The sequence below is a fragment of the Pelecanus crispus genome, chromosome 6, assembly GCF_030463565.1.
Source record: "Pelecanus crispus isolate bPelCri1 chromosome 6, bPelCri1.pri, whole genome shotgun sequence".
NCBI lineage: Eukaryota > Metazoa > Chordata > Aves > Pelecaniformes > Pelecanidae > Pelecanus > Pelecanus crispus.
Genome location: NC_134648.1, coordinates 20,612,133 through 20,841,544, shown reverse-complemented (window position 1 = coordinate 20,841,544; position 229,412 = coordinate 20,612,133). Strand labels below are relative to the sequence as shown.

Sequence of the window (229,412 nt, the reverse complement as noted above, 5' to 3'; positions counted from 1 at the left end):
CAATGCAGTGAAAACTCTGGTTGAGTACTTCTCTGAAATGGGCTCTCCGTGACCTGATTCTCAAAAGTGCTGAGCACTCGGATCCCTGTGAGGTCAGTGAATGCTGCTGGGCCTTCATTGCTTTGGAAATGGAGCTGAAATACGGTTATATGAACTTTGCTTCATGCTCATATGCTTGCAAAACCCTAGCCCTGTTTTTAAGGATGCAAGACAAGAAGAGAATCCATTTTGAATCTTCAAGGAAAAAATCTATGAAGATATTAAAAGGCAGACACTAGTTAGGGAACATTAATGAATCTTTGAATTTTTGTAAGTCATTGTTTTGTTTTGTTTGCTTCTGCTTTAAAATATCTGCTTTCACAAACCATCAGAACTGTGTAGTTTAAAGATTTTCATGTCTGATTGATTGCTTTATACTTGACAGAAAGATCCTGAGTACCGCGTGTGTGTTTGAAGTGGTAGTTCTTTGAATGTCAGCTGATCTCTCAGGTTAGAGGAAGTAACCTGATTTTGAGAAAACTAGCACATAAATTGCATTTGTGCTCCTAAGACCTGCTGACACAGCAAAGATAGGTCTTGACAAAGATTTTCTTTGGGCCACAAGTCATCTTGTATGGGGTGTCAGATGGATTCTTTATTTCTGTTCTTTCGTTCTTTATTACTGAGGGCATTGGCAGAAGAACAGGGCTTCTGCTTTTCCAGGAGTTCAGTGACTGGCACTGCTTGTCTTTCATCTGCAGCAATAATCCTCTCTGTCCAGGGCTTAAATATGCAGAATTTTCTGGGGAAACAGGGAATCTCCTTACTTAAATTTTTTATTATTGGACAAAAGAAATCATTAGCAAAGAATAGGATTACAAAAGCCCAGAAAGCACAAATGGCTTTCACACACAAGGGAGTTCTGTGGTGCACAGGGTTTTGGGGCCCCATCCCAAGTAATTTTTTAAAGAGATTTTTTTTTGTTTAGTCTGACTTGGCACTAGCTGTTCTGCACGCATGTATGCTCTCACCACTGTTTGAACATGTAAATGCTGAAATATGGGTGAAGGGAATGCCTTCAGTGTGAGTAGTGTACATACCAATACCAGTGTGTCTGAATGCACAGGCAGAGGTGATGAAAACCGTTATGCAGATGAGAGCACGTAAAAAGCAGTGAGGTTTCTGCAAAAGTAACTTATGCACAGGCTTAAATAAAGAGCATTGCAAATCATACCGAAAATATTTTCTCTGTGTCTATGATTATGTTATTTCCATAGCAACTAATTATGCCATAAACCACAGATCATGACTTCAGGTGGCATGCGAGCAGAAGGAGATGAGCTATTAAGTATTGAAGATCCTTTTTTTTTTCCATGCAAATTTCCTTGTTTATAAAGGAAAAAAAAGAAAGAAAATGAAAAAAAAAAAAAAAGCCAACCCTGAAGTCTGCTATATAAGTGAAATTGCTTCTGACTGGAATATTTTTTCAAAGTTTTGTTGGAGGCATCAGTAAATCTTCAAAAGAGTTGCAGGTACAACTGTGAATATCAAAAGATATTTGTATTAGCTGAGGAAGTCTCTAGAACATCTGACTTTATCCTCCTGCCCATGCAATCCAGGGCTCAACCACTTTCCAGCAAATATAGCCTTTTACAGATAGTGAAATTGCTAATGGACAAGCAAGGACTCTGGAAATAAAAAGGAAGGTGTGGGATCTTCTTATGTATGCGATAAGTTTGAGGTTCCAGTGAAAAATGCTCTCTTCTGCTTGACTTGTTAAAAAATACTCATATTTCTTTCTACAATAAAAGGTTCTTGAGAGATCCTCAGCTTACAGCCCTATGGTAATACTCCTTGAGCTGGAGGACCTGCTGCCAAGAGTAGGACTGATGGTCGTTTGATTTACCTGTTTCTTAGGGGGCTGCTTAGACATGTCTGGCTTTTGGTTCAGGAACTGGCTTTATGGCTCCAAGTCTGACCCACTCATGCCTCTCTTAAAGCCTTTGGCAACATGTGGCAGCACAGGCTTTTTGTACCACGTGAATTTTTAGGAGAGCGCAGGATTTAGGGAGGAAACCCTTTGGTTGCTGCTTCTTTACTCTCTCTGGGCTGTCAGAAAGGGGGTTGACATGCAGGGACACTGTCACCAGATTTCTCCATTGCTTAGCCTGCGGATGGAGATGCAGAGAGGCATAGCTGTACGATTGTACAACGCTGGCTCAACACCTAGGTCCCCCAGTCATATTCATAGAATCATAGAATGGTTTGGGTTGGAAGGGATCTTTAAGGGTCATCTAGTCCAAGCCCCTGCAATGAGCAGGGACACCTTCAGCTAGATCAGGTTGCTCAGAGCCCTGTCCAACCTGACCTTGAATGTTTCCAGGGATGGGGCATCTACAACCTCTCTGGGCAACCTCTTCCAGTGTTTCACCACCCTCATTGTAAAATATTTCTTCTTTGTATCTAGGCTGAATCTACCCTCTTTTAATTTAAAACCCTTACCCCTTGTCCTATCGCTACAGGCCCTACCAAAAAGTCTATCCCCATCTTTCTTACAAGCCACCTCCAAGTATTGAAAGGCTGCAATAAGGTCTCCCTGGAGCCTTTTCCAGGCTAAACAATGCCAACTCTTTCAGCCTGTCCTCATAGGAGAGGCATTCTATCCCTCTGATAATCCTTGTGGCCCTCCTCTGGACCTGCTCCAACAGGTCCATGTCTTTCCTGTACTGAGGGCTCCAGAGCTGGATGCAGTACTCCAGGTGGGGTCTCACCAGCACAAAGTAGAGGGGCAGAATCACCTCCCTCGACCTGCTGGCCACACTTCTTTTGATGCAGCCCAGGATACGGTTGGCTTTCTGGGCTGTGAGTGCGCATTACTGGCTCGTGTCCAGTTTTTCATCCACCAGTACCCTCAAGTCCTTCTCCGCAGGGCTTATCTTGATCCCTTTATCCCCCAGCCTGTATTGATATCGGGGGTTGCCCTGACCCAGGTGCAGCACCTTGTACTTGGCCTTGTGGAACCTCATGAGGTTCACATGGGCCCACTTCTTGAGCTTGTCCAGGTCCCTCTGAATGGCATCCCATTCGTCAGACATGTCAGCCGCACCACTCAGCTTGGTGTCATCTGCAAATTTGCTGAGGGTGCACTCAATCCCACTGTCCATGTCATTGATGAAGATATTAAACAGAACGGGCCAGGGCTGAGCAGAGACTGCAGACCTATGGCAGCACGAGGCTGTCAGGTTAAAAATCATATTCTCGCTCCCTTTTGCCTTGTGCTTTTAATAATTGATATTCATGGAAAATGAATATACAAAAGCAAACAAATCAAAGACTCCATCACAAGGGGTTTTTTTTCCTCTTAGCTGAAACAGCCAGCCTGGCCCTGAACTTCTGAGTCCAATCAGAAGAGGTCATGTTTCTCTTACTCTTTGGAAGAGGTACATTTTTTACAAAGCCTGCATCGCTGAATCAAACGTAACCAAACAGTAGCTGCAAATTGTGCACTGGTGGGGAGAGAAGGGATTGCTCACTCGGCGTATTGCTGAAGAAGGGGACAGGCAGTGCCGAACAGTTTTGATTAATGCTTTTATGTGGTGAACTCTGTAGGTACATGAAATTAAAATGTTAACCATTTGGAGAATATTTATCAATTGATCACCCTTAGCTGATTATAATGCTGTGGTGTGGAGCAAAGTTAATAACCCACAAAAAGCTCCCACTCTTGTAGTAATATTTGATCTTAAACATTTTGTTTGCTGAAACTACTGGGAGAGACTGTCACCTCTTGTGTGCATGCCTTTGCACACGCCTTTGCACACTCCCCTGTTGCAGAACAGGAGCAGTTGTCACATACATACCCTGTATGTATAGAGTATATTTCAGTAACAGCTTCTAGCAGGATTTTTAAAATCTATTTTATTTTGTGGATCGCTTCTTAACAGTTTTCATGAGATGCTCACAAACAGGTTACTGAAGTTAATGCAAAGTGGGTTATTTCATTAGGAGGATGGAGCAGGTATGCAGAGTTTTGAAGACAGTGATAAGAGGCATTAGTAGAGGGAAAGCCAGTGCAACCATTAAAGGACGAATAAGACTAAAGTAACGAGGAGGTAAGTTAGTGACTGCATTTTGTGTGACCTGAAGGGGCTGGTGTTTTGTGATGATTAGAGTTAAATCATGGAGAAAGCAGCATTCAAAATGGTTAAAAGGAAGGCCTGATCCAAAGTGGTATTGAAATGCCCCTTGTTTTCAGTTGATGGTTCCTTTGCGTCCAGACTCGTCACACACAGCAAGGCATGACAAGGGGAAGTCCTGGACGGGGAACAGGGAAAGAAGCAGCTGGGTCTGGAAAAACAAGGCACACTGAAAGAGGAGCCAAAGGCGAGCAGGGTGCCAAAGAGTCCCGGAAAGCAGCTCTCACCTAGATTATGGGGACAGGCAGGTTCTTTAGGGATCCTCGGTAGAACGTTTTGGCACATTAACCATCACTTGAGCTCAGAGTACACACACAAACCTCGCTCAGGCCTCGGCAACAAGGATGGTGTCCCTGCCCCGGGGATCAGGGCCCAGCAGCACCACCCAGCCTCAGCCCCCCGGGACTCGCTGCTGCACGTGCTGCCGGGCGCCCGCCATCATGGTCATGGGTTTAAGGGAGGCATGGGGCCGTGACCAGCCTGCCCTGCCAGGCTGCCACAGGTAATGGCGGGGGCTGGGAGCGGGAGCACCGGTCACAGCAACAAGAACAAACAGGGGAACTGGCAGCAGGTCTGGCTACAGGAGCGTGGCGTGGGGCCTGTGGTGACTGGAAGCGCAGGGTGAGGTGGCAGGTGGGAAGTGTGAACAAGCAGGTGTGTGTCTCATCTGAAGCCTTGGATGAGGCTGTTCTGAGAAAGGGTGTGAGGGATAACGCAGTTAACAGATCTACCACTGATGCCCAAACCTTTTACAGTTTCTACCTATTGCCTGGAGCTCATCTGACATCGTTGGAGTGCTGCCTCTCCTCTTTCAGGGCCAGGGTTTTGGCTGGAGATGTTGAAGGGTTACCAGCCCTCCACTCAAAGCGGCAGGGACAGAGTTGTTACAACATAAATGGTAGCATGCCACCAGAATCAATATAAATTGAACCCCTGCTGGCAACACTGCACAGTGCTTGCTTTCTTGTGTAGAGGAATCAATATGAATCCCATCCCACAGGATGGAAATATACAGATGCAGTTGCGGAGAGAAAAAGTAGATGGAAAGCTGAGGTGAACAGAGGTCACTAGGTCCAGGCTGTGATTTTAGGCTCAGTCATTAACAATAAGTTTTGTGAAACCTATAACTCACTTGCCCTGTGAGTCACCCTTGTGGACATAATGGCCCAGTGATGAAATGCTTCCGAGGTTTATTCTTCTTGGTTCTTCATGTAAGTATTACTTTACTGTAACAGCTTAAATGTTGATATGGGTCCCAACACGTCCCTGCCCCTTTCATCCACTTTCCAGCAGGGATGGGCAAAAGTAGAGTATATTGGCCTTTCTCTTTTTATTGCTTTTCCCCAGTTCCCATGCAAGGTCTTGCTCCTTCATATAAGCATGTCATCCAAGCCGTGGTTAGCCTGCTGGTGCAATGTTACTATCTCCAGGATTTCCCATTTAGGCTAGCAAACTCCAACTGGGTTTCCTAGCGTGGAAGATTTAATAAAATTTGGAGTTTTATAATGTCTGTATCCCAGCTGACTCTGTTTCTAATTAGCTGTTGATATTGGTGTGAGAAGGAACAGCGATGACTTGAGCACTAAATTTTACACTAAAGTGCCTTTGAAAAGTTGTCATTTCAATGAGGTGTGCTAAGGGATGGTGGTGAAAGAAGGCTGGGGTAAAAGTACCCTTTATTGTAAGGGTCATGTGGGACCTCCACCTTCCTCGTGTTTTTTTACATCTGTCTGAAATATACCCACTGTCTGTTGATGTTAATTATTTTTTATTTAAAAGCACCATTTAGAAACTCTCCCTTCTACCTCAGATCTTGGCTTTATAAATTATTCCACCCATATTAAGGACTGAATTCTCTGGGGAATTGATCATTTTTTGTCTTAAGGAAAGGTGAAATCAAGTGATTTCTACCCCTTTTCTTACCCAGATAGCAGTAAGTGGTTTTGAGCCTTCAGATGTCTAGTTTACAGTAAATATGCCAAATTGGCCTCTCTTATGTGCTTGCAATGCCGTGGGCACCCTTGTTAAATAACGATTATCTGACTTGACACTGTTTCAACATAACCTGTGTAGAGAGCTGTACCCAGTTTTTCTTTTTACCATTTAATATGGAGCTTTGTGCAGAGGCATTTCTGTATACTGACAGGGGACATAAAAAATATTTGCATCCCCTTTGGGTTTCCATTGCCAAACTGTTCTAGTTGCCATACAGACAAGGAGGAAGACTGGAGGCAGAACTGTTTAGTGCCATAGGCAAAATAAATGGTGTATTGGAAACTCAGACCGAGAACAGATCTGCTTTCATGGGACCATCTTTATGTCCTAGGAAAGGAGGACTCCTTTCTGGGGACAGAGTTTATATCATGCAGGAAATTGAGGGAGGAAGAGTAGAAGAGCAAGCTCCATCGTGGCTATGAAGTATCTCTGTTCTTAGAGGTAGGGAAATTAAAAAGTGGGAAAGCTGTAAGTCATCCAAAGTTGTTGAAACAGATGGCGCACGAGTTATTACCCTTGTGTTTTGTGCTCAAGTTCATTCTCTCTAAAGCTTGCACCAGGTATGCCCAGTGTATTTATAGTTTGCGGAGGAAATGAAGGGAAATAATTAGACTGTAGCTTTGCAGTTTGTAAATTAACAGAATTAGAGGGTGGTTTGCAAGGTTGAACTGCTCAGGCTATGTGCAAAACCAGCTCATTTTACTTTTACTAATTTGTTCTTTAATTAATTGGTGCCTATGTCTCTTGATTTGTGCTGAGACTGGCAAGATGCTTCATGCAAGAAACCTCTTTTCATCTTGATTAATTCTCTGCTGGGGCAAGCCCTTTAAAAAATATTAGCCAGCCATCTTCCCATTTAGCTCCAGGAGCTTACAGTCAAAATCCTAAGGCAAACAGAGGATTGAGAGAAGGAAGGCAGAGACAGGCTGTCCCATTTTACAGGTAAGGAGGTGGCACATACGGAGACAAGGGAGTTACTTGCACAGGGAATTTAGGGCAAAGATGGCAAATGAGTCTTGCTTTCCTGAGCGTTAACACTGTAATTACCGCAGGTTCAGTCAGATTTTTCCTTTCTGAAAAAGTTGTGTGTGGCAGATTTTCAACTCTTTACTGCTGGTGGGAGTAGCTAGATTTTAGGGAAGTGCTCCCCAACATACGGAGTATGGTGCCAATCAGTGAGTTACCTGACGGGGGGAAGATACGCCGCTAGAGAAGCGAATGAGCTGGGCATACATTTGGCTGAGTGACGATTCCGTGGGACTGAGTGAATTAGGGAAAACCCGAATGGATTAGGAGAACCGTCCTAATGGTGATGGATCAGCAGTGGAACAAACAAGCCTTCCGGCAAGGGAAGCACGGCCTGCTCTGACCCCGCTCCCCCCAAAGCATCCCGAACGCTTATGCGGAAGAAATTCTGACAGCGGTTACTTACTCCCCTTTCTTTCGGCAGCACTGCCTGTGTATCCGGGCAGCCCTTTTAAAGCCAGCTGCACGTCAGGCTCGATCTGCGTGCGAACAGTTTGGGAGCGGGAGCGGGAGCGGGAGCGGACGGGCGGGCAGAGCCGGGCGGCCCCGAGTCCTGCCCCAGGCGGGGGCTCCCGCCGGACGGAAGCAGCGCCCGCCGCGCCCCGAAACCGAGGGGAGGCTTCTCTTTTGCAAAGTGGTGGTGGTGGGGGGGGGTGCCGGAGGGGCCGCGACAGGCGGGGGAGGGCAGGGGCAGGGCGGGGTGCGCAGGGCGAGGCGGCCGCTTGTGCCGGGCGGGAGGCGCGGGGCCGGGCCGGGGCGCGGCCGTGCGGGCGGGCGGGGAGCGCCATTGGCGCGGAGCCGGGGAGGAGTGGCGGCCGCGCTCGGCATGGGCGCCGCGGCTGGCTCGCCGCAGGCTGCCTCCGCCTGAAGGGGATACGGCATCCTTAAAGTGAGCCGAGCGTCTCGGGGCAGAGCGATGTGGCGAAGGGGAAGGGGCCACGGGAGCTGCTTGCCTTTCGGATAATTCCTGCCCTTGCCCACGAGTCTTGTGCAGCGTCTCTCTCTTGTCTGCGTGTGGCATGTGGAGCTGGGGTTTTATATGGCATTTGCGATCCAAGCGAGGTCACACTTCCTTTTTTTAAAATTCATTGCTTTGGGTACAGTATATCTCTCTCTCTTTTTTTCTTCTCTGGTAGTGGGGTGGGCCGGGAGGGACGATTGTGACACCGGAGGGCATGTTTACTTGTGCAGAAGTCTTTCTCATGTGGAGGCACGCTGCTCCCTAACTCCTGGCTAAGCAGACTTCAGTTCACCAACTTTGCTGCCGTACAGCGCATGTAACTCCTTGACAGGATGGCAGACAAAAGAACAGCTGGTGCAAAGCAATAGGGGATCATAGCAAGGAAGAGGAAGGAAAATCGCAAACCTTTCACCCACACCATTGACATCCGACGATTGTCAGAGCAGCAGTTGCAACGGGACAAGCTGAAGCCACCATGCGCAGGTCTAGCACCGATGAGTCGACCTATCACAGGAGCCCTTCCCTGGACAGCAAGGATTACAGTTTCCCAAATGGCGCCTTTCGTCGCTACAGCAGCATGTATGGTGGCCAGTTTGGGGCTGCCAGCAACTCTTTTTTTGGATTCCACACCAACCCAGGCCCTAAGGCCACCAAGGCTAAGTACACATCCCCCAAGGGAAACAAGTACGTTGTCTTTTACCTGGATCTCTCGTTTATTTTTCTCCTAGAACTGAAGAGGTGCAGCATGGCTCACAACTGCCTGCAGTGTATCAAGTACCTAATGTTTGTCTTCAACCTTCTCTTCTGGGTGAGTACGTGTTTGAAACTGCAAGACGGTTGCATTTGTGTCTTCTCACTAAGATGGACGGGGAACTTGTTGCTGCGTTTAAACTTAGAAGTTTAAAGTTGGAAGTTGAACAAAGTGGTGCCTAGGCTGCCCTTACTGTGGCTTAATTTGTGTGGACAACCTACTGCGGGTTTCCTTCACCCTCTCACTTCTTGCCTTCAGCTTGTGATACAAGGCTTAAGAGTGTGTTTATAGAGGCCAGTTGCATGAATGACTTCATCACTTTGTTCCAGTGAGAGCCATACACTCCTTTTGTTGCCCTGATCTTTCATTCTCAAGTGTGCTTGCTTCAGAAGTTACGCATAGTCTTAGAGAAATCACTGAGGCCATTCATGATTTTAAGGTTGAGCACGTGCTTGCATCCATTGCTGTATCACGGATAGCACATTTGGTACGTCACAACACTAAAGCCTGTATCAGGAATCTCCAGCTGATCATTCTCTGTCCCAGTCAGTGATGGGTCCTAGCATTGCCATTCCTTCCTGAAGACATGGCTCTGAAGGGTGGAGGGAGACCAGAGCCCTCCTCACTTCTTCTGGGGCTGCTACTCTGTGGCAAGAGCTTATCAAATCACTACGAGGCATGTGTGTGCCAGCAGGACACCGTGATGGGACATAGGGGTGTGCATCTCCACATCATCTTTTTAATAAATGAGGTGGCTGTCAACAGCAGGGTGGTTGGGCATTTCACTGCCATGAAATGGAGCATAGGCTGTAGATGGAGACTAAAGAAGCTCAGTGGGGGGTTCAGGTTACAAATGCTGTTTGCCTGTAAAAAAGGGAGTAGCATGATTGCTAGGGGAGGGGAGGAGGTGATTTCTAGTTGAAAGTCGCCCGTCCGGATTCGTATGTGGGAGGGTCTGTTGTGAGGTCCTCAGGAGGTGCCTTTAAATGCCTCATTCTTCGGGAGTGGTTTATTAACATGCTGCAGGAAATAAAGGGTATTGTGAAGTGACACCACTTCTGTCCTGGCACTTAAGGAGGGGTGTGTGTGTTTGCAGTTGGATGTTACCGTGTCTGTATTACTGATTGTCTGTGCTCTTATGAATTGTCAGAGGTACACAGAGGGCTGTGAGTGAGATGGAAAGAGCTGTTCTCTAGTGTGCGCTGCTGTACAGCTGTTTAAAACCAGGCACGCTGCAGTGCTGGTGCATCAGAAAACATGAAGTGCAGGCAACTTCTGCTGACCTGAGTCATACCAAAGAGTCAGGATGTGACAAACTAGTGCAAGTCCACTGAATTGGCATGGTACTAACCAGAGCTATGAAACACAAGGAGGGTGCTCTCTTATCTAGGGTATAAACCCTAGATAAGCTGGTAGAAAGAGTATTGGTAAGACTGCAGTCTGTCTTTCAACTCTGACTCTGGTTGCTTCTGCATTCCTAAATGTTGTCTAATATTTATTGCAGCTTACTCCAGACCTTTCTGAAAAAGACAGACACTATCTTTCTTGCTCTTTTAAGCCTTGTGTCTCTACTGACTGTCCCTGGTTGAGATTATAGCACTGACAGCTAGTTGAAGTGTGTGCTAGAGAAATGCAATGGCATGCTGGCATTAATAGCTCTTTTCAGGACTATGCATGGCACTGCCACAAAGGATACTCACTGCATTCTGATTTCTTTTACAATATTTGTCTTCCACTGAAGCATATGCATATGATAAGAAGAGGTACCGTTGCAAGGAATGTGTGTGCATTTAGAAAGGCAAGATGGCACATAATAATATATCTTTGCCATGCTTTTCAGCAGGAAAGCTTTAATCCTTTGAGAGAGAAGGAAAGATTTTTGTCTTTCCCCTGAAACTATCAAAGCTATTCCCAAATGCTTGGAGGGAGAGAAAAGACAGGGGTCCCAAAAAGAGAGAATAACCATATGCCAGTTGGGTTCTTTGTGAACTAAAGTATATGAGCAGCCAAGTGGGTAGTGTCAAATACTGCAGCATGATTTCTGTTGTGTTTCCCTTTCACATGCTACCTGCACAGCAGGAGTGATTGATGATGATCATGTCCAAATGAGGTTTGCACAGCATGTAGTTATAATAGATGTAGCTCTTCACCTTCTCACAGTGGAGAAAGTAACTAAAAAGAGATTATTTTAAAAAGTACTGGCTTAAGATGACCTATCTTTAGTGAAAGCAGAAAAAAATTTCCATTTCTAGTGATCAAAAATCTTGGAATGATTACAGGTTGATGATGCTGCTGTTTTGTTTTTCAAGTTGTTGTCAGTTACCTGTCATGTTTTACTTTGTGAAATTAAAGGAGAGGCATCTCTGCAAGAAGACAGGATTTCTCTTTGCATACATGCTCATGGAAGTTGTGCTGTCTCCACCTTTCCCCTGCACCCTTCTCTAGGTAGTTGGTTAGTGATAGACAATAGTAAGTAGGAAGAGGAATTGTTTTTTTTTCATGCTTTGACCTCCAAATAAAAACTGCAGTTATTTCCATGTATAGAGAGCAGTCATTGCATTAAATGAATTAAATGCCTATTATAGGTTGTTCCTGCTTTTTATTCTGTTTTGAGCAAATGCTGTGATTTCCTTCAGAAATCATATTTTCTTCTTTCTGTTCCTATTCATTAAATCCAGTCCATTTTGTGCATCCCTACAGCCTGTTTCCCAGTACTCTCACCTGTCTTTCCCACAGTGTGGCAGAAAAATAGTCCTCAGCCCTGTGCAGCTCTGGTGGGATTGGTACTGCACTTCTGAGGCAAAGATCCTTTTCTTGTATGTCTGGTGAATATATAGGAAACAAAATCTCAGAGACCTTGATTTTAAATGTTCCTGGCAAGTTTTATTGGATTAGGTGCTGTGCTCGTGCTGTAAAAATTTTTAATAGCTGTCATATAGCTGTGAAAACAGAGCAAATTTCTCCTCCCCTTTCTGACGGTTGAAGGGAACACAAAGCTCCTTCACAAGTGTCAGAGGCTGAGGTGCCTTGTCAGTGTTGGTGCTGAATCAGTCCATTGGTACAGCACACCAGCAGCTATTAATATAGAGAAAAAGTCTGATAGTCCTAGAGTAGCTCTTTTCTCCATGAAGAGTCCTGCACAAATTGCTCTTGGTGCATTTGCAACTACTCTGGGGTATTAAGGTACTGAAACATGGACAAAACATTATTAGACAGCAGCGCTGCTGCTCTAATGGGAATTGCCACTGACAGGCCATTTCTTGGAATATTGCCAGATGCAAAGGAGCCATCATTGTATCACTGCACTGGTTTGTAAGCTCCCGAAATAACTTTTGTCACCTGATACATAATACTTGCCTGACTTCATTCATTTTTATGGACTTCGTTTTTCTTCTGTTGAATTGCTGAATCCTCGAGACTAAAGATCACCTCAGATGATTGCAAAGCAGAATAGTTTTATTTCATAATGAAATATTTGTATTTCACTGTGAAATATCCAGGGAAGAATATTTGTTTCCCACATTCTGTCCTCCAAACATGCAGAGTTTCTTTATGACAGTCAGTAAAATTTTCTTTCTGTGCTTGTAATCCAAGGCTCTGCTTGCCGCCTTTTTTTTTTTTTTTTTAAATTAAAAAAAGGTAGGATATATCCTAAGGGGTGAGAGAGTGCTATAGGAAGAAAAATGTCATCTCCTTAATCCCCCTTGGCTTATGCCAGCATTCCCACTTTCTTTGACTTCTAACTCCCAAACCTCCAAGACTCAACAAAGGAAATGCACAGAACTGTACTTGCGTTTCCAGTGGCTCTTGCTTCCCTTAAGAGATCCTGTGCTAGAGAAAACTAGCTAGATTGGTAGCGATTTGCCCATCAGAGAACTGAATACCTATATCTGACTCTTCAGGTAATGTTTTAACCAATAGAGAAATTCAGTAAAGCAGAGAATTTGCAAAATGCTGTTGTTAGAAGACTAGTTATAGAGAGGAGACAGCAACAAAAAGAAAGGAGACAAAGAAGTTTGTTTATCAAACTTACCATTAATCATTTCTATGCATGTGTCTCCTTTCCATTGTTAAAACATACTGAAGTTGTATGCACTATAAAGAAGTCAAAGTCTTCAAAATGGTGTGTGACAACTAATTCCAGCAGGTAGGCTCCCAAAGACCCTGGGGAATATTCTCTTCTAGCTTGAAAACTACAAAATCTGCTGGACACACTATGGCTGGGACGAGCAGCTGGAGCTCTGCTTTCTACCTTCCTGCCTAAAGAGATGAGGCAAGGCACTTTGCTTTGTTTTGCTATTTGGTCCGTATAAAATTCCCAACTACATACAGTCCTGAGAATGACGTATCTTGGCTTCTGAGACACAAAGTGCGAATCTGAAATGTATGGGAGCACAGAACCAAGAAGTGGCAGGTAGCACTAGTGAATACACTAGGATCTGTGTAGAAGAAACCAAGAACCTATTTAATCTGATTCCAGGGACCAGCTTTGGGTCTCTTGCTTTGGCTTCACTGCTGTTGATGGTTCATGGACCACAGTTTGGGAAGCTCTGCAGTAATGAATACTGCTGGCCTGGTGCACTAGTGATACTGCCAGCAGTTAATCTTTATTACTTGGATGTAAATGGAAGGAGGGGAAGTAATGAAAATCAGAAGTCCCTCATTACTGGCATAATTTTCCTTCCTTGCACTTCAACTTCAGTGGCACAGGTATGTCTTGTCTTGTAAGAACTATGCAAATGTTTATAATATCTGGAAGACTGAGTGTGCAGGGCAGCTGGAAAAAGGAACTGCTTGATCTGAAAATACACCATGGGGCATTGGATGAATTTTGGGTAGTCCTGGCCAAATTTGGCCAGAGGGTGGAGGCAGAGGGGTGTCTCTTCATTTCTTTGTACCTCGTTGGGAAACCATCTGACATGAATTAGCTTGAGAGGAGAGCTGTTAGCTGAGCTTATTCCCAAAGCTGGGGAATTTTGTGAGAGAAGCAGCTGATTTTGTTGAATTGGATTCCTTGTCCTTCATCTGCATCCTCCGTCAGTCACTTGAATGAGATCGATGGCTAAACCAGCCAGGAACTCTACAGATTGTTAGTGGCTGAGGACAGCAATCATTTTGTAGTTATACTTGGCTGCAGTCTTAAGTTGGTGGAAAAAATGCTACCAATAGAGTGGAAAGCCATTTTAAAAGCAGGCCCACCATCTAATAATCATTATTTGTGCATGTTCTCCTCTGATGGGCAAGGGCTGCCATTCATCCCATAGAGCTGAGCTTATCAGTTGGAGCTGCTGCATGCTGTTCTGCAGGGAAGACAGTCACATGTCTACCAGTTGGGTGGTGCTCTGAGAAGACAGTTTGATCAGAAATAAGACGGGGTGTGTATTTTCATACGTATAACAGGTGGATAATCTATGACAAACAAAAATTTGGTTAAACAGCAATGCAGACTTCACTTACGTGTAATTAAAACATGGGAAGTTTACCCCAGAATGTCATTTTCTCTAACTGCCTCCGAGTCTCTGATTCTCCTTTGTTACTTAGCTCTTCCAGAAACTGCTCAGTCTGATTGACATCTCTGCCTCTGACTTTGTGAGGGCTCTCTGAGGATGTATTTTTAAGGAGCACTGCTTTTAAAGGAGAGTCATGGGAATTACAGACTTCAAAAAATGGCATTTCCGTGAGAAGCAGAACTACTGAGGGCTGATATCAAATGTGAGAGAGAGATGATTGTATTACCTGATGTCTGATTTATATGGGCACCAATTAAAGCTTTTCCCATAGCGGTGCCATTCATAGTCTCTTCCCTGTGTGGATTCTGATGTCTAATAGGGGTTGGGGATCATGCTGGAGTCTTATCTCCCAGTGAAGGTATTGCTAAGGGCTACATTTGCTACCTAAATACGTACCTTCTGAAAACCTTTAGGAAGTTAATGACTTTGAAAGGGTGCATATCTGTCAAATCAGGCTAACAGTGACAAATGGACTCATGAGTTATTTGTGGGATACTCAGCCAACACAGTTCAATTTCATAATCTTCTTTTCCTTAGGAAACCAGGCTCAGAAGGCTCTTAGTAGAGGAGAAAAAAATTGCCTTAAAGTTGACTATATAATAGATACCATCTTCAAATTGCTCGCTGTGGGCCAGTTTCTGCTTCTGTTACTCATGACAAAGAGTAGCTTCATTGCTTTAGGTGGGTTTGCTAACATATTGGTATGCTTTTTGGCCATGAGTATTGGCAAGGACTAAGCACCTTGCCTTATAAGTTTTGCTGGCAAGTATATCCACTGTACCTAATTCAGACTCACTGGTAGTACAAAAAACTGAGGAAACCCATCAGTGAATAAACCCACAGGATATGGCATGTTGCAGTTGTGGATAAACTGGCCTTTTTAAAGCAATGAGTGAAACGGCTGCAAACATTATTCCCTCTTCTGGGTAATGATAGATACTAAATCTATTGCAGCCAATACTTCGAACTGTACACAGGAAGACAAAAGGCAGGTGAGATAATTTTCATCATTATTCCTCCTCCTCCATATCTTGGCTTGAAGATTTTTGAAGTCTAGCCAGTGCTTCTTTCTTACACATCATTTCTCATCGTGGGGGCTATGATCAAAGTCAGAATAACTACCACAACATACGTTGTCACCTCACAGTTCATTCTGCCCGTGTGTTAGATCCTTTTCACCCCCTTTGGGCCTTTATTTTAGAATATGAACCTTTTGGCCAGGGGATTGTTTGCAATTCTGTACCCACAGAGTATCTAGAAGAATAAAATCCTGAACAATCTCAGTTTGTCTCCAGATGCTACTGTTTCAAATGTGATAACTGTTAATACTGCTATGTGATTTATTTTTTTAGAACGTAACTTTTGGCTAAGGTAGCAAATCTGTACAAGTTACTATATGAATAATATATAGTATCTATATAAAATATACAAAGACACTTCTCTCTGGTATTTATAGTGTAAAGTGAGCACTGCTAGGCCAAAAATGAAATGTGGAGTTGGATGGAGTGACTTCTGCATACTCATGCAGATGGGAGACAGTAAATTGTATTTCTTAGTACTGTCCTGTAATTGTTTCTCCAGGAAACGTTAAACCATCACAAGATGCAACAGAAGTAAATGAAATTGAAATTGCAGTCTGTAATTAGACTGTCATACTGTAACGCATCTTAAATCTGTCTTCAACAGAAAAACTAACACCCTCCAAAAAACCCTCCCAGCCTGCTTCAAGTGTGAATGCATGCAGAGCCTTATAATTTAATATGATTCAACTGAGGCTTGTTCTAAAGATGCCATACATTTGAAATAGTAGTTTGGATGAGACAGAAGGTTGATGTACAAGGACAAAGGACCACAATGACTTGGTCTTTTAAGTTTTTATACACAGACTTTCAAGACATTTGGGTGTTTGTTTTGTTGAGGTTTCTTGTTTGTTTTTTTTTCTGCTTGCTTTTCCAGATTGCTCATGTAGGGCTTTGTATTCTTTCCTTGGCCATGATACCTTTGTTTGTTCTCAGGTACTTTCAGAATAGTGCAGCAGCAGCTATTGCTCTATGTCATTTTTTTCTTGGAGTCCCTCTGAGCTGTACGCTTTAAGGGTGGCTCTAAATCCAGATCAGCTTGATCCGTACTGGTTTATTATATTATTACTTTATCTACTCTTGTTTCTGCTCTGCACATTATGCCATACTTGATGATCTGCTCTTGCCTTCTGCTTGTAGACATTAGTAGATACTTTGTTGATAAAACTACCAGGTGTCTGCTCCCACTCTATTAAAATAGACAACCGTGTTACCCCTGCGCCTAACAGGATTTAGTTTGAGACTTGGAGAACAAGGAAAACTGTGCTGTGAGGGAGGGAAACCCCAACAACCACCTGCCCTTTATGCAGATGTCAGTTTGCACTTTAGTTTTCCATGTGAAGTTCACTTTCTTTTTCCCTACGTGGCTCTTCTTTGTCACAGTGACCAACTTTGATGATCAAACAGCCAGCACGGGGTGCAATACTTGGAATTAAACAACTTAAGTCTCTTATTTAAAACAGACTTAGCACTCAGGAGCTAAAATCTCATTGACTTAACAAATGACTATGTGGCAGGCCTACGGTGGAATTACAAAGCCTTCGTGTAAGCTGCAGTTACACCAGCAAGATTGTGCTCATGCCAAGAAAGCTTGTTTTGTTCAGAGGACTGGTGTAAGCTGTAATGGCAGAAAGTGCTTTTGCTAGTATTAGTTGTTCCCCCAGTAGGGGCTTCGGTGGTATAACATGCTGTCAATTTTTTTTTAGCCCACAAGGCTTAAGAGCAGTGATGCTCTCTCTCTGTGCTGCTGTCTGGACAGCACTGGACCCACAGAGGCAGAATGGAGCCGGGTAAAGGGAAGGCGAATGTTGGCTGTAGGAAATGAGATTTTGTTGTTGCTCAGTGGCTGTAGGCTTAAACTATGCAACAGCACGAGGAGGTACTACGATCTGAGCTGTAAGCAAGGTGCTTCCCCTAGGAACAGAAAGGAGGAGTGAGAGCTTAATCTCTAAGGAGAGATAGCAGCCAGCAGCTGCTGTGGCAAAATTAGATAGTGGCTCCAGCTTGTTTTAAACTGTCTCCTTCTTTAATTGCCAGTTGTTTTGTCCTTGCTGTCTACACAGCATTTAGAAGGGAGAGCATAGAGAAGGAGCTAGATTCTCAGTGTGTTCATTCACTTCTCGACGAGCACTGAGACCAGGTACCTCTTTGTGCTGCTATGCTTGGAAAGGCTCATCTGATGGCTTCCTCCACAGGAGACAATCTGCTGGGCTTCAAACCTTCTGAGGAGTTTTTCCCCTCCCTTGTTGTGGTCTCCCAGTACTGGTACCTGCAATTTCTGATCTTGTCGCAATTCCTGTGACAACCTGGGAGTCACCTGTAGTAGCAGCAGGGGTACAAGTCTCCTTGGGAAACACCATACATGAGCGCATTTGGTTCTGTTGAGCATCTGGATTTTTCCTCTAGGTCATCATTTCTGTGACATTGCTGATGTTCTTTATTCCCTCCGTATTCACCGCTGGCTATTACGAAGGTATATACTGGGTGAGACAGACTTATGGCCTTTTTATAAAACATAAAACAGAGCTCCAGTTTGTCCTGAACTGCTTAAACATTAAAAAAAAAAAAATTTGGTTGTCTTTCAATAACAATTTTTTAACAACCCCACCCAGTGGAAACGATGCTTTTGGATGTAGTTATTCATGGCCATTTTATTACTTTTTTCTGAAGTCCCTCTACAAATTGACCCTAAGTTATATCCTATCTACCACACTGCTCCTGTCAAATTTGTAAATGTTTGTAAACAGACTGCCTTCATATCGGCCAACTGAAAATTTGTACTCTTGTTTTGTAAGTGACATTTATCCAGAGTTGTAGCACAAATTGTTTACTTATGTCTGAATAAATCTTTTCACTAATCCATTTCTGGCAGCATGGGAAGGAGCTGAGGTGACATGTTTCATACCATTTTCTTCAACAAAACAACTGGTACTCTGGATGTGAATTGAGTTCCACTGCCATTTGCAATTTGTTGCAAGCTCCCATCCTTGAAGGCCAGAGTTTTTAACGGATCCACCATCTGCTTTGTGCTTGTTACATCCATGCAGAATACTTGGTTGTTTTAGAATAACTTTTCAAACTAAAATAAAGAACCCAGAAATGGTCTAGTGCACCCTATACACACATGATGCCACTACCAAAGGATACATCAAAGCATCTTTGGGCATAAAAAAGCAGACATTGTTTTGTTGTTTATTCATGTCGCTCCATGACCTCCAACCATGAGACTTTTTCACTTTTGTAGTGTACTAGTACTTTTCTGGTGTTTGTGAGCCCCAAACTGTGTAGCAATAACAGTCTGGTGCAAAAAAGGAGGCAACCTTGAGAGCCTTTTGGCTTGTCTTTCAGTGCAAAGAAAACCAGGAACAATTTCAATGTGCATGAGTCCATTCATTGTAGCCATGTGTATTATAACCAGTAAGAGCTCATTTTCAGATTTGTGTTTTTCCATGTCTTTTGTAAGTGGTGGGATTCAGTTTGTACCATGGAGAACATGCTCATTGTATCTTGCGCTGCTTTGGTGCCCTTGCTCTCCTCTCTCAGTGGCAGATGTGATAAGGGATCTCTATTTGCATCTTGGTTGGTGCGTTAGAACTTGGTGTCACAGCATGGAGCACTTGGGCATACTACTCCTCTTTGCAGTCAAGCTGTTGCCTTCCTGGTGCTCCTTACTACAGAAAGCTGAAATTAGAGGTATATACGATCACAGTGTTTCTGGTAGCCAAATTGGGAAGTGTCTTTAACACTCCAGGCTAAACTCTTGCGTCCCTTTTCTATGTCAGCATTGCTGTGTTCTGCAAAGGCATGATAATGTGGCAGCAAAACAACAGGCCTTTCAGGGGGATCATATGGCGGGTAAAATTACTGCTCCAGTGCCACAGGGAGGTCTCAGGTTCAAGTCAGAGGCAAAGAAACAGCATAACAAGTTAGGATCTATTTATTTGAAATAAGCATCATTGAAATCCTTCGTGTAATTTATGACAACTTCCATTTGTATTCCTTGAGTAAATTCACTCAGGACCTGAAACATTTTTACCATACTCTTCTCAGTCTGTCTTCTTGAATATGCTGTTGTGTGTTAGTTACAACATGTATCCTTTCTCGCTCTGCAATTTCCATTTGTAAATAGGTTTTAGGTAGATAATTCTTGGAGAAAAATTGACTAACAATCACTGAGAAAAATGTCCTGTTCCTAAGGAGAGCGTATGTCTCCACTTATGGTACTGGTTAAATTGTAATCCTGAAAAAACACAGACTGGGCAGTCCCATTTTTTTTCCACTGCTGACACTAAAGGGATGTTTCATTATCCTAGTAAAACCTTAGGTGAAATTCTGGCATTTTCTAAGTACTGAATTTCTTTCTGCCTTCATTTCTCAGCAAATACTCCATAGGCTTTTCAACATTAAGGAATTGGTCCTCCTTCAAGCACAGGTTTTGTTTTCCTTTGCTTTCTTAGCTGCTGGTACCTTCCTCTAAGACTCTACTTACTCTATCCAAAAGTTGCAGTGAGTTATTTTGAGGCTGGAGCTTGGAAATACTTCATGCTTTGTCACTGCAGTTGAAATTTCTCTCCCCAAAATAATATCCAACCCATTCAATTCCCAGCTTAGTATTTTTAGCACAAGCTGCTTACAGTTACATGTCACCTTCTCTGTAATAGCAGTGTAGATTTCCCTGTGCATGTGTTAGGAGTGCTCCCTTTTGCAACCTAATCCATTTTAGTAACTTGATAATTCTGATGTGAAATTATGAAAACAGCAGAAGGCCCTTCATTTTAAATCTTACCCCTACTAGCTGGAGGATTATATCTATTTATCTATATATAGTACTTTGTCCCCTGTGCTGGGTGATTGTACCCTGTTTTCCATGGACTCCAAACAGAACTGGCCAGCTAAGAAATCTGAAATTATCTGGCACGTTCTTTTTCAAACTGGTTGTACTTTTTTCATGTCAGTCTGTCTCTTTCTGAAAGATCATGGTTTTTCTTTTTGTTTCAAGAGGTTTTTACAGCTTCTGTAAACATTGCCATTTTTCACAGTCCTTACAGGATTTGCCTTTGGCTTTGGATTATGAAATTGTTTGTGACACCAAGAGCACACCCTGGCATTGTTTTCTCCCTGGCGTGCTTTTGTTCAGGAAACATGCATGTGAGGGTGGGTATATTTCAGTGATGATATTACAAATCCCTGGCATATATGTAGAATGAAAAGTTACTAAGGAAAAGAAAGTTGAAAGCAATAAGGGGTGTTGTACTGTGTACCGTTCAGTGCAGCATATACACTCGCCCTCCATCACGTGGCGGAACAGCTGCACAAATGCTCCATCCTGCTGGTGAGATCTGTGCCAGACCTTGATGCTTTAGAGTCACGTTTGAGCCCATCAATACCTGGTTTTGGATTGCTTTCTGTTGCTTACTGCTTTTTGTGCATCATCTTGTTTTGTCCTAACTGGCAATGCTATGTTAATTTTTTTTTTATTCCAGCCACATGTGGAGGTTTGGAGTTTTTTCCCCTTCTCTTATCATGTCTGTAAAAGTGAAAATGCTCTGTGGCCACATGGTGGCTGTGGGCTGGGGACTCTATAGGATTCACACAGTCTTGGCACATGCTTTGCTGTCTGCTGGTATAATAGGAGCTGTTAGGTTGCACAGCAAGTTATAGGCTTCAGTCCCCATTATGCTCAGTAGAACAGCCATCTTTTTCTCATCACAGATATCGTTAGCTATTATGTACTGTTTCAGTCGCTCAACAGAAGTGTGAAATCTTCCACTGAATTACAGAAGAGGTCCATTTTCCCCAAACACCAGTCCAATTTAACCCTTTTTCTGGCTACATGGCAGGTTGCTTACAGGTCCAGTGCTGCGCACAGTAGTTTTGGTTTGATTTTGGTTTTCTCTCTGCAGTTACACCCTGCTTTGTTCTGTTCCCAAATTAGGCATTTGCCCCTGTTGCCAAATCCTTTGTCCTTCTTTCTAAACAATCCTTGTAAAGTAGGCAAGCTGCAGGGGCACAGTGGGTTTCCCAATAGCTGTGGCATGTTAATTAGATGCAATGGCGTGTTAATTAGATGCAAACCTTTAACCCTCAGATACCCATGGACTCTGCTGCAAAATTTATGTGGCTTCTGCTGCAGAAGACAGGGTAGACAGTGCCAGAGGGCTCAGATGGTGCTTAAAAGCCTGTCACTGTGCTGCACTGGGTTGTCCAGCCTGTAACTTCTGAGCCGCAGGTGCATTATAGTTTCTACTGCAGGGATTGTCATGGAGCAGCAGGGATGCCATTGCTAAAGTGGCCCTGGGACCCCTATATACCCTTAGCTTAGCCCCAGCCTCCAAGGAAGCAGTGGGACCAGGTGGAAAACCATGCCATTGCTGTGGAAGGTAGTATATGTGTTGTGCCTTTCAGGCTGGTGACACATCCTTGTGCTAGTCGATACTGGTACATCCACACAGGTGATGGCAAGAAGGAAAGGGAACGCAGCCTCCCTGCAGTGTTGGAAGTACAGGACCAAGTACAACCTCACTCATCTTGGCGCTAAAGTTACCATTGGCGTTTGCACTGAGAAGTTTTAGTGGGAATGTAGTGGTGTGTACTGGTATATCATGTAATGAGGCTATTTTCCAGTATACAAGGAAGTAGGATTCATAAGGTGAAGCTGGGCTTTATAAAAGGCACAGTAAGAAGCTTTTGCAAGGTTATCAAAATCTTAGATGGATGTTCTGAGATCTCCAGAGCCTTCCAAAAGGTTTACAAAAACTTTGTTGTGACCATTCAGTGCTGCTGACAACTTTGTCCTGAGGTGGAAAACCAGATGCTTAAAAAAAATGAAGAGCTATAGAAAACAATAGCTGGATGTTCACCCCAGACATACTCTTGTTTTGTGCAGAATGTAGAATCGTTTGTTTTATCTGAATTGTTTCATTGCTGCATGTGTGTGTGCATGTGTATGAGAGAGTAAGATAACTGAGTTTTTGTGAGTGGGTGTTCAGTTTTGGCTAACAAGATCCTCTTTCACTTAGAATTTGAAATAACAAGTGACAGCTGTGGGACTTAAAGATCTATCAGGTTTGGAAGTTACAATGATTACACCAGAACAGTAACTGTACATATTGGACAAGTGTATTTTGTTCTAGGGGGAAAAATACACATCAAGTTATATGAATATTTAGGGATATTAAGAGAAAATCGTATTAATTTCCTGGAAATAAATAGTACACAATAAGAGATGGGAGTTGCAAGAGATACTGTGTATATAAGAGGAATACAATACAAAATAATTACTTTACCAAGATCCCTATATCATGGAATAGAAGTCTCAGAAGACTCCTTTTGGCAGGTTACCTGTTAGGGAAGGAATTCACAAACCAGGCTATTTACTTACTGTGGAACCGTATTTGAAACTCTTTCTGATAAAATAGAAGATTATGTCTAACATTACTGGGGAAGTCTCAAAAGATTTGAAATAAACAATTTCCCTCTACTATCCAATTAAAAACAATACCCGAGACATGGAAAGAAATACTTTCATTCTCAGAAAACCATTTGAGCAATATCATCAAAGAAAATCCTTGTTTCTGTATAGTTGCTTTAAAATCAATACAGTGAGCTCAGTCTAGGCCTCTGCACAGCCAACATCACTGCATTTGCTTGTGCTGCAGGACCTGATGCTCAACTCTCTCACTGGAGAGGCATTTAGCTTGTGTCAGATAGCTTAACTGCATGTCATTAGGTGTGAAACTATAAAATTGTGTTGTCTAATACAGGCCTTGCTTTTAAAAAAGTTGAAATATAGTAATATTTTAGACTGGCTATACTTGTAGGATTTTCTTAATTTACTTTCCTACTTAAAATTGAAGACATGATTTTTAAAAATTTCTTATATATGAAATGTGAAAATATTCAGCAGAGCAGAAGTTTCAGTCTTTTGGAAAACAACATCTCCTTACAAACTCAATTATCTAATAGCAGCCATTCCAGGCTATTAGGTGGTTAATAGGTGTGCCAGAAGAGAAAAAAACATTGTGAAATGTTATAGCTGGAAGTGAAGGGATTCCAAAAGAGTTGTGTTTTGGGTCTATGACATTGTCCTGGTTTCAGCTGGGATAGAATTAATTTTCTTCCTAGTAGCAGGCATAGTGCTGTGTTTTGGATTTAGTAGGAGAAGAATGCTGATAACACACTGATGTTTTAGTTGTTGCTAAGTACTGCTTATGCTAATCAAGGACTTTTCAGCTTCCCATGCTCTGCCAGGCGCACAAGAAACTGGGAGGGGGCACAGCCAGAAGAGTTGATCCAAACTGCCCAAAGGGCTATTCCATACCATATGACATCATGCTCAGTATATAAACTGGGGGGGGTTGGCCGGGGAGCAGTGATCGCTGCTCAGGAACTGTCTGGGTATCGGTCAGCGGCTGGTGAGCAATTGCATTGTGCATCACTTGCTTTGTATATCATTATTATTATTATCATTATTATATTGTTACTATTAGCATTACTATTTTACTTTATTTCAATTATTAAACTGTTCTTATCTCAACCCAGGAGTGTTTCTCACTCTTATTCCTCCGATTCTCTCCCCCATCCCATCGGGGTATGGGGAGTGAGTGAGCGGCTGCGTGGTGCTTAGTTGCTGGCTGGGGCTAAACCACGACAGACTTTAGAGTGTATAGTTATGTACATATTATAGGAGGAAGGAAAAAAGAGGATGTTTGAAAAGCCTGCGTTTTCTTAACTTCTTGAAGAAGTTTCCACCACTTGGCCATTAATTACTATATAATTGGTCTGACTGGGAATGACTCAGTCATCTGTACTGGGGAGATTTTATGATAGTGAGAGTTTTGAGCCTGGTGTGTTCAAAAGGACTAATATAACTTAAATATCTATGTCCTGTTGAATCTGCATTACAGCTGAACATCTTTTAGGTCCTTTGAAGTTTTATTCCAAGTCTCTCTCTTCAGACTCTTCAGTCAGTCACAATTTCTTCCAGTCTATGCCCCCTACTTCTGCCTGCAGAAATTGGGAGGAGCTTTGCCCTTGAACAAGGTATCTGTGACATGGATCCGAGAAAGCAGATCCTCACCTCTCACACTCCAGACTATTTTGATTCTCTTAGTGCATGTCAAGACTGAGCAGAAGCATTAACCGTGTCATGTGTAGTGTCATGTAGTCCAGGATTTATGTGAAAGGCAGAAGGCTGAAGTAATTTCAGTAGTCTTAGATGCTCTGCTTCTAGTTGTCTGATCAAGTCTGTTTTTCGAAGTGAGCAAAGCCCTGAGAATGGCAAAGCAAGAATGAATTTTCTTGTAACTCTGTGATAACCTTTTAGCAGATTGCATTTAGTTTTCAGCTCCTACCTGTGTGCCTACTGCTGCACCTCATATGGGGATTGTTTTTTGGAAAACTAGAAAATAGGCTCTGCTTACAAGACAGCTGCAGAGGGTTTGGGCTTCTTGTCTTGAATAATCTGAGTAACTTTTATAATCTGAGAATAGATCTCCAGTTTTACAAAATGACCGACAACGGAGAAATACCACTTTTGCACTGCTGCTGTGGGTGTTGCTGGGCTGGCAGGCATCCATATACCTCTCCACAAGTCTCTGCTTTGGGTCTTTCCCTTTCTAGCCTCAGTTTTTGCTCTTCTGCCTCTGTTGGCAATTTACTCCGTCTCTGAAGTTATCCATGCAGGTACACACTGGTGGGTTTGTTCTTTAGATGAATGTTGCAATTGTGTAGGTAGTGGTGACAGGGATTTTCTGGTTTTCTTTTTTCTCGCTTCATTTGTATAGACTGTACTTTCCTGAGTCTTCAGAAGAATCACCTGGGGCCCTTGAACCAGAGGACCTGTGTATCCCCAAGAGGATTTTATCACCAAGGAAATGTTATTAATGAGCTGTCTCTTAAGTCTTCCCCTCTGCCCTGGTTGTTTGTCTGGTGCACTCTTCTAGGAAGCCCTAAAATTGCTGTCTGCTTCGTTTGAAAATGCTATTAATTAAGCAGGAAGTTGTATTATTTGCTTGCACTTTATAGCTGCCCCTGACACTCCAGAGAGTTTGTGCAGTGATCTAGATATTGTTTATACATAGCAGTCTTTTTTAATTATCTTTGATCCTAAGTTTTTAACAGTTCCTTCTAATCTGCTACCTGTAAGCCTGACAGAAGGATCATACAACTGGGAGAGTTTAATTCTGGTATCAGGCAGAGCTGAATAAGCTATTAAAAATGTTTACTCATGAGTTATTTGACCAAATTCATAAAATGTGAAAGCAGCTTTACAGAAACAATATAAAAATGTAGCATAAATTTGGAAGCCTCTGCCCTTGCTGCCCTTACTTCAAATTGAGTGTTTCAGAGGAGCGCATGCCTGTTAAATAGCATACCAGAGGCAGAGGGACAGAGGCAGCAGAACTGTCAGATTTGGTGCGAGCATCTCTAACAGATGCTTGATTTTGATCTTCTGGCAGCATTTGATGTTAATAGACTGCAAGGTGCTTTTTTTTTTTTTTTTTCCTGCAAGTCAAAGTGGTTGGTGATGTGCGCAGTGCTGCTCCCATCCCCCCTCCTATGTGATCTGTATAATTTTTAGAAGCTATAGATCACTCGGTTGTGAAAGTCATCTGTCTTGTCTTCAGAGGGTTAAACATGCCAGTTCCTGTGGAGCATTCTTCCTGCTTCTTTTATCAATGTCATGTCTGGGTGAAAGTGCCATGGAGAGGACTGTGATACCAAACCATGCTCTTTTAGTTGCACATATTATACAACTGTTGATTACCGAGAAATCATATCGCTAGCTAGCGCTGTTGGAGACAGACCCTTTTGCCATCACTCATTGCCCGAAGAAATTGTGGGTAGCAGGAAGTTCTCATGCATGTACAGACATATGTGTTGAGGCGGTGAGGGAGGACAAGAGCACTGAGGACCTGTGTGGGAATTTGCATGTATCATTCACAACTGGAAAGTGTAACTTTCATTTCTGTGTTTTACAAAGCACCATTCTTATTTATCATTTCCAAACCTTTTGCCAACAGTACTTATCACAGCTCTTGCCTGCACAGTGATTTCCTCTTAGCAAATCTCTGAGCAGAACAAGTGCTGCTGCTGCAGTCTGCTCGGATGCCTGCTCACTGCTCTGAATTGCCTTGATTTTGTGTCTTTTACCCAGCATTTCCCCTATTGACTTCAGCTTCTCCTTATCTTCTTTAGGGAAAAGATCTTAAGGAAGGTTTGCTACTAACTCTGCCTTTGCAGAAGTGGTCACCCATCTGAATATCTACCTTCTCTTTGTCTTCAGGAGTCCATTTAAATATTTCCTTTGGATGGTTTTATTGCAACTGATTTTTATTATTGTTATTATGATTGTTTTGAATCCACCTTAGCTATATCCTCAGCCTTTTTCCTTTTACTTATTTGGCATTCATGTTTCATCACCCAAGCATTACTGCACTTGATCAGACAAGCATTGCCTAATCCGAAGCCCATGCCAGACACCTCAGGAGAAGGTGCCGAAAAACTAAAATGGGCAAATATTCCAGATCATTTATGGTTGTCTTATCTGGGGATGTTAAGACCATGTATATAAAGCCTAGAATGGTGTTTCAGTTCTGTTGAAACCAGAATGAGAAGCTCCACAGACCGGTAAAATCAGGACTTCGTTGGCAATTTGTGCCAGCTCTGGAGGTTAAGATAGTAATTTTTCTAGAAGGCACGTACTGTTATAGCTTGGAGACCTTGTAGGTCTATAGTCTTGAAGATACAGTTCCCTCTGTTCAGTCAGTAATATTATCTTGGTAGGTTACGGGTATCTTTCAGTAGAGTAACCTTTCCAGTGGTTATGACCTAATCTGTCCTCCCTGAATGGCATCCCATTGATTTTTGTCACTGTCATGCTCAGGAAGTGCTTCATTTGTCAAAGACCTCTTTTACTGGCAGGTATTCTGACTCATCTGTTTTAGCACTTGAGCTACTCGTATTGGTATACAGGCCCTTACTGCTTCTGTTTCTGGCTTGTACCTTTTTTTTTTTTTTTAAATTCAAGACTCCTAATACCATGAAAGTATCCAAAATGTACCTCTTCCATTTTGGTCTGCTTTTCCTGTAGTTTGCTCATGGGTATTCTGTCCTTGCCTTCAGTTATCTCTTGATTATTGGCTCAGAATTTAAAAATTGTCTTTTCTTTAACGTTGCGCAGTAGGGAGTGTTTTGGCAAACAGAATGCTCTACCCATAAACCTGTTCAAATATCTTACCAACTTGGCCCTTAAAAGTGAGCACTCGCCTGTGCTAGGAGGAGTTTTAACAACCCCTTAATGAACACCTGTTTTGCTGGTATGCATAGGAACTAGTGACTGAATTATGTGGCAGAAGCATCCTTCAGTTGGTATCATCAATTGCTACATTTGTCACCTTCAAACTAATCAGACCTGATTTGACATAAATCCCATGTGTCTGGAGTCTAAATCCAGGATGCACGTGAGAATCAGGTTAGGGAAGATTGTCCACAGTGGGTCTGATTAGCACATGCTTTTTAGGTTGGTCAGCGCTGCTGGTTTTGTAATGTAATATTGTAGTTCCTTACATGTAAGAGAGCTCATCCATGCAGGCATTTCTCTATGCAGGCTTTTATTGTCAGACTTTCCCTGCTATCATCAGATATGGTTTCACTGAATGTGCTCAGTTATAGTGAAAGATGCTGGGTATTAAAATGCATTTAAGCAATGGTTATGTTTGACTCTGCAAAATCCAAAGACAGTTCCTTACATTTGCCTCCTCCTTTCCCACATCTCCACCTTCATTAAATATCACTGATCCGCGTCTATTCAGGAAATAGCAATTAGGCACATTCATCTGGTAAGGCAACGAGCTCCTGATCAAGCAAAATGCTGCACGTCCGTGAAATTCCAGGTCATGCAAGGACTGCTAGTCCCACGGAGGCAGCCTGTGTTGTCATGATGCTCCCCTGGTGCTGTTTGCTGCCTGGTTGCATGGGGGGGGTGCAAGGGCCACTTTCCTATGGCAGCTGCCAGTCCTCATCCCATCCAGTCTGTAATGAAACTGTGTGTGAGAGTGCACAGGAGTGCTGCAAAGGGTCTCCAAAATTTTGTACAGACAACACCAGGTGGCAGAGCTGCCTGGAGCTGCAACAGGCTGAATAAAAGGGAAGCCCCAGACTCCTTCTTTCTTGCTGCTCTTCCACAAAAGTGATTCCAGCTTCTAAGAAACCCTGGTGTTGTCTTCAGCTGTTCCTTATATCTGTGTTGCAATTGCAGTGTGTGTCACTCAACAAACTGAAATACTGTAGTATTATAATCGAGTACAGTTGGAGAAAAAATGAACAAGCCTCTTTTTCATGTAAGTCCCTAATGAAGAAATTGCATAGCCAAAAACTAATCTGTGGGGTTTTTTTGATATTTATTTTCCCCCTTGGCTGACTTTACCAATCACTCTAATAAAAGCTGATATTTTTTCTTACATTCTTGCCCCAGTTATGTCCTTAGCCATCATATGATGGCTGTGTTACCCATTTTATTATAGTAATACCTCTACTTCTGCATAGATATAAATTGGTGCAGAAGTTTCCCTGCAACATATTTTTCCTAAACTGAAGCCCCCTCCCCACCCAGCATCTCATCCAGGTTTGCCAGAAACATGTTTGGCACCGTCCTGGAGAAGGACTCTACTTTCATTTTCCCTAGATTACTGCCTGAAAGATGATGTAAGAAAAACCTTGCAGATGCTTTCTGCATTAAATAAAGAGCTTTCCCCATTAATTTAAATCTCCTGTAGCTTACTTTTTATGGTTCAGTAGTGAGTTATATTTGGTTTATGTTTTGTAATTAGAGGGCGGAACAGATGGCAAACCCTCTGTTTAAAGTGAAGTGTACTGAGTAATCCACAATGCCTGGTGCTTTGTATCTTGCTAACCGGAATTTGGAGAACAGTTGCGCTCACTTTTCTCAACCTTGCTCCCAGAGCTTTACGTGGAAACAGTGTTAGCAGAAACGTTCACCAAATCTCACCTAATAGCAGCACCATTTCTGCTGCTACTCAGGTCAGTGAACTAAATCTAGTTTAGAGTAGCTGGGGAGGACATCAGGAAACATCAAATATCATGAGCAGAGGCATCCTTATGAGACAGACACTATAAAGTGTCCAGTTTGGCAGCTGGGGGGCACATATTTCATTAGAAGTGAAGGCTTTGGCCAAATTATAAGACCAGTTTAGAACATTTCAAAGATTCTTAAGTGACAGTCTTTTACTAAAAGAATGATCTTGATCCTGGATGAATTCCACTATGCGATACAGCTTGACCACTTCAGTATCCTTGTATCTTTCAGTAACATACAGAGTTTTTCATTCCTTTTGTGTTGCTGTGTTGGTTTGTTGCACCTATGGAATAGGTGCAGGCAGGACTCCATTTCAGCTGTAGGTAAGGTTACACTTTTCCCTGCTTCAGTAAATTGTTAGGAAGCTTCTATTAATGAAATATTTGTTTTTACTATAATATTTGCTTTTACTGCCCCTACAGCAAAAGTGTAACAGAGCTGGTAGGGTATCAGACACTGCAATACCTTGCCTTTCCTTTTTGGAAGAGGTGCCAGCTGGACACTCATTCCAGACATGTAGGCACATTCCCTTTCAGAGTAAGCAGGAGCAAAGAAGTAGAAGACAGTGGAAAACGTGTGATGTAGAGTTCCTTGGTGTTGACTTTCTGAGATTCCTTTCCTTTATCACCCATTTAGAAGGGACTTTATCTGATGTCGCCTGTAGGTCTAGACAGGTGTAGGCACTAGCTGGCAGGTAGGAATTATTACTAGAGATGCTCCTGCATTCAGAGTTTATCTATGGGATAAAATAAAGACCAGTTCAAAGCTCTCCTTTCTCTGCCTCTTTGAAGTCCTCCCCCCCCCCCCCAACATTAATCTGGCTGTTTAACCATCATCCATCTATTCCCCTGCCTATGCTCTGTATCTTTTTAGCAGAAGTTGTGGTCTGTGAAGTCTATATAGTATCATGATGAGAATTCAGAATGACCCAGTGCTATTCTGTACTCTTCCCCACCCCCCGCCTCCATCCTGCTGCTTCTCCTTCATTAATTTCTCATTCCTTTTCTTCTTTACTTCTGCCAGTCTTTCTTTTGCATCCAATTTTCCATTTTGCATCTAAGTCCTGCTTTGAGCAGGGAGTTGTACATGGTGACAATCTGTATCATTCTGTTCAATGAAAAGCGTCCTTTAAATTGCAGAGTCCACCACCAGCATTGCTAATTCTTTTATGTGGAAATACCCACATTTTCATGTCACTGTATGATGGTCCTATTAAAAGACAAAACCCCCCAAACCTGGAATTTGTCTTGTACCTAGGTGGCATCTTGGAGTAACAACAATAATGTTAGTTGGAAGCTATGCATCAGCCTTTGTATCATAGCATTTTTTGTATGTCTCTGGTTAAAATTTAGGCCTTTGATGCATGATCAAATTATCATGTTAGCTGAGTGCTGATGATAGTCTACATATGCATTTGTAATCCAGGATATGTTTGAGATAACTCTGCTTAGCTTCACTCATAATGAAAAATTCATATTTCTTGAAGTTACTGTTGCTGAAAGCACAAAGGCAGTGTCACAGCAGATGAACTGACAGGTAGTAACCATCTAAACCAAGGTAATTTTATTGTGGATTGAGACTTTAGTTCAAAGGTACTGGGTAATGTATTCTGAATTGAGCAGGGTCCGGCTTTCAGTGACCAAATTTCTGTGGATAGATATTAATTTTCATATTTGCATTGAATACTGCTATGTTCAGTTGCTGGCCCTATTGATTTTTGTGATTTTGTTTCTAGTGTGATTTACTAATCTATGTGAAAAGGCATCAGAATCTGCTCTGCCAAACAGAAGACAGCAGCAGAGGCTTCCCTTCTCTGCCACCCCCCCACCCCCCCGCCCTTGAGTTCAAGACTGATGGCACTTTCCTCTGAAAGTAAAGTATTTGCTGTGTTTAAGATTGCAGTACTTCCAGAGACTCCTCACTCAAACTGCTTGGTCTTGTTACCTTAAAACCCTAAGCCTAACTTAATATGCATTCTTAGTGAAAATTCTGCCTCTGAACACACTTAGCCTTGGACAGAAAGCTTCAAGAAACTCCTAATGGTAAGTAGACATGGCTTGGAAACTAAGTGACAAAGTCCACAATCCCATCCCTTACAGAGCTTCAGTAAAAATGTCCCAGTTGTATAACTGTGTTCACAAATTGCACTGCTACTGCCAGGCAAATATACTTTTCCCCAGCAGCCTTGTGCCTATTATCCTCTTTTTTTTCTTTTTTTTTCTTTTTTTTCCTTTTTGGGGGTGGGGAGGAAGCAAGGGGAAAAGGTTGTAGCAGCATTTCAGTCTGACATTCATGCAGCTATAAGAACTGTGTTTTGTCAACTGCTCTCTGAGCTCCACTCTTTTTACATAACAGATTCTGAGGTTGAGAGGAGCTGGGGGAACAGAAGAGTGTTTCAATGATTAATATCAGTGCTGGGCACCAGGATGTCAGATTGCTGCTGCAAAAGAGATTTAAAAAAAAAAAAAAGAAAAAAATATCGAGGCTAGTTTTCTGCTGGCTCCCCAAAGGAGAGAAAGCCAGGTTTTTAAAGGTGTTGAGGAATGAACATATAAAGCAGGTATCATCATGTCTGTGTGTATCTTTAGGTGCATAATTGTTTTCAGATAAGTGACCCATTTTTACTCTTGAAAGATGCATATAATCCTATAGTGGTTACAGAGTTAAGTAATACTTTTGACTTCAAAGAAATCTGTTCCTTTTTATGGTGAGGAATCAGCAAGAGAAACATCCCTGATATTGTAGAAGTAGGCAAAAAATCCTCAGATCTGGACAAAGAGTGTGAGGAGCCAAATCCCTAGCAATATGCACAGCTGTAGTGGTCTTGAAAGCAGCGATGCTCTGCTCTGAATTAGTTGTCAAGGCGCTTGTGCACAATGCAAGGGAAATGATGAGGCCCATTTAAAATGGTATCTTGCAGGAGTACACCACCTGTGTTTTCAGTGTTTATCTGTGAGAGTGCAGATGACCAAGAGATGGAAAAGGACCGGCATGCTCAAACCTTCTTCCTATAACAGCACATTTTCTGCAGTATGAAGTAGTTAAAGAAGTTGGAAGTGACTTTTATTGATGTCTTCTATTTTTAGGAAGTAATCAGAACCACTTTATTCTCCTTGATACGGTAGTATATAAGAAGGCAGAGGAGAGGCAGCCTAGGGGGTTGTGAAGCATCTTACTAAGGATGTTTCCCCTGATATCCTAGACATAATTTATTTAACTGTTTGTGGTGGTGTTTCTATTTCCCTTCCTTCACTTCATTTTGTTAAAGCCATGCTATGAAATACTGCTACTGATCTGGATGCTGTTAGGATCAAAAGTATTGTAGGCTACAAGAATGTGATTTTGACTGTAGCCCATAAAAGTCTTCTGTGACACCATTCTCTGCATACTGCTGTTCCTGGGAAGTTGATCTAACTTCCAGGACAGGAAATCTTCTATAAAGGTGACAAACTCTCAAGTGACTCTTCAAGGTGTTTATGTAGGAGTATGATGCCTTCCAATTACTTAATTAACCAGTGAACACCTGTAGACAGCCTGGTGTTTTCTGCCAGTTGGAAACTAGTCATGGATGGGAGAAAGAAAACTGCTTGTACTGCAGTTTTGCATGGACCTGGAAGGTGTGGAGCTGCTCAGCTCTCTAGAGGAAAGGCACTGTTCTCTGCTTCGTTACATTCATTAAGCATCATTACAGACCTTAAGTGTCTGCAGCAGTGCTAGGGAATCAACACTGCTCTGCGTTTCCTCTGCAAGAGTCATTTTCTGAGCACTAGTGCACTCTATGGTACCACTGACCTAATCCAAAAAGGGTAAGAGATACTTAATCCAACAGCTTCTTTGTCTTTGTTACTCCCCACTAATCATGAAGGCCAAGTTCACTCTCAGGTTAAAGATCAAGCTTAAAGACGATTTCTCTGGGAATCCAGCCATTGCAAAGAATTGATTTCTCCTGCCCTTCCAGAACCCTGGGCTTTGCCTGTGTGCCAGCATTCTTCAAGCCTGGCAGAATTCCTCCTCCTCCTCCTCCTCTCCAGCCTCACCTCTCATTGTGAAGTTCTTCATTTTGATGATACATAACGCTGCCCACATGCTCAAGTTTTCCCTGTCCGTCTATTAAGCAATCACTTAGTGCTGATGACAGCAAACTGCCTACAGAAATCGACAGCTGACGTGTGGCATCCCTCTTCAGGTGAAGGCAGCAGTGAATACAGATGAGGAGAACAAGTCTGTTGATATGAAGAGGATTTACAGTCTATATTCATGTGGCTAGAAAAGAAAGGGCTTAGGAAAGGTTGCTATTTGGGGTGAAAAGATGGGTTTGTGGATTTCAGTGTCAGTAGGTGTAAGGGCTAAACAAATAAGGAGGTGTAGATTTGAATATGTAACCACCTAGCATGTGAGACTCAATGTTTTATTTAAGAAATTGTTACAGAGGAGTTGATGTCAGTCTTCTGCGGTATGAGCGTGTGTGAGAGTATGGGTTTGGGTAAGGATTCTGGGGCAAGCGCTGGAATGAATTCAAGAGGCACTTTATTTCTCAGCACAGCTGCCATGGTGTCTGTGGATGTGAACCTTGGAGAGTACAACACTACTTGTTCCTAGGTGGTTGTAATGATCCATTCTGACCTTTAAAAATAAATCTCTGCACGCTCACTGAAATAACTGTTTAAGATACTGGTGTTGCGTGAAGAGAGGCTTTGGAAGGTACCCAATTTATCGTTATAAGTCCAGTCGCGTTCAGTACACTGAACTATCACGATTACAGATTCACAAATAACGTAGGCACCTTTCGGCTTGGAAGGTACCCAATTTATCGTTATAAGTCCGGTCGCATTCAGTGCACTGAACTATCACGATTACGGATTCACAAATAACGTAGGCACCTTTCGTCTAGTCGTGCTGCATGAACTATCACGGCCACACTTAAAGTGTCTGGTTGCGTTCAATGACCACTATCACGCTAGACCAATAAATCAAAGCAATTTATTAAAGCAACAGACACACAGGTTCTTTGGATTACCAGTGATAAATTCACTGACTGCAAGGCACCTACGAGTACCAAAGTTTAGAATAACATAGATGCATCAAAAGACATAAAAGCGACTCTATAGAGGTTTCTAAGTTTCCCGGGGAGGCACTTGGTATAACCAAGTGTTCGATTCTTACCCAAAGGCGTCCCGATGGGGGGGAAGAGAGGCTCAGCCCGTCGACTGATCCCAGAGGTCAGAATAGTACACGGTGATGTCTTCCCTAACATCCCCTCTCCCTTAGGCCAATTTTATAGTATTTTACACATTAGGTGGAGCTTGAGGGACTCTAGTCATACATACTTTTGTTACGATTGGTGTAAAACTTTCTCGCTTCGTTTTAAAGGTACAGGCTCAGAAAAATTCAGAGCGCAGGCTCAGTGAGGGGGGGTCTTACCTTGGAGGCGGGTGGGTTTTGAGATGGGAGTGTGTTCTAGTATTATAATGATATTATAATGAGTAAAGTTTACTAAAGGACAGCATTTTCGTCAACATCATGATAGTTTGCTGACTCAGGGTATCACTTATGCAGCTTATCAGGACCATGGTGCCCCTCCGAGTTCCCTTATCACAGGGCTTGGCCGTGATGTCTCCACACCACTCCACCCCCTGGGCAGCTCCTCTCAGAATCAGCACACCAGGCTCCCCTGGGTTGTGACATCCAAGGTTACAGGCTTAGGAACTTCTGTGGGATAGATTCCCTGCATCCAGCTGCATTCCATCCAGAAAGCTTCTTCAATGCTGTACCTTTCTTGTAATCGTAAATCTACGTCTGGTGTCTAAGTCACCTCCAGCAATCACTCCACAACTGGTCAGCTAGTGTAGAAGGGGAGGGGAGCTAGAAAGCAGTGTTCCCCCCTAGTAGAATTCTTTCTATTGATACTTTGATGCCATCAGATTATTTCCATCTGGTTGAATGCTTGTTATTGTTGTAGAGGAAAAAAAACCTTTAAGTCTCCACACAAAGATGCATTCAAGCCTGCTATGTTTTTTAGCTCACAAACTAATTCCCTTACTCCTCCAAACTGACCCTATCATGTTTGACATTGTTGCATTTTCTTTTCCCAATACTTTTTCTCTCCCTTCCTCTCCAAGTCATTTCCTCTCTATTTTTCCAGCTTTAAAATTTTATTGTTCCCTTAGGTTGTCATTGACTCTCTTGCAGCAAGGTGATTTACAACACTTTGCAATGAGCATGTTATATAAAAACTAATTGTATTCTGTTCTACAGTCTGGGTTGGGTGGGGCTTTTTTGTTTACTTCCAACTTTCCATTCATCCCTCACCTTTTAACCTATACTATTGTACAAAAATAAATACTAGCATGGGTGCGTATTATCCACTTCATCTAAGATCTTGTGGACTATCTTGTGGACTCTAGCAAACTATTTTTTTTTGTTCTGTGCAGTGCGGATTGATTTTGTTCTTGTCTCCTAGATTTTTTTCTTGACTTAGGGATTGATCTAATCTTCTCTAACTTTTCTGGTACTCTGTTCAGTTTTTTTCCAGTTCTCTGATTAGATCTGACTGGGTCATTGTTCTACAGTGACAAACTGTAATTTCATACTTCCCCCCCCCGCCCCAAGATACAGCGTAATTTCCTGTGCAGTCTTCACAAGTGGTTGCCGTGCTGTGAACCAATAATTCAGTTGGAAAAAAGAATGCCCTGGGGCTTCTTTAATGCATATTAATGCATATTCTAACCAACACAAGGTCTCATGACATATCAAGAATTTCACTAAAATGTCACCAGCTCTATCTTGGATTTGGATTTGTTCTTGTTGGTGTCCTGGTTTCGGCTGGGATAGAGTTAATTTTCTTCCTAGCAGCAGGCATAGTGCTGTGTTTTGGATTTAGTAGGAGAAGAATGTTGATAACACACTGATGTTTTTAGTTGTTGCTGAGTACTGCTTATGCTAGTCAAGGACTTTTTCAGCTTCCCATGCTCTGCCAGGCGCACAAGAAAGTGGGAGGGGGCACAGCCAGAATAGTTGATCCAAACTGCCCAAAGGGCTATTCCATACCATATGACGTCATGCTCAGTATATAAACTGGGGGGGGTGGCCAGGGAGCAGCGATCGCTGCTCGGGAACTGTCTGGGTATCGGTCGGCGGGTGGTGAGCAATTGCATTGTGCATCACTTGCTTCGTGTATCATTATTATTATTATCATTATTATACTGTTACTATTATCATTACTATTTTACTTTATTTCAATTATTAAACTGTTCTTATCTCAACCCAGGAGTGTTTCTCACTCTTACTCCTCCGATTCTCTCCCCCATCCCATCGGGGTAGGGGGAGTGAGCAAGCGGCTGCGTGGTGCTTAGTTGCTGGCTGGGGCTAAACCACGACAGTTGGTTAGAGAGATTGGTATGTAAATATTTTCAAATCCCTTGAAAGCACTTTTCCTCTGTGATATTACCAAATAATGTACTTTGCATTACCTTGCAGTAACTAGAAGCAGTTGGGACTGCTCTGTCAGATTACCCAGGCTCTTTAAAGTCTGTACTGCATAGTTTAAATGCACGTCTTATCCTTTACCTGGCTGTGCAGTTTCAGGGGATAGGGAAGATCACAATTACTGTATTTTACGTTATGCCCCGTGCTTTTCATTGCAGACCTTCTCTGAGCAGCTCTTTGGTAGTATAAGGCAGCTAGAGCAGAATATGTTTCCTCTTTCTTTGGCCATGCCTGACTTTCAGGTGGCAAAACAGCAGATAAGGTACAGATCATTGTGAATGATCCTCCTATCTTTTTCCTTTTTTAATTATATACAAAGCTTTGTCAAGAATGGTTTTGGTTTTGTTTGCATTGCGCTTAAAGCAGTGGAGTTTCATTCTTGGTTGGTCCTCAAGCACTACTGTAATGATCCTGATTATTAGGAATAGTAAGATCTAAATGCTAAGCCTCATCAAAAAGCCAGTTAAAGCAATTGGAAAGAAGCTGACTTACTTAGCTTTATAGCAGGCCCTTCTCCAAGTCTGCCCATCTACTAAATAAGGAGTGGTAGGGAAAAAGCACCTACAGATAATTTTGTTCTTTTCTCTCTTCTTTTTTGTTTTGGCCACCATTTGCAAGTGTCTACCTGTCCCAGCTGTTTTCTCATTGCCACCTCCTTTCAGTAGTATTTACAAACCACACAAAAACTTGCAGGAGGTGTTTTGCTTTGCTTTTCCCCTCTGCTGAAACCCTGCAAGTAAAGGCAATGTAAACCACTATATTCTCCTTCCTTTACATGGCCCTTCCCAAGTGCACAGTGAATACTTCTTTAATTGATTGTTCATATATTCTAGAACTGCTGGAACAATTAAGGTTTTGATCCTGCAAATCAGGAAAACAAGTGGTGTGCTTGCATCCTTCCATAGAACCCAGAACTGTCAGGGCTGGTGAGAGAGCATCTTCTCTGCCAGCGGGAGGGAAGGATTCTGTTTCTTGCACTGAAGTCTCAAGGAAGTTATTTTGGGACCTAGTGATTTCAAGGATCTTTTTTGAATTGCTTCAGTGGATGCACAATTACACATAGTCTTAAGATTCTGTTTTCCTGCACTTTGGAAATCACTTCAGTGCCTCCCATTATGACAGTACAGTTCTCCTAAATAGTCAAAAAGGGCATGAGTGGGCATTTGGGGATCTTTACCAACTCTTGACGACCTTATGATATCATTTTAAACGAGGTAGATTATATTTTAATACTAGGCATTTTTTTGAGTAGCATTATTACAGGAGTAGGCTCCTTTGGTGGAGGTTTACATTTTGCTGATTCCAGTGGGATGACATTTTTGTCTGCTGTGACAATTTTGCTTACAAAGTTGTATTCCTAATGTCTTTGTCATCAGAATTCAGCTAAGGAGTTGTCAGAAATTTGTAAGGTAGAAAGAAGATCCAGTTGCTCTGAGTGTGCTGTATTTAGCTCTGCATTAATGCATGTAATGAATGAGAATTGTTTGCATCCGTGAAGTAAGCAGAGATGCTTCGAAGATGTGCATGGAGCAAGCATATGGAGTTGCTTGTCAACTCAGAGTTAAGTCATGAGGCTCATGCAATAAACTACCTGTCAGTGTAAAGCAGGTTTTTTGATGCATGCTATGTGTCTTTCTAGATGTGAGAGTGGAAAAACAGAGCTCCAGGTGAATATCCTCCATGCAAAACCAGAGACTGGCAAGTTTCTATTGTTCATAGCAAATTGACTATTCTCATCAATATTTTGCCTTTATCAGAGGAGAAACGTGTTTCCAATATTTCATGTGCTGACCTCGTAGTGGATGTATATGCAATCTCTTTGTGTTGTTTGAATTGTCATCACTGACTGGATCCTTAGAAAAAAGGATTTGAGGAAGAGTATTTGGTTGACATCAATAAGAGGGAGTAGACTTTACAGTCCTACAGTGCTGCCTCTTGCAGTGTCTTTGGCTGCATGAAGTAGCCATCATGCTATAATATCATGTAAGAAGAGTTTTCTACTTGCAGCTTTCACGATTTCCAACACTCAAAATTAATCAGGCTGGGTAAAACACTGTTGTAGATGATTTGGGAAACAACGGAATGAAACCAGAACTCTCTAGAAATGCATTGATTAGGTCACTCAAGATCTGCCTCACCTTAGTGACTGCAGAGAGAGCAGCCTTAACAGAAATAGGAAAAAAAGCCTTTTAAGTTTTTGGAATAGCAGGTTCAAAAGCATTGACTTTTAGGAGGTGATGGTGATATGCAACCCTAGAAGGCACTGAGCAAGAAGAAGGTTGTGCCAGAGCAGTGTCGACCACTGTCTAGTACTTCAGCAGAAAGAGGTAGGATGGCAAAGACCGTTTTCACATGAAGGGAGCAAGCCTCATCTAACTGCTTTGAGACAAGAAATTATGTTGCTTTCAGAGACTTATTGGTGGAATCTAATTAAACTACAGCAGAAAAGGAACTAAAAAATTCCCCTTAAGTGGATTTGTTTGCTGGCAATTTGATATGAAATCAGGGGACTAGGAACAGATAATTAGCGCTTTTTTTTGTTTTTTGTTTAGTTTTAAGAGATTAGGAACTACAAAATGCATAATACAGACTTCTGGCATCATTAGCAATTCCTCCAGCTTTATTTTCCCTGTCACTCTGTAATGAGTAATGAACTAAGCTGGTATTAAAGCAAGCTTAACAAGCTATTGCTTTTTAAATTGGAAGTCTCCCAATATGTCCCTCTACTTATTATTAATTTTAAATAACTCTCATTTTTGTTGCTGCCTTTCTGTTCCTTGTGAATTTTGCATAACATTTGTATTTACATACCTTCAGTCCTCCCAGCAAAAATGCAGTGATTAGGCTCTCTCTGTTACCAGCTTCCAGGACATAAGAACAAAGGACATTCCTAGGCAATGAAAGGTCAGAAAAAATGTGATCAAAGTCAGGAATCTACTTTAGAGGCAAGATAGTCTGTGAAATTCACTACTGCATTGACATTATGGAAATTCCTGGAAGGTGCTCAAAATTTCATGTCTATTACCAGCTCAGTTACAAATGCTGTTGAAAATAGTGGAGAGAGTAAGCCTGAAGTTTATCTTCCTTGAAAGCTGTCTCTGGGCACTTGGCTGTAAGGTGGCTGGGGTTGAATCACTGGTCCTGTTCAACTGGTATTTCCATCCAGCTCAAAAAGGGTTTCATTGATGAATAGTGCAGATTATTGAGGTCAAAAAACATTTGGGTGTGCAAAGAACTTAACACAGTTTGATCAAAGAAGGTATGGTAAGTGTAGGACAGAACAATGAATGCAATCTCATGTGCTCCTATTTTCCATTTCCCATAAAATAAGAACAGATGATGTCCAGCAAAGGTGGAAGATCAGTTTTTCAATGATAAAGGAAAATACCTGGAAATTAACCTACCTGCACTTGTTGTCTTAATGAAGATAGAAAAAACATTTCTAAATGTGAAATTTGGGATCTTACATTCCTCTTCTTTTTCCAAAGATTTTGGCACTGACGATACTTAGGTTTCCTGAGTCTCTTCAATTCCTGAGTTTTCTGCACATAATAAAAATTTAAATCTTACTGTGTTAAGATTAAAAACACTTACAGGGTTTGGAAGATGGTTTCTGTGTGGAATATATTATTTCACTGTGCGCTCAGAATTTGCTTTGCCTTCTCAGAAGCATTTGCCCCTATTGGAGATAAGTTATAAGAATAGGTGAATTCCTGGCCTAATTTGAAATTTCCCTATCTAAAAGATAGTAAAGCTAGCAGTGTGGAAAAAAGTGTCTTTCATAGAATCATAGAATCGTTTAGGTTGGAAAAGACCTTTAAGATCATCCAGTCCAACCATTAACCTACACTACCAAGTCCACACTAAACCAGTCAAGGGTAGACTAGACTAAACCATGTCCCAGAGTGCCAGGTCTACCCATTTTTTGAACGCTTTCTATAAATACAAATGAATTCAAGGCCAAGACTTTTAAAAACACAAGTGATTTTTGGATGTTTGTTTTGTTGTGCATAACCTGTGAGCCTCCTTTGAAGGGCATTGATGTCTCAAAGATAAGACACTTGTATCTTGAATGTTGTGTAAATTTCTGGTGCCTCTCATCTCAAAAAGCCTAGAACAACTCTCAAACATGCAGAGAAGGGAGATGGGAGGATCAGAGATAAGGAATGCCTTCTAGATGAGGGGTACTTAAATGCAGTAGATCCCTTCAGTCTAGGAAACAGGTGGCTGAGGATGGACTTAACAGATTTTGTAAGCATAAAATTAGGGGTTGCATGGAAAAGTGTGAATAAGGAACAGTTTCTTGAAGAATATGTGGCTAAGCCTGTGGATGTTGTTGCCACAGGACATACTGTGGGCAGCATGAGTTTAAAAAATGAGAAAATCGGGAATAAAACCTATTAAAGGCTATGAAATATGAAGACATTTCAGACTCAGGAAGTGCCCAAGAGCTGAAGCCTGAGGCAGGGCTCTGGGGAAGTGTTCCTGTATGCTGCCTCTGTCCTTGCACTTTTTCTTTCCTCTGGTGTAGGGTATGGTTCCAGATTCACCAGTGTTCTGGATGGAAGCTTATTCTGACTTGATGCAACCATTTCTGAGTAAAATATTGGGCTCTCACCTCCTGAGAAAGAGGCTGTGTAAAAACATCTCCGTTTAGGCACAAAAAAATAGATGGTTTCAAATCCCTCTTTGCACTTCAGGCCATAAAATGCCAGATTTCAGAGCATTAACTGTAAAGAATATCACCTTGCTCTGTGCCTGACCCCAGGAATATGGGATAGCTTGTAGATTAAGGTATTATTTGCTGCAGGCACGAGGATTGGAATTTAGCCATTATTTGAGCAAAAGAGAATACTTTATGCCAAGTGACAGCACTAGGTGAGTGATGCCATCTTATTTCTTCATATGAGTGTAAGTGTAAATCCATCTAAATATGGTTCTACATGATAGAGCTTAACAATTTCAGAGAGGAGTCATTACAGATGATCAAGTAAATAGAATGTATTTGGAAAGAAAAAAGCCCACAAGCTTGAATAGTTATTTACCTGATGGCTTAGTGCATGTAGGCGGAGGAGTGGTTATCCTGTCAGGCTTCCTATGTACCTGTCAGAGTGTTTTCTGTTCCACAGTATACATATTTATACAATCAGATTGAAGACTTAAATGCGAAGGAGCTATTGCCGGCTGAGAGATGTATGTGCTCTCTGATGATAGGAATATATTTTGAAATAGAAAGCAATTCCTTTAAAATATGCAAGGCACCAACTTGTTTTGTCTTCACACCTTTAGGCAAACACGAAAAAGGAGGGGTGAGGAGAGGAGAGGGAGGGTTACTCTGGTTCTTCTTGGGAGAGTTCCCAGCTCTGTTCAGCCTGGTTTGCCCTTGGGCTAATGGAGCTTTCCCTGCATAGCACCCAGTAGCCAAAATGCTTAGGAGAGTCAGTCTGCCAGCGGCACCTGCGCAGGAGATGGACCCTTGGACTGACGTCTTGCTCAAGGTCTCTGGTTCTTTCAAATTTCACTTTTCAAGAAGGGCAGAGTAGCAGAAAGCGTTTCACATGTTCCTGGACATTTTGTCTTGGGGTTCAGTTGTTGGCCTTTCACTCCACAGGTGGGTTATGCCCATGCAGTACAGAACCTGCTTGTGTTAGAAGCAGATTCCACGTGTGGAGCAGATTAGTTTAGAGTTGGTTTTTTTGTGCATTGCAGCATGACTGAGGCGTCTCAGCTGAAATGGGGCACTGTCATGAAAAGCACAGGACAAACATTTAGGAAGAGAATTTCTGCCCAGAAAAATGTAAAAAGGCAAGGAAAAATTAGAAAGGGCATTTCCCTTGCAGGGAACTGAGTCCTGTGAGGTTAAATAACTTGCCTAAGTATCAAGCAGGGAGCATGTTCCAAAGGCAGCTCTAACACAAGATTTGAGTGCGATGAAAAGGGAGGTGCTTTTTTCATGTTTGCTGTTGGGTGTAGGCAAAGTAACCTTCCTACAGATGAACCGCTTACACTAGAGATCTAAGCACCAGCATTGATTCCAAAGGCACTAAGGAGTGCTTGGCCTGGCACCTCTCCTTGCATCATTTTTCTGCACTTTCCTTAGGTCATTTGACAGGTTGTTATGACTCTCAGTCTCTGCTCAGAAGAACCTGAAGCAGTAGGAAGAGTTGTGAATCTGCACTGAGGGTTGTCAGCGGGGTTGTATTTACAGCCCTGCACAAACACTTCTCCATGTTCTGTCTGGGCACAGCCACTCTGATTGGCATCAAACTTTGCAGAGCACTTAAATTCATTCCCATAGACAAAAACATGCAAAGGAGAAAAAAGAAAAAGTATCTACTTATCCATAAATAAAGACAATGAGGATCATTAGTAATGACAGTTCAGCTTTGAAGTTGCTGTGATGCTGGCAGAGGCAACCTTTTAGTCTCCAACCTGGATGAGAGTGGATTCGAAGGCATGGGGCTGCACTTTGGGGTAGCAGTGACAGCAATCTGTTGTGTTGCTGCCTGGACAGTGTGGCTGAAAAAGCAGCCTTAGAGGCACACACACTGAGTCCAAATTGGCTTCTGCCAGTTTTCCCACCTGCCACTGTTTCCTGTTATTGCAGGGTTGTGTTGATATTTGTGTTTATCGACTTTCTGTCCAGATATTTAGATAATGATACAGTCTCCCTTCAGTGCTGCCATCTCTGATGAGTTACATGCTGTATTTCAAAGATTTTTAAAGCCAGAGAATATACATTTTAAAGTGTGGTTTTGATCAGGGAAGCAACTAAGTAAAAATAACTCCATCCTTATTCCCTAGTGTATTTTCAAGATATGATTATTTTGACAAATACAAGTCTTTGCTTCTTCCTTCACATGTTATCTCCTTGCTCCTGTCACAGAGGCTGCACCTTAAGAAGTCTTGTGCTTGTGGAGAATGAGCATCCGTGTCCAGTGGTTATCCTGACTCTTTTTTATTATCCTGAGCTCTTTTTTTCACTGCTACCACATACTGCTCAGGCACGCTGAGGCTTAGCTGCTGCATTGCTGATTTGAGATGGAGCTGAAATGTAAAATCTCAATTTCAGCCTGGATTTCAAGCCCCAGGAATTTGAGACTCCCTTGATGAAGGGTTTTGTTTCAGATCCCTGCGCAGATGTGATACAGCTGTATGTCCAAATGGCTTCTGGGCCTGAGTCTTGGCGTAACCCTTCTGCCTGTCTGGGAGCAGGGAGGCAGTTGTCTCCTGTTGGCAGCAAGCTTGGATCCAAAACTTCCTGAGACTAATAACAAGCACTCGTTTAATGCGTCTCTGGTAACAGAAGTTTTGTTCTGTTTTTTTTTTCCTGCTGATTTAGCAAGCTGCTTCTCAAAATTTTGCAGGGGCTGGGGGAAAGGCAGGGCTCTGAATCGTAGCGTGGATTGAGCCACCTCAACACTGTAACTGAAACTAGGGCAAACTAGGCAAAATGGTGTGAAGTGGATATGGAGAGGAGCTGTTTGTTGTAATTTTACCTACCATGTTACCCCTAGACTCTGAACTCTGAAACTAGTTGGCAGCTTGTTCACCAGCATCTGGAGATAATACGGAGAGGATCCATGCCTCTTGAACCATCTGAACTCCCTCTTACGAAGCGTTTGCTAGAGCTGGTCAGGAATGGGGTTTTGTTCTCATGAACAGTCTCAATATAGATCAAACGGGTTTTCATTTACATTTTCTTTCCTATGGCTTTCTGTTGGAAAAGGTGTGGGGAAAGGGTTTGTTGTTAAAAAAGGAAGCTTTTAGGTTTTGCTTAGACTGTGATGTGACTTAGTGCTTTGCTGTATTAAGATACAAACTAGTAATGAAATCTTCTATACAATTTTGCTACCTTCCTCATATAGATGGACACTGCTGTCCTGATACACTTGCATCTATATGGTTGTGAACATAAATCCACTTCAGACAATTACAGAAACAGAAGTTCCATCAAGCTGAGATGCATGCTCATTATTTAACAGATAGTCCTTTAGGGACTCTTGACTGCGTCCTGATGTAGGGATTTGGAAGTCTTTTTCTGGGAGGAGGTTTCCAGGTCTTGGCATTCGGATGACACTTAGTCCTCTGTAGTTTAGTGCTACCTCAGGGAAATGACCTTACTGATTTTCAGCTGTATTCAGGGAACAAACTTGCGAAAGGCGAGAGACCAGCAGAGAAGCCAGTGTTTTCTAAAGAAGCCTCTGATTTGGGGTGTTTATTTTGCCATGATCATTAACAGCCTATATATCTGTGTCTCACAGGTTCTGTGTTTGTTAGGAATTGTTGGATCTTTGGAGAAATCAAACAGAAGACAGAGTTTCACTCATATCACTCACTTTTAAACATTTACAAGTAAGGGGGGAGAAAGAGTTAAAGGAAAGGGAAATGATGTTACAGATTTGATTCCATCACTGCTATTAGCTGGTGTATTTTTACTTGTAGTTACAGAGAGTCCTTTTCCATTTAGTACCATTTGTTTTAAGGTGAAAGTTAATTTAAAAGCAAAACAAAAATAACCTGAGATATGTTTAATGCCAACTAATTTGTGAGTGTTTTGACAGTTTCTGAAAACCCCAGGCAGAGACCAAGACCTCCTCAGACCAGGCTTTCTACACCTTTAACAGAAAATCAGTCCTTAACTCAAAAGAGTTTGCAGTCAAAGTGTCAGAGGAGAGGCAACCGACAGAAATGACAAACAGATGGGAGGGTGTGCAAAGAAACAGCAAGCCAATTAAGATTAGCATAATAAGCAACGCAATGAGGTTATTGTAATGCTCAGTAATTACACCCAAGTAAGAAACTGATGGGTGATGAATTTCTTATTTTCTGCTTGAAAGTGATTGTTTCCTGCTGTTCTCTGCTGTCTGTGTGCAGGAGTTTGTGTATTTTCAAAGCCCCTTCCTACTTTTTGGGTGTGGGAACTTCAATGCTTGGGCATGTTTCCTTGGGTTGCCAGATGCCCAGTTTGATGGAAGCTGTACCCAGAACTGTCAGTGCTCTCATCCTGTGAAAAGCAGTTCCCAGGATGATTTCAGACATTCTTTTGAAGGCTTATGTTTCAATCTCTGCATATTTTGCCTACTTACAAGTCAGTGTTTAGTGAACATATGAAGAGTCTGTTATCATTGGGAGAGGAGTGAAATACCTAGAGTGATCCAGAGATAAATGCTACCTACTCTGAATGCAGCCCTCCTTTTGTGGTCACATTTGGTGGTGTGATCTGCCAGGAGTGATGTTCTGCTCAGAAGGCAGCAGGTCCAAGAAGGGAAGTCTGTCCAGTAAATGAGGCCAGGCATGTGAGCGACTGCAATCAAAATGCGCTCTTTACTCTACAGACAGCAGGGCAGATGGCATTGAAGTTTATGAAATCAGGTAATAGGCTCTGGTGGAGAGAAGCATGTTAACATGTCAATCAACCACAACTTGGAAAAGGCCCCATTTAACTACTTGAATAATCAAAGCAGGTTCTCCCAGTGCTGACAAGTTGAAGGTTTGTCATCATTTCCTCCAGGGAGTATAAAATACATAGTAGTAACAAACTAAGAGGGCATGTTTTTAGGGAGAAAGTGAAAGTATGTTAATAATCCCTTTGATATTTATGGCTGTGGGATGAGTTCCCTTATGTCTATCCACTCTGCTGCGGACCCAGCAAAGCCTGACCCTAGAAATCCCAAGTTCCTGTATTCATGTTGTAAGTTGACCTTAGTTCCTTGGAGGTAAGGTTGACCTGCATTGGGTTAGAGTCTCTGAAGATGTGCTCCCCAGTTTCCTTGGCTATGCAAAATGTGCAGCTTATAGCTGTATGCTGGAAGAGCACTTTTTGAATGAGGAAAGGCTGTTATCCTCTCTATTTTTGGTTGTATTTTTGTACAGCTGGCTAATGAGTCCCAGCTCGTGCAGTTATTATAACAGAGACCTGCACAGCTGAAACCTCTGTCAGCTGCTAAGCTACTGCCTTTCACAGAAAGGAACGTTTTTGAAAGTTCAGCAAAGTCTTAGAGATAACAGGGGTTCTTTAAGGAAGCTCCATTATCTCCAAGGCATGAGTAGTTTTCTGTTCTCTGGCAGTAGACTCTGTCTTGGCTTCAGGTAGCTGACTGTCTCCCTACCAACTCCCTGCAAGCCAGAGTGGAGAGAGTGTTACAGGAGAGATGCAGCACGGAAACTTCATAGGACAGAGTAATTTGAGAATTTCCTTCTGGTGCAAAAATCACATCTGAAGCATACTAGAGGTTTTCTTTCTCACCTTGTGAATGTCTGTTTTATCCAGTTCTTTTTTAGCACATGGCTTGGGCTTGGTTTGTTCATATAATAGATGAATTCAGGATATGTCACCTCTCACATGAATGTTGCGGTGCAGTGAAAGCCAGCTGTATTCCTTAAAGAGATGAGGCACCTGAGTACAATAACATGGTGGGCAGGGCAGGGGTCTGGCTGGCCAGGGTGCATCTCCACTTCACCCCAGCAAGGCAAGCAGGGCCAGGCTGGGGATGGCAGTCAGGGTCAGCTGAGAGTCCAGATCATTAGACACGTCCATGGTAATGAGGCTGGTCTCGAGTCAAGCTGAGAACACAAGTCAGGGCCAGGACCACATCCAGTGACACCGGGCAGGTCTGCAGTGGTGAGTGAGGCAGGTCTGAGCTCAGTCTGGGAAGTCAGTATGCAGAGCAGGGTCCAGAGCAACAAGGTGCATTGCAAGGCACAGGCAGGGCTGGAGCTGGAGACAGGCACATCTCTACAACAGCTGAGGCAGGGACTGAAGGCTCAAGGCTGAGCTTAGAGTGAGCCCCCTGTGCAGAGCGGGTGGGGAGAGTCCCTAGGGGAGTCAAGGTGACTCAGACCTTGGCCTTGGACTTGCATTGCAGCATTTTGTGTTAGAAAAGCTGAGTTTCACACTCTCTTTGCATCACTGTCGGGGAAGAGGAAAGGTTCAAAGCAAATTGTGTGGCCTTTGCAGTTGGTGCAAACTCCACAGTGGTGTAGATGAGAGGCAAATGCTACTTTCAGGTTGGGGAGGGGATCATTCCCCCACATAGCCTATGAGCTGGCCACATCAGGGAGCTGGAGGAGCTGTTCTGGCTGAGATGGACCTCGTATTGTCAACTGGAAATTAACATAAGCAAGCTGCTGCTTCTTTCATAGGAAAAAAACACAAGAACAAACGACCTTCCAATTTCTTCTCTTGCAATAGCTGGGATAGTGGGACTGAGAGAGCTCTTGTCCAGACAGCTGGGGTTTGAGCCTAGCTTTGGAGTGCCTTCACATGCTGCTGCGGCAGGAGTTTAAGTTGTTCCTCCATTTCCATTCATCCTTCCCTCAAATGCAGGAGCCTGAACTATCAGGCTCCATGCTAGCAGCTGAAGCAGCATTTCTGTGGTACACTCCAGGGGAAGCTGGTAGGCTGAATGGGAGCATGTGTGTGTGCTGCCTGGTTGGGGATCTCCAGTAGTTTAGTGCTGCTTTAAATGCTGATGACTGTTTTGGCTGGCTCTGAAAGGTGACGGCTTTAGCTTGAATTTTTTTTAGAGCCATTCAATATCCTCATCCTGTTCAACCTCTAAGAAGGGGAAAACATGCACTCCAGATAAGTGGTGTGTGGCAGAGATAAATCAGCTATAAATTGGTTGATTCCCTTTCAGAGAGTATCTGCTTTTTCATACTTTTTTCAAAGAATCTTGGAGGAGCATGAGGAAGCAGGGACTATACCACACTGTTTCTGTAGCACAGAGACACATTGCCCTTTTTCAGGACTGAAATGATGACTTGCATTTTGTTGTGCATTGCTCAGGAGCTGTCTGCACAGGTTTTACAAGCCTCAGATGGGGGAAAGCAAACTACAGTCAGATGGATGACCTTGAAAGAGGTCAGCAGCAACTTCCTTTGTCCGTGCTACCTAGAAGCCCTGGCTGGACTACATTCACTACTCTTCATTCTTAAAAAAGTTACGCTTTCAGGGGTCCCCAACAAATCTCATTTGCCTTCAGTGGTTGTTTTTTTGATGTGATTCAAGGGGCAAATAGAGGAGCTTAGGGAAAAGTGGTAGCCCGTTGTCTCTGAGCCTCTGGTCTTCAGTGCCTTTGCTGAATCTGTCCTCAGGGTTACCAATGCAAATAACTCTTTTTTTTTTTTTTTTTTTTTTTTTTTTTTTTTTTTGGTGTAGAGACTTGCCAGCTAGAAATGTGACCTGAACCAATAGTTCATTTCACACAGTAGGTACTGCACTGCAGTTGGTATGCTAACTATCTGAGCCTGGTGGTGGAAGCCGAAAACGGAGAGTAACCCTCCATCTGCCAAGAATTCAAGAAGGCAGGAGGGAACTCAAAGACAAGCATCTGCTGACATCTAATGCAGGGATGGAGAAGAATGAAACTGGGTGAGACCCATAGGTGGATCTGAAAGATGTTTTCTTGTGTTTTACAGGTGTTTTTTGTTAAAAAAGTAAGTGTGCAATGAAGTCTACATTGTGTTAGCTCTAACCTGACAGTGAATAATGTTTGGCAGTGCAGTCATGTTACAGGTACAGTCACAGGTCAGGTTGCATTAGCCATAAGAATCTCTATTCCAAGTCTAATTTAGCTCTTCATTGGGAATAAAGCTAAAACGCCTTCCCTTTCTATGGATTTAAAGTAAAATGCCTATTAAAGAGGGATGATCTTGAATAAGAACTGCACTTGCACCATCCCTATTCCTTCAGGGCCTTGAGGTCATTCTGGTTTAACTGAATAATTCTGCTGCGGTCCACTGCTTTTATCATTGGTTAGTGCTTTTAAATGGTTAACCACTGCATGCCTGTTGGGCTTAAATTGCCCGATTCAGAGCGGCAGGCAAGCTCTGCATCTTTGCAGATCATCACGGAAAAAGTACGTCTTTGTGAACCAAAGTGGAATCAGCACTTTTTTGTTTTGTTGATTACCTCAGGAGAAAGTCCCAGTCAGTAAGTTCTTGGGATATGACTGGGTATCCTAAAATGCAAAGGTTTAGACAGTAATGTTCTTTCAGTTTCTAAAACATAAATGAGGTTATGTTAAAATTATTTGCACAGAACATGGTTTGAGTAGTTTCAGAAGGAGGGGCTACTCGGTTTTGCAGAGTCCAAGATACCCTGTACCTGTGGAAGGCTACAGTGATACAGAATCTAACAGGCAGGTCTCTGCTTTTCTTGAATGGAAAGCTAGAGTTTATCAGCAGAAATACAGTATCTTTTGGGAGAAGTTCTTTAATACTTCAGTGGCATCCCAAACCACATTTTAGATACCAGCTGCTGTGTGTGGCTTTTCCTGCTTTATAGCATGTGCCATTTGAATTGGATGCTGAATCTTTGGCTAGATATATGGGAATGTTTTTCTGCACACAGCAGCAATATGGCTATCCCTTGGGAAAATAACTTTCCCTTCAAACATTTGCTCCTGAAAAGGATGCGTGAGGTAATTAACACCTCATATTTGGGAATGGCAATTATACTGCTGGAGCTCTGTTATTTTCTTTGGAGTGTGGCACCATTTTTTAAAAGGAAAAGAAAAAGGAAAAGCTGTATCTGTGATCAACTCTGCCGCCAAAGTCTGAGATGAAAACGATGTGCTTCTGTAGAAGGTACGTGTCGTGGTTTAGCCCCAGCCAGCAACTAAGCACCACGCAGCCGCTCACTCACTCCCCCTACCCTGGTAGGATGGGGGAGAAAATTGGAGGAGTAAGAGTGAGAAACACTCCTGCGTTGAGATAAGAACAGTTTAATAATTGAAATAAAGTAAAATAGTAATGATAATAGTAACAATATAATAATGATGATATACAAAGCAAGTGATGCACAATGCAATTGCTCACCACCCGCTGACTGATACCCAGACAGTTCCCGAGCAGCGATTGCTGCTCTCCGGCCAACCCCCCCAGTTTATATACTGAGCATGACGTCACATGGTATGGATTAGCGCTTTGGTCAGTTTGGATCAACTCTTCTGGCTGTGCCCCCTCCCAGTTTCTTGTGCACCTGGCAGAGCCTGGGAAGCTGCAAAGTCCTTGACTAGCATAAGCAGTACGTAGCAACAGTGTGTTACCAACATTCTTCTCCTACTAAATCCAAAACACAGCACTATGCCTGCTACTAGGAAGAAAATTAACTCTATCCCAGCTGAAACCAGGACAGTACGCCAGGGGGAAGAGTTTCAGCCCAGAGGCATCTTGAGAAGCCTGAAGGTGGTCCAACAGAGACTGCTTAACAAGAACTGCAAAATTCTGCTCTTGCAGCAGAGTTACCCTGTGTATCTGTACAGGCTGGGAACCAAGTAGCTGAGTAGCAGTCCTGCTGTGAGGGCCTTGCAGGTTATGAGGGATGTCAAGCTGAATGTTGACCAACAGCGCACTCTATATATGAATAAGGTGAACTACATGCTGGACTACATAGGCAGAACTGTGGCTAGCAGATTGAAATTATTATCCCTCTCTATTTGAGACTTGCAAGGCTTTGCCTGGTATGCTGGGTCTAGTTTTGGGTCTTCCACTTCATGAAGGATGTCAAGAAACTGAAGCAGGTCCCGCAAAGACCTGCGGGGGATGGTTAGGTGCTGAGAACACATGAATTATGGGCAGAGTTTGAGAGAAATGGGTTTGTGTACTCCATTGAGGGGAAGCAAAGGGGCCATCTAATAACAACCTACCTGAAGGGAATAACATAAATGACAGAGCCAAACTCTTCCCAGTAATTGCTAGTGGTATGTCAAGGGTGCTGTGGCCAGAGGTTGCAGCTTGGATGCTTCAAACTACTTAGGAAGAGCTTTTTCATTTGTTTGGTACTGTAGCTCTGTAATAAGGTATGTGGAGATGATGTGTCTCCATCCTTGGACATTTTCAAGACTAAGATAGACCAAACCATGGCTGAGCTGATCTAGTGCTCGCAGTAGTCCTTCTTGGAGAATGACATTGGTCTAGAGACCTGCAGATTGCCCACCAACACTTCTGCAGGTCTGTATAAACCTGGACTGCTGGCCAGCCCCCTAATCTAGAGAACTATGGTGAAATGGGGAACAGCATCACTGGAGTGATGCTCGACTTGGTCTTGGAGCACTGACCTCTTCAAGGTGGGTCATTGACTCAGTTGGTAACAGGGTGAGGATGTGTGTTTTTCTTTTGGCATTTCCCCCCAGTTTATTTGACACTCTTGTTGCTGCCTCTGGATGAGAGATTATTAAAAACCAATCAGCTAAAAATAGACTGTAGTGAACCAGACTCCCTTGGTTCATCTGACAGTGTGCCCTGCTTCCACCTCTTGCTGTCTGCTGTCTTTTTTAATTAAGTCTGGTTTTTGATCTTTTTAAAATTCTGCTTCCCCCTGCCCCACCCTGGATTTAATTTCTGTACCACAGGGCTGAGTTTCTTCTGGGCTTTTAAAAGTACAGAGTTATTAGCGGATACATAGCAATTTCCACTGGCCATGGTAAACTGTGGTTTCTGTGATTCCAGTACTTTTGAAACTTCGAAGATATGTATGGTTCAAGGATAGAGTTAACAGAATGCCTTGCCTTGCTTTAGTATGGTCATGCTCAAGTATTTAATGGTGCTTGTGACCAGCAATTTCAGCTGAAGCAAAATATGTAGTTGTCAGTTGGTTAGACTACTAATGTACTGTAGGAAAAAGTGTATCTTTAACAAAAATAAATAGGACCATATTCTCAGCTTGGTTAAACTGCCATAGTTTGGTTGAATTCACTGAGGTCATGATGGTAAAAATTGTATCTTCCTTTTAGGTCTTTTTAACTCTGTATTGCATGTTGGATGGCATTGGGGGGAAAAAACCCAAATAAATGTATCTGTATTATAGTGGAACAGTTGGTAGAGTACTTCAGATGAGACACCTTGCTATATTATTATCAGTTTGATTAAAAATTATTGAGAGAAGTGTAGGTCAGTGCTAATAAGCAGAAGCTTGGTACAACTTCTGTTGTCTTCCATGAAGTTTTCCTATTTTCTTAATAAATAGTTTGTGTTATTTAATATCTGGAAGAATATTATTTGGAAGTTCCATTAACTATCTCGAAGAAGTGGTAGGGAAGAGAGAAGTTGTGAGGTCCCCTGAATAGTAAGAAAGATAAAGAAATGTTTCAAAGACACTTGGAAAGCTGAATATGGGAAGGAATGAGAATGAAATTCATCATGGTAGAAGTCAAGCGAGTAAGTCTGATAAAATAATTTGCACTGATGTTTGAAGCAAACAAGTAATTTCAGAAGTGGTAAACAGGATATATCAGACTGTACATGTCTACAGCATGGTATGGCAATAGAAAGCACATGCAGGGGTGCAGGCTTGTTTTCTTGAATAAATTGCATCCCATAACAAAGAGGTGACAACTTCTCCTTTACCTGCCTTCCAAATAAGACCTATCACATCTGGTTCTGCATCCTCTGATACCATTGGGGGTTTAGATAGTGTATGTAAAATTATGGGAGAGGAGTGAGAGGGTAAAAAAAAAGCATGGTGGTAATTGTGAGCAGCATGGTTTAAGAATCTGGCAGAATATAGTGGAGAAAAACAAGTGTGATAACATGGAGGGTAAAATGAGAGAAGGAGGAAAGGAATTCTTTAACAGTAAATTAATGAGTTTTAGAAAGGACAAGTTAGTGGGGGAAAAAAAAATCATCTTTTTATCTGTGGAAGGTGCCACCATGCTAACTGGAGCTGGATGACTAGGAGGTCAAGTGTAATTAACAATTCTGCAGTGGCTGAGAAGTCACTTAGGGTGAATTAAATAGCTTGCGCAAAGTGAGTTCAACAGTAAAGTTCAAAATGAAAGCAGTAGTCAAGTCTCAGAGAAGAATAAACAAATCCACGATGTGTACCTTGCTAACTACATAGAAGAGTTAGTTCTGAATTGAGTCTTTGTTTCTGAGTTTGACTTGAGGGCACTGGGTCTTGCCTTTCCATGAAGAGGCAAAGATTAACTGCAGATCATTTTCCTCTCTGGAACACTGTGACCTACCTTCTACAGAGCTGGTAACTTAAAATAACTCCCAGCTCATTACATGCATTTTAGTGCTGTCCCAGTCTGAGAAAACTTCTCGGTCTCCACAAACTCCAAAGAGGTACTTGCTCCTACGTTAAAAACATCACATTATCACTTGCATTTATCCGGAGTTCTGGTGAATTTTCATGCACTGAAAAATGTCTAGGAGGTGTATAAATACTTTTTAAGAAAACCAGAAGATGTGTTACAGCTTTGCTTCAGATAAACTCTTCCTCCACATTCTTTACTTAGTGTTATTCAGAACAGCTAAGAGAAATTTATCACCTATTCTTTATGGTTTCTGCTTTCACATTTTCAGTTTATAATATTCAGCATAAGTTTTTTGCACTCATAGAAAGTTCAGAATCCTACATTTTTTGCTTTGTCAGACAAAAAGTATACGTAAGAAGTTTGAAATTTAGAGTCGTAATTCAGGCACTATATATATAAATTCTTTCATTTCACATGCTGGGCTTCGTTCTGTCTTATGTGTATCAGATCTTCAGATTTTTGTATTATTATTTTTGAAAAAGGATTTGTTATGTTCAGTACCAGCAGATTTTGTAGTCTTTCCTATTCAGGGATCCAGATCTGGGTCCAGCTGAATTCTATGTGAGGCATTGAATGACTCCAGTAGAATCCAACTTAAAGAATGGAGGCAACCTCAGGGCCTCCATCGACAGAAATAACAGCTGCATTCCCCTGCTGAAGTAGTTGCATTGCCACTCTGAAGCTGACTGCTTGAGAAAGAAGTGCTCTCAGCTGCCTTGGACTGTAGAAGAGCAATATAAGATAATCAGTTGCAGAATCAGAATAATTTGGGTTCAGAAGGATCTCTGGTGATTATATAGGCCAGCTGAAAGCAGGTCTCACTAGATCAGGTTGTTCATATGCTTGTCCAGTTGAGTTTTGAGTATCTTCAAGGATGGAGACTCCTCACTCTCTGTGGACTTCTTCCAGTGGTTGACCACTTTCAAACACATTCATTTCTGTTTCTATTCAGTAAATACATGACTACAAAAAGTGATGCAACAGAAAAGCTCGGTCTGAGACATCTGAAAATCTAATGAGAACAGAATGACTTTTCTTTCTCTCATCATTCCCTGTAATAAACAAGTAGTAACAAGCTGGCTACAAGGCAGTGGGAAATGTCACAATATTCACAATATCTTCACTAATTCATTGCTGCAAAATGGTCTTTTTTCTTCCATCACCATTTAATTGGATGGAAGAGTCGAGAAAAGGGCTTTGATTTTTACAGTCAATATATTATTTTCCCATCAATTCTACAGAATCACATATGTGGTTAAAAGAGGGGGAGAAAGCTCTTGCAGCTTATACCAATGAGACAGAATCAGCAGAAGCAGAATATTCTCTTCTTCACACTACAAGAATCTTCCCCATGATTACGGGCAAATCACTTAACTTTTTATGTCTTAGCTTTTTCATGGATGTCACGTTGCTTGGAGTTCCTTTGAAGTAATTGTTGATGGCTTCATATCTACCAAAGTAAAAAATGAACAGTGCATCATATAATCTGATCTCCTGTATATCCTACCTTGAAGAATTTCACCAAGGTAGTCTGGCTTTGAGCTTGTGTTTCTGTAAATTAGCTATGAAGTGCCTTAGGCAACATGGTGGGAGGCCTTCTAGGATTCTTGCATTTTCAGTTCCTCAGTGGCCCACAGGATCTGGGGATGCCTGATCTAATGTTCGCAGTCACTCTTTTCTTTAATTGTTCCCGTTTAGCCATTTCAACAACCGTTTTCCCCTTCCTTTGGAGAATGTTGAGGAAATCCTGAAGTCTCTGGCTTTCCCTTACATCTCCACTTTAGGTAAACCAACCTTTCTTTTCACACAACTTAAAATAGATCTGCTTGCAAACCTGTTTAATTATATTACCTGTTAAGCCTGATTAACTATACCTTTAGCTTGCGGAATTATCTTTTTTTTGGTCTCATGTAGAGCAACTTTATTAGCATGCAACTTTTTGTATGAACTGACAGTAAGCCTCTGTTGTTATGGAGAAGGATCCAGTGTGGATTTTATGTGTGGTCCTATGCAGCATAGTCATTGTTCCCAGTAAGATGGAGACTAGAAACCCTCAACCAGAACTGAGAGATGGAAAAACTGATGATGAACCTTATCGATACTGAAAAATAAACTTTAGGGGCCAGGTTTCTTGCTGGCTGAGGGGAGGGGGAAAATGAACCATCTGAACAGAAAAAATGAAGAATCTTTAATTAAAACCAATAACAAAAACAAACAAGCAAAAATCCTTGAGCTATTATCTCTGATTTCTATATATGCTTTCTCATATGCTTTCTCTTTATTTTGTTTCTAGGATTTCCCTACTGCCCTTACCCTTCTGCAAGATGTTTTTCTTCTGAGATTTGCATTTAGAATTAAATTTTGCTTACTTCTCCCATGTGCATGCAGGAAAGAAAACATTTTTATTGCTATAGCTGCTGATATCTGCTCATCAGTAGGATGTGAAAGGCCCTGCATATTTGGTTTGCTGTTTTTGTTTCCCCTGGTGCCTTTTCTCTGCGAATGTCAGACTTGCAGATGCAGAGCAGGCTGGTGGAAGACAGGCTGCTTGAGGGAGTTGTGACGTGGAGTAGGATTGAATTCTGCATTCTAAAAACTGACTGTTCTGCAACCCTGTGAACTGAAACCCCAGGTGATTTCCAGTTCAGGAGTCCCTTCCCTTCTCTACTGCCAAGGGTAGCGCTGGAGGAGATGGCACAGCTGATAAAACCAAATGTGTTCTCCAACTCATACAGGGTTTTGACATTGTATTTGTGTTCTGCAAAAATAGCTGTGTAAAAGGTGCGCGGCTGTACTTTTTGGACTGTACTGCTTGTGGCATCAGAATTTGAGGTGCTGAATACAAAGAGACATTCTTTTCTTTTTACCCTTGTTATTCTTACAAGACCAATGTAGTAAAATGACAGCGTTGTCCTCATGGAATTTTCTTGTGGTACTTAACAATATTTGCTATTTTTCCTAAAATCATAGCTTTTATATTCATGTTAATACTTCAGAATACTACTTTTAATTTTTCTGTGAGCACATTTGTAACTTCATTTTTCCAGAGAAAAAGGTGTCACTCAAATGTCACACTTACCAGAGTCACTCAAATGTTCTGGAAGATTTGACTCCATACATTTAATAAAATAAATGCATCCTGCATTTTAATCCAGCTTCACAGTTTTAGGAGTTTGATTCCTGATTTCTGTATGCATAAGATTAGAAGTAGTAAACTGAGCTGGATTTTATTCCTTTGTATCTACAACACACTGTTTTAAGAAATACAGTGAGCTGACTCAACCTCAGTCAATTGAAATCTTCAAATCAGAAGAAACCATGGGAGGTAGTGGGGTTGCCCAAAGATCATTTTGGGTATAATGGGAAGTTGTCAGGGCTCTGTTGTTATTACTTTGTGTCAGCTGCATGACTGATAACGTGAAGCATGACTGGAAGGTGCTATTTCTTCTTAAACCTTTGAGGACAAAGGCTAACAAATCCCCATAGCCAGAGTTTGGTGATCAGTTCCTTCTTCAGCTATAATCTTTCTCAGACATGGTGGTGATTGGAGTCAGGAGATAATAAATTCAAGGAAGCCCTTACTTGACGTTGAACTTAAGCATACATAAGTGTTTTAAGTAGAGTACTGCATTGCACCTGGGTCTGAAGTCAAGTGATCAGGTGCTTTGCTTGGTGTGTACTTTACACCTGGTTTTATCTTTCCCTGGCCACCTCAGATAAAACAATATAATAATTCTTGGCCTGCTTCTTTTCTTACATCATGTGATCCCTAGCTTAGGCTAAACTGTTGCAGAAATGTGTTTGATCTCCACTACAGTGGTTAGGATCCCTGAAAGTCATTATGACAAATTAATCTCCTGGATTACCCACATGCCTTGTTGCTTTTGTCCTGCCTTGACTAACAAGTTTTGACAAGTAAATTATCAGGTCAATAGCCCTTGTCAGATGAGGCTGATTGAGAAAATGGGAAGCAGCTTCAAAGCACAAACGGTTTATTGTCACAAGAAACATAGAGATCTTCAGGGATGTTGAACGCAATTATCCATATCCTCCTTGGATAATGCCAAGCTGTTTCAAGCTAATTACCCAGAGTTTAGACCAGTGTGGATATGAATTTCATCTAGTTCTAATGAACTTTTATTCTTTGGCTTTGCTCATCTCAACTGCAGTGAATTTCACTTTTGAGTTAATGTTGTTTTTGTTTTAATTACATTGCAGCAGACTAATTGGATGGCTCGGGACTGGATGCTTAATAACTTGATATTGCATATTATTAGTGCTGTCATTTAATATTAGAGGATGAAAGAGAGTTATTACTAAGTACAGAGGTTTTGGAGCTTTTTCTTCCAGGAGAAGCAGCTTGGATTTTTCCACTTCTTGGTTCAGTCTCCTTTGACTTAGTGACTGATAGAGCTCTTAGTAAGGTCTACAAAAAGATTCCCATTGATTTGAACAAAGCTTTTATAGATGCTGATTTAGGTCTCAATTTAGAAAAGTACTTTAGCAGGTGATTAAGTAAGTTTCCCTATCAACAGAACTTAAGCACATGTTCAAAAAAAAGTACTGAAGCATGAGTCAAGACTTAAAAAGGGTAATTTATTCAGAAATGCTTACCTTCCAACTCACCAGAAGAAGAAAATACTAAATCATTTTAAGGGAGGGCTAACCTTCTAGCATTCACCTTTCTCTTTTAATTTTGACCTTATAGTTACGACTGATTCATCTTTCCCATTTTTGCTTTGGCTAATTAGGGAGAAATCTCAAAAGCTCTTTCCACTTTAGGTGGAAATTCTATGGTTTAAGTGGAAGTTCTTATATTAAAACCTATTTATTATAGTTATTATATTAAAACTTACTGAGGTTTTAGAATGACTGTCTGCATTACTAGCAGTCATTAAGATATTGTTGGAAAAAACAATTTTTAAAAAAATGCTCTGCTGCTTATTTTCTGCACTTTTCTTAGTCTAAGATAATAAAATCTAGCAGGTCAGTTACGATTTTTGTGTTTCATTAGATCGTCGTAGCACAATTTATCTGTAGTTCTGGAAATAGAAAGACTATGTATTTTGAAAAAACTCTAGTCTCGTCTGCAGGAAAAAATGTTAATCTTTCTAGTTGTATGGACTTTAATAGCATTTCTCTTACATTCCAGTCTGCAGCTTAAAACTTACAATGCGTGTTGAGACCCGAAGATACAGCAAGTGGAACTTTAGGTCCTTTTATACTTTTCTGCTTGATGAAATGTACATTTTGACAAGGCTGGTCAAAAGCTTACTTTGCAGTTTCTTTAACTTATGCTGATGAGCAAAGACTCAACTTGTTTGTGGTGTCAAACATTCTAGTCTCTACCTAGAAGATTATGAGGTTTTAAACAGAGGTCTGAATGCTTTTGTTCCCATCTTATTCTATTAAGTCTTAAAAGCCTTGTATTTTCTAGTTATTCTTTGAAACCATGACCACAAGTAATTTTTGTTGTTAGCTGAGACTCTGCTGTTATTGAGGATTCCAGGAGCTAGAAAACACTAACCAGATCGCAGGTATTAATAATGCCGATAAGCTGCAAGTACTTGTTTTATAAGTTATTAGAAACAGGGAGAATTTGTATTTTTACACAGATAGTGCTATGCCAGCCCTATATTGTCTGTGGATCCCTTTATATTGGAGTGACTTTATTATAACTGACTCTGTTGCTGTTACAGTTTTCTGCTAGCAATGTCATCTGTACCTAAGAGGGAATCTGAATCTGTATTTCTAGACCTAACTGAAATTATTCTTGTTTGGATGTAGTAACATAATCAGGAATGTTAAGACATCCATTCAGACCCCTGCCTTTCCATGTTCAGGTGCTGTTAGAACAAGAAAGATTTGCATGTGGTGCTCCAGAACTTTGACTGAATAGTAGAGATGGCTGTTTAACTGTCCTCTTAAAAACAAAATTAAAAACATCTCACAGGCATAAGCAAACTACTGTAAATGAGATAAAATGCTGCACTGCAGAGTTATTTCAAATAGGAGGAAATACGAAAAACTGAAATGTAATAATACATCAACAGAATGTTCTCTCAGAGATTCTTGGCAGGTAATGCACTGAATAGAGTGCAAATAAATCTGTTTTAAAGAGTAATTAATAGATTATTATGTTGGTGTAGAACAAATTTGCTATTTGGATCACACATGGTGATTCTGCACTATGTACCCATTACTCTTTAGAAAACCTTCTGCAAATGCCTACTTCAGTGGGAAACCACAAGAGGTCTGCATGCAAATGCATATTGCAGTCACACCCAACATACAGCTAGACATACACACATTTTCTAAACAATGTTTTTTATCGGTGTCTCCTCAACTGTAGCTAATGTTGGAAAATCCTTGCTTTTTGAAATTATCCTTATAAATTAAAATTTATCTCAACCCCTTTATGAAATCAGCATTGAAGATATGATTTCAAAGGGCTTAAGAGCTGTGAAGTGCTGTAGAAACACTCTTGTGCCAAACAGGTTGCCAGGCAGTAGCTGTGTACCATATAGGTTTTCAGGAAGGCGGGGAGGCCGTGCCCATGCTGTTTGACCCAAGTGAGCCAGCACCTTGAACATGCAGTTGGCAGAAACACAAAATTTTGATTTTGTAGGTGAGGTCTTCTGTGAAGGTGGGGAGAGAGTGTAATCCAAGAGATAGTTTTGTTAGCATTCATATATATAAGCTATAAGGCAGCTCAGTAAGGATGAAGGAGGAATTAGGTAGAAGATAACTAATTAGAGTGATGGATGAAATTCTATATCCAACAAAGCACAGGAAATCCATAGCAGTCAAATATTGAGCCCTAGTTTTAATTTTCTGAATCCCCAGGCCAATTCTCTAACCACAAAATATTGTTAATGTCACCACAGCTAGTTTCATACCAGATAGACAATATTAGAAATTATTCTTGTGCAACACGTTATAGCATGAGTAAGAGTGAAGCCTCTAAGACTTTTTTTAATATGCCTTTCAAAGCATAATGGGAGCAAGAATAATTTTCCTAGCAAGTGTAAATTCACTGCTGTTACTTTCCATTTCTTTCAACTCTTACTACTACTGAATTAGAGGGGAGAAGTCAAACCTCTTCTCTACTTCTTTTCTTTTTACAGTACAAAGCAGCAGTAGCTGTAAAATATGTGCACTAGTATGAAAAAACACCCCAATGTTTTAAACAGCCAGCAAGGAATCATAAACTGGACTGGAAGTTTTGTATTTCTGAGAAAGCAGTTATTGTAAATTAAGTCAGGTTTATTTATGAGACTTACTAATGTGAAATATAGAATCAGCATTCTATGGTTTTCACAGACGGCTACTCTCTTAAAAGACAGAGTAATTATGGTCATAAATATTGTGTGTAATCCTGATGGGTAGAAGGAGGGGAGGAAAGGGCTGTGAATGGATTTTGAGGGGGCATGCTGTTGCTAGCAGGGGTTGACAGTCTGGCTGGAAACCTGATTGGAAGTATGAATGCAAAAAAAATCTGCTGGCAATTGATTATTACAGATTTCTTCTTACTATTCTTACTTATTTGGGGGAGAAAAAGATGTTTGGTATGGGTCTGCTTCAGATGAAGGCAAGGTAAAAATTACGATGTTCTTCACAAGTAAGCGCCCTTGGCAAGCCTAATGCCCAGTGAAGGCTTGCAGAGCCCCTCTTGGGGATTGCCTGGCTGGAGGCTGAGGAACAGTGTGGGTTCCTTGCAGGGTGGCACAGCAAGTGGTGGCCAAGGCCTGGTGCCCTGCAAATGTACTACAATTTTCAGAAAAGCAGGCAAGTTTGTTCTGACGTGACTGAAGGCAATAAGGAGAATTACTGAGCCACTAATCCAATAACTTCAATTCTGGTCCCGCTGCTGCACTTTTTGCCTGGTTTAAACAGAAAGCTCAAAATCATAACACCACCTTTCAGTGTGAGTGCAAAACATGGAGGGAAGCATTTAAAATAACTTCCTGTCACATGCTGTGTATACATTTTGAGACCAAAGCTGCTCCAGTGCTCTGCTACACCTGTGCACAAGGCATTTGGGTGGGCGCAGAGGGCACCAGGAGGCCCTGCTGGCCCTGCCCAGCCACCCGGCCCCATTTTGGCTGGGGTCGCCCCACAGGGAGGCCAGTGTCCAGCCCAGGACCCAGCTGACAGACTGTTTTCATATCTGGAAACTGGTTTTCCTGTATGAGCGCTGTTAGCAGCAGTCCCCCAGTCCTGGCTTCAGCATAGCCCGATGGGGTGCCCTGTCTTCAGCCTACCTCCTGCAGTTCCTGACTGGACTTCTTGAGCTTACCCCAAGCTTCTCTCATCACCTCACATCATTGGGGATGGCCGGCTGGTGTCCCCAGCCCACTTTGCCCACCCTGCTGGGATGCGGTGGGATGGTGCTGAGGGCAGTGTCTGGCTCTGGTCAGGTTGCCCCAGTCTCCCGGCCAGCGTCAGCTCGTGTTGCGCAGCACCCTGCTGCAGTGGGCGCACTGCAGACCCCCTTTGTTGTGCTCAGTGAATGCCATACTTGAGAAACAGGTGAGAATAAAGTTTGGCAGGGGTTCCTGTCCATGGGTGCATATCTATATTTGTACCACCGAGGCTCTGACCTTTCAATGATCTTCAAATAGGGGAGATAGCTGTTGTGTTCAGGTGTTGCCTCAGGCGCCTGTCAGTAATTAGCACCGCTGTTAGAGCCTCAAAAATGCTTATCGCTGAAAGCCTCCCTTTGTGGCTGTCGTGTTGTTTAACTGTACTTCCTGCTATGCAATAGAGGCATGGTTGTTTTCAGGAGATGCATTTTTCCACCCATTTGCCAGAAAAGTACGATGACCGTGTATTGGGGGGAGCGGGGCTACAAATACATCAGAGTAAAGTTATACAGGAAAAAGGGTGTTGTAAAATAGAAGTATTTCTGTGAGAAAGTAGCCAAACAGGAGCTGCTCTAAGTCAGACTTGTAAAAAGAAAAAAACAAAATTTTTAGAAGCCCTTAAAGGTAATGCCGCCTCCTTCAGAAGGAGGTTGGTTTTTCCCGTGTTCTGCTGGTGAGATAGCTTTGGTATAGCTGGACCACGATGGTGTGATGGTCCCATGGGCTTTATCCTTGCATTAGTGATGCTTTTGGATGGGCATTTAGTTGGCAGTAAATAAATGCTCCATACAGACTTATTTCTAGCAAGTTTCTTATAAACTGCCACATAACCTTCAGGGTATAACAGAGACTTTCTGCTGCTTTATACTCGGGATTCAGTTTGAACTGGTAACCTGAAGGTGAGTAGCTCCTGTTTTTATCAGCCTGATTCATGCCTTTCCCCCAGGCTTTTCAAAAAGGTAGGGAAAGAGTTAGAGACACTGTTGGCTCTTGCTAGTTGACTGCCCCAATTTCAGTTTTTGCTTCTCCAGCCCTCTCATGGCTCATGTGATACCATTGTGTGTTGGATGTTTCTTTGCAAAAGGTAAATGTTGTCAGTGCAGCACACCTCGGTTATAATATATGAGTAAATGGAGATAGGGGGGCAATACTCTTTCTTGTGGTGCTTTCTGAGCAGCACCTGTCAGCAGAAATGTACAATGAGGAACCTGCCACACAGCCATTAAAATCCCAAAAGGGAAACTTCCTTCAGCCAGAAGAAGAATCTTCCCTAAGCTGCTCTGTGTGTGACAGGCTATTAATGGCACTGTCCCCCGACGATGCACACCTCTTTAGAAGTGCAAACCTTAGCACAATAAATACTTCAGGACATAATTTGATTAACAGCTAGGATCAAGCTGAACTTTCCCACACAGATTAGTATTACACAGGACTGTTTGACATAAGGTAGTGGAATAGTGGCTGACTCAGCATGCTGACACTAGTGTGGGCAGGGATCAGGATGCAGCAATAAGGATGACTGGAGCTTGTACACCTAATAGATGGAGGAAGAAAGCTGGGTTGGTGGTTATAGTGATGATGACAGGGTGATCTTGTCGGCTTTTTGCTCTGGCAGTTATTATAGATGTTTAGCAAGGGAATTCTTTGGAAAGAGAGGATGGGTAACAGATGCAAGGCCTGTTTCGTTAGCATGATCTTGCCTTGTATTCTGCCAAATACACAAAACAATGGCAAATCCTGTTCAACTTGCCAGATTTACCTATACATTATATAGGTAGCGTAACCATGCAGAACTGAATGGGCCTAGAGTGCCCCTGTGATGGTATTTGTGCAATGGGCTATGATGCCAACAGTTATCTTTCATCCTTTTCATATCCCTTTTCTGTACCTACCGGGGGGGTTAAAATGCCACATCATCTCCAAAGCCACCCTGGGTAGCAATTTCAAGTAAGCCACGACTTTCTGAGGATAGAAAGCTTTATAGAACTTGGGTCTAAACACTGCACAACTGAAAGTTTTAGAGTTTTTCTCTGTGATATGAAAATTACAACTTTGTGTTTTAGTCAATATGGCATCAAGCTTATTACCTTTAAACACTTGTGAGAACTAACAGGGGTCAATTAAGAGGGTTTAATGTAACGTTTAGGAGCATCGTCATGAAAGAGACTAGCAGAAACTCTCTGGTCTCTACATGTAAGAGTAATCATAGGCTGCCTCTGGGCATGGTAGAGTCTGATTAGCTCTTAGGAACTTCTATTTAATGCTGAAAGGTCTTGTGCTGTTAGCAGTGTGGGAAGTGGAAAAGATGTGTTGCTGGCTTGGGGAGCTGGCATCTCTCTCTGCTTGCTCATGAGAAATATGTGGTGTTATTTTCCTCCCTGAAATCAGCACTTGAATGTTTCATTAGGAACACCCCTGCTTGTCACACATGCGGTAGCTGCCTACAGCTGCTGCTGGCTCCCTAGCTGCATGAACTTGACTGCATATCACTGTTGCACATTTGTACATACCAAGTCATTTGGTACCTGAGAGAAATTCATGTACATGCATGGGACAAGAAGGGAAGGATCTACCTAATGCACACAGAAAAACATATCTCGATGAGTGGTGGTGCATGAACAGTTCAGAAGAGGAGGATTTGAGTGTCCAATTTCACTGAGATTTGTCTTCTGCAGTCCAGGGGAATTAGCTGATCATAATTTTTCCATGTAAGTGTTAGTATTTGTTTACATGCATCAATGTTGATATGACTCATTAATGTGGCTTGATATTCTATAGATGACCTGCTGACTTCTGTCTGAGCTCTGTGCCTTGATGTGTCCGTATACATTTGATTAGTATCTAAATAGCAGCTCTCCAAACTTCACTGGAGTCATTCACATTTCAGAAAATTGAGGCTTCTTTTAAAGGAAAAAAACCCACAGGAAAAGGGCAAATTACTCTCCTTACACATGACTTCAGGATTGCCTTTGAAATTAAAGAAGGGAATTAACTGTGATTAGAGCTGTGCAAAATTTAAGTTTCCATCACAGTGGGAATGTCTGCATTTGAATATCTGGGTTTGTTCCAGGTTGGTACTAAGATGTGAAATAGGACATTTTAACATAGTGGGAATTCTGATCCACGCCATTTCACTTTTCTTTAATTGAAATGAAATATTTTAACACTTTTCAGGTTGAAAATGCTTTATTTCTGTTATTAATTGGCTCTGCAGTATTTCATTTTGAGCCTGTTTAGTATTTAAGCTACATACAAGATGGGGATTGCAGTTAAGACGCATGATGTGTTTTCCATTCTCTCTTTTGGGTTGGCCTGCTTTTCTGGACTACATCTCCAGAGATTATTCAGAATTATGCAGTTTCTATAATATATCATACAGATCCCTCAGAGGAAGATCTGCATTGCATTGTAGGAAATGTAATCTTCTGGGCCATTCAGTTTGTGTTAGAAAATGTGGGCCCATACTTCAATTTACATAAATCAACATGCTGTTAGGGAAATGTAGTTTAGTAATTTCTTAATCCAAGTTTAAGGAAACATTTTGGATTAGCTTACGCTAAAAAAAGCCTACAAACATCTTTGGAGCAAGGAACTCTGTAATAAGATATTTCAGCTAAATTTTTCTTAGATGGTGATAGTAATAGTGTTTAGTATTTTTCAGCAAAGCAGTTTTCCAGGGGAAAATACTGTTTTGTGAAGTTGCGTATTTGGTTAGCAAGCTCTAGTATTCATGAAATTTGTATTTCTACAAGTTTTATTCAGTGACTGAGGCCTTCCCTTTGCTGATGGCTGTATAATATACCAGTCAGACCCTAAGAAATTTTGCTATAGAGCTTCTGTAAGTGCTATCCTGTTTCCCATTGCCTTAGAATCGTAGAATCATAGAATCGTGTAGGTTGGAAAAGACCTTTAAGATCATCCAGTCCAACCATTAACCTACACTACCAAGTCCACACTAAACCAATCAAGGGTAGACTAGACTAAACCATGTCCCAAAGTGCCACGTCTACCCGTTTTTTGAACGCTTCCAGGGATGGTGACTCCACCACCTCTCTGGGCAGCCTGTTCCAATGCTCGACTACCCTTTCCATGACGAAATTTTTCCTAATATCCAATCTAAACCTCCCCTGGCGCAGCTTGAGGCCATTTCCTCTTGTCCTATCGCTAACTACTTGGGAGAAGAGACCAACACCCACCTCACTACAACCTCCTTTCAGGTAGTTGTAGAGATCAATAAGGTCAGCCCTCAGGCTCCTCTTCTCCAGACTAAACACTCCCACTTCCCTCAGCCACTCCTCATAAGGCCTGTGCTCAAACCCTTCACCAGCTTCGTTGCCCTTCTCTGATCATGCTCCAGCAACTCAATGTCTTTCTTGTATTGAGGGGCCCAAAACTGGACACAGTATTCCAGGTGCAGCCTCACCAGTGCCGAGTACAGGGAGACAATCACCTCCCTGCTCCTGCTGGCCACGCTATTCCTGATACTTGTATCAGGAACAGGATGCTGTTGGCCTTCTTGGCCACCTGGGCACATTGCTGGCTCATGTTCAGCTGGCTGTCTACCAACACCCCCAGGTCCTTTTCCGCCAGGCAGCTTTCCAGCCACTCTTCCCCAAGTCTGTAGCGTTGCATGGGGTTGTTGTGACCCAAGTGCAGGACCCAGCACTTGGCCTTGTTAAACCTCATACAGTTGGCCTCGGCCCATCGGTCCAGCCTGTCCAGGTCCCTCTGCAGGGCCATCCTACCCTCGAGCAGATCGACACTCCCACCCAGTTCGGTGTTATCTGCAAACTTACTGAGAGTGCACTCAATCCTCTCATCCAGATCATTGATAAAGATATTAAACAAAGCTGGACCCAGTACTGAGCCCTGGGGAACACCGCTTGTGACCGGCTGCCAACTGGACTTAACTCCATTTACCACTACTCTCTCAGCTCGGCCACCCAACCAGTTTTTTACCCAACGAAGACTACGCCCGTCCAAGCCATGAGCTGCCAGCTTCCCAAGGAGAATGTTATGGGAGACTGTGTCAAAGGCTTTGCTGAAGTCCACGTAAATGACGTCCACAGCCTTTCCTTCATCCACCAGGCGGGTCACCAAGTCATAGAAGGAGATCAGGTTGGTCAAGCAGGACCTGCCTTTCATGAACCCATGCTGGCTGGGCCTGATCCCCTGGTTGATCTGCACTTGCGTGTTGAGTTCACTCAATATGAACTGCTCCATAATCTTCCCTGGCACCGAGGTCAGGCTGACAGGCCTGTAGTTCCCCGGGTCCTCCTTCCGGCCCTTCTTACAGATGGGTGTCACATTGGCAAGCCTCCAGTCATCAGGGACCTCCCCTGTTAACCAGGACTGCTGATAGATGATGGAGAGTGCCTTGGCAAGCTCCTCTGCCAGCTCCCTCAGTACTCTCAGGTGGATCCCATCCAGCCCCATAGACTTGTGAGCGTCCAGTTGGCGTAGCAGGTCATTAACTGCTTCCTCCTGGACTATGATGGCTCCATTCTGTTCCCCATCCCTGTCTTGCAGCTCAGGGGGCTGAATACCCTGGGGATGACTGGTCTGGCTATTAAAGACAGAGGCAAAGAAGGCATTAAGTACCTCAGTCTTTTCCTCATCCTTGGTGGCAATGTTCCGCCCCACATCCAGCAAAGGATGGAGATTCTCCTTGGCTCTCCTTTTATTGTTGATGTACTTACAAAAACATTTTTTATTATCTTTTACAACAGTGGCCAGATTGAGTTCTTGCTGGGCTTTTGCTTTTCTAATTTCCTCCCTGCATGACCTAACAAGATCCCTGTACTCTTTCTGAGTTGCCTGCCCCTTCTTCCAAAGGTGGTAGACTCTCCTTTTTTCCCTGATTCCCAGCAAAAGCTCCCTATTCAGCCAGGCCAGTCGTCTTCCCTGCCGGTTGGTCTTATGGCACACGGGGACAGCCCGCTCCTGCGCCCTTAAGACTTCCTTCTTGAAGAAGGCCCAGCCTTCCTGGACTCCTTTGCCTTTCAGGGCTGCCTCCCAAGGGACTTTCCCAACCAACGTCCTGAACAGGCCAAAGCCTGCCCTCCAGAAGGCCATGGTAACAGTTTTGCTGCCCGCCCTCTTTACATTGCCCAGAATGGAGAACTCTTATCATATCATGTTCGCTAAGCCTTCAGAGATTTACAGGTCATTAAGATTCAATGACGGTTTGTTTTACAATTGTCAAATCAAGAAAGAAGAAATCTAAAAATACCTGCTGAATGGGGTGCTAGGATAGTGAGGGTGGTCCTAACCCTCCATCCCTGCACTGGACAGGATTTTCAAGTAGTACGTGCCCAGAGTCAGACTGGCTAAGGGAAAAGACTGGTGAAAACAACTACCCCATATCTGGTATTATCTGGTTCATGTTAGCCTTGTTAAGCAGCTTAGCTTAAGTATTAGTGTAGTCAATCCTATGAATGTATCATGGCAAGTATTTGGGGATTTCTTTAAAATTTTTGTACTTCTTTTGTAGATGCTGCTTTTGAGTTCTCTCTTTAAACAAGGCACTGGCCAACACACATGCAGGGGATGGTGGATAAAAGAATCCTAACAGCTTTTCAGAGTGCCATAAGTAATTGGGATGAGATTCCCTTAACTAGCTGCAGTATTTTCTGTTTAAAGTTGTCTTTGAGTGTTGTGCTGACACTGGTTTTCAGATGAGATTAAAAGAGGGCTTTAATTTGAAATGAAATGTGGTTGTCACTGCCTGTGTTGGCAGAGGATTTCCTTCTTGTTCAGTTTCTTCTGTCTTCTGAAAGCATGTCTGAGGAATTTCTTTCCATCACCATTATGTCACAGGTATGCTTGGAATTGTACGTAGTTATTTTTTCTGAAGGTTGTCCAAGGTCGCTACTCTCACAAAGCAAACAAAAACTTACTGTTTCTCTCTCCATGTTTTGGGAAGGATGAGGGATGCTTTGCAAGCTTCCTTATGTTAGGAACATAACAGGAAACAACACTTTGTCAATGCAGACTTTGCCATATTGAATTAGCTCATTACCTCCTGTGGCATATCAGCACACTGCCTGTAACAGTGATGGAGCCCGTATCAAGGTGACCCACAGCTCCTTTCAGTAATTTATCTAATCAGCTGTGCAGTAATTTACTTAAGGTTGAAAAGGCAGAGGAGTTACTTCATGACCTTTGTATCTGTCAGTTCATACTCCAAAGTGTGATTTTTTTTTTACTACCCATTTTATGTGAGGCTGCATAATAACAACACTGGGTCCTTCTTAAAATTCATTACCTGCACCTGTCTTTAATGAATTCTAGCAATTATGTATTCCATGAACTCCCTCTCTGTTGCCTTAAGAAGTCTGCCTTTGTATTGATTTTTAATTCACTGCCCTTTAGCTTTATTGATGAACCTAAATATTTCAAAATATAGAAATGCAGATTGTACCATCCAAGCATACATAAACCTTTATGGCAGTGCCTGAGTGTGCTCTTGTGTCAAATTTATTCAGACACAATAAACAAGTGTAACTCTCAGTGACTACAAAGGCTGGGCCTGACAATTGCATTAAAGTCATCTTAATGCATGGAAATGCATAGTCCCGAAAAAAAGATGTGTTTAACTACTTCTTCACCTTAGAATTAGCAAAATAAACATTAACTTCATTTAGATTCCACATGCCACCAGTTGTACAAGTGTCATCAATCAGTAAGTTAGTGTATCTACCTGGATAAATTTTTGAGGCTCAGTTTATTAAATTAAGGGCAGTTCATGAAGGGAATAAAAGGTTGGTGTAATGATGAAATATATATTAGAAATACAGAGATGAAAGCAATATTTTATATTTCATGAAGTATTTTATACTTCATAGCCTACTTCATAGCTTAGACTTATCAAAATCTATAGTCTAGGCACATCTCAAACTGCATCTGGCGGGTGTTCTGGGAACACACCCATCAGAGAAGTCCAACACCACCCGCTGCTGGTAGTGCCTCTGCAGCCCTTTCACCTGAGGGCTCGGTGGCCACAGGTCCTGCTCAGGGTGCTGAAGTTCAGTTCTCTTCTGAATCTCAAGGGCTTTGGATGTGCCAGTTCTATGCTATGGTGTGCTGTGTTTTATGAGAAAGGGCTGTTAGAAACTCATCTCGAGGGTACTAGGGTGCTAGTTACCTCACTGCAACTTAAAGCCTATTACTCCTAATGAGGAATAATGTTTCAGCTGTACGTAGCATTTCTCATTGATTGGGTTGTGTACTTTCTATTTAGCATCTAGTCCCATTGTGAGGTGGTTAGGTGTCATCGTAGGTAGGTGAGCAAAAAATGGCATGTGGACTCTGCAAGCCAACATGGGCCTAAGAACCAGTGTCCCTTATGACTGTGTGTTAGGTAATGGGATATGCCACGTATACACACTTGAGCAAATGTATTCCTCACAGTGTAAAGTTTTAACCCTGTATGTTTATCTACTCTATCCCAAGTACAAAAACCTGGTAATGAGACAAAATAATCTTATTTTGATACAGCGCAGAGTCCCTTGAAAGTAGTTATGGGTACCATCTAAGTACACTGTACCATCTGAGTAAAGAAAGACTGGGCTCCTGGCAATAGTGTATCATCTTGTAAGGAGTCATGCACTCCCTGGAGAGAGTGCATAGATTCAGAGATCTTGTGTTCCCTCAGAAGCACAACTATTACAAGGTATTGTTCAAAGTTCTTCAAAAGTGCAAAGGGCCTCAATCTGGTGCAGATCTGTCAGGTCAGGTCCTCTATTGCCTGGCAGACAGGACACAAGTAAGGTTTCACCCCCTTAATCAGTTCAGCATAATAAAAATGATAGACTAGTGTAAACAGAAATAAGTTACCCAGTGAAGAATAATCACTGCCTAAGCTTTTATAAAACAGCCGGTTTACTTACTTGGAATGTTTTAAGAGTGTTATTGTGCCTCTTTAATCTCTCTTTACTCACACTGTCCAAAGGGGAGTGGCTGTGGACCTGTGTATAAATACAGGTGATGGGGCACCTAACAAGTGGTGGGAGAGAGGGGAGTCTACAGCTTGGTTCTGTGTTGCTGAAGAAGGCCGAGTCATTTGAGGCTTGGGAAATGCTGTGTTAACCACAGCTCCTAACCTTTTCATTAGCTTCATTCCCTCCAATTAGAATATATTAAGTGAAAATGGGAAACAAAGTTGGTAACTAAGAGAATGCCTTTGTTACAAAGTGCGTCTCTGTCTTCTGACTGTACTTCCCACAACCTTGCCACACAATTGTCTCATTAATATGAAAGCTTTTGCTTTATAATTTTTGAGACAGTGCAGATAGCTGCCCTAACCACAAAGAGCCGTGCATGAGCGATCATGCCACATTTCTATTTCTGAGTTGCTCAGAGGCACCAGGCAGTCTCTGACACTGATGTAGTGTGGTACATTCTTTAACGCCTTCATTTTCACTTCAGACACGCTCCCACTGTCCCATTATGGCTGGCTCCAGTGGTTTTTGTTATGATCAGTATTAGCACCTCATTTCCTCCTGCCCTCTCAACCTCCCTTCAAAGCTCCATAAAATCCATCTCATCTCTGGTACCTGTCAAATATTTCTGGACACCTTGAAGCACTGTCTTGCGAGGAGGGAAGCAAGGCTCGGGTGCGGCTGCCTCTGTAAGCCAGCTAAGGGTAGCATTAACTCAATATAAAACCTGTGAATATGGTATCCATCTCTCCCTCCCTTGTCTTCTCCATTTGTCTCCTTCAGTCCTTCCCTTTCTCTTATTGCTGATGTTTTTTTCCTTGCTTGTAGAGCCTAAGATGCAAACTGAGCTGGGCGTCTGTGCATTCGCAGAAGCTAAGCAGCTCCTCTCTAATCTGCTTGGATTTGATTTGTTTCTGACAGTGATAGGGACCGATGTCCTTAGCAGTAGGGAAGCTGTTAGTTGGATGTGCCTATCATAGCTGTCATGAAGAGGAACTGCTTAGGCTATTTCAAGGTCTGAACATATGTTCCTACTAGATTTTATACACTGTCTCTTGCAAATGTTTGTAAATTAAAGGATTCCTGCCTATGTATGTAGGTGGTGGTTAGGATAGTAATGAAAGATATATTTACAGGTCTGTAGAAGGCAGGAAAACTTTAACTGAACTTGCACTTACTGGCTTTCTGACTGTATTTGCCTCTTAAGAGGTTTCTCTGTTATGCAGTGAGCAGGTGGCTGAGTCTTTGCTGCAGAACTTTCTAGTGCTCTTCCTGCATATCCATCTTGTCTTATTCCCTCCCTGCTGTTCCAAAAAACTCTGTATTATTACTGTGATTAGTTACTTTTATGGTGTTAGTGGCTGGAGATCTGCACATAGTGTCACATCGGGCTACGAATGTCAGGCAGACGTGAGTTTGTAAAAAGTGTGTGTGTGTGTGTGTGTGTGTTTCTACCCAAAGAGGCTTGCAAAGTGATACATTGTAAGACTCATTTTATAATATCTTATCCTATGAAGTTGCTTTGTACTTAGGATGTGCTTCATTCTGCTCGCTGTAAGACCCATCAGGAGCAGTAAGGATCATGTATTTATGGTGGCCTTAGTTTGTCTCTCCATCACTTTACAAGTGATTGGTAGCAACTAGAATTCCCATCAGGTGCTCCATCCTCTTGTGCCAGATGCTATTGATAGAGTTTGCTTTCTCCTGAGACAGCAAGTACAGATGGTCCGGAAATGGGACAGGCTTGAAAGCAAAGAGGTGGGAATGGTCATGGAGCCTATGCCTTGTTATTTTAATGATGTACTTACTATCTATGGGAGAGGAGGCAGCAGATGAGCAAAGGAATAGAGAGAAGGAGGCGGGGAGGCTGACGTAAAGGTTAAATTAGGCAAGAAAATGATGTCTAGGCTTTTACTTGTAACATTAGCCTGTTGACTTCACTAGTGTTCAGGGTAGCAACAGACAGCTCATACACTGCTCTGCACCTGCTCTTGGCTAAGTCAGCAGAAACCTCGGCTGTTTTGGGGAAAGTGCGCTATTCCATTACTCCTCGGGGGCAAGAAAGGCTGCTGCAGACCCAGCCTACAGTGAGAGAGAAAACTGCTCTCACAGTTCTTTTACTGAAGACTGACATGAGGGTAAAGGGGGTCTTTCTTGCCCCAGCTTCTTTTCACTTGAACATACAGTAAACTCTTCAGTTTAGCTCTTCAGATGCAAACTGGCTTGTTACCCATTTTTTTGATCTGTTTTAGCAAGCAGATTTACATTTTACCTTTCCAGCTGCAGATGAAGAAGTGGAATTCTCTGTATACAAAGTAGCGGATCTGTGTTAAATCTTTGATTGAATAAGTTGCTACGTACAGGTATCCTCTGAATTTAGTACTGGGAGAAGGTTGAAGGGGTTCTGCGATTCCAAATTATACCTGAAAATGCGTAAATGCTGTTCAAAGTAGGGTAAGACTGACTGGCTTCCTTCAATACTCTGGATCACTTGAGGTGAGGAGCTCCAGCAGCCAATTTAGAATAGTAAATCAAAGTATGTTTGAAGGTTTGCAATTTGCTATTGTCTGCTCTGATGTATGTCTGGGAAAGAGTAAAGCAGAGTAAAGTTTAGATGTTGTTTGGATTTGTCTTCGTTAATTAGGTCTGCGACAAAGTAGTACCCGAAAGAATGCTATTTTATCTGTTACTAAGCTCATGTTTGAGCATGCTCTTTTGTGCCAGAAACTTCATACTCTAATTAATTGAATAGAAAGAGAGCAAAAGTATTATTTTAAATTAATTAACAAGAAACTAAAAATGAATACAAATGAAAAATACTCCAGAATGTTCCAGCAGAGTGAGATTTTGCTCTGTAGAGGTTTTCAAGTACTCCTGATTAACAGTTTGGACCAGCAGTTTGGCTGGTGGGCTGATATGCAATACAGGACTGATGGTATCATGCTATGTACTTCTGCTTTCTTCAGTTAAGGAATATGCAGGTCTTGAACTGAAGGAGGCTGCTCTAAAAGAAAATAGCTTCACTTTATGGAAACAGAGATCATGAAGACAAAAATGCTATCTCTGTTTTTCACAGGGAATTTTGTTAGAGCAATTGTATATCTGAGCCAGAGAGGAAGATCTGTAAGGCCCAGTGCTTCTGGCCAGGGAAATAAGAGTTTCTGGATCTTTCTGCTTTTTCTTCCTCAAATTCTGACTTACTCACCTATATCTGCTGTAGGGCTACCTCTGATTGTTTCAAACATGCGTGTTTCCCCCTACATATTTGTTTATTTCAGCATATGGGCTCTTAAGTAATTCAGTTAATGGGGTTATATTTCATATTCATTATCCCATACTTAATTGGGGCAGGTCAGGAAATAACATACTAGAACACCAGTTTGAGAACTTTATTTAAAGTGGTTTAGTTGTCTTTGAAGTGCTAGAGTACCTTCCAGCTTGGAATTCACATGGGCCTTGTGCTCTGCCTAATTTTTCCATATCAAAAAAAGCAAAATTGTTAAGGAAAGCCCTGTAAAAGCAGTACTCAGTAAGGGAGGAGTTTTAATACCAGGTAACTACATATCCCACGAAACTTCAACTATGGCTGAGGTTTGTAAGGGTGGATTTTTTGTGTCATTCATTTTAATGTCCTTTCAGTAAAGTAAGGAGAACTAAGTGCCTCCACTTGGAAAATCAATAGCAAATCTCAAATCCCATCAGCAAGCACACAAGAGGCTGCTGTTGCTCAAATCCCTTTTATTTTCACCTTTAATGAGGTAGAAAGTAATTCAATTTATATATTGTGCCCTGGTCTTTTCCCAGTAATTGACCTAGACCGCTGGGCCGTGCCTTAATAAATCTGTTATTTTGAAGGGAGGGAGGGAGGGAAGAAGAGAGGACCAGTTAGTTTGGTCTAGACTTGTCTTATAGCTCTAGGTTCCCTCATTAGTAATTTCAAGGATCCTTCTTGTCTGAACAAGTTTGCTGTCATAGCATAAAACTGACCAAAGTACAATCTGATTTGACATCTGGAATACAGTTTTGCTTTTACCAAAATTGCTGTATATGCAAGGCAGCAGTTAAGGTCGTCTTGATGATACAGTGAAGACCTTTGTCCTTTCTGATGACAGCTATTTATGGCAAAGGACTGTTGTCTGTCTTCTCTTTAAACTCTCTTTCTATATAGGGCAAGAAAGAGTTAGAAGGCTTTTTCCATGCTTATAGATATCTATATTTCAGGGTAGAGGATTGTTTACAGGAAAGCTGAATTTTGTCCACGCATTTTCAGCCAACTACCTAACGGGATTGGCAGTGGACACACTGCTTTACTCCCTCCCTCCCTAGAGCTCAGGTGTCTCATTGTGGTTCCAGTTATGATCTCAAGTTCTCTGGATCAAACCAGAATTGATTCAGTTTCCAAATATTGCCCTGGTTAACCTCGTTCATCAAGGGACACTAAAACCAGGGGAATCTCTCCTGTCTTTCAACAGTAAGTAATGTTTCTTCTCAGAAGCTTGGCCGTTACTCAACTCTAGGTGTCTTTCCATAGTAAATGAACTGCTGTAAAACCAGAGGTTTTGGTGTGAGCTTTTGGATGTTGATTCCATTTGAAAACCAAGTCAGCTGTATTTATATACCAGTGCAGAGACTACAAGAGCATAACTTAAGCGCACTAGGTAAGTCTTTTCAAAAACATGTTTGTAACTGAACCACTTTAATAATTTATATTCCTTTGAATGTTATGTACTCTGTTTTGAAGATCTTTGTTAAAGCATGCTTGTTTGAACATATAAGATATGAACAACATTTAATCCGGCCTGCCTGTTCCAAAATAAACAACGTCTACATTATAAAATATTAATCAGTGGCTGCATAGGTACATTCAAGTGATGAATTGTCAGTGTACTTGCAAGTAAGTGTTCATATGCACATGTGGAACCATAAAAGTACTTAGAACTGCTAAGAGCTGCTGCAAGATTGGAAGCGTGTTAGGGAGGACTTGCACTTCAGGTCTCTAAAAGTTAGTGAATTGATTATATATATTTTTAAAACTAATGCATAAACAGCAATTTCAGAATGTGACATTGTTACTGTTTCACACCTCCTGCTCTTAAAGCTTTCAGCAGCTGCATCTTTCACATTAGCTCTAGGTGTAAAAACCGTAAATGCTTGAGTATGTGGCTGGCACGCTTGAGGAATTGGGTGCCAGACACCAGCAGATGAGCTGGAGTTAAGTCAGAGGTAGCCAGTTTTCCCATTTTGTAAATACTTAAGGGGAAACACTAAGATCTTCTGGGTCCTATAGTTTTGGTTTGACTGCTGGGTCATGCTTCAATCCTTTAGTTGGTTCATTTCCTGCCCTTTGAATTGGAATGACACAATTTTTTTGTGAATATTCCCTGCCTCAGAATAAAGGCAAACAGGATGCTTTCATTATCATCATGAAACTGTGCATAAATACCAACAATCTCCATTTGTATTTATGTGCCAAAAAAATTTCCCAAAAGAATCTAAATAAAACTGTAAAGTGCGTTAAAATTAGAAAACACCAGAATTGGAGTAACCTATGTAGAATTAGTTTGGCATTTCTGTGTTAAATGCCTTATGGTAAAGATTTAGTACTTACATCCTATAATAATGGCAATCCCATCGTGTATCAGTGAGGAAGATGCTTCATGTTCACCCATCAGTTTTCTACCAATTTTGTTAATGGAATAACTGGAATAATAGTAGTTTGGGGTTCTTAATGGAAATAGGAATAAGACATACATTTTCAAACATGTTACATAGCTATTTACTAACAGGAAAGGCATTTCTGAAATGTTGAGATTCAAATTTTAGATTCCATTTGAGGCTTTGGAGGCCCAGGGCTGCTTTTAGCATGTAAAAATGTTTCCTTATCTCATCTTCATAAACTTGGATGCTTCTCTGCTTTCTACGCTGACCACATTCTTGTGCCATTGTTTACACCTTACGGCTTGTTTTCTCCACCCTGCCAGACCCTGGGAAGAAAAAAGAAACTGTTTATGTGCTTTTGATGCTGAGACCGAGTGAGGAATCTGCATTTGTAGAAAAACCTTGGCTGGCCTCGTGCAGCCATGGCTGCACCCTGCTCAGGGTGAATGGAGTCTTCAGCAAAGTGAGCTGCAACAAACATGAATATCTTTGCTAAGGAGGACTTGGCTTCAGTTTTTCTAACCGCTTATGAGTTGTTATTATTGAAAAGCTATTTCCTTGCCAAGTTGCACTTCCACATTGCAAATGTAGAGCCTCTTAAAGAGATTTTTTTTTTCTTTTGTTTTTAAACATGAGCAAAACAATGTATTTTTCTCTAACCTCCTTCTGGGAGATGTCTGAACCGTTCAGACCGAAATTTTCCAAAACAGCATAGCCAGAGGCATGCTCCTAGTATGTTAAAGTCTCTGGGATTTGAATGTTTTCTGTTTTGGTGCTAGAAACAGTCCTGTCCTGTGCATGCTAGCCTTTTAAAACCTTTCAGCATCAGTTCCTCTGATCTTGCTGATGATGATATTCTCTGACAGAAGTCAACTTGATAGGGCAGACATAGTTTAATAAAGCAAATTTTGTTTAGTTAGAGTTGTTACTCATGCTACCGTATACCTTTCTAAATACGTAAGGCTAAATATCACATTGGCCTTTTACAGAAAACTATCCTTTTGGCCTTTATTGGTTCTCTGTTCCCCAAGATATTTATTGTTTGCCTGACAGACCAGAGGTCTTGCAGAGGGCGTAAGCAGTCAGTCTGGAATTAAAAAGTAACTTCCTGACCAGAGTATGCAATTCACAGTGAAACCAACAGTTGTTATTAGATAAAGAAAGGACAGTCATAAATATTCGGAAATTATTTCATGTTTCCATCATCCTTACCTGCATTTGTTCTACTTGCTTTTTTCAGCATTGCATTGTGTTTATTTTGTAGACATTCTTTTCTGTGCCTTTTCTGCTGAATTCTTCAGCTTCACCATCTGCTTGGAGTCTGAAAATTCTTCCAGCTTACAGAGTAACGATGCTTATTTTTAGCTTAGGATTTTTAGGGTTGGGGGTTTTTATTGTATCGGTACAGATTCCCATATGTGAGCAACAAAATTTACTTTTTCTTATAAAATACTCTAAGACTTTCCTTTGAAAGGAACTACTGGACTGTAAGTGAGGAGTTGTGCTTGTGGGAGCATTCAGAAGAATAAAGTTTTAATGATGAGTATACTCTAGGAACACGGTCCATTTTCGTTCCTGTCTTTCCAAAAGAATCCTGTGTATCTCTCTGTGTGGCGTTATTACCCAAGAGTAAAGAGTGACGTTTTCTTCTGCCCATCTCTGATGATATAGTTGTATATTTAACATTTTGTGGAACACATCAAAAAAGTAAAATAACAATATAGGTGTCATCCCGCCAGTCTTTATTCAGTCAATGAAACAAATTGTAATGTCAATAAATCAGGTTCAATAGAAACTCCATTAAGTTAAGATGAGTAAAATATACTTGTTTATAGTAATTACAGATCTGCCCCCAACTTTATCTGTTAAGTGATAACCTACATTGGAAAAGAATTTGTATGAACAGCTATAAAGATACTTAACTTGTTCCATAAATGCATTTTGAATGCATTATTCTGAAGTTTCAGTGGCGCACTGTCAAGTAAACTCAAATTTAATTGTGTTCCACAGACAGGAATAGATTCATAGAAGGACAGATTGCCCATAAGTTGTGCCTGCTGTGGTGGCCTTAGTGTTTACTCTGCTATATGTTTTTCTCAGCTCTGCCTTTCTGACCATTTCCGAAATATAAGGCATCAATTCTGTGCAGGACTAGTTTCTTCTCTTTTCAGGAGGGGGTATTGACCTTAGTCAGCAGGTACAGACATGTGCTGAAAAGTGTTGTGCAAATGTGTATAGTGATAGTAACAAAAATCTCTGTGTATGAAAAGGTGAAGTATGTTAATAAATTGGGAGTAACTTACTAAATTTTGTTACATATAAGAAGCCCAAGTTGGATATTAGAACATGTTGGTAGTTACTAGATCATTTTTGATCCGGTGTTCTCTGGTGCTGGTATGGTAATGTGGTAATTCTTGGTAAAGCATTACAGTAGTTATCTGTCATCAAATCTGGATTAAAAAGAACTCTTACTTCTTCCAAAGGTCTCTAAAATTGAAAATTATCTTAATGATTTTTCTGAATCCAATCTGGTGAGGTTAATTGGCACCCTTAGGTGGAAGGCCAAACCGCAGTCTGTGTTTGCCTTGCGTGCTCAAAACCCAGTATCATTTGGGACTTTGATGGCTTGTAAATTTTGTGATGATTCTTCTGAATTAATTTAAAAGTGAATTGTTAGTGTTGTAGAGAAACAGAAAGGGTAATGTCAATAAACATGTATATGTGTAGGTATCCTGTATTCAGAGTTTATTCTACCTGTTACCATTGGTTCCTGCTTGTGGGAACTGGTATTTTGAGAAACACTAGTATGTTTTTGTAAATGTAAATGACCACCTACTGGTCCTCAGGCATATTCCACCTAACAGCAGAAAACCCCTAAATCTCAATTATAATTTTTTGAACATAAGGATTACTCTGTGGTTTTGTTACTTCCTTGTTTAACTTTTCTCTACTACCTGAAAATTCAAGAAAATACTAGATAGGGGGCTGGATTCTCAGTGTGCCACACGCATCCAGCCAGTTGGAAAAAAGTCTGTTGATTATTTGCTGAATAATGGCACAGAGACTGTTTTGTTGCAATGAAGACAGTTTTACATTACAAACTCCTATGAAGGCTGTGTTCCTGTATGTTATTTTATTGTCTTATTATGTAATTTTATTGTCTTAGAAACATCTACACTTACTGTCTGAATTTGACAGACAGAAAGCTCAGGAAGTGAATGGATTTAGAAATTGCTGGGGAGGAGGAACAAAGAGATACACAGATGGACAGGTAGATAGTGTGGTCACCGCGTAAACCTCATTATCTTAGGAAACCAAGCTGACTAAACCGTGGTAATTTAATTACAAACTGTTTTGTATATCAAATGTTTTTCATCTCCTGACCTTAAGGAGTTTTGCTTTGCAGTTTTGACATCTTCTAAACGTATGTAACGTACTTTATTCTGGCCATAGATTACATTGTGCTGTTTTGTCAAACCTCCTCTTGGGTATCTCTACCTGTTTACACTGAAATAATATTTTACATTAATTTTTGCCTTTGTATAGAAAATCTTACAACCCAGTTTCTACTGGCGTATTTTAAACCGAAGAGCTGCTTTAACTTCTTGAGCTTCTTTCAGATATCCTTTGCCTTTTTTTTAGTACAGATCTTGGTTAGAATATATGAAGTCTTTACAGATGACTACCTCAGTGTGTCCAGTTTACTTACCTTAATGAGACTTTCTAGAAGCAATTTGCTTGTTTAGATTAACGCTCGTGTTTATTTGGTTAATAAAATACCTTTTATTTGCAAATGTATACATCCAGAGATCACAAGTATACCATTAAACAGAACTAGGATATTGACAGTTGCATTTGGCTTTGACATCACCTTTCAAGGTGATGAATAAACAGTGTCTTTGGAAATGGAAACAGTGGATTGCCTATTGCAAGTTGTTCATTCTTCAAATGGAGAGTTTAGACTTTAGAAAAACTGATCAGGTTTACAACCAATCATTCTTCCCCTGCATCATGTCATCACAACAGGACATATAATGTCTGCTGGGGTACTTTTCCTAATGTGCAATTCCTAATATTTGTGAAGCTATATAAAGGCTGTCTTGTAAGAGCCATGTTTGCAGTTTAGCATCTTGTGCCTGGCTCTGGATCTCCACTGGTGGTTAAAACAGTGCTCTAGATTACATGATAAGAAACTTCTGTTCCCAAATATACGCAACTTTTGTGACAGAGAAGAATGGGTGGGCCAATGTGTGTCACACCAGTCAGAGGCAGTAGTAGTAGTTCACCATCTTCCCCAAACCACCAAGTTCCTTCCTGACACACCTGGGGAATCACTTATTTCTAGCGCTGTAGGACCTACCACCTGACATGTGCAACCAAATTAAAGCAGAAGGAAATTGTTTCTATTCTAGAGCATAGTTACCTAAACATATGTTGTCCCTTCTCTCTTTCATCTGCCAGGATACTTTTTTTCTGTTTCTCTCAACCTGCCTCTTTGGCAAGAAGTACATCATCATTTCTGAATCACCATAACCTTGTCTGACTGATGACAGAACTGCGTAGTATTTTCTCCTCCTTGGGATGCTCCAGCATAACATTTACTGAAAGCATAGCTCACAGCGAAGAAAACCAGGAAGCTTCTATGGTGAGGCAATCTTGCTCTAATGAGGCTGCATCAGCACTTCTAGTGCATTAATATTTTTATTGGACTGTATAGTGTAGTACTGGGAAGTAAGTGCATTAGTGTGGATCAGCATTTCTGAGCTATGGTTGTGTTTTATAGAGGTTATCAACAAGACAGTGCATTTGAAAGCTTTGTTGATCTGGATCAGCAATTCAGTGCATTAGTGATTCATGCAAATGCTTAGGCCCTGGAACCCAGGGAGAACAGGGGTGTATTGCTGTGTGTCATTAATCCAAATATTATTATTAGCCTTTGGCTTGAAGCTGAAGTTCAGAATTTGAGGGATATTGATTATCAGATGAAAACTTCCCTTTTGTTTAATTTATTTTATAGTGAAAATAGAGAAATGTACATGGCAGGGAGTGATTATTTTTGCCTTTGAAATTTAATTTATTAAACAGGGAATCTTTTTGGAGGGAGGTAAAATTCAATTCTAATAGCAGCTATAAAAATCCACTCAGCTTTTAATGACTATATATGGCATGCTATCAAGTGGAAGCAGAACTAAAAATTCAAGAAGAAATGTTTCCATTATGTTGAAACAGCAGTATAGATCTGATGTAATCTCTGGGCTGCCATGTCTTGTCCCTGTGCCCACTTTCTGGCTCTTCTGGTTGTTCATCTGAAAACACTTGAGGCAGTTCAGTCCTTTTCTTACAGTGGCTTGCTTTCTCATGCCTTGACTCCTCCTGACCTGATGGGTTTTTGTCCTGGTTTCGGCTGGGATAGACTTAATTTTCTTCCTAGTAGCAGGCATAGTGCTGTGTTTTGGATTTAGTAGGAGAAGAATGCTGATAACACACTGATGTTTCAGTTGTTGCTAAGTACTGCTTATGCTAGTCAAGGACTTTTCAGCTTCCCATGCTCTCCCTGCCAGGTGCACAAGAAACTGGGAGGGGGCACAGCCAGAAGAGTTGATCCAAACTGACCAAAGGGCTATTCCATACCATATGATGTCATGCTCAGTATATAAACTGGGGGGGGTTGGCCGGGGAGCAGTGATCACTGCTCGGGAACTGTCTGGGTATCGGTCAGCGGGTGGTGAGCAATTGCATTGTGCATCACTTGCTTTGTATATCATTATTATTATTATCATTATTATATTGTTATTATTATAATTACTATTTTACTTTATTTCAATTATTAAACTGTTCTTATCTCAACCCAGGAGTGTTTCTCACTCTTACTCCTCCGATTCTCTCCCCCATCCCATCGGGGTAGGGGGAGTGAGTGAGCGGCTGCGTGGTGCTTAGTTGCTGGCTGGGGCTAAACCACGATAGTTTTCCATATCTCCGTGGTCATCATTCCTTTTGGGTTGTAACTATATTGGTGCTAGAAGAGGGATAACCATGAGAAATAGAGACCAGGGGAAGTTGGACTGTGTTCTTGAAAAGGGAAGAAAAGTGATAAAGCAGCACAGGTAAGGTGAGTGGAAGAAGATACCCAAAGGGAGCGAGACAGATAATTGCTAAGGTCTGAAACTGAGGGACAGGTGAACTGGGTCTTGAGTCTCATTTGTCTAGGGTTAGAGAGAAGATGCAGAAAGGAGCAAAATCTCAGTAAACAGAGTATAGAGGAGGAGACAGGTGAAGCCTATTCAGAGAGTCTGGTTTTAATTCACACATACAGTATAATTGTTTACATCCAGTAATAAATATTGTATTATAAAGCTATAATCTTTTTTCTTTCAGCTGTTACAAAGAAGTGTGGTCATGTAGGAATGGGTACTTTAGACCAAGAGAAACTCAAGTAATTTCTGTTTTCTCGTGTAAGAGATGCAGTGCACTGTTACGTATTCAGGGATGCTTAGTACTGAATTCCATCCCCAGATATAGACATGAAAGTCTCATTAATGGGGATATTTTTGTTCATATCCAAAAATTGTTTACAGATTTTTAAGAAGTGCAGCATTTTGTTCTGCTTTTGCTAATGGCTTTGACATATTCAGTCCCAGTGAGCATCACATTGCAGAATGTGATGTGCAAAAGAATAAAGTCCACTGAATGTGAGTGCTAAAAATTCTTCACTCTTTGCTTACCCAAATGAGAGAGGATGCACTTGAAATTTCAGTACAGATTTTCAACACAGGAGGAAAAAAAAGAGGAAATAATTTCCATTTCATTTTATTCCTCCTTTTTCAGTCAGCTAAAGGTAACATTGCTGTATTCTCTTCAGAATTGCAATACAGTTTCACCTACATTCACCCCATTTCAGCTTGTGTTAAAGTCCCAGTAGTGTCACAGGACTTCAGTATGAGTTTCAGTTTAAATGTGCTCATGGTGTTTGCTCTGGTTCCCTTTATCAACTCTCTTCCTTAATACCTGCCTATTATATTATTTCTGTCCTTCCTTTCAACACCCAGAGTATGCTGACTTCTAGTTTGTCCATATTCTGGTACTATAAACAGGTGCACAAGCTTTGTGTTCTTTTAAAACTTTGAAGTTCTTGTGACACAGGGGAAATGAAAATGTGTAGGCTCTGTAAAGACGACGACTGGGCAACCAGTTAAGCTGCATCTTGAAGTGGTTGCGTTAGTACTGCTGAGTTCCCTCGCAGTCAGATCCTACTAGATAGATTAACTTTGTGGGTCATGACCTAAAGAGGTACCTAAGGATTGACAAGTTGTTAGTGGAGGTTTTGGAAAGTGCTCTCTCAGATGCACAGAATTATAGATGTATTGTTTTGTGGAAAACAGAGAGCTGATCTGGCGGTCTTGGCTCTTGAAAGACTGTGCAAAAATAATCACTCCCTGCCATGTACATTCCCCTATTTTCACTATAAAATAAATCAAACAAAAAGAAAGTTTTCATCTGATAATCAGTTTCCCTCAAATTCTGAACTTCAGCTTCAAGCCAAAGGCTAATAATAATATTTGGATTAATGACACACAGCTGTCATCTGTGTATGCTTTTTCTTTTCATATCACCAGTCAGAGTAAGCAGCAGCAGCAATGGCAGAAGCAGCAGCAACACTGTCACTCAGTCTTTTTCTTTCTCTTGAGCCCCTTTTACTGTGCTTTTGGGATATCATTTTCGCATACATACTGGATATTCAGAGAAGATTATACTGCTCTTGGCATGCTGTTCAAAAAGGTAGAATGAACCAATGCACTTGCCTTCATGTGTCTGTATCAGCATGTTGCCTGCCTCTGTTGTCAAGCGCTGAACCAAATAAGGAGTGTCATTCTCTGGTTCTTCTTTGCAGCCACATGGAAGTGTCTGGTTGTGATGCCTGTCATTTTAACGTGCTAGCGAATTGCTTCTGCAGACTGAGAGACTCTCTGCAACCCTCCCTGTAGTGGGTCACTTCTGTTTGGGCATCTCTGACTGTGTGCAGAGAGACTGTGCAAGCAGGATATATGCAATTGTCGTGGTTTAGCCCCAGCCAGCAACTAAGCACCACGCAGCCGCTCGCTCACTCCCCCTACCCCGATGGGATGGGGGAGAGAATCGGAGGAGTAAGAGTGAGAAACACTCCTGGGTTGAGATAAGAACAGTTTAATAATTGAAATAAAGTAAAATAGTAATGCTAATAGTAACAGTATAATAATGATAATAATAATAATGATACACGAAGCAAGTGATGCACAATGCAATTGCTCACCACCCGCCGACCGATACCCAGACAGTTCCCGAGCAGCGATCGCTGCTCCCTGGCCAACCCCCCCCCCCAGTTTATATACTGAGCATGACGTCATATGGTATGGAATAGCCCTTTGGTCAGTTTGGATCAACTCTTCTGGCTGTGCCCCCTCCCAGTTTCTTGTGCGCCTGGCAGAGCATGGGAAGCTGAAAAAGTCCTTGACTAGCATAAGCAGTACTCAGCAACAACTGAAACATCAGTGTGTTATCAACATTCTTCTCCTACTAAATCCAAAACACAGCACTATGCCTGCTGCTAGGAAGAAAATTAAGTCTATCCCAGACGAAACCAGGACAGCAATTTAAGAGTACACAGTGATAATTTATTGACTAATGCATGTAGTAGTCATCTAGGACAAAAGTGCTACCAGGCTAGCAGAACATCAATGTGTTCTTCATCGGAGATGCAGAGGTGTAGTGGGTGGTGGATTAATTGCCAATTAGTCAGGTGGGAAAGGGCTGGCCTCTACTGCTCCTTCAGTCAAGCTGATCCTTGACCATTCTTTTTGAATTGCTGTCTCTGCTTCTCCATTTTTTTCTTAGGGCTTTATAGCTTCTCATATCAGTGTTTTTCTCTTGAGTCACTGACTGGTACTATCTCAACAGTTTCTGTCTGTATTTTTGTCTTGCTTGGCTTTAGCTTACGAATTATCTCACAACTCAATAACCATTTTTTTTACAATAAAGCTGAGCCAGATTCTCATGGCTGTCCTGCAGCACACCAGGTATGGGGTGTCAGACAACTGAATGCCAGGGGATGTGGTTGGTCTTTGGAGAAGTGCTGATAATCGTCTATGATGGTGCTCCTCTCCTCTGGAAAGGGGAGAGGCAAGTGGGCTAGAAGAAGTTTTCTCCCTAACTTAATTTTAATGTTTTGGTAGAATGGAGATAAAACTCTCTTCTGAAACCAGAGGTGTGGGTGAACTGATCTGTTGGTGGTGTGCCCGCCTGTGCAAAACACAGCTTCTGCTCTGCAACGTGACTAACAAAACCTTCTGACTGTCTACTTGCTACTGCTATCTCATAGCATTAGAATTTTAAAAATGTCCTTATTTCTATTTTTTTTTTCATGTGATATGTTTGGCAATATTTGGGGGCTAGAGTTTTCTTTTGCCCATTGAAATGATTTCCTGGTAAGTGAGTCCTTGTTCTCATTCTAAGTGAACTACATCATCAAACCTCTTTTGGTGTGTATGGAAGAACAGGACTGGGTCTCCACTATGAGCAAACAAGTGGAGGTATAAATGGCATGAATATCAATAATGGGAATGAAGGAGTGAAGTTTAGCAGAGATCATGGGCAGACATGAAAAGGGATGCTTTATAGTGTGCATAGAGCCGTGGAACTGGAGAGAGCCTTGGAGCATCTCAGATAGCAAGAATCCTTTGAAAGTGCTCCAAGACTTGAAAAAGGAAAAATACTTAGGGTCCTGTGCTTGCAGGAGAGAGGCTGTCCCAGGTGAAAAGTCTGAGTGGAGGCCTCCAAATACAGAAATCAGAATCAAATCTTACTTGTATCTCCCAAGTTTTGCCTCTCATATCTACTGTTGTACTTTAAGAATGAAAAATTACAATGTCTTTTGTGGCTGGAGGTGACCCTGAATACTTAAGCTCTTTAGCATTCTAGTTTATCTTTCCTATCACCTACACCTTGTGTTTTTTCTCACAGATTCATTTTTTACTGAAGCAGGATTTGCATCTTTTGAGCCAAGATTCCCTGAAAAGCCGTTTGTCTTTTCTTTGTGGTCCCTATACTGTGCCAGTGATGACTGCAGTCTGCTCTTCCACACTGTGGAAATGTCAGCTTTGCAAAGGCAGCTCTCTGGGGTCTCCACAGGTGAGAGCGTTCCTGACGCTGCCGCACTTCTTAGGAGAAACGCTGCCAGTCAGTCAGTCACCAGGGAAATGATGACACAGAATAATCTCCTGATAAGAACTCATACCAGGAAAGCTTGGCAGCTCCAGAAAGTGTGAATGAAAGAGACACTGAGATCCTGAATGAAAAATAAAAATTGAACCCTTAATTTATACAGCCTGGTTTTGGCTGCACTTCATCTGTCTGTGATAGCTTTCAGCTTATCGTTTGGCTTCGTGTGGACTATAATGCTGTAGCCAAGAGTCTGAAGCTTGTGTACATACATGTGGGCACAGGCACAGATACACACGTGTACACACACACTCACTAATTAATGTGAGATGATTTTATACAGGCAGTCTGGAGTTAATCATGGTGGATATACATGATTACAAGCCTGAACTTTAGCACTTGCATGCATAAAGCCAGGCAATGTGAACAACCCCACAGGTAGACCAGAAAGGTCACAGTGTTTCAGTCTGTAGGCCATGAATATGTCTCATGAAAAAAGGGGCTGTCAACCCACAGAAACATACTCCTTCTGGACTTGGGTGATCGGTACATCAGATCTGAGTAACTGCTCCTTGCTCTTCCTACACACTTTGTTAATACAGAGAACAAATAAAATACCCAAAATGAGGTGGATAAATTGAATTGTGAAACAGTGATTCTACTCATCCCAATCTGTTGTCTGTTTTTCATGCTGTCTGTATAGTAGATTGAGTGTTACTTATGTGCTCGAGAGCGCTATAGGAAAAAGAGACGATAAATACTATGGTAAATAATTTTGTACTCAGATGCTTCATCAGTGTTCCCTATATTAAGTCCAAAGACCAGACAGTCCGAGGAGTTGCTTTTCTCAGGACATTAAACTATGCTCCTGGCAGAGAGCAGCAGAGACAAGAAAAGTATTAATTGAAATATGTCCACGTGATTCTAGCAGGCAAGCTATGCACTGTGCAAGGGAGATAGGCAAAAAATATCCCCTCAGAGGGGATTTCTGAGGCCCTCAGAAAATTCTTTTTCAACTTAACATCAAGTGATCTGTGTGGTCTTGAGCATCCAAGTAACACTCACCAGCCAGCCCTCAAGAAAAAGAACTCTTTCGTATAGCACAGCAGCAGCTCTCCATCCAGTGCCCACAGCTCTAGGTGCAGCTGCTCTGATGCCTCGAGGAAGGAAGAAATATTCAGACAAGGGAAAGCCACAGTGTGCCTGGCGAAGCATGCATCGGTGGAAAAATCATTCCTGATTCCAGCCACAGAGCACCCAAGGCTGTACAGTGTGGTTTAACTTTACCCATGCTGCAATACAGAACTACAAGGTGAGAACAGTGGAAGTAAACTTGGTCCATTTTTGGGAGAGGATTTATAGAGGTCAAGGCCAGGAGGGTTCTTCTGCAACCTTTAGGCCAATTTCCTTTTCTTCTTTCCCAGCTGTCTAGGCCATAAAATTTCACCTAGAAGCAGCATTAAGATATATATTTTAAAGTCTCTAGATCTGGGCAAGCCTATCACCTCTCCTGGTAAACAGTTTTAATACTTAATTATGCTTTCCCTAAGAAATTTTGCCTTATTTCAAGGTTAAATCTGTCTCACTTTAGCTTCCAGTCAGTGGATCTTGCTATGCTATTATCAGCAGGGTTAGAAAGGCTATGCTATCTGATCTGTTTTCTATGAAAAGTGTTTCGCAGTGTTCACCTCTAGGTTTACTCTTCAATATCCTAAATACATCAAAAGCTTCTTAGTCCTTACATTGTCAGGATGAATTTGTCAATTTGTGGGACACTTCTATGATCCTCCTTTGTTCTTGCTTTAAGATGTCCACAGCCACCTTGGTACATAAAGACCAGAACTGCACACACCAGTCTAATAACGATCTTTTCAATGCTGCACACACAGAAGCAGGAATTGTTTCCCTGGGTCTTACCCTCTTTAGGGCTGAAGTTGCCCTATTTGTAAGTTTGCTGTTCTCACAGGTTGCTGACTAGTAATTATCTATTAAAACCACTGAGTTCTTTGCTTAATTACTATTTCTTCAGACAGCCTCTCATGATATAGGTATAGTTGTATTTGTTGTTCCCATATGCACAATGTTCCTGGAAGGCGTTCACTTTAGTCATGTTGAATAGTCACCATTTCTTTAGTCATGTTGAATAGTCACCATTTCTTTAGGTTAGGGCCAACTCAAGGCTCTCAGCAGTTTGGGCAAAATCACTGCCCCAAGAAGGCGGCCTGTGCTGAGCTTGTGAGTAAAGGGAAACATGGAGAAACAGAGCCAGAAAACCTCACTAGGAGTGAGGCTGGGAGAGCTGTCTGCTTTCCTGTATGCCTAGAGCAGGACCCCCTAGCAGCTGGCTTAGGTGAGGCTTTAACTGGTTGGTCTGTGTTTCTTCCAGGACAAATGTAGGGAATAAAGTATAGTAAGGATAGAAATACAAAGCAACACACGTAGTAAGTCCATAAAGATAAACTGCACTTGCATGATGCTTGGGAAGGCTATCTTCCAGAGTATATGTATAACTTATTAAAAAATTGGTGAAATAATGGGGAAAATAGTTCGGATGAAAAGTCATACCCATTTACAAATCAAATATTTAAAGGCTTAGCAGATAGGAAAACTAATCACTGCTCAAACTGACTTACCAAAACTGTAAGCATCATTTATGCAATGATAACACAGGGTTAGAATCAGCGATGAAGCAGAGACATAGTTTGCCAGATTTAACACAAACATCGAGCAAAAAATTTCCATACTAAGAATGTTTTGATCTCTTCATTATGTGATAGTGGGAGAGAATGTTCACAGGTCTGGAGTAAAGCACTGGCTGGCTGAGCTAGTTCATACTCACCTCTGAATTTTTAAATAGGGAACAGGAAGCACTGTATGGTTATTGCTAAACCTACACATCCTCATGTGTTTACCATGACATCCAGTATTGGCGGGTTTCTAAAGAATTGCAGGAAACTGTAGGATAGTGCTTTTGTAAACCTAGTGAGGATGTTTCTTAAATTATTAACTAGGAAAATATGCTTATTTTGCTTTTTTCAAAAGTGGCAATCATTTAAGAATAGGTGAAGCCCTCCTGCATAGTAGACACAGGAATTCTTGTTCATTGTCTTTGCAATCTTAACTCACCCTCTTTGTGCTTGTGCACTATGATATAGTCTTTAATTAGGTGCTCACATGCTGTTTTGTTCCATGGAGTGCCTTCCTCATACAGGACACACAGGAAAGTTGCAAGGTTGTGCAGGGAATGAGTCTGATCTCTGTAGAGCCCTTACCTTGTTTGGAAACTATGCAGTGAATATGGCCAGGGATTGCTGATGGGCAATGGGTAAGGCTGTTAAATGCCAAAATACTCTGAGCCGTTCTCTGCACATTCCTAATTATGCAGGTACTTAGTAGGATGTATGTTAGGCCAGATTTGCATAAATGCTGAGTGTTCCCAGCTGCAAGCACGACTGCTTGGATCTGTGCTCTGCATGTATGAGGTGCCATAAAAATGATAAGTACTTTGGAAAATCGTGCTCTGGGGACCTCAAGTTTGTTCCTTAAATGTAGAGTTTTAGCTGCTTCGGCTTTACTCACTGCTAGCTTTAGTTTCACGTCTGCCAAAAAAAGATTGTAGTAATGCCAAACATTGTAGGAATATCGAGGCAAAATGAGAAATTTTCTGATGCTAGTGTAACAAAGTAAGTTCTGGAACTGTGATGCAATTGATATAGGGTTTATGGGTGTACAGAAATAAGATGTGGTGCAAGGTACTGAATATGGAGGTTGAGAAGAAATACCAAGTAACTACAGAGTCACTAAATGAGCCATAATTTCCACGTAAACATGGGTTTTGGCAGTGCATCCCAATGTATGTGCACTGGAGAGAGACCTGAAGTGTGACAGGCAACCTGTTACTGTCTGGCTTTGCAATCCTAGCTTTCATGTGCTGGAGGGTTTTCTGGCTTGTTTTAATTTAATAAAAATATGTCACTGCACTTCACTGGCTATTTGTTTGACAGGAAACAAAGACGTCTGAGCCATTAATGCCTCAGGCAGGCCAGGTGCAGCTACGTAAGGAGGTCATATTTCTCTGTGAGCCTAATGAGTCATTCAGGGAAATTACTGTACACAGTGTCATTCAACATCACTGCTGACGCCTGGCAGAATTAATAATGCTATTTATATCCATAAGATTAAGAGCAGATAGGTTCAATGTTATTAATAGTATAATTAGCAACTATGAATTTGTATTGATGTTGTGTGGTACCTTCTATATTAGCACATCATAAGAGCTATCACTGTTAGGAAGTAGATGGCAGGTGCTGAGTCAATGAAACACCTGCTTACAGATAATTGTAATTTAAGCAGCCACATTTAGTTTGGTGAATGTAATCTTTTCCGTGTCTAGGGCTAATACTAATGTCATGGATAGCAAAAGTAGCACCAGAAAAGACACCTTAGAAACATGTAGTCTAGCTCCAGGGATCTTGCAGGTCTGTTCAATGCATCTTTCCCACTAGTATCTGAATTTACCTGTTCGTGAATATTTACGGTACTGGTTCCTAGCCAACTTCCCTGGAGACGCTATTCACTTACCAGTTATTTTTTTCCTTAACTTATACTGCCAACTTACCTACCAACTTCTGAGACGCAGTAATTCCCATCTTTCATTTATACATTCATGTTACTGCCTTGAAGATATTTATAGACTGTGATCATGTTCCCCTTGAGTCATCTCTTTTCTAAACTACTAGTTCCTCCAGCTTTTCTGTATGTGTGACCTGTTTGTCTAATTTTCTGGGTCACTGATGGATACCTAAACAGAGTATGGGTCAAAGGAGAAGAGATGGTGTCAGAATTCTTTTAAGTGTGAGATACCTGAACTTCCTATCTCAAACTGTTTTTTTCAGTCCCTGCTGAAACTGATGTAAATATAACTTGGTAACTGCTGGTTCACACTCTTGGTTCTCAATATATAAAAGTTAAACATTAGATGAACCTCAGTCACTTCAGTTCATCTTTATTGAAATAGGTGTCCACAGCCATACTGAATTCAGTGAAATGGTGTACTGGAAAAAAAAAAAATTAGTTTATCACCTGCTCAGGACTCTAATTCAAGAGTTAACTTTGAACATAATGCCTGTTGTGCTAAGACTGAATTTACATTACAGAAACAATGTAGTATAGCTGGTAGGTGCCTGAGGAAGCTTCTTATTAGTTAGCTTGGGTGCCTGCTGCAATGGATCTCAGCATGATTGAATTATTCTAGAGTGAAGGTATACTATACATATATATTTATATGTACACACACACTATACTATAACTAACTTGATGTTAGCACAGTGTTTTGCTGAAAATAAATGCTAGTTATCCTATGTAAATAAAATGTACAGAGGGAGAGGGCAAGATCTACTTGCCTTGTAAAAATCAATTTTAAGGGGACATACTTTAATGTTTCAGGATATACTAATTTACTTTGGCATCCCTTCATTGTGTCTTCACTGTATGCATTCACTATGTTCCAAATAAGATCAAAGCAAAGCTAATCTCTATCATCCTTCAGTTAAATTTTTGATTTCAAAAGAATAGGACAAACAGTGCATTAAGCATGTCATTCAGTCTGAATCTGATGACCTGACCTAGTTCATTGTTTGCACAAAGTTCTACTTATGGAGCATCCTAAATTACAAATATTCTTTACTTTGGAAAACTCTTCAGCAGCAGTATCATGTCAAGCACAATAAAATAATGTGATAGCTCATATGAGATGATGCTGTCTTCAGGGGACTTGTAGAACAACATCTGCCATAACATTGATGTGTTTTATGAGCTGCCTGTTCTTCCTTTAGTTCTAATCTGCTCTTGCAGTAGCCTGCTGAAAGATCAAGTGGTCGTGTACCAGCCAAATAGTAAGTCACAACCTCTATTTACAGATGGCTCTTTCAAAATGGCTGCTTCAGCTCATGCAACTTTATCTTAGAAGATTCTCCAAGTTATATTTTCTTTATATTTATAGTAGAATATAAAGTAACTTTTCCAACCATGGCTGTATAAAACATTTCGTGCATGGTAAAAAAGCTGTCTCACTTGTGCAATAATCAGCATTGGGCATTACAGAGTGTCATAATCCTGGTACTTGTGGTGTCCCTCAGGCAGAAACAGCCATTGCTGTCAAAACCATTCTGAATCTACAATATGTACATAGAAATCTAAATGGCTGGTAACTGCCCCAATAAATTTTATTGTGATTGTCTTTATGGTTGCAACTTAACATAAAGGCAAAAGCTCAAAATCCTGGAATCAACACTATTGTGTTTTGTCAGGTACTTATTCCAGCACTTGGTAGATCCTCAATACTGTTTCTAGACAAGCTTTTGCTTCAGTCTGGTGTCCTGCAGAAGTTGGACCTAGCCTGGATTCTGGCTTGCATATAGACTTTACAATTGGCATTTCTTAATCACTGGTAGAAGAGAGAGGAGTCCTGTGAGGGCAGTGTCAGTGTAGGGACGCTGTTTGTGATTCATTGAGGGGACCTTTGGGGGTAGGGAAAGGAGCTTTATTGGTAGGGAATAAAGAGAAGTGCTTAGTGAAACAACAGTGTAACTAGAGAAACTTTCAATTCATTAATCAATGTACTAGCAATCTCCACTTCCAGACAGGTGAGATACTAAAATACGGAGCCAAGAAAATCAGTCTGCATCACCAGAACACTTTCATAAATAAAATGCTGCAAAGAACAACAGCTTTAGACTCTCCTGACAAATCTTGTAATAGAGTTTACTTTTAACTGAAGCATTGATCTTCATTTCTTTAGGGATGAATTGTCACAGCCGAAAAGTGCATGTAAGCATGAATGTCGTTATTGTCATCAGTGTGTATAAGTATAATGAGAGATGCAAAATGTATGTCAAAACCAAATGCTGTGTACACTCTCCAGATTTTACCTGTCATGTGTTAACTTCTTTTGCCCATTAGTAGTATTTGTGTCCTGATTACGAGTGCAACCTCATAGTGATTCTTACATAGGTTAGGATCAGTGAGTGAGAAAACACTGCAGAAAAACTCCTCACACCACCACACAAAATGATAACAAGCTTCCCTACCCCCAGAGCAAGAGTAACATCATAAAGCATAGTCTGCTTCTATGGATGTTATTCATAGAAAAATACCACAGCTCTTCACACTGTGTTATTTTCTGTGTATGAAAACATATCTATTTTAATTTAGATTCTCTCCTGTATCTCCCACTGCATTATCTGGGAGTCTAGCCTGTAAACCCATTCCTGCTTCTGCAGAACTATAGCAGGGGAGAATCGTCTTTAAAGTTTTCATGAACAAGGTGGATGTATCAGCAGCCCAAGCCAACAGAAGAATTATTGAACAAATTAATCCAAGCAGAGCACAATTATCTGGAAGGCAGTGCAGACCCAGGGACCTGAAGGTATAATGGAGACTCTGCATAAACATTAACAGGTGGCTTCCCCCTGAATGAGGTGAAATTGTTGAATGGCCTTCACGTGCAGCACATTGCAATGATTATTCCAGTCAGTCATTGACCTTGTCAGTGCTGCAAACAAGTGGTGTTGTGGCTGCAGTACAGCAAGGGGTGACAAGGCTGCTAAGGAGTACCTGGGCATCTGGCAGTATCTGAGCATCTCAGGACACACTACTTGTTCATTAAAATGTGACTAAGGAACTTAAGCATTTTGCATAAACTGAGCCTTGATGTCAATTACCCAATGCAACATTTCATTTCCATATTGTGATGCAAGTTTCAGCATCTGTCAGCACCAGCAGAGAGGCAAAGCATTGGAGGAGTCTAGAGTGACTGTGGGGGTTCTCTGTGTAGAAAACAGTGAGTTGAGTTGTCCTTGTAGCATCAGTGATGTAGCAGATTGGCCACCCCAGGGAGCCAGAGCTCCTCCATCGCTGTTGTTATGCTCATTTTGGAAAACAGTCCTCCTCAGAAAGAAGATGGAAAAGGGGAAGGCGAGGAAGTAGCTGGGAAATTTTACCAAGTGCAGTTCATTTTATGCTGCTTGATACTAACAGGGTAATGACCTGGAACTCCCACTCAGATGTTAACTGTGAGCAACAAAACTGTGTGCTGCATCTGTATGCTGGTGGAGACGCTAATGGATCCACACATCTTAAGTACCAACCATGGTTTTTTTGTATCTTAAGGAATAAGGTCACTAGAGGCTTTCTCTAAGGTGCCTTTATGGTGCTTTTTAATATTTTGAAGTCTCTAATACAAGCCAAATATCATAGAATCATAGAATGCTTTGGGTTGGAAGGAACCTTTAGAGGTCATCTAGCCCAACCCCCCTGCAGTGAGCAGGGACAGCTTTAACCAGATCAGGTTGCTCAGAGCCCCATCCAACCTGACCTTGAATGTTGCCAGGGATGGGGCCGCTACCACCTCTCTGGACAACCTGTTCCAGTGCTTGACCACCCTCATTGTAAAAAACTTCTTTCTAATGTCTAGTCTAAATCTATTCTTCTTTAGTTTAAATCTGTTATTCCTTCTCCTGTCACAACAGGCCTTATTAAAAAGATTCTCCCCATCTTTCCTGTAGGCCCCCTTTAAGTATTGGAAGGTCACAATAAGGTCTCCTCGCAGCCTTCTCTTCTCTAGGCTGAACAATCCCAACTCTTTCAGCCTGGCCTCATAGGAGAGGTGCTCCATCCCTTGGATCATTTTGGTAGCCCTCTTCTGGACACGCTCCAGCAGGTCCATGTCCTTCTTGTGCTGAGGGCCCCAGAGCTGGACGCAGTACTCCAGGTGAGGTCTCACCAGAGCGGAGTAGAGGGGCAGAATCACCTCCCTCGACCTGCTGGCCACGCTCCTTTTGATACAGCCCAGGATATGGTTGGCTTTCTGGGCTGCAAGTGCACATTACCGGCTCATGTCCAGCATTTCATCCACCAGTACCCTCAAGTCCTTCTCCGCAGCGCTGCTCTCAATCCCTTCATCCCCCAGCTTGTATTGATATCTGGGGTTGCCCCGTCCCAGGTGCAGGACCTTGCACTTGGCCTTGTTGAACCTCGTGAGGTTTACACAGGCCCACCTCTCCAGCTTGTCCAGGTCCCTCTGGATGACATCTCGTCCTCCTGGTGTGTCAACCGCACCACTCAGCTTGGTGTCATCTGCAAACTTGCTGAGGGTGCACTCGATCTCACTGTCTATGTTATTGATGAAGATGTTAAATAGCACTGGTCCCAGTACGTACCCCTGAGGGACTCCACTTTTCACCGGTCTCCATGTGGACATTGAGCTGTTGACCACTACCCTCTGGATGCGACCATCCAGCCAATTCCTTATCCATCGAACAGTCCACCCATACTCTAGAGATGCATCAGTGAAAGTACAAAACCAGTAAAAAAGGGGGAAAAAGCTGGTTGTAATTACAAGTTATAGCAAGAAGGTAACAGGCTTACATTACTTTCTGAACATCATTGCTTTTGTATTGAGCAGACAAGGACCTCTTAGGATGATCAGACTCCAGAGATGATTTAACTGTGCAGGACAGACTGAAGCAAAGGTTTCTTTGCTGTTTTACACTTTCAAGAAATGTGTGACAAGTTGATGGTTCAGGAAGAGAGTGCAATTATCAGCACCAAACTCTTAAAACCTTGTTCATCCTTCAGACCATTGGTTTCTTTTGGTGTAGCAGAGGGCTCCTTGTATTCAGCATCTTCTCTGGGGGAAGCTGCAAAGGGGCTAGGACCAGTCAAAACAGCCTAAAAGCCTCATGCAGAGACTGAGGGACAAGGAGCATGGAGGCCACCCAAGGAAAGTATCGCTGGCAGCATTCAGCAACATGGCTCCTATGAATGCAAGGCTTCCTTGCTCACTGTGACAGTAGCTCACAGCAGAAGGCATAAATTGAGGCATGAAAGCCTCTTTGTTCACTGAGCAGATGGAAATGTTTGGCCACTCTGTGGATTTCTTCTTGCCGTCTGGACTGGGATTGCCCTTGTTTTCATACCATCCAGCATTAATGTTTCCCAGAGTTACCCCTTAAACAGAGCAAAAATACTCTACAGCATATTAGCAACACAAGCATATCACAGTAAATGGCTTTATACATAATACAACATGGTCATTAGCCAGCTGTGCACATAAAGCACCAAGTGGAGGCAGCAGGATGTAAACCATGTTCTTCAGCTCTGAAGGCGTCAGTCTCTGTACAGAGGGCTAATGGAGCTCTCCTGGCCACATGTTGCAATGGAGAGTGCTTCTCCACCAGCAGTAGCTGTCCTTCTCTAGGGTGTTTTACACCATTTCAAAATGCCTGTAAGCCATGGGCTAGCTTGGTGAGAATAAACTAATTGCACTGCAGGCAACAACTCCTGTGTGGTAATCATAGATCTGTTGGCCATGATAGTTTTTAAGCCTTCCTAACTTACTGCCAGTCAGATTTGGACAGGTTTATATCTTGTGATTTACTACAGTTAGAAGCATCTCATAATGGCCTAATGTCTGTATCTAACTATTAATCATATTACTGTATTTCTATGTAATTAAAGAAAGAGAAAATATTTGATGATATAGCATAGGAGATTTTTATTAGCAGAAGTTTATGGACACAGTTTTATTGCCTGAAGTTTTACATCCACACCAAGTTATGTATGTCATCTTTAACAAGTGCCAGCAAAACTTTTATATTGTGCCACATACACTAGCATGTGTTCAGAACATACCTCAGGACCACTCTTTCTGTTTTAGTATCTGCATTGCCTCTTTGGCAGTGGAAACACAAGAAATGGGTCTGATGGTCCTGAAAGCCTCCCCTGTAGGCTGTCCTGCAGATCTGATATACCTCTGCTGGTGAAAACCAGAGGCAGGCACTGGTGTGGGTTCCCCATTCTCTTTCCCACCTATGCACCTTGAAGGTCTCAGAAGTAAATGGTAAGGACTAGTATATTCCATATAAGGGTGAGGTTGAACACTGAAGATGTGGCTGGCTGGTTTCTGAAAATTGAAGTTGTGTCTTCTGTTACCCAGCAGGAGGATGGAACTAGGCAGGTAGAAAAGATGCAGATTACGATGTTTGATAGACAGAATTTTTCAGCAATGTTTTGGCTTGGTCAGTTATTGCTTACAGAGTGGAACTGCAGAGAGTCAAGGAGAGTTTTTTTTTTAAAGCTCAGTGTAAATTCAGTGAGCAGATATATAGCAGAAGCAGATAAACGTCTTTAAAGGGACAAAAATGTTTCCTGATAAATACCTATAAGCAATAAAAGTGGACCAGTCTTCTATAATGCCTGACCTTAGCTATTGGAAAGGAAATGAAGCAAAAGCTTTTGTGGCTGTTTCATTTAAAGAAGACAAGTGATTTGCCTCTCTCACTTTAAAGTATCAGAGCTCATGCAGGGCAAATTAGAGAGGAGACAACATCAGATTCAGATTTCTAGAGCATCTGAATCCTAGAGTTTGCTCTAGTCTGAAACAAAAAATGGAGTTCCTAACCTTCTGATATGGAAATGCACTTATTTTCACACCTGAACTGCAGTGGAGTTAAGTTGGATGGAATATTTAAGCTAATCTCAAGCAAAGACCTCTCTGTCTTGGGGGGAAAAACCCTTCGAACTGCAGTTTCACACTACAGTCTCTGAGGTACCCATGCTGTATGAGATCATTGTAAGAGGGAGAAGAAAACAAAACAGGAGCTGGCTCAGAGAGAAATTCAGCAAACAACAGCAAGCTGCCAAATGATCATTTTAGTGCTGCAGTTGTTTGCCTCTGCAAAATTTCAAGGACACTCATCAGAAAAGCTTGCTGGGGAAAAATCCTTTTTAAAAAGGGGCATTCTGTGGTGGCGGTTTCAGTTTGGAAGAGTTGTGTTTTGAGACAATGCAGTATTTCTTCAATAGGAGGAAAAAATGCAGATATTATAATAAGCAATTCCTGTATTTAGTCTGCTACTATTACATCACCTTTTATAGAGCACTCCCATTTAGGATTATCTCATACCACTATGTGCCTAGTAGCTCCATAGGAGCCTGAGATGAAATTTACTATGTATTCACTATATTTTTGTACCAGTTCTCTCTTTCCTTGAAAAAATGCAGACAACAGTGAGCGGCTTTAAAATAGGAAAGCTGTTGTGCTTTCTCATTGTAATGATAAAGAGAGGAAAAACAAGAAGGGTTAAAAAAAGCCTTTTTTGTTTAAAGGACAGTGAATACATTCCCCTTTATCAGTGGTAACAGGCATTGCTTAGACAGAAGGTTTCCAAGTTGAATGGTATGTTTCCAAAGGACATGAGTACAACTAAGTTGTGTTCCCCAAAAACTCCTTTCAGCCCACAGTGTTTGTGGTGTTGTTCTTGCTGTTTTGTTCTATAATACCTCCTCTTTTCCCAAGATTGATTGATTGACTGTTATATTCTTATGTACCAACACTCCCTCAAAGCCTGAAATTATCCGACCAAGCAAGTATTTATGGCAGAACCATTTAATTTCAAAGAATTTGTACCCAGCGTCATAATTCAGCCCTGGTTCACTTGTGCTTTGGCTGAGGCAAAGACTTTTCTCAAAACACCAAGTCTTGAAATGAACTTGGTTTCCCTCAGTCCTGCTCTTTTCAGGTGTTTGTTCTGATGCTGTCACCTCTGCATTAGTCATTGAATGCTGAAATAGAGCAGAACTAATACAGTGCTTGACTGTGGTAACTTGCCATATAAATAACTGACAACTGGAGAGGTTGTTACCTGACATTATAAGTTCAGTTGTATCATAAGTATATGCTCTTGGAGACCTTTCCACAGCGGTCCTGATGGGAAAGAGTGGGGGGACAGTATTTTTTTTTGTTCTGTTTTGTTTTTCCTGTGGCTATGGAATTTACACCATGGACAGAGTAGTTTTTCAGATACCAATACTACGCATTCTTGGTTTTGATTGCATTTGTAGGAAGGGAACTGCAGATTCTGGGGCCAAGGACTACAAAAGATTTGGTTTGTGTTGCAAAGAGTGCAGTCTTTGCTACTGATCTGGGTGCAATGTCCTTGTTGGCAGACTAAGAGAATATAAAAACCCTGCTCTCTTAAATAAGGTACTGCATTGGGTTAGCTCTGCTTAGTACCATTGGATGAAAACTCATGATCAATTGTCTTGTAAACCCATCGCTGCAAAGTACAGGCATTGCCTTGCTACTGCTGAACTGGTTAATCATAGATGAGTGAGAGTCTGGGTAAGTCAGCTTCCAGAGGACACTGCCACCCTATTTTATACAACTATGAACTTCTCCCAACGCCAGGGAAGGAACAAAGACTCCTTGCAGAGCACCAGGAGAATCAGCTGCTTTATCTATAAATTCAGGGACTTTTACTATTCAGACAGTGTCTGTGCCCTATCACAGTACACCCATTTTTCTGTATCACAAGGCTTTGTTTTTATGTGGGCGGCTGCTTCAGGATGCAGTAGCTGTCTCCATTCTGCTGTCTTACTGGTCAGCATAACCAAACTTCTCCTTATGCCTAATTCTGCCTTCCAGGACTCAGGAGCTGCTGCTGAAATATCCTTTCATAATCTTTGATATCCTCTTATTACATCCCACTGTACTAACAGTATAGCCTGGGGGTTTTGCATACTGAGCTTGCTGAGATACCAAAAGCAGAGATTATGGCGTACCATGTGGCAGTGACAGCAGCAGTGGCTGCAAATAGCTTTTGACTCCGTATCAGGCCACGTACAGAGGCAGATGGCTAGTTGTTCAGGCAATACCCAGTCTTCTCAAGAGAAAAAGATGGTCATCCTGATTCTTGTTTGTGTACCATAGTTTGGGAACCTTTCACATAGCCACAAGCACAAACAACTCATCACAGATCCTAGAGACTTGGACTGGCAGTGGCTAGAATTTGCAAAAGGAGTATTACAGTTTGTCTCCAAAAAGCTTTCCTTGGTAAGTCAGTGATAATGGTCTATCACATTTTAGAGAACTTATCCTTGCTGCCACAATACTGTATTATTGAAAATATCCCAGAACAGCTATATTTTATGTCTCTCCACCCCACTTCTCAGCTCCAGTTTGGTATAGGCATAGACTGCAAATTCATTAACATTATTGCCAGATCTGCACAGGCCCAGAGTAATCAGCGATGAGGGTGTAAAAGAAAGCACTCAGGCAAATTTCAAATTCTGTTTTGGGGGAGTAAAAGAAGTGAAGCATGTGTTTTTTCCTTTCTCAATTACAATATTTTACATAAACTTTAATTTCTCCCTTTGTTTTTTTGCCACATCAAGTTCAATAATGTAGTAGAGATGAGTATCAGGCACAGTATGTAACACTGAAAGGGATGGGGTTATTAGCCGAATAGATTAACTAAAGTTTCTGGTCATTGGAACAACTGCTATTATAACCAGACTGAAAACTCTGAAGTAACATCTTTCTAAATAATTGAAAACCATCTTGAAGTGCTCAAAAATGTCCTGTGCCTGAGACAAAGTTCTTTGTACTTGATGGAAGATTGAATTGAGTTGGACAGTGCTGGTGTCTTATTTCTTTTGCTTGCTTTAAGAGTAAACTTTAATCTCATTTATCCAGACCATTTATAGTTTGCTCAGGAGTGTGCTTGGCTGACCCTTGGCAGTGCCTTGTTTTGAAGCAGCGCTTATTAAATCAAGTGTGTTTCTATTAGAAGCAGAATATTTCGACAAAACGGTCCTTTGTCATTAATGTTCCTGTTCATATGGAGCATACTTATTAGTTTTGATTGAATGAGTAAATGCGTATTTTTTAAAATTACTATCATCAGTCTTTTTCTGTATTCTTCTCCTGGTATGGGGCTAGTGAGGAGAGGAAGAGCATTATTTTCTGTGCTTGTACAAGAAAAGTATTTTTGTAGATGCAGAGAAAACTGTGCACTGTTACTGTTTTTAACTTGACCTGTGGGAAATGAGAGGCATTATCCACATACTTTCAGAGATTCACAAAACACATGGATCCTTTTCCTCAACAATGAACTAAACATTGGTAATATCTGTCTCAAGAGCAGATTGTCATCTGCAGATAGGACCTCAAAGAACAGTTAATACCAAATGCACCTTTAAAGCTTATTATGCAAGACTGAGGAGGGTAGAAAAACAGAGGCTAAGAGCAAGAAGAGGGAGCCAGCTCTCTCTGAAGTCTTCTTGCTGGTAGCAGTCTCTCTCAATTTAATATGTTTCCTGTTCTAAATGCTTATTTTTCTGATAACTTAGTGGTTTTATTAGCTAATATTTATAAATAACTTAGGAATTAGCTGATACTAACAATAGAAATTGAGAAGAATTAATTCTTGCATGGGTGATGAGGGTGAAGTATATGAAACAGGCTGCTACATTTTTTGGTTTTGTATTGTGTGGACAGCCAGACAGTTCAGTAAAATGTTTCCCCGTATTACGTTGCACAGGCTGTTTCTTCCACCCTGCATATCATTTGAGTAACAGAGTCTTCTAGTATCATGAGACAGACTTCAGTGGACTTCAGATCGGGTCACAGAGAGTGCCTAGACCTAATGGAAAATAAATGAACAACAAAATGTTAAAGACACATCAAAATAAAATGAAAATTAAAAAAACCCAAACATGTAAGACTGTGAACTCTTTGGGCTGAAATAGTTTTTGGATAGCTACTGTTTAGTAGCAGGTCCCATGCAAAGCAGAAGATCCAAATTACAGTTTCTAGTTGATGCCCTGTTGCAGTCATTTTCTGTTTCCTTTCAGTGTGTTCCCAGTGTGATGTAGGGAAAACGTTTTTTGAAAAAATACCTGAAGATGTAGCTGCCTTTTTTCATATTTCAAGACATGTCTAGTTCAAGTTAATGTAATTTACCCAATGCAGTACAGTGATATCTGTTACTGTCAGGCTGAGAATATGTAATTCTGTCCATAAGGGAGATACTTTTCCCTCTACAGCAAGGCACTAGAGATAAGATGCAGGACAATGTTGACATCTCCAGCTCTCAGCAGAAGATGAAGACTTGACAAAATAAGTCTTGTCAGGACTCAGAGGATGTCTGTGCAGGGTATTCTTTGGATGTGATGAGCAAAAGGGGGAAATGGTGGTAGAATGATGCTGTTTGACAAGATGCTTCAGGGAAGGGGATAACAGAGCTCTGTATTCCACTTGGCTCTAGGAGAGGGGATAAGGCGTTTCACAGTGTGTGTGCTGTTGTGTTAATAGCATGAACATTATTCCTTTGAATAATGTTTAATGTTGCAAGCAGCAGCATATGCTCTCATTGCAGCACGCAGGCAAACGTTTGCATGCAAGAGTACTATTTTTGAAGAGGAATTGCCTAGAAAGCCCAGGGTTGTCCTTGTAGGTTTACTGGGACACATGGTCGATGAACACTGAATGAATATTTAAAATTACTTATATAGAATCCTTTACAAGCTTCACTGAATCTGCAGATGGGGAGAAAAGTGGTTTTGGATTGTATACGCTAACCTATGCAGAGTATTACATACCTGTCTACCACTGAGAAAATATCATACCTAAAGTCAACAGATTTTCTCACCTGGTCAGACAGTAGGGTTTCCTTGTGTCGCTGAGCCTTGGACTGTGCTTGACAGTCCTCCTCTTCCTCCCCTGGCAATTCAGAATTAAAATACTGCTGTGATTAAGCATTCTCACCTTTTCTCTATCACTTCTGTTCAGATCCTTGCCCCTGCTTAAATGCTTTCTTGCATCAAAGGTGCCATTTTTGCCTTGCAAAAACAATCACATTGCAGCAACATCATTTTCACAGAAGAAAAGTCATCTCAGCTTTTTTTATTGCCCCATGTACGGCTTCTTTCATGCTGAGACACGCAACAAAAGCAATTTACTCCCTCTCCTCCTTGGCCTCATAAGAAGAGGAAGGTTTCAATGTGAGGTTGCATTTTTTGTCCCATGAAGTTGCATCTGGCTGCTGGCTGCGACTGTCATGTTCTGTGCAGTGGCCTCTATGTGCTGGACATAGCTAGTCAGCACAGCCCATCAGCAACACTGGTGCAGGATAGCTGGTAGTAGCGCACAGCACTGGGCTCTCATTTTCTAGGCACCAGATAATGGAGTCACAGAAAATGTGAGCCTTTCCAAGCTTGGAAGAAACATGTTCATCCCAAACAGGCCTGCAGTATGGCTGGGGGGGCGCTCAAAAGTACAGACTGTCATTGTTTTGGTCTTTTAGTACTGTGGTTCCAATTCCCGTGTTTCCATACATGCAGATATTAGTTATAAATTTCCATGTTGGTTGCCAGCAGCACGATCTATTACTGCCATAAATTGCAGAGCTATTAAACCGGCAGAGAAGGCCATGGTGATGAGGCCTGTCGTGGTTTAACCCCAGCCGGCAACTAAGCACCACACAGCCGCTCGCTCGCTCCCCTCCAGTGGGGTGGGGGATAGAATCAGAAGAGTAAACATGAGAAAACTCATGGGCTGAGATAAAGACAGTTTAAGAGGTAAAGCAAAAGCCACACACACAAGAAAAGCAAAACAAGGAATTAATTCACTACTTCCCATCAGCAGGCAGGTGTTCGGCCGTCTCCATCCAGCAAAACAGGGCTCCATTATGTGTAATGGTTACTTGGGAAGTCAAATGCCATCACTCCAAACACTGCCCCCCCCCCCTTCCTTCTTCTTCCCCCACCTTTATATGCTGAGCATTATGTCATATGGTATGCAATATCCCTTTGGTCAGTTGGGGTCAGCTGTCCCAGCTGTGTCCCCTCCCAACTTCTTGTGCACCCCCAGCCTACTTTCTGGTGGGGTGGTGTGAGAAGCAGAAGAGGCTTTGACTCTGTGTAAGCACTGCTCAGTAGTAATGAAAACATCCCTGTACTATCAACAGTTTCCAGCATAAATCCAAAACATAGCCCCATACTAGCTTCTATGAAGAAAATTAACTCTATCCCAGCCAAAACCAGCAGCGCTCACGTGGAATAAAGTTGTCATAGGCTATACCACATCATTAAAAGTGAAGGCATCAGATGACAACATATTCAGATCCCACAGGTCACATTTATTTGGGTTTTCACTGTATTTGTATTTGCAAAAAAGGACCCTTGAATGCTGTCTGCTGCAGAGCAGACTTTTGACTGCTTTAAAAAAAGCAGTCAAGACTTTCCATTAATTTCCCAGGATAACAGCCTGGCGATCCTGTTTTGTGACAGGCTGTGTGTTGGACCTGTACAGTCTCAACTATTTTGCTCGTGTTTCTCTAAATGGGATGGCTGACTCAGGGGAACCCCTCAGGCACGGGAGGGAGATCATACCTTCCCTGGATACCAGCTGAGAAGGAGCAAGGGAAGGGATTTTCAGAGACATTGAGTGTGAGAGGTGGGAGAGTCGCTTCATGGAGCTGAGAGCAGCCACTGAGGGGACAGAGAAGACTTACAGACCATGCTCCTTAAGGACTTCTTAGGAAGTGGGCACAGTTTGCTGCAGGAAGTGACTTGGTGACAGGAATAAAACTTGGGGGCAAGGACCTGCTTGCAAGGAGGTCGTTGTGGGTGAAGGGAGTATCAGTTATAACCCATTTTAATTTCTCTTATCTCTGCAATAGTCTTTTTTTGAGTTTTTTTCTTTAAGTAAAATGTTAGCTATTCTATTTTATACTTTAGCAAAGCCTGCCTATTTTAGTTTAAAAGCCCTGTGGTCTTTTTTGCAGAACAGTCTATATAAGAGGCAGCTTTGGATCTTTTCGCACATTAAATATAAGTTAATCCTTATCTCCATCTCTGCCTTCTGCCACATGGAAGTACTAAAGGTCAAGGTGGAAAGGGATAAAGGTCCTTATGCTGCAAAAAGCAAACAGCTTTGACCTTATGCTCAGTAGTTTCCCAAGCACGTGGACTGCAACTCAAAACAGAAAAATCAGCAAAGCTATTACTAGTGCGCAGGGTTAAGGATCAAGCAGATCCTGTGAGGACAGAGGAATTCAAAGTGGTGTTCAGTACTCAAGGACCAGTTAAGCCCCATCAGCACCTGTGCTAAAGGAAGTGATGCTGCTCAACCATTGCCTGCAGTGGGCATTGCAGGGGGGGCTGCCAGCCGGGCAGGGCTATCTGATTTAAATGCCATTGCATTTGCCTCATGGCAACTCAGCACCCTACACAAAGCACTGGGTATGCACAATATTGCATATGGATGTATATATAACTGCAAATACATTACATGTTAACTCTATTCAATTAGTTTCTGTAGTTGTTTGGAAATGTTAAGAGAGAGTTTAACAAAAGGCATGATCAGTGTTACCAAAGCATTGTGTTTTCCTTTTCTGTTATCCTTGTCACCTTAAAAAGCTGCAGGTGCCGTGTTTCTGTGTTCTGTTAGATCTCGGAAGGGTGTCAATGTTTGCAAGAGGTCCCTAGAGATGGGGCAAAGTACTAAGGTTGTAAAGTTGTGCTGTTTTAATTTGAGGAGGCAGAAAGCCAAGTTAGATTGACAGTTTAAGTACCAACAAAATAATAAACTAAATGCAGATTCTGTGTCCAAGCCTCTTCTGCTTTCAGTTCCCACTGGGACACCCTGTTTCAGTGCCCTTGTTCCATTCAACTTCCTTGCAGAGGAATTGGAGAGTATCCAACTTTTAAAATTAACTCAGCTTTAATTTATTCTGCTTTTGATGATCATAGCACCATATATCTAATGGTCCCCAAATCTTTTCCTTAGTCTCTGAGGCTATAATTTACCTGTCCAATGTCTCAAAGGCAGATACCACTTACTTTAAAAGTTACGTATAATTTTAATATCCATATGTTTATATAATATATGAAGTTTGTGGGGTGAGTGAGGAAGGGGGATGATTTATGCTTCATGAACATTTCCAGTCATTTAAAAGACAAGTGAATTTCAGTTTTACAGAGGCATCTTAGCAGAAACCTGCACAGGTCCAGCATATTTAATGTAACTTACACTTGGCAAAAAAATGAACAAGCTATTCTCCTTTAGGACCTAGTACCAACCTCACAGAACTAATGATCCAGCTAAATGTATTCCTTTTCCATGATGGGGTTTTTAAAGAAAAACACTGAGACCAGGGGATATGGGAAAAAGGCATGTGAATTAAGAAGCACTGAATTTTATGTCAGGGTTTAGAAATAGGGAGCTTCATTCCAGTTTCCACTGAGGCACCTTTATGTAAACCTGGAAATCCAAAGGGAAATCAGTGAAACAAAAGCTGTAGCACTTGTTAAGGCCCCTTTTCAGAATAGGTTAAATTTAGATAAAACTCAGGTCCAAAACCTTGTTTCCCACATGATTGTAGGGCTGTAGGAATGGGAGCTATGTGTGTTAGTAGAAGAGAATTATGGTGAGAATTAAATCCTGAAGACTGGCCATGTAAGGGCACAGGATGGCTCAGGAAAGCAAATCTGACAAGATGTCCAATGATGGTATCACAGCTGGTAAAAGTGAGCTCCACTCCAAGGTGAGCACTGATTCCGGAGCCCTGCGGACACTCACACGCTGACTGCCGCATCGCCTCTCATGTTCCCTGTGGCTGGCCAGGAGCATGGATATTGATTTCCTCCTGCATCTAAGCCTGGTATGATCTCTGTGTGCTGTCACTGCTCTCTTGGCATTACAGAGACCAGACATGGTGGAAAAGAAGAATAGCCAGTTCGCCACAATGCAAATTAATACATCTTCTGTCACACGTCTACTAGTTTCAAATGTATCATCTCCTTTTATTTTCACCCATGCATATATGCTCAGGCAGAGCCAAATGCTCGTGTGGTTCATGTTGGTGTAACTTTCTTAAAGCCTGGTGGAGGCAAAAAGAACTATAGAGATCTGGAACTTATCTGACCTTATGAATTCTGATTTGAATAGAGAGGTAATGAGTATAACTTAGCACCTATTAGCAATAGAATCAGACGAGTATCTCTATGTCAGTCTATGTTTGAAGCAACTGGTCAGGCTTGCGAAACAGGTAACTTTTATTACTGCCCAAAATTGACTGTTTTTTTAGGGGAAAGAGGGGACACAGAGGGGACACAAAGACATGGCCTGCATCATGCCTGTGCTGCCCAGTAAGTCATCCTAAGCAATGTGAAGTGTTGTCTTGCATCTTTCTAATGAGCTGTTTGTTCCTTTTTCTTGCTGCTTTTTCTTTTCCCTCTATAGGTGATGAAATAGATTGGCTCCAGCTCTCCCCTCCTGGCATGCCATATGTGCTGTGTGATGCCCTTCTGTGCTAGATTGTTCCAGCCTTTGGGGAGGTGGGAATTTATTCCTGGAATCCCTCCAGTGTCCAGATCACTTTCATTGTCTTTATTAGTATGGACTGCAGCCCATCATCGTTGAGGAGAGCAGTTGGTAGGGAGCATATGAGATAATTGCCTAAAATGAACTCTACCTCCACGGGGCAGGAAATCACTCAGTGCCATTGCAGCTTTCTTATTCCGGCTTAAGTCACCTTCCTCCCTCTAGGCAGTAGCTGGTTCTTACATATGTTATGGGGACCATATGCTCAGCCTAGACCCAGTCCCAGGCTTAGACAGTCTCCCTGTAAAGCAATATACATTCTCTCCTGCAGACCTTTCTAGGTGGCATCCCCATCCTTTAGGTGCAGGATAGCTGGCAGCAAAAGAAATCAGTTTTTTTGCATGCTCACTAACTGAGCAAAGCTCTGTGGGTCCAAAGGGTCAAACTCTTCCTATCATCTACTCATTCCCAAGCTTGGCACAGCTCTGTGTGGTAGGGCCAGCCTCTCCGATATTGCTGCACTTCATTCAAGGGTCTGTGATTTTCTTGTCAGCTTAAAACAGAGTGCTGCGCTATTTCATGTGGGCTTTATGTTGGTGACGGGTCATGACTGTGTAAGTATGGTCCAAGTCTCTGAAGGTTCCCCTTCCCTGTATTTGTAATAAGATGAACCAAATCCCAGTGTTTTTTTCTCTGCCAGGCTTATTGAACGGACAGTGTGGTGTATCAAAAATGGTTAAGGATGGGCCTTGCTACCTCCCCCAGCTGGAATGAGTTAGCTGATGAGAACTAGGGGCTGCAGACTACCCAGGAGGAGGTGAATGCCAGGAGAAAGCTGGAGGTGCAGGTTTTGGAGCTACAGACTGAGAGGAACTGTGCAAGGAAAAATGTAACAAGGGAAGGAGTGGCTATAAAACCAGTGAGGAAGATTCATGAGGGATGGGTAGGAGCAGTGGTGCTTAATGCATGTTGCTGGGCTGGAGGCCGGCAGAAGGGGAAGAAGCAGCCCTGGAGGCAAATAAGCAGCAGAAAAGTGCTGGTTTATGTGGTATAGGATTTTATTGTTTGGAAAAGGAAGAGACCCTGTTGTAGCCAGGCGGAAAGGTCATGCCTGCCTAGCATAATGCTTAGATTTCTCCAAGACTGAGGCACAGGGGGTAGTAAGGTTGTGGTAGTAAAATATTTCCTCTGGGTAACTTTACTTTTCTAAAACACTGGCTATGTTAGCCTGATTGAAATGCTGTAGCAGTGTGTAGCAGGCTTCCTATGCCTGTATCGTCTCATTGAAAGTTAGCTTTGCTTAATTGTGTCATCTGTCTTGTGGTGACTTACACCACATCAGTACAGTGTTTTTGAAATCTCTTGTCAAGTGGAGTTTTTACTTGAGGTTCCTTCTTGGTACCAATATGGTTTAAACAAAGATGAGAAGCAAACTTGCCCTCTCAGAAGTAGCACAACCCTGCAGCTCTTCTCTGCCTTGGGGTGGCTGTGTCCCATCACAGCTTGTTCAGCAGCTGGAGGTCCTCTCTCGACCTTCTGAGGGGAATGGACTTTGGCTCTTTGTTAGGCTCCTGTTGGCTCTCTCCCAGTTGAATTTGTTGGGTTGGTGCAGAGGAGAGAAGGCAGTAAGCTCTTGCATTCAACCCGCTTCTGGACATAAAACTAAACTGTAGCCATGGCCTGAATTAGAAATACCGGGACATGAGCAAAACCTCACAAACCAGTGAACTCTTTTACAGCCTGCTGTAAGCATTTTTCTTACCCTTCTAAAGGGAAATAGCCACATGTGTCTCGGCTACTTCAGTGAGCAGGAAGCTGTCTTAGAAAATGTTTCCTTGTGTTTGTGTCCTACTCAGTTTGTTTGGTTCTTATTAGGTAGTAATTATTTCATTACTGTAGAAATAGGCACCATGTTACTTTTTCATGTTGGTGGTGTTTTTTTTTTTTCTTCTCCACCCTGTTGTTGTGTGAACATTTCTTACAGTTATTTGCTGCAGGGAAAATGTGAACAGGACTCTATATATACAGTACACAGAAACTGAGAAATTGCCTTAGCTTTGGAAGAGCCTTGCCTCTTGCCCTCATCTGGCATCAACAAAACCATCAATATTAAACTCAGGTGTGAGTCAAAATGGCCCAGCTTTACAATAACAAAGGAATTGGTAGGGGGAGGTTGAACCGGGGCAGATTAAGAGACTGGAGAAGAGTAGTTTGGAAGTTTGTGCAGCTGAAAGCACACCAGTTTCTGGTCAATGCTGGTTGAATCAGGGAGGAATGGAAGCAGCAGGAGTCATCTTTGACTGTTGGCCCTGCCTCTGCAACAGGGTGGCATGAGAAGGCAGCATCAATGGGTGTATGTGAGTCTAATGTTGTTTACAGAGTGGTGTCTGTGCTACTAGATTTTAGCGGCTGAAAGAGACTGGTATTAGCAGCTAGTCTGTGTACCAGAGGCCATAGATCCCAGCCAGGAAAGACTTTCTGCCAGCAGCCCCTGGTTGTGGTGGTAGGACACTTGCAGTATTATTTTTGGTGAATAATAGAATACTAAATAGTTTAATATATTATGTGCTGATCCTAGAGTGATGGAAATTTAAAGGTGTGGGGTGGGGGTTAGGAGGACTTAGCAAAGCTGTCCTTTCCTCATCGCCCCACAACCTCAAATTTTCTGCAGCAACTGGGCGGAGAGAGGCAGAATATTTAGGGCTTTTGGAGGAAATGTATTTGAAGGAGAGATGCAGAAGAGGGGTTGGATGAAGAATGGGAGGAAGCTCCGGGCTTTTGCAGTTGGAAGGAATGGGAAGACTGTGTGTGTGAGGGTAGATGTGAAGATTGTGTGCTGTTTGGCTGGGATGGAACAGGCGAGTAGAAGGAAGCAGTTACAAATTGTCGGTTGGCCGCATGGGTGGTTAGCAAGTGTCCAAAAGCAATCTGAGACTCTATCTACCAAAGGCTAAAAATAGTTAAAAGTTGATAGGGGTCTTTATATGCACAGTACTGTCATGCAGTAACTCTACATGACAATAGCGTTTCATTGGAGCCTTTGGAAAAAACACAGAGCATGCTGCTGGGCATGCATTGCTCTCTCCTTTGCCCTGTGTATCTTGACAGCAAAAGGTTTCAGGCTTAGGGCTTTTATGAAGGATTGTTTTTTAACAGAATTAAGTGCCAGGCGGTTACATCCACAGCTGTTTTTCCTATGGCAGAACTCGGTCTTATATTCCTGTGACCTTCTGCGGCTTTGTCCCATCCTTGACCTTGCAGTCATGGGGACACTGCTGATGCTTTTGTTTTTATGGTAAATTAAAGAAGCCAACAGACACTTTAAAATTCAGGTGTCCTCTTAATATTTCAAGCAGGGGCTGGATGGACACTCTTTTCCCACAGATAACTTTAATGCAGAGAAAAGAGCTGCAGAGGAGAGCTTTGCACATTAAGGAACCTGATGAATTATGCATGAAGCACAGCAATCTGGTATCAGCAGTGCCTGCTTTATGAGAGGAAGGGAGTGATAGTAACAATTTACTCCATACACTAGCTGTAGTTTCTCATACTGAAGCACTAATGCGGGCTGCTGGGCTGAGAACAAACAACGTGGCTCCTCCTTTGAGTCCCTGGGGGCTGAGAAAGGTTATTTGACGGCGGGGGGGCAGAAGACCTGTTTTGAGCAAAGTGCAGAGAAAGGGAAGAGAAGGCAGGGAGGACACATCAGCTCCACAAGCTGCTTGGCAGAGCTATGGTGAAGAGTGGTGGTCGCTGCCAGGTTGACAGAGCCAGGGTGTGCACATTAAACTCCTCCATGTAATGGGACAGTAAGACTGACACTGAAAGCATCGTATCAGGCAATCTGTGCTGCCCGGGCTTGCTGTCCTGCAAAGCAAAGGTGGAAAGAGAAAGAGGAAACAGTGGTTAAAAAAAAAAAATCTCGTTAAGGGTAAAGGTTGACTGCAGAAAAATAAAGGGATAATACTCTGCAGTGCTTTAATGTCAGGTCTGTTGCTGTGCATGACAGCAGACTTGCAGAGTTACTCTGCGTCAGAAGCTGTGGAGGTAATGCTCTGTAGGTAACTGGTTCGAGCGATCTGCCAGGAAATTAAGTGCCCTAGAAGTTCTCCAGGCCTTTGTGATTCAACAGCAAAAAGAAATTTCTGTGCTTGCTGGCGAGTTGCCACCGCATATTTATGAGGCAGCTATTTCTTTGGTAATGGCAGTAGTAGGAACTTGGGTTTCTTTGTAATTGTAGTTCTCTCTCAATCAGATCTGCATCTTCTGTTGCTCTCTTCAGGTTTCTTTTTTGGCCATTCATGATTTTGAACCCTTTATTAGGAAGAGGCAGTCCCTAGAGGTGTTGGAAGTGGGCTGTATTGCTAGGAGGCATCTGGATAGCAATAATGATTTTTCTTTTTTTATAGTGTTGGTTATTCTCCCCTTTCAAAAGAGCTTTGCAAACAGCAAGGAAGCTGTATGCTACTCCTTCATGGTAGGAGAATATATTTGTGCTCCATTTGCAGATGGAGAGACTGACACGCAGAGAAGTCCAGTCCAGCATTTTCAAAAGTGTCTTGTATTAGGAGGCAAACATTTCCCAAGATTTTCAAAGATGCTGATCATGTGGAGCCTCTCTGGGCATCAACTAAAGTGCTTGGCTTTTACAAAGCTGGAAGGCGTTTGATACTGGACAAAATCCAAGGCTACTCTGAAAAACATTGGCCTGACAGGCTTCCTTGGGCTAAATGGCTTAATAGGAATCCTGGACATGTCTGTGGTTCCTACTTCTCTGCTCTGCTCCTCTACCATAGATCGTTCTTTATAGTTGTTATTCTTTAGGTGGTGACTGTGTTTGCCTTGGCCCCCTCTTCCCAGTCTCCATGAGAATCCTTTATGTGATGAAGTTGTGTATTGGAGTCTCACATTTTGGAGTTGTTGGTCTGACTAACATCAACCATAAGCAGCACAAAGAGATTTTGTTTTACTTCGGCCTCTCATAGGACACTCAGATGCAGAAGACAGGAGAAACCCCAGCACTCTCAGAGAGAGTCCTTGTCTGGGTTCCTGCAGAATTTCAATTCACAGCTATCCTCGATGTTAAAAATGTTTAATCATTTGATGAAATTAGAGCCCTCTTGCCAATGAATTGGCAAAGCTTTCATTCTGACTAGATAATGTCTCCGGTACACACATGACATTGCAGTATCTCATGACTGTATTTCCAAGCAGGGTTCATTGATTTGTTCTATTTTGTGTTTACTGGTGTGTGTATGCACAAAAAATGAAACCACCCTTCTTAACTGTAAGCAGTAAAATATGTATTGTGCTTTAATTGTTTTCATTTTTGGTAGAGCTACTTTATAATACAGTTATGTTTGTGCCCAGGGGCATGTGGGGTTGAATTACCGGATATCCACCTTCCAGCACTCACTCTCTTTCAGACACCTCATACTTAAATTATACGAATCCTTTGGGAACCAGACAATTATATAAGTGTTAGTTAGCAAAAAATAATCTGAAGTTGCATACAAACATACTTCTCTCCAGAGCCATTTTGTAGGTAACTTTTCTTTTTATTAATCTGAGTGCTTTGAATATGGGCTTTAGATTTCTGCTCAGGTGACTTCTTATGAAGATATTCTTTTGCATGCTAGGACAAGAGACATCTGGGGAAAATGTGAATCACCTACTCTGGCCAAGCATGAAAAAAGGAAAAGGAAAAAATAAGTCTTTTGGGAAAAATAAGTCTATTAGCTGAAGTGCAAGGTCTGGTAATCCTTATTCAGACAAGGGTTTTGTGACTATTCCACAATAATCTTCTTTGTTTGCCTATGCTTTTTTGTGTTTTCTTCTATTTTTTTCAACACTTTATGGAAGATGAGGTGTGTCTGACATTTTTGTAAAGATGCCTAGGCAGGAGCTGCTTGTTGCTGGGGAAGAAATGAAAGCCAGTATCATATGCAACTTGTGTCAGTTTGGCTAAATCTTTTTTTTAAAAAAAAAGTATTCATAATTAAGCAGAAGCAAGTTTTGCATGGCCATTCTTATCCTGGCTTGTGCCAGTTTCTCAGATGATCCAAAGTGCTATAAACTGTTTAAATTGAAGTAAGTACATGCACAAAGATGTTTACAGTAAGTTACACAGCATGCTTTGAGCCAGCTTTAGTATGAATTTACTCTGTATAAATTTGCAGTAGTAACTTGTAAGTGGGGGCAATACAAAAAGGTTTGATGAAAGTTCTGGCATCTCAGTAACCTCCGATAAGTTGATTGATGCAGATGTTTTACCATGCGAGGCTTGATTTGAAATCTGGAACATACCAAACCGTGGTGGTATGTTCTACCTCCTTTACTGTTGTAAATGGTTGCAGAATGTGCAAGGGAACAGTGAATGCATACCCAAATTTCTACAAGGGAGATACTTCTCTCATATATATATCTGTGTCTATAGAAATCCTTTCTCCTCTAACTGAATAGAGTCATGGGCACTGCTTCTGAGCTGGACATTTATATTAATTTTGTGTGACTGTCTAGCAGGTTACTCCTTCATTGTTTCTTATCAGATTTCAAAGATCTTAGTTCCTCTGTTTTAAATGTAAAACACCCTTACTCTATGTATGTTTAGAGTATGCTCCTGGTTTATAAAAAGTTATCTATTTCTTCATAAGCCAGGCTGATGATTCAATCTCAAGATTTGTCTTGGGCAGAATTTTTCCCTTCTGGTGCTGGTCCAAGCTGAGTTTCTATGGCTGAATCTTTGCTTATACACAGAGGTCTGCTTGTGATTGCTGAAATTACACGTGGGTGTTTACCTAAGGATAATAATATGCACTGTGTGTAACCTCTTACCCTGGCTTTCATTTGAATACTAAGAGGAGAGAAATGATCTGCCTAAAGAGGTTTCCTTTGTGCTCCCCCTCTCACCCGCCTCTTTCTCTGAGAGAGGGGGAAAAAAAAAAAACCCTGAACCACGCCATGCTCTCTAGCCAAAACCCATTCAAACAAAAGAAGTCCTAAATCCATATTAATCAACGCCACCTTTAATTTTTCAATCACGGCTTGATAAAATTGCTGCCTAGATTCGTCCTTTCAGTGATAGGGCCTGGTGAGTACTCTTCAGTGAACTCAAACAGAGAAGTAATAAAGCGCTTTCTGTCATAGGTACTCCCCAAAGCGCCAGACACAACACAAGTTATTAAAAAAAAATCAGAGAGTGAGCTGCTATAAACTGTGTGGAGAGGAAAAGAATGATTGTCCAGGGAAGGGGAAGAAGATTTTAATTCCGGATCTGCAATTACAAAGGCAAATACATCTGTATTGAGGGTATTTCAAAGTCAAAAAGAATGAGCAAACTCGAATGGTTGGGCCTGTGTCACAAGCTAGGTTTGTAATGGTTTTATCACTGTCAAAAGGCAAGTGCCCTTTTGTCTTTCACTATAATTGTCAGCATAGAGCATGTCTATCAGTTAATAAACTCGCACTGATCCACAACCACCTGCCTTTAAATCTTCCCACCAAGAATGCAGATGTCCCAGCTCCAGACATGCCCTGATTTCCAGTGAAGGTGGGGTTCTGCTTAAGTCAGCTTACACTGATGTGCAACCCTCTTCTGATGCTCCACAACCATTATGAAAATGGTTTATGTTGCTATAGGACTCAATGGTAGACCTGTGGCTCTTGAGCCACCTTCCACTAGTGAGCAGTCAAGGTGCCATTCTCATGCTAGGCTGTTGTTGGTAGTCTGGTGTTGGCACTGAGATTGCTGTGTAGCCTGATGTGAGCCAACAGGCCTTTCCTGGCCACTGTCCTCACTCTGGAAGTGAGTTGTAAAGTTGGCTTTGGTGTTAGGTTACAATACAACTGGACTTCCGTGTGTTACGGGATGACTGCTGCTCAAAGCACATTAAGTCAGCGTAAGCATCTCCCAGTAGCTTAGCAGTTTAGGATATGACCAAACACTTGGAAGCAGTCAGAGTGTAGGGTATTTGAAGAAGTGCCCGTCTTTCGTCTGAGTATGATAGCTGCCAGCACAAACACTGATTATCTAATAAATGCAGAATAAAATGGGCAAACCAGAGCAACAGCTAGGGCTGAGAGTGCACATGCTTGGGTTCTGTGCCTCAGCTGAGGTAAGGTAACTTGCAGATGAAATAGGTTGTCTTTAAAATATAGTCTATGAATCTTTTGCAATTACATGAGCATCCCCTTGGCTTCACATCTTGTCTTTGACAAAGCCATAAACCTTGATGTTGCTAACAGCATATATTGGACAACCTTGTTCTTCTTGTTAGGATGTTTAACAGAACACATTGCTGTGTTCTGACACAAAGAACATCCCCCCGCCCTCCCCCATGTCCCCGCCCTGCCCCCCCCCCCCCATGGCCACAACCTCAGTCAATAAAGAGCCAACAAAAGCTAAATCATTATAAGTCAATATTTTAAACCAATTCAGGAATGTCCACACTGGTGTTTGTGTGGACAACAATTTAGTGAAATCAATTGAAAAATCGATGTTAGGCATCATCTCTGTCAGTTTAACTATCTTCCTTCCCATTCAGCTTCCAGCCAGTTAATAGCTGGCAAAAAACTGCAACATAATGTTATCTTAGGCTTAACAGTCTTCATTGGCAAAAGGATTTCAGAGGTTGAACTTACTCCCTTAAGTTTGTATTGTGCAGATCTTTACCCAGCTAAGGGAGTGATGGAGACAGCCTGTTTCATGCTGAACAAGCCTACATGCTGAAAAGCTACAGCTTTTTGCGAGTGGAACAGCCTTGTAGGTGAGATATCAGAATTGGAATCAAGAGAGCCGAGTGCTCATTTCTACCACTTCTACTTTATCTTCCTATATTTTCCCTCCCCCATACAGCTGCAATAATAGAAATCTTGCACGTGGTGTATAGGGCTTATTTTCATTCATTTGTTCTTGGGAAGCTTTTTAAGAGTTGGTGATTACAAGGGTGATAAAAATACTCTGATGATTGTAGTCACTGGATGTTTGGAGTGGTGCTGGCACATTAGTAATATTCTGTCATTGTGCCTGCTTGCATCAGCATGCTCCAGTGAAAACCTGGGGCTGCTGTTGCAGTGATGAGGCTGGTCTCCTGAAGAAATCTGTCATCACACAAAGCTTCATCTAATTATTTGGCAAGTAACTTTGAAACTTCAGAGCTAAGCATGGATTCCTTCTGGTTAATAAGGATGTGATTTCTGTAGAAGATACATTTCTTCTCTTAGTTTTCTTGTACTGTTAAAGGTATCCTGCTATTGCAGATTGCACAGCAGTGCTGGCCGTGATTGTAGAAGCAGCATTGCCTCGATGAGAGTTGCAAACTTGAAATAGGGTCACAGCATTAAAATTCCTGCTTTCTGTTGCTTACCTGTTGAAAGATTCAGCAGTGAGGTATATTTCTAAACTGTGGTACCCTTAGACATTCATTGGTTGTCCTACATCAGGCTTCGTAGCCCTCAGCTAAAGTTACTGCCAGTGTCTGTATTGTAGAGATGGAGCTAGGGTGGGTGATTGCTATGGTATCTTACTGCATAGCAATGTGTGTACCCTGTGCCTCTCGTGAATAAGCACATCTCATACTGCTCTGCAGGAAAATGCAATCATTCCACAGTGAACAATAACAATTCAGAAACATTTCATAAACATTCTGGTTTTAAAAAAAAAAAAAAAAATCAACCCACAAGACAACAGTGGTATTTCATTTTCACAAAATGACTTGGAGAGCTCTTTGTGGACTCTAGTAGAAATTTTATTGGAGCAGTGGGTCTGAGACTTTCCTTCCCTGCTATCTTTCCATTTAGCATCAAAATACATTTGGGCTTCCTTCTCTGCTATAATACTGTTGTTCACAAATCTGTGTTTCTTGTTTACGCTCTGAAACCCTTACTGAGATAGCTTGTGCTGTTAGCTGCTTGCTTGAGAAAAGGATCCAGGGTTGAACCCTTCCAAAAGGCAATAGGCTGGATGTTGAAAATGTCAGCCAGGATATCAGTGTGCTTACGTCTGTTTCTCAGAAAGCACAATCACAGTTTTTAATATCCCCAAGTCCCTGAGGGAATCCTATTAGAAAAAGCTGATAAGGGAAATTGCTTCTAATTCTGCAGCATTCTCTATCCCTTTACTCATCTAGTTATCATTGTATTGTGCCAACAGTCTTGATGACACATTTATTGCTCCCTTGTCCCATCATGCGCTGCCATTACTTTAGACATTTCACTAGAATAACACAACCACAATCGTCATTTCCTGGAGCTGTAATGTCTTGGGATACCAGGGTCTTTAGGCAAGCATGGGGTTAACTTTTGCATCCATTGTAATTATGTCAGCTAGTGGAAATTATTGTAAGACCTGAGACACAAGCTTCAGAACAGACAAGCAGCTGTCACCAGCATTTTTGAACCACTTGGGCTTGTCCCAAGCAATCTTATAGCCAAATCGCAGATGTCCATGTTGTCAACGACTCTTAGTTTATCAGGGAGATGGTGTTATAACACATATGATTTCTTTACTGTACAAGCAGAGTAACTTCTAATTTAGACAGGTGAATGATTACTAGAAAAGGAGCTTTAATAGAAGTAAGGTAATTTGTTTTCAATTATAAAAGCTGGAGTTATAGTATGGGTCAAGAAAGGCACAGCATGCAGAAAGGTGTGGATGTGTTGATCCTTCAGGCTTAGGTTGATTTACCTTTTTGGTCTCCCAACCTTCCTGTTGAACAATTTTCTTTCAGATAAATTCAGACAGGTGAAACTGTTAGAGAAACTTTCAGAGCAAGAAAAAAGGGATCTGAGGATTTTCATCACAAGCACACTTGCCCATCATATGCCAAAATAGCAGGTTATATAGCATGACCAGACTGTTGGTAGAACATCTCTGCTGTGATCTGTCGAGTTATGTGGCTCTCTGCAAATGGCCTTTTAGGCAGAACAAGGGGGCTGTAGAAAACTGCTTTATCACAATATAGCATTGGCCAGCTACAGTGGGCCCATCGCTCTGAATTCCCAGAAATTACTGTTTCAGGGATAGCATTGCCTTACATCATATGTGATCACTATGAAGAGCAGCAGTTTCACCTTTTGCATCTGCTTGACAACCTTTCAGCTTTCCAATTTGCTTAAGAACAAATGCCGAAGTTTTTTAGGAGAACATATGCTGTCAGCTTTGATTGGCTTCCTTTGTAATTTTGACAGACATTGTTCCCTAAATGTATGACACAGAGGATTACTCAGTGAAGACACTGTCATGTACTGGGGCAAAGGGATTTTAAGAAGAATAACGACAAGTAAACATCCACCTGTGGTGGACCATTCTTAAAATCCTTTGAGAAGACAATTCATATGAAGGGTGTAATCAGAGTTTTAAGAATTGCTGATATCCAGAATGAGGATGGGTAAATATGATTTTTAGTGAGTAAGGCAATTAAATATGATGTGACGGTCTGGATTTCCGCCCCCCCCCCCCCCCTTTTTTTTTTTCCTCTCTTTTCCTAACAGAGGAGGAGAAGCTAAGCAGTGCTGTAAGGAAGATGCAGGTAGGATGAAAGAATCAGACAGGATGCAGAACAGCCAAGAGACGACAGTTGTGGTTGCAGAGGGTAGGGAAACAGCCAAGGAGATGAGAGGGAAAGCTCATTTGTACAGCTGGGAACTGCTCATGTAGATGGACAAGGGAAAAAGTAGGGGCCTGGAATAGAAACCTTTAGTGAAGGGGAGCTGATAAACAACAGTGCCAGACCTAAATTTGATGAAGTCCATGGAGCTGCGTGATTTATACCTGTGGAAGATCTCACCTGTTATGTATATCTCTTTTCTTTTGCCCATTTGCACAGATATAAAGTTTGGGTTTGTGTTTTTGATGTCATACAGTTTCTCTCCTAGTTGTTGTTCCCCTTCAGTTGGATATTTTTTTTTCCTATATTTGTATGTTGTTAAGTTTTGAAGGATATCACAGTTATTTCAGGCTTGCTGGTTTCCATAATATGCATCAGACGGTTTTTTGATAGCGTGACATTTCCTGAATGGCAGAGAGCTTTTCCAAGGCTGTTAAAGGACCTTTGACCCTCTCAGCTGTTACCTTTCTTCATGTAAAGCTGCATACTTTGGAGTTCACAGCTCGGTGACACTGGTGTCTGTCTTTAGAAACACTAGGTTGCAAAACTTGGGTGTGCAGAGAAAGCTGCACTTCAGCTCTAATTTTGATGAATTCTGTTGCTGTTTTATTTTCATGTAATATTCTGTGAGCTGCCAGTTTTTTTGGGGTTTTTTTGTTGGTTTTTTTTTTTCTTTTTTAAAATGCCATTGTTGTGGCAACAAAATGAAGAGCCCTTCTGTCCTTCTTTACTGAATTGTACTTTTTCTAGGAGGGAAATAAAGTAAGTATTAGAAGCAGAACCAACAATAGCAAAAATGTGAGATGGGAATAAAACCACATGATTGTTTCCTTCTTTCTCTCTCCCTCAACAAAAAGAGAAGGTAAACCAAGGGTGAACAGACTCTGCCCTGCTGTGGGGTGGCATGGCAGCCTTCTGGGCCCATCCACTTTTATAGCGACTAGCAAATAGTCATAAAGCACTTGAACACAGTGTATTTATGTGCAAGTAGGTTCTGTATTCAAAAATGACAAGAATTTGTATGGTGGTGGGAGTACTCATCGTAAATAACTTTAGAGGAGCCTGACTGTTCAGTTGTCTGGAGACATTTCCGTATCTGAAAAACAGCCCTACCAGCTGAAAATGTCTGCAATGGCAGGGGGGGGAGAAAAAAAGGCCTTCAAGCAGTTTTCTTCAGAATGGTGAAGGAATTTGTCTTCAGGGTCACCCTTTTATTTTTAAAAAGGTTGCTTTGAAAATACTGTGTAGGGGTATTAGGACCACAAAGCATTGCTAAGGTTAAATGACTGGGAACATGGACCAGAACCCTTTGAAATCAGAGGAAGTTTGGGAATGGCTCATGGCCGCGAAGAGGGCAGAGAGTATGGCATTGGGTAAGAAGGACACACACACATGCATAAAAAAAGTATGCTTTTAGCATCCCTCTTTAAAAACCATGTGTTTAGTCTCAGCAATAAAATTCTACAGTCAGAATTTCTGTAAGTGTGTCTCACTGTTGCCATGCCAGTCAAAACTAAGGCCTCTGCTACAAGTTTTTGCGGCATGACGCAGACGACACCTGAAAGTGGCAATGTTGCCTTTTCCTGCCTTCCTCTTTTTGTAATTCAGTAATTCAGTTAGAGGCACAATTGGTGAAAAGCACCAAAAAGGTTTGTTCATACTTGCTCTCCCTTGCCGGCTCAGATATGCTACTTGTATGTGTGTCAGTCTTTCACACCTGCTTTGAAACAGCAAGGGAGGATGTGAGAAAAGAGACAGAACTGCCTTATTGTTTCCTTTTATACAAATGCTCAGGCTAATCCAAGCAGGAGTCTTTCAAAAGGCAAAACTTTATCAAGAGTCAGCCTTACTGTCGCTTTTATGCTCAGCATTATAAATTTGGCCTCTCTTTTGGATTGATGTTCTTCATGAACAAACTCAGAAAGTGTAATTTAAAAACCAAAAAAGGGATTCAATTATTTTAGCTTCATTAAACTTCATGCTGCTGCTGCTCCTCCCCCTGGAGAGCACTGAAGAGACTCTCTTGCCATTTCAGACTCTTCTCATTTACAGAATGCAATTGTATGAGTTGACCAAATTTTCCAAACCACTGATCTCACTGCAAACGCTCTGCTGCCTTGTTTCTGGCTCATGTGCAGAAAGTTAGCGAGTTGTATGGAATTGCCAATAGTTCTTTTAATTGAAGACAGTTAAGGGGTCTGTATTTTGCTTTTCTACGTTACTAGCCTCTATGTTCCGTATGCATTGGGTGAAAGGGGCAGATACACCATATGGGAAAAGGTTCTGCATGTTTGCATAGCTTTTTAGAAGTCTGTGGGTCTGCGCTGTTTTGTAGAAGCTGGATTTGACTGTGTCATGTGACTCATGCTTTTAGATAATTGAAATACTTTAGATTACGTCAGAGATTTGGCCTGTGAATACCCCATTAGGAGTAAGCTTTATATATCATGTGCATGTGAATAATCATGTATGAGGTCATGCAGCTCATTCTTCTTTTTTTGTTGTTGTAGCAATTCTTTGTCCTTACCCTTAACTCCTGTTGTATCAGATGTGGCTTTATCTGATGTGTTCTGCAGCGCAGGCAGATTTAAACTAGTTTATTTCTTTCTCTCTCATCTGCTCTGCCCAACTGCAGGTTTACCCCATTATAACACAGGCAGCGGGGACCATCGGTAGCAGATTAGGATTGGATAAACTTTCCTGGGCACGTTTAGATCCTGTCACGTACCCATTATAAAGCAGCTGCAGACCCAGGGAAGAGGCATTTATTTGATCAAAGTCTACCTAGCAAGCTCTAAACCTTGTGGTCTGTATCTATATTAATGCCACCACACTGGCAACTTTTGGCTAAATCTAAGCAGTGAACAGAGTGTGTGGCTGCAAAAAGTCTTTCACAAACTCCTCATCTGCAGTCAGTCCAGAGAAGAGACCATGGGGGTGGCAGGCATGAGCAGGACCTGTGTGGAATTTAGCTGTGAATACCACGCTTATAAAATAAGCTCTGACTTCAGAAAGGTAGATGGCATGTCTTGGTGCAGAGCATTATGTGTGAGTGGTTCTTCCCTCTTGCTGTGCTCATCCAGCATCACATAGAAATCACCTCCTCAGAGCTGAACCTGCTGAAGTGTCTCAGATGGGCCAGATGAGGCTGGAATTGCTGCAGACTCCCTCTATCTGCTGCCTGGCTAATAGTTTTTCTCCCAGTCTATGCCAGAAGGACTTTGGCTGCCCTTGCATCAATCTGTTTGCTGTGGGACAGGTGGTGGTAAGCCATTCTGGCCCCCAAGCGTCAGCTTTGCTATAGCCAGTGCCATCAGGAACAGACTGTAGTGAGCATTTGTGGAGGTACAATTTAATGGTTGGGGCTGGATATTGCACAGGATGCAGTGGAACAGTCTCATAATGTCCCCAAAGCAGCTCAGGGATAATAACCTTAAGGCCTGGGGACAGGCAACAAGCACTCTTCTGTTGGCACTCCATCTGCAGAGCTGGGACAGCCTCCTGCTTCTTTGTGGCCATCGCTTCCCAAAAGGTGATGCCTGGGGTTTGCAAAAGGCTTTGGCACCTGTTTAACCCCACATCCAAATTCTTCTGCCTTAGCTTCTGTGCAGAGCTGTTGTCTATGTCAATACTTTGAGAGGCACCTGGAGAAACATTTGACTCTATTTTCCTGCCAGAGCCTTGGAGGGTCCCTTTTACAAACGAGAGCAATAGGGGGGTGATGTAAAGAGAGGAGAACCAGTTCTCATTGGCAATGCTGAGCATTTCTCCTTTTCATACAAATATTGCCACTATTTAATTCAGCAGTTCGAGCTGGCAACAGCAATAAAGTCAGCAAGCAGATGCTTTGCAGAGAGAAATTATTTCTCTGCTCTTGGTTTTCTTGCCCTATAGCAAAGTTTTATTGTAAGTCGATTGTGTCTGTGACAAGCCTGGCTTTCTGAGAGACGCTCTTGGGTAGGAGATAGGGAAGTTTCACTGTAAGCCTCTTGTCCCCTTTGTCAGAGTTAATTTCCTATTTCTAGCTGGTTTTAAGGTATTGGTATGCTTGTTTTATCAATTTAATAGCAAGGGAAGCCAAAAGTTTTACTTGTTGAAAACCCTGAAGAGTGTTCAGTATGCCAAATGCTGTTGTACCACCAGCATCACTGGAGTTTGGGTATGTTCTAGCTACTTGTAGCCATTGCAGGCTCGCTGCATGCTTTGCCCTGGGTTGTATTGGTTTAAAGAGAAAGGACCTGACTTTGAATGTATTTAGAGTAAAACAAAGCAGTAGGCCTGAGCCAGGGGTTTTCCACTTCAGTCTGAAAAATGTTATATTGCCTGGAAGCCTCTGCTGGACTTCTGTACTGAGTGAAAGCAAGCATGACAGAATCAGTCCTCTACCAAACGAGAACTTCTTTCAATGGGAGCAATGGCTGGGGAAGTCAATTCTGAAGAAGAGGGTCTTACTGCAGGGCTAGCCGTTTCCACTCTCTCTCTAAAATCTCTTCTGCTCTGCCTCTTCTAACGTGAGTTTGTGGAAGCATGTTGAACATGCATAATTGTACTTACAAAGCTGTCAGGGTAAGCTCGACTGTGCTTTCCTTGGGAGAGCAGAATGATACTTTACATAGAAAACCTGAAGAGAGCTGACTTTGGTGCAGCATTGAGCTCACTGAAAATGGTGTCATACTTTGATTACAGCTCCTTGGAGGTCCTGGCAGGAGTATTCATTTAAGTATTTCAGAAACTAGCTGTAGCTGCTTGCACCAGCCATAGCTATTAAAGATTACAACTGAGGATAATTATTCTTTGCAAGAACTAGTTTTTATCAGAGAGAACTAATACACAGCCCTGGTAGCACCATGCATGTCTTGGTGGTGCTTTACCACTTCCTCATAATCATTCACACTAATGCTGCCCAACTGAGCAAATCCCATGGCCATTTTATCCAGATAAAATGGAGGAGATGGATGAGCTTTTCACTGTCCCTGGAAGGCTGACAACAAATCTCAGATTCATTAGACCAAGGAGGAAGCAATTACCCAGACAGCAGTTTGCCAATAGCAATTTTCTCCCTTAAAATAAAGGGGCACAATGACATCATATTTTCATCAGCTCTCCCTGTGCTGCTGCCATGAAGAGAAGGCAGAGGCTAGGTCTGAGAAAGCTGCCTCTTCCTCCAGAACTTTCCTCTGACTTTTGTCCTTCTGAACCCCTGCTTTCTTTGTTACTGTATGTCCTTCTGCCTTGAATACATTCTTCCCTTCCACCTTGTACCAGAACAACAAAAAGACAGACATTCTCTTAAATTTCATCCTGCTTTTGGCAAATTAATCTGCACTGGCACTTTTGTTTCCTGCTCTATTATAGGTTGAAATCCAGCATGGAACAGCTCAAACACAGGATATAGATGATGCAAGTGGCATCTGAGGGAAGTGTTTTGGAATGGGAAGAGAGGTACTTGATGAAAAATGTGATCATGCATCCCGCATATGGTCACTCAGAGTTAACATACCTGAACTCAAAGAGCAGCAGCATGTCAGCAACTGTGTAGAAAGTGTATTTCCCTCAACAGTTATGATGTGGATGAGATAGACAAGGAGACTGTTAGCAGGTCTGTTTGTCTTGGAGGCTGTAAGTGGAAGGAGGAGTAAAGTGGAAAGATGTATTCCAGATCATAGCATATAGTTGGATGCATAGTATCCAATAGCTTGGATGGCAAAAACCCATAGAGTATAAGTGGGAAATGCCTTCTAGTCTCATGTTCCTTTAACTAGTCTGGAAGTTTTGGAGCTCTCTGGTTTTGGGGGAGGGAGATACCTTTTTATTGTTTTGGGTTTTTTTTTTTCCAAATGGTTTCTCTGAGTTTCATTCCCCCTCCATAATCAAATTTGAGACCGCAGTCATTGAGCAGAAAGGAGTTTTGGTTTGGTGAAAGCAGAAAGCCTTCAAATGCAGAGCTCCTGTAGAATAGCAAAAATTGCTGAGACAGCATATCTCAGGATTAAGGTCAAGGATGGAGAGGGAACATTCATCCAGATCACTGAGTCTGGAGGGAAATAGTTAAGGAGGCTACTAGTAAGGCTATTTACTCAAAAGGATTTCCTGTCATGTTTCTCTGCTTTATCTTTCCACTTTCATTTGAGGAGACTTATTCATCTTGCTGTGCTTTCCTCCCTTGCAATATTTCAGCCATGTTCTTTTGATATCTGTCTTTCTCTCTTGTGAGAGAGCATCTTCCTAATGGCAAGTCACACTCTCAGAAAGACATGGGAAAAAGAGGAGGTGGACTGAAAATTGGATGCTGCTTTTTTGTCTTTTTTGTCCTGGCAAAATCCCGTTGCGTTAGAATAGTTCTCAAGATGTGCCACATGCCAGGTAAGATCTTATCATTCTAACCGCCAAACATTGCTGTTACTTGATAGGCAAAGCTCACTCCCCCTTGGGAGAGTGAGACACCATTGTGGGTTTGAAATGCCAGAAAACATACTGAAGTGTATGCCTCTTGGGGATTCAATTAGTCATCTGAAGGTGAGCTGTTAAAGGTAGGCTCTGATGATGAGAGCTTTCTGTCCCTTTGATTGTGTTTTGGCTGTTAAATGGTTAATGGAATGGAGACTGCTGAAATCATCTTGAGACTGCTCTTATTACTGAGCTGCTAGTTTACAATTTGAAATCAGTCATTTAGCTTTAAGTGGCTATGGGTCATTAATTATGAACAGGTTTTCTACAGTACAGCTGCAGACTGTAAGTGGCCTTATGATGAGTTATTGAAGATGACTTTTCCCATGATTCAGAAATATGATTTTTAGCCTGAACTTAACTGAGAGATTTTATACTGAGAGTCCCATTGCTGCCTTCCACCCTCCTATCCAGAGAAGCTAATTTTGTAGTTAATCCAAGAATATGCTTCACCATCAAAAATATCCTCTTGTTCTTCTTTGGATAAAGTTATGCTTCTCAGTGTTTGACTTCTATCCCAGTCTCATGTGTCTGATTTTATTCTCTAGTCAGACCTCTCCCACCCACCACAGACACATTGCAACAGTCTCTGCCCTGAAGCTCATTTATTCTCTTGCCTATTAAATTTGCATTAAATTCCACTGTTTTGTTTTGGGGGGCATCCTAGAATTAGCACGCAGCTTGGTGTCACAAGGCCATTCTCTAGATTTCCTCTCTTTGCTGAAGGCTGTAGCATTTATATTTGAAAGCTTTTTATTTTTCCACCTGTGGCATTAGAATTGCAATACACCCTGTGGACATTTAAGCTTTGTCAGCTTGACTGTTATTAAACTGTAATCATTTATCATCATTGGCAATGATTTTATGTCTGGGTTTTTTTTAGCAGGTATTGCAGAACATTTATTGGTAAACTGCTGTGAGCATGCAAAGGCTTAAGATATATAATTTATAAAGCCGTATTTATGTAGCAGTGCTTTATGATGGAAGGTTGTGCTGAGAAAGCATTTGAGATGACGGTTCATTTTCAGATGAGCCAGAAGTTTTTGTTTCCATCTCATTTCAGGCCCCAGCACAGAATGATTGAGCATTTCCAGAAACCCAAAAGGTTTTTCCCCTCTAATGGCAAGAGAGAGTATGTAAATAAAACTGACAAACATAAAAATGCAACAAACCACAACTGTTTCATGAATTTATAAAGTGATGGGGCAAAGTAATAAAAAAGCTATAAATTTGTGTCAGTCATACTCCTTTATTAAGAGCTACTAAGCAATACATGTCATGGGCAGTGCAAGAGTGTAAATGTAGCTGAATGCTTTCCATGAGCATTGACTGGAAGGAACTTGCTAAACAGATAATTTGATTCTTCATGCTCTCTGTGTATATTTGCACACACATGGGGTTTTAATATCTATGTGATAGCGTGTTTTTATCATAAGGAAGAAAAAGAACAATATATAATTTTAATTAATAAGGGTAGATGAGTTAATTTCCACATTACCCTAGGGGACGGTTGTGAAGTTTCATGACCTGACATTTGGAGAGAGAATCATGTCTTTTAGGTAACATGGCGAGGGAGGGATTTTATGTTTAAGTCTATGCTGTTTGCTCTGGCTACCCTACAATCACTACAGGTTTCCCAAAGGGTGATTTGTCCTGGATGCATATTCTAGGATAGGCTGGCGTGACCTCTGGAGATGCCTGTTTTTTTTTCCAATGACAAAGGAAGGGGAGTCTGGGCAGATTGATTTGAGCTGGGATCCAGGTTGCCCTAACTGTAGGCATCTGGGCTACTGTTGCGGTCAGGGAAATTCTGGTCAATGCTATTAATGGTGTCTAGGGAGCTATTCAGCTGACCAAAGGCAGGTGTAGACTATGATGAGCTACATTGATTTCTAGACACCACTAATAGCATTGACATCTAAAGTTAGGTGACCTGAATCCCACCCTAGGTGTCTAAAAGCTGGTTATATAGACCTGAAGTTAGAAGAAATATTTGCAATCTTTCTGTGTTGTATCCTGTAGCATTTGACAAAAGAAGATGGAGTTAAGGCCAGAAATCTTCTGCAGTTCAGAAGTTTCAACGCTACTTATATGAGCAGAGGGGTGCTTCTAGGTAGCCCTTAGTGTAAGCTCATTGTTTGGACAGTCCCAGTGGGAATGTTTATAATCATTTTTACTTCATAGTCTTTGCATTCATTTCTGCAGATCCCTGAAACATAAAAAGCAAAATAAAATGTGAGAGCAAGGGATTCTGTGGGCTCTCCTATCTGTACATTGCATTGCAGCTGCTGATCACAAGTCTGTTTAACTAAATGTGTTTATTCCAAAGTATCTGAAATGCTTCCATAGCAGATATTTGGTTGGTGATAAGAAGGGACTGTAGTGTTTCCTTTGGGGATAACTAACACAGGAAAAAAGATTATTTGAGGTGGCATTCATTACTGATGGCATACTGCCCATGCTTGGAAGTGGCTTGGGATACAAGCAATTGTATATAAATAGAACTAGTAAGAGTGCAGAAAAGCCTCAGATGTGCTATTGTATAGCAAGCCTAAAATAAATAAACAATCATTAAAAATCGCTAACATAAAACAAGGGAATAATCTTTGCATTCTCTTGTATTCCCACCCAATAAATATAGTTTTCTTGACAAGGCATTTGAAGTGAGAGATGCTATTCCAGTCATAACACTGGTTTTGTTATGAGGGATTGCTTACATGGTATTGTTAGGCAATTGTGATGGTAGTAAATACTTTGTTTGCCTGTACACGTTATTAACAATCCATTAAAAGGAATCTATAAAAGTTTCAGAACGTGTTTTGCTCAGCTTTCTGATGGCGTTCAGTGAAAGAAGATGAGCTTTGTGATGTGAAGCTGCTTGTTATTAGGGTGTGATTATTGCTCACAAGTCTGTTATTGATCAGGGGATCAATACTGAACGTGGTAGAAACCCTTCCTACGACCATGTGAGCTGCTTATTGATGGGACTGTTTAAAAAAGACTTCTCATTAAAAGTCAGTTGTGGTGTACAAGTTTGGTCATTCTCCCCGTCTCCATGGAAAGCTAAACCTCAGAAAAGGAAGGTCTCACTGCGTCTTAATGTATTTTACATTTGGTCATTAGGGTTACTGTTGCTGGTATGCTTAGCTGTCCTCCATGGAGCTATGTTTGCATTTGCATCTTGGATACCCTAGTTGGTTTTGGTGTTTGTTGGTTTGTTTTAATACAGGAAAGAATATTAAAACAGTGAGTGTTCCTTTTGCATGTGAGCTCTTATGGCAGTCAAGGGGTTAAGCTGCATTCTAGAGAGTAATAGGTTTTTACTGTGAAATATGGCAGAGAGGCTGGTAGTAGGGAGGGAAAATAAAGGTAAAAGGGTGGGAAATTGTGTTGGAGCGATCTGAACCAGTCTTTCATTGCACAATTTTCTTTTATTCGTGAGGCCTCAGCACCCCAGCACCCCCACCTTGTACTCCAGTTGTTTTCTAGTTTGTTTTATACCCAACACTAACCTCACACCTTATGTTACTTCCATTGATTGATACTGTAGTGGTGTTATGATATGGACTTGAATGTGCCTTTAGCTTTCCTGGAAGCATGAGTATGAAGCAGCTTCTTACTAAGTAGCATTTAGAAGCTTTTCATGCCTGTGACTCATTCAGAGAGGAGGATTGTGCTGGAGTTGTGTCCCACAGCTTTCTAGGAGCTGAGATATTATGTAAAAGTCCTACTGCTTCCCAAAACCTTCCTGTCCTTGCTGGGGATGGGCTCGATTCCTGAGCAGGGCTTGAGTCCCTCAAGGAGAGAGTTGGGTGTACCAGGAATCGGCCTGAGAGTCCTGTGCTTTTTGGGGAGGGACTTGGAGAACAGTGGGAAGGGACTTCCTGCGATACGGACGATCTGGTTGTCCTTGAAAGGACTGAAGGTGTTGCCAGCACCTGGCCAGAGAGAGCAGGTCGCAGGCACAGTATCTGTGACGGGACTGAGGGAAGGGAGTGCTGTATTGCTGGTGTTCCCACTGACCCTCACCTCCAGCCCTCTGCTGTCAGCTGGTAGGTTTAAGAGCAGTATTTGATGGTGACCCTATATATCTTTGTTGACACTGTTACTGTTATTGGCTGCTGAGTGAACTTCAGAAAGGTGAATGGGAGGGGAGAGGGTGGCATAGCTGGGTTGCTACTGGAAGAATTGGAGAAGACCTGTCCTATCGTGTAGACCATACATTTGCAAAGAAAACCAATTTCTCTTTGAAAAGGCCTCCATCAGGAAAATTAACCATAATCACAGTGGAATACATCAGCACAATTTGGGACCTGGAGGAAGGATGCTCTTAAAATCATCTTCAAAATGTAAAAAGCCAAATATGTTAGTAAAAGCCACCTGCCCCCCATTCCAGGACTGAAACCAGAGACTCTTTTCGTGATCTGACTCAACTTCCAGAACTAAGTTCAGCCTCTGCCAGGGTGCATTGTGGGAGATTCTCTGTTCAGGCTATTTAATCAAATATTGGTTTAGATAGTCAAGACTTATTTTTTGAAAGCTTTTGTGAGGGAGGATATCAGCTTTAGCTGTCATCACTTTTTTTCACAGTATCAGCAATTTTCTTTCTTAGATACACAACTAATTTTGCATTTCAACTATAGCATCTATATTCACTATGGACGTTTCTATAGCAACCAGCCTTGTACTAGCTACATACCTCTATGGATGGATTGAACATGCAACATAAAAATGTTTTTCGTTTTATTTTTCTGCAGACTGTGCCTGTTAGCACGTTTTAAAAACTTTCTGTGTAATATGAAATAGACCATCTCTGTCGTCTTTGTACTCCTTAAGAAACCTGTTTATCTTTGCTTTATATGACCCCTATCATCTTATTATTTCACTACCTCTTACTTTAAACCCATCCAATGCCTCTAAGGGAGAGAAAAGCACTAAAGACACCAAATAATCTGGATTTTATCCCATGCAGGAAATCTGTGGTAAAGCAGGGAACTGAGCTGTGGCCTCTGGAGTCATTATTTGATACTCATCATCCTCAGTTTCTCTCAGCATCTCCAAATGGTTTAGGTAAAATTCTCTGTCAACAATCTCCTTTACAGAAATAACACTTTTTGTGTTGTGTAAAAGACCAAACTTTACCATTTTGTTTGCTTCTGTTGTTTTCACTATTTAGTGCTATGTATGTAACAACAGGTGATTAAAACTGCATCTAGAGCTCCAGATCTGGTCTTCAGCCAGTTTACACTACAAAATCATTTTAAAAGTTGTGTATTATTTTATGGATGGGACAAAACAGGGACTCCAGAGCACACCCAGTTTTCTTGCATTTCTGCTTCTTTTTTAAAAGATTTATCTTCATCTGATGAAGTCTGATTCCAGACCTCATGCATATATTCGTCCTTACAACTGTTACCAATTTTGTTACAGTCATCCCACATGGATATAGAAATTACATTTGGGGAGCAGATGAAAAAGCTTTTAACACTTTTGATTTAGAGGCAGTTAAAACTAAACCTGAAGAGAGACATATTCTTTTTGTTGTCATGTATTCGTCTCTTTCCCTCTTCTAACTCATGCATTTGCTCTGTGTTTCAGTGAGTTGTCATTAACTCAGTACTTTACTCATAGTCCTTAATTCGAATTAGAGTTTAGGCAAGTTTCCAAATTAGATGCTTGTGACACTGATAATCACCATTTTTTAGTATTTTGTGATCATGTTTAATCTTTTATCAGTGATGCTGCCTTAATAGGTCATCCTCACCTGTTCTATTTCTGCAAGTGTTTCCATCCTCAGTGATTTGACTTTGCAGTACGGGGCAATTGTGTGCACTACAGAAGTGACTAATTAAAGTCAGTTGCAGTTAAGCACATGCTTTAAATGCTTTGCTGGATAAGGATGCGATTGAGCACACATTTAAGTGTTTCAATGAATTCTGAGCCCCTGAAAAGAAAGCATCACTTTTAGATTGGGTGTATTAACTCATACATGTTGTAGTTCTGTTCTTTTGTGACTGTAGTTGATAGATAACTATGATTTAGAGGAGCAGGTGCGTAGGAGAATGCTACTCATAAAACAGCAGGGATTAACTGAATGACTTTTTATTCACTTTTCCATTAGTGGGGTGTCAGCATGCTATTCTGTCTTTTGACATTGTCAATTGTCCCCAAATTTACTTAGTTGTATGAGATTGCAATTTAGTGGTGGAACTCAACTGTGGAAGAATAATTAATTTCTTAAGGCTTAAGCTCTTGAGGCTCAATCCTCACCAAGGTAACTGAAAAATCAGCATTTTATATGTTTCCATTATTGACACTATGAAAATGAATGCCCTTCTTGGGATGTTTCTTTGCTCACACAGAGCTCCAAAGTCCTGTTTGTAGACTTTGTAGGCTTGATAAAAACGCTCTTGGTATTTGTCAGTCTCACGCATTGGGTGGAATATCCTAAAACAAAGCCTATTTATAGGAGAGAAGTGTCTAAAAGGAAGGAAAGCAACAACATGAGCTATTGAAGTGTGTTTCTTCGAACCTGTGACAAGACTAGTGTGGTAGAGGGCAGTGAGGGTATGAATCCCAGGATGTCACGCTGGCAGGCAGAACAGGGGTTAGGACTGTAGCCCTCAGCTACCCGTGTGTGTGTAACAGTTCCTTGCCTGTCATGCAGGATATCAAGTTCAGGCCCATGGAAGATGGTGTGTCACATCTGCTTTGAAATCATGTTGAGCGCTATACACTGCGTTGGACCACTGACAAGACAGTGGCTTGTAAAGGAGAGGCAGACAGCATATTAATCAATTCATAAGAAAAAGTCTAGTATGACATTCAGGCTGGATCCTTGGCTGTTGTTGATCCGGGTGGTGACTGATCAGTCATGCTGGTTGACATCAGCAGGGAATGTAGGCCTGCAACTCTTGGAGGCATTTGGCTGCTGCTGATGTACATAATGGCCCATATTGCAAGATCAGATTTTTGTATTTGAAACTAATTTTTAAGCAAAATGAAAAGAATATCAATGGCAAGGCCAAACAACTAGTTTCACAGAGCTTTTAATTTTTAACTGGTTATCTGCAGAGATGAAGAGATTGGCATTTGAAATGCTTTGTGCTTTACTCAGTTGCGCTCTTTTAAAGCATCTTCCTGTAAGTCATAGAGATATTAGTGAAAGAGTTCAAAAGTGGAATTAAATGACACGAGAACAAAATAAAAATTTGGCTTGAGAGAATATACCGCAGTGAGTAGATGTTGTTGTAAAAGAAAGTGTTGAGTCTGGGAGTAGAGTAGCATCTGTGATGTGTAATTTATGTGGGATGATGTCTGTCTACTGGGTGGAGCTGGCACTCATTAGGAGTTGAGACCAGATGTGTCTGAGAAGCAACGCAACTGAGAGCGTTAGATGAGGAAAAGATTTCCTGAGTTGTTCCCTTTTACACAGGGGCTTTGCAGACTGCAGGCTTGGGGTTTCTTTTTCTTTTCTCTTTTTTTTCCCTTCTGTACAAACCTCATGATGTGCCCTACTGTTGAAATCCCAAGTCTCAACAGACTTTTGAGGTCTATCCCGAGACTCAATAGATTGGATACTTTTCTGCTGTTATTTATGCTTCTCTGAAAAGACTTCTTCAGGGGACTGTGCTGACTCACACAGCCTGACAATCAAGGTGCTAAAGATGTGTGGGTGGAGTATGGGGTGGAAAGAATATGCTTGCATTCAGCCAAGCCTTGAAAGGCTGCTTAGTCCCTAGAGTGGGAAATCAGACTTTCTACAATGATCTAGAGGATCCATAAGCCCAGTTTTCATTGATTTTTTTGATGCAAATTATGAGACAGATCAAGTGCTCTGGAGTGATGACAGCTAAGAATTTGCTGGCGCTTGCCCAAATTTCATAAGCAATACTGAAAACCTGGGCCGTGGCTGCAAGAGCAGAAGGCAGCACTACAGAGGAGAAGGAAGTTCATGTGTGTGAAGAGCTGAAGTGGAGGTATCCTTATTCTACTTCAGAAATGCAGTTAGATAATTTCATTCTTCTTTTTGTTTTGTTTTTTTTCTTTTTCAAATGTACCATAGCATAAGCACTGTGTTGTTTCTAGTTTAGATATTATTGCACCAACACAAGAGTCTGTTACATGTGGGCATAAGTTCTAGGATTTCCCTGCAAGTATTCTACATCAAACTGCAAAAAAATCTAGTGAACTGGGTGTGTAGAGGTTAGAAGGTCCAGATTTGCTAAGGCTGAGAGAAGAGAGTCTGGGTAGGATCCATATGCCTATTGGAAAAGAAATACAGCTTGGCCCAATGGATCCAAGGGAGAGAAAGAGATTTTGAATTTCTTTCTAAATGTGATGAATTTGATGAATGAACAGATTTCTAAATTTTGGTTTAATAGAAGCTATGCTTTCATTGATACAAAACCAAGAGTATGATATGTAGGTAAGGAGAAACAGGGCCTTAACTCTTTGATTGTTGGCTGTATCTATAACCCTGTCCTCTGAACATAGGCTGATGCCATGCAAAGCAAGCAAGCAAAAAAAAAAAAAAAAAATCAAATTCGAAGCGTTAGTGAACATTAAAACTAGGGAGGGGAAAAAGGTGAAGTAAGGAGGACATACAAAAGCCCATAATGTTGAGAAAGTTTCATCTAGCCGAGTACCCTATTTTTGGTCACGGTCGCTCAGGGTTTCTTAGAGAGAATATAAGAAAAAAGGAGAGATAACACAGGACATTTTTACCAGCTGCTCCAATTAATGGTTTAAGGTCTTCCCCTGCAAGGGCTGCATGCAAAATACCATTTTTAATAAATGCTAGGATACCTTGCCCTCCTTTGATTTCTGTAATCCCTTTTTGAACCTGCTTATATTTGGACATCCACAAAACTCTGTGGCAGTGAATTCCAGAATTTAATTAAATGTTTTGTGAAAACATATTTGCTTTTATTGATTTTCAACCCAAAGACCAAATAACCACTAGCTTTTTTTAACTCGAGAAAAATAAATAATGATCCCCTATTCACCTTTCCCATCCCACATTTGCATTTATGCACTGCTACTGTTACTGTTCCAGTCTCTTCACTCCCAGCAATGTGGTCCCTACTAACTGATCTTTTTTCAGGTATTTTTTTCCTAGTTCTTTTTAAATTGTTGCTAAAAGGACCCAGCTCAGATCATGGCCATTTTGGATGAGGTTTGCGCATATCCTTCAGTTCTCCACTGCAGAGCTTTAGAGCCTCAGTACACTAAGGGTAGAAATGTGCTTCAGTTCCCCATTTACTACTCCATTTAACTTTCTAAAATTAGAGGCACAAAGGGATTAAATTTTATACCATGCTTTATTTGTTAAATTTCCGTATACCATGCCATATGTGTTAAATGTCAGACCTCTGACAAGTGAAAGAAATGCAGCTTGTGCTACACTGAGGTGATGCTACTATTATATGTCACATGAGCTCTGCTAAAGTGTCCATCCGTGTGGTGGGACACCATCTGCCAATTCAGTCATCCTGCGTACTGGCAGTCAGTAGTGGTGGTGTGGTGCAGATGGATGTCTACGAGGTCGTCAGTAGTCTAATGGCCATGAAGTGCCAGCTGGAAGGTGTTTTCTGGAAGTTGCCACTCCCTGCTCCAAGATAGGCAGCAGCTGCACCGACAGGTTGGTTGCATGTGCTTGTATAGAGTACCGCGGTCTCTGCACTAGCACGCATGCTTCTGCTTTTTCCATGTAAGATTTTTTATTAATTTGATCCTGTCAATGTATGTATGTATTCCATTTCCACCTCCTTTATGTGCTAGCTGAAAGGAACAGTAATTTAAGTATGCCTTACATTACAAGAGCACTTGCTGGATAACGTTCACATCACTGCTATTAATACTTTGATGTTGATTTTTCCATTTTATACTCCATAGTTAGAGGGAGAAGCATATTCACACAAGAGTAACTGGATAGCAAGTGGGATTGAGAAAGCCCTTCTAGTTTAAATATGTGGAGACTGGGGGAGAAAGCCTCTCCAAGTGAGTTAGTTTAACTACAAAACAACTGGTTGTACCTTCCACTTGGATTCTGTTATCAGTGTAATTTTAGTACATGAGGAATTTTTTTTATCTAAAAGAGGAAGTATGATGGGTAGGTCCTAATCAGATACAATATGAGAAGCCTTGATTAGATGCATTTTCTGTGTAATAAAACCAATAAAAAACCCACTTAAAGACACCAACACCATTATCATGAACAATGAGGCAATTTCTCCTGCAGTATTTTAAGTGTGTAGCTGTAACTTCAGAATAATTTTCTTCAACAACATGCATATATCCAGGGCTGTTTGGGATTACTTTGTTTACCATAGTGTAAGATCAATTCTAAATGTATGCACTGAAGTCTGAATAATTTATTTTCTAGCCCATTAGAACAATTTGGAGGATCTAATTCCTTAGACAGCTTTTTTGCCAAGAGAGCGAGTGCACACGTGTGTCTCTGTCTCTTGGGGAAGGAGAGACAGACTGAATCTATGCTTTTAGAGTAAGCCAGCCGCTTTACTGCTTGACTCTGCTGTATAAATGCCTATGAGCAATTTGTCTTGAGCAGAATAAACCACTCCTTCCACAGCCAATTGCAAAGTCCAGGGCTTGCAAAGAACCCACTACACGTGTCTTTGTACTCAACAATTTTGCAACTCAGGCACAGACACACTAAACAGCCTGTTTGAGATTTACACTGAGGTCTGTCCTGGAACAGACACTTAACTCAAATCTCCTAAGTCTTAGGGCTATGACACTATCCCTAATGGTGTGCCACTGTTTTGGCCTTAGAATAAAAGATTTTACAAAAAAATGCAACATTTGTTGGGAAGAAAAAAAAGGTTAGAGGAATCTGCATTTTGTTTCAGATTTTGCCATGAGCTGCCTTGCTTGTAAGAGAGTGGATTATCATGAACAATTAGGCAAATAATGTGTTAAACATTTCACAAGGGAATTAAAATAATGCTGTTGTCAGTAGCCTGACATCTTTGAGGGGGGGTTGTTTTTTTGTTTTTTTTGGTTTTTTTAAAGTCAACCCTGCACTCACCATGTGGCGTCAATACAGACTCATTATTTGGCTGCCAATAGATCAGGTTCAAGCTGTAGGCTTCTTGCTAATCTTTTTGTTTTAATGTTTTCTCTTTTAACCGTGACAGCTTCACTGTTTGCATGGAAGCCCCCAAATTGTCAAGAGTAGCCCTGTTAACGGTTTTGTGTTTGTTTAATTTCACATCTCAGCAAGCCCTTGAAAGCTGTCAAGACTTACCATCTCATCACTCTGCTTCTGACTGTTTGGCACAAACGAGGACTGGGGGTTGGCAATGGGGTAGGGAGACAAAAAGTGGAGGAAAGGGGACATCATAAATAACTAAGTAAAATTACCTGTAACTTAACAGCTCCTTAGATCCCAAGATGAAGAAATCAAAATGGACAGGCAGCATAGAACCAACTACAACAGCTTTCTCTTTGTAGTGATCCAGAATAAATAAACGTCATCCCTCTGATCCCTGGATCTTAGATTGGGAATTACATTGCTGTTCAGTTCAGAATCGGGGGGCGAGCAAGCTTTTTTAATATTTGGGAACAGAAAATATTCTGCTATCGCTGGAAGGGCTTCTGTGGCTGTCTTGGTGGGTCTTGGTTCCCTTAAGCATTTCCTTAACCAGGTGTTTGAGTGTTATTATGGTCATTGGACAGAGACTAATGGTATGCTTCACTCCTTGGAGGAAAAGGGGCTTTAAAGAGCAGCTTAGAGTAGAGTTAAGGGTAGCCTATGTTTCCCAGGGCCCAGTGTGACAGCTTAGCGACTTTATTCAAGGACCGTGAGAGGACATTCTGGTGTGGGAAAAGGAGCAGGGCTGAACTAAGGTGGAGCAGCCCTCAGTAGCGTGTGCTGACATTTCCTAAGCGGCACTTCATGAAATCCAGTTTGAGTCAGATGTTTAATGCTCAAAGGATCCCTTTGTGCATTTCTGGGTTTGGTTAATCAACCTAAGGAAGAGCTGTGCGTTACCGCTTCAAACATAGGAAGATAATGAGCTGCTAGAGAGCCTGATGTATATTAGAGTATCTCTGAATCAAGGGCAATATAGTGAGATACTCCTGCTGACCAACTGACCTGAAATATTCAGCCGTGATCTAAATGGGTACAGACATAGTCACGACATTTTGCATGAACCATCTCCTGGTTTTGTGATGTTTTGCGCCACTGGTAAATTCCCAGTTTCCACAGACAAGAATGACTTTGGAGGGAGAAGACACTGGAATCTAATGTCCTAAGGGCAATGATGTCTTAAGCATTATGCATTGTACCTCATAAAGAATTTAATGGGCGATGGAGGAGCAGGCAAGCAGGTCTTGCACACACAGCAGCATCCTCAGTGAGCCCCACCTCCCATAATACAAATGATAGTTGTAGGTGTCAGTATGACTCAAAGCAGTGCAGCAACATGGGGAGCATGAAAGGTGATAAAATAAGCTGCCTCTCATTGGTGCTGTTGAATCGCTTCAGAACAAAGAACTGAAGATAATAGCTAAATGTATTGCAAGGTGATGCCTCTGCTGCTGCTGGGCATTTGCCTTCATTAGGCTTAATTGGGCCATTTGTGCAGCCTCACTGTGCCTGTGGCTCCGAGGCTGATTTTGAGGCAGAATGTCCACCAGGCTGTAAAGGCAGAAGCGCAGTTGTGCTTTCCATCCACTCCTTGGCCAGTTTGGTGCTATTTCTGACTGTATTTCAGCACTCTGATTTGGTTTTAACTTGGGTGTCTGCCTCCTCTCCTTCCATGCTGTTCTGTAGTCCAGTAGACCTTCAGAGTTTTATTCCCATTTTAGGGAATTTAGTCCTCATTTTTCCCTTGGGCCATGTTGATGACTTTTGTTTATATCCCCTCAGTTACCCTAAATGATTTTCTGTGGGTTGCCCTCCTTAAGTCTTCTTCCCTCTCCTCTACCCTGGTTATTCTTCAGTCATTTTAGACCATGTTAAAGATCATGGTCCATAAGTGGGCATAGAGTGGAGGTATTTCCAGTGTGTATGGTCAGGGCATGGACTGTGCCTCCGTGGTTCTTGTAGAGGGTACTTTGTGAAAGGGTGAATATGGTGACATGGGGTGCCTGTATATGAAAAGGCTGCTGAATGAAATCGTTTGAGTCCCTGTGTCCTGGAGTCTGCCTTCTCTCAGTGGAGACAAGCAGGTTGATGCAGCTGAGGTGCATTACAATCAGGTATAGTTTGGCTTCTTGGTTCTGAGCAAAACAGACTGGTTTGCAATTGGGTGAGGAGTCCTGCCTTGAGACACAGCCGCCTTTATTGTACCTTGTTGAGGGGGAATTCAGTGGCATGCAGAGGCAACCTTAGCAATTAGTAGTAAGAAATTGCTTTGGCTTTTGTGTGTCTCTTCTGTGTTTCATTTCTGAGGCTTAGCTCTGCCCCAGGATTAGCTCTGTCTTTTTCCTTCTCTGGTTCATGAGCCGCCTTATGTTCATCCATTTTATGCAGACATTTAATTGATATGCTCCTATATCTGGCTTACTATTCTATGAACACAATTTCTTTCCTAGCCTTTAATTGATCTGGATAATAAAAGGCAATTATAAAACTCAATAAAAATTGGTTATTTTAAAGGGAGAGCAGGAAAGAAAGAAACCTAAGTGATGCTTTGCTGTGTGACTGTATAATAATGCAAAATCCCCTTTGGTTTAATTCTATTTAATTGCTCAGCTTTACTCAGATTGTTACAATTCTGGAGGCTTTCTCTCAATTATAAGCAGCATGCTTATAAATGTTTGCATTTTTTAAAAGTTCCTTGTGTATATAATAATTGTAAACATTATGTTTTTATTGTGGCTGCTGTCTGCACTGGCATCTTCCCTTCTCCTTCCTCACATGCCTGGGGAGCCTGTACTACTGCTCTCCTCTCAAACTTTTCCTAAAACAGCCAAGTCCTCTTCTGAGGATTGAATTACCAAACCAGTGGCCACATTAGGAGTAAACATCTGTTTGGTTTTTTTAATGTTACAGGAGGATTCTCCCTCCTTCTTTGTCTGGCCCCTTCACACTCTAAATGCTGTTTTGCTTCCAAGGGAGGCTAGACCTTGGACAGGAACTAAGAAGAGGTGTGAGGTGTTCTACCAGGGGATGCTCTTGGACAGGAACTAAGAAGAGGTGTGAGGTCTTCTACCAGGGGATGCTCTGGCAAGATTTGTGTATGGCATGTGCCAGGGATGGGAGACAGTGTATTGGGATGGGAATCACAGGGGATCGAAAGTGCTTCAGCTATGCTGGGCAGCTCTCTGAGGTACCTAAATAGCATAGGGATTTTTTCAATCCCTTTGAGATCTGAATCTTTGGGAATTTCTCCTTTACTCAGTGCCTGCTTTTTCACTAGAGAAAGAGACCTGATATGTGAATTTGTGTCTTGGATTTAGGAAATTTGTGTCTTTTTCTTGACTGTTACATCTTACTGATAAGTTCCTCCTCTATGATTTTTATTTTTTCTTTCTCCTTTGTCTGTTTTCCCTTCTGAAAGTTCCATAGGGAGAGATCATTTCTTATGAGGTGTGACTGCTGGGTCTACCCAGCAGAGCCGTTCTACTGCTGCCATATTGATATAGATTAATACCTGGGGTTTCTTGGATATGATAACTGAGTTTCTTTATTTCTCTCTGTTTTCCCAGTTGGGAGGCTGTGGAATCCTCGGAGTAGGCATCTGGCTGGCTGTTACCCAAGGGAACTTTGCCACCCTCTCCTCTTCTTTCCCGTCCCTGTCAGCTGCCAACCTACTGATCGTCACAGGGACATTTGTCATGATCATTGGCTTCGTGGGCTGCATAGGTGCCATCAAAGAAAACAAGTGCCTGCTGCTGAGTGTGAGTATTAAGCCGCTATGCTATTGCAGTGTTTGCTGTCTTAAGGTGCTGGTGCTATTCCAATGCATGTTACAGTGTCCTTACTTCCTTACAGAAGTTGCCCACTTGACATGGATGAGTTGCGAGTCATGTTTGAATCAGTCCTTGATAGCTCTAAGGAGCTGCTAGATCATTCCTGACCATGCTTTAAAGCTGTCCTTGGAGGATGAGACCTGCAAGAAGGGAAGGTTTAGTGATGGTGTGGGTTTCCTTGAACTCTTCAGAGAAGAGGGAGGAGTTTCTGAAGACATCTTTTGCAGTGTACCCTTTAATTATTTTTTACTCAGCTTTGGTAGCTAGCTACTCCAAATGTTTACCCTGGTGGGACTGATGATCTGAAGTCCTGGGCAGAAAGATCGTCTAGGCAGGAAACATTGTAAAGACGTTGATTTTGGTTTAAATTGGAAATCCTTTAGATTTGGTAATGCTGGTTTTGCCAGTCATTAACTCTCAAAAGGCTGAGATGTCAGGAAGCAAAGGTGCCAGCACAAGGAGACTGCTGTGAAATCAAAGATCAATAAGGTGTCAGCTGTCCATGATTTAATAGAGGCTTGAGCCACATCCCTAGTGTATTTTATCAAAATGTAATTTGATGCCACTCAGAGCTGGACTTTAGAAGTAGTGGGTGCCTGCTGTAGTTGGTGTTAGTGTATATTTTGTGTACTGTTCAGCTGAAGTCCAGGATATGAGGTGATTTGGCTGCTCAAGTCCAGGACTTCACCATGAGGTTTGGCAAACCTGAGTGAAGTGAAGCTGGCGTTTGGTTTAGTTGGTGAGTTGGTGATTCCTTTGTAAAAGGCTGTTCCTCACTGTGCTTCACATGTTCATTTTGCTCCCCTGGGAACTACAGAATGAGTCAAGGCACACAGCCCCCAGGAAAAATTCACCCTATAAAAATCTTCAAGTGACTGTGAGATTCCAAGCCTCAGCAGAGGACTCTTTCGAGACCCTTGCCTTAATCAGTTGTTTCTGCTGATTTTTAACCAGTAAAAGTCAGGACTGGTCAGTCTAGGCTAGTAAGGGCTATTTATGTGGCGGGTAGGTGGTTTGAAACTAAAATGAACAAGATAAATCGAAATTAAGGCAATTTTGTGAGAGGAAATTTGTATTGGGAAGACTGAAGTCAGAATCTGAGGCTGAAAGTCCCTGACAATTTTAACAGTCTTATAAATACCCACTTTGTGGAGGAAGTGTCTGGCCAGTGAGATGTAATTACTGGATTACAGCTTCAATGCCAATGCAGCAGGAGTCCACAGGGTGCTGAGTCTAATGATACAGCTTATATGTGCAAAATTAATCACCTATTTTGTGCTTTTTTGATTAAAGTGTGACCAGCAATGAGCAGTGTCGTCTTATGTGTCAGGATCAGGTCAGGATCTGTCAGTAAGTCCTCAGTACTGGAAGAGTTTCAGCCTTTTATCTCATATGGTTTGTTGGCCCTCATCACTCCTTTTGGCAAGGGCAAAGTCTCCCTTGATCAGCCGTCATTGCTGCAGCTAGGGTGAATGTACTTAGCCAACTCTAGCTGGGCATCCTTTTAGGGAGATGTAAATGTTTGGGGGTACTGCTCCTCCTAACACGGACTGCCAATACTCAGAATCTAATGCCCTTCAATGCACAATCTAAGGATTAATCTAATACCCTTCAGTGCATAATGTAAGGACTGTACTTGATGGATCAAGTCAAGTAATGCAAAGGAATCCAAATTCATTGTGGAACTCTTTGCATGGAAGAATTGTGAAGCTTGATCTGATTTGATACCAGCATTTCACTCTGCCTGTCCTTACCTTTGTGTACCATAGCTATTCAGCGTGGCTTCTATTTTACTTGATTTTCTTCAAAATTGAGTTATGTTAGAGCTGATTACAGCTACTTTAATTCTGAATAAGCCCAACAATAGAGGGCTGAAATACAGTTTTATTAGTCCACGTTGAATCCACTTTTTGTTTAGTCTAGAGTAACTTTCCACAATGTGCATTAAATACCAGTGAGATTTTTGAGCTCTTGTGGGTTCTTCTGTTGAGTCTATCTGTTTGGAAGGGAAATGGATGGTGGTAGAAACTTCTGTTTCTGGGAGCAAAGCCTTATCATGTAGGTTTGTTCTTAGTCTTCCTTTCCCCAAATTGCTGGTTCTATTTGACTAGTGTTTGAAATAGTACTTTTAAGTGCAGGGCTGGGGCATTTGGTTTTGGCCAGCTCCCATTTTTCTAGGTAACATAGGTAGCAAAATAAATGCTTGAATGAAAGAGCTTGCTGATTATCAAACCAAGGTTGTTCTTAGGGTGTGTGGTTGCTACATCTCTTCATCCTTTTCTTATTTTACAGGTGTTTCCAGGACTGTGTTCTGCCAAAATGAAAAGAATCTCTTCCCAAAATATCTCTGTTTTTTGTTAAACATCCCTGAGAATTCCTCTTCTCTATTGCTTTTTAAGAGGACTGTTTTGTTGCAGCTGGGGTGGGATAGGATTTACCATCTTAAGTTGTAAAGGGAAAGCTACTAAGCATTGGCAACCTTGTGTGTGTATGATACACACTGTGTTTTAACAGTTACTGCAGGATCAAGTCCTTACACTCCTTTCTGTATCTCCCAGGCCACCACTTAACATCTGCCTGTGTTCCTGGTAGTAGCTAAGTTTGCTTTTTAAACAGAATTCCTGTAATTTATGTCTCCAGAAGATATTACCACAAATGTGACAGCAACTCATGGAATAAGTTGGCTTGCTCATGTCTGATGTCACTACCATATCCTCCTGTGCAGTGCTTGGTTTAGCTAGCTTTTCCTAGCTTTTTCTTCCATTTGAAAATAGGAGCTTTGATAGTGCACAGACAGAGAAACTGAAGTCTGGCCACAAAGGTGTTTTAGATGGGCTGATGGAGGCTATTTGATTGTATGGGTAGTATATTTTGTTGCACTATTCACTGGGTAATGTATTTGGTTCTCTTAATTTGCTCTCACCTCCTGATATTTGGCAAGCCCCAGCACTAGACCAATAAAGAGGCAAGTGCTAAACAAGGTCAGGGACCTGGGATGGTCAGGAGTTAGAGGAGGTCTGTGGGCAGCTGAAACAGGTTTGTGGTGGGCTTAAAAGCAGTGAAAAGCTATTAACAGAGTACTAAAATGGAAGCAAGAAGTAAAAGCTAGGATGTTAGGTCCCTTGCATGTTTCAGTAGTCTGTATGCAGTAGTCTGAAGTGAGGTGTGGAATGGACAAAAAGAAAAGGAAGTGGAATAAGCCAAGCTGGAGGAGTAACCAGGGATGCTATCATGGTGGGATGGCAGATACTCAGGTTATAACCTATGTATATGAGATCAAACATTGCTCCACTGAGCAGAACATTGCTGTGCATCTCTGAGTAGCAGGTTTCACTGACCTCCCCCTTTCCTCTGCTCAATACAGTGTGAGAGAAAGTCTGGGATGTTAAGTATGACCATAGACAGTAATAAAGATGATGTGAATGTCATCTGGTTCTCCAGATGCTCTGCCTGTACTGTATTCCTGTTGCCTCCTGCTCTGAAATCACGCCTTTAAGATCTCCTTGAAGACACTTATGGAATTATAAGCATACGGACCACATGGACATGCCTGGTTTAATCAAGAATAATTTGGATCTCCACTTACTGTGATTTCCTGTAGTGCACTCCACCTAATGATAGGTTGGTGGTAGTCTTTAGACCTTAAAGGACTGGAAAGATGAATTTCCCATGCAACAGGAGCACCTCTTGTTCTGCTTCCTAAAAGCAGGAGAAAGAGGGAAGGATGTGGCAGTTACAAGTTGGGGAAGGATGTAATTGGGAGGATGTGCTGCTCTTATTGGGATGGTGGTTTGGAGGGAGACATTGGAAGTATTGCAGGAGGCATGGAGCACCACTGGGATCCTAAAATGGACTTGGAGGGAGCAGGGCAGGAAGAACTACTAGCTCAATCCACCTGCATTGAAGAAGCAGAATTTTATGTGGTGTTGGACGCAGCAACATGTTTGCGTATGGTCTTGCCTTATGAATAGTGCTACTGTTCGATGATGTGGTAAGGAATGAGATTTCCTGAGAAGTCTGCTTGAGTGAATGAGAAATGAGCAGTATCAAAGAGACATTTCGGTGTACTTATATTTCATACGATAGGTTGCAGAGCAGATGATACTCTGATCCTGTATCTTTGTGTTCTCCACATATGACATTTGTATTGGGTTGTCAGAGCAAACCTGTAAGCTCTTTGGTATTAGGCTGCTGTGATGTTAGGTGTAATTGCTTTTACCTCTGCCATTTGTCAATGACTTTTGAAAGAAAGGAGGACAGACAAAGTCTTTTAAGTAGCATAGGACAGATGGAGAAAGGAGGTCAAAAGCAGAAGTAAAGTTTAATTTGTAAATGAGACTTTTGCACAGCTGCGTGCCGTGGTCAGGAATGATCCATGTTAACTCTCTGAATAGAGTGTTTAGATAGCCTAAAGCTTCACAGTTTTACTGATGTGAAAGGACTTACCTGGTGTCCACCAACTAAGGAGCTGGCAGATATTCATTACTCAGTGGCAATGTATAGCTAGGACAATGCCTCATTAATCTCTTAAGAAACAGGCCCATTCCTATTTCTCTGCATTCAGAGGAATAGAATAATATGAAAATGTTAATATTTTAATAGAGCATGAAAAAAAAAAATTAAAAGGAAACCTCAACCATCCCATGCGTTCTGCAAAAATACACAGATGGGGTGAGTTGCGCAGCTGTCATTCTAAGATCTCGGTGAACAAAGAATGGATGTTTACAATGATTCTTATTTGCTCCAGCTACAATGTGAAAGAAGATAAACTTTTCCATCATTAGATTTCCTTAGGGAAATCAGAGCAACTAGCACTTCTTGAAATAAGTATGCAACCTGGTGTATATAATCTTGCATCTGAATGTAGATGCAAATTGATGAGTGAAGCAGGCAAACAATGCTTTCTTGCTTCAGTAAGATTCCTTTGACGTTTCTGCTATTCTTGTTGCTCAAGATTGTATAATGGAGGTCCCTCTGCTACAAGGTCAGCTGTAATTAGAAAATGCAGCTTTGTTCTGATGGGTTGGGTCACCGTCCTGAACAGGTGACAGAGGTAATAAGCTAAGAGTCTGACTTGAGAAAGTTAATTTATAGACTTCTATTGATTTTTTTTTCCACAGGTATTTGATCTTGCACTGCAGGATCATCTAGCTGTACTGCAAATCTCTATAGGCTATCTTGAAACAAAATTAGGAATCTGGTTTTGCTCCATTACCCTTTGCAAATGTGTTATAGTTCTAATCTGCATCAGAGCTATTAGTTGTATCCATCATCTTCGTGAATTTTAGCAAAATGTTTAGCTTGAGTGCTTTTAACCCCACTGCAATGGATGTGCTTTTCAGCTGAGGGCAGGCCCTTGCAGAAGAATAGGCACCAGCTTGCTGTACCACTCTAGCACGATCAGTTATGACAACTGGATCATAGTACCGACTTTAGGCAGGTGCTGTATGTACATGTGCACATGCCATTGCTCTACGCTAAAGAAGTTTATGCCTGATTGAGTACTTTTTTCTCTTTCATGCTCAAATGTTGACCTAGCTGATCCTTAAGTGTCTGTGTAAACATTGTCTTTTAGGTTAATTGCTTAAGATCTATGTTTGAGGAGCTAAATTACCTGAATTCTCTGCCTTTCATACATGTTAGCAGAGATCTGTATTTGTATGCTTGCACTGAAAAAGGTCGTTATTCCATGGATAGTCCAGGTTAAAAATGTCAGCTCTGGACATTAAATCATGATGGATTATATTATTTATTATCTGTATTACAGTATCCCCTGCAGGCAGCCCATGAGATTAGGATGCTTGTTCTGTATGAAACTCATGGTAAGAGGAGGTCCCTGACCAGTAGAGCTTACCATCTAAATAGATAAGACAAATGGAAAGTATTATTGTCCTCATTAGACAAATGAGGAGCTGCAGCACAGTGAAACTAAATGCATTGTGTAGGTTGCACTGGGAGATTGTGGGAGAGCGATGAAGCAAACCCAAATTGTCTAAATCTCAACTCGGTGCTTTTCTCATCTTTCTCTGATTACAGTAGAACACGTCTAGGTGTCCTGTGTGCTACAGTGACCTTTAAGAAGTTTTTGGTCCATGTTTCCGTAATAGTAACGACAATTTTGATTTCTTTCATCATATGTGTTATGTCCAAATGATAAATAAATATCCCAAAGCAAAATTAATTCTCAATTTTTATCATGTTGAAAGTGCCTAATCGGCATGATTAGCTGGTTTCCACGAGCTCCACTGCAGGCTGTCCCAGCTGAGCTGATCACCCTAATTGCAACGTTACCTTCAGTTAAATGGGAAATAAGACATTCAGAGAAGCTGCCAGAAAGGGCATGTGAACATGGTCTAATGCAAATTTTTTGCAAATAGGAACTTACTTTTGGTCCAGGAAATCATAGTCACTGGTAAAAACCAGTATTGGGCCCTTTGTGAAGGCATGTATAGATGCCATGTTTCCAGACACTTGCAACTTAAATAATAACCCATGTCCTAGAAGAAAATAAGATCCATAGGCAGTTTTATATTTCACCCTCTGATTTCATGACACTTTTTTTTTCTCCAATGATTTGGTACAAAGAACACATTCTTCTGCTCCTGGTTGGTATGTGCAACATGGCCAATAATCCAGTCAAAAGAGGTAGATGGTAAGTCTTGCTTGTGTAGACCTTAAGGCCTAAAAAGGCCTTAAGTTGACATAGGTGATTCTTCACCACGCACTGCCCATACAGGAATATATTAGAAAGGGGAAAGGGCTTGAAGTAGACAAAATGCTGATTCCTTTCTGATTACCCGAAGCCAGCTGCCTTATTATAAAGCACCAAAGTTGGTGTCGTGGTTTAGCCTCAGCCAGCAACTAAGCACCACGCAGCCGCTTGCTCACTCCCCCTGCCCCGGTGGGATGGGGGAGAGAATTGGAGGAGTAAGAGTGAGAAACACTCCTGGGTTGAGATAAGAACAGTTTAATAATTGAAATAAAGTAAAATAGTAGTGATAATAGTAACAGTATAATAATGATATACAAAGCAAGTGATGCACAATGCAATTGCTTACCACCCGCCGATGGATACCCAGACAGTTCCTGAGCAGCAATCGCTGTTCCTCGGCCAACTCCCCCCCAGTTTATATACTGAGCATGATATCATATGGTATGGAATAGCCCTTTGGTCAGTTTGGATCAACTATTCTGGCTGTGCCCGCTCCCACTTTCTTGTGCACCTGGCAGAGCCTGGGAAGCTGCAAAGTCCTTGACTAACATAAGCAGTACTTAGCAACAACTAAAACTTCAGTGTGTTATCAACATTCTTCTCCTACTAAATTCAAAACACAGCACTATGCCAGCTACTAGGAAGAAAATTAACTCTATTCCAGACGAAACCATGACAGTTGGGTATGTTCCATCAGATTAAGGATTACATAAGTAGGAAGATGGTTTAGATACACCCTCTTTCCCCTTACTCCTAATTTGCGGATAAGCTTGGTTGTTTTTTTGGGTTTTTTTTGTAGAAAAGCTGAAATAATGATTAATGAGAAGGGGAAAGAAGATAATCATTAACAGACAGATCTATGCATTCAGCTTAATTTAAATGAGAACCTCACGTTAATAAACAAGGAGTTCATCACAGTTGCTGGAATGAATAAGATCTGAATTAAACCTTGATATTAGGTCAGGACCAGCTGTGGAAAGAGCTGATACTATATATGTATCTGAACAACTGTCCAGACATCAAAAGGCTCTTATTTATGGAATAGTCCAAGGGGAAAATGAGTGCCCGTGATGTTTTATACTGCGCTGTTTAGAGTTTTCTGAACTTCAGCCAGCCCATCTGTAAGTGAAATAGCAATAAAGAAAATGAGGAAGAAGTTAATGAGTGGGAAAAAAAGGAGAATAAAAAAACTTACTGTTTTCAGTAGTGTCACTTGATCAAATCAGACAGCTGACAGCTGAAACTCCATTGGTGACAGGGAATTATTTCAGAGTGACTAAATGGGAAAGAAATAGCCCGTGAATGACTTAATCTCAGTATTTTAACACTACAGACCAAACAGTGGATTCTCATTCCAGCTTAGCACATGGGCTTGTGTTCTTTTAGTAATCCGAGTAGCAAAATCAGGGAAATTATGGCTGCAGCCACAGCAGCAAGCAACTGATGCAAAGACAAGGAAGATACCATACACATAGCCTGAGAGCATTATACACCATGTGTAACACTTCTCTGTGTAGTGCTGTGTTGCATATGAAAGCCCTAACTTGCTGTTTGGACCATAAGTACTGAGCACCAAACTCCCCTAGTTTTGCTGTGTCTCCTTTATTATTAAAAATCTGCTCCTCATTGCCTTTCAGTTTTTAGCTCCTTCCGCTTGGCTGATACTGAAATTCAGGAGCGAATGGGACCTGAGTCCTCCTCTTTCTCCTTTCTTTTCTTCAGCTCTCGTAGCAGTTAATCAAAGAACCTGGGAACAGAGGAGAGAAAGGATAAATTTGTTTTTCTTCCCTCCTGTTTTTAGACTTGAGCCTACGCTCGGTGTGTAGGAAGGGCTTACCTCATAGGGTAGTATTCATTTTTCTAATATACACCGATGCAATACCACTAGTGCCTGGTATGCTTTGAATCATAGAGTCATAGAATATCTCAAGTTGGAAGGGGCCCATTAGGATCAATGAGTCCAGCTCCCTGCTCCTCGCAGGACTACCCAAAACTAAACTATATGACTAAGAGCATCATCCAGATGCTCCTTGATTTCTGACAGGCTTGGTGCTGTGACCACTTCCCTGGGGAGCCCATTCCAGTGACCGACTACCCTCTCAGGGAAGAACCTTTTCCCAATGTCCCTGTTCCTTTTTGTTTGCCAAGATGCTGCTTTTATGGCAGTCAAACACTGTGACAGTGCCACGTGCAGGAGTCAGTGGAGCTATACTAATTTATATAAAGGCTTAATCGGTTTGTCTAAATGGCTATCAGTGTTTCTGAGCTCCTAACTCCTGGTTGATTAATCCATTAACTAGTAGTTGTTAACTGTGTATTAGCAACACCAGCTTCTCTGACAGTCTACACAGGCTCAAGATCCCCTATCACTTAGAAAGCCTCCCTCACCCCATCTTTTTTCTCGGCATTCAACCAATTCTCACATACCAGAGTTTCTTGAAAAGAAACTTGGTTCTGAGCCATGTCAAAAGGGGACCCAGAAACCAAGCCTCATCTTGTCCTACTACTGTCTGTAAGGATTTGAGGTAGGTCACAGATACCTCACTCCACATCAAATTAGCAGGACAATTAAGTAATCCAGTGAACCTCATGGTGGAAGAGCAGAGCATAAGACTACATGGTGGTCAGGAAAACCCTTTCAAGGAAGCCTGTTTTCTGCCAGAGCTTGCAGTCTCCGGACAGACATGTTCATTGTCTGATCTATAAGACTGGCATCTGCTGATTTTGATGGGCTTTTGCTCCAGACCTAGGGTCACCTGCAAGATCTGGTAGGCAACAGAATTACTCCCATTTGGAAAGTAAAGGGCAGGTAACTTGTGTGCTCCTTCCAGCCCAGACATTCATGTAACTTTTGAGCAATAACATTTGATTTTTTTTTTTTTCCTAACAGTAAAATTATCTCCTCAGATAGAAAGCCATAGGCTTACCAAAGCAGCATGTATGCTTATATTCCCAATCATTCATTTGCTATTTTACCCACCTTAACACTGCTTCTTAAATTAAAGAGCAACATTGGCTTTTTTTCTTTAAGGATTATAATTACCTGAACCTCAGAAAAATCTAACTCTGGAGGTAAAGAAACGGAGGCTAGTTTATGTAAATCAGTGATGCCTACACAAGGTGTAGCCAGAGCTGATTTGATGCTATAGACATTTCAGTTCCCCAGTAGGAGAATATTACCAGCTAAAAGGCAGAATTAGGTAAACCAAACTAATTTGCTGTTCATTTTTTAAGCTACTGCAAGACTGACCCATGTGCATCTGATGCAGCAGCCTCTGTGTAGGACATCTGGGAAGAGCAAACTGGGGAGAAAAACAGCAGTAGAATTTAATATACAGACAAAATACTCTATCTTGTCCTTTTTTTCTCTTCTTGACTATCTGCTTCTCACCATTTCCTTCACTTAGACATGCAGTGCAGTTTCTAAATGCTGTTTTGAGACTCCTAGAAATAAGAGAAATTTTCTATTGGTGTAATTAGCAGGTGAGGTCCTATTGCAAGCTTAGCTCAGGGTTTGCAAATACATGTAAAGGGAGAACTGCAGAATTTCCGAGTAATTTTTTTCCCCTTCAGCTCATCGTGAGTCAGCTGAGCTGGATGATCATGTCATTTGCTCTTATCATCTTGGGGGAGCTTCTGTAAGTTTGCCCAGCACTTGGGGTCAGCCAGATGTTTGGTATGAACATGAGTGTGAAGCCAGCCCTGCTGACTCATTTGCTCCCCAAGCAGGGTGTGCAGGGACCACTTGCTGCTGCTCTCCTCCTCACGGGGCAGCAAGCTGTCTGATCACGTTTCATGCTGGAGCTCTAGATGACAAGAAATATCCTGGGGATGGTAGATTCAGGGAAGAAGCTCCATTTGCTAAGTACACAGGTGATGTTAAAGTCTGCGTAAAAGGTGTAAGTTTAGACACTAATTAACTTTGCATGTCTTTACCATAGATGGACTGGATTAACCCCAAGCAAGAGCCTTGTAGTTGTATTTGCTATTTCCATTAGCTGTGTTAGATGGACTCAAGCAACTGCTTTGTTATTAACAGAGTGATGCAGGGACTTGTAAGAGCTTGTCTAATGTTTTAGTTCTTCAGCCGCATCATCCTTTGCAAGTAGGATGAGTTTCTGTCTTGACTAGGATAGAGATTGACACCAGATCACATCACACCTTTGCATTATGTTTACAGAAGAGATGAAGCAACCCTTAAAGAGAGTCCAAGTCCAGCAAGACCTGTATTTGTGCTAAGGAATAATAATCTGTGATCTGTTAAATGGGCCTATACCTACCTACTGTTGTGATGTGAGAGTGATACCTGGCTAAGATTTGATGACACATCATTGATTTCGAGTCAGTTTTTGGAGAAGATGAAAAATTACTAAAAAAGCCTCAAAATTCCAGTTAAAATCCTATGATGTACAGTATTGGAATGTCAAGTCTCTCAACTCTCACTAATGCAGTAAGACTGAACAATTCCAACTGAAAGCAATAATGAGACTAAAATGAAACACTGTTAATGTGTTAAAACTGCATATGTTGTATATCTTCCCAGAAATAATTACTGCAGATTTCTTTGAGTCTTATTGATCAGCATGAGTTTTTGCACATTCATAAAAAATATAGTCCAAACACAAACAGCTGTACTATATATCCAGCAGGCATAAAGAATGCATGGCTTTGTCACAATCACAATGAATTAACTATTAAGGCTTTTAGAGAATAATAGCTGATGAACCAAATTTAGATACATGTTGTTGTCATAATGGAGTTTCTGTTCATAAGTTTGCTCATATACATTACTGCCTTTTTACAGTTTATGACCAAACTTATCATTTTTATACTGAAGAAAAAAAAAAAAAAAGATCAGGAAGCTGAAGAGATTTATTTCCAAGGAAGTATTAAAAGAGCTAAACATGCACAGCATGGCAGAGAGAGGGCTCAGATGGGATATAAGTTTACCGATATTTGAGCAGTCTTAATGCTGTGGGCAGAAAGGAAATATGCGTGGTGCTACAAAGGGTGGTAAGTAGGAGCAATGTTAGGGAACTAACAAAGGAGAATTCAAACCGGGTGTCAGCAAAACTTTGGTACTGAGATGTAGAATCAGAATCCACTGTGATGGAAATTGATGGAAGCAAACTGCCCTTTCTCTTTTGTTGTGAAGTTCATGTGGTAGATCAATACACTAGGATTTTATTGTCTGTAATCCCAGTTACTGTTGCTGTCTGGGCACTGTCCTGTCATTTCTCATTCATTGCTCTGTCTCTTTCTGTATGAGTCTTCCAGGCTGCAGAAGTTGTCATTTCTAAGATGCAAGTACAATTCCCATTGCACTTTTTCTTCTGTTCTTCTCTCCTTGCTCAGTTTCTTGAAAAAGAAAATCAAAGAAAATTTTAAAAAACTAAGAAAGCCTTTCGTAATGTTCCTACTCCCTATTAATATATCAGATCAAAATGCCTTTGGGGAATTATGTGAAATCAAACTTCTTGCGAGAACTAGTGATACATTAAACAGTTTTGGTTTCAAAAATTGAAGAAAGTTGCAATTTTTTTTTCTTTTTTGAGTGCTGATAAAATCTGTACCACATCAGTTTTTATTCTGTGGAAGTCATAGAAAAGCTATTCTGGGAAACCTTTATCATGCTTGGGGATGATCTTCGTATTGCTGTGCTTAGAAAGCCAGAGCCAACATTGGCAAGCATTGGTACCTGAAAGCAGGTACAGGACCCCTAAAAAGAGCGGGTTGTTCTCCAGTAGCTGCAGTTCTGTTTTCCAGTACCTCAATGGGAATTCTTGCATTGATTTTGACTTCTCATAGGTGGCTTGATTTTTCCAAAGTGTGGAATATGGAGTAAATTTGGCAATAGCTTATAGCATTCAGGACCTCTGACAGTGTTACCCCTTTTTGGTGCTTGACTTTATGCATTGAAGTTTGTTGACACATGTGTTTTAATTCGGTTAGGCATGGGGATGCTACATTTCTACAGGGAAGACATAAGGTTTTGACAATGCCAACCATAGTAATGAGGCAGCTCCACTCAGTCTGGTAGATATTATTTCAATATAAATAATATAATTTAAGTGAACAGGAAAATTACAAAGCATATTAAATTCAAGGAAAGTTCTCCATTGTCAGGCTGCTTGGTAAAGTGTGGCTGCTATAAAATCCATTAAGTTCTTTTGACTTTCATGGAGCTCTGTGAATTCGTAGGTAAAGGATTGACTTCATCTATTCAAAAAGGAGGTATATTGTTTACACCTTTGGTATTAAAAGATAAGATGCTATCCCTGCAGAGAAGGTTATGTGCAGAATGTGATATAATTTTTGATAGTATTTCTGTTCATATCAAATTATAATCTAAAAATCAATTAAAAAAATTCTTTTTGGCAGATAGTTTAGGCCTAACACAGTAACACAATCTGATAATCCTTCTTTTAACTCAAAAATAAAGGACATTCTCCTTTTGATCAGAATAAGCAGAGGTCTTTCAAATGTGTGGAGAGCCTGCACTTTAATATGTGCCTTTGTTTTAAATCAGAATAGAAAGATAAATGTAATAATTGGGTAGTTTTGGGCCACGCATTCCCTTACATTTCTTGACACTGAGAAAGATAACACCTTCTTCCAGAATAAGATAAGGCTACATCTGGAATGCTTAGCCTAATTTGGGGCCCCCCAGTAGAAGAGGCACGTACATACCAGAGGGGAAGGAGTCCAATGGAGGGCCAGCATCATGATTATGGGGTGCATGATGATTATGGGGCACATGATGTGCCAGGACAGACTCAGAGAGCTGGATTTGTTCTGCCTTAAGAAACTAAAGCAAGGAGGAGACTTTATTCCTATCTTCAACTACATTATAGTAGAGTCTAAAGAAAATACAGCTTTTGGAAGGATTCACAGGGATCGGACAAGAGGTAACAGACACAAGTTACAATGAGGGAAATTCCAATTAGAGAGTTTTTTTGTAATTATGAAGATGGTCAAGTATTGGAAAAAGGTGTCCAGTGAGGCTGCAGATGGCTGTTGATTTTTATCATTGCAGATGCTCGGAAGGTGACTGGACACAGGTCTGCACAGCTTCATCTAGTTGACTGTCCTGTTAGCAAGGGGTTGGACCAGATGATCTCCAGATGCCATTGCCAACCTATATGTTTCTGTGATTCTAAGAGACTCTGTCTTCTGGCAGCCAGAGCTGGACTATTCTTGAAGACCAAAGTTATGTATGTACATGTTAGGACCAGGCAGACAAATTAAAATCCCTCCCAGCCTATGAATTTAGAGTTCTCTTGGCAGACCAACAATTTTAGCCCAACGAATTCTCTGTAATTTCTTCTACATGAGGTGCTTATTAATTAGGAAGTGAAATGTAATACTGAAATTAGAGCTGATCAGTGAGGACTTGGTAATCCAGCCTCTTAGTTAAAGGGAAAAACGCTTGACTATATCAAACTTGCAGTTGATGTTACAGAGGAAAGATTGCCTGTAAATCTTCTATTTTTTTTCTCTTCATCCTGGGAGCTGCTGCAGGCCAAGAGCAGTTAGCTTACTTGAGCACTTTCACAGGAGCAACCTACCTGCTCATGTATGTTACTTCATATTGTCTCTGCCAGAAAAGAAGCTAACTTGTCCCCCTTGCAGACAGATTAACAGTGTAGGCACTACATGATGGAACACAGCACAGGCTGACTGTTGAAGTTATTTGTCCAGTTTCTTAGGTAGGTTATGCTAATTTGAGGCTGTTTGGTCAAAACAAATCATTTGCTAAGCCATGAACTTTAAAACTGCTTTGGAATGTGTCACTGTTCCAAAGTGACTGCTGACTTTTGGGTCTTCCTACTGCTTTCTTGCTGTTCATCAAAGAGGATTTGAATAATACTTTGCAAGAAACTTCTGTCTCCTGTCATTAGCTAAGTTGAAAAGAGGGGAAGAGGGTCTGGCACACTGAGATTTTACTGTCTCCTTCCGAGACAGACTCCCATCAAACTAAAAGCATTACTTCAGGGATCAGTCTAAACACACTATTTTCGATCTTGCCATCACTTATATCATGTTTAGTCTCATAGGAAAATGTTAGGATCGCAGATTGGTTTTCATTGTACTTGGTCACTTTTGTCTTTGGGAGACTGTGAGAAGATCAGCTACTCCTGACATGGAGAGATGGGCAATTTGAGCAACATGATAGAACTATTGAGAAGATTTGGGAAGCAAAGGCAGTGGGAAACAAAAGACCCAATCCTGTGTATTAGTGTCTGATGCTTAATCATTATGCAGAGAGGCAAGTGTCTATAACATCTGAGAAAGCAGAGAACCTTGTTTGTTTGGGAAGAAAATGTAATTGACTTGTTGCTCTGTGCCTTTGTGAGCTGTGCTTTAAATTATGTACATAGGGAGCAGTTCTTGATTCTCCCACTGATATTAAGAGGCTGGATGAAGGGAACTGAACTAGTGGGTCAAAAGCCTAGTACAGCTCCAATGGGGATGGAATTGCAAGTTGGGACCTCTTCTTCTCTAATAGGTCTTTCTCTCTCTGACATTAGGAGGGTGATGCATAGCTATGAGGTAGGTGTAATAGCAATTGCATGCCTTCCTTTAGTCCTTGTTGTGGTTTAGCCCCAGCCAGCAACTAAGCACCACGCAGCCGCTTGCTCACTCCCCCTACCCCGATGGGATGGGGGAGAGAATCAGAGGAGTAAGAGTGAGAAACACTCCTGGGTTGAGATAAGAACAGTTTAATAATTGAAATAAAGTAAAATAGTAATGATAATAATAACAGTATAATAATGATGATAATAATACTAGTGATATACAAAGCAAGTGATGCACAATGCAATTGCTCACCACCCGCTGACCGATACCCAGACAGTTCCCGAGCAGCGATCGCTGCTCCCTGGCCAACCCCCCCAGTTTATATACTGAGCATGACGTCATATGGTATGGAATAGCCCTTTGGTCAGTTTGGATCAACTATTCTGGCTGTGCCCGTTCCCAGTTTTTTGTGCACCTGGCAGAGCCTGGGAAGCTGCAAAGTCTTTGACTAGCATAAGCAGTACTTAGCAACAACTGAAACATGAGTTTGTTATCAGCATTCTTCTCCTACTAAATCCAAAACACAGCACTATGCCTGCTGCTAGGAAGAAAATTAACTCTATCCCAGCTGAAACCAGGACAACTCCTTTGATGGGAACCTGTGGGAAAGTCATGGGCTTTGTAGAATATGAAGGTAAGTGCTGAGAAACTGGCCTTAGTTTTCTTAAGGGTTGGAAATCAGCAGTGGTTGCTAGACAGAAAGGCGTCACCTTACCTCCCTTCTCATCAAAACTTCTGTGGGGTTATTTCAGGTGTAATTTATGAAAAGCTATGCAGTAGGTGTCTCTCCAGTGAACCTCTGTGAAGTTGCATCCCACTATTTGACAAGTAGTGTGGTAAAGCATCTCTCTGTATGAGGTCAGATTAATCTTTTTTTTATGGAGTTTTACATGAATGCTTTGCTTTGGGATTGTTGTTTCTCCATGCATAAATCTTTATTACACCAACAGCCTGCAGCCCCAGTGAAGCAAAGCAAAACTCATTTTTATTCTTCTCTGTATTTATCATCACAGTGAGAGAACTCATTTGAAAAGGAGTAGTGAGAGTTTCCAGCAGGTGTGGTGGGGGTTTGGGTGCTGTGAGCCTTCAGTGAGCTTATGTTTCTCCCTTTTAAATTTGAACGGGATGTGGCAATTGGGTATCATTCCCTTTGGGATGATACTGAGGATGGAACTGAAAGTGAACTTTTGTTGGAAGGTGCTATGGGAATAGAGGATCAGGTTGTGCATGCATCCATGCATGCACTTCAGTCTGGTGGATCAGAAGATGTGCTGATGTGTGCAGGCTATGCTTTGCAGCCAGCTCAGTCTGAAGCCTCAATTTTACTCGATTTTTAGCTTTCTTCAGAGCATAGGAAAAACAGGTCCCTGAATTTTACTCAGTTCCTGGCCATACCCACTGTTCCAGGTGATGTCCTGTGAAGTAGGACTGGAGGCCATCAGCTCTGAGGGGATGGCAGAAGAGCATTGCACGCGTGTGTGGATCCCACAGGAGTGGGGAAGATGCTCTGTGGGATGGTTTGCGAGTTGTCTGGTCACACGTGAGCTTGTGGGAAAGGTGTGAGTAGGCTTTTTGTGGTTGTAGACTTCAAAGGTTTTAGCTGCTGAGCCCTCATCTCTACTGGATGTGTGAAATGCAGTTTTTTGAAGGCTAATAACTTTCCCACAAAAATCCACTCATAGTTGGGTAGTTGGGTAAGACCAAAGGCACGTGCCTGAAATGGAGCTGCACTTTGTTTCAGGTCCCTACTCTAAACACTGGAGCATGAAAGGATTTCAGATTAAGCCACCAGAAATTTAACCCGGGCAGAATAACATACTTTGTCCTGCTTCATTCTTAGAAGTAACTGAAGTGCTATTTTTGAAGTTCTTCTAAAAGCTTTTATCCTTTAGACAGAAACAAGATCAGAATATATAAGCACAGACAATTAAGGTTTGGCAAAATTATAAGCTGACAACATTGGGGTCCTGTGGTAGGAAATGCTGATCACTGTTTGTAATAGGTACAAGTCCTTCCTTTGGTCTAGAGGTTGCCTAATGTAATCCAGGCTATGCCAGTGAATTTTACAGGGAGGCAGTGGTGTTTGTATGCACATTTTGGAAAGGCCATGCTTTATGGATGAGCAAAAAAGTACCCCACAGCCAAATAAAATATAGCAAAATGTCTGTGTGTCTTTGTAAACAGTGATGTGCTTTGTCCTGTTTCAGTTAATGCTATGCAGCAGTCTGAAATCATACATGTAAAAAACAAGCAAGCTGCACCAAGGCTGGTTTGCAAAGCCATACAGGTCAGTGTCGGATGGTAAGGATATGGAAATCAGCTTGGATCACAAGTGTGAATGAGTTCTGTGATTCAAAACTGGGCAGTAATAGGATCCAGTATTAGGGTCAGGCAAGTGTGAAGATATTAGTGATGAAGATTTGAAAATAAACTTTAATTTAAGACTCACGGGGCAAAATGCGATGAGTTTGGTAGACAGTGTAATTGTACTAGTAGAGAAAGGTATTTTCTCCTTCTTGACCTTTTGCCCTCCATTCAGTCACAGAAATTCATAGGTTCAAAGGTTTGCTTTTGACTTACCATGCAGTGAAGAAGCTCTGATAAGGCTTTGTAGCTATTAAACTTTCATAGGTTTGTAGCCTTGTGGTTGAAGCTAAAGAGGTGGTAACTGTTTTTTCCTCCTGGGAATAGGATTTCAATTAAGTCAGTGTTGCTCAGTATTAGAATTCCAGCCTTGCAAGCTGCTAAGTGTATGGAGTTTGTGTTACGGGGAGCAGGACCTTTGTCTGAGCCTAAAAAGTTTCCGAAATTGCTCTCTCTCCTTTACCCATCTTTGCAAAACTCAGTTTCATTTAATGCTCTGATAGCACTTGTTCTAAAGCCCATGCAACCACTGTGTTGATGCTGCTGCAGACCTGTGCTGCAGACCCATCTAGCATCTCAACAAAAAGCAGGGGATATGGTTTTTCAGAAGTGTTTGGTATTGCCAACAGTTCCTCTTGCTGAAGTCGATCAGAGCTGAGGGCTTTAGAGAATCTACCTGAAATTCTTGTGTTAAAAGTTTTTTAGCCACTCCTTTGAGCTTTTGACTACTGGGTTTTAGACAGTTCTATGGCTTCTGAGGTGAAAAAGAGATGGACCGACTTTGCTTTGATGTCTTCAGTACAAACCAGCCCCTTTCAGTTGAAATCCATGGGTGATTTGTGTAGCTATGCAAAACTGCTTGTAAAGCTAACTTGGTATACAAACTTTTTGGTGTGCCTTTCATTTCTCCCACAATTCCCCTTGAAAGGAGCTATGACTTTATGGTTTATGGACCAGGCTACCTTCTCTTGCAAATGGGAAGTCCAAGCTGTGGATTTTGCTGATATCTTGTTAGTTGAAAAGGTCTGATGGGGGAAAAAATAAAGAAAACCTAGCCTGAGAAGAGTCCTCAATGCTTACTGTCAAATAGAGCACTGGTCTGCTGGGGGGACGGATCTTTGTGGGGTTTTATGCTGTTTTACTGAAATCAGTGATATAAATGAGCCATACGTGTGCCCAGATACTGTTGTGTTTCCTGACTAGTCCTTTACCTGCTTTTTCAGTTGCTGCATGTCGCATGCCTTCTGTTCTACTGTAACACAGCAGCTTTGCATCTTGCTGCCTATATGACTCCCACTCCCCATTCTGCATGATCTGCTGAATATATTTACTGTGCATCCAGAAAAAGCTGAAATAGATGTTGATGGGTTTTTGCTTTTTGTTTTTTCCCCTGCCCCTTCTTCTCTTGACAGTTTTTTATCATGCTGTTAATTATATTTCTGTTGGAGCTCACTGTTGTGATTCTGTTCTTTGTCTATACTGACAAGGTAAGTCAGATTCTTCATTTTTCTTTCCCCTTCAGCAAATTTTTATGCCCCTTTTCCCTATAAATAAATCATGAAGCACTTGGCTTCGTATGCACATCATGCTTCTGTCTTTCTTGAGACACCCCTCTCAGAAGGAGCACTCTCAGAATGCATAAACAGCCTTGCAGGACTGGGCGCTCTTGCTTGCTCATGTGTACAACTCAAGGTCACAGATATTGTCAAGTGCATCTGCCATTTAAAAAAAAAAAAAAAAGCCACAAAAACGCTGACAAAAAACCAAAGAAGCCAACAAGCCTTACTAGGAACACGTAGGAAGAGACACACATCAGAATGAATAGGGTTATTAAAAAATATGTTTAGAATTTAAGAGCCACGTTACTGTTGTTACAAAGGAGTTGTCCTTAGCACAGGCAAAGGCGTACAATTTATTATCCTTCCAAGTTGCTCCTTGCAGCACACATGTACTTAGGTTCTACTGGAAAGCCAAGGTAAATGTATAAAAAGTTTAATAAACAAAGCTTTTGTTTGTGGTTTCAAATTTTACTTGTTTCACCTTTGTTCCTGTGCTTACTTGGTATTTCTGTTGTAAGGGCAAGACTGCCTATCTGAATTATCTTTATCCTTAAAATAATTTTTCTAAAAAAAAAATCTGAAAATCTGATATGAATAAACCCAAAATAAGGGCATAATTGTGCATAACCTGCCTATTCAATCAAAATGGTCAAAGTCCCTTACAACTGAAGACTAAGGGAGCTTGAAAATCACAAGGTAGGTGGCAAAATTTTGCCATGAATTAATCGGGTACATGACCAATAAACAGCTGCTTCTGGAATGGAAAGACAAAATAGCAAAAGATAAATAAAAATAACTACACAAAATATCTAAATAAAATTAAGATTAACAGTAGGCCTAGTTATATTCAGTATGTTAAGCAGTAACCTGGACAAGGAGTAGATAAGATGTCAACATTATTTTCTAGAAAGGCTCCAAATTAATTAATGAACACTGTGAGTGATTGTCAGGTGAACTTCTGAAGGACTGAAAAGAGCTAGGTTGCCTGACGGCATGTGGTACCTGGAACATGGAATTAACTTGCAAGGTAATTAAAGTAGAAGGGGCAATTTAAAATTACTTGTATGCATTATTTGATTCTGAATTAATTGTAACCTCTTGGGAAAAAGATCTACGCATCATACATGACATTTTAATAAAGGCATCTACTTAATATTCAGTGGGCCTCCAAAATCCAAATAAACATTTGGCATGTATTTAGAAAGGGAAATGGAAAATATTATCATGTCATTGTATAAACTGATGGACTTGCCTCACTGTGAATTTAATACTGAGTTTTGGTTACTTCATTTCAGTGAAGGGTAACAGAAATTATTAGAAGCACTAGAAAGGTGGGAGAGGGCAGTCACGAAGAGGGATTATGGAGACTAGATATCATAGAATGCTTTTTTGGGTTGGACGGGACCTTGAGAGATCATCGAGCCCAACCCCCCCCTGCAGTAAGCAGGGATTGAACCTGTGAACTTCGCATTATTAGCACCATGTTCTAACCAACTGAGCTAACCCAGCTGGTCTACCCTGATCCCAGTTTGGGAAAAGAAAGAGATCCACTGCTTAAGTGATCTTAAGAAGATAAATGATAGCAGTTTCTAAAATAATAACATACTAGAGACCTGTCCTGAACACAGAAGAAATAGTTGAAAATATTAAGGAGTAGGTTTAAAAGATAAATGTTTCTTCTGCTCCATATCATCATCTTGTAGAATTCCCTGTTGTTGGCTGTTGCTGAGGCTGATAGTTCAATAAATGTGTGGGTATGGAGGAAAGAAAAAAAGCAATGAAACATTTTTATTCATAAAGCAATCAACACTGTTATGTTGACAAGTGTCTCTGACAAGGATAGAGAATGTTGGTCCTCACTGTTCAGAGGCAAAAATAGTGAAAAAGTGTCAGGAAGGATTCCTTTCCTGCTTCAGCCTGTTGATTTGCAGTGGGTTTTAGTTGTTCTTTTAGAGATCAGGAAATTTAACTTTCCTCTGAGTCATATGCTGTGGGTTAATGCAGGAGGTACACTACAGTTGTCTGTAAGATCAAAACACAGTCTGAAATACGGACTCCAGTTCAGGTGCAGTTTTACTGAGTTAAGAAATTGCTGTAGTCTGTGTATTGTGGATGATCAAATTTGAGGCTCTTAATGTTCCTGCCTGACTTTAAATCTATGGTCTTATACTGAGGAAATCAATAGTTTGTGTTACACTTACAGTCCTGCCTGCAGAATAAATAAAACAGCAGGAGGCTAAAACTAGTATTTTCATACAGCATGCTTAGAATTTGTGTGCTGGCTTTCCTGATGTGAAGAACTGTCTTGCCCCATGTACTGGTATAGGGAAGTAGCTAACCTAGACAAGTCCACCATAGTAATTCAGTTAATGCAGTTTATTGGAAAATCGGTGAAGGAACAATCTACACTAACACTTGCACATCAGAAGAAGGTAACATTAATTTTGTGTGCAAAAGCAGAAGAGGACTCTGCAGATTAAGACTTTGAGGGCTCCTGTATCATTGATTCATATAAATACATCTCTATATATCTCATATGTATATATTCAAGTACCTGGTAGCCTTCTGTTAATTAGGAGTGTACGTACATGCAAAACTCTTCTCAGGATAAAATGGGGGCCAACTGTTGTTTCCTGTTTTCTGGCTTGAGAAGAGGTTGAATAATGGATTCCCAGGCAGTTTTCACTTACTCCTACTTTGTCAAGTGGAAGGACTTTGGAGTGGATACTTCCTCCCTTGTTACAGAGTTTAATCAATACTCTCCTCTTTCTGTGAAGCAGGGTGGTGTTACTAACCCATTTAGGTGGAGAGGCAGGAGCTGAGAGAGTTGCCCAAGACTCTGCAGGCAGCTGGGGCTGATTCTAAATTTAGAGCTCTTGGTGTTTTGGCTGACAGCAAGGGATTTGAGAGACTGAGCTGTGCCAATGGCAGGGCTGGGTATTGCAGTTGTCTTAATAGCACTTGTCCAGTGAATGATGTGCATTTTGTTCCTTCTGCTGTAAAATGGGCACAGTAGCAAGCTGGTGCTTGCACCGCAATATCAGCCGCAGCCTGAATGTGCATCCAGGTGCATGTGGACACAATGCATGGGCTCTCGAGCAGTGAAACAGTCTCTCTGTATCCATTGCTGGGACTATTGCTTTAGTAGCGTGTTAATTATTAAAAAGCATCACGACAAAAGTTTTTACAGCTGTTCATAGATAATTTTTTGACATAGCACTTTTATTCTTTTGCTGTGGAAGAGCATGCAGTTGTGGAGGTGGACAGGACAGGCTGCTGGGACTGAAGGCAGCGTAGACTGACCTGTTCTCATTCATCAGCTTGGGAAAAGCCCCCAAAATTGCCTCTCATTCTAGTGACTTGGCGGCAGCCTCTCTGAGCTTTTAAGCAGCCAACTTGCTCCCATGCCCTAGAATGTCATCCTGCCTTTTCTTGACAGAGAAATGTTTGTCTTGATCTCATGAGATTAATTCTGCCTTGGACTTTACAACTCTTTCTCTGAACTGGCTATGCGGTCTGATGTTGTAAAGAGAGAGGGGCTTAGAGAAAGCTCAGGAATACATAGTATAGGAAGGAAAAGGGGCAATGTCTTGCTTCTTGGAGCTGCACTGTGGATCTCGTCGGCAGGGCCTGAGCTCACACCTTGTTCACTAGTGATTCTTCCAACTGTCCTGGCTGGTTACATTGCAAAATATGAATCCCTTGAGTTCTGCAGAAGTGAAATATGGGCTGTGTGCAAATAGGGTAAGGAAATGCATTCCTACGGTATGGTTGTCAGGAAAAATATATAGCACACTTATTTTGTCCTGGCTGTTCCCAAAGCAACAAAGTGATTGGTTCATAGGCTGCCTTCAGCTCAAAGTGGACACGTAAGGGACTTGGGAGCTCCTGTTGGTGTTTGTGCATGTTCATATGCAAGTTCCCAAAGTGGAACTTTTTATTTTTTTGACGGCAGAAATATCAGCCCAAGAGATACGGGTATCGAATGGCGTTTTTGTGATTATGAGAACTAAGGCAGGTTGTTATCGCTCTCAGCACACAGTTTCTTCAGGCTAAATTTATGCCCCCATTTGAAGCAGTCCAAACTCCAGTGACATTGCTAGAGTCATGTGAATGGGTATGTGACTGGCCACCCATCTATAGCTTGAATATTCTCTTTAATATGTTTCATTTTTATTCCATTACTACAGAGCAGCATTTGACATTTTTGTAAGTTGGTCATTTCTATGTGAGGCTCTATATGTATTTTTAAGAGATCCATGGAGTATGATATGGTTAACCTTAATTTTATTGTGATAAAGAGAAAGCAGTAGGGCCCTATCCTATCGGAGGCTGGATATTCCTTGTATTTCTCAACACCAGACTGGACCCTGTTAGAACATAAATTACGCTAATAAAATGCATAGGCTCGTACCAGATCTAACTTGTATAATCCTTCTGGTTTGAGCATCTGTATTTATTTTTACTGTGATGATTCTCCTGGAGGCACAGAAAAAAAAGTCCATATTTACTTTTTTTCAGCTGTAATACATGACTTTTTTTCAGTAGGTTTGTTTGTTCAGATGTCTGCATTTTTTCTGATTTATGGGCAAAGCTATGGTGCTGCTATTTAATGCCCACAAATGGAAGAACATAACTAAACCACTATAATGTGGTTTGTTTTATTTTTTTCTTTTCTTTTTTAAATGTCAACTGAGTAACATAAGCCAGTGTAAGGAATCACTGACTATGATATTTGATTATGGGAGCAGTTACTGCTATTGGCAACTCAAAGTTAAGACCAGAATTTTCAATAGAGATTAGGCCATTAACTCACTTGGGGTCCCTGTGAAAATTACAGCCTAAATTCCATGCTTGCTTAGCTGTGTTGGAAATGGCCCACGGAATGGTAGAGGATTGAAAAATAATGGCTGCTTCTGTTTTTCATGAGATGTGTGCAAATGCTCTTGTTTTCCGTGTCACAGTAAATTGTAATGAGTTCCTCTATAGCTTTTACTGCTAGCTTATAAAAAATACAGTCTGTAGATTGATGCATTTCTTGGTTTGTTTCTCAAAACATTTTACAAATTATTGTAATTCCTGATATTTTGTCTCATACAGATTATAGACAGCAGACTGGAATTTAGTGGGTATGATTTCAAGTATAGCTCAGTCCTCACAACCTTTTTCACTTGGCTTTAAAGACAAAGTGGAAAAACTGAATCTCTTCCACCTTCTGCACTCATGAGCAGCTGCTCACAGAAATGATCTGATGCTGCTGAGCCTCTCGCCAGTATGAGGAAGGGATTCACAATCAAACTGAAGAAATTATTCATACAGAAAGTTTAGTTCAAACTAAACTTAGTTCGTGTTAATCTTTCTGAAAATGGAGAAATGGAGGCTAAAATGAAGGGACAAGATCATTCAAATTGTATGCACTTTACAAATGGTCTTAAGTTACTGGAAAACAACAGGCTTTGGAAAGTCCTGCAAAACTGGCAGGGTGGTTACTCTGTACCACTCTTCAGTCAGATGGCCTGCCTTTTCTACCAAGGTTTCTTCATCAGCATTTGACTTTACCTATGTCATCCCATTGTCACATGTCTGAAAAATCCTTACTGTTGAAACTTTTGAGTGGTGGTAGAAATATTGGGCTGCTGTATCTTCCTTTGCCACAGTGAACATAGCTGTTCCTGCTGCTGTGCAAGGCTGGGAGAATTTCAGAACGTGTGTGGGCAGTTTCTGCGTTTGTTGGCATGCAAAAGGCTCACAAGAGGACAAGGCCATTTTTAACTCTCTGTGGTATTTCTGTGGGGATGTGCTGCATTAACATGACATGCTTCAGAGCATGCAAGTCCTGGTATGTGTATGGAATGGTTTCTGAGCAGCCTGTGTGTTAATGCTTTATTTTCCAGTTAAAGCTCCACTTGTTTTGTTTTTAAAAGAGCTTTCCACACATTGGGCAGTTTCTGGCATGTAGCATCTCTCTGGCAGAGTTCTGGAGTTACAGTTTTGCCTAAGTGCTGACACAGCTAAAAGCCATTTCTCAGACAGGAGTGGCATTGCAGGCGGATGTGGAGGAATCTATAGATTGTCTCCTGGACTGTGATGCGCTGCAATTATTGCTCTGTGAGGGTGATGCGTTAGCCCTGGTCAAGTATTTTATTTCTCTGTTGCAAAATAATGTTATGTAAGTGCTGATAGAAAATAAGAAAAGACAGAAGTGTCTCTGTGGTTTATTTTACTTGGTAATAAGCTTAGTTTTAACTAGTTTATTAGCATTTCAGTACTGATGTCATACAATAGGGAGTTGCAGAAATTTCATCAAAAGAATTTAATTATAACCAATTCGTTTTGGCTTCTTTTCAGCAAAGCATTAAGGCATAGGTTTAAATCTGTCCCTGTTCAGCAGATAACTTAAGTGCATGCTTAAATCCATGTGACTGACTTAATAATTTACTGAAGTCTTGTCAAAGTTGAAATGCACCTTTTGTGTCTTTCCTTTAAAAGGAATATTGCTAAGGAAATACAAATGACAGTGAAAAACTCTTGAAATTGTAATGAAGCATCACATCTTTCACTCCATAGGGAATTTAGTGAAAAATAATTCATGTTTGCTTTAAAGCTTTATTGGTTATCTTTTTCTATTTGTTCTGAACAGCTTTCCATTTAGTATCTTGAACTCCAACACATCACTTTAAGCTTTTTTTAGGCAGGAGGAGGTGAGGGGGATGGAATTTATTTGCCTGTGTGGCTGAAAAAGCAAACACACCAAAGGAAATCCCAATAGTTTCACTAATTCATTTGTCAAAGGAGGATTTCATTGAAAGTGCACTTCCAAAGTGCTATTAACAGGCTTGTTGAAGGATAGTGAAGTATTGATGAAAAGAATTAAGTGCATGCTCAGAAATAGGTGTTATTTAGGAACGATAACTGCAGATAAAATGCATTACAGCTCCCCACTGGGAACTCTTGATCAATGGTTGATCAAGGCCTAATTGATTCCTTGAATAAAGTGTTAGCAGGGGAGTGGGTGTGGGGAGAGGAAAATCAAACTTTCCTAAATTAAGCTCCATGCCTAACACAAATACTTTTTGTAAAGATTAGATAATGCAGTAGCCTGTCAGGTCTTTATGCCGCGTATCTTCCTATTTTGGCTGAGTTCAGAAATGAAGATGAATGTAGGTATCTCATCCTAGTCAGTATGGATTTTTGTTCATATTGCAATGAGTACAATGTTTTTTATATTGTCCTGCTGCACAGTTTGGAATAGTGCTTTTTCTCAGGAGAAATCCAGTTCTGACCTCCAACCTGGCTGACTGGGAGATTAATTCCCAGAGCTGTATAGATGAATCAAACACAGCTGCTGCTGCCATTATGCCTGGCTTAAAGCCAGCCAGATCTATCTTTTATTTCCTGGCATCACTAAATTCATCTGAGGGTCTCCTGATAAATATTTGGCAATGGATCAGTTAGCCTACAACAGAAAGAGATGTATCTGGCCTTCCTTCTTGCTGGTTTGTAATCCCTAATTAGAGGTTAGCTCATAATCTCAGGAGCACATCAGACTATATTTGTGGGAGCACGTTTACGATGCTTTGCTTCCCATGCCTGTGTCTCAAGTTTCAGGTTTCATAGTAGACAGAATATGAGTGGTACAGGTCTTCAGCCAGCCTCTCCGAAGGAAAACTCTAGAATACTGTAATGGTGGTTATTAAATACATTGCACAACTACATGCTTTTTGTTCAGGCATCTTAAAGCACGTTACAAGTGGTAAGTAGTTTAGCTCCGCTTTTGCTGACTGGGAGAAATTATGCGGAAGGCTAAATCCTGACAGTCTCCTGGGAAATACTTAGTGCTCTCATGTCTGAATGAATGTAATGGGACCTTACTACTCCAGAGGACAAGTTTTTACATGACTCATCTGTGGTCAAATAAGAAGCCATTTCAACATCTAGATGGATCAGGAACTGAATGCATGCTGGTATTCTGTGCTGATAGAACTCAAGTGAACGGCACTGGTTTACATACACCTGATCAACACTGGTTTTAGCTGGTGACTGTCCCCTAGTTTCGCATCTGTTCTAACTGCTGGTACATGATTTATACAATTTTATTTGGAAATGGGAAGAATAGCAGAAAGACAAAAGAATGTTTTAGAAAGGCAATTAAATAATTAAGGCAGCTTTAGACATTTAAAGACAGGCAACATCAAAAGCAGAGGAATGACTGAGGTAGTATATTGAAACAGCACATTTTATTCATTCTATGAACATTTTTGATGTGTCACAATGTATTTCAGACAACATTAGAAAATGACAGTAAACTAAATGTTTAACATTTTTTACATATACAAAAAGAGGAGGGAAGATGACTTTTTGTGTTATCAGACTGTAAGGAGGCCGATAGCATACAGTCGTCCTTGTCTTGGGTTTGTCAGCTGCAATTAAGACTAATGTGCTGAGTAGACCACTTTATTAGGTATAATTTGCAGATGAAGTTCTTTCAACTCCTTCCTTTTACTTAACTCAGCAGTGGTATACACAGAATGACTCCTAGTTGAAATGAGGCAAGACAGATCTGTTGATCAGCAGCTCTAAACCATTACTAGTTCTGGGTTCTCTTAGGGTTGGAGTGTGTTGACTTTAAGGCCACAAATAGTGTTCAGGTGCTTTATATTCCCCAAACTCCTTGATACGTACAAGGCATCCACTGTATAGCATAGCTTCTCATTGGAAATATTGCTGCACTGCAAGGCGGTGTTGTCTTTCTGGCTGATAATCGTGGGTTGAATCCTTGCTGTGAAGTTCAGGTGTAGGAAGGAGGTTCAGCAAGTGTTCTAGACACCAGATGTTGTAGCTTTTGAAATATATTCCCAAACTTACAAAACCAACCTAATCAATGGTGATTACCAATCAATGGTAATCAACACCTGCTTGCTGTTTTACTATCTGTGCCAGTTAAACACCAACCCGGTATATCTGTAATCATCTTTAATAAGGACTAATTATCTTTAATCATTCAGGATCTTGGACTCCCTGAATCTTTTTACAAATGAGCACCAAAATCAGTGATTGACTTGACAATACGAAATGACTGAGCTGGAAGACACAGAAGTAGATTTTGTGTGAAGGGGTATATCTTAACAGGAAGCAGAGAGAGAACTTTATTTTACAATTTCTGAGTGCACACATTTTCTACTTGAAGCTTTCAGTGCCTCTGATAATTTGGATGATGATGGTATAACACAATTTTGCTAGTGTCCTGGCATTAGCAGTGAATGTACAAAGATTGTTTTAACCATGGCTCAGTCTTAATTCACTTTATTGTACTGCAGTTATTTTGTGTACCTTCTTCTATGTCTTTAAATTGCAGGGGAGGCATCCTTGAGAACAGAGAATTCTCCTGTAGGTTCAGTTCTTTCTTGTTGAAACCCATTCATCTACTTACACTCCCCCCTCCTGCTACTAATTGTCTTTTATACAACTTCTTAATGAGTTTTTTCTGTGATAGATTATTGAATTATTATACAACAATATATATTTTGATTTTCTTGCTTGCTCCATTTTGCACTTTACTGCCCTAAGCCAAGGATGTTGTTGCTCTGCCAGACGTTTTTGCCATCTGCACCTTGCCACTCTAAACCACAGGAAAGCAGAACAATACCTGTCATCATCTTCAGCTGTGCTGATGTTGCTTCTGTTGACAAAGTTCTAACCTCAGCATTTAGGAAACCTTTTCAGAGGTCACCTTGAAGGGCATATTGAAGTGCAAAATGAATTGCATGTTAAAAATTGGAAAATTATGTAAATGAAGCAAAATAGAAAAGATTCAAAAGATCATTTAAAAATATTTGAGAAAAGAACTAAAGCCTCTTTCTCTAGAGAATAATGAAAATGGAAAGTCATGAAGCACATAAGAGAAAAAGATTTTGATTCAAAACCAGATGTTTGTTAGATTTATCTCACAAGACATTCAGGTTTTCTTTTGAAAATTTGGGACCAAAGGAGTTGCAATAAGATTTGAATTAATCAAAATTGTTGAAGGGATATTTAAAAGCTGTGAAGAGAATCAACATTACTCTCTATACAACACACATGCACAAGAAAACATCCTGCAGATTTCTTTCAGGTCCACCTTTTTCTCGATGAATAGGGAATGCATTGTAATTGGCAGAAAAGCAGCTGAATACATTCAAATAAAGAGAAGCAATGTTTTTTTCAAGGTCAGGTAGCTTGGGAAAAAAAAGAAATTGATTTTCTTTTGGGGACAGTGAAGAAAGCAGGAGGAGAATGTGTTGCATACCTTGAAGTGTGTTGAGACTGGACTGGTATTTAAGAAAATGTCAGTGGAGTGCCCTTGCTGCTACCACCACTGCTGGTGGCCATTCAGTGGCCAGGTGTGGCTTCCCATAGCTGGGTGTTCTCAGTGGAAACCTGGTTCATGCTGTCTTTGACACTGATTTATGTACAAATGGCAGAGACAGCTCTTTCGTAATGACTGTTGTTATTGCAGAAGAGAACTGAGCAATGAGGATTGCTTTTCCAATTGCCTATCATAAGTTTTATTTTCTCTCTTTCAACTCTATTCATGTAAGTGTCAGTTTTCATGTAAGAACTTCAGTGGGAGATGATTAGATGAGTAAGACTAGGATGCTGGAATGGCTCTCTGCTGCTGGATATCACAGTTTTGCCATATCCATTTTAAGCCATTTAGGGGGTTAGTTACATGATACAATATCAGGTGTCAACACAGAATGAATACACAAATTACCACTTTATATGTGGTAAAATCCTGGTCCCAGCGAAGTCAGTGGGAGCTGTGTTGTTGTATTCCATGGAGCCAAGCTATTATCCTTAATTTTAGGATTTTTGTAATCTCCTTCCTACTTCCCCACATGGTGATCCAAATAATGCTCACTTGAGTGTGTGAGATGGTGTATTACAGTGCTATAGGAGATTCTTCTGCATGGCAACTGAAATAATCGGGGAGTTTTGTTCTCTAGCATGATGATGTCTTAAAATTGCAATGCAGAATGTGTGGGATGCTGGTGCCTGCTAAGAAATTGGTTGAACTTTGGCTGCAGAAAAATCACACATTTCCAAGAGAAATTAAATTTATGAAATCTAGATTCCTGTGGATATTTGTTCCCTAATCTCTGCTGTGGTAACTTGGCTTTGCCATCCATGTTGTCAGTAACTGTCCAGCACCCTTGCTATGGTACAGAATCGCAGAATTGTTTAGGTTAGAAGGGACCTCTTGAGATCAGGTAGTCCAACCCCCTCCTCAAGCAGGAACAGCTGGAGCTGGCTGCCCACTGTGTCCAGTTGAGTTTTGAACATCTCCACAGATGGAGACTCCACAATCTCTCTGGGCAACCTCTTGTAGTGTTTAACCACCCTCACAGTAAAAAAAGTGTTTTCTTGTGTTCAGATTGAATGTCCTGCTTTTTAATTTGTGCCTATTGCCTCTCGTGATCTCAGGGGCACTACTGAGAGGAGTCTGACTCCCTCTTCGTCATTCCCATCGGTTATTTATGCACATTGATAAGAACCCCTCTGAATCTTCTTTTCTCCAAGGCTGAGCAGTCCCATCTCTCTTGATCTCTCCTCATATGAAAGATGCTCCAGTTAAATCATCTTTATAGCCCTGTGCAGGACTCACCCCAGTAAGTCCGTTTCTTTCGTGTACTGGGGAGCCCAGAATTGAACACAGATATAGCCTCACCAGTGCAGAGTAGAGAGGAAGGATCATGTCCTGTGACACGCTAGCAGTGCTTCTCCTAATGCAGTCCAGGATACTGTTGGCATTCTTTGCTACAAGAATACATTTCTGGCTCATGGTCAACTTAATGTCCACCAAGATGCCAAGGTCTTTCTCTGCAGAGCTACAGGTGTCAGAAGTCATACTAAAGGCAAGGTAAACAACATCCACTGCTCTCCCCTCATCCACAGAGCTAGTTACCATATTGTGGAAAGCTGTCATGTTAGTTAAACATGATTTCCCCTTCGGAAATCCATTCTGACTACTCTCAATCATCTTCTTGTCCTTCATGTGTTTGGAAATGGTTTCCAGGATTAGTTGCTCCATCACCTTCCCAGGGATTGAGGTGAGAATGGCAGGCCTGTAGTTCCTGGATCTTCCTTATTGCCCATGTTGAAGGTAGGAGTGGTATTTGCTCTCTTCCAGTGTTTAAGAACTTCTTACCATCCTCTAGTGGGACAGAGAATCCTCTCTTGTCTTGTATGGTATTGCCATTTCTTGTCCAGTACTTCCAACCACTGCACTGGCAAAAAAGCAGCCCAAGTGCTGACTGGCAGGGCACTATGTATTCTAGAGCAGACAAAATGTGTATATGTTACACTCCCATTTCAGCCTTTTTTTTTCTCATTCTGGGTATTAATTTTAGGTATCTGATGCATCTAGTCACCAGTTTTCACAAAAATTATGGAAGTTGAGTGTATCTGAAATCTGTGTGTCTACCAACCATTTGACTTCATTTTTTTGCTTTATAATTATTTGTTGAAGACATATAATGCCAAGAACTTTCCAATGACAAAATGCTCCCACTGGTGCATGCCATAGGTTTGCAGTGATTAAACAAAAGGAGAATATTTGAGTTAAAGGTGAATATGTGAATTAAAGCTTTTTCTCAGTGATACTTACTGGAATGAGTGCTTTTCCAATTAGCCTTTCACTGCCATTTATTTGAAATTACTTTTTTTGAATATGTACTTTTGAGTTCCTGGAATGTGCTTGATATCAAATTGCTAAGGGGGCAGCAGGGAAAGACCTCATTCCACATTGAGATGGACTTTTTGAGGATTTAATATGTCTCTTTTCCACACAGACGTTTATTAGATTTTGTGATTGGATATGGTTATATTTTTGTGTTCATCCCATAAGGATCAGCTAGTGCTATGTATGGTAAAATGGAGAATGTGTCTTTTTGCTTCTACATCTTTGGTGGGGCCCCGCAGATTCCGCAGGACTTGGATTCTGGATTCCTCGGGCTCCTTGCTCCTAATTCAGGGGCAGCTCCTAGCACGCTTGTTAGACGCCACAGAACTGTCAACATTACCGTGTATCTCTTCAAGATTAGATCAGGCTCTGAGATGCAAAACTACTCTCCTGCTTGATCTGGGAAATACACAGGCACTTTGCTGATCTAAAGGCCTTCCTCCACCCATTCCAGACATGTTTTGAGCGTTGTTCCGCTGGAGTAGCTGGCCATTTGGAATAGACCTGTTTGCCGTGTGCCTGGAAGAGCTATAGTCTTCCCTGAGAGGCTGGGGTGACACTGTAGAGAGGCTTGTGGCATGTCCTGGTATGAATTTGCCTGTATATGGTCCCTGCTATGTCCTGTTCAGCAGATACTAACACCCAGGTTTAAAGATGGACAAATGAACCCTTTCCATGTGCCCTTATGAAAAAATTTCAATGCAAATGAGCAACATGATATTTTAAATCACTGTTTCACAGACTCTGTGTGTTTATTTCTGGTCCCAGTAGGATGCCATGCAGAGTCACAGCCTGTAAGTGTCACTCAGTAAGTCTTTATCTATTCCACAGCTTTTATGTTTAAAGTTGATACATCTCATTAATCTCCTTTTTTTTTTTTCCCTTAATAGCATATTTAATTCAAAGATTCCAATATCACTCTTTCTCAAGATTTTTCCATGTGAACCTTTCTAGAGGAGATTAATTTATCAGAGAATGGTTCAGGAGTCCTGTTCTATTTAGATTCTTGTGAAAAGTGGCACGTTTGGGGACTGAGAAACAAAGCTGATGAGGGTGTAAAATGCGTTACTTGAAACATGTTTCTTTAGTCACACAATTATTCTCTTTCTCCTCAAAGACTGTTTGCCTCATTCAGCTTAAGCTGAGCATCATGAATCCACAATTTAAATAGCCTGAATTAAGAGGATTAAGTTTCTGATCTCTAACCTTCCAAGAGAAGAGGACATTGAGATGTCCCCATGTCAATTCTGACTTGCCGATCACTTCACCTTCTGTCCTTGAAACAATTATCCAGTGGGAATTTTAGGTTGCACACAGGCAACTTGTGTTCTCATTGAATAGAGTTAAGTGGAGTTAAGTAGGCAAGAATTTGACACTTGTTACAGAGGTTGTTCTTATGCAACTTCTAGGTTCTCTTTTAAGTGGTGGTGCTGGTGGAATCTGATAAAGAGAAAACTTAATGCTAAAGGAAAATGAGATTTAAGAGACAGTTAACCACATCCTGCATAATAAAAATGTGTTTTTAAGCCAAGAGCGATTTGGGTGTCTCTCCCTGCTTGACCCACTTTGAGATAATTTAGAGAGGTTTGAATTTTTACACTTCATGAAAATTAGACCTGCTGGGATGTGAAGTGGGGTGCCCCAAATCCTCTATCATTTCTGCAAGTCATCTCTGAGGTAGAGTGACACTGAACAGCAGTACAGTGGTGGGACATGGTTCAGTGCACTGCCTACCACAGCAATGCACTTCACAAGGGAAGAATTCCTTGGGTAAGAATGAATCTTAACATTCCTTTTTTTGTGTCCTGTGGCCTCTCATACTCCCTTTGGCATACAGTCACGCGTGGAGGGTAAAGATGCATTTGTATTAATAAGCATATTGTTTTGGATCACTTAATTTGGTTTATCAGGAACTAGCAGCTCACCTGGTCCTCCATTTCAAGCTGAAATGGAGGAATAAATTAAACAAGTCTTTCATCTCAGCAGAATTTTATAAAAGTGAGTGGGGAATGAAAGGTGAATTGCATTTTATAAAGTAGGAAATTAAATTGTCCTTCCCCCCTCTAACTCGGAAAAACCAGGAAAAGTCAGGAAAATGTTCCTTGCTTTCTGGATGTACCAATATTCCTCCCCCAGTCTGGGCTGTCTCAGAACGTACAGGAAGGGCTTTATGATTTGGGAAGGGTGGCTGGGTGGGTCTTTTCCTGCATATAAAGCTATTTATTGTAAGAAGTACGTACAGCACCTGAAAGTGAATTTGTTGATTTGCAACAAGAGAAAAAACACCTAAATTGATCACACAATGCTTTGTGGCTTCACCTCATTCACAGGGTCTTCTTTTATGGTCCTTATCAGGGACAAGTTCCCTTTTCTGACCTCTACAGTCAGCAGCTCTGGGCAGCAGGATTAGGTAGGGGGAAAACGAAGGTTTTATGCTACTGCTTTTCTCTCAGGGAGCACGGGCTGCTTCACCTTCCCACATCATGCCTGGATCGAAGATTGGTGTTGCTGATGAAGGAATTGTGTGACAGGCTATACTCTTTACCAGAGATGACTATTCATATATGATTGGTCCCCAAGCTGAGAGTAACGTTTATTACTAAACGTTACGCAAATTGTGGCAGAAATGGCTGTTCAGGATTCTCCTGGCAGCATTTGTTCTCTGGCTGTCCCTCTCTTGTAAAGAATGCAGTCCGATGGCATGAGTAATTTAATGCGATTAAAAGCTAGCCCCCAGTGAAAGGAATGATGAGGGAGATTCTTTACTTATTCCCCGTTAGTCCTGAGCAGGCTTGCTCATGAATCCTGTAACCTTGGCAGCAAGAGAACCTCCTTTTGCTTTGCTGTCTGCAAGGAGATGAATAACACAAGCATAGAAATTCATGAATGCTGAATACTGCAATTAATTTTGTTAAAGTCTCTTTATATACGTAGTTTGGGAAGAGGAAGGAAGGAGAAACTTATCACCAACTATGAGTCTGAAGCCACAAATCTTGTACAGCTTTCACTTTGAGATAAAAATGAATCTATAAGGAATCCAAAACCCCTTTGTTTATTTTATATATTGTAAGAATGAGAAATGATGAAGGCAGTAATCTGAAGTAGTGTTAACGTCACAATCCCCATACTGAATTGATTAACATGGAGAAAACACATTAATAGCCTTTTTATTACTAGTCTGAAAACTTTATAATGGCATTTATTGGAACAGAACTGAAATGTGAATGCTAGAACTTTATAAATCTCAGCTCATATGTGGTGGCCTAAACACTGTCTGAAAATGTTTTTTTTTTTTAAAAAAAAGTCCAGACTTTGAACCTTGCCAGTTTTTCCCATTTAATCTTTCATTTGTACATATTAAGCAGGCAATCGTATTGCAGAGAAGTTGGATGTAAAACTGGATGTATTGGATGTGCAAATTTTCTCTCTTTATGGCCAAAACAGGTGCATGTAAACATTTCATCAGCACACCTGTTAAGTTCCCAGTGGTAAATTTAGCCACAAGCATTTGAGAGGTGCTTACTTTGCATTTAATTTAGATCTAAAAAAAGAAGTAGCAGGTTTATTTAAAATGCATTACATTCAGCTTATTTGACATTCTCATTCTCATATATTCTTATTCATTATGTATATATAAAAAACAAGTGAGAAAGTTACAGAAATACCCACACAGCTCGAAGTGATGAGGGTAGTTGTTCTAAAATAGGTAAAATCAACCAGCCAGTCATTCATGAACTCTGAGTGAACTTAAAAATAACCTCACTGAAGTCAGAGAGCTTCTCCCAGACAGAGCAACCCCTTTATCCTCTCTTTTTAAGTTCCACCAAATATTCCTAATTTTTCATGCTGCTGCATAGTGCTGGCACTGTAGGGAGCTGTGATTCTTTTTCATCTTTCTTTTTCTTGTCCTTTCTTGTGGGCAGTGTCAGTCAATTGCAAATTGCAGCATGCTCACATCTGATTGCAGCAGAGGTTTGTTTGCCACGTACTTACAGACTTTACAGTGTTAACTCTTGTTGTGGCACATCCTCACTCTGCCATAGGTAAGAAGATACAGGGACTTCTGCTTGTGCCTCACCCACCTTTTCATGACAACAGTGCTTTGCACCACATTACGAGTTATGTTTTCTTTGGAAGTTGCATTGAAGTCACTTAATATGTGAAATGTGTTTTCCATCACATCTGTTCAAAATGGGTGGCCAGAAATCATAATTGCTGGACAAGGGGAATGATTGTGTGATAAATAAAGTACGGTAACTAAAATTGCTCTCTGGCATTAAAAAGAAATCTTTTCCTGTCTGTCTGGCAAGTTGCACTGAAGGGAGATGGCTACAAAGCATGAAGGAGATTTTTTTTTTTTTTTAGGATCAGATATATACAGGCCTCTGTACATATAACAGGCCTCTGAGAAGTGTACTTGAATGCTGTTTGTTTGAAAACTATCTACTTGGTAAAGTTTGGACTAACTATATACTAAATCCTTAAATATCAATCAAAATACAGTCATCATCTTTTTATTGTTTCAACATGTCCTCAGCCAGAATCACGGGATTCATCATGGTGAGGGATTAAATTGATAACAAGTATCTGGGCTTCTCTGTGGTATTTTACTTGTTTTGGCATGCTTTTATTTATTCCCTTCTACTTCAGAGGATGGAGTTTTACTGCATTCCATCCTTACAATATCTCTGTAAATAAGAAGAAAACAGAAAACTTATTATTTACACTTGTTCTAGAGTTTAGCTTGGTCTTCTTACCCAAGTTTTAGAAGGTAATTTTAACAACTTCAAAAACTCTTCTGAAATTGCCTATTAGGGGGCAGGGGGAAAGAAAAACTAATTTTTTTCCCTGTTTGATTTTCCCGCCCCCCCCCGACACAATAGTCTTTTGTGGCAGAAGGGAGCATGTTTTTCCACCCTCATCCCTTCCTATCTTGTTTCATCACAAGTCACACTCCATTAGAGTCCTAATGTTTCTATCAATAAATGATGGATTTGCCAATGATGATTTAAGTTTAAAATTACTTGCAAAAACTTAATGAAGCCTGCAAATCATGAATTAGATTTCAAAGAAATTGTCCCTGACAGTTAAAAACTACAGGGCCAAAGTAATTTCAAGGGTGGCATTTTTTTCCCCTCTATAAATTATGTATTGGGTCAAAACAGAGGTGGTTCTGTAGGAATTATTATTATTATTTAAAGCAAATCGCAATTTGTTTCTTGCTGCAGTAGCTTTCTCTTACTGGTGCATAGCAAGGTGGGTGACATGGTCCTGCAGAAAAAAAAAATAATCTCTGCTGCAACTAGCTGTTGCTTCTGATCTATACTTTTCATTGCCTTGAACGACGGTTTCTAATCCCGCTTCCCAGTCTTGTGCCCTCATTACTAGACTGCTCAGACTGCTTGTCTGCTATGGACAAAAATGATACCCTGAGGCTCTCAGCCATTGTATTTCTAAACAGGGTTATATTTTTATAACCCCAAGTGTTCTTTGCAGGTTTAAACTGTCCCCTCTTTGTGTGTGTAGGAGAGGACGCCTGATGCTGGTTTGCAGTTTCATGAGGAAGGAGAATCCCTTTACTCAAAAGTGCACGTGGGGAATTTGCTGTTGCTTGGAGGATATTCATTTAGTTAATTAGATTTGTGAAAGATAATGACAAATTTCCTGTCCTAAATTCAGAATATTTAATGCAATTTGGAAATGGGTGTAAATTTATCTAAAATAACCAGAACTGTAGTTATCCTATTGATTCTCTCCTGTCTGTCTTTTCCCCCAAATCCAAGGAGATAAGAGTCAAAACTATTTCACACACACCCCCAAAAAGGGGGTGGGTGGTGGGTGGAGAGTACTTCTAATGCTTTAATAGTTGTGCTTACAGACTTTATTTAGATTTCGTGATTTTCTCTGAGCTGCATGGTAACAGAGTGGTAGTCAGCATGTTTCTGAATGCTGTCGATCTCCCATTTGGTGATGGGAGCTACAATTTTACAGACTTAAACCAAAAAGCTTTCTAATACAGCTAAGAAACAAACAGGAGTGATAGGCATTGTTTAGATGTGGCATAAACATATATTATAAATGCTTCTCTTCTCTGGTAAGTTTATTTGAATTAACCCTACAAAGGAACCCTTTTTTCATCAGACTTTTGATGCATCTTTTCCATTATTAACATTTGCATTGGTTGTTTCAGAAATTGTGGGGTTTTTAAGCCCTCACATAAGTTTTGGTGAAAGTCATCCACTGAATACCCAGCTTTCACTGTTTTCCACTATTTTTTTGTTAAATGATCATACTGCCCCCCCCCCCCCCCCCCCCCCCGATGTCTGCATAGGCTGCCTTGGTGGGAGGAAGTTCAGCCCTGGCTGATTAGTCTAAGGATTTCTGTTGTCCTGTTTATGCTGTAGAAAGAGGCGAGTGCAGTGGGTTTAGTAATTGAAATTTGTTTCAGTCCTCAGTTGAGGATGCCAGGACTCATTTACTCTGTGTATGCCGGATGTCATTTTTCATCTGCAAAGGTGCTTTATGCAAAACCTGAATATCTGTTGCTTTTGATTTGCGTGGTTTCAACTCTGTTTCCAAGATTAGATTGTCTGTGGCACATTTATCTACCAACAAATTGTTTGTCTACGTGAATAGACATTCCCTTTTGCAAGATGGATACCATTCTTCGTAGCTCCACCTCCAGCTTAAAGCACTTGCGATTCTTGACTGAATGCTTCTCTTACAGATTTCTGTGTGGATTTGGCTATAAGATCAGTTGTTACCGCTACTGTGAGGTTAGCAAAGAAATTATTACTGCTCAGTGAAATCTGTTCACAGGGATGGGGCCTTTGCAGTTTCAGAACAATTGGAATCCAGTCCCTGTCTCAAGACTTTCTGTAGTGCTGTTATGGTCCTTGTCATTTTAGCTGTGCAAATCTCTTCATAGTGCTAATGAGCTCTGAAGGACCCTTGTCTGTGTTGATAGCAGAGAGCACTGTCACATTTCTTCTTCAGTGGAGCATTTTGCACTTGCATGTTTGCATGTGGTGGTCACATAGCCAGTTTCTCAAAGCCTTTTGTCCTTCAGGTACACTCCCACTCCTTCGGTATGTACACCCCAGATTCTGTCTCAGTGATTTCTGAGTTTTTCCGCCTGTCAGAATTGTTGCCACCTTGCTCTTTTGACAGAACACAGTTTGAGAGTTGTGGCTTTTTTTTTTTTCCTCATTGTTAATATGCTGCAGTGCTTCCAGTGACACTGACTATGTTTCACCATTGTTAGTTCTCTTGATGACTTCCAAGTCTTCCAAAATCTGGAGATATGGCTCTAAACACTGACTGGAGTAGCACTCGGAAGAGTATTTCATGTATTTATGGCCCAAAGCAATACTAGGTTGGATGGAGTCTTCTGAAATTACATAGTCAACATGTTTTCTGTGTTAATTAGAAAGGTAAGTGGAGCCACTGGCTTTCCTTTTTTCTCTGTTTGTCTTCACAGATGTGATGGCAAGAATTTCAACAACGCTACATCAAGAAGTTTAGTAGTATGGGAAAAAAATGGTACTGTAACTGTCTTTTCTGTTTTGGAAAAGATATCACAGATAAAGAAACTTTATCACAGATAAAGAGACTCTAATAATTTTTTTATTATTGCATTTGCCAGCAGTCAAACCCAAGAAAGGTAAAAGTTGGCATAGCAAAGAATTCCCGCAACTGTTGTTGTCAGGCTGTGTTGCATAGCCAAGTAGTTCTTGTGTGATCACTGGAGGGCTGGCTTCTGCTCGTTACAGAGGTACACAGCTGAGAGGATGTTGCCGCTGCCTCTTGTAAAAGTGGTCATGCTTTGTAGAGGAGAGATTGAGATTTAAGTAGGATATGATTGGGGAAAAAAGATCACAGGTGTATCGTAAAAAGGAAGTAGTCTTTAGTAATTATTATAAGTGCCTTTTGATGCTCAGGTGATGGCACTGTATGTCCAGTACTGGATATTTTGTTAGATTCTGAACTGGTATAAATAGTCTAAATAGCTATGGCATCTGTTAAATAGTCGTATCATCAGCCCATGGAGCTATGCCAGAGCTTTACCAGAGCTGAGAAGCTGCCAGCATTCAGTGTATGAAATCATGTAAGATAACGTTGGTGGTGAGGCAGAATCATAGAATCATTTAGGTTGGAAAAGACCTTTAAGATCATCCAGTCCAACCATTAACCTAACATTACCAAGTCCACCACTAAACCAATTAAGGGTAGAGTAGCAATTTTGTGTTTCCTGGTTTGGTGGCTGGATTCTTTTTAATGAAAGTAAAAACTAGGAATCATTAAGACAGGAAAGTATCTCTAACATCATCAGTCCAACCATCAACCCAACACCACCATGTCCACTTCTTACTAAGCTGGGAGGGAGGGGGGTGCCTTTTGCTTTTTAATATTTTCAAAATTTTAGCATAAATCATGAGGCCTCAACATTTTATAATAATCCCTTTTTTAATAAAAGACAAAATTCTCAACTATATATATATACTGGATTCAGTAGCTGGATTCTTATACCAAGCCCCATGCAAGTACTGTGTGACTTCTCAAAGTATCCCAAAAGCTGGCAATATTGGTAAAAGTACAAGGTTGCTCCTTTGGATTAGTCACTCGTGCAGACTAATCCCAGCCTGCAATTTCTTTAATGCTGCTGGTTTAGTTTGGGGGTTTTTTTGGTTTTTTGTTACCTACAGGTTTTTCAAAAAGCATTCTCTTTGACTCTTTGCTATTTAGTATTTAGGTTGTACAGTTTGTCATTCTGGCCATATAGGGTGTTTTGAATTCCCCTGACAGAATGAAGAAAATGTATTAAAGGAAAATGATCAATGGTGAATGATGAATAAACAGCAGAAGTCGTCTCAGATCTCCATTCTTGCTAAAACTGCCTTTTCCAGCATTTATAAACATTGTTATGAACTCCTCACAGCCTTTCAGTACCTCAAAAAACACTTCACAAGGCACAAAAACTGCACTTTGCACTTCTGCGTGTATACATTTTATTTTCACTACAGCAACACTTGGGGGCCTCTGGTGTTGTTTTTAGGCCTATAGTATCATGTAAGGAAAATTGTGATCCCAGCTCCAAATAGCTTTGAATCCCATAGAAGATTTATTGCTATTGATCCAGGTCTATCTATATTAAGTTTTGAAATAAGTATGAAAGCATGTCACAGTCACATCTGAGTGAATGTGAGCTTTTACTGTGTTTTGGGTCATGAATGGCAGGTAGTGTCACTGCAGCTAATCACCATGCAATGTTTTCTGAAATGGTTACGGTTTAGATCATGAAAGTTTTTCAAATAAAAAGTCAATGGGATTCTGAATAGCAGGGCTGCACACAGGATCCTCCTCTAGAAGAAAGATACTGCAAAACTAAAGCACCGATAGTGAGTGACTGCAGCAAACCCCACAGTGTCTGTGGCTGTAAGTGGCCTTTGCTGTTGTGCTCTGTGTTCAACACAGCCCTGTCTCTGTCGATCAGGATTCAAGCTAGATGCTCTGACTTTATGAGTATTAATTGGGTATAGACTGGAGATGGACCTGCTGATGCCGCACCCTGCCAAGCCAGTGCTGCAATACCTCAGGGAAGTATCTGGGAGGACAGGTAAGGGACGGAGGCAGTGTTACTACTAACGACATTAAGGAACCAAAAGGACTCAACTGTTTGGACTGACAAAATAATCAGGTGTCATTGATTACTGAAAGTTATATTGAAGGCACTTTTTGCTGTTTATCTAGGAGTCCTGACTTTATGTCAGGGGGAATAAAATGTGTTTGCCTCTACCAAGCGAGTTAAGGCAGCACAGCTTAGAGCTGCTCACCTGTGACTCCTTAGGCTTGGCCTCTCCCGTGCAGCCACAGTACTGGGTGGTGACTGCGTGCAGGCTCTCACACTGCACCATGGGAATGAAGCCGGGTAAAAGCAGCCTCTAAGATGAATGCCGTGAATGTGCTGCAGGGCAAATGAGCCTGCATGTGGATGGTGCCTGTGGAGCAGATGGCCTCAGTAACTTGGATGACATGTTTCCCAGAGGACCCCTGCTCTGTCACACCATCAGCAGCAGCCCGTGCAATACTGGGACCAGCACTTCTCAGTGTTGGCATGGGCGAGGAGATGTGGATTTGGCAGATAGGGAGCTAATTCAGAGAACTTGGGCTGTGATCTAGGAGAATTTGTGCCACAAAATCACCAGTGCCACTTTAAAAGGAGCAGTGCCTGAGTCTCCAAGATGGGATGTGCTAAATAGACTGATATGTTTTATTGTCAGCTTTTCTTTCAGGGTAGATTTGAAGCAAAGTTCAAGGTGCAGTGCCTAGGTGACCTAATCTGGCATGATTAACAAAGTCCCTATCCTTGGAAAACCTTGTAGCCTTCTGGAAAGATTTATAAATTTTAAGACCACATGAAACAGTTAAGGTCATCTGTGGTCCATAGCATTTCAATCAGTATTCTTGTCATCAAACTAATTACATCTGAGTTACAACTTTGCAAAATTCTTGAGCCTTGATTTAAAGATGTCATTGACTGCACCTCATTCCTCAATAATTTGTTCCACAGCTTTTTTTTTTTTCCTTCACAGTTAAAATTATGCCTTGTTTCTATCTTGTATTTGTCTAGCTTAAACTTCTAACCACTAACTCTCATTATGTCTTTTTCTGGTAGATTAAAGTGCTGTCTACTGTTGAGAATTGCTTCTCCATGTAGGTACCTGAAGACTGCAATTAGGCTACTTTTTAATCTTGTCACTCTATTTAGCCAAGAGTGTTAGTCATGTGAAGTAAAACATGCTTCTCAGTTATTGGCTTTTTCTTGTAGGTCTTCTCTAAAATCTTTTCAAATTTTCAGTACATTTCTGAAAATGTGCATATCAGTTCTGCAATGTAGAGATAATGGTACAACTCAACCTTTATATAGCTTATGCTGAATGACTCTGTTTCCTCTGTAAGTTGGAAGTGTTGCCCTCAGAGCACGTCCATCTCCATTTCCTCAGTCCTTCCACAGATTTCCTGCTTTCCAGAATATGGTTTCCAGTCTTGTAGCGTGACCTCTTGTCTTTGTTCCTAAATGTCTATTCTGGTATTTGGCTGGATAAGCCGTGAGGCTCTGTAACAAAGCAGGCCAAGTGATATCAGCAGATTATCTAATGCACAGCAAGTTTTGTGTGTTATCTACAAAATTTCGTTAGCAGTGATTTTTATACTTCCTTCCCTAGCAATGGGAAAAATACCAAATAACTTTGGGTCAAGAACCCACTAAAAACCCCACTGAATGAGTCCCCTATTTTTAATAATGTTCCTTATTTGTAAATATTACTTTTTATAATTCAGTGTGGCTGCACTGACTTTTTCTCTTATGCCCCCATAAACCTTGAACCTGATAGCAAACTTCAGTCAAATTTGAGCTCTTTAGAGGTGTCAAAAGCAGTAAGTTTAGATAGGTGGAGAGACCCAGATGAATGCCCCATGGGGGAAAAGGTCTCAGATCTAGCTCAACCAGCATTATTAGACACTAGAGAATCCAAGGGGGATGAGAGATGGAAGGCCATTTCCAGCTTTAAGAAGAGACTTGGGATCAATGCTTCTCGTAGGCAAAAAGTCAATCTCTTAATTAGGAAAGAGGGGCTCATTCTGAAAGGTAGAAGCACAAGCAATAAATACAAAACAAGCCAGAGGCAGCTGAGGAGCATCCTCAGAGGTATTCTTGAGACCATTATAATATGTGGCAGATTTAACTTTTCACTTTGGTTTCTGCTCCTCTCCAAGGGATAACTCACCCTTCTGACAGAGACTGTTTGTGAATAAACCAGATCATCATTGACAATTGCTCAGTCTGCCTGGATTACTTCCAGGACCTTGATGCTATTTCTAGAAGGGGCACTTGCATACGCAGAAACTTGTTTCAGGTCCTTAGCTCAAACACTACCTTTTTGAAAGAACGCCTCTTCTAGAAGGCTTGTATATTGGGTGAAGTCAATCGCATGAACACAGAGTAGGTGTAAACTACAACCAAAATTTTTTAAAAAAAAGGGGGGGGGGCGGGGGGAAGCAATGTGTTTGTTCCTGACAGAAAGCTTTTTAGACTGGAGGTTTTGTGGAAGAGAGAGAATGGAGATGGTTAGCATAGCAGGTTGGTAACAGGATACAGCCCATACCATAGGCTTGTACTGACTACAGGGGCCGGCTTGAGCTGTAGTTGATTGACAATAAGTTTCAGATGATTTTTTTTAAACCACATTTTTAAAGGCAATTCTGGACACTAGCTACATGTCTGAGCCAAGCTAATGTTACTGTAGTTTGATCTGAGAGGCAAATCAGAGGTGTTTGGAGATTGTCCAAACTAACCTTTACAAATGTGTCAGTGACGTCTAGGTGACTGGCAGTCAATTAAGCCAAGGTGAAATTATCCAGTGGAGATAAGCCCTTTAAGGATCCTGATTAAATGCAGCTGTGCTTAGAACTGATAAAAGTGATTGCCATCTGAAGGAGATAGTGGTGTGGCCAGCAGTTATTTGATTGAGTCTGGATTACTGTAGACAGTTCTTTCTATATTTTTAGATGTGACCTTGTTCAGCTCTTGTGAGGGAGGCAGGCTGAAAGGGACCAATTCTGCAAATTTCCTTCCTTTTTCCTAGACAGTGGCTCCTTTGGATTTGGAATGGGATTCATCTCTGTCACAACATGGGCATCCCCTTTCATTGGGGAGTCTGCTTACCTCTAGTCCAGCTACATCTGGTATGTGATCTTCAAATGCTTACTAGTATGTTGGTTTTTATAGGGTTAGGTGAGGGTGGCTTAAACCATAATCTCTACTGGGTCCCTTGCTGCTCACATGAACAGTATGTGCATTTTTTATGCTGGCTTTTGTTGACTCTTTCTGACTCTTCCTGAGTGTCTCTTCCCTTCATTCGGGACCACCAGGTAGTTGAGGAACCAAGACTCCTTGATCACTCCTGACTCCACTAACCATCAATGGGAAGTGGATGGCCACTGAAATCTAGATCTGTATATCTATATATGTGTGTCGCTATTTATGTGACAATGCAATTACAAAAGAAGTTGGCATGTGTCCCGGGTGGTTTGAAACACTGCATCTGTCACCAACCAGTGGTGCTGATGCTGTCCTCCACTGCTCACCCCGATGGGGTCTGAGAGGGGAGACAAACCTCTTGCCAGTTTGCAGCTGGGTTTAGCAGCCGGGATGTGCACGTATCATGCTGTGGGATATAGGAGGGCTCCCCAGGGAGCAGCAGTTTGAGGTGAACCTTTTTTCAAGATTTCTGGTTTCTCCTTTCATCCAACTTCACTGCCATTCTGCTGTTCAATTGGTAGATACCACTTTTTATGTGAAAAAACAGCATATATAATTCTGTTCTGTATGGAAATGTTGCAGTCCTCCAGCACCTCGCTTAGTGAAGGTACTGTCACTTATCTCTGTTTAACATATGCGGAAACAACCATGTTTCCTTCTCAATTCAACCTGTGTGACTTCTAATGAGAGATGTGGCTTTTTTCTGACATTATTAGAAGTGGAGAGGGTGTCGGAAACTTGTATTTTGTGCCATGTAAGTGTGACTGGCAGTTTGTTTATTTGCTTGTTTTCTGTTATTATGGAAAGCAATCTCCATGCAGTTTATTCTTTTGGTGTGGCTGAGTCCCAAATTATTGCATTCATGATAAAATCTGTTTTCGATGAAGTGCGGTGAAGAGCTGCAATTGTTTGTTTCATTAAAGCAAGGGAGGCATTTAATAGCAGTCATTCACTTCTGTTGCTTTTGTTACCTACTAGCTTTCCAAGACATTTTACCAGTTTATAATACCTCCACTGAAAAGCTTACCTGAGAATTAAAACCAGTAATTCCAGTTGCTGAAGGTCAGAACTCCCATGGTGTCAGAGATGTTGTTCTGGAGAGGGAATGGTTTACAAGCTTGTGTGTACCCTAATAGGCACACCGTTTTGAGCCACTGGAGACACCGCGTGATGATGCAGAGTTGCTAGAAATGTGAACAACTCCATTGATTTTGGTGGAGCCAGGCAGATTTCTACTAGCTGAGGAGCTGGCATTTAGCATAACCTGTGATTCTTGCAAGTACATATGTCTATGTGATTGGAAGAAAAGAACATAGGTTCAAGGAAAAAAATAGAGGTAAGGACATAATTACCTTCTCTGGTGTTTATCCAGGAGGATTTTGAGATCCTGTTCCATTTATTTCAAAACAAAGCCAGGCAACTCTTCCAGTGGTCTTGCTGAGTTTCTGCAAAGTATCCAGGTGTTCCTCCAAAGCCCTCTGTCTCTTCCCTGGATCTACAATTTGTGCTGCCCTCTCTCTCTGGCAGTGCATTCTGAACTTCTTCCACTTGCAGGCTGAGCAGAGGTCACCCTGCGGTTGGCATAAAGCTTGCTGTAGTGAGCCTGACTTCGCCTGCTGGTCTGTTCCCTCCAAAGACAATGCTAGTTCTCCTCACAGCATTATTTGTTTCAAATGAGTTCATTTCGGAGAAAGTGTATCTTAAGAATAATAAAGCAGGCTGTATGCAAATCTCACTTTCCCCTAAGGATTAACATTCTCTTCATCTAGGAAGACACAGCTTCTTCAGTCTGTTTCCACAGAATCGCACTTTCCAGACAAGTTTCTCCAAGCACAGTAACAGATTTTAACCCTTCAGTGGGCTGGTTTGGTTCAGTTTGGTTTCATTTGGTTTTTAGTGGGTGTTTTAGTTCCAGCACAGAGAAGGGTGGCTTATCAGCTGACATTTGTTCGTTCCCCTCGTTCTAAGGAATCAGAAAAATTTCTTCCCCTGAGGACATGATTTAACCAGCCCTCTCCCCTACTTGCTTTACAGCTTACCCTCATTGTTACTAGTGGCCGGTGGAGCTGACAACACTGTTCAGCAGAGCAGCTCTGCCACCAAGAGGTGGCAATGCCAGTGCCTGTGATTAACCATGGCGAGCTTGTGTGCCTTTCCCATGGCCCCCAGCAAGGTTCAGTGACACCAGAGGCCTGATCTAGTTAGGGTATAATTGTTTTGACTTTTTCAAAGATGTATTTACCTTATGGCAGTGGACAAATTCTGTATTTTGGTTTACTTTTTCTTGCCAAAGTCATGAATTTAAGAGGAAATGAACTTACGTTACTTGGATAAATGGGTTTGCAGATAGCCCACACTTACATGGTTTGTGGGACTCATTTATCTTCTCTTACCACAGTGGGAGTGTAGGGTATGGTTTGCCTTTGCTATCCCTCCTCCCCTGACATTTTAGTAGTGCTCTCTCTTATTTGAAAGCTCTCTTCATTCACCTTTAAACTAAGTAAATGAGTATTGTAAATAATTGAAGCAAAGGCTGATCCCATGGGATGGCTGCAGCAAATGGCTTAGTGGGCAAATGGCCAAGTCCTTCATCTCTGTGAGTAAACTGCTGGCTTCCCCTTTCCCAGCTCACAGCATCTGCCAAGGAGCCTGTGTCCAATGTCACTGTTCCGCCTAATATATAATTACACAATGGTCATTAGTTCCTACAAGGAAAGTGGCTTGACTCCCTGCTTTGATTCGCCTCTGCATGTCCTGAAGCCTTTGTGGCAGCTAATTGGATCTCAAGCTCTATTGACATGTGCATCCCTAGGTGGTTGGGGGTTTTTTTGCCTTTTTTTTTTTTTTTTTTTTTTTGGTCTGTATAGATGGAGATAACAGGTTGTTAGCACTTGAAACACAAATGCAACTCACCTGTCATGTCTCTTGGCAAACAAAAGCTCAACAGCATGTATCATGTTAATTAGCATCCTTCTCAATTTACTATCTGAGGTTATACTGATGGTTGTTGAGGACGAATGAAAGTGATTATCTTTTTTTTTTAAAAAAAAGGCAAAGAGGCTGAATACAGATATCCTGGGAATATTCTCAAAGTAAGCATAGGTTGTGAAAGAATGGGCATTTCCCTTTTCTGCTGTCCTGGGTTCAGTATACATGGGATTTCGATACATGAGCATAGCTCAGAGGAGTCTTTACACGCTGGCACAGGTGTGGTCCCGTAGCCAATAGAGATCAAGGCAAAATTACTATTTACTGGGACATGAAGAAAAGGAATGACTCTTACAAGACCGACCGTGTCTGGGGAAGGATGATTCGAGTGAGTAGGAGGGGTGGCACAGGAAGGAGACGAGGGCTTTGAGCATAAGTTGTGAGATCTGTGGCATGCAAAGCTGATGTGTGAAGACAGAGGAGCATTGCTGAGAGCAGCAGTTGGTGGGATACATAACTGGAGAAAAGGGATAGAAGCTCTTTTGTGTCAGTCATCTTTGGAGCAAGTATATGGAGAAAACTTACTGCAAAGGGAGTTTCATTCTGGAAAAGAAATGGCAGCGTTAGGTCATGATGGCACCCAACTTTGCTGGTGTCACTGCTGTTGAGGTTGTTAGTATCATTTTTTCCCAACCTGCTTAATAATCTGAAGAAGAGCTTATTTATATGTAAACAAAAGGTTCCTTCTACGGAATCAGCATAAGTTGTATCCTGAATGCTGTATAAATAATTTGGTATGTCACAAAAACCATGCACTCACCATGTTCACTCACCTGAAATTCCTCCAACATGCTGGTGAGGCTTTTGTCACTCAAAATGCATAATGCCCAAGCAGAATTGACTTAATATCCTGGTTATTAATTTGCAGTGTCAGCCTTTTGTGTATGCAATTGATTTGATTTACCTGCCTAGTTTTAGCCAGCCCTTTCCCCATATTTGTGTCAACATTCAAACTCCTTTGAAACAAGAAGCAGCAAGCCAAGAATTCATGTTGTAAGTTTTTATTCCTAGGTTCACTAAAAAGAAACAAGATTTGGGATTTTTAAGGAGGTCTAGGACTGTCTCATTGGAAAATGCCTGTGCACAGGATATAGACAGAGTGCTGGATATGTGCATCGTCTTAAATAAGCAGTCAGCTGTGCTATTAGCTTCATCCTGTATGCAAGCAAAGAATGTGAATAGCTGCACCTTAACATTTTGAGCCCATATCTCTGAGCTAGTTATGATGTACATTACTTAAACAAGCTTGGGGACTTGATGCACAAATTATTCAGCTGTTGCTGTGCATAAGAACAGATTAGATGGCAGTGGCCTCTCTGGCTACAGAAAAGTTTACTTTCCCCTTATACCAGCAATGATAGGAAGCTAAACATCACTTTATATGGAACAGTGATAAAATGCTTGTCTCTCCCTTGGACTTTAAAGGAATCACTTGGACAAAATCAGGTGCAGTTTGCTGAAAACATTTAAATTTGCTCTTGCATGAAAAATTTTGAGTTGCAGAGCTTAGTGACTTGTCATGCTTGTGATCTCTTGTTTAAAACAAAGTGGCACTGCTGTTGGGATTCACTGGCATTTCAATAGTATGAATAGCACAGGAATGTTTCGGTGGTTCCTTTCTTGCAGCCTCAGCTGTCTGCCACGTCAGGTGCCTTGATGCCTGCTTTTGAGCACAAGCAGGTGCTTGTGGGCAGAAGACAGTGACTGAAACTGCAATGAATTGTGTGCACAAACCATGGACCCAGGAAAAACTGATTTAAAAAACTCAGGTTCTTTGGCTTTCTTATTAGCTTTTTGTTATAAAAACTATTGCAACTTCTTGGTTCTTGTCAGAGCGCATGGTGGGAGACTCTTTCTCTTATAGTTTCACCAGCTGCCTGCTCCAGGCCAATGCAAGACATACTTGTCCTTCCTTTTGCTTCCTGATGAACCTCAGTTTTACCCTCTCAGTGCCAGGAGGGTTACTGACCCTCTCAGGTTAGTAACTCCATTCCTTGTCTCAGATTCTGTGCAGGGTTTCCTAGGTTGGTTTTGGTGTTCAGATACCTACTCCAAATTGTATCATTAATTTCATGGCATGAGTGGCGTCAGATTATTCCTGTTCTACAAATAGAGAACTGAAACACAAGAGAAACACTAAATTGTATCATTAATTTCATGGCATGAGTGGTGTCAGATTATTCCTCTTCTACAAACAGAGAACTGAAACACAAGGGAAACAGTGACATTTCAAGAATGTGTAGGAAGCTTATGGCACAGCTGAAAGGTCTCACCTCAGTTGACCCAAGCCAGCATGTTTCAGAAATGTTCATTCTTCTTCCCACTCCCAGACCATTTCCTATGATCTTCTGTTCCTGTATTTTCTGCTTTTCCTCTGAAGTTACACAGCCAGTGCCAGTGCATCTCTCTTGGTATCAAACACTGCATTTCAACTAACTTCTTGAAGTTTGGAAGATCCATAAAATGTTTGACTCCTGATGTAGGCTTTTGCAGTCAAACTATGAAAAGCTAATTCACTAAACAAGTGGTTTACTGTCTTTAATGAAGCAATTAAAAAAAAAAAAAAGTTCAGTCCTGGAGTTGTTTCACGTTTGGAGAGGAAGTGAGGAAGAGGGAATCCCACAGAGCTGAGCAAAGCATCCTGGCGAAGCATCAGTGTAACACTGATGACACTGACAATAAATTAGTATATTGTCCCTTAACTGCCAAACATCAGCAAAACTCCAACAAGGTCTCTTACTTTCTAAAATCTTACAAGATTTCTATTCATAGACAGATGGTATAAGGAATATTTCAGTGGTCAGGAGAGCACGTACTGCTCTCAGCTTCTTATATTCAGGCTTGGGGACATCTCATTTAAAACAAGCCTTACCTGTTGGTACAATCAATCTCATCTCTTCTTAAGCAGGCAAGAGGGCTCCCACAAATGACCTTATAGATTAGGCACTTTCTGTTTACATTTGATTTCCCACTCCCTGCTATTTGTAGAGGATGATTATCAAGGCATTAAATTAAAAGTTTTGCCCTGTGGGAAACTATTGGATATTTTGTCATTTCCTTACAGCCTCTCCTGTTCTGGTGGAGAGGCAGAGAGGTAGGGGAAGCAATCAGCAGAAAGGTCAGGAATATTTACTTACCTATATTAAAGTGCTGCTGAGAGGCTTTGTCCAGTTTAGGGGGCTTGTTGGGTGGAATTTTAGTGCATGATGTGGTAGGGAAGCACTGAGGCTTGAAATTAAAAGTCTCCATTTACCTGCAGGTTAGAAAGCCACGGACACTGCTGGTATCTTCTGGCCTTTACCTAAAGGCTATGCCAGAATCTAAGTGACATCTCATGCTGTCAGCAAGTTGAAAAGGAGTTAATAAGGATCTCCCCAAGAGCCTTCTTTAGGCCTTTCTTCCAGAGAGGATTACAGCAAAGCCACCTTCCCTCTTAGTGTGCTGGGACAGTGGAAGGACTTTGTCTCTTCGGTATTGGCATAGCTTCAGTTTAATTAAAGTCTTGCATCATATTAGCTATAAATATTGATAACACTCATGTTCTGCACAAATGTAACTTGTTTCCCCAAGAAGTTTTGCTCCAAAGCACTTCCTTCTCCTTAGCAGCAGCAAAATTACAGGATTGGGTTTCTCAAGGATCAGTACTTGTCTTCCGTTTCATACCTTAACCAGTAAGTAGATAAACTCCAAAGCCTTTCATTTAGACAGAGTGACAGATCTGTCAAACCATCCCCAGGAACTGAGAAGGCTACTGCAATCCCCCATTTGTAATACAGAGATGGAACTAATTATGAGCTTCGCTGGGTTTTTGCAGCACAGAATGTTTATGTAGTGCTTTCAGTGTGTCTGTGCTAAGCAGGGTTGTTGTTGTTGCTGCTGTTACACAGTTTTTATCTCAGCCTCAATTATTCCTAGGTTGTCTTATTCAAGGAGGCAAGGTGGAGTCTGACAGCTCTTGGTCGTCTTGAAGGATGCTGACTTCTGCAGCTGGGTTTGTCAGCCAGCCAACCACAATTCTGCTTGGAGGCTCCGGATTTCCGAAGCAATGAAGGGACAAAGCTGACAGTAAAACAAGCCTTACCTGTAAACTGCTACAGCTTAAGTAGTTGTCTCGAGGGAATACAGATTAAGAAGGAACTGCTTTTTAATTTGGCCTGAATTTATATGCAGGCTTAAGTAAGATTTTTTAAGGGATGTTTTGGCACAGCCGTAGTCTAGATGAGGCTCAGACAGATCCCTGCCCATTCTATCTCACTGCATCAGCTGCTTCCAGCCAATTTTCTGACCTCTGTGGCAGTTTCTCTCCATTCCTGCTACATCTCTTGTAGCTTTTTCTTCTGTAGTTCAAATACTGATTTTCCTTCATTGCCTGAAACTCCCTGCACATGACTTGTCTACCTTAGCATAGTATATGGTTTTTAGAAAGTCCTTTTAATAGGACAATGAGAGATGTAAGAGCCAGATTAGGGCCTAATGGAAGTTGATGAGAAAGTATTTGTGCTTATTGCAGCGGGAACAGGATCTTAACCTTAGATGAAGTGCTAGTAATATGCATGCCCCACTCTAAGAAGTGGTTCTCTTGCAGTCGCAGATCTTAGTGTATTACCATACTAAGCAACATGACACATTTAACTTAGGTTGGTAGAAACACCACTGAAATCTGATTGCACTGATAAGCATGAGCAAGCCTCCAGTGTGTCTGAAGCCAGAAGTCATAGGGATGGATATGGATGGGGTGCCAGCTTGAAGCTGTTGACCAGTGAATCCCAAGGAGGAAAACAATTTTTCTCTGCTTCAGTTCCAGATTGATAAAATGTTGCTACTGCCTAACCTTTCAGAAGCTCTTTCTTCTAAGGAAATCTCTGGTATTCCACATGACTAAAAATAGGCATCTCATTTAGAGTAACGGTTTGCCTGCTGAGAGTTTTTATTATGCTTCATTATGCTCCTTCACTAGATAGAGTTGTGCTTTGTGAAGGGCCTGGCTTGTGTATGGGAGAACGCAGCAGATTCAAATTGCAGAATATTTAATACAGTACTTACAGTCCCTGTTTTGCAATAGGCATTTTGCCTGGCTGAGGACTAGCAGCACAGAGACAAACAAGAGACGCTGACAGATTGGTGAATGCTGGGTGGGATCATTTGTCAGGAGACGTGATGAATCACTGCGGTGCAGCATTTCATTTTCAGAAAGATCATTTTCTGAAAAACTCAAATTGAAAGCAGAAGAGACAGCTGGGGGTGTTTTGTGAGTTTTCATTTAAATCAAACATACAATTAGAATAAAGGCATGTTGAAAAGTTCCTGCTATTCTAAAAATATTTTGAGGAAGAAACAAAATTGAGGTTAGCAGGAAACAGAATGACCTGGAGGAGCGTTTGCCTGCTATGCTCCACAAACAGGTGTTGAGTTTTACATACCCCTCTCTGGTCAAAGCCAGTACGAATCGTATGTCTAGAGCTTCAAGCAGTGCTTCAATTAGGGGAAAAAATATCCATCTTACAACCTTGTATACAGGTTATTCAGGCAGAGGTCAATGTGCTTTTAATAGGACTGCACGTAGACACTGAACTCCTCATAGCCTGAATGAGAGAAGTGGTCTTGTTTAATATCATCTCTGCCCTTAGAAGTCCAAGGCTACTTCTGCATCAAGACTGATTAATTCATGCAAGATAACACATTAATAAAAAAGGCTTTATGTAACTGGCTAGAAACAGGGGAGACACAGATGGTGGGGGACCTCTTGCTGGTACCTCAGCTGCAGACAGAAGTGACAGGAGACCAAAGGCCAATGCCTGCTTCCCCTGTCTCCTGGTGCCAAAGGGCCAAAGACTCAGTTGTGCTGCACAAGGTTATTTCTAGGTGATGATGAAGACCTTTTTGACCCTAGCGTAAGTAAACAACAGAGCGTGAATGCTTTAAGGAGTAGCTCTGTGAAAAAGAGGTTTTAAATCAGCTGCTCTTCAGAGAATAGCACTCTTCAGTGCATGTACAGCACAGTTGGTTAGAAGATCAGTTAGAAATTTTACTAAAGGAGAACTATGTAAAATGCTACATTTACAATCACTCAAATAAATATAAAGCTCTGTCTGTGTGTGCATGTATATATGTATAAGACTGTGAGATTTCCAGATACCTTCCTGTGTAAGCAGACATGAAATAAAGAAATCTGTAGATACTATTTCACAGCATGTGTATGCCTCTGTCAAAGTTGCAACCTGCACAGAGATGAGAGAGGTAAGGAAATGAGACACACACGTGGTGTGAGATTATAAAAAGCTTATATACTCTTCCAAGCAAGATTCAAACGGGCACTTTGTTTTTAAAACAACAAATAATAATGGGTCATACAATGTGCATGACTTGATGTTGAGACTCTTTGAAATAGCAGTGAGAGAGCTGGTCACATAGTGCCTGTTTTCTCGAGTAATGCTCTGCTGTTTACTCAGTTTCTGAAATATGGAAATCTGTTGCCAGTTGTGTTCCCAGTATAAAGGTCTTGCAGTCTTTGTGCAGGGAAAAGTGGTTAATTTTATGAGGCAGAGAGGACTTCCTTTCATTTTGCCTTGGCAAGTTGCTTGCTAGTGCTTCTTCTCCAGGTAAAAGGAAAAGCAGGAATGCTTGGTGAGGCGATCTCTTTGAGACCATGTTAAAGCACATGTGGACTAACAAAACATTGCACCTGATCTTGAAGTACTTTATAAAAGTTGATCATAAGTTATTGAATTAAATAAGTTATTATTGATCTTAAACAGGACATGAAGATTGCGTTAACAAGGGCAGCCTGTGAGCCCTGTTAAAAGAGATTATCACACTGAACCACTGCATTGGTTTGCAAAGAAAAATTTGAGTGAGGAAATGCAGACTTTGCATTTTGCATCCTTTTGGTAGCATGGCATTTGCCCTTCAGATAAGCATCACTGTTTCATTTGACCGTATCTCCCTTGTTCCAGATTAGTGGTGATATGAACTGTAGGCTGATGCATAGCGCTCTCACTTTACAGGGCAGATTTTCTCGGTGTGATAAATTAGCATTGCAAATAGACCTTTCTCTTTTGTCTTCAAGGCAGCAGATCTACTAGCTGGATTTCTGTCCCCACCTGCCCTCAGCTATGCTGTTCCTCTTCACCTCTGTCCCTTTCTGAATAAGAATTAGTTTTTCAACAATGAGTTTACCTCATTACCTCTGTAGGACACTAACTGAATTTCAAAGCCTCTCTCAGACTAGCAACACAACCATGCCCTTCCATCCTAATTGATGGCTGTGCTCGAGACCACAGCAGGTCCCGTTAAGACACAGGGAGCTGAGGGTAAATGAAGAGCAGAAACCCAGTTCAATCTAATTCTTAAATGAGTGCTAGGAATCTCCCACACATGTAAGTTTATCATTTATTGACTGTAATTTTCTCAACTAATTCCAAATTTAATGATAGCTTTTAGCTTTGGTTTTCTCTTCTAATTAATGTACCAGTGACTATGTATAATCTCTGCGTAAAGTCAAAAGCAGCGTAGGTGATAATTACAGTGGGAGAACAGCACCTACTGTTCAAGATAGTCATCCATGAGAAAGTGCCTGTGTGATAGTTAAGGTGGTGAGATTAAGTTGCATATCTTTTTTGCACTGTCCCAAAACTATTGTATTAGTGGCTCAGCTTGATGGTGGTAGACTTTTGGGAAGGACACAAAAGAACTGGAGAGACCAAGCACAACTTCTTGCACATACAGCAGAGATTTCTTGGACATGATGAACTTTTGAGGTCATAGATTTCGTGGAGTCGTATTGTTGAGTAACTTTACATTTACCCCATAATAATTATGATGTAGTGGGTTGAAAATTCCTCTTTTACACTGTGGAAGATGCTTTGCATCCACCTTTTTCCCAGGAGCAAATGAAAACAATTCTGATTGAACCAAAGCAGAAGGAAAATCCAGGTGTGTGGTAGAAGTGGAATACCTTTGTTCCCTCTGTTAACTCAAAATTAGCATTGATTACTTCATTTTAGACCCCCTCAGCTGGAATGACTAGTGTCAGAGGGGCAATCACTAGAGAGTACACCATGTCTGTCTGTTGTCCAATATGGAAGAGAATAGGTATTAACTTAGACTGTCCCCATGAAGCAAGTTGTGAATTTAATTTTGGTTTTCTTTTTGACTGTTGCAGCAGAAAGATCTCAGAGTGGTACTCTGTTTTGCAGTCAGATTTATAGCAAATTTATGGAGAAGAAAATGGGATGGGTCTGCTCACTGTCTTTGCTATATCTCTGGTGTTGAACAGACCACTAACATTGACAAGCACCCAGAGGAGGGAGGATATGCACGGGCATATTTGAACAACATTATTCAGTGCTTTTCATTTACAACAGAAAAATCAGGTTAAACTGTGAATATCCATTTATTATTTACTTCCTTTTTTGTGTTTGCTTGATTCTGTAGAAATGTTTATATATGGTTAGACTGGGAAAGAGGCACTTGCAATCATTTTGGCTACTACCCGGTGGTGACCAGTGGATCCAGTAATAGCCTGCTTTACTGGCAGAAACTCTCAACAAGAAAGCACCATCTTCAATTGCAAAAGCCTCTAAAGCATAACTTTGTACTTTCATTAAATCAACAAAAATGCATTTATTTAAAAGCAGCTCCATTTAGTAACTAAATTCTTAAATCCTGTCTGTCCTGAATTTTGGATAGCTCATTCCCTGCTGCTTCAATATAACTATGTCCATCCTGCTGCAAGAAGTAGGGTACCCTGGCTGACATAATGAACACAATTCAGAGCATCAGTACAATGTTAATGCTGCTATTGATCTCCCAGGAAGCATATGGAAGATGCTGAGGGGTACTTGGTCACAATTAAAGATATTAAGCTAAAAGGAAATGCTGTGGGTAGACAAATGTTTTCATATATAGCCTTTATTTGCAAAAAATGAGTGATTAAACTGAATCCAGTCTCTCTATAGTACTTTGGTGGTTAAGTGAGAAGGGAAAAGATGTTCTGGAGGTCTGTGATGGAAAACATGAACAGTAACTCAGAACAGGAACTCCTCATGTTCTTTGCAAAATGCAGATACCTGTAGTAGATATCAGCTGTACTGGAGAAAGGCTTTAGGAAATGTCAGTTAACTTTTTTATTCATTTCATCTCCCTGCTCCATGCACTTTGATTCTGAAATGTGGTACTCAGCAAATTTTAAGTTTTGTGTCTTTTGTTTTTGGTTTTAGATTGACAAGTATGCTCAGCGGGATCTGAAGAAAGGGCTTCATTTGTATGGGACAGATGGAAATATTGGCCTAACTAATGCATGGAGCATCATTCAAACCGATGTAAGTCTGAGCTTTTTTTTTTTTCCTTCTACTTTACCCTCTGGGTTCTGTAACAGCATGTTCTGGGTGTGAACCTAATTAAACCTCCAGATCCCAAGCCAATCTCTTCCTCCCACCCAGTCAGCACACTAGCAACTAAACACTCTGGGTTCTGTAACAAATGGTAATTTTTATTTATTTGTCCTTTGACCAGCATAGCTTATTTATTTTAAAAATTTATATTGTGTTGGTGCCTAAATACCATATAGTTCTATGCTGCGTAGAGAGTGAAGGAGATGGTCAGTCAGGAAACAAGCAGTATCTTCTCTTTAAAGTCAAAGGGACAGCTCATGTTGGAATGAAGAGCGGCAGCGTAATAACAAAGAACCACTTCAACCCCTTTTCATTTCTGTCCTGTCTCCTTTTGTTGCTATTGTCGGTTTCCACCAGTGTAGTCAAAATGGAAACTGGCCATGGTGTTTACAACCTCCTCCTACACTCAATACGTTTTTCCCAGCACAATTCCATCATCCTCCATCACAGATGGGCTGGCAATGCTTTTTGCTGTATTGCCACCACTGTTGCATCCTTCTGATTCTCTGACAGCTCTCTGCCAGTGTTTGTGTCATCAGGACTGGTGAACACTATAGCTGGCTTCCTCCTTTTGTCCTTGTCTGGCTTGCTGAGGAAACACCATCATGACAGTTCAGGTTTATTAGCTCTGTCCTTCTCTTTTCATATTCAGTTCAATCAGTTCTCATGGGGGTGATCTTTCTGATTTGATTTTCTCTGTTTCTTGAATGAGGAAAAGTGCCCCAACTTTTCTTCTGCTTTAGGAAGAAGCACTTGTATTGCCTTGGTTTCACTCAAAAACCTTGCATAGCTTTCTCAAATTCTTCTCCAGAGGTGCTAGCATGGTACAGACATGCAGTCTTTAGTCTTGCCTCTGATGTCTTAAATCAGCCAAAGATGATAACCTCTCCCAATGTTTTCAATGTTATATGAACTGTTTGAGATGATGGATGGGCTACCTACCACATTCTGATACGATAAACCTGCTCATTTACCCTTTACTTCCTCTATTGCCATTTGGGCTGAAATACTGAACATCTTTCAGTCTGGTAGTGTCAAGATTAACATATACTCTTTTGTATGACACAAGATAACAGGAGCAGCAGGCTGCTAAGAAAAGGTCTGAGAAATTAAAAATTTGGGGTCACTAACAGAACAAAAGAACTGGTTGGCCAAACTCCATGTGCATCTTTGGGGCTGCAGGAGCTGTCTGTATTGAGTGCAGTAGGTTGACAGCAACAGTACTGTGTGTGAAAGACAAACAGCTCAGGTCCAGCAAACAAGCTAATAAGCTCTCCAGTCCTGCATCCTAACAACTGCATGTGGAAGGTTCTTTCGGTTACCTTTAAAAGGACTCAGCATCTTGCAATATTGTTAATATTTTTCTCTTCCAATGCTATGATCAAATATGAGAAGGCATCAGTTACTGACAAGAGAAATGCATTTTGTGGTGCTAGCCCAAGAGTAAGCCATGTGAAATATAAATAAATTTTTAATATCATTGCTTATATCAAATAGTATTAGAAATTTTACTCTTTTACACTAACTTAACTCTTCTTAGTAAAAATGTAGTAAAAATTACTAATATTAAGATGTTTGCAGTAAATACTAATCCAGTTTCAGTGACCCCCCAAGAACTGTTAAAAGCATATAGCAAAGGTGGGGGGAAAAGCATTATTTGGAGGACTTGTGACATAAAAACCCCATGCTTCTGCTCCCCTTTCTGTAAAATAGGTGTAACAATATATACTATGTCTAGTTCACCTAGTCACATTTTTTCAAGATGTTCACAAGTGGGATTGGATTCAGAAAAGATGTAAAAGAATAATGAGAATTTTGGAAATTTACATTATGGTGAGAAATTTTAAAAGCTTTATATAGGCAGGGAAAGATGAAGTAGTGATGTGATTGCAGTCCTTAAAAAGAGAGCAGGAAGGGAAAAGGGTTTTGAAAGGAAAGGGCTCTGTAATTGATCCAAGAGCTAAAAACTAAAAATACAGATATCTGATAGTAGGATTCCATTGTACAGCAGGATGGTGGATTCTTTTTCTCTGAAGTCGAGAGGGGTTTTTGTCTAAAAGAAATGGTCTCTTCAGTGACAAGCTCAGGTTTGAGGCAGGACTCAATAGTCTGTGGTCTGTGTAGTGCTACAGATCATGCTCAATTGTCTTAATGATTCCTTTGGCCTCAAAACCTATTACAGTTTAAAGAGTGTCTTATAAGTTTCAGATGAAACTAATGTTAGCTAGGTCTTAGGAGCCCAGAAAATAATAGGAAAGTGCCATCTCACAAGCCATGTACAGTCATGTTACATCACTCTCTTTTCTAACATGGCAACTATGAAATTACCATGCGCTGTCTTGACAGTACCATAGTGTTAAAGTCTCCATGTTCCCCATGTGGGGCACTGACGATAAAAGCAAAGAGCTCCCACAGATCCATTTTTACCGCTCTGCATAATTGGTTTTCACATGTATCTTTCAAAACTATTTAGGAATAGACTATTGCAGTGGTGCAGCAAAGGCAATTCCAGCATGGTTAATTATGTAAAACACTTTGCAGTTGAATAGCGCTATGTAAATGCCAAGTATTATTTTTTGTGTTCAGTAATAATCGTTATTCCTTACATCCCTAATCAGTAGAGTGTAATCACTTGATAGGAGGATTAGGGCAATGCAGGGGACTTTCTGAAAGGAAAGTCCCAGCCCAGGCATGCTGTTTGCATTCTGGCTCCCGAAACAGCTCTCAAAAAAACCCTCCTGCATTAGAGCTAACCATGTTGCCATTCAGGACAATGTCTCAGCACTGACTTTTCTAATGGGGCCGGTAGACATCAGTCATTGGTTGAGCTATGGGCCATGTCTGTACGCAGATGGAAAACAGAAGCCTCAGAAAAAAGCATGATACGTAAAAAACATGACAGTAACAGAAATCATAATGAGTCCTTTTCCCTTGTCCTCTCTGCATTCACACTCCTTTCTTTGCAAAAGTATTTTTCAGAGCTTGAGCAGAAGGATGGCACCATGGTTAAAGTAGTAGGCTCAGACATGAGGGATCTAAGCTCTGGCATAGTTCTGCATTTCTCCTACTATTAGCTTAGAGACCATCTCCACCCTGAGTTCACTAAGTACGATGTGTATGGCAACCTTTCCTTAAAGAAGAGGAAAAAAAAGTTTTTCTAGAAACAGAACCACATTTAGCTGGCATTTGATTTCTGTGGGACTGGCTGATCACAAATCAGAGGGAAGTTTTGACTGGGACTATGGATACCCAGTGTGCACATGGTGACTTGTGAGTACTGATTACTGTATTTCTTCTTCAAGTGTGAAAGGCCTGAGCACCTTTTCTGGGGGGGCTCTCTTCTCTGAAGCCTTGAGAAATGGTTTTCCTCTTTTTAACAGAAGCATATAATTCCTAAGTAACTGGGAACAAGGTGAAAACAGGGTCTGTCAGGCCCATCTTTAAGGAGGAAGTTGCAGTTTTGGTCCATGACTGATGGGTTCAGATTGCCAATAAAGCAGTTGGGGTGAGCTGCATACACGCAGTGAATGTTAGAGGAAAAGCACTAGTCTCATTTTGCAGTCGTATTAAGCCTCTAGGTCAGGGAGCTGTTTCAAATTAGAACATTTTATTGATTTTTTTTTTTTAATACTTTCAGCTAACCAAACTCACAGCCTTTCTCAATAGCATTTCAAACCTTAGAAGGATCAGAAACACAAGCAGGTGACTTTTGCGTGTCGTGACTGAAGACTACAAAAGCTTACAAAGTGATTTTAAACATGACTAAAATTCTAATAGTTTAGGATGTAAGTTACCCTGAACTGCATTACACTCCTTACCAACCAGGACTGGTTAAAGTTACAGGTGGAGATCATTAGGAAATGAGAAATAGGCATTAATTTTTAAAATGTTGCTTCATCCCCAGCATCTTTGTGATCAATATTTGAATGCTTCTCCTTTTAACTAAACAGGCAGTAATTTGAGAGGCATGCAGAAAATGCATTAGCTTCACTAAAGTGAGCAAATTCAGCTCACTTTTACTGCTGTGTAATGCCTTTCATGTCTATTTAGACCACTGTAACTGAGAACAAAATTTGACCCATCTCCTTCTACCCCCGTCATTGATTCTGTTAGATCAAACCACTCTTTTGAATTACTGCTGAAGTAATGCAAACCACCCATCAAACATGATTTTAGAATAAAACTATCTTATTCGCCACTTTGCACAGTGATGGAGAAAAAAGGTGTATAAAAGGCACCCTAGCCTGTTCCTAGTTCTCTGTCACATTCACAAAATGAGAAGACCAGGATTTACTAAAATCTCTCTGCAACAAGGATTGGGTGTCTGTTTATTTTCTTGTAGCCTATCCCGGCCTGGCTGATTTTGCAGGAGTTTGGCAAAGAAAATAAGGCCTACTTAGCCTTCAATACTGGGACTGCCTGTAAAATACATGCAAGAATCCAGCTCCTTAACATTTCTATTGCACTAAGATAGAAACTTGATGTTTAACATTATTACCAGTCCTAGGTACCTATGCTAGAGCAACAATTACTTGTTAACACAAAAATTAAGCTATTTGCAAGCAGTGTTGCATTCCATAAATAACGAACAGAGAGTGCTGTTCGGTGCTGCTTGGCTGGGAAAAGCACTCCTTAGCAGCAGGACCTTTGACTGCATCGTTGTGTTGAGCAGCCCCTGCGTGTCCTGAGCTCTTGGGAACTGACGAGCCACTTCAGAACCCCACAGGTAATCACTAGGGGAGTGATTTATGTCTCTTTAACAAAGGAGGGGAAAAAAATGTGTTTTGACATCTCGGGAGACAGAGCCTCCCACATAAAACACGTGAAACAAACAGCAGTGTATTGTCAGTATTCCTGGAAATGTTCAGCAGCAGGAGCTTAGATACCCAGAGGTGTTTGACAAGCTTTTGCTTGTTTGAGCAACTCTGCCAAACACTGTACGAGTGTCCCCAGAACTACTACCTGATTATCACCTTATGCCATAAGTACCTGCATTTTGTTCATGTGGGCAGGCACAATTGCATCTAATCATGCATGCTCCTTCACAGCTGCAAGCCCTAGAATCAGGTGACCTGAGGTGTCCAAGTCAAGGTGTCTTAAAGTTCAAGACAACAGCTAACATTTTTAACAGATTACCCGCTTTTAGAGCGTGTTAGTCTGGGTACCCCAAAATAAGCACTATTAGTTTGTAATTGTTTCTAAAAAACATAAGTGTATTCCCTGTTGAAACTAGGAACAGAACTAATCAATTAGGCAACCTTGTCTAATTTTATCATTTAACTAGTGAAGGGAACAAAACAGGACTGTAAATGTGACCAAAAAATGAATGTGGTTGTAGCAAGAATCAAGTCTGCAATTGCTTCATGACAGTCAGGCAGTTTAACTTTCTGGCATTGGCAGAACATCAGTCTTTGTGGAAGAACATGAAGTCTGGTATAACTGGCTACAACAAACTGCTGGTGACAGAAATTGTCCTTCATGTGACCTGAGCTTTCTCCATCCTCCAAGTGTAGCACTGTCTCCAACTATCCTTGCTCAGAAACCTCATATGCTTTAAAAAGAGAACATCGCTCTCAAATACGAGAGGACTTTAAAAAATCCTCTCATTTTGCTCTTTGTCCTCAATATTCCCCTTTCTTCTAATACTCCCTCATCTCCCTCAACAATTGAGCTACTTATTGTTCCGCTTCATGCACACAGGATAAATCAGTCACTTGTCACATAGAATCATAGAATCGTTTACGTTGGAAAAGACCTTTAAGATCATCCAGTCTAACCATTAACCTACACTACCAAGTCCACACTAAACCAATCAAGGGTAGACTAGACTAAACCATGTCCCAAAGTGCCACATCTACCCGTTTTTTGAACTCTTCCAGGGATGGTGACTCCACCACCTCTCTGGGCAGCCTGTTCCAATGCTTGACGACCCTTTCCGTAAAGAAATTTTTCCTAATATCCAACCTAAACCTCCCCTGGCGCAGCTTGAGCCCATTTCCTCTTGTCCTATCGCTAACTACTTGGGAGAAGAGACCAACACCCACCTCACTACAACCTCCTTTCAGGTAGTTTTAGAGAGCGATAAGGTCTCCCCTCAGAGCCTCCTCTTCTCCAGACTAAACACTCCCAGTTCCCTCAGCCACTCCTCATAAGGCCTGTGCTCAAGACCCTTGATCAGCTTTGTTGCCCTTCTCTGAACACGCTCCAGCACCTCAATGTCTTTCTTGTACTGAGGGGCCCAAAAGTGGACACAGTATTCCAGGTGCGGCCTCACCAGCACTGAGTACAGGGGGACAGTCACCTCCCTGCTCCTGCTGGCCACACTATTCCTGATACAAGCCAGGATGCTGTTGGCCTTCTTGGCCACCTGGGCACACTGCTGGCTCATGTTCAGCTGGCTGTCTACCAACACCCTCAGATCCTTTTCGGGCAGGCAGCTTTCCAGCCAGTCTTCCCCAAGTCTGTAGCGTTGCATGGGGTTGTTGTGACCCAAGTGCAGGACCCGGCACTTGGCCTTGTTAAACCTCATACAGTTGGCCTCGGCCCATTGGTCCAGCCTGTCCAGGTCCCTCTGCAGGGCCATCCTACCCTCGAGCAGATCGACACTCCCACCCAGTTTGGTGTCATCTGTAAACTTACTGAGGGTGCACTCAATCCCCTCATCCAGATCATCGATAAAGATATTAAAACAAGGCTGGCCCCAAAACAGAGCCCTGGGGAACTCCGCTCGTGACCAGCCACCAACTGGACTTAACTCCATTCACCACTACTCTCTGGGCTCGGCCACCCAGCCAGTTTTTGTACCCAGCGAAGACTACGCCCGTCCAAGCCATGAGCTGCCAGCTTCCCAAGGAGAATGTTATGGGAGACTGTGTCAAAGGCTTTACTGAAGTTCAGGTAAATGACGTCCACAGCCTTTTCTTCATCCACCAGGCAGGTCCAAAATCACTCCCACATTCTGTCTTCTCTACTTGAGCCTCCATAATGAAGTCCCTGAATTTACTGAGCTCTCGTCCATCTTTTTGGCTTCTAGCTGGATCCCTTTGCTTAATCTATACTGGTGACCCATTCAGTCCCACTGCTGCTTGTTTCCTTGTTCTTGCCTCTTTGACCTACTGCCATGGGTCAGTGCCTCTGCTCCCTAGAGATGCCGTTCACCAGACTTGGTCTTCATTGAACACTGCTCGCTTACTTGATCATGCACTCTGTGGTGTTAGTGCTCTTCTGTGTTCATCACCTCCTCTCCTTTAGGATTGTGCGTCATCTGCTGCTTAATTCCGTCGCTCATCCTTCGTCTTCCAAAGACATGACGTCTCTTCCAGTTATAGTTCCAGACATTATTTCTTCCAGTCCCAAGACTATTGATCCTCATGCTACTTCATTCTTTTTTACCCTTGATCTTCTCTTAGGCCTTTCTGTCATTGCTGGGACTGCCTTGTCTGCCAGCAGTGGCAGGCAAGTATCAATATTTAATCCTCTGCCCTTGTACAATACACAGAGGATCTGCATGGGCAGGCAATGTGTTTCCAACTGCAGCTTCTCCTTGCAACTGCATCCCCTCCTATTTCCACCTTCTGGCTTACCAGGAAGTTTTACTCTTCAGAGTCCCAGCCCTAGATCATGGCCTAGCCACCTTCTGCTTCACAGGCTCCATAGGAACAGCTGTCCTCAACCTGTTAGTGAGCCCTTAACTACAAAATCTGTACTTAGTCTGTCAGACTTTGACACCCTCAGCCATGCAATATTATGGGGAGAAGGTTTATTATTTAAAAGTCCCGATTTATGCAAACTTGTGTCACTTGTGTTTGGCCAGAACATTACTCAAATGTCTCAGCCCTTACTATTGCACTTTCTACATCACAGATGAGCCACATTTTCAAGGCTTGCTATTTACAAGCTGTCACTTCTCACTGTCTATCAAAGAGCTGCCTCTTGACTCGAATGATGACAGCCTGCAAGACCTTCTTGTTAGATTTCCAGATAAACCAGCTTTCCTCAAATGTGTGCCATTTGTTCCATGACGCTCCTATCCACTTTTGGGACCCATTATGTACAGAGCTCCTGTCTTGCTTGCAGGAACATAGAAGAAACAAAGAAAGTCAAAAACTTTTTTGTTAACTTTCAAGTCAGTTTGTAGAAAATGAAGCCTGTAAACTCACAAATCAAACACTTGCAAGCTAAGGATTGATTCGTGCCACGGACAAAATCAGAATTCTGAGCAGAACCTTGCGGGGATAGATGTTAGTCTAGGAAAGCTTTCCGACTTTTGCTTGGCAGAAGAAAAATAGTGCTGTGAGCACTGAAACTTCTCTATCATGGACTACTTTCTGTGAGTGCTTGAAGCATTGTATGATGCGCGAGGCAATGCGTGACACCTCTGCCCTCTATTGGTCTTGAATGGCAGATCTTGTGTGTGCAAGATCTGAACGCTCAGCCCTCTGTGCCCACAGACTCTACAACTACTCTTTATATAGGGAAAACTCTCCCTCAGGCCAGTGTAAACATCAGGATCTGAATTAGCTCCTTGGTCCTGGTGATGCAGACGTCTGCATGATTATGACTCTATCAGAAACAAGCAGAATGGTCTCTATGGGGATGTGAAAAATACTGTACAGGCTTATATAAAATTACATTTTAAAAAATAAGATCTTGGCAGGTCATTTTGGGACTAAGTGGGTGGCTGGCATAGCCTTGAAAAAGTGTGAAGTAGTGCAAATAGAGAGCAGTTCTGCAGCCCACTGTCGTCTTGTTTTACTCATTAGTGGTGAAGTGTCTAAATACAGACAAATTCATACTTTTGAGTTAGCATAGGAGCAACAGATGGTGTATACATCTATATGGTAATGAGCCTTAGCTTATTTTGTATCACAGGAATATACCAGTTCCCAGAGGGGGAAGATGGTCACAGAGCCATTCCCTGTACTGTTACGTACATTTCCTATACCTTTCATCCCACTACCAAAGTCAAACAAACCTTCTGATTTAGCACTGAGATAGTCATTGTATACTGTGTCGTTGTATGCAGACAGTTAATGCACCACTATTTAGCAGCATCAGATGATGACATTAAGGAACTGTACCAAAGAGAGAAGAGGAGGAAATACAGCTTTTACTGACTGAAAATGACTTTCAAAGGTGATCAGTAATTAACAGCTTAGAGACAAATTTGCCTCGTTAACTTCAATCATGATTTCAGAAGTAGTGTGCCATAGAGATCTCAGTATCTTCATCTCCTGGGTGCTGTATCTGTATCTTAATTCTTTTTCCTGACAACAAGCTGCAAATGATTGTTATAATCCTGCTCAGTCACATCAACTCTTAACCTCAGACTTGGCTGGGGTTGTCCTGTTTCAGCTCCTGCAGTGTCCTGCCACTGCAAATAGGTGCCTTTGCTTCTTGTATCAACATTAGCTACATACAAGACCATATTTAAACATAATAAAGAGTTGGGGAAAGGGTCTATTTGGGTAAAGCTGAGGAAATACTGTATTGCTTTAAAATTTCAAGTCTCTGCTGGTGTAATCAAAATGCACTGAATGTCCAACTTCAGGATGCAGAACGAGCAGAACTCAGTGACAAATCATACTTACAGTATTGTTTTGGTTCTTCTTTTTCCAGTTCAGATGCTGTGGAGTCTCCAACTACACTGACTGGTTTGAAGTGTACAATACAACCCGGGTGCCAGATTCCTGCTGCTTAGAATTCAGTGAGAATTGCGGACTCCATTCCCCCGGGACCTGGTGGAAAGCGGTGAGTAGCTCCCCAGCAGCAGCTCAGCAGCTGCCCTGCAATGCCGGTAAAGGGCAGACAGCTAGTCATTTGCAGGGCTATACAGATGATAAGGTATGTTGTACCCTTACTCATCTTTAATCAAGGTGGTTTCAGAAGGCTTGAGCTGTTGAGATGTTGAGCTGTGGCTTGTGACCTTCAGTGAAAACGCCAATTTAATTATTTTTATGAGCTGAAGGCTTTCCTTTCAGTAGGCTCTAAGCTGTTGTTTCACATTGCAGACAGGTACCTTCCAACACTGATCTGGAGCACAGTCTAGCTAGATCTAGCTAGGAGATGACAGGATTGTCCTTTTTACTGTCCCACCTACTGGAGTCAGGTAGAGCTAAAGGCAAGTGGCTCGTCCACATGCATAGCACACGCCCTGGAGCAGCAGCCATAGCTTATCGTGGGCCAGGCAGTCGTGAGGCAAGAGGACTGTGTGAGCTGGGAGTGCTCTGCTCCTGCCAGGAACCCTAGTTCAGGGGCTTCCACCGCACAGTAGGAGAGTGGAGACTGTTCCACTGAATTGCCAGCAGGATTATTTTTGCAATGAGTTTCTGCACTTGCCTGTAATCAAATTCAAAACTCCATGGGATAATTCCCCTACAACATACTCAGCCAGATCTTTCTAGAGCAGACAGTCAGAGCCTAAATTCTTCTCTGAAATTAGTTCAGCAAGTCTTTGTGTTAATTACAGGTAGTGCAATTACCCAGGAGGGGTGTGGAGTAAGGTCATCTGATGAAGTTGAACTATAAGGAAGTTTTGCTGGTTCTAATGGTTTGTGAAGACAATGAGTAAAGCTCTCTTGGCCACTTTCTAGTGAGATTTCATACACAAGGATTGGCACTGGCAGAGGCCGAGTTCCAACTAAACATGGCTCCTTTCTAACCTCTTGAGTACCTTCAAGTCAAATATTGAATTTAAGGACTTAGAAGTTGTTCTTCTATTTTATTCAGGGTACCAAGAAGATCAGTGCACGTTAACACCATGTCTTCTGGTGGGCATTAAATAGTTTTTCCTTTATACATACATGAAAGCCACTAACTGAAGGCTGAATGATTCTTGGCCATGTACGTTTACAAGACAGAGGGCACAATTTTTGCACAAGATTGTCTTACAGACATTATTTATTATTTACACATTATTTAAAGAAAGGTTTCACTTGGGTCAATTACACCCTCCCCAAAACTGGGCCAAGAACATGAGATTACAGCTACTGCAGAATTTAAATCAGGAATAAAATAATGGAGGAGTGCCCATACTGGAATTTGAAATAATGGAAAATGGTATGAAATGGGCCCATGTGCAGCAGGAGTGACTGCTCTCACTGGAACTTTTGGGTTGATATACATATATAAAATAATAAACATTAGTTTTCCTGAAACATGGAGAAAAAGCAAGGCTCATTCTGAAGTTCTAACTGCCGCTACTTGATTTTTAGAGGGCAAAGAGGACCCAAATCCACTGCTTATTTTTAGTTACTGGCCCAATTTATATGGAGCAGTCCTCATGCAGCATTTTGGAGGTGCACTTTTTTGTGTCATTACAATTAGTACTCTATGTTCAAACTTCAGCCCAGAAATACACGGTAGTTTCTGAAATGATAATCCATGCTACCTAGCATCTTAGTCTATCTGGCTGTTTTCTGTCTGTATATTCCCAGGGGAGTAGAGCTGTGTGTTTATGGCTAACACAATATTCTGGGTGTTTTTTTCCAGCCTTGCTACGAAACAGTGAAAGTATGGCTCCAGGAGAACTTACTAGCAGTGGGAATCTTTGGATTGTGCACAGCTATGGTGCAGGTACAGTTTAATATCAATTTTCAAATCCTAAGTAACCATAGATCCAGATATGCTCTGCCCAAGCCTGTTTTAATAATTCCAAATTTTGCATGATGTTAGAGTAAAACTCCACAAGATCTTTTATGTTTTAATTTAGTTAAAATACTATGTACGAGGTACAGAACTAGGAATACTGCGCACATTTTCTGTCTTATGATACACTGCAAAGAGCAGGCACTTCACCAAGTGGTTTAGACCAAGTGGCTTATCTATGGCTTAGACTAGACTCAGTGGAGAGGTAGCCCCCACCATCCAAAGACAGAAGCCTAGTCAGGGTAGGGTGAATTGCCTTTTAGGGTACCTGTATTTGTCCAGCAATTCTCCAGAGAGGACCGTCCGCTTAGGCTAAATATCTAAATTCAAGATAGCCTAAAGGTAGCTTAAGTTTTCAACCCCATCCTCAGTCCTAGGGTAAGTTACAAGTTGGGATGTTGCTACCATAGAATCATAGAAGAGAATTATAGAATCGTTTAGGTTGGAAAAGACCTTTAAGATCATCCAGTCCAACCATTAACCTAACACTACCAAGTCCACCACTCAACCAATTAAGGGTAGCATGATAATTTCATGTTTCCTGGCTTGGTGGCTGGATTATTTTTTCATGAAAGGAAAACTAGGAATCATTAAGGTTGGAAAGGATCTCTAAGATCATCAGTCCAACCATCAACCCAACACCACCATGCCCACTAAACCATGTCCCAGAGTGCTACATCTACCCGTTTTTTTAACACTTCCAGGGATGATGACTCCACCACCTCTCTGGGCAGCCTGTTCCAATGGTTAACCACTCTTTCCATGAAGAAATTTTCCCTAATATCCAATCTAAACCTCCCCCTGATGCAACTTGAGGCCATTTCCTTTTGTCCTATCGCTAACTACATGGGAGAAGAGACCAACACCCACCTCACTACAACCTCCTTTCAGGTAGTTGTAGAGAGCGATAAGGTCTCCCCTCAGCCTTCTCTTCTCCAGGCTAAACAACCCCAGTTCCCTCAGCCGCTCCTCATAAGACTTGCTTTCTATTAGTCAACCTTGCCAATAAAACCATGCTCCTTTTCTGTTAATTGCAGGGAAACTAGGTAGGGAAGATTGGCATAGATTTGCCTGTCAGATTTTTGACCTGCAGTTATTTCCAGCATAACTTTAGTCAGAGAAGAATCATCGTCAGTGTAGTACTGAGGGTACACAGGTGAAAGCTGTGCTGGAGCTCAGGCTGTTTCAGGTATATGTCAGCCCTCCATTTATGGCCCAAAGTCCCATTCCTGAATGCAGTGAAGACGGAGCTTTAGTTTCCAGCTCCACCTCTCCCTCGCACTCAACATACAAGCAGAAAGGATGGCATCACTAAGCTAATTAATACCACATAACCGCAGATGAACTCATGGAGTTTTTTTAATTCCGCATGGTATACCACTAGCAGCAGCAAGAGAGTCTGGAATCAGAATTCCACTCATTTTCCCACTACTGTCAGATTAGGCAGAGTGGCATGTATCTTACTCTATCATATGTCACGTATTGGCTGCAACTTATTAATGCAAATGCCTGAGTCCTCGTAGGCCCAAATTCAGTAGAGTTTTGGTTTGTGTTTTCCAGTATAGTAAGCAGATATGCTTAGGAAAAAAGATAAGCACAAGATGATATTGCAGAGAGACAATGTACGACTGTTGTTAATACATTACCATATTTTAAAAAACAGCTTTTGAGCATCTATTTAGCACTTAGGGAGTCTTTAAAAGACACATTAAAAACCCAGCAGCCCATGTTAGAGTCCTTCTCATAGACCTTGATTGAAATAAATATATTTAGGGTAGTTAAGAGAATACTATCTTTCTGACAGAAAAATTACTAGTTTGCATGGGAGAAAACACTTCCGACAATTTAAACATGATAATTAATATTGCTAGTAAATACTGTGACATACAGATTAAACACCTCAGAACACAAAAGATTTTTAATCTGTCTTCCAGCTGCACTATGTGAGTGAATCTAATTGATCACAACAGTTTTGATGCACTGTAACCTGAAATGAATTGGGCTCCCTCTATTGTTGCTGTTAAAATGTTGTTCTGGCCCTAAGCATGTGACAGCTTTTGTCTTTCACGTTAACAATCTTATAGTTAGAAACATACAGTGACACAACTTGAAGAACATAAAACACATGTGGCAGAAGAATCTTCTTCAGTCATGCATGCTTGAAATTATAAAACAAATTCAGCCACTGAGGTTTTATTATGCAGCTGTCCCTGAAGGTGTTCCTTTGCTAGGAAGTAGAAGGCAGTATTTAAAAGGCATGTGCTTACTGTAAAACAGCACACTAAAGCCTAACAGTCTTAATTTCGGGACATGGTTTAGTCTAGTCTACCCTTGATTGGTTTAGTGTGGACTTGGTAGTGTAGGTTAATGGTTGGACTGGATGATCTTAAAGGTCTTTTCCAACCTAAACAATTCTATGATTCTATAATTCACTGTGGAAGAATAGGAAATGAAGATGACAACAGCTTTATAACCATTTTTTTTTTCTTTAGAAATAAATAAAGTAGATTGTATGTTATTCATGTACTCTTTCAAAGTACTTATTAACAGGAACTACTATTTATGTAAAGACTAAATTTGAAGTGGTCAAATTAAGTGCTTAAAATAGAATCCATATAAAAGAATTCTACCTGGCAGACCTTTATTTCAATGGCAATTTTTACAGTGGTGTTGCAAAGGAATAGTAACAACCACTTAGTACATTCATATAAGTACTTCAACCGGAAGGAAAATAAGACTCTCTTCCTCATCCCTTTTTCTGATGAAGTCATGTACCAGAGCTGGCACAGCAGGTCAGTAGTTGGGCTGGCAGAAGAGCCACCACCTCCCTGCTGCTTCTCTTGAATAGGCTGAGTAGAAAGACACATACATTGTTGATGAGGCATTGATGGTTATGATTAATGCATGGACAGTCTCCAATGATTCCCCCATAGGGACCTGTGCACACATACGCTTGGAAAAGTAAAGTACAGTGAAGTAAACCACAACATCCTTTGGGTCAGGGATGAACCTGACTGTCTTTCAAAGCAATAGCTACAGAGATAACCACACAGCCCTACAGCTGCGGGTTGCTACTATAAAATATTTGCGAGCCAAAGACATCCAAACATTTCTTTTTAATGTACCTCTTCCCAGTATCTGGTGGCTGCTTTTTGTGGAGAAATCAACTCTCCTGTGTTCTCATTCTGCAAAACAGCAATTCGGGTGAGGACAAAAGGCAGACAGAAACTAGGTGTGGTGTGTCTTCCTGTGTGAGAACAAAACCGGTGTAAGCATGCTTTTCTCTCTTTTTTTTTGTTTCAATAAATAGGGGCTTTACTTACTGAAAAGTGATTGTTTGGTTTTGTTTTTTTCTCTTAGATTCTTGGACTCACCTTTGCAATGACCATGTATTGTCAGGTAGTCAAGGCAGACACCTACTGTGCATAGATACCATTCCCAGTCTTTCTGCTCCTCCTCCAAAGGACACAGGAGAAACCTCCTTCATGCTCATTCAGCTGACCTTCCCCCCCTGCCCTTTGTACTATAAACTGTGTATAATGCTATCTTTCTGAAGATTTTGTGTATCACCCCACTTTACTGAAGGAGGAAGAAAAGAAAAAGTCAGTACTTGAACTGGCACAGGTAAGAAGCAGCCTTGTCTTTAAACAGAAGAAAACCTCCAAAGAGCAGTGGTTCCTTTTCTATGGCCTATGGCAAAGGCAAAGGAGGCTGCTTATGAGGAACTGATCTGCAAACCGATGTTAGGAAAAGATTGCACTGAGGCAACCTCTGTGACACCTGCCAGGTTGCCTTCCTGCATTTCACGGTCTGGAAGAGAGGGTGTAGAAAATGAGTATTCTTCAGCATGAAAAGAAGGTACAGAGTAGCTAGCACTGAATGCAATTGTAATTTTACTACAGTTTGCACATAGCTAAAATGTCAAGATGAAGCAGCCCTGCCTCCAAGTGTCTCAAGATGATTTTGTAGCCAGGAGAAGATCACCTTCAGAAATATGTTATTTTAAAGGAGTATTTTTAATCTTATGCGCTGCAAAGTCAGGCTTTTAATCAGAATCTGTGCAGTGAGATCTGGCTGTTAAGGGAAAACAATATTGGACATTGTCTTAGTTATTAATTCCCAGTGGCATATAGATGGTTGACTGTATATGTAATACCTATTACATTAATATACACATACTGTTCTGGAAGGAGGTGAAAATACCCAACATCTAACCTCAGAAAGAGGGAACCTTTCTATCCCATTTTACATTCCAATTGAAAAAAATGAGTATTACTTCTTGTAGGGGGCACTATCACTTATACCTCTGGGAAACAAGTAATTACTTTCAGCTGTATCTTCATTTCAGTAAACAACTTGTGAGTGGGCTCTCTCTGTCATTCTACTACGGTTTATTTTTTATCATCCCTGTTTCAAGTTAGTCTGCCAAAAAATATCACTCATTTCCACACTTGAAGATCTGTACAAAGCTGTCAGCTGTTCCTTCCCTGAATGTCACCATTTCATTAATTTACTTTGGGATATCATCATCTGCAGGTACAATAGAGTTTGCCTTGCTGAGGAAAAATCTTTTGCACATTGCTCATTTTTCTGAGAGTTATTAAGAGTTCAGATGTTTTTATGCTTAGCTTTTTTTTTTTCAGCTGCATGCTTACAACAGCCAAGACACGTCAGTCTTTGTTAGAACTGGAGTCACCTTTCAGTTCTGTTTTTCAGACCCATCTCCCTCTGGCTGTTGGCTAGAACGTGCCCCACACTTCCTGGAATTTGCAGAAATCAAAATTGTAACTTTCCTTAGCCAGAAAACAACCACCAGTTGTCCAATTTTCCCACCCTGCATTGGTAACTGAAGTAATTCGTGTGATTCTGTGCACACCTTCTAGTGATGAGGTTAAGAATCAGATGTTTCCTATTGTTCAAACAAACAATTCCCTATCAGCAAGCAGACCCAGGTAATGCACATGTGACAGCAAGAAACTGAAGCACCCCAGGGAAAGGACACAGCAATGAACGGGCAAACAGAGCAATGCAGCCAGCCTTTGAGGACCTCTCAGCCACTGACTATAGACCAGAAATACAACCAGGGTGCCCTGTTTTCCCAGAAAGCTCAATGCAGCCATTCCTGCTGTGACAGACTAGAAGCGTGCATCAAGTTCAGGCAAAAAAAGTTACCCTGTACCTTTAGTGCTTACAACAGCAGGTCTCAACTATGAGTGACATTTTGCTCACTTTGATTTAAAGGCAATTTCCAGCAGTAAAGCTGGACTTGCTAACCCACAGCCTACTGAACAATCTCCTTAACACCCGTAAGTAACCCTTTTCTGGACCTGCACCATTGGCAACTACTATTCTCACTGCTTAGGTTTTGTGGTTTTTTTTCCTCTTTGCTGATTTCCTGCAGTCTTCTTGCCCTCAGGCCCAAACTACTCCATGTTTTGTGGGGAAGTGCTTAGGACAGTCTGGTGTGTGAAAGAGCAAGTATCTTCCAAAATCTTAACCCCATCATTATGCATCAACCTCTGTAGCATGGAGCATTTAGCTGGGCAGGCTAAGTTGAAAGTAATGTGCATTTTAAGGATGTGCACTAAAGGATTTTACTGCTATGCTAACAAGCCTTGACAAATGTTAACAGACCTTCACCCAAGACAGAAGTTAAACTGAGTGAGCAGCCCACACACAGGTGCCCTGTACCCCAAGCAAGAGACTTACTCTTAGTGTTACAGTCACCACAGTCTGAATGCATTCTGCGTCCTGAGCCCAGGCTGACCTGTCAACAGTCCTGCTCTTCGAAAGAGGGTGTAAGTTTGTTTTTTCCCTCTCTCCACTCTGTTGCGTTCTTACCTGAATAGACACAATTCCAGGTTAGATGTACCATTAGTTCTTGCCATAGTTTATAGTTTGTACACACAGGTGCTCCTGCTGACAGCTCAGAGTTTCCACCACTGAAAAGCAGCGTAAGAGAGAGATGAATACATTAATAACACATTGAGAATTTTTTTTTTTAAGAAAGATAAAAGGTAGACAAGTCTATTTGTAGTGATCCCTGCCATTAAAAATTAACACAGAGACAGCAGGCTGATGATGGCTCAGTTGATAAGAGCAAACTGTTGTGCAACAGAGCTCTCACAGAGGACAACTCATCAATTTGCCTGATGGCGGTGTAAGGAGAAGAGAGATCACACACCCTCATCCTGCGAGTCTCCCAATAATATGTGGTGAGCTCTTCTAGAGAAGACGGCTAGACTTCAGCTAAACCTACAGAAGAAACAAAACGAGAAACAGAGACTGAAGACAAGTCATACGTTGTGGTTCCCTCTAATTATTTGCCACAGTTTAGGTGTCTTTACAACAAGATAAACTGCCTCAGTTTTCAAAAACACATATCTATAGGGAGTATAAGCAATATTCACTTTGTAAGTCCCAGTCACTGCAACAGAAACATATGGCACTAACTGCTGAAAAGAAAGAAAGAAGAAAAAAAAAAAAAAGAAAAAGCAGACCACACATTGCTGCTAAGAATTCTTTTTTTTAAACACTACCCTTACACTGCCAACTGAGATGCTACCGCAACTTGTTTATAAATTGAACTGGACTAGTTTCTGTAGCTGATGTTATTAACTCTCTTCATACAGGCCAAATGGATGTTATGGTGCTTAAAGCATTACCAGCACAATCCAATTTCAAACCTCTGAATATACTGCATATAACAAGCCTCAGATTTATCATATTTTCTTTTTTAAAAGCATTGCATCCTTTCTCTGCTGATGAGGTCAGAATATTTTTGTGATATGTAACAGCAACAATCTCTTTTAAAAAAGCAACAACAAAAAAAAGTTTCACATTATGCATAAAATTTCATGTTGAACTGGTTGATTATAAATAAATACCCTGCAGTACATAATACCCATTTAAAAGGCTGCTTATATTATATGTATGCAGAGCAACACAGAAGTCATTCCAATTGCTTCCAGTAGTGTTTTGTCACTTTTAGTAAAGTCTTTTATATTATTTTCACTTCTTATCTTTAAACATGAAGGAGGACTCAATACATTTAAATTAAAGACAGAACCAAAGGCAACAAAGATATTGCAGGAGAGCACTCCTAATTTATACTCATTGCTGCTTCTGCTTAATAACAAGATGTGAAGGCACAGGGTGCATGGCTGGACCTACTGAATTCAGCAACATCAGGATTTAGCTTTTCGATTCAGTCCACTATAATGCTGTCTTTTCATCTTCACAATTACAATAATATATATATGTGTGTGTGTATATATATTTAATACAATATGGTTTATTTTCCTTACCGTAACTATCAGTAGCAGCCAAATCGTATTGCTCATACAACAGAATTATTTAGCTCCACATATTATAGTGCACAGTCACTGACATTCACTCCAGTTTCTGTTCTATGAATACTTCTTTGTTCCTCCCCCTCAAATAATATAAACTTGTAAAGGTTTATTCTTCCATTTAATAATTACCATTTGAATGCAATATTGTATGATTTATAAGATGGAGAGGAAGGAACTGCATGCAAGCTGTAAAAATATTTTGCATCAGCAATATCGCTGCTAGGCATATCCACCCAACTCCCTCACTTCTCACAAACTAATTAAGAACCAGTCTCGTCTTTCAGTGCATGTGGCTCCCGGCTGCCTCTTCCCGCGTTCATAGATAGGACAGGAGGTTGTCAGCATGGAGAAAGTTGAAGCCATTCACTTACCCCTTAGCTTCATTGTTGTGCTATAACTGTGGCACCAAAGCTAAGCAACAGAAACCAGCAGTTGATTGTGGCATTTATTTTAAAACCAGACTCTTTATTAACTTTGTCTGCTGCAAGGATTCTTGCTAAGTGTGAATGATCTTCATAGATACTGAGTTAGACAATTCACAGTAACAAAACAAGTCAGGACTCGCCATGGGAAATTCTGTTTGGATTCCATTGTGAATTCTCCTAGATTGTCACCGGTATCTTACCCCAGCGGGCAGGTTGCCTCACTTCGGATTTTGTCGCTGCAACTACAATGATACATTTTTGTGCATTCATATAAAGAACAAAATTTAAAATATACATTTTATTTTTTAAAAGTTATTAAATATTCTTTAAAGTTTACAACAGGATGTCTTTTGTATTCTTTATAATCAACTACACTACAAGCTATACAGTGATTACATACATACCCAAAGACGTGTGTGCAAGTGCGTGCACACACACACAGAGTGTATGCAATAAAAAAAAAAAATCCCCAAAACACAGCATACTTCATTTTTTGTCATTTCTCATTACCTACCTTTGATTTGACCTATCCTTCCTTACAGATCTTTCTTTTTATTAAGTGGCTTACCCATTCCCAGGTAAATTTGCACCCCTTTCTGTTTCCTCTTCTGGGCAACCTGAAATTATGTGATAGCAGCTAACAATTCAGAAAACACTGGGAGATCAGTGTAACAAAATACTTAGACCTGAAACCAATTATTTTCTGTTTAGAACTTGTCTGTTACTGATAATTTTGAACCAAAAGGACTTTCTTTTTTCTGAGGTAGTGGCTTAGCTTCAGAAATTACGTAGAAAAACTTAGAAAATTAACACCAGACTTAAGATGGACCAACTAGGAACTCCTACTGTGTCAGATCAGAAAATGGTGTGGCTACCCAGGTATCGTGTCTGAAGTCACATCTAACACTGCCTTTTTCAATACAATTTATTGTACCTTCCAGGTCAAACAGCTTCACAAGTGAAATTGCCTCTAAACTGGGTGCATTCTGAACAACGACACAGGCATAGTATTGAAAGTGTCAGGGTAGATGCCACCTGAAAGTGGTGACCCAAAAGTTTTAGAGGTTGTTGCAGGAAACTTCATAAAAGGATAACCCAAACCTTTGGCACAAGTTTCTTACAACTCCCTCAATTCAATAGGCACATTTATATTACTTGAATTTTCTTAATCCCGTTAAGTGTACCACTAGATGGTCTCATTAACCACATCTATCTTTAATCCCTTTCTGACTTTGTGAAACTTTCCATTTCAGGCTTACACTGTAGCAGTGATTTTCACACTTTCATCACACTGTATACATTTAAAAGAACCATTCTATATGGATTTTAACATGTTGCCTTTCAATTTCATTTAATTCACAATTGGTTCTATACTTCAGGAATGCTAACTTAATGATTCTTACAGAAATATATGGACACAGAGCAGCTGTATTACCTTTACAGCCTAATTTGTCTTTCCACTAAAGCTTACACCTGGGTAATAGACTATGCTACTGATTTTCAAGAGCCCATTGTTTCAAAAAACTAAGGCCAGCGTACCTTCCCCCAACAGCTATCCTCGTTCACTTGTCTTTGCTTTTTGAACTACATGTGGGCATAGACAGAGGTCTTTCTATGTTATCAACAACTAGCCTAGTATTTCAGCTGACATCCTGCTATTTTTCTCGAGTATACTTAACACACCTGGGAATATCAGGCTTAGCTGATTATACTAGCTGTGTAATACAAAGTACTTTCTGTCTGCATGGCGATAATTTTCAAAGAGACTTAAGGGTAGCCTATGAAACTTCATCCAAAGTTTTGTCTTGACACATTCCAAGTGGGAAATACAGACCCCTATGTTTCTTACCTTCCCATATGTTAAAAATCACAAACAAATAAAGAATCTATCATTATTAACTCACCTAGTGAGTGCAATTTGAAAGGCTGATTTCTGAAATCCCATCAGTTGCCTATGTAGGTTATTTTACCCTAGGCCTTGCTCCCCCCCAGTAAAACTGTTTCCCCATAGAAATACTGTATGTTATGCTGTTCACTAGAAATTGTGGCACTGCTATTACAGAATGTGGTTCAAATCACAGCCAACAAAATAAAATATATAACTGTATATAAATAAATCTATATAAAACAAAGTACAGCATAAAAAACAACTGTTAATGTGTATTGCTTATGTGTTTATTTTTCCATATGGACAGCGACAAGAGTTTCAGGTGTAAAGCATTCATCCTGAAGATAATAAAAATTACTATAGAAATAAAGGGATTTCAGGACCGGGTTTGTCAAGTCTATTCAGATGCACCTCATCATCTCCCTCCTCCACAAATACCTTTCCTTGGTTGTAAAGCTTAAGCCCATCGCTGCTCCAGCCCTTCCACCTCCACAGTACCATTTAAATCTGCCGTTCCACACAGGGATACCTGGTTAATCAAAGTCCCAGCCTGCCAAATGCAGAGGGGATTCAGTTACTTGTATTCTATAACCTTAAGTGCCCAAGGACTTACATGGCTTTACAAAGTTCAGGTTTGACATTGAAATAGGAGACCATAGTTGCTACATAGTAGAGAAAAGTGAGTACTGTAACCAAGTAAATCAAGTCAGCCTAGTTGTGGACCTAACTAGTGATCAAATCTGAATTGCTCTCAGTGTCCTGTTCCCTGATGCAAGCCTGCAAATGGCTAGATGAGCACTGTTACCAAGTGGAACTGTCACTAGTTGTTTAGCATTCTCCAGAGAGATTAATGCTGCAGGGATTATTTTTTTCCTTTTTTTTCTTTTATCCCAATTTACCTTGGAAACTTGTTCAGTGTTATTGTATCATCTACACATGCAATTAACTGATTCTGATATTATTATCTCAGCTTGGATAATAAGCACTCAGAATACTGAGCTAAAAAAAATGCCTCAGCCTAGAAATGTTGTCATTGCTGTTCTTTTGAAATGCTCCTGTGCATCCACACACTATTGAGGGGACTGGAGCAGCATATGCATCCCCACATTTTGTACTGTGGCAGCCTAACTGTGCAAGAGAACTAATACCAAAAAAAAAAAAAAAAAAAAAAGGTAATTCTTAGTGCTCTCATTTTCAGGCTCTCATTTCTCAAGGAATTGAACCCTCCCCCCAAGGGAGTTAAAGCTGTTTACAAACTCAATTAAGATGAAGCATTTGCAAGTACTCCAGGAAAAGAGCACTTCACCATGGTGCTGCTTCTAGTGCTTTCTTGGAACCCCTCCTCTCAAAGTCACTAAAAGCTTCTTTATAATCCTCAGAGCACCACGCAGCCCTCCTCCCTCCCCACCAATGGCCACTGTCTTTGCACCTGTATTAATTTCATTTGAAAGTCATGTTGGCATTTGTTGAATACGGAGGCTGCATGGAGCTACAAGTGAAGCTGTTTGGGAAAATTCTTCACACTATGAGCTCAGCTGCAGGAACAGGACACACAAGTATGTTAGAGAAACAGAAATATTCCCCCCTAGAAGCCAGAGGTGCTTTGACTATTCTCCTCGTGAGCAGTGAAGTTATGCTACTTGGTCTCTCAAGAACAGAGATGCCTCGAAACCTCATGGTTGAAATTACTTCTACTTTTGGGAGAAGAACAGAAATTGTTAACTTAGACCTGTGCACAGCTGAAGGAATTATGGATTTGCAAATGCAAACACAAGAGAGTAAATAGACTGAATTGATGTGTCATAAAACTACCAACTCACTTTCCCTACACAAAATAACTCACCAGCTTGGAAGTACAGCTTGTTGTCATGGAACTTGCTTGATATTTGGTGCTAATAAAAATTGAAGTTTTAAATCTCCTTCCTGTGAAGTCCATGCATTAAAGTTCTTCCCTATTAAACACCTTCTTATTCCTAACTGTGCCACCACAGCTGGTTACCCTGACACAATACCATCTTCATTATCAAAAGGTCCTTTGAAATAAGTGCTCACAGGTTTAAAAGAAGAATTATCACATGAAAAACCGGCACAATTAAAAGCTTGCTGCAAATCACACTCGCTTGTTCCTGATGGAACCAAGAGTTAATGTACATTCAAAGATCTACGTACATATGTTATTCTCAGAACTAGAATATTCCAATGCAAGCAATCTTTGCTATGGATGACACAGGACTCCAGTTTATCCAGACTTCTGTACCAGGAAGGGTGAAGAAGAAAAGGGAAACTAAAAATGACAGGTATGAAAAAAACATAGGTGAAAAATACGGGAGACGGTTGGAAATGGACAAGAGACCTGGAAAGACAACACTTGGCACCTGAGCAGACTGTTTCTCCCCACTGTAAGGTACAAAAATACAACAGTATCAGGGCTGAGGCGTGTATAAAGTCTCTCTATAAACTGTTCCTCCTAGTCCCCATGATTTAGCACATTTGGGGGTTTTGAGCCTTGCGTAGATGGTGATTCTCTCAGTTCTAGGACTATAGCAGTCCCTCCCTGTAGCACACTGTGATTCAGATCTCTATGGCAAAAGCTGTGATGCCCTTCCGGTACTGCAGCAAGGGGCAATCAGTCCATCCCTTTGATAGAGTCCTCATCTTAACCACCCCCAGCAGTCATGCAGGTAACTTCCTGACAGAGGCACTGCAGCTGATACCGGCACCAGGAGAAGGGAGGGAGTCACCAACCCCATCTAGCATACACAAGGTTGAAGGTATGCATATAAATGTTCAGTGCAATTTTGTTTACCTTTTTTTCTTTCATCCTGCTCTGACTGCTTTCCTGTCCTCTTCAGACTGCAGTCCCATCTACTCCCCTCCTAGGTGCTGCAGGTTCACAGAGCTACTGAGGACACTGGAATATTCAGATGGTGAAAACAGTTACAAGGGGTACAGACGCTGATTTTGCTTATATCCTCCAACCTTCAATACTTCCAGCCTCACGGGAGATCAATCCAGGGAGCAGTGGGGGTGAATTTATATGTAATTTAAACATTACTGAAAACTGCTGAGATCCATGACATTTAAAAGAACTCAGTGTGTCACAGCTGATGTGTTACTGGTCACATGGAGCACAGTGTCCGGCAAGTTAAAAAGCTTTCTTAACATCAGTGCAATTACACAGAATGTAAGGGTGTTCAGCTACATAATCAGTTCCAGTACTGACCAACTGAGTGCCCTGGTGCCTTATTTGCACAAGCAGCTCTGGTGAAGCATAAACAGAAATCTGGGACAAGACTGCCATTCTCAGTGCTGATGATGCAAGCTTATTTTATTTTAATTTTAATTTAGTGAGCTCTCACTGAAAATTAAAGATTCCCTGAGAGCTTTATAGTATGAAATGGCAAATTAAATCGAAATTGAGATAATCCCCAGAAATATGTACACAAGTAAACCAACTCTTAAGTCCTGACACCTTTCAGACTGGTAGGTTCTTATATAAATAAGAAAAAGCAATCGCCTACAATGAAAATATTCTCAAGCCTTTCAATTTGTCTGAAGACATCCTAGAATGCATCACATTGCGTCTACACTATCAGAGAATGAAGCTTTATTGAAATGGGTTACATGAACCAGAAGCACCACAGAATTTCACAGAGAGCAGTTTAAGAAAGGAAGTGGGGGCAGGGGGGGGGCAGGGGGAAGAGTCAGGCAGCCAGCCGAACCAGTCTTCAGATTTCCTCTGGCTGCCTTACTGAGAGCACTATCACAAGCCTCAACATAATTTTCACTTCAGTATTTTCAAATAGCAACATTTACTTATTTGAAAGCCTAAGCAAGATCTTGGTTCAGGTAGGAAAGTTGCTCAGCTCTGCAACTCTTGTTTTTCAGGTCTGCATAAAATTGTTCCTGTGGCAACAATATAATAATAAGTGAAAAGCCACAAGGAATGACACTCTGAGTGTACAGATGTACACAGAAGGAATGTAATCCCCAGGAATGAAAGCAGACTTGCCAGTAGGCAAGGTTGTGCTGTAGTTTCAGTTATATCTTCAGTGCAATTTTTGAAGCAGAGAACATGATGACTCCCCAAGGAAACTGCACAACCACAATGCCTAAGCATATTTAAAGATTATCATTCAGGGCTTTTAAATCCAGTTCTGTGTTTCCATTAATCCACTGAGCTGCCAGCCCAATCTCACATTGTCAGGCTCAGTCACTCTCTAACAATAGAGAGCTTATTAAATATTAAGGTCTTAATCTGAAGTACTTCTGTATGACTGAGAAATCCTAAACAGCACACAGAAGATAAACATTCTCCCTCTAAATATATATACACACACATAGTGGTATTAGATAAAGGCAAATGTCCCCACATTAGCAGGAGAATTGTGTAATAAATCCATTCATTTTAAAGCAGCCTGTGTGTCCCCACAGTTACATTCTCCCCAACTTGTCTAGACCCAGGGTTCACAGGCTCACTTTTCTCCTGCCTTGAAATGCCAGCTTAGCAATTACAAGAGGTTCACAGCAGGATTCACACTACTCTCATAATGCTGATGGGAAACACTACAGGTAAAGAGACAGACAGATAAACAGTTGGTTAAAGGTAGCAGGACCAGCAGCACATCTGATACTTGATCTCTGCTACCTACCATTATATTATTTAAAAAGCATTCAGCCAAGATAGCTTTTGCTTAAAAATTAGGCTAACTAAAATGCATAAGATGGATATGTCTCCAATACAAGACTTTCTGAAAAATCATTTTCTACCTAACAGGGAAGGAGTGGCATCTAGTCAGATGGATTACTTTGAGCTGGTTCACTTCACATCTAGCACAACTTGGGGTGAGGGAAACCAGGAAAGCTTTTAGCTGAGGTATTTAGCTTTTCATACTGTTAAGGCATTCCACTGGACTCAACAGTAAGACAGTCGGTCACCAGGAAAACAGTCTGCAGCAAATGAGGGTCCTGTTTGGGACCTCTCCTGCGGAAAGGGGCTGGGGAGTACCCACAAGGGTGCCGAAACTCCACTTGCCTCTTAGACAGATGATCTGTAGTGCAAGCAGTCCTGCTGCCCCCTGTGAGCTCATGGGGAGTGTGGTTTGTCACACTGTCTGAGGAACTAGGACCTTCCCAGATTAGATAATTCTTTTGTCTTCTTTCTCTGCGCCCTTCTCTCCAACCCAAGTTTTCTACTGCAGCCAGATCTGCTCCTCTCTGCACAGCATCACCATTCCCCTGTGGGCTGGCACACTGAAACCCCTCTATCAGGAATCAGAGGTACAGCAGCTTCTCTACAAACAGAAATATAACCTTGAATTTCCCTTTCTAGACTCTAGACAGGCTCAGATACCAAACGATGGTCAGATAGGCATTACACCCACAGGGGAAAAACTTGGATGTTGCCAAAAAATTAAAGAAATAAGAAGATTAGAGTCTGTGGGTACACAGGGAAACCTAGAGGTGAATCAAAACTAGAATACTGGATTTAGTGCTGAGGTAAAACATGATGAAGCAAAACACCAAGGAGCTGCCTGAGGTTCTTCCACAATGCCTGCACCAGGGAACTCAGCACAGGCTGGTGGAGACTCTGGCCTGCTCTGTGCTAGAGGACACCACTTTGACATTAGCAAAGCCTTTGACACAGTCTCTAATAATATTCTCCTTGGGAAGCTGGCAGCCCATGGCTTGGACGGGTGTAGTCTTCGCCGGGTAAAAAACTGGTTGGTAGCCGAGCTGAGAGAGTAGTGGTAAATGGAGTTAAGTCCAGTTGGCAGCTGGTCACGAGCGGTGTTCCCCAGGGCTCTGTTTTGGGGCCAGTCTTGTTTAATATCTTTATCAGTGATCTGGATGAGGGGATTGAGTGCACCCTCAGTAAGTTTGCAGATAACACCAACTTGGGTGGGAGTGTCGATCTGCTGGAGGGTAGGATGGCCCTGCAGAGGGACCTGGACAGGCTGGACCGATGGGCCGAGGCCAACTGTATGAGGTTTAACAAGGCCAAGTGCCGGGTCCTGCACTTGGGTCACAACAACCCCATGCAACGCTACAGACTTGGGGAAGACTGGCTGGAAAGCTGCATGGCCAAAGAGGACCTGGGGGTGTTGGTAGACAGCCAGCTGAACATGAGCCAGCAGTGTGCCCAGGTGGCCAAGAAGGCCAACAGCATCCTGGCTTGTATCAGGAATAGTGTGGCCAGCAGGAGCAGTGAGGTGATTTTCCCCTGTACTCAGCGCTGGTGAGGCTGCACCTCGAATACTGTGTCCAGTTTTGGGCTCCTCAATACAAGAAAGTCATTGAGGCGCTGGAGCATGTCCAGAGAAGGGCAACAAGGCTGGTGAAGGGTCTGGAGCATAAGTCTTATGAGGAGCAGCTGAGGGAACTGGGATTGTTTAGCTTAGAGAATAGGAGGCTCTGAGGGGTGACCTTATTGCTCTCTACAACTACATGAAAGGAGGTTGTAGTAAGGTGGGTGTTGGTCTCTTCTCTCAAGTAGTTAGCAATAGGACGAGAGGAAATGGGCTCAAGCTGCGCCAGGGGAGGTTTAGATTGGATATTAGGAAAAATTTCTTCACGGAAAGGGTGGTCAAGCATTGGAACAGGCTGCCCAGAGAGATGATGGAGTCACCATCCCTGGAAGCGTTCAAAAACGGGTAGATGTGGCACTTTGGGACGTGGTTTAGTCTAGTCTACCCTTGATTGGTTTAGTGTGGACTTGGTAGTGTAGGCTAATGGTTGGACTGGATGATCTTAAAGGTCTTTTCCAACCTAAACAATTCTATGATTCTATGACATGGGTAGCATGTGGGCACTGCCATTCCTGTTACACTATTTATACGTGGACCCAAGAGTGTAGTTGCAAACCCAATATAGTCTCAAAAATTTTCCATGATTTTGTCAGATCTCAAAATGCAAAGTTACCATTTGGACGTATTTGTCTAGAGGTTTAGCTGAGGCTCAGCCTTGTGTTTCCCTGACCCTTGTCATCTACAGGCCCATCAGTATGGAACAAAGTACTTCATTATTCATGTTTGAGGACCATGATTAACATTTCATAAAAACAGCTACCACAATAAAGTAGGGAGGTACTGAGGGCTAGAAAACACATAAGGCTTCAAAACCCTTGTAAGGGATAACACAGCATGCTGAATTATGTAAGGTGTTTTGTACTGCAAGTCAATCCCTTTATTAAGAGGGGATTACAACAATCACAGCATTTGGTATCATTCACAAACATATAACCCATGTATTAACTCCTATATATGCAAAACTCAATTCAGCCATATACTCCTGCAGTGTACTCTTCCCCCGCCTCAAGCTTTTTACCTATAAGAATGTCAGTACCTCAGATTTAAATTTCTAAAGCTGTCCTGGATTACTGCAGAGCATGGCCCTTCACAAAAGCCCAGAGGAATGCGGTTTCTACACTTACTCAGAATTCTATGAATCTTTGTCCTTCTTCCACTAGTGGCCCACATGACCATAGCAGGGAAATGGTATGGTCTGCAAAGTGACTAGTTTAAAACAAATATTCAAATTCTGTTATAAGACCTACAGGCCAGTCCTTGAAACAATTGCAGATCTCATAATAAAATGATCTTCCACTTATCAGTTCTTTTTGTGTGTGCACTAGCTTAGTTTGTTCATGCTTTATTCCATAGTTGAACTTGATTTTATAAGAACAGTCTATAGAAATACTCACTATGCATGCTTACAAATGCTTCTTTATGCAGAAGTAACAAAAACAAAACACAGAATCATTTTAATGGACAAAACACTTCCGGTGCAAAATAGTTTGGAGAAAAATGTGTTACTTATGTAAGCACAGGATGTAATTATTCTGATAATGTGCAGAACAATCCATGACACATTAAATAAACATTTTGGCTTCTTTCTAAATAATTTCTTTTATAACCTTCTCTCTTGATAGGTAAGCCAAGTTTGCCTTGCCATAAATTCTATGTGCCCTAGTATAAAGCTTGGCAGACCTATCTCATCATAATTTAATTTCTTTCCTTATCCTTCTTAATTCATAAAGTTTAATTTAACACCGACAGAAATGAGCTGGAATAGTTCAAATTAAGTGGAGAACAGCCATTATTATGAATGCACATTTTACCAGCCAGTTCCAAACACTGGAAATAAAAGGGATTTATTCTCCAAAGCATTACCAGTCCTCAGACCAAGATCCTGCAGACAGATCTGTTAGCACCTAATTTACATTTTGAGATAGACCATATAGCCCATGACACAGACTCAAAACCAGGGGAACTTTTGAAGGTGATTCAACACAGCACTGTAGGGATCTTTAATTTTGTGCAAATAATTAACCTCAGCTTCACTTTCATAAATAACTTCTGATGCACATTTTCAATAGTGGTCAGGCAGTTAGACTAGATGATCACTATAGGTCCCTTCCAACTGAAACTCTTCCATTCCAATATTAATGGCAAAAGGATGAGACAATTTATCAGGACACAGATAACTGTGAAACTAAACCAAACCTCCTTCCGCAGGGTGATGCGCATTTGAGGGCCTACTTATGAAATCCTGCCTTTCAGCTGAGCATCACAAGTTTTAGTGTCTGATAGAAAGCAAAGCTTTACAGTGAAAGAAAAGCACCAGATATAGAGATGCCATCAGAGAACTCAGAGGGCTTACCAGGTGTTGCTCACTTTCAGCGCTGCATTTCCACACCACTCCAATACAATCAGAAATTCAAAAACATTTTCATGTGCAGTGAGTCATGCCATTATCCTCCTGCTTTGTTAGCTGCTGCAGTCAGTCAGGGTGACATCTCCCCATCATCATGAAAAAACTGCCCAAATTTAAGTGCCTGACACCTGCACTGTAGAATGATTCTCACTAAGCAAAGCTTTCATTATTTTGCATTTGCTCTGAAATTAGAAGTAAATTCTTTCAGATGCAACCGTTTACTTCCACAAAAGCCCCAAGTGAGTTATTTGATGCTGCCAGTGGAAATACCTTAAAAAGCAAAAGGGTATTATTCCAAAAGTAGCATTATCAATAAAAACTGGCTGAGCTATACAACTTCACAGCATAGCTCTGTTCTCAGAAGTGTTCTCCATTTCATCATTCAGAACCACCATCTACTCCACCCTTCCAAATAATGGTTTTAAATTTTCTGCAGGACAGGGGAAAGGCATTATTACTTCTTTTGATTCCTCCCATTCTCACTGAATCAACACAACTGAGAAGATGAAGCAGGATTATGTTTTCATTTGAGATTCATTAAAGGAGCTGCAATCAAGCTGCAGCTGCACTGTTAAATTCTGTTTTAATTATAAACAACAACAAAAATCCTAGAAAACAATGGGCTCCCAGACATGTAAGGCAGTGGCAAAATGGGGCCTGTGGAATCTTTAAGCAGTGATGGTGCCTGAACACCAACAGTGATTGAATGCCAGCAAAGAAAATGCTTTCACTTACAAAGAAAACAGCTTGGAAATGAAAGTTGAGCAGCAGTTTGCCTCAGACATCACACAAAC

General features: G+C 41.3%; 1 protein-coding gene across 1 annotated transcript; it reads left to right on the top strand.

The window, feature by feature from the left end:
- The first annotated feature begins 8,632 nt into the window (after positions 1–8,632).
- TSPAN4 (tetraspanin 4) lies at positions 8,633–213,664 on the top strand. The gene is made up of 7 exons (XM_075712529.1): positions 8,633–8,965; positions 141,190–141,381; positions 160,522–160,596; positions 198,416–198,517; positions 208,208–208,339; positions 210,080–210,163; positions 213,596–213,664. Exons 1-7 carry the CDS (start codon positions 8,633–8,635, stop codon positions 213,662–213,664), a joined length of 987 nt encoding a protein of 328 aa, XP_075568644.1.
- Positions 213,665–229,412: the final 15,748 nt, after the last annotated feature.

Excerpts from the sequence above, each read along its gene's own strand:
- TSPAN4 (XM_075712529.1), top strand. The coding sequence starts at position 8,633 with ATGCGCAGGTCTAGCACCGATGAGTCGACCTATCACAGGAGCCCTTCC. Across the intron at positions 160,597-198,415 it reads TCTTTGTCTATACTGACAAG|ATTGACAAGTATGCTCAGCG; the intron begins GTAAGTCAGATT and ends TTTTGGTTTTAG. Across the intron at positions 208,340-210,079 it reads CCGGGACCTGGTGGAAAGCG|CCTTGCTACGAAACAGTGAA; the intron begins GTGAGTAGCTCC and ends GTTTTTTTCCAG.